At 40.0% G+C, this 207,770-nt stretch overlaps 5 protein-coding genes and 1 non-coding gene across 11 annotated transcripts; 3 read left to right on the top strand and 3 right to left on the bottom strand.

Moving 5' to 3' along the window:
- Positions 1 to 23,531: 23,531 nt before the first annotated feature.
- LOC117288353 (zinc finger protein 211-like) lies at positions 23,532 to 30,178 on the bottom strand. 2 transcript variants are annotated; one of them, XM_033769182.1, is made up of 3 exons: positions 30,032 to 30,178; positions 27,504 to 27,728; positions 23,532 to 24,755 (listed from the first exon to the last, which is right to left on the bottom strand). In XM_033769182.1, exons 2-3 carry the CDS (start codon positions 27,697 to 27,699, stop codon positions 23,878 to 23,880), a joined length of 1,074 nt encoding a protein of 357 aa, XP_033625073.1. In that variant the 5' UTR covers positions 27,700 to 27,728; positions 30,032 to 30,178; the 3' UTR covers positions 23,532 to 23,877. The 2 variants fall into 2 exon arrangements, with proteins under 2 accessions (XP_033625073.1, XP_033625071.1); XM_033769180.1 differs by having other exon boundaries at positions 29,997 to 30,178.
- A 117-nt stretch (positions 30,179 to 30,295) lies between these two features.
- Positions 30,296 to 50,431, top strand: LOC117288466 (probable DNA helicase MCM9). The gene is made up of 18 exons (XM_033769343.1): positions 30,296 to 30,400; positions 31,222 to 31,287; positions 31,685 to 31,781; positions 33,230 to 33,371; positions 33,931 to 34,042; positions 34,393 to 34,481; positions 34,792 to 34,968; positions 36,353 to 36,429; positions 39,254 to 39,383; positions 39,896 to 39,946; positions 41,171 to 41,330; positions 42,087 to 42,263; positions 43,228 to 43,307; positions 44,515 to 44,737; positions 45,166 to 45,262; positions 46,976 to 47,159; positions 47,678 to 47,756; positions 48,188 to 50,431. Exons 2-18 carry the CDS (start codon positions 31,242 to 31,244, stop codon positions 49,741 to 49,743), a joined length of 3,477 nt encoding a protein of 1,158 aa, XP_033625234.1. The 5' UTR covers positions 30,296 to 30,400; positions 31,222 to 31,241; the 3' UTR covers positions 49,744 to 50,431.
- A 5,148-nt stretch (positions 50,432 to 55,579) lies between these two features.
- On the bottom strand, positions 55,580 to 142,532 carry LOC117287944 (protein TANC1-like). Of its 2 annotated transcripts, XM_033768593.1 has the most exons (25): positions 142,316 to 142,532; positions 116,726 to 116,888; positions 111,683 to 111,826; positions 108,170 to 108,331; positions 83,639 to 83,725; positions 81,918 to 82,040; positions 79,587 to 80,855; positions 78,821 to 79,053; positions 77,285 to 77,492; positions 75,551 to 75,670; positions 73,658 to 73,933; positions 72,698 to 72,911; positions 71,472 to 71,727; positions 70,439 to 71,094; positions 69,159 to 69,393; positions 68,412 to 68,648; positions 67,636 to 67,815; positions 66,382 to 66,472; positions 65,115 to 65,372; positions 62,822 to 62,997; positions 61,493 to 61,625; positions 60,267 to 60,358; positions 59,631 to 59,777; positions 57,935 to 58,035; positions 55,580 to 57,355 (listed from the first exon to the last, which is right to left on the bottom strand). In XM_033768593.1, the coding sequence occupies exons 2-25, from the start codon at positions 116,874 to 116,876 to the stop codon at positions 55,954 to 55,956; spliced, it is 6,951 nt and encodes a 2,316-aa protein (XP_033624484.1). In that variant the 5' UTR covers positions 116,877 to 116,888; positions 142,316 to 142,532; the 3' UTR covers positions 55,580 to 55,953. The 2 variants fall into 2 exon arrangements, with proteins under 2 accessions (XP_033624484.1, XP_033624485.1); XM_033768594.1 differs by lacking the exon at positions 111,683 to 111,826.
- Positions 76,362 to 76,434, top strand: Trnas-aga. Its single transcript has one exon. It is a non-coding gene; the product is annotated as a tRNA-Ser (tRNA).
- Positions 142,533 to 143,367: 835 nt separating the features above from the next.
- LOC117288322 (protein OS-9-like) lies at positions 143,368 to 160,194 on the top strand. 2 transcript variants are annotated; one of them, XM_033769132.1, is made up of 12 exons: positions 143,368 to 143,607; positions 145,651 to 145,821; positions 146,768 to 146,908; positions 148,007 to 148,105; positions 148,468 to 148,669; positions 149,738 to 149,857; positions 150,326 to 150,475; positions 151,059 to 151,369; positions 153,225 to 153,375; positions 153,825 to 154,022; positions 155,875 to 155,999; positions 157,970 to 160,194. In XM_033769132.1, exons 1-12 carry the CDS (start codon positions 143,455 to 143,457, stop codon positions 158,129 to 158,131), a joined length of 1,983 nt encoding a protein of 660 aa, XP_033625023.1. In that variant the 5' UTR covers positions 143,368 to 143,454; the 3' UTR covers positions 158,132 to 160,194. The 2 variants fall into 2 exon arrangements, with proteins under 2 accessions (XP_033625023.1, XP_033625024.1); XM_033769133.1 differs by having other exon boundaries at positions 155,878 to 155,999.
- Positions 160,195 to 170,839: 10,645 nt separating this feature from the next.
- Positions 170,840 to 189,908, bottom strand: LOC117288323. Of its 3 annotated transcripts, none has more exons than XM_033769136.1 (5): positions 189,671 to 189,908; positions 187,623 to 187,788; positions 177,740 to 177,960; positions 174,659 to 174,835; positions 170,840 to 173,002 (listed from the first exon to the last, which is right to left on the bottom strand). In XM_033769136.1, exons 3-5 carry the CDS (start codon positions 177,951 to 177,953, stop codon positions 171,801 to 171,803), a joined length of 1,593 nt encoding a protein of 530 aa, XP_033625027.1. In that variant the 5' UTR covers positions 177,954 to 177,960; positions 187,623 to 187,788; positions 189,671 to 189,908; the 3' UTR covers positions 170,840 to 171,800. The 3 variants fall into 3 exon arrangements, with proteins under 3 accessions (XP_033625027.1, XP_033625026.1, XP_033625028.1); XM_033769135.1 differs by having other exon boundaries at positions 189,549 to 189,908; XM_033769137.1 differs by lacking the exons at positions 187,623 to 187,788; positions 189,671 to 189,908 and adding an exon at positions 183,555 to 183,969.
- Between the last annotated feature and the right edge of the window lie 17,862 nt (positions 189,909 to 207,770).

A 207,770-nucleotide genomic window follows, 5' to 3' on the forward strand; every position in this document is an offset into this window, starting at 1 on the left:
TTATTCAATGATGGGCGCTTCAGGTAGTTTCGATAAATGGTGGAGATGTTCCCTCTCTCATGGTCGACCGTGGCAAGGAGGGTAGACGAAGGGCCTCGGCCATGGGTTAGTCGCAACAGTAAACGGTACATAACAATTTACCAGCGGAAACTTCGAACGGGCTGCCGCTTGTGGATTGTGAGGACATAACAAGGTTGTGACCATAGAACAAGCATGGAGGTATAATACCTCCATGAAGGGTTGACTGAGCTGTTTTGACGGCCTATAATGTAGTGACAAAACGCTCAGCCCGCTCCACCCCTGCAGTTTACAGCATCGAAGATGTATATCCTCCCCTCCCCCCCCCCCCCCCCCCCCCCCCCACACACCCACGATACGGTGAGCTATTATAGCGCCCTCTTTTGAAACATCCTCGTTTAGAAGCTCAGGTTTTTCCATTGTGGATGGGATCGAGGATAGAATCTCCGCCGGGCCATATTATTTCCCTGGGACATCACCGGTAAAAGCAGCCATACACTAAACACAAAGTTCACCAAAGTGGATTATAATTGAATTACTAGGAACAACAATTAATTTCTTATTTTATTGGGGGGGGGGGGGATTGCACGCGTCGCACAGTAGAGGCAAACAAATGAACACAATATAGGCATACGTTAAATATAAATCCATTTCATCTTCAGTCAGAAATGAGTGTGGGAAAATTTCCATGGCAAACATATAACACTAGTCCCGGGGAACAGTTGACAGGGGGACAGGGTACTGTTGTGTGGGGTGACCCTCTGAAACCAACCAGTGGCGATTCTGTCCCCAAGAGATTTGTATGGTGATTCCCCCCCCCGTCCCCCCCCCCCCCCCCCCCAATACGGCAAATTGTTACAAACTTCTTCTGATAGCGCCCTCTTTTGAATCCTCCTCCACAACAGCCTATGTTAAAGTATTCCATAATCTCCAGACAGATTTCCCTGGGACATCGGTGCGACATGAGATTCGTGCCCCCCCCCCTCCCCATAATGGAGAATTCATGGTGTACATAAGTTCTGATGCGCCCTCATTTGAATCCTCCTCCTCTAGCACATGTTAATTTCCAAAATTTCAAATTATGAGGGACAGAATCCGGCGGACGAAATTCCCCGGGACACCCGGCTCTGTCTGCCTTTTATCCAAAAAGGAATACGTTGCATTGGATCGGTCGAGTTGGTTGTTGAGAAGCGTTAGAAACCGTTTGTTATGAAATGCAAAGGATTCACACAAACATGCCTCAAAATTGCACGGTTTTCCTTTTACGTTGAGCACTCAAACAAACACGGTCGGCCATTTTGTGAAGTCAAAATAATTATTTTGACTCCGAAAATGGCTGACCGTGTTAGTTCGCGACGTAAAAGTACAGCCGTGCAATTTCGAGTGATATACCTGTGTGGATTATTATAATCTACTTTTAAAATATCTTTTTAACTATATGCATTTCATAACGGTTTCAAACGTAAGTTTCAAAGACCAACTCGTCCGATCCAAGGCAAATTAACGATAACTTTTACCACATAAAGCGTGGCTGGTGAGTTGCTGGGGCATCTCTCTGCTGTGTCGGTCTACTCAAGGCCCCTCTCTGTTTCCACCGTCTCTTCATTCGGTTTATAAGAGGGTCTCTGCCTTCGATTATTTTCTTTTCAGACACATTTTTGTTTCATGTCAACATCAATCAATACTGTTATCATCAGATTATCATCTGCCGAGGTTGAAAAAAACATCGGAAAAAAATGCTTCGATCCCACTTGATCAAGATAGGCCTATACTGTATATGCCTATACCCAGTACCGCTACTGGTGAATTTAGAGCGGGCCGGTGCTTGGAGTCAAATTTTTGACGCCATAAAATGGCCGACCGTGTTATATAAACCTATCTATACAATATGAATTTCATAACAAACGGTTTCAGAGTGCTTTTCGAAGACCAACTCCTGCGGGCTAATTAATAACAAGGCAAATTGGCGCTGGATCTAACCTGATAATGACGTCTCCTGTGCTTTGGGTCTCAGACTCAGGTGCAGAGCTGGACAACAGGGACTCGACTGCCTCACTGCTGACATATTAAATGAAAACTAATAAGCTATCTCTGCTTGTCAATATAAGGCATCAATCTCAGATCGGCTTAAAGGCACCGGGGCTGTTCATAGTATAAAACTTGAGAAGGTAGTAACTTCTCACTGATGAATTGAATACGATACCTCAGCTGGAATTCAAGCATCTGTTTTGTTTTCTTCTATTATTTTCTCGCACATTTTGATGACTAATTGAGTCCATATTTTCACCGGTTTGGTACTTTATGCATAATATTGGGATTCATTGTGTACTATCTTTGTAATCTATATTTCTCTGTTTTTTGCATTTTGCATGACATCGATTCCACCCTAAAATGATTAAAACGCTCATTGAGCGATAAAATCCAAACGGATAAATAGTTTTATTTATTTCTCATAATTTATTACATTTCAGGCAGAAATAATTTCATGAGATGTTCTCTACTATCATCATCATTAGACCGTGTAATTTTTAATGTAGGGTAAACCTGTGATCTTAGACGAGTTTTTCTTTTTTAAACAATTCTGTAACGTTAGGAAAATGTATGTATACATTAAAATATATGAACAATGCAGCTGCATTACCTGTTAGTTTCAACCCTTGTTTAACACTTCCCTGAAACATTATAATAGGCTGCATTAAAAATCTGCAGGTTCATATATCATAGAACACCGAACCACTTCAACCAAAGCGTTGTCTCACGTGTTGTCTCACGTGGCCCTCTAATTTGAATGAGTCTAGAAAACTAGTCAGAATTCTTTTAGTTCATGTTACAATATATTGATGTGCAATTTTGTATAACACTAGGGATAACGAACGTGTTTACTGTTTCATACACCCGTGTGATTAATTAGGGACCTTTCAAGGGACCTTTGACACTAATTACCAAGGTGTATTATTGTCAAAGGTCACTTGAGAGCTAATTAAACAAAAATAACTATAATAGACAATAAGATTTACTCTCCGAGATTAAAATAATGTCAAATAATTATAATCGTCGTGAAGGAGAAGGCACAATTTTGCGGGTTTCAGTTTCAAGTGCGATTCGTTGAAAAAGCAGCGGGGGTAAAGATTCTGGTGATCGGAATGATGACTCGGTGGGACTCGATGCTCTTAGCAGCAATTTGCGTGTGCTGCGGAATTACCGGTAAGACAACCATTTTGAATTTGAATTTAGTTATTTGAATTTGGTTTCATTGTTTAATGATTCGCAAACTCCATTCACATGGTGAAACTGTTCATGATTGCAGGGGTACATCGTTGTATTATTCAGTTTGCGATAAGAAGCTAGTGTATCTGCTTTGCTGCGTAGTTTTGTTCTTTGTGAACTTGTCGATGGCTAGTCTACCGCGAAAGAGTAGGATTTCGAATTCGGGAGACTAATTTTAGTTCTGAAAAGAAAAAAAAAATTCCTTTTTGTCAAAGCCGTCTATAAATGGACATGGCGAAAAACATACTCCTTTCTGAAACCCGTTGGTACGATCGACACATATCACGTAGACCTTCATATGAATAGTACGGGCGAGTAGAAGTGACGGGTGAGATAGAAGTGGTACGGACAAGTTATAAGTATAGTATGGGCGAGAAGGAAGTTGTTCGGGCGAGATAGAAGTGCTACGGGCAAGAAATAAGCAGTACGGACACCATAGAAGTGGTACGGGCGAGACAGAAGTGGTAAGGGCGACATAGAAGTGGTACAGGCGGATGGAAGTTAGTTTTTATACAGGCGAGAAGAAGTGCTATACTGCCGAGACAGAAGTGGTACAGGCGAGAAGGAAGAGGTACTGCGAGATAGAAGTGGTAAGGGCGACATAGATGGGTACAGGCGGATGAAAGTTAGTTTTTATACAGGCGAGAAGAAGTGCTATACTGCCGAGACAGAAGTGGTACAGGCGAGAAGGAAGTGGTACGGGCGAGACAGAAGTGGTAAGGGCGACATAGATGGGTACAGGCGGATGGAAGTTAGTTTTTATACAGGCGAGAAGAAGTGCTATACTGGCGAGATAGAAGTGGTACGGGCGAGACGGAGGTATTACGGGTGAGATAGAAGTGGTACGGGCGAGACAGAGATATTACGGGTGAGATGGAAGTGTTACGAGCAAAATGGAAGTGATACAGGCGATATAGGCGAAGTGATACGGTCGCAATATAAAAGTGGTACGGGCGAGAGAAGGAAGTGTTACGGGTAAGAGAAGGAAGTGTTACGGGCGAGATAGCAGTCGTACGAAGGCCTACGAGATATAGGTCGATCGTCCCATTGGGTTTTCGTTGAGAAGAAAGATGTTTTTATCAACCTTGTCCCCTAAAAATCTTCTTGTTATTAACTACAAACCGGGGAGGTAAGAAATCGGACGGGACTATTGTTCGCATTTGAAATTAGGGGAACTTACTTGCCTCTAACGTTACTGCCGCGGAATAAGTTCTCACCTGCTCTAGTCATGTTTATTGTATTTATTTATTTATTTATTTATTTATTTATTTATTTATTTATTTATTTATTTATTTATTTATTTATTTATTTATTTATTATTTATTCATTTATTTATTTATTTATTTATTTATTTATTTATTTATTTATTTTTTTTTTTTTTTATTTATTTATTTATTTATTTATTTATTTATTTATTTATTTATTTATTTATTTATTTATTTATTTATTTATTTATTTATTTATTTATTTATTTATTTATTTATTTATTTATTTATTTATTTCAAGGCAAACAGTACATACAAAGAATAGGCAATACAAAATAAGACTACACAGAGAACAAGCCTGCGGATAACCAAAAACAATCACTATCTAAAGGCGATCCAGACAATAAAAATAACAAAGGCACAAACGGGCACAAGGACAAAAACGACATAAAAATTGCACATCAAATACCAAATCAAATATAAGTATATATAAAAACTGTAGAAAATACATTAAATCTTGTATACAAAAAATATAGATCATCGTCTGGAAACTTAAGCTCAGTGTATTTGTTAAAAACATTATCAGAGATTTCTTCCATCTGCAAGTAGAGTTCAGTAAATAAACTACACAATATAAACAATTTCAACTTGTGATGTATTTTAAAGATATCATTATTTGTAAATTACTTTATAGCAAAAGACCGTGCGAGTCTTACGCAGACATTGGACGAGGCACTCCTTGTACATTGATTATACCATTCACATTGCCACTCGATTAAAAGACATGCTTGAATCCACCAATATGTCACAGTTTGTTAGTACACCTACCCATATAAGCGGTCACATTCTAGACCTTGTAATCGCTCGCCCATCCGATAACCTTGTAGACTCGGTAAATGTTGGAAGTTTTCTAACGGACCACGCAGCCATACACTGTTCACTAAACTTAAATAAACCCCTGCCGACTAGTCTCCTATCGCAAATATGCTTGCCTTGACCATGATGCTTTTGCAGATGATATTTGCAAGTCTGATCTCATAATCAATCCTTCAGATAACTTGGATACCCTCATTGATCAGTATGACTGTATACTTTAATCTCTTCCCATGGTACTCTACTGAGATTGCTGAAGCAAAGAAAATGCGTAAACGACTTGAAAGACGCTGGCGGAGAACAAACGATGCGGCTGATAGAGATCAGTTTAAAGCTCAACGTCAACGCGTTCTCCACATGATCAATGATGCTAAATCAAAATATTACCAGGATAGACTATCTAGCTGTGAGAATCAACGAGAAATATTTCGGATTGGTGAATCTTTATTGCATAGTAAAAGTAAAACCAAGCGACCAACTCACAGTGACAGTTTGGAATTGGCAGAAAAATTCAGTGATTACTTCATCACCAAGATTAGAAATGTTCGGGCTGATCTTGACACTTCCGTCTCTACACAGTCAATTAGTGCAGATACAAGTGAGTCTAACCCCAATATCCCTACACTCGAAAGATTTGAACCAGCCTCTGTAGTTGAAATCCGGAAACTGATAACTTCATCACCTTCAAAATCTTGTGACATTGATCCAATCCCAACCTGGCTGTTGAAAAAACACTTGAATGTCCTGTCCACCCCTATCACCAAAATTGTCAATTTGTCGCTCCATAACGCTGCTTTCGTCACTCCACTCCTTAAAAAGCCATCGCTCGACTCAGAAAATCTTAACAATTTCCGCCCTGTTTCCAACCTCTCATTTATGTCAAAAATAGTTGAGAAAGTAGTTGCTGCCCGTCTGACCGATCATCTGTCTGAACACAATCTGTATGAGCCCTCTCAATCTGCATACAGAAAATATCATGGGACAGAAAGTGCATTGTTGCGTGTTCATAATGATATTCTTCGCACTGTGGATGATAAACGCGGTGTGTTCTTGGTTCTTTTAGACCTTTCCGCTGCCTTTGACACAATAGATCATACTATACTTCCGGGACGCCTGAACTCTTTGGGTGTCAAGGGGCCAGCTCTCCAATGGATTACATCTTACATCAGCAACCGAACTCAAGCCATTAACATCAATGGAGTTTTATCATCAGTTGCCACGCTCTTGTTTGGTGTTCCCCAGGGATCTATCCTTGGGCCACTTTTCTTCACCATTTACTCTAAACCAAATAGCTTCAATCGCGAGAAACCGCGGACTCCATGTACATTTGTATGCAGATGATACTCAACTGTATCTTTCATTTGATTTGAACTGTTCTGATGAGCAATCTGAACGCAAACGTGTTGAGCAATGTGTTTCTGATATTAAGTTATGGATGACCAATAATAAATTAAAACTCAACGATGATAAAACTGAGCTGCTCATAATATCATATGGTGTTCCATAGAGGACAGCCTCCGTCGTAGTTGTGAGTTGTCCGTCGGAGTTGTGAGTTGGGGCGTCGGAGTTGTGAGTTGGGGCGTCGGAGTTGTGAGTTGGGCCGTCGGAGTTGTGAGTTGTGCGTCGGAGTTGTGGGTTGTCCGTCGGAGTTGTGGGCTGTCCGTCGTAGTTGTGAGTTGGGCCGTCGGAGTTGTGAGTTGGGCCGTCGGAGTTGTGGGTTGTCCGTCGGAGTTGTGGGCTGTCCGTCGGAGTTGTGAGTTGGGCCGTCGGAGTTGTGGGTTGTCCGTCGGAGTTGTGAGTTGTGCGTTCTGGTTGTATTGTTAGTTGGGCACCGTGGTTGTGATTTGGGTATTTTGTGATTGTGAATTGGGCGTCGCGCATGGTTGTGGATTCGTTGTCGTGGATGTGAGTTGGGCGTTGTGAGTTGGGCGAATTCTATGAAGTTGGGCGTCTTGCTTCTGAGTTGGGCTTCGTGATTTTTAGTTGGGCGTCGTGTTGTTAATGTCCGTCGTAGTTGTGAGTTGGCCGTCGGAGTTGTGGGTTGTCCGTCGGAGTTGTGGGTTGTGCCGTCGTAGTTGTGAGTTGTCCGTCGGAGTTGTGAGTTGGCCGTCGTAGTTGTGAGTTGTCCGTCGGAGTTGTGAGTTGGGCCGTCGTAGTTGTGAGTTGTCCGTCGGAGTTGTGAGTTGGCCGTCGTAGTTGTGAGTTGTCCGTCGGAGTTGTGAGTTGGGCCGTCGGAGTTGTGAGTTGGCCGTCGTAGTTGTGAGTTGGCCGTCGTAGTTGTGAGTTGTCCGTCGGAGTTGTGAGTTGGCCGTCGTAGTTGTGAGTTGTCCGTCGGAGTTGTGAGTTGGGCCGTCGGAGTTGTGAGTTGGCCGTCGTAGTTGTGAGTTGGCCGTCGTAGTTGTGAGTTGTCCGTCGGAGTTGTGAGTTGTGCCGTCGTAGTTGTGAGTTGGCCGTCGGAGTTGTGAGTTGGCCGTCGTAGTTGTGAGTTGGCCGTCGGAGTTGAGAGTTGGCCGTCGTAGTTGTGAGTTGTCCGTCGGAGTTGTGAGTTGGCCGTCGTAGTTGTGAGTTGTCCGTCGGAGTTGTGAGTTGTCCGTCGTAGTTGTGAGTTGGCCGTCGTAGTTGTGAGTTGTCCGTCGGAGTTGTGAGTTGTGCCGTCGTAGTTGTGAGTTGTCCGTCGGAGTTGTGGGTTGTCCGTCGGAGTTGTGGGTTGTCCGTCGGAGTTGTGGGCTGTCCGTCGTAGTTGTGAGTTGGGCCGTCGGAGTTGTGAGTTGGGCCGTCGGAGTTGTGAGTTGTGCGTCGTAGTTGTGAGTTGGGCCGTCGGAGTTGTGAGTTGTGCGTCGTAGTTGTGAGTTGGGCCGTCGGAGTTGTGAGTTGGGCCGTCGGAGTTGTGAGTTGTGCGTCGTAGTTGTGAGTTGGGCCGTCGGAGTTGCTCTCCTTGTTATGTCGAAGGGACAAAATGCATCCTATCTCATCGTACGTATAACCCGCGTCAAAGTAGTGCCGCACCAATCCATCTCTTTTACATTCTGTTAAGTTATTTGACATTCTATCATTTTTTGTTAATAGTGAAAACGCCCATTCCTATTTTCATTTATTTTATAACATCGTATAGAGAACACGTTTTTTAAAGATACCTTACAGTTTAGGCCGGTTCGCAGGAATTAAAGATGATGGTTAGCCCGTATTCCTCAACAAAATGAAATAACAAAATATTTACATATTTTTAACGCCAGGTAGGTAGAACGATTTTTATCCAGACCATTTCATTCTGATTGGTTGAGCTCCGGTCAATCAGGAGAATGTGAAACTTACTGAATATTCATGACTGTTCGTTTCGCGCACACTGCGAAATTGTCAGCTATAATGTGTCACTTTGTGTACAGAAGTACATAATATTCAAGCACCAGACTGCTGCCCAATGTAAATTATTGAAATTGACGTCATAATACAGAAAAATGAAAAGGCTGATCCAGCTATTCACTGTATTTTGTAATCTTTGAAGTATATATAAAGTAAGTGGCAACAACTCTATATCCTGGGATAATTGCAATTTAACATATTTTGGCCTTCAGATCGTCTAAAAATCTGGCAATGCATCTGTAAATTGCTACTAGTTTCCCGGGGGATCCATAAGAAGTATAGTTTTTGTTTTTGTTTGAACAGCAAATAAACCCACCAAGGATACAAGTCAATAAAACAAACTCAAGGCATCGTCAGATTTATGTCTATAATTTGTTATTTGGAAGCACAGCTTGCATACACACAGGTCACAGCTCGGGTATCAGGAAAATTTGCATAGTTCCGTTGGCTTATGCGTTCATGCGTTCGTATTTCCGTTTACAACAAACAACATATAAATTATTTCAAGTTAACCAATTAAAACACTATTCATCCATACCTATAGTCAATCCAACTTACATAACACTTTCAAATACTAAAGTTTTAGTATGTGTTTGTGTTTGTTTGTTTGTTTGTTGGGGTGTTTGTTTGTTAACCTGTTCGTTGAGTGAAATTGTTTGTCCTTTTGTCTCTTGGTTGGACTGACACACCTCTTGGTGACAGTGCAGGCACTATTGTCAGTCCTGGCAAACCTGTAGTGTCTTTCTGTTGTCCTCAGTCGTGTAGTACTTTTTTCTTTCTTTTTTTTCTTTTACTGCCTGCCATCCTTTTTATATATCTTGATGTATCCCCCTTGTTACTGTTTTCCAATACAGATGTATGTTTTTATATAATTAATGTTTTAAAGAGTTTTTTCCTTTTCGTATAAATTTTTGTAATTTTTTGTATTTTATGTGAATTGCCAAATAATAATAATAATAATAATAAATAATAATAAAGGATGATTTGACCATCTTTGGACTAATTTAATGATAGGCATACACTTTAAATTTTATTTAATGTTAAATTGCTATCGGGGTGTAAAAACATATAACGCTTTCATGGTGCCTTGGACGAAAAAGAAATTAGTGAAAGATTAATGCTAGTTCGTTCGTGCTGACTTGCCCTATATATACGTTCAAATTCAACACTTTAATGCTGTTCGTGATTAGTTTTAATATTCTTATACGGCCCGCATCCTACCTGCAGTTATTAAAGAATATGTTACAATTCATAAACAACATTTCGAAGGGGCGTAGATAAATATAAAATATCAGATCTGCAACTGACAACATAGTGCTGTGCGAACAAAACATAGGCCTAATTTCCCAATAAAAGCATCGAACACATGGGTCCATCCATTTCATGTAGGCATAGGCAAGCAAAAGCGACAACTCAAAAGGATTTTGCCTTCTCGGTGACGAATCGATGGATTCAGCAAGGTATAATTCATCACAATCGGAACTCAATCACATGTGTAGAAGAACCCTGAAGTAGACATACGCCACCTATTGGCCATTGCAGTTTAGTAAACAAAATAACAAGTCCGACGGCCAATTCACAACTCCGACGGCCCAACTCACAACTCCGACGGCTCTACTCACAACTACGACGGACAACCCACAACTCCGACGGACAACTCACAACTACGACGGACAACCCACAACTCCGACGGACAACCCACAACTCCGACGGACATTTCACAACTCCGACGGCCCAACTCACAACTACGACGGACAACCCACAACTACGACGCACAACTCACAACTCCGACGGCCCAACTCACAACTCCGACGGACAACTCACAACTACGACGGACAACCCACAACTCCGACGGACAACTCACAACTACGACGGACAACTCACAACTCCGACGGCCAAACTCACAACTACGACGCACAACTCACAACTCCGACGGCCCAACTCACAACTACGACGCACAACCCACAACTCCGACGGCCCAACTCACAACTACGACGCACAACTCACAACTCCGACGGCCCAACTCACAACTACGACGCACAACTCACAACTCCGACGGGCCAACTCACAACTACGACGCACAGCTCACAACTCCGACGGCCCAACTCACAACTCCGACGCCCCAACTCACAACTCCGACAACTCACAACTACGACGGAGGCTGTCCTCTATGGAACACCATAATATCATCTAAACATAACCAGAACAAAATTGTAAATCACCAGATGCAAATTGGCACTGCCACTGTAACATCATCTGCAAATGCTCGGAATCTTGGGGTCATTTTTGATAACACTATGTGTATGGAATCCCATGTTAAGAAAATTTGTCAATCTGCTTTTTACCATAATATTAGAAATATTAACAGCATTCGCAAAATCCTCAACGAAAAGTCTGCTTCTATCCTTATACTAGCCTTTAGTCAAGGCGCACGCGGCACACCGGATAGCACGCACAGCCCCAAAAATGTAACGCACGAAAAAAGACTATCACCGCGAGAGGCGAAGCCGCGAAGCGCCTTTACCAACTCGTTTTGGGGCCTTATGTTTTTCTTTACATTTGCCAAAGATATTGGTGGGAGAAAATGTAACGACTTTGCATCGAACGTTCTTTTGACGTCATGCAAGTAATTGTGGCTTCTTATTGGCCAGCAACTCACCACGCTAATGCATTATGGATTACATTTTCTCCCACCAAAATCGTTGGCATAATGTAAAGAAAAACATAAGGCCCCAAAACGAGTTGGTAAAGGCGCTTCGCGGCTTCGCCGCTCGCGGTGATAGTCTTTTTCGTGCGTTACATTTTTGGGGTTGTGCGTGCTATCCGGTGTGCCGCGTGCGCCTTGACTAAAGGCTATCCTTATACATGCTTTCATCACATCCAGGCTTGATAATGGAAACTCATTGCTTTATGGTATAAACAAGAATCTTATCACAAAACTTCAAAATGTCCAGAACGCTGCTGCTCACGTATTATCTAAAACACGTAATATGATCACATCACACCTGTATTGAAACAACTTCACTGGCTCCAAGTCTGTCCAAGAATTAAATTCAAAATTATTTTGCTCGCCTGGAAAAAGCTATGAATGGAAGGGCTCCTCCATAATATCTCAAAGAAATTCTCTCACCATATACACCTACTCGCAATCTTCGCTCTACAAACCAACTTTATTTAACTGTCCCTAAACAAACACTTCCAACGGCGTTCGTGCTTTTTCTGTATCCGCACCCACACTCTGGAACTCTCTTCCTTTACATATTCGAGCTACAACGTCTCTGGACATTTTCAAAACTCTGCTTAAAACCCACCTATTCAAAATTTCTTATGATTGACTTTCTGTCTGTTTTCAACCATTTATTTTTGCCAACACGTTTATGTAATTCAACATTTTTATTCAATGTACTCTTATTTCTTTCCAAGCTTCGTAATTTGTATTTTTGTTTTTGTTTTGTTACTCTCTTTGTTTGTTTTATGCGCCTCGGAATAAGTTTAGTGTTAGATAGATGGCGCTTTATAAGTTTTAATTATTATTATTATTATTATTATTATTATTATTAACATCAACAAAAACAGCAAGTCTTCGTTTGTTTGCTTTACAGTTCATGCGACAGTGGAAGGTGAAATTTGCCCAGAGCAATGGACTAGGTGTTTGCCAGACTGTGAGGATCGAGCACCTCTCAAATCTGTTCTACTTGGTGGGCATAGTTCCAGTGATGAAGACGTGATGCCAAGGGAGAATTGTCGCTGCGACAGTAAATGTACCATATTTGGTGACTGTTGCGTTGATTATTTCGACCATTGCGTTAACGAAACAAGTCCGCCAAACTCAGAGACGAGGTTTGCCCCTTTCTTCCGCTGCGTTTCCCCCTTCGACCCAGTCCAGCTATTCGGGAATGTCGTAGCTGTTGCAAAATGCCCTCCTGCTTGGCAGAACAACGAAGTCCGAAACGACTGCGAGGACGACACACTGAAGAGCTCACAAAATCTTCTTTCGCTACTGGTGAATGGGCCCGATGATTTTGTTTTTAAGAATGTATACTGCGCAATCTGTCACAATGTCCCACTACAACAAGTTCAACAATGGTCTTTCAAACTTTGGGACTGTAGTCGCTTTTTGTCAGGAGGAATCCCCGAGTATAGTTCGTGTACCAAATGGCGTATAACTCCCCCTGAAACGTCCAAAGACCTACATCGTTGCTACCGAAACTACGTCGACACCTGCCCAATCGACACGCTTGCTGGACCCTCTGACATCGAACACTGCCATAATCACACCTCCATGGTCTTCAGTGTCCACGTCGAGAACGCATCTGACGTCATTCCCTACAAGAACATGTATTGCAAGTATTGTAATACCGGAACGTCACTAGCAGTCACTGATAGGCGACTCCAGTGTGAAGCACAAGATTTACGATCGACTCTTGATCCGTTCCGGTCATTCACACTTCTGTTTGATTTCAACAAATATAAAGCACAAAGTATTCAACACGGTTTTTTTGGACCATCCGAACCGGAGAGTTTGGGTAACTGCAATTCAGAGCAGATTTACGACCCTTTTTTGGCTATCTGCAGGAATCTAAGTTGTCCGGACTTTACAAGACTACAAGATGGTCAGTGTGTGCCGCAAACTGCTGATGCTGACGTCTTTCTCCAGCAGACACCTTCACCAAACAACGCAACCCATGACTGCTTCCATCAGCTTCTCTCGTCAAGCAACATTTCCAGCTGGGAGAAAGTGCAGTCTAAACTCTTTGAGAACTTACAAGAAGACAGCATTCGTATCTGCGCAGATTTCTCCATTGCTACCTCGGTGTCTAAGTATATTGGCGACTTCGTTTCTAATGTAGTGTTCTCCTCAATGTGTAATGCAACGACGATTTCTTTAATTGTCTCGTCCGAAGTCGACTCTAACGAATCATGTCCTCCAATAGTTTGTGAGGGGTTCACGCTTAACGATGTAGAATTCACTGAGATTAGTGAAGTGGAAGGAAATGTTCACGTAAACATCAGCGGGTATGTGTATGACCAGAAAGATTTCGTGCATGAAACGAAATATGATTTATCTGGTGTTTCTGAGAACCGCACATCGATGGCAAAGGAATCCCGTTTGACACTCTGTAGTCCGTTTGTAGGCGATGGTTGTCCTGTACTGACTCTGGATCGGGGGGAGTTCCAAGTCTCAGGCATCGGTGCAGAAGCTGTCTTTTTGCATATTGCATCAGGCACTACTTTCCTTTCTCAAGACGTTTGGCAGCTGCCCGATGGTACTCTTCAACTGTGCAGCTTCTTACCCATAGTCGACATAGATACCTTACTCTATCCAGAATGGATCGAAACTCTCTCGAACATAAGCTTTGCAGGAAGCCTTTGTTCGCTTGTCATGCTACTCCTGACTTTTGTCACGTACTTGGTCTTTCCCGTCTTACGAAATAAACCAGGTAAAATTGTCGTGAACTTTACGGTGGCTCTGATCCTTGCTCAGATTGTCTTGATCGTTGGTAAGAACCCAGTGCCCTGGCTGTGTGTCTTGCGAGCAACTATACTACATTTTGCTTGGTTGGCAGTGTTTACATGGATGAGCGTTTTGGCGGGAGATCTCGCATTCACCATGATATTCAATACCCGTCTGCTTGATACAAGAGACCAGCCGCAAGACTTCAAGGTATTTAGATACAGCGTGTTTGCTTGGGGTTTTCCTGCCATGTTTGTGGCCGTCTGCTTTGCGGTGTCTATGGTTGTGACAGACCACTCCTCGAGTATTTGGATCGAATATGGCGGCAGCAATTGCTGGATCGTGGAGCCCGCGCAATCTCTCTTCTTCTTCGGTGTTCCCATAGCGGTACTTCTCTTCATCAACTGCTTACTGTGTGTTCTCATGATCTACAAGGTGATTACAAACACTGTCAGGCTTGCCAGCGTAGTGCGGATTAAGAAAGTCAAGGCCAGTACTCTTGTCTGCCTGAAGGTAAAGCCATATCCATATTAATTTTTGTTTCGTCAGTTTTGTTAAACAACTTCTGCATGCGTTTCTTTGCGAACTCCTTTAACATTTGGAAAGTAAAGTGATGTGTTTTAGTGAAGCAGCACTGTGAAATGAACTAAGCGCGATGTCCGTAAAAAGAACAGCATAAAAGGGTGATCTATAAATCTGTTTACTCTAACTTTTGCCAAAGTTTACTACGGGGCTATAGATTCTATTTCTTCGTGTTATAATTGAAGCAACAGGATAGGGATCACCTTTAATTAATGATATACCTTTAAAAAAAAAATTCAGTAATAAAACAACGAGGGAAACTGACTGGGTAAGTTTTTGATTTTGGGGTTTAGCAAAGACAAACAGGATCCGGGTCCGGTTGAGTCTGACCCTTGGTCAGTGTGACCCCGAATCTGTGTCAAAATGACCCAGAAATGCGTGTCGAAATGACGCATAATCCGAGTTACAATCCTGATTGTTAACCACTTTCCGGGTCAGCCTAACCCGGTAAAAGGTCAGGCCTCTGGTGACTCGGAATAAGAGTAAATTCTGACCAGGAGTTTTTAGAGTGTGTCGCCAAGATTTTGTTCACAGGACTCGGGAAAGTACTGTATATACAGTGCTAACACACATCGGTGTGTGGGTAAAAACAAAAATTAATAGTCTTTATCCCTGATGGATGCAAATTTAACATCTCTTATATCGTTGCGGTACCCGCTGCCAAAAGGATTCGAACTGCCTCTAGCAACCAGGCAACCTCGGTAGTCTAGTTTGTAAGACCCTCTAGAATTGCAAGGGTCCTGGATGCCTGTGATATTCTTTTCACAGGACCCGGGAGTATAAAGTCCTAACACACATCGGTGTATGGGTAAAAAACAAAAATTAAGACTTACATATACTTTGATAAAGGTATAATAACAAAACTCATGTAAAGTGAACAAGCGGCACAATGTAAAGCACACTTTTGTAACATTTTGATGACTATGGTTTGCTATTCTTTCTTTTCTTTGTTTCGATCGTATACACACACAGTTGGTGGTGATAAATGGTGTGACGTGGACCCTCTTCTTTGTCGCCAACTTATCTGACGTCATCTTAGTCTGGTACATCTCGGTTCTCGTCAACTCCTTACAAGGCGTCTTCATCGGTCTCTCATTCCTCCTCACGAGAAATGTAGTTTCGCTTTGGAAGAAACAGATTCGTGGGTGCTACCGTCGCCGGGCCGTCAGGGTGAATCGCGTCGGTCCCGTCCCTTTACAACAAGTGCGCTAAATTCACCCAAAGTACTTTCCGGTGTAAAGAGTGTGGGGTTAGAGTTGACAATGCCCCTTTGGAATGAATCATTTTTGAAAAAGTAGATGAGGGATAGGCATTTTGTTTAATTGACCGGGGGAAATAATCGCCTAAAGAAGAGGGCACCCAGAATCGCCTACATGGGGACAGAATCGCCGGCTCTCCTAGGGGGAACAAAAAACTCCAAAGGAGGCAGAATAATCTGGGCCGGGACAGAATCTTCTAAAACTAGCGGGGGCATAATTGCATGGACGGGGGACAGAATCTTAAACAAAATAGGGGGGGGGGGGGGGGGGGGGGGGCGACAGAATCACCCATAAACGGGGGAAAGAACTCAAACTGTTTTTGTTCTTTACACTAAGGTTCAAATACCATGAAATGAATAAACAGCACAACACACTTTCAAAAAACGACTGATAAAAAAATCTACGAATAGTTGTGTCAACGGAGAAGGTCTTTAACTTCACCGTTTATGACATTTTAAACAACTAAGTCGGTGTTCTCGTCCCATCTGAGTTTTTTCATCAAAAATAGTGCCCAGGTATTTGTATTTAGCAAAAAATTATACTGCTTGGTCGTGAACAATGGTCTTAGGGACATCTTTACTCTTTTTCCTAAAATCCACAATAATTTCAAACAATTCCAAGTAAGAGTCATCACGCCACTCAACAAGTTCTTTGAGAGCATCACCATGATTGTTTTCTTTGCCCGTAAAGGAGTGAAATCAGAGCACTGTCATCAGTAAATTTAGTTAACAATATATCGTCATGGCTACCTCTACAGTTGTCTGTGTACAAAATATACAAAAGTGGAGACAACCATGGAGCAATACAAGGGGGACCATATCTATCGCGTGGGGACACAATCTCCACAGTGAAGAGGGGACAACCTCTGTCGTAAATAGGCCACTAATTGACTGCGCAAAAACGCTTACAAGGAACGAAATCGACTGGGTGGGGGGGGGGGGCATTGGTGGGGGGGGGGGGGGGCATTGGTGGGGGGGGGGACACGGGTGCGTAAAGTATCGGAGGGGGGGGGGGGGTGACATAGATTGGAGCCTGGGACAGAATCTCATATAAAGGGGACATAATCTCGGGGGGGGGGCAGAATCGATGAGACATAATAACATAGGCATTGTATTGGCTGATTGGGTGAACCATGGAGGGAGGATATACATTTTGTATTTCCTTCCTCCATGTGTGAATCGAATAACCTAAGCGGTCAGAATCGTCTGGGTTGATATAATTTCCTATAGGATTGGGTGGGGGGGGGGGTCTAGGGGGGCACCGAATCGCCGGGGGACAGACTATACTAAAACTATACTAAGGGGACATAATCAATGAGTAGGCTCTAGGCATTAGAAGAGAAAAAAAATCGCCTATGATGGGAGACAGAGTCTCCTAAAACTTTAGGGCGACACAGAATCGCCTAAAGTGAAGAGGGAACAGCATCTCATATAAGTATAGGGGGGGGGGGCAGAATCTCATCAATATGGCCGAGGGGGGACATGATAGATGAGGTATATCATGACAGACTGTGGATCAAGATCGGGTAGGGGGTGCACATAATATCCCTAAAACCAGGGGACAGAAGCGCATGGGGGATATAGTCTCCCATAGGTGGGATTGGATGGGGCCACAAAATCACTTAACTCTAGCGAGTGAAACCTAGGGTGATAGAATAGCCTAGGCCATGGGGTGGGGGGGGGGGGGGTAAGAATCGCCTGGGTGACATAATATCCTTAAACTTAACAGGGGTGTCGGAACTGCATAAAAAAGGGGCTAAACACAGAATAGCCTGTGAACAGAATCTCCTGAGAAACAAAAACTCCATAAGCAATGGCTAACAAATATCAAGTAAACACGTATAGTAATTTCAAGCTTCACTTTCAACAGGTTAATTTTTAATTTAATATATTCACATTTGAATGTGCAGCTTTAAGTTTTCTCTTTTTGCAATGTTTTTCATGGAAAACGGGAATATAAAGCTACGTAATTGATATATTGGAATTGTGAAAAACATGGACACATTTGAAATTTAATCTTCATTTTTGAGGGGGCTTAACAATTAAAATGAAGAAAATCAATATGGTTTCCTAAAATAAATTGCCCATATTGCTAGGTTTTTGCTGCGGTAAACAAAACGGTGACAACATTATGCAATGAGACGCTGAACAATAACAATTGTTGCTGTTTTATTCAGAACCACTTTGTCCTAAATGAATTGCACTGTGCATTCTGTGTACATGTTTTATTGTGTATGTATAGGCTATATGTTATTAAAGACACTGGACACATTTGGTAATTGTCAAAGACCAGTCTTCTCACTTGGTGTATCCCAACATGTGCATAAAATAACAATCCATGTAATTTAACAATAAGGTATACTGGCAACATCGTGTGTGAAGTTTTTTGAAACGTATTAGTCCCACGTACAAATAAGGCTGATGTTATGATATTATTGTTGTTGTTAATATTAAGATAGATGCACGTACATAAAGTTGGTTCTGACACTATAACTTTCCACTGGTATGGCGAGTCCGAGCACACGACTGATGTTACTATTGAACTGCAACTCGTGCACTAACTGCAGGTGTCAGATGCAATTGTGTCCGCCATGCAATACTGTCCGCTCCGGACACTTTATGCATTTGTGAAAAAACCGTCCGGTGGACATGTACATGACTGTACAATATACAGCATGAATAAGCACGTATTTTATGATTGCAGCGAACACCAAACGGCCGAACATTTCCCATGTCATTCATGACATGCACTTTTTGTTTAATACTAATAGCTTGTAAAAAAATGGCGAACATGTTCCGTCGACCAAGGGCATTTAATTTACTGCAAGGACGGTTTTGCACGGGGGCGGACACAACTGCAAATGCAAATTTGTCTGGGCGGACACAATTGCATTATGCGACAGCGTCCGGGCGGACACGATTGCATATACAATACCGTTCGGCGGACATTATTGCATTTATACAATAATGTCCTCCGGATAAGTAATGCTAAGAGGACATAATTGCATGCGACACCGGTGTCATTACAAAAACTGTCCGCTGGCAATAAGTGTCCGCTGAGCATGCGCAGTATACCCCGGACACTATTTGGCACAGATAACGTGACAAATAGTGTCCGCCAACAAATAGTGTCCGGGCGCCATGCTGCGCCGTGCTGATTGTTTATAATCAAATACAACCTAGAATGCGTTCAAGTAAATACAAGCCAAGTAAAAAAAATGGACGAACAGACCACTTACTCGCAATCAAAAGTATGTCAAGATTAGTATTTTACTATGGTAAAACAGTGCAGGTTGTGCTAAATGTTACGAATTATTTATAATAAAATACAACCAAGAATGCTTTCAAGCATACAAGTTAGTCAAGTTACAAAATAGACGAACTTTGTCAAGATTCGTATTTTACTTTAAGTAATTAAAAAGTCCAGGTTAAAAAAATACGAATGAAAGTGCTAAATGATCAATAATACGAATATTTATAATCAAATACAAAAAGCAGGAAAGCGTTACAAAAATGTAAAACTAAAATGTTAAAAATGAAGCAAGGCACGCAATGATGATGCACGCTAACCGCGGACACTATTTAGCAAGCTTCCGTAAACAATGTGACGTCATAGACGCTTGACCAATCAGAACGCAATATGCTAATGAGCGGACACTTATTGCCAGCGGACAGATTTTGTCATGACACCGGCACCTGCCTACCGCTACTGAGGAGTTGCAGGCATGTCCTTCAACATTACTGGAGCAATGACATCTGTAGCATTGATAATAGAGTATAGCACCATAGTTGGTTAAACAGCACCCAGTGAATATAATGTGAATAATTATTTGTTTTTTTTGTAAACTTTCTGAAGGAAGGCGCGCAACTACTTCATAATAATTATGTGTACAGTATTTTTTTCGTGAAGCCTTTTTGAGATACGGCAGACACAATGCTAAACACTATAATAAGGTTTAGGTAAATTTGAGTGAATACACCCAAACCAAAACGGTGCAACCATACCTCAAAAAGGCTTATTGAAATAGGGCAAGAGTAACAAAATAAAGAAACCTGGATCTTTTTAGCGAACTCAGTTCGGAAAATGAGTTTATTGGGTAGAAACATGTCACATAACATAAATAACCATTTTTAAAAATACATAAAATCAAGTAAAAAAGTTTAAAGAGTTATAAATAAGTATCAAAAAGAACATACTGTGTACAAAATGAGTTTAGGCCTACTTCAGAATATTTAACACATTTTGTCAGGTATAGTATTGTATACTGTGTTAGTTTTGCCACCAAACCGTATCATTAAATGCACAATTATCCTATCAAACAAGTTGTTTCAAGACACAAAAAGATGACATTTTAGAGAACAGGTGAAGAATTGACATTGCTTGCTGTATAGTCAACTGCTTCAAGAAAGAATGTTGACAAACTAACTTCTAGCTCATAATTTTTGCAAAAATAAAGGAAAATTAAATAATTTGAAACACAAAAGGTTTGGTTTCTTTGCATATCTTTTGATTTGACAAACTACATACATTTACAAACATGTGACAAAACTTTATAAAAAGTTTATTTTTACACAAAAGAATTTGTTAAAGACACTGGACACTATTGGTAATTGCCACAGACCAGTCTTCTCACTTCGTGTATCTCAACATTATGCACAAGATAACAAACCTGTGAAAATTTGAATTCAATTGGTTGCGAGAAAACAATGAAAGAAAAAACACCCTTGTCACACGAAGTTGTGTGCTTTCAGATGCTTGATTTTAGAACCTCAAAATCTAATTCTGAGGTCTCAAAATCAAACTCAAATATTTTAGTGGAAAATTACTTCTTTCTCGAAAACTATGTTACTTCAGAGGGAGCCGTTTCTCCCAATGTTTTATACTATCAGCAGCTCTCCATTGATCGATAACTTAGTGTTTATGCTAACAATTATTTTGAGTAATTACCAATAGTGTCCAGTGCCTTTAAGGTAACAACACCAACAACACATTGTAATTAGTATCTACTCTCTAATCACAAAAAGAAAAATTTGAATTTAATATTTTGTTTACATGTCTGACCTTGATAATGATGTTTAAAAGGAGCTGTGTTGTCATGATCATACACCTCTCTTAATACTCATGCATGACGTCATCATTCTAACCCAAAACGAGGCCATCGGCGCAGCCACTGCATTGGTGGTGGCATGACCTGCGCCTATGGCCTCATTTTGGGTTAGAATTGTGACATCATGCATGAATATTAAGAGAGGCGTTTATGAGGCCTGTGGCTGACTGGCATGGAATTAACTTTAACCCACTAAAAGAGGTTTTTGGTAACATCACGTGAAACCAAACCTCTCTTAGTTATAATTCCACCATGCAAACAAAATCTGACACTCAACCAGTAACTGCATGCGTTCTTGCTGGCTGTCACATCACAGTAATAATGTGGCAGTTTTTGAAAGGGCAAGGGCACTAAGGCATTTTCTTCTCGGTAAAAGGCACCCTATGAAGATGTACATTTCTACTGGAGTATTTCAAGGGCACCAAGGTAATCGCCTTTGTTGCCTCCGTGAAGTTTCAGGCCTGATGTGGGCGCCCTGTATAATAATAAAAAGGTCCAGTGGGCGCATGTGCAGTAACTGAGCAAGAGTTTTAAAATAATTCCAAATACCCGCACTTGCCTGTCATGACCATAACGGCAGTCCCCTCATATTACACATCTGGTAACCTATTATCATGATTGTAGACCCCGACCCAATTAACTTAGGTGAGCCAAGTAGCTAAGCTGCAATTTGACAAACATAATAAACAGGAACCATAAAACAAATATATAACAACTTGACTGGTCACTTGGGGCCTATAGGCACACACAAGTTGCTAAGCACAAAACATTTCCACATCTGTGACTGATTTCCAGTTTTTGCTTAGCAGAAGAATGCTAAGTATTTTTTTTCTTCTGCTAAATAGCTATGAAAAGTTAGGTTATATTCTTATTAAGCAATTGTGAATAAATTAGGTGCGTAGATACATATGCAAACAGCTCTCGGAAAAGAGACGGCTCTATGCACAAATTTCACTCAAGTCCTGGGGCCTTTCTCAAACCTTGGTTTAGGTTTCGGCTCCAGGGGCTGTCTGATGTTTGAATCACCACCGCGCGCAAAATACACGCTGCTCTAAAAGTACAGACCTGAAGGCTTGCTGCGTTTCCACTGCGTACGCAGAGCGCGGAGCCCAAAGCCAGAGACGGAGCCAAAGCCGGGGTTTGCCAAAGGCCCAAGACTCCAGACTTGTGCACATCTGGAAAACAGAACATAAGGGCCCATTGACGCGGTGTATTTATGCGCGTGCTGTATAGCGTTTGTGGCAAGAATTGCAAACTGTCGCACATCCAGATTGGAGAATGGCGAGTTTGTTCTGCTTCTATGTCATCTTTGAAACACCCACCCTGTTGACGCTGCCTATTGCTACTAAAATACGGGAGGCTCCATTAAAGAAAGAGGCCTGAACAAACATCGTTTTCATCTGACAACTAACACCTGTTATCTCCATGTAATTCCTATTAAAACAAGTTTACTTAATCGGGTCATAATGATTAATTTGACCAAAGGGGAGGCGAAAATTTTGAATGGAGCTGTCTCATAATGGCATGGCATGCCTCAACCTATGGCAACCTGATGACCTGGATAAAGGTATAAAATAATATTCCAAAAATTTGAAGAATTTCTTATTGCAAAAGCTGAAATTTGTCGACTCGTTATGACCCAACAATGTGTGCATGAATCGTCAACAGTGGCATCGCGCAGACACACTCTGCTTTCACAGGTTGGAGAATTTATTAGAAAGTCTGAACTCTGTAAACTGGAATAATTGAAGTAACCTGGTCACCAAAAACCTAGAACAATTTTAACATCAAACATTGCATAAACAAGTGAGTTGAAAGACTTTTAAATGCATGAGTTTTTGTAGTCACTGAAACCTGGATTCATAGTAGTCGGGTCACTTTTTTGACTACATACAAAGCATCGAGCCTTAGTAAATTATCAGGTTTAGAGAAAGGCACTTGGAAAACGGTTGTACATATGTAGCTCCTTTTTCCTTGCAGTTTCCCTTACCTTCACTTCCCCCATGCACCTTCCATGGCAAAAAAGCCTAACTCAAAAAAGTAAATGCTGAGAAAATTAAGTACAGAGACAACCTGTTTTGTCACAACAAGTGTAAAAAGGGTCAAAAGTGTAAAAAGAGGCTGATGTAGGACATGTTATGTTCACATCCATACATCATAGCTCTTTTTTTGAGCTGCACTGTTTTGTCACCCTTGCTTCATATCTCCACTCCCCTTCCCCATGATATTCATATTGTTTCCATCTATGTTATGGACCCTTCCCATGAAATATGCTGATTACATTCACGCATGCATACATACCCTATTGGTTGGCAAACGCCATAGAGTTGTGGACTAAGCAGACGCACAATCGCGTCTGGCGTCACGCACCCATTAGTCGCGTACAAAACAGCGCGATATTCCCTCATTTTGCCAACCAAAATGTAAGTGCGCACGCACTATGTGCAATTTACATATTTCATGGGAAGGGTCTATTGCATTACTGACACTCTATGAGCTCATATTTGGCGGAAGGTGGTCACGAATAGGCTGGGCCAGTAAGGGGGGGGGGGGGGGCATGATTTACCAAGGATGTGAAAAGATCCTATTTCACCTTTGATCCAGCTTTCCTGTACGGTTACAGAACATTCAGTGACGATTTTTGAGGGATTGTCTGTAACTTTGTTCAATTATAAACACTTGTCAATACAAGTAGAAGACACAATGGCAGTGTGGTTTGCCCTGGGCTCGTCTGTCTTGGGGTCAAATACTTCATCTGGAACTCTCCATGTCTACACTATGCGGATGTTTCCTTCGCTCGTGAATTGCCCGGTACGCATTACGTGCGAAGGACATGGAGCAGTACTGACAAGGGTAGGGCTTGCTGAACATGTGCGACTTCTCGTGGTTCTTGGAATGGTGTCTGGTCTTGAATTTCCGCGTGCAGTACTGACACGAGAAGGGTCTGGCGTTGTTGTGGACTCTCATGTGCTGGTTCAGGTACATGTTACGACTGAAGGTCTTGCCGCATTTGTAGCAAGCGTAAGGGCGTTCCTCCTCAGACGTGAAGGCACTAGCTGCAGCCGTGGTCGTCGCATTCAGCGAATTATCCGAATACTGTGCAGTGGCAACCAAGGGAGAGTGTGTGTTCTCCATATCATACGTCCATGCATCTACATTGTCAGATACCTCAACATCAGAAACATTATCATTATCAGATAATTCATTCTCTTCCACTGGAAAGTATTCTGGTGTGTTTATAGTGTCAGGTTCCTCCACATTATCTGCGGTAACGCTGATCAATTCCGCCTTGTGCTTCTGAACGTGCCGTACGTACGCCCTCTTGACCGTGAACGACTCGCCGCACTGCCTGCATATGTACTCGTTGGCTTTCTGCACGTGCTGCTCCAAGTGTCTCCGGAGATTGCAACTGAAGGAGAACACCTGCCCACATTCGTCGCATGTGTATGCCCCCGTGGGCCTGTTTTTTGACTGTGAGGATTTAGCATTGCCCCTCTCGTTCTTCTGGCCGTAGAGGTTGCTCAGGGCTTTTTTCTTGATCTTGGCAGATGCCTGAATGGTCAAGACTTTCTTGAACTGGGGAGCGGCTTTGGCTTTGACATGATTTGTGATACCCTGGCGAGAAATACCTGTACAAGAAAGTTGAGAATAATCAGATTATGGATTGTTTTGTTGTGGCGCCTTCAATCGGAATGCTTAAGTACATGCTCCGATAGAAAAACATGTTTTAATAAAATAATTGTATCATGATGAGATCAAATATTAGCAGAGTCAAGAGGGATAACATAGGATTAGTGAAATAACTCCTCTTGCCTAATGCCTAATGCTATAAGAGAGAAACATTTAACTAACATTATTGATAATAACAAGAATAACGAGTGTAAACATTGACTATTCGCCATGTATTTAGTGTACCCATGTACCAGACCCTATTCGGAGGCCCAGCATACAAAACACAATGTAGCAAGCAACAACAAAGAAATATCAAATACAAAGATACAATTTCCAAGTGAACAAATTAGTACATTTATGGGACATAATAATAATAATAATAATAATAGTAATAATAACAGGAATCAAGGTCTTATTTAGTGCATAATAATAAATAATAATAATAATAAGACTTGTAATGTGCACCCTGCTGGGTGTTCAAGGCGCATGTATCTACCGAACAAGGTACTCGAGGAGCTGAGTACATACAAACTATAAATCTCACTAATTATTTGACAGGTTACACAATTAATGAGTCTTGAGCAAGTTTTTAATTTAAAAGAACTGCGGCTTCTTTTACCATGCTCCTTGCTCTATGCTTATAGTGACAGATAAAGTGTTTCAAAGTTAATAATAACCATCATAATAATAATAATAATAGTTGCTTCTTATAAAGCGCCCAGGTCCGTCACGCAGTGATGCTCATGGCGCTTCAACATTATTACCCCTGGTCAATGGGCCTTAGTTCTTTCCTTAAACCATCTCAGCTCCCCGGGGAGTATACAGCCGGTGCTGCCAGTTACTGCGCTCTGCGCTAATCATTCACAAAAACCATCTCTGCCCTCACAGTTACCCATTTACCCCTGGGTGGAGAGAAGCTTATGATTAAGTGTCTTGCTCAAGGACACAATTGTCACAATTGGGATTTGAACCCACACTCTGCTAAACAGAAACACCATAGCTTGAGTTTGGTGCTCTTATCCGCTCGGCACAGACGAAAAAGGCATGATTGCAATACTTTGATGATGTGCTAGGGACAGTTAAAAAGATCTTATAGTAGAAGAACAATAAGTGCTTCCCTCCTACAGGGTTGGCCCTAAACTTTTCCAGTGACTGGCCAGCAGGACCAGTCTGTCTAGTCTGTCAGCTTTTTTACTAGTCCATAATTCATTCGATATACAGTATGCTGTTCAACACTGAACTAGCCGGCCAGATCTGATGGAGAAACTTTTGACTGGTCTTTGGTTGTTTTAACTGGCCTTTGGCAAGCAGACCACTTTTAACTGAGAATCCTATTGTCCGACCATTCAATATCATCCACTGTGGTTATTAATGACACATGAACTATACCAGCCTGCATTTTTAATATACTATCATGTTGTGAATGCATACTGCACAGTACACACAATAAGCCATTTGCGAGTTGATTTTAATAATGTCTGGTAATGACTTGCTTAAGTCACAAGTTACCACTTACATTTGAATTCCTCAGAATACAGAGAAAGTTGCTATGTCACTGGATTTGCGGCAAGGTTTTGTATAGCAACCTCCAGATGAGCAGACTCTGTACCATTGTGACATACACATCCATTCAGAATTGTGTTTGGGTATTCATGATCACCGTCTCTTACGTAACTATGCAAAAGCTTGCCCCGAATCATGTGACATAGAAACTGTTTACAATCTGAGGAGTTCAAATCTAACACGCAAAGGGCTTATTACACAGTTAGCTCTGAACACAGTTGTGCCACCATACAAAACCAGTGCAATTGATTGGTTTTGAATTGTTGGTCAACTGGCCAGAAAAATGTCACTGAGAGTAGAAGGGTAAATAATAATGGAATATTATAACCAGTCGGCTTTCCTAGTTTCCTACAGGTCATACAAGTTTATCTGTAAAAGAGACAACAGAATTAGTTGTTACCAACCAAAAGGACCTATGGTATAAATGCAAAAAAAATAGTTAATGGCCAGATGATTCGACTAGCAGAGTCTTTCTCGATGGCTAAATGACAACAAAACACAAATAAACATGTATACGGGTGTAACAGAAGCAGTCAACCTGAATTAAATTGAGAGAGACAGGGAGAGTGGCAGAAAGCACACCGAAAAAGTATAGGATGTACAATGAAGGAGACAAGAGGGTGGGGGTGGGGGTTATAGCGTGAAGGGGGCTGGTTCAACCACAAGAGGTTGGAAACACAAGAGACACTACAATCAGCGTACACGCGCTGAGAAAACTAAAATAAAAACAATCTAAATGGTCCCCCAACCTACCTCTATACTACTATTTCAAAGCACAGACTGTAACTACACAAATGCCATCCACTGACATAGAGCTTGTTTTAGTGCATCAGAGGATTGTATGTCTTACAGCGAGTAACCAACACATATCTGATAAAAGTACAGTCTGATGGAAATCTGAAGACAAATTTGCTTCGGGAATAGTTATCCAACCACCTGTTCTGAGTCAATTTTGACAACTCCACATAAGGCCTGCAATTTCAACTTCGAGGAGGCAGGGCCATTTTCATTTCTCAAAGGGCACTTACAAGTTCCATTAAAAAATGTAGTGTCTATGGGAAACTTTTGAAGGGCAACAAAGGTCATGGCCTCCATGGCTTCCATGCAATTCCATGCCTGCCACATGTCCCTGTGTAACTAACCTTTGGCAGCTGGCTTGGATCTCTTCTTTTTTTTGTTGGGCGATGGCTTCCGGCAGACTGCAACACCGCTAGTCCGCGCACAGTCGTAGCAGTAGCTTGGGGTGAATTGATCCTCAGGCGGGAGGGCATTGTCCCCAGCCAGCCATTCTCTCTGAAGCCTCTCAAGAGTCTCCTCTACGTCTTCAAAATCCTCCATTCTCAATGTCGAGGATGAAAATCAGAAACCTTAAAAACAGAGCATATTGTACTGGAATTAGAGACTTTGAAACACGAGGTGAAGCTGTCAACTTCTAAGAAATCATATTTATGAGCAGGTGCACTTTTCCCGAGAACAGTTAGGTTCGGCCTCCCTACTACCAATTATCACAAAGGCTTTAGTTTAACCAAAGGATTTACCATGTTGGATTAGATGTTGGATTGTTTTCCAGCACGGTAGTACTTTAACTTATACTACCTGACAGGGAGACGGAGGTCAGGAGAGTGTCCTCTAAAACTTTATCTGTAAATCTTTGGGGAAAGCACCTTACTACCTACTCCTAGAACTATGAGCAGGCCTTGCACTAACTTTTTTCCTTAACTAGCCCGTAGGGCTAGTCAGCTGTACTTTTGACTCGGCCTGCACAAATTTTCACTAGCCCTTGGTGGTGACTTGGCACTCTTGACTAGTGATTGCACGCCGGGCTAGTGTCTTAATCGAGCCCTGATGAGGTTCTAATTCTAGGAGTACCTACAACCATGGAGGAAGGATGCTATTAGACTACTGAGTACATGTCCTACAAAAGCACAACTCCAGTATAATGGAGAAGTCAACAACCTTTCACTCGACTTTGCAAACTGCTTACCAACCAAAAGGATTAGATGTACATGTAGGCCTAGTACTGTAGGATAAATACTTAGACTTGGTACTTTGTCCTACATCTTCTCAGAGGGAGCTTGACAGAGAGGTCAGGAGACTGTCCTCCTACACTCCAAATCAACCTAGTACTTACATCTAGTAAGTACCTACTCAGACCTGGAAATTCATGGAGGACACGGAGGCCCTGGTGCCCCGGTGCCCCATCATAAGTTTCTCATAGACTTTAAGATTTTCCATTGGAAGTTAAAAGTGGCCTTGCCTCTCAAAGATGAGATTCCAGACCTGCCTTCACTTTAAATGCTACTACTAGACTACTGAATACTACTCAAGTCCTACGAAAGCACTACTCCAGTGGAATGGAAATACAGTTACTACACTAAAGTACCAGGTTTAAGAACTTTAACTTTGGGGACTTTTAATTTTGTTTGTTTGATTTTGCCTCTGGTGAATCTAAAAGACAAAGCTTGGTTGCAAATGTGTGGCCGAAGCATTCTGGCCGGGATTGCAACTACCACAGAGGAATTTATAAATGCCAACTCTTATCTTACACTATTGAGTACTTAGTTCTTCGAAAGCACTGCACCAGTGGACTGGAAGCCACAGTACAACAAGTCAAGAACCTTTCAGTTGACTCTGGGACCTAAAACAAGAGGGTTGCGTATTCAATTTGCATAAATTCATATTTTCATATGTGAACTAAAAAGGGCAAAAGGCCAAGTCTAAATTATCTTATAATAGACCTTATGCATTGACATCATCCAGCCGCCATCTTTGAGGTCAAACGGTGACGAAACAATCGAAACGCACACAGATTGGCCAATGAACAACCTCCTTTTGACCTCAAGGCGAGGGCGCCATACTGAAATGTTGTCATGTGCATAAGGTCTATAGGATTAAAGTAAGAAATGCTTTCCAACAAAGCCAGCCCTAATTATGTTGTAGTTAGCGTAGACCCAGTACGTGGGGCGTTATACTCCTTTTGTAGAAATTTAGTCATTATCGGTCATACTAAATAAAATTCCAAAGGAGTCACCGCCTCAGTTACTGGGTCTATGTTGCAGAATTGAGCTAGGTATACCACACTCGAGGAAAAATACAAAACATTAATATAATAGTTTAATACTGTGAGAGCGATTATGACATGCATGAGTGCACTTGCCTAACTGGGGCAGGTCAGACCATATGGTCAGACAGGACCCCTTTTGCCAGACCAATGCCAGACATAGATCAGATGATGGAGAATTCTTCTTCAGATATATTTATTATTAGGGCAAGACAAGAAGAGTCCCTATCCTGCCTGAGTGTTATTGTTAGTGAATAGCTTTGTCAATGTGTTTTGTTTCCACTAGATCTACTCTAGGATGCTTTGCCAATAAATTCAGATTCAGATAATGGCTGTACAATGGCTGTGCTGCCTAGTGTCTGTACGCACTGTCTGTGCTGGCTACAGAGAGAGCGCGCGGCAGCTCCATGATGATAAATGCAAGGACGAAGGTCAGCTACCTCCATGGTTCAATTGTTGCAGGAAAGGCATCCCGCCGTATGTGGCATAAATAAATGCCTGAAAACCTACGATTCGTAGTACGAACTAAATCATTATTTATTTGATATAACAAAAGAAAGCTGGGTCTAATTACACTGTTCAGCTAGCTGCAGAGCCTTCCCTGTTTACTTGTGTTAATGTTCAGCTTCTTGTGCCCGTCAGAAAGACCGTAGACTGAAAAGACATACACTTGGCAAACGCTGATTCGATAGACGCAAAAGTATGGCTTCAGATCCCATCTCTGTGCTGCATGGCCGCACGCATCGCACGCAGCCCCAGTAGTAGTAGCTGCAGCACCCCTGCAGCATGCACAGTTCGCGCAAACCGCAACGATGATTAACAAAGTGAAGAGCGACCTCAAGAGTTGTGTTATGAAATATGTGACAGCGGAGATGTGGAAGCGCGCCGTTTGATGTGATGTTTAATTTTTGTAAGTAAATTCTACTCCGTGTTGATCATACTCCGTGTTGATCACTGTCACAGTTGCAAAAAGAGCAGGTGAGTTACGGGAGACGATAGCCGGACGAAACCGAAATAGTTCTAGGAGTAAGTTTGATGGATGCCTGCTTGGTAAGGCATTCTTTCAGCAGAGCAGTCAGCCTGTCGCTTACTTCTAGAGAAACTAAGGCCCCCCCTGTGAGGCTCCCCGCAGGGGAGCCTTATAGTATAGTAAACTATAGTTTCTATAAGTACCTGTCGGAGTGTCGCTGTTTCCTCTTTTTAAAGTTTTTTTTCCAAGTCTTGGAAATTGGATCACCCGCCCCTACGGTACACCAATGGCCCCACTGCACTGGCAAGTGGTTCCTGCACTGGGCCAGTGGTTCTTGCACTGGGCCAGTGGTTCCTGCACTGGTCCAGTGGCAGTGTCACCGAGCTGCTGATTTTAACACTGACACATCTACGGTCGGTCAGGTCCCGTACGATACGACTAGCTAGACCCAGTAACTGGGGCGCTGTACTCCTTTTTCAAAATTATTTGTCTTTTCGGAATTTGTCATTATTGACCGATGACAAGTTTTGCAAGGTGGGGGGGGGGGGGGAACTTTCGCAATGGGTGACTTCTTAGGGGGCGGCTTTGCTTGGGGCAAGATGGATTAAGTGTTCTGGTTTATGAGAATCACATGTTCATGTTGGGACCCACAGATATTACTGTTAAAATTGTTCACAATTATGGCCTGCTCATTAGCTTTCGCACTGGCCATCTAGTCAGGCTCATTAGCTTACTAATTACGTCATCTTAGCCAATTAAATTTAACAAAACAATGTTTCATTCCGTTGCTGATTAAATATGATTTATGTCTTTACCTCATTTTGTACAGTTACGTTGAAGTTGAAGAACATGTCTGGTTTGTCATTCAACAGTGAACAAACAGAGGAGCACACTGGTAAACAAAACAACTTCTATTAAGGTTTATAAGGGAACAAAAGAGCGGCATCTAGGTCTTAAATGTCGCATTGTGGTAAAAGACCAAGCCGAATATGAGGTCTTTTATGGCACCACCATGACCTAGTTGCGATAACGTAACCCTCCTCCCGACGACCGCCAGGCCGGAGGGTTACGAGATTCTTTCGAGCGGCAAAAGACAATCTGGTCCAACACGTAGGCCTATAATTTCGACAGCTAGTCACCAGATTTGCCCCATTTTTACCACTTTCAAAAATCATGACACAAATTCTAAGGGCACAAACTTAATTCTCATCATGGAGGCAATTGGCTCTGTTGCCCCTGTGAAGTATCAGGCATGATTGAATACATTTTTTCTTTTTCCTTTCATTTTCTAGTGATCTTTCAGTCTTATGTGATTGATCAACATCGAGATGATCTGGTTGAGATTCTCTTACAGGAAGATGATGGAACTCACTACCCTGTTATCATCGAGTGAGTTGGCCTTTTTAGGCCTCATATTTTTACACTGGACCACAGGCCAGAAGCCAGTGACATGGTTTTAGTGTTTGGCCACTATAAATGTGACTGGACACTACAGGTGCGGCCACCCTGTGTTTTTCAATCGAGTACCGAGTAATTGAGTAATACATTTCTCACTATAATAGATGTTAAATTTGCATCATGGATAAAGAATATTGATTTTGGTTTTTACCCATACACCTATGTGTGTTAGCACTGTATACTCGGTACTTTCCCGAGTCCTGTGAAAACAAACACAAAACATCGGTGTGTGGGTACAAACCAAACTTCAGTGTTTAATAATATCTTGAAAATAAATTATTTATGATTAAATGTTGGCTTTGAGACTTTGAAAATACCTTCAAATTGTATTAGAGAATTGAAGTGTTCTGTATGCTGAAAGAGAGAAATATGGTTAAGGGGGATCAGGGGAACTTTTAATATTTTACTCAGAAAAGTTTTGATAATATTAAAGGGGGGAGGGGGTTACTTGTGTACATAGATTTAAAGCATTTACAGAGTTTTCTCTTAATAGTGGTCCGCTGGTCAAATGCTACCTACTCAAAACACCTGAGGACCTGTCAAAATTCTCTTATAAAGTGGTCCAGGGCCCAATTTCATAGAGCTGCTTAGCATAAAAATTTGCTTAGCATGAAATTTCTTCCTTTATAAAAACAGGATTACCAACCAAATTTCCACGTGATTTTCAGGATAAGCAAACAACAGCTGAGTACAAGCAATATGCAACAGATGGAAATTTGGTTGGTAATCCTGTTTTTATCAAGGAAGAAATTTCATGCTAAGCAAATTTTTGTGCTTAGCAGCTCTATGAAATTGGGCCCAGCTGGCTACTTCACGGTTGAAAACTGTACCTATTTTTTGAAATACTTGCCATTGAAAACGATTCAATTCAATTCACATTTTATTGCCACAAATAAAACAGAACTGCATTGTAATGCATACCATGTATAAATAACAAATAAAATTGGGGAAAGCGCATGGAGGCAAGGCCCCAAATAAGCCAGGTAGCTTGTAGCGGCTTGCCTCTACACAACAAAATACTTAATCTGAAGGTAAATGTACATGCTTAGGACAAAACAAAGACAAAACAGACAGACAGACGAACAAACTACTGGAGAAATTGACAATGACAAAGTAACGGGGAAGAACGGTACAAATACTTTGTTACCTCCTGGGAAATAAGGAGTTTTTTGTATTTTTCAATGGACAAGTGAAATGACTTGAAGCTAATTGGTCCCGCTGGACAGTCATAAAAAAAAGTATTGAGCAATCCCTGTTTTAAAGTGATATAAATGGGAACAATATTTCAAGAGAAGTCTTTCACCATTACCTTCTGTAAACCTTGTAAATTATTTGTAAATCTGTGAACTTTTTAAAATAAATTTACTCTTGAAATGTAGTGCGATGACTCTGTTTGAGTCCAACATGGATCTGAGTGACTTGGTACTGAATCATCCAGAGCACACTCTGAGTGCGTTCAACACTGGATTGAGGAGAGCTGTGATGTCACTGTACAGGAACCACACTCAGAAAGAGGAGATGGTGAGAAAATAGAATTAATCAACCACTTTATGTCATTGTTTTACTTTGCAGAACTTTTTGGAGCATCTTCACTAGATAAATTTGCTTTAAAAATGTAGTTGCCGCAACGAAAACCCTGATTTGACAAAGGTTCTTGTAATTAGTTCCTTAACTTGATGTCGTTGTGTGAGAAAACTTAGTAGTACCATGGAGGAAGGAAGAGAAGGAGTTTGAACGAATGGACTTCGTTTAACGACATCTCGTAATTCTCTTCCTTCCTCCATGGTAGTACTCAACATTTTTCTTTCAAAATTGATGCACATTATTAACATATCAACATTTTGAAAGTCCATTGATATCTTGGGTGGTCTTTCGTTTGTCTTACTTCGAATAACATCTCACTTTTTGCCGAGATGTGCTTGACTTTGGCATGGGGTGGGGCATTTCTTAAAGATGCGACTCATCTAGACATACCGACTGAACATGACCCAGGCAAAAATACTACATTTCAAATTTTTTGTATAAGATGACAAACATTGGGTGAGAAAATTAAGCAGTTGTATTGACAAACTTGTTTCAGACGCTAAAGGTGAATCTTCACGCTCGTGTCACGGGGCTCCCTGTCTGCCCTGAGCTCATCAGGGAAACCCTGCCTAGGAACTCTGACATTGGACGATTTCTGTCTGTTTCCGGTGAGTCTTTTGTAATAGAAAAAATCAGCAAAATTGGACACCCAGCAGGGTGGATATGCATGCATTACAAGTCTTGTTATTATTATTATTTTATTATTAAAATCTCTTGGGTTTGGTGTTCTTAACTCCTCAGCCAATTAAAGATATTAATTTGGCTCTTGAGAAAGCCCTTTGGTAGTTATCTATAAGCTAGGGACCTAATAAATGAATCACCATGTGATGATGGGATTAAAGGGTTAAAGGCAGTGGAATCAAATCTAACCTGCACATGGCTTATTGTTCCAGGTAGGAGTGTTTGATTAAACCACTGGGAAAGTATATTTAGTTTGTTCTTATTTTTCTCGATGCAGGAACAGTTATCCGAACATCTATGGTGAAAATGCTGGAGTTTGAGAAGGATTTCATGTGCTCCAAATGTAGACATCCTTTTAGTGTTCAGGTATAATTTATTCGCAAGTTCAAAGAAAAATTCAAATCTGGGAAAAATCAATTGTGATTTTGCTTTTGAAGAACCTGGGGTGCCTTCAGGCTACTGCTCATGGTAATCTATTATTGCCCTCCACTGGAGGGCCACAAGCTAGGTGGCCAGAAGGACCCTATTGATTTGTAGGCTCTTTGGTGCAAGGAGCTCTTTCAATAGTCCATGTTCCTTAAAAAACATTAGTAATCAAAGAGCTTTTAGATTGATACATGTCAATTTTTTTCCCCAATAATTAGGTTACACATATTTTTGTCTTTGCCACTTCTAGGCGTCCTTTGAGAAGTACTACAGCGAGTGTAAGCCAGACTCATGTCCCAATCCCGAAGGATGTGGGTCCAATAAGTTCACCTGTCTCTCGAGTAGCGGGGTGGGGTCTGTCACCAGTTGCCGTGACTACCAAGAGATTAAGATTCAGGAGCAGGTGCAGAAGTTGGCGGTTGGGACGGTATCCTTTGATAAGTTTCTTTTAGATATTAGGAGTCGTTGTTTGTCTGGAATCAACTGATACATTACAACTTCAAGGCAGTTGACACTATTGGTAGTTACTCAAAATAATTATTAGCGTAAAACCTTACTTGGTAACGAGTAATGGGGAGAGGTTGATGGTATAAAACATTGTGAGAAACGGCTCCCTCTGAAGTGGCGTAGTTTTTGAGCAAGAAGTAATTTTGATTTCGAGACCTCAAAATTAGATTTTGAGGTCTCGAAATCAAGCATCATAAGGGTGTTTTTTCTTTTATAGTTATCTCGCAACTTTGACAACCAATTGAGCTCAAATTTTCACAGCTTTGTTATTTTGTGCATATGTTGAGATACACCAAGTGAGAAGACTGGTCTTTGACAATTACCAAAGGTGCCCAGTGTCTTTAAAATGAGAGGGAATATCATCGTCTCAAAACACTGGACTAATGGTGTTGTTGATTTGAGTCAGTGTCTTGGACTCGAGTCATACAGACTCGAGTGGCCAATTTCACCGCCTTGCGACTTGACTTGACTTAAGGAAAAATTACTTGTGACTTGACTTGAGAAAAAATTACTTTACAACACTGTGGACTACCACTGTGGACTACCATGTCCACCAAGGACTACCATGTCCACCAAGGACTACCATGTCCACACCAAGGACTACCATGTCCACCAAGGACTACCATGTCCACTAAGGACTACCATGTCCACCAAGGACTACCATGTCCACCAAGGACTACCATGTCCACCAAGGACTACCATGTCCACCAAGGACTACCATGTCCACACCAAGGACTACCATGTCCACCAAGGACTACCATGTCCACCAAGGACTACCATGTCCACCAAGGACTACCATGTCCACACCAAGGACTACCATGTCCACCAAGGACTACCATGTCCACCAAGGACTACCATGTCCACACCAAGGACTACCATGTCCACCAAGGACTACCATGTCCACCAAGGACTACCATGTCCACCAAGGACTACCATGTCCACCAAGGACTACCATGTCCACCAAGGACTACCATGTCCACACCAAGGACTACCATGTCCACCAAGGACTACCATGTCCACCAAGGACTACCATGTCCACCAAGGACTACCATGTCCACCAAGGACTACCATGTCCACCAAGGACTACCATGTCCACACCAAGGACTACCATGTCCACCAAGGACTACTCCTTCAAGTTTTATATAATACATTTATATATGAGGACTACCTTGGTACCAACACAACAATACACATCCACAGTTGAACAACATGTATACATCAAAATAAAAGCATAAGTACTATTAGACTTTTAAGAAGCTGGTGATTGACGGAAATTTGATTTGCATCCTTAACATTATCTTCAGATTCCTCGGTCGATGTGGGTCGTACTGGAGGACGACCTCGTAGATTGCTGCAAGGCAGGGGATGACGTCACTATCTGGTAAGCATAACCACAACTCTCATGTTTTAAGTTTGGGAGGTATCTATGCTTTTTGCTCTATCGGCTAGGCTTCTGATGGATGATACCCATGCCTACATCTGTATGGACGGTAAAGGGGGTAATTTTATCAGCCCCAGGAGTAGGTGGCAACAGCCCCTGGAAAAATAGTTGATTGTAGCCCACACCTTGAAGTGGCCTTCAAGCCTTGTGTGTCTGGCATAAAAAAATATTAATAAAAAATGTCCAACCACTGGCTTCCAATCAAATAAAGAATTGTTTCTAAGATCTTGACTTTAGTATACAAATCACTTCATGACATTGCACCTGACTACATCAATGACTTGCTCAAGAAAAAGTAGAACAGCTACTCGCTCTTGAAGTGGCCTTCAGGCCTTGTGTGTCTGGCATAAAAAAAAACAGTAATAAAAAATGTCCATCCACTGGCTTCCAATCAAATAAAGAATTGTTTGTAAGATCTTGAGTTTAGTATACAAATCACTTCATGACATTGCACCTGACTACATCAATGACTTGCTCAAGAAAAAGCAGGGCAACTACTCGCTTTGTTCTGGCTCCTCGCCCTCGCTTTGTTCTGGCTCCTCGCCCGTCCTACTGTAGTTGTTCCAAGGTCCAGGACAGCTCGTTATGGCTAAAACAGTGGCTGAATTTTGTAAAACAACTAGTATTGATCTTGCCAGGCCAAACTCTACAGACTTAAACAGGAAAAAACATGTTACCACAGTTCATCTGAAGTTTTCTGTTCCACAAGGATAAGTTCTCGGCCCTAAATTGTTTAACATCTACACCCTTCCACTACATAACATCATCAAGAAACACAATCTCTTCTATCATATATACGCCGACGATACGCAGCTCTACTTCTCATGCCCGCCAGTACAAGAACAACTTGACAGATGGATCTCTCGCACCGAAGCCTGTATCAGTGATATCAGGAAGTGGATGCGAGAGAGCTACTTTACGGAGAGCTACAACAGATTGCTAAGCTTGAAGTCCAAGACGTACGCATTGGCACCACATCAATTTCCCGTGCTGGTAAAGTCAGAGATCTTGGGGTTATTTTTGACTCCAACATGACAATGGAGTCACAAGTGTCTAACTGTGTGAAACTTGCATTTCACAGTCTTCGTAATATTCGCCTGATTTGCAAGTTTCTCACTCCGAAAGCTACTGAGCAGCTCGTTCACGCTTTTATTACATCTCGAATTATTGACTGCTGCAATTGTCTACTGCTAGGTCTCCCAAATTACCTAGTTCAGAAGCTCCAACGGGTCCAGAATGCCGCAGCCCGTCTTGTCACAAACACACGGAAATACTCGCACATTACGCCAGTCCTAAGAAGCCTTCATTGGTTACCAGTTGAACATCAACATCCATAAGCCATCTAGCTCAGGTCTCCGGTCTTCCAGTGATCCCTCTAGTTATCCCCAAATCGAAACGATCATGGGGTGATCGAGCATTTGCTTCCGCCGCTCCTCGCTCGTGGAACAAACTCCCTAACTCAGCGAAGACATGTGAGACTGTTGATAACTTCAAGAACAAACTGAAACCACACTTAATGACACGCCATTTTTAATTACTTTTCTTCTTGTGAGCGCCTTGAGCACCCCACGGGTGGATGTGTTTTGCGCGTTATAAATATCTTTATTATTATTATTATTATTACTGTTGGTTTTCTGATCTCCAATTTCTGATTCAATCAATCAATAAAACATTTATTTCCACATTCACATCACATGGAGGCATCATCCTAAAAGCCGAGGCTTGTGGCGGATGTCCCTGTTACAAGATTACAGAACAAAACAGGAAAACAGCACCAAATAGACGAATAAATAAATACTAACCGCTACGGTAGGTAACTACACAAAGGTTTAACCATGGTTAAACAATGTAAATATAACTCTGAAGCAGAAGATGTATGTGAAGTAAACAAGGGGACAGCAATTAAACAAACAACACAAATTAGAAAACATAGACGAGTAAGTAGGTAAGCAAGTAAGTAACGGCTAAGCAAAACTACCAGTATGAAAAAGCAAATCGATCAATTATGTTGGGAATTTAGTAAAAATGTTTTAAGTCGGTAATTAAACGAGCTAATTGAGGGACAATTAGTAATTGATCGAGCCTTACTTTTTAAGAGTTTGTAATTTCATGTATATGTTGGGTCATACAAAATGAAGATGCTAGTCTTTGACAGTTACCAATGTTGTACGTGTGCTTTTAAAGACACTGGACACTACTATTAGTTAGTGTCAAAGACCAGTCTTCTCACTTGGTGTATCTCAACATATGCATAAAATAACAAAACTGTTAAAATTTGATCTCAATTGGTCATCGAAGTTGTGAGATAATAATGAAGAAAAAACACCCTTGTCACACGAAGTTGTGTGTGTTCAGATGCTTGATTTCGAGACCTCAAAATCTAATTCTGAGGTCTCAAAATCAAATACGTGGAAAATTACTTCTTTCTTGAAAACTATGTTACCTCAGAGGGAGCTGTTTCTTGCAATGTTTCATTTAATCAACAGCTCCCCATTACTCGTTACCAAGTAAGTTTGTATGCTGATAATTATTTTGAGTAATTACCAATAGTGTCCACTGCCTTTAAGAGTTTGTAATTTCAGGTATATTTGTTGGTCACATAAAGTGAAGATGCTAGTCTTTGACAATTACCAATGTTGTTTATGTGCTTTTAAAAGCATTGATTAAATTTGACCTTTTAAATTATTTTGTCCTCCAACTCACCCCCTCCCCAATCTCACTTACAACGTCACCTTTGAAACTTTTTCCTTTCTTAATTTTGTAGTGGCATCGTTTTGCGACGCTGGCGTCCCGTTAACATCGATGGTAAATGTGAGATCGAGCTTGTCCTGAGAGCCAATCATATATTAGTTAAAAACGATCAGAGAGGAACAGTCACCGTGACCAATGAAATGGTTCGTTCTTGTCTTCAGTATACTCTTACATGTCTTAGAGTTATAGACCTTTGAATTGTGAACATTATTAAAATAACAGCTGATCATGTTTTTAGCTGGCCTTCCCCCTTTCTTCATAAAAAAAAATCAGTTTGTGGTCTCCACAAAATGTAAGATTTGATACTTGATTTCGCTGGGTACAAGTTGGACTTCAGGACGTCGGGCTCTGTGGCTGTCATGGGGAATGTGCTCCATTACACTGCTTAATCCTTTTTGATCTTGTAACATTCTGTAGCATTACAAAGGTCTTGGGTTTGTCTTCACAGAGCTTGGGGAAAGTACCGAGTATACATTCAGTGGTGTATACACATTTGTGTAAGAATAAAAACAAACTATATTCTTTATCCCCGATGTAAGCCAAACATCTATGAAATCGTTGCTGTAATGGTTTTGGCGGTAAGCAGAGCCATAAAATTGGGCCCGGTAATTTTTAACTTGAAACATTTTGTTTTTTATACTTGGTTTCTCTACAGAGGCAAGAGTTTGAAGAATTCTGGGAGAGGTATAAATATTCACCTTTCACAGTAAGTATCATTCTTCCATTTTTTTTCTTCAAATACTTTGGGGTTGAATAAAGACAAATTTACCAACTGAGCTATCTTGCCCTTGGGCCCTCTCCCTATTTGTGATGGGCTCTGCAAAAATGAAAAAATGAGTCGCAAGGGGGACAATTGACTTATTGGGTTTTATACATAGCTGAAAAGAGCATACAACAAGCTTCATTTTGACATATCTTATACACTTGTGTGATATTTGGTTCAAAGGTTATGACCTTTTGAAAAAAAAATAGATGTCACAATCTGAAAATAACCCATACTAGGGAAACAGCCAGTTTAATAAAAACATCAACTATTAAGGGATGAACACAAAACTACATGTTTTATTCACCTTTATCGATCAGAAAATGTGAAAATATAGACCCTATATAATTTAACCCTCCCATCACTCCCTGTACTGGAAAGTGGGTTGTGCGACAAGAGACTCATTTTTGTAGAGCCTATCACATTTTGTCAATACCTTAGTGCGGGTACCAGTCAGAAGCCATGCAACTTCTAACTGCCATATACATGTACGTGTAACCAGGGCCCAATTTCATAGAGCTGCTAAGCACAAAAATTAGCATGACATTTCTTCCTTGATAAAAACCGGATTACCAAACAAATTTCTATTTGTTGCATATTGCTTGTTACTGGTATTCAGCTGTTGCTTGCTTATTCTGAAAGTCACGTGGGAGTTTGGTTGGCAATCTTGTTTTTATCAAGGAAGAAATGCATGCTAAGCAAATTTCTGTGCTTACCAGCTCTATGAAATTGGGCCCTGGGATCACACTCAAGCTTACAATACAATCTGGAAACAACAGCAGCAGAGGGATCACCTTAAGGGCATGCAACTTTTTCATTACAAATATCAAGTTATAAGTGACAAGGGCGTCTGTGTACATTTTCAAATTTTGGGTTAAACAAATCAAAGTTGACCGGGATTTGTTTTTAGTGCATTTGATATTATCACCATATCTAAAAATGGCTTATGAAATAACCTGTAACCTTATAAACTTTGTGTAAGGTTTGATCTGCAAATTAGTCTGACCACTCAATGGCACAGTGTGAGTCTTTATTATTTAATGATATTATATACAGGGAACTGGACCAAAATGTTGCAGCATGATTATGAGGTCAGAATTCAGAAAAACTCAAAGCGATTTGTCAACATTTCTAAGAGAAACTCCTTTTTCTTTTCCACCCCAACAGGGCCGCAATGTGATCCTATCGAGTCTCTGCCCCCAGGTATACGGCCTGTATGTTGTCAAACTAGCCGTTGCTATGGTAATGGCAGGGGGTGTGGCTCATTCCCACCAATCAGGGACCAGGACCAGGGGAGAATCACACCTTCTTCTTGTAGGGGATCCAGGTAAAATTTGCCTTTGATCTTTTCTTATTAATATTTCACAGGTTTTTTCTTCGTCAAAGAAAACTGATAGTATTTATTAATGGCTTGAATTTTGTAAAGAATCTGGGAAAAAAAGTAAACCAAAACTCAAAGACAAAATAAAAATCATTACACCACCTTAAATGATTTGTATACAAAGGGGCAGTATACTTTATTTATTTATTTCATACAACATCCACAGCGCAAGTGCCAAAAACGGATGGATAAAAACAATTTGTTAATTTACAATAGAATACTTTAAAAGAACAATATAAACACATGAACATACAACAAACACCCGTTTGGACGAAAAGACAATGGGTCACTCTGGGCCAGAAGTTCCCCTCATGGGCATTGGCTCTAGCAGAGCTTGCCTGGTAGATAATTTAAAACTTCAGAGCAGAACTGACAAGGAGTAGACTTGGTTCCAAGTTTTCGAGCGTGGCTTTTTAGTCGTTCTGATCGCCTCATGCCGCTACAAATAGCGCCCTCTTGTGATCTTTCTTCGTCATTTTTACCATGCATGATAGCTAATAGTGTGGGGGCATTTTCGTGGCTGAGATGCAGAAGAATAACCGCGATCTGTAAGACTTGAATCAAGTCTAGACAAGGGGTAGCTATTTCACGGGAGTTTGCAAGGGTTAGCTTTTCAAGCAGTGTGAAAGGGGCTGCCGAAAAAACATGCATGAGAAAACAACAAGCTTTGATATTGTGATTTTGACTATCCCAACCATACAGGCACAGGGAAATCACAGTTTCTGAAGTATGCTGCCAAGGTGGTCCCTCGCTCTGTACTGACCACAGGGATCGGCTCAACAAGTGCAGGTCTGACCGTGTCAGCAGTCAGGGATTCAGGGGAATGGCAGCTTGAAGCTGGGGCCTTGGTGCTGGCTGATGGAGGTATCTGCTGCATTGGTAAGGATGCCAGTCGGGGCAACATAAACCCCAAAGTTTAGTCTGGGACTTGAGACCAGCCTGCTGTATGGAACTTTCTGGTTTTTTTGCAACTATGGGCAGCCATCACAGCAACAGGAAATACAAGATATAAGTATTTGAAAACCACATCATAGAAAATATTAAGTAAGATTTGAAACTTTGCATGGTGGAAGTAAGATATAGAAAAGTTTGCGGTAACACCATGTAATAACAATCTCTAAATGAGTTGGGGTGGTTCTGAAAAGAACCGTTGGTTTAACTCTAAACCAACGGTTTTTTCAGAACCACCTCAACTCATTTAGAGATTAAACCAACGGTTCTTTTCAGAACCACCTCAACTCATTTAGAGATTATTACATGGTGTTACCGCAAACTCTTCTATATAGAAAATATTATAAACTCTGAGTATAGGACGTAAAGCCATTGGTCCCATGTGTTGTGTAACGCATGTAAAAGAACCCAGTGCACTTTTCGAAAAGAGAAGGGGTTCGCCCTGGTGTTCCTGGCTGTGGCTGCTGTATGCGCCGTAGCACCTTGTAAACCCTCATAAGGTGCAAAATAATTGGGTCTCAAAATTCATCACTGCAATTACCTATCTTTCTGAAAGTTTGTATATACTCAGCGCCTTGAGTACCTTGTTTGGTAGATACGTGCACTGTATAAGACTTCGATATTATTATTATTATTATATGGAAAAGCCTACCGAATCATTTTAGAGATAGCATCCCCTCCCTTTTTATAAAATGTGCTTCATAAAAATGTTGAGAAAGACAATTTAAAGTATAACCGATACTTCAGAATAGGCGTCTGTGTAGAATTTTGCTTTTACAAAATTTTGAAATGTTCAAATGTTTCCACCTGGCAGACAAAAATAAAGTCTGAATTCGGATAAAAGTCTGAATTTTTTATATATTTTTATCTTTGCGAATGTTTTTCTCTGCAGATGAATTTAACAGTATCCGTGAGCATGATCGAGGCAGTATACATGAAGCAATGGAACAGCAAACGATCAGCGTTGCCAAGGTATAACAAAATGCATTTCTGATAAAAAACTGTAGCTGATCATGAAAATACTCTAACTATATCATTTCCGCACCTTACGATAGGTTCCTTGAAAAGATAGAAAGATAGTTATACAAATAATCAGTTCTTCTATAGAACTTTATCATAAGTCATGCCCCCCCCCCTTTTGTGGTACCATCGACGTCACGTCGGGAATTCAAACATATCGTCAGCAAAAAGAGTCTGGTCCCTAACTACATGCGCCTAGGTACCAGGCCACACAGTGCACACGTCTCTATATGCACACAGCCAGGGGCCCGACGGCTGGGTTTACCGTCACGTTTATGCAAATGAAGGCTCCCTTTTAGGGGCGGGTTGGGTTCCCCTAATCTCTTGAAAACCATTTTTAAAATACTTGCGCATTAATAAAAAATATAAAAAAATATTTCAGCATTAAAAAGTCATGTTTAATTGTTTAAATGAAAAAAAAAAAAAAATGCAGCCACCCTTTAAGTTCGGTGTGCTTGGGCCCTGAGCTCGATTCCTGTGTGCTAGGGCCCTGAGCTTGAGTACAGTGTGCTTTGGCTCTGAGCATGAGTCCAGTGTGCTTGGGCCCTGAGCTTGATTTCGTTGTGCTAGGGCCCTGAGCTTACCCCCTGTATGCTTGGGCCTTGACCTTAAGTCTGCTGTGCGTGGGCCCTAAGCTTAAGTCCGTTGTGCTTGGGTTTGAGTTTGAGTCCAGTTTGCTTGGGCCTTGAGCTTGAGTCCGTTGTGCTTGGGCCTTGAGCTTGAGTCCGTTGTGCTTGTGCCTTGAGCTTGAGTCCGTTGTGCTTGGGCCTTGAGCTTAAGTCCTATGTGCTTGGGCCTTTAGCTTGAGTCTGGTGTGCATGGGCCCTGAGCTCGAGTCTGGTGTGCTTTGGCCTTGAGTCCGGTGTGCTAGGGCCCTGAGCTAGAGTCCGAGCTAGAGTCCGTTGTGCTTGGACCTTGAGTTTGAGTCCAGTTTGCTTGGGCCTTGAGCTTGAGTCCTGTGTGCTTGGGCCCTGAGCTTGAGTCTTGTGTGCTTGGGCCTTGAGTCCGATGTGCTAGGGCCCTGAGCTAGAGTCCGTTTTGCTTGGGCCTTGAGCTTGAGTCTGGTGTGCTTGGCTGCATGGCCTTGAAATTCCATGATAGAGTATCCGTGTTATTTTGACTATTCCGAATATAGATTAATTGTTTTGCCATATTTCAGGCAGGACTTGTGTGTAAGCTGAATACCCGTACCACCATACTCGCTGCCACCAACCCCAAAGGACAGTACGACCCAAATGAGTCTATCAGTGTGAATGTCGCCCTCGCTAGCCCGCTGTTGTCCAGGTTTGATCTTGTGCTCGTGCTGCTTGACTCGCAGAACGATGACTGGGATCGGATTGTTTCCTCGTTTATTTTGGAGGGCAAGTCACCAGGCCCTCAAGGTAAAAAAACAAACCAAATCCAATATCCCAAATTCGTGAAACTTTCTAAGCAAGTTTGCCCCAAACAACGCTGATAGCCACTGTTGGAAAGGGGCTAGAAGCTACTTATACCAATCTTGTACCCGAGTTGCAAAAGTTTGCCACTGCCACTGCTAGAAAAATTGCATCATGATCTTCGTCTTGTTCAAAACTGGTAGGAGCTAGATTTCTGAATGAATTGACTGAGTTTAGACAGAAAGAAACAAGTAAAAGATACATGTACCACACATGTCTTTGTTGAAAATCAGACGACCCAGTAATTCTTTTCAGTGAAAAGAATTCTTTGCTCTTGATAAAAATATCTTTGTTTCTATTTTCATCACACTTCCATCACAAGTTTTACCGTATTCATATTTGACAAATAGATCTTATTTTCTTCTCTTTCTCAGGAACTTCCAAGGATAATATTTGGAGTATGGAGAAGATGCAATCCTATCTGTGTCTCATTAAATCAATCAATCCTCTGATGTCACCAGACGCCAATAGGTAAACGGAGATAGATCAGGGATTTTCCCCCGGACATCTTTTTTGTATACATACATGTCTTAAAGCCATTGGACACTTTCGGTACAGAATTTTATTTTAAAGTTCACAGATTTACAAAAAAAAATGAAGGTAATGGTGAAAGACTTCTCTTGAAATATTATTCCATGAAATGCTTTACTTTTTGAAAAAAAACATTAAGACAATATCAATTCTCGATTTCGAGAATAACGAATTTATTTTAAACACATGTCATGACACGGCGAAACGTGCGAAAACAAGCCTAGGTTTTCCCGTTATTTTCTCCCAACTCCGATGACCGATTGGCCTAAATTTTCAAAGGTTTGTTATTTTATATAAAAGTTGTGATACACAAAGTGTGGGCCTTGGACAATACTGTTTACCGAAAGTGTCCAATGGCTTTAAACTTTGTTCCATGAGAGGAGTTTGGATTGAATAGATTAACCAGGATTGTTTAAAGTCATATTAAAATGTGGTCAAAGTATTAGTGTTGTAGTCAAGACGGGTACACCTAATACCAAGTCCAGGACCAGCATGTCCAAGACAAAGACCAAGCAAGTCGAGATCAAGACCAGAATATTGAGACCATTCCATATCCGTTTGACAGTGCGTGTACATGCACTCCAATAAATTTGTACGAAAAATAGCCAGTCTCCTTTTGAGATCGGCCAAATGTTCTAAGACTACATTTGTCTGAGACCGATACCAAAACCGAGACCTCAAGGTAGGGAGACAAAGACCAAGGCTGGTAAAAGTGGTCTTCAGACCAACACCGATCTCGAGACCTGAAAAGTACCTTGGAATATCATTTTCGGTGTAGATCGGTTTGAACCACATTCAAGCCATCTAGTCTTAGACCTAGTAACAACCCCCTCCATTTTCGATTTGCAGAGATACACTAATCTGCCTGCTTAGCTCTCAAAGGGTCTAAGGGGAAGCATCGCCCCTAGATATGTTATCTAGCAACAATTCAATTTCTTTTTCCAACGTAGACTCAATCCTATAATCCCGGCCGCATCTCGTTGGGCCTGCACCACGGCCCTCGTGCCCCCTTTCAACGTTGAATCTCATTGCTTGGTATGCGCTGCCATCAACATTGAGTGGGGGGAAGGGGGAGAGAATGTTGTGAATGGGGGGGGGGGCCCAAGTATTTTGGCCGAGAGTGTAGTACCTTTGAGTTTACTTGGTGTTTTCTCAGACACTGTGTTCAGCTGAAACTCTCACATGTGACTTCTATTTTATCTTTCTGTAATAATTTGTGTCGTTGCCGAACAGTTAAGAGCACCAAATTCAAACTCTGGTGTTTCTGATCAGCAGAGTGTGGGTTCGAATCCCCAGCCGTGACACTCGTGTCCTTAAGCAAGTCACTTACCCATTGCTTCGTCCTTTGGATGGGACGTAAAGCTGTTGGTCCCATGTGTTGTGTAAAGCATGTTGAAGGACCCAAGTTCCTGGTTGTGGCTGCGCTGTAGCACCTTGTAAACCCTTATAAGGTGCTAAATAATTGGGTCTCAGAATACATCACCGCAATAACCTATCTTTCTGTAAGTTTGTATATACTCGGCGCCTTGAGTACCTCGTTTGGTACATAGATACGTGCGCTATATAAGACTTTGATATTATTATTATTATAAATCAGCATAACGTTAAAAATACCAAATCATCTACGATTCTACCTTTAAACTATTCATGCAGGGTACTGTCCCGTTACTACCAAGCCCAGCGCCAAGCCGATCAGCGCAACGCAGCACGCACCACCATCCGTCTCCTGGAGAGTACCGTGCGACTATCTCAGGCCCACGCTCGTCTCATGTGTCATGACACCGTTATGGTGATGGACGCGGTGGCAGCTGTGAGCGTTATGGAATCCACAATGCAGGTAGTATAGGAGATCAGGACCCATATGCATAAAGCTGTCTTGGCCAAGCGGATAAGAGCACCGAACTCAAGCTCTGGTGTTTCTGTTCAGCAGAGTGTGGGTTGGAATCCCGGTCGTGACACTTGTGTCCTTGAGCAAGATACTTAACCATAAGCTTCTCTCAACCCACTGTGAGGGCACAGTTGGTTCTTGAGATTGATTAGCTAAGTGCGCTACATATTTGGCAGCACAGCTAAGCTGTTTATTCCCCAGGGAGCTGAGATGATTTAAGGAATGATTTAATGGGTAATAATGTTGAAACGCCATGAGCGTCACTGCGTGACGGACCTGAGCGCTATAGATTTGCACCATAGATTTGCATCGTTACGTCACTTACCCTTGCTTACAGTAAACAGCTTTATGAAATTAAAAAGAAAAAAAAAACGGTTTTGAAATTTCCTGACAAATAGAACAATTCCAGACAGCCGTCTGTCTTATGTTTATGTTTTTATCAATTCTTTTCCTACTTTGGTTGACAGGGAGCTGCGTTGATGGGAGGGGTCAACGCCCTTCACACATCATTTCCCGAAGAGCCAGAAACAGAGTACAGAACCCAAGGTATTTTCTTATGTTCAGTAAACAAATCTTAATTGTGAGAAAAAACGAAAGAACGAAAAGTGCAAAATATTACTTGGAGGTGTTTGCAAGCCAAGCTGGCGTGCTGACCGAATTGCAATTATCCTTAGTGAAAAAGAGCACTAAAAATGCAGTTACCCACTTCACCTTGGCAACGTCTCTAGAAGAAAGTTTGTTTTAGGACAGGCTTACGGCAGGGTTTTTGGTTAATGCTCTCCATAAGTCTGTCCAAAAAACACATGCAATTAATTATGAGGACCTTTGTTATCTTTCATTTATCAAGTCAGCGTTTTATTGGCAACAATGATTTCAAAAGAAAAAGTGGTTAAACGTCTCCCAGAAATACATTTGTACGTTAACAGAACCAGTTTCTGTAACTCGCTCTGTAAAAGGTTTTCTCTTCATATTTTCAGCGGAGTTAATCCTAGCTCATCTGGGACTTCAAGATGTTCTTCAATCTGAACTCCAACGTTTGGACGATGTGAACAGAGAGCATTCACTTCTTGAGAACCCCAAAAACCAAACCATGAGTGACGTCCAACACACAACCGAAGCGGATCCATCGAGGATCGAGGGATTTAACAAGACGATGGATCTGTTTGAAGAAAGTGTTAACGATAAAACTGCCAGATCGCCTCGATCAACCAGATGTCGTGAGACTCGTAGTAATAATGAGAGCATTAGTAACTCTATGCAGAAAGGACCTGAAGACGGGCCATCAACGTCCACTCACAGAGGATATGAAGAGACAAGTAGTGAATGTACCACCATGGCTTGTCAGAAGAAGTCATCAAATCGGTCGGTGAATGCACATAATGTATCATTTCAAGCTGATGGTAAGCATGTGGAGGGAGACAATCCAAGTAGAGATGACGTCGAAGGCAAGAGAACATCTGCTGATAAAGACCAGGGGAAATCCACAGATGGGTCGTTCAAACATAAGTTTAAATCTAAAAGTAGAACGTCTCAAACCGATGGCCAGTCGAGAGTGGACAAGTCACATGAGCAAGCAAGGACCAATCAACAGGGGCATTGTGAGAGGTCCAAAGGATCCAAGCAAAAGGAAAACCCAAATGGCTGTAGAATTGAAAAACTTCAAAATGTTTCATCTGGGAATGGAAACAAACAGGGATCTCAATGTGCAACTGACGAGGATGGAGATGTTGTTATGGCAACCCTATCCCAGCATTCCCTCAGTGAGGTCGAAGGTCAGCCGACTATGGAGAGTACCCGCATAGATCCAGACGAAACCCCAAGGAAAAAACTGTTCACGCTGGATGATGATCCTGTCACTGAAATGCAGAAGGAATCGACCGGGAAGAGCGGCGTTTCACGGGAGGTTAAGCAAATGTTAAATAATTTTCGGCGGGAAACATCCACTCCAGGAATTTTGGCAAAACAGTTGATCTCATCATCCGAGGAGATACAATCCAACAGACAACCAAGCAGCAACGACTCAAGTATAGAACAACATCATAGAAAAACCAGCAAGTCAAAACGAAAGCTTAGCTCAGATGAAGAAATGCTCTATAAAAATAATCAACCAAAGGTCCTTAAGAGAATGAGAATGGTGCATGAGAAACAGATCATTGAATCGAGTTCCAGTAACTCCCCAGAGGGCGCTTTCATATCGCCAAAAGGCGGGAAAAACTTCCAAACTTCATCCACGGTGACACCCAGCAGAGTTGCAAAAGGGACACTGTCCAAGCTGAGCAAATTCACATTTACATCTCCTGACGATGAGCGACAAAATACGCCACAAAACAAAAGCGCCCTAAAAAGAGCACAACCCTCTCCATCCACTAAGGGCAAGGCGAACTCTAAATGTCAAAGTTCAAAGGTGACATCTGCAGACGGCAAACAAAAGACAAAGGACCGGATGAACCGTTCAGAGATACGAGTAGAAAATGGGAGTTTATTTACAACGGGAGAAAGCTTGGATGAATTAAGCCTTGATTTTGTGGACTAAATGTCGAGGTTCATCTACAAACCTATTTTTGTTGTTCCTTTATTAAAAAAAAAAAAAATCAAGACAGTTTTTTTATTTTTTATAAAGAAGATTGTTTCCAAAGCAACAATGAAACAGTTTCATGTATTTTATTTACAAATTATTGTAAATGCACAAATTTATTACAGTAATATACAATTTGACTATAAATAATACCTACAGTTTGCCATTAGAGTTATAGTATGTCTCAGTACAGTATAAACCGACATACACCTTTGTATGGTAATTAGATACGTGCATCAGTGATTCTTTAAATAAGGTTAAAAAGAAATCATGCCAGTCAAATATTCACAAATGCATAATAAGTACAGCCATTTTCTAGGAATTTTTGTTTGTACAATTATTATGGTCTTGATTCTATTGTACAATTTTTTTTACATAAATCATTTGTTACGTCATGATGCTGAAAAAGCAAAAAGAAAACAAAATATCACTTCGTTTAGGAGGTTTTTGGCAACTGAAACAGGTCTAGAATTTTATCTTTGGGAGGGTAGAGAGTCATTTTGCAAAGGGCACTTCCACTAGAAAAATCTCAAAGTCTATTTTGACTTTTGAAGGGTCCCTAAGCCAAGACCATAATTTCATAGAGCTGCTTAAGCAGAAAATACAGCTTAAAGCAACCCCTGCTTAGCAAAAGTGATCAGCTTACCAGTCATAAAGTGTACATGTGACATGATATTTTGGCTGGTATCCTCATTCTGGTTGGCATAATTTTGTTTTGCTTAGCTTATTTTTGTGCTTAAGCAGCTCTATGAAATTGGACCCAGGTGTAACAGAGGCAATGGGCTGCAAGTGGCTTCCAACTGCATGTAATCCGTGCCCAGCCCATACGTCAAGCATAACTAATTTTTACCTTACAGTACTGAATCAATCAAAATCAGACAATACCAGTGGATGGATTTTGTGGTAAGTGGGACATGTACATTAGTTTTAAACATAGAGGAGGGTGATATTGCAACCCCCCCCCCCCCACAAACCTTATATAATACTCAAATTATAATGAACTAAAAAAGAGCTATCCGTTTACAGTACTTTCAAAAGGTTAAATATGATTTTAAACATTTGCATAATTATTTCATCCTAACAAAAAGAGGTACTTAAAAAAAATGTTGTCAAATGTATGCATCTTAAACCTTTCCTGAATATACACATGAAATCAGTGGCCTGGTAGTTTACTCGTTTGGATCAATTGTGCATTTGAATAGTTTTCACAGTTAGGCCTGTCGTTTGTTGGCTTGCTTTCTCCAAATGTCTCGATTTGTATATTACAAAGATCTCCACTTTGCCTTCAAATATCCTTGAATATGTAAAACCATCCTTGTAATATTGAAAATATAGATGTTCCACAGATTTACACATAAAGATTAGTCATGGTGGAAAATATCCCTTGAAACTAATTTTGATCCTGTGGTTTCAAAATCTGAATTAAAGGCAATGGACTCGTTAGGTTAAGCTCAATCAATCAACGGACTCACAGGAAAATAGTAAGATGTTGAATGGTTTTTCATTCAATGTGTGTAAGTGTGGATTGACTGCGAGTCTCCACGTGAAATGGATGCTGGGTCAAAGGGTTATCTGGCCAGGGGCCAATTTCATAGAGCTGCTTAAGCAAAAAAATTGCTTAAGCACGAAAATAGCTCGCTTATTTTACACATGTTACTGGCCCAAACTTCATGCCATATACATTGCTTGTGACTGGTATTTAGCTGATGTTTACTTAGCATAACAATTGAGTGGAGTCTTGGCCAGTAATCCGATTTTACTAAGCAAGGATTTTTCTGCTTAAGCAAAATTTTGTGCTTAAGCAGCTCTATGAAATTGGGCCCAGGCACTAGAGGGAGATACCTGGCGTTATTCAGGAACCTCCAAGTGTTACATGTATGTCAAATGTTCAGGCTAGTATCAACCTTGCATTATATTCTGATTAAAGGCAGTGGACACTATTGGTAACTACACAAAATAATTATCAGCATAAAACCTTACTTGGTGACGAGTAATGTGGAGAGGTTGATAGTATACAAATATTGACTGCTTCGAGTGCTATGGTAAACTATGACTCCCGAGGTGATCCCGGAGCGTTCTATTTTCCCAAGGCGAAGCCGAGGGAAAATAGAACGCTCTGGGGATCACTGAGGGAGTCATAGTTTTTAACCATTGCACGAGTAAAAGCAGTCAATATTTGTTTTATAACACCCCAAACATTTCTAAATACTGTACTATTATTATTAAGTTACAGACCTGAATGCTACAATCCACGGACGACGCGAATACAGATTGCAAACACTTTTACTTACTGTGTTCAATGTAGTGTAGTGCAGTCCGAAATGGTTACAGACTATTAATTTATCATCCTCGTACACGCAATGGACGTCTGGGTACTGCACGCCGTGTGCTAGTCTGTCGGACTAGCGCACGGCGCCGTGTGCTAGTCTTCGGACTAGCGCATGGCAAACCGACGCACTATCACACGGCCGTCGTCTAGCAAAACTAAGACATGTCATGTGACGCGCTCTAAACCAATGAGCAGGCAGAATACTTGCAAGGGGTGTTATAATATCAAACATTGTGAGAAACGGCTCCCTCTGAAGTGACATAGTTTATCGAGAAAGAAGTAATTTTCCACGAATTTGATTTCGAGACCTCAAGTTTAGAATTAGAGGTCTCGAATTCAAGCATCTGAAAGCACACAACTTCGTGTGACACGGTGTTTTTTATATCATTCATATGTCGCACCTATAACGACCAATTGAGCTCAAATTTTCACAGGTTTGTTATTTTATGCATATAGAAACACAAAGTGAGAAGACTGGTCTTTGACAATTACCAATAGTGTCCACTGTCTTTAAACCCCACATAGAATTCACATACAATAATTCATATGCCTTCACAGGTGGTAAACAAATAAAATGCGTTTGGCACGATCGGTCGATCGACTGTTTGTGCCGAGCTATTGGAGGAACTATTATTCGAGTAGCTATCGATCGATCGCGCAACAAAGATGTTTGCATAAAACCATTCCTAGACGATCGGTGTTGTGCCAATATACTCGTTGCGCGATTGGTTGCGGCTTCACGATAATAGATCTACCAAAAACGCAGCATGATCAATCTATCAGACAACCGATTGCCCCCAACAAACACGTGTTCTTGCATAGGGCAGTCTGCCCATTACAGTGAACTGCATAGCACAAACGGGCACAGAATCAGTTGCAAAATTCATTTAAGTTTGAAAAAAAAAAGGCATTTTTTTTTATTACGATAACAATGTAAAGGGGAGGGGGTGGAAGTTCTGCCCAAGTCATCTTAAAAAGGATAAAAACAAATACAAACATTAATTTAACTAATTTATTTGTCAACCTGCACCATGATCGAGCGACAAACCTCACCCTTGTTTTTCAATTATACAAACAAAAATAATGGAGCGATGAGTTTTAAGTAAGTCTCAAAATCCTCATTTAAACCCCCAAAATAAATACAATTTCGCATATACAATTAACAAAATGAGACTATACATAAATGTATACCACTACTTCATATTCTGCAAGTTTTTTAAAAACTTAAAAGCCACCATCTCCATTAAAAAAAAAAAATCCCCTTTCGCTCTTTTGATTACTTTGGTGTCGGGGAACATCTTTTAAAAACTTAGAAATTAATGTCAGTACTTTGTACGCAGAGGTACTGGTCATGGAGTGGAAAGTTTTTTTTTCCAATTTAGCTGTTTTTTCCAATTTAGCTGTTCCAAGCTGATGTTTCAACCCTAACAGAGCCTTTCTTTAAGGATGATTTTGTTTAACCTTTGAGAAAGACTTTGCTAGGGTTGGGCCATTAAACCTTTTTTGTTTGTTCGTAAGCAGTTTACAACCTTTATTTTCAAGTTTGCTCTTGCTAGAGTGAACGCTGCATAAAACCAAACAACTCTTCATCATTCACGATAAAGTAGAACACCTTTTATAAAATGTTTGTAAGTGGGCATCAGAATTTCACAAAACATATTTTTAACTGAAAAGCCGTTTTCCCATCTGAAGAACTCGACATAAAAAAGGAGGGCGAAAAGGGAATAGCATTTAAACTGAGGCTGGGCTTTCTTCTTTGCATGCCTAGCCCTGGGTTGAAAAATAATACTTTACTAATTTTCTTTCTAGGCGAAAAATTATACACGGTGAAACCAGCCACCAAGCCCAGTTTATTATTACTACATGCACAATACACCGATCCAGTAGGCTCCGCCCACGACGCACATGTGAGCAAGAACACCAATGAAGAACACGTTGGGCTCTCCAATGCCTTTCTGCACAACTCTGCCGCGCTTGCCAAGATATGCGCACGGATGTCGGACCTTCGTTGCTTTGTGACTGGTCACTGGCAATGGGGTGGAGCTTAATGGATCGGTCTATCGTATTATGGCTAGAACTTTGTTATTGCGAAGCAAAATTTACATATGCTTTACTACAAACGATTTTTTTTTCTAGATGCGAATGCAGTACTTGCAGTTTTTCTCTCCTTTTATGGCAGATTGTTATAAAATATTTTCATACTTCATCATTTGCTTGGCTGGAAGGCACTGATCATGCGCCAGGCAAGCAGCCATCAACAATTAATGAGCAATTGTGATTCAAGAAAAACAAAGCTTAGAAGCTTTATAAATTTTCTGCTAATCATAATGATAGAACAGTTTAAATTCAGCACTGGAATAGAAAAAACATATCTTCGGAGTAATTTGAGTGGAACAGGTCTAAGTTTGTATGGGGAAAAACAAGTTTTAAAAAAGTACAGAGTCGCATATGAATATAAACTAGTACAAAATGTTGCATATATGATAAATACTCCAGATACAAATTGTCAATACTAGTGCAGATGGGTCACTTAGCAAATAATTTTCATTGGTTAGATTTGAATAAAGTCTGGTACAATGGCTTAGTCACAACTCATCAACCTTGTTCCCAGGGGTGATCGATCTCCATTTTTTCCCAGCATGCCTTGCTCGATCGTTACCCCTGGAATTGGCCAATTTAAATGCGCTATATGCTAGCACATTTAAATGAGCCATTAATGAGCGTACATATTCATTATTTAATATTTTCTACACGCGCACGCATGTATTTCGTCTTAAAGAATGTTTTTGTTTTTGTTTTTAAATTTTGTGTCATAAAAAATGCGGGCGTGATCAACATACAAATATCTTAAAACTACGCGCATACGCACTTGACATCTAATGCGTACAATTTCCTTAGTCAATGTTTTTTAGTACATCCCTCCCAGGGGTTAGTGACGAGAGGTATTGATACGGCGCGCCGCCCATGGTAGCGAGGCTGACAACTCATTGCTTAAATTTTAATTCATCGGACTATAGAGACAGTCGCTATGTATCATGGTTTGGGGCAAGCTCTGGCATAGTGATGCGAGAGACAAGGTTTGCTCAGATTGCAATACAAAAGATTGCCACAAACCATTTGACATACATGTAGTAACTTCGTGGCGTGTCGTGGCCGAGCAGTCAAGAGCATCGGATTCAAGCTCTGGTGTTTGATCAGCAAAGTGTGGGTTCGAGTTCCCGTCGTGACACTTGCGTCCTTTAGCAAGACACCTACATCACGATTGCTTTGTAAAGTTGGGGAGGTAGTGCTTTCTGCTTCACAATCCGGGCTTCTGATGAATGATACCCAAGCCTGCATCCATATATGGACTGTGAAGGAGGTAACCATGTTTCAGCCCCAGGAGTAGGTGGCATCGGCCCTTGGGGGAAAAAAAAACAGCCCATACCTTGTAGCCTTTAGGCCTTGTGTGTCGGGCGACTTGCCTTGAAAAAAACCCAACCCAAAACTGACTCTACAGACTAAGCAATCATGACTGTTTTAAGAGGAATATCAATTCCTACCTTCAGCTCTCCCGAGTTGTCTTTCATACATGTATAGTAGTTTTTCTTTTTGTTGCCCCTTACCATGAGTGGCTTTTTAGCTTTGTTTGAGGGTGAACTTGCATAACAAACAAATAAAAAAATGGTAACAGACTTCACTCAAATGTAACCCGAAAAATAGCTTGTTGGTGGCTGCTGCTGACATCCTATGTTTCAACAGGGCCAATTTGGACAACGACCTTAAGTCTTGGTTGTGGTCTTGTATAGTATTAATGTATGAAGTTGACAGCCATACAAATGGTTACATTAGTTGGAAGGCTAAAGTGCTGTCGGCCCAATGAATAAAGTCTGCGCCGACGGTCGTGGGAACTCCTGCCCAGATGACAAACTTTGCTGTTGCTGCTGCTGATGTAGAGACCCACTGCTTCCTTGGCGCATGACTGGCTGAGGGGGTGGCTGCCTGTTACCATTCATCGGCTCGGGTTGTGGTGGTGATGCCGCATGCTGAACAGCAGGCTGTGCCAGCACACTCCGAACCATACCATGTTGGGCATCCTTCTCCTGTTGTAGCTGGTGCTGGGCAACGAGTGGCGATGCCTGCCGGGGCACTATCGCCCTGTGGGCCACGGGTTTCGGGACAGGGGCAGACTGGGCTAAGTTTTCCATACTGCCCTCGTCTGAGTTCTCCATGTTAAAGCTGAGTCGATGTGACACCACAGGTTGTCCGATATCTCGGTGCTGTTTGCCCCTCATCATGACTGGAGGTTGTGTGGATACCTTGGAAGATCCTCCAATCTCTGGAGGATTTCCTTGGGAGTTACTCAGCGGGGAAGCTCTCGATGGCACGTCTTCATCTGGACGTTTCGGTAGCGGTCGATGGGCCATCGGGTTGGAGACCATCGGATGGGTGTTTGTCGTCGAAAGATGTTTGTTCACGGGATGTGACGCTATCGGCATAAAGTTTCCAGCGTGCATAGGTTTGGTGATGGGTTTGGCCAGCAGTCTAGAGTTACTGTCCTGATTATAGGAAGAGGAAAGTGCAGTCTTTCGTTGAAGGGACTGGGCTTGCTGCCGCGCCGCAAGTTGCTGTTGCCTTACAGCCTGCTGCTGCTTTGATACTTGTTCCTGCGGAACCTGCCGACTAACTTGCTCCTGCACTGGCTTTGCCGAGCTGTTCCCCCCTGGTTGGCCGAGTGCAATCTGTAAGGTCAAAGGTCGCTGTATATCCTGGTTCCCTGCATCCCCTGTCAGTGACCCTTGAGGATCACCCATCACAAGGGTACCGGTTACCGGGTAGGAGTTAGTCATACCGGTGTATGCGATCCGTGCACTCGCAGGTATAGTGTGGGAATTCGGCAGTGTTTTACTGGCCACCTGTCTGGAGCCCTTGCTGGACTGTTCGGAATTTCTCAAAGACATCAGGTGCTGCTGGGATGGTATGGTCTGGCTTCCAGGCAACACCCCGTCCCTCTTTGAGGAATCGGGCGGCGAGATCTCATTCTCCGAAGCCTGGGAGCTTCCCGGCTGCGAATTGGGAACCCCAGAATCCCTGCCTTGGTCATTGTCAGCTGGCGAGTCTTTAGCAGAGGGGATCTCCTTCTGCTTCTTGGTCTCATCTTTACACTCTTCCTTTACACGAACGAGGAGTCGACGGACCTCCCTGTTGTTGGGAGCTAGCTTGATGGCTTCCAGGAGGTCCTGAAGTGCTGGTCCAAATTGCCTGAATAAACAAGACAGAGGGAGAGAGAGGAAAGTGAACATCAGTGTTTTGTCTAATAATTATACACTTCTTTGTGGCGTGTCGTGGCCGAGCAGTCTAGTTTCACCGGACCCAAGCTCTGGTGTTGTCAGCAGCAGAGTGTGGGTTAAATTACCGGTCATGACACTTTTGCCCCTGAGCAAGGCCCTTGATCAATTGCTTCGTAAAAAGTTGGGAAGTCAGCGATTCTTCTTTACTAACCAGGCTCCTACAGTGGATGATACCCATGCCTACATCCTTACAGACTGTGAAGGGGGTAAACCCTGTTTCAACCCCATTAGTAGGTGGCAATGAGCCCCAGGGGCACTACATGTACATGGAATGGGTTTTCAGTCCCTACCTGACTGCATGGGTTATCCCTGAATTATTGTTTGGGTTTTCCTCCCACATCTAAAAAAAAAAAAAAAAAGAAGTTTTTCCTTGTCTTTCTCCATGGGGTTCTTGGCTAGTACAGGGACTAAGATCGCTTTTTCTGAGAGTCCATAATAATAATAAATGAAATGAAATGAAACTACAACATCATTCTTGGACTGTCCTTACCTGATCGCTCTTTTGGCTCTGGCTCTTGCATAGAACGCCTCAAAACACTTGGGCTTAATCTCTAAGGCCTTGGTGGATAACTCGATGGCTCCCGCAATGTCCTACAGGATCAACAATAAGAGGTACAACATTTGATATGTGACAAAGCAATGTGAAACATTCTAATACTGAATATAAATACACTAAACGTTATGGAGAAGTAATAATATACATGTAAGTAAATAAATATAAATAAATTATATAAATATTTAATGAGTTGGGTAAATGGCCGTAGCTTTGGATCCAAACCGGACCTTCTTCAGAGGCATAAACAATTACCCGAAAAATTATAGCTATCAATCATAAAATTTAGACTTTTAAACATTTATCATACGCACAATTGTATTAAGGGAAAATATAAAAAGGAAAATAAAAATGGGATTTTCGGTGAGCAATAATACTTTAGTAGGCCTAGATTAAATAAATGGTTCCTATATAGCGCTGTTAAAAAATAAGGAATGGTCATTGCGCATTACAAATGAAATCCTTTAGAAAATATATACACAAAAATAGTGAAAGTATACGTAGCACAGCAATTCTAAGTAAACATAATTGTAAATATTCATCATTAACAGTTGTAAGCACTCTGAACATTAGACGGACATCAAATATTAAAGCTGATACATAAATAAAGTCAACCCATGAATTAGTCTTTGCAGGCAACTTTCAATGATCAATTGATCGGTTGAAAGTTTATTTTGTTAAATTGTGCCTTTGCAAGACACACAGCGCATTTACACACGCCTATCCTGTCCATCGTTTTGGGAGGCAAAGCGTACACTAAGGAATTCACCCCCGAATTGGTGGAAATTGTAGACGTGCATTTTGCGGAGGTGCGTTCAACAAATTTATTTAAACCATGCCATGACAACTTGTAAAAAGGTTTGCACTTTTTTTTGTGGAGAACCCTTGAAACACTTGGGAAGACTAGGTATATGGACAAAACTTCAACAAGTAAATGTGTCTACAATACAATTGAAAGCAAGATCCTGAATAGCAAGATCCAATAAATCAAGCAATAGATCAATAAATCTATCAATAAAATCAATTAAATCCATCAATCAATCGATCCAAAAAGTAAAATGGATCAATCAATAGGTAAATCAATCAACCAATCAATAAATATATATAAATCAATCAACAAGTCAATCAAAAAATCAATCAATAAATTAGAAAAATTAAATAAAAGTGAATAAATCATTTTATCAATCAATCAAATAATCAATGCACCAATGAATCAATGAATAATTCAATCAAAACAACAAATCAATCAATAAACAAATGCAATTAATGAATACAATCATTAAAAAACAATCAAATCAACAATCCACCAATCAATAAATCAACCAATTAACTCACTGATCGATCAATTTCAAAAACAGTCAGTTAATAAACCAATAATTCAAATAAGTCATTAAGGCAGTCAGAAAGTACACAGCAAAAGGCAAAGGGGAAAAATGAAAAAGGAGATGAGGGGTGGAGGGTATGGGCTGGTTTGACCACAAGAAGGACAAGATCAAATGGGAAATGAGATAAAAAGTAGTAAACTAGTGACTGGACCGGCTAAAACGGGGGGTATCTGTGGGGGAAAAAGAGACAGCAAAGTTTTGACTAATATCTCAAAGGGTCCATTATTGGGTGTCGACCCTGGACTCACCTCAAGTTTCCTCTTGCATCTGGAGACGTTGAGTAAGAGGTTGACCTTGAGTTCCTTGAAGGTGCGTATCTCATCACCGAAGGCCTCTGTGGGGTACTTCTTCAACGCACACTGGTATTTGTGACACGCCTCTCGCCACTTCTCCTTCTGTACAGCCAAATGGGAGGTTGAGACCAATTGAAATTAATTGAAATTATTTTCCCCCAACACACAAAGAATAAGTGATGAAATAGTCATGAATTATAATTAACATTATATAAAAATTAAGAAAACATCAGGAATGTAGGATAAAAGATGTAGGTCTCCAATTTGTTTTTGAGAAAAACATAGAAAATCAGACTATATTGAATTTTTTTTTTTGAGATTTGGAAAAATTATCTACTGTTGCAGAGTAGATTTTTGGGGGACATTGATAGACTTCTCAGTTGTAAAAAGAACTGTCCTGCTCATTAACTACTACCTGCACGGAAAGTAGGTAATCGGCCAGGACTACTACTTTAGCTTTTTAGTGGAGACTTCTCTTTATTGACTTCACTACCGCGAGGTGAGTAAGTTCTCAATTGGTCTCAACGCTTCGACTATAGCTTGCTCTAGTCATTGCCAGGAGACAATAAAAAAGTTGTAGAATCATCTTACCTTATACAGAGCGTTTCCGTCGTCCATGAGTTTCTTGAGTAGTAAGACCAGGATGTCTGGTTTGGAGGTAGCCATTGCCCATGCAGCAGGACCTGCCATGAAAGAATCAAAGTTGCACACATGTTTTAATGGGGAAGGTACATAGAGTTATTAATAATAAGAAGTAGAGGGCGCACTGGCCTATATACGCGGCCCGACATGCGCGCATGCTGCCATTTTGTCACTTGACAAAACAAGATCGAATAGCATGTGTTTACACGGCCCGGTGTGCGGCCATTTTGTAAGTTGACAAACCAGCATCAAGTAGCCTTATAACTCCAGCGTGTACGTCTCATTCAACAGGCGTACAAAATAGAGCGCGTGTCTCCTTGCGGTCTGGTAGCGTTATGCAAGCAACATCACCAGTGCGCCCTCTAGTTCTTATATATAACTCTATGGGAAGGTAATAGTTGGGTAATCACTCTAACAAATAATGGCAATAATAACTCACTTGGTAAGAACAGCAGCTTTCGATAGTATCAAGCATTTTGAGAATCACTCACTTCGACGTGATTTACATGTAGTTATAACAAAGTGTATCGATTTTTATTCACAATAGTCTGAATCTGAGAAGCATTACTGACAGTTATGTCTCTCATATTGTGTGGTCCCAATTACTGACTATTCTTTCTGCGAGGGCATAATACCTGGACGTCTGTAAAAAAAAAAGGTGACCAGTTTTATTGTATATATTTCCATTTTTATGAGATTAAAACAATCAATGATTACAAAAACCATAGATATACTTTCACTTGAACTGAAGATTAAAACCCCAAGTGATGGTCCTATCGCTATCAGCAAAAATAAACAGGATACCAGTCACAGATGGTACATATACATGTACATGTGTCATGCTATTTTCACTGGTAACCTTGTTCTGGTAAGCAGTATTTCATTGTGCGTAGCTGCTTGTTATGCTAAGCAGTATTTCATTGTGCGTAGCTGCTTGTTATGCTCAATGAAAATGTGCTCCACGCCACAAACAACACAACCATCGTTATGGAAAGGTTTGCGGTAACACCATGTAATGACTATCTCTAATGAGTTGGGATGGTTCTGAAAAGAACCGCTGGTTTCAACTCGACATTTTTATTCGGTATGCTCTGATCGTCCTCTGGAGAAAAACCATTGTTATAGCAGAGCTAAATGAAAACCAGACCAGATGTAGAAGTGCGAGTAATATTTACCTAGTTTGGCTCCTTTTTTGAGTAGTACTGACACAACGGACGTATTCCTGCAGCCAATGGCTCGATCTAGTGGCCGCATACTGCTGTTGTCAACATGCTCAATAGTAGCACCTTTTTCAATCAGAAGCTGAACCTGTATAGTCAAGGACACAGAGAAATCAATCAAGATGAGAACAGATTACTTTCATCAACATTTTACCTTTTTTTCTCCTCCCCTTACTTATTTTTAACTTTTATTTTTATTGATTTATTTGTATATTGATATCCAACAGTGGATAGCCGCCACTTACAGGAATCGTTAAAAACTATGTATAAATATAAATATAAATATAACAATATATAACACTAAAAATTACACAATATTGATAAAAACATTATTATAGTAGACAAAAATAGTACACCAAAACCCACATAAAACAGACCAGGGGTGGATTTCACAAAGAGTTAGGACTAGTCTTATCTCGAGTTAGGACCAGTTACTCGTCCTAACTTAGGACTATCCATGTAATTTGTATATCTCCTAGGACTAGTCCTAAGTTAGGACCTAGTCCTAACTCTTTGTGAAATCGACCCCAGGGAACACCAACAAGTTAGTACACAAACACACATCAGACATTAAAATGACACATGTAGTAAGAATACACAAACAGAACAACACACAAAACCCCAATAGGTACCGGAAAAAAAAACCACACTTGCCAATTTCAACAAAAATCCATTCATCTTAACATTGTCGAGGAGTTAACCGACTTAAAATCCCATCTAATGACAAATTTCTTCCTGATTTTCCCAAGGGCGAACAAAACTAAAATCTAAACTTAAGTAGGGATAATGTCAAGCTTGACATTATATAGGAATACTACAATAAATTTCCTGTTGAATGAAAAAAAAAAGACACTTCATTTTAAGGGTCTAAATGTATGTAACTTTTGTAGGACAAAAAACATTGTCCACAGATTTACACTAAACTTACACAGTTTGAAGATAATGATAGTAGAAAGCTTCCCTGAAAATATTACGTGCTGAGGTGCTGTAGTTTTTGGGAAATGAGTAAAACAATGTCATGAAAATAGTTTTCAGCTCATGAGACGAAAATTATTTTAATCATTTGCAAACTTTCATGACATTGTTTTACTCATTTCTCAAAAAACAACAGCACCTCAGTAAGTAAAATTTGAAGGGAAGCTTTCCACTATCATTATCTTCAAACCCTGTATGTTTAATGTAAATCTATGGACATTTTGAAAAAGTACCCAAATCCTTTAATGTGAATGACGATTAAAGAAAATAACACAAGAAACCATAAACAAATACTGAAACAAAACTTACAACTTGTGGATCTCCAAAGAAGGCAGCAAGGTCCAGCGGAGTCCGACCATTCTTGTCGTCATGATCAATGTCAGATCCTCTCTCGAGTAATGACCTGACGATGTTGAGATGTCCCTTCAGGCATGCCCAGCATAAGGCAGTCAGGCCCTCCTTGTCACACTTTGCAACCGAAGCACCTGAGAAACAACAGGTTTTGTGATTAGACGTCACGATAACTTATAGGGTCTATGTACTTTTTCCTGACACAAAACACAACGTCCACAGATTGACATTAAACTTATACAGTTTGAAGATAATGATAGTAGAAAGCTTCCCTTGAAATTTTAATAACTGAGGTGCTGTAGTTTTTGAGAAATGAGTAACACAAATAATTTTCGTCTCAGTTTTAGCATGTAAAAACGTATCAACCAGTTATGCTATGGTTTTGGTATAATATCATAACTGGTTAAGGGGATTTTAAATTTACTGCTTCCTGAGACGAAAATTATTTTGTAACTTGTTTTACTCATTTCGCAAAAACTACACAACCTCAGTTAGTAATATTTGAAGGGAAGCTTTCCACTATCATTATCTTCAAACCATGTAAGTTTAATGTAAATCTGTGGACATTTTGAAGAAGTACCCGAATCCTTTAAAGGCACTGAACATGTTTGGTAATTGTCAAAGACACGTCTTCTTACTTGATGTATAATAATAATAATAATAATAACCGTATTTATAACGCGCCTTTTGCCAAAGGATAAAATATTAAAAAGAAAATTTTGGCTCAATTGGTCATTGAAGTTGCGAGAAAATGAAAGAAAAAACACCATTGTCACACAAAGTTGTTTGCTTTATGATAGGAATAAAAGACTTCTGGCTAGAAGTCTTTTAATATTTTAGTGAGAAATTACCCCTTTCTCAAAATCTACGCTACTTCAGATTGAGCCGTTTCTCACAATGTTTTATACTATCAACAACTCTCCAATGCTCGTTACCAAGTCAGTTTTTAAGTTAATATTTGTTTTGAGTAATAACCACCTGTGTACCTTCCCTTTAACGGAAAAGTAAACCTTTGGTTTTTGGAATCGTTCCATTGTTTTAATCATACAATAAAACTAACTTGTGACAGTTTCATTTCAAAAGGTGGTCACGTTTGAATATGTCAACGCAGGAAAATAATCACTGATAGGAAACCACTATCTAAGAAACATAACTGACAGATTTGGTTCTCATATTGAAAAAATTGCATTGATTTGTGACAGAACAACTAGAATAAAACAGCCCAATTCTCTGGAATACGACTAGAACCTGAACACCAAATCTAGCTAATTCTTCAAAGAGTGTTTTATGGCCGAGTGAATAAGAACACCGCACCAATCTAAAGCTAGAACTAGAACCTGAACACCAAATCTAGCTAATTCTTTAAAGAGTGTTTTATGGCCGAGTGAATAAGAACACTGCACCAAACTAAAGCTAGAACTAGAACCTGAACACCAAATCTAGCTAATTCTTCAAAGAGTGTTTTATGGCCGAGTGAATAAGAACACCGCACCAAACTAAAGCTAGAACTAGAACCTGAACACCAAATCTAGCTAATTCTTCAAAGAGTGTTTTATGGCCGAGTGAATAAGAACACCGCACCAAACTAAAGCTAGAACTAGAACCTGAACACCAAATCTAGCTAATTCTTCAAAGAGTGTTTTATGGCCGAGTGAATAAGAACACCGCACCAAACTAAAGCTAGAACTAGAACCTGAACACCAAATCTAGCTAATTCTTCAAAGAGTGTTTTATGGCCGAGTGAATAAGAACACCGCACCAAACTAAAGCTCTAGTGTTTCTTATCAACAGAGTGTGGGTCTGAGTCTTCATCTTGACAATTGTGTCCTTCAGCAAGACACTTAGCACTTTGAGGATAACGGCGCTATAGAAGACGTCATAATTATTATTAACCATTATTGCATTGCCTTTAGATGGACATAAAACAGTAGGTCCTTTTAAGTTGTGGTGAGCCCAGTTGATACTTCCTGCAAATGCAAATGCAATACGAAATATGACGTCACAGGCCCGTTTTTGCTGCCAATGTATCACAGAAGTTGAGCACATTTCAACTGATGTGAATTATTTGTTGCGAATTTGTGGCTCAAAATTCGTATGGCATTCGCATTCGCAGGAAGTATGAACTTGGCTTCATGCACATTAAAAAAACACAATTACACTTATAATAATATGATTATAAATAGTCCAAACATGGGGAGAACAAAGACAACCACAAGTGTGTTGCATGCATGAATTGGAGTTCATCTCTTACCTTTACTGAGTAGCACCTCCAAAACAGCAAGGTGGCCTTCCCCTGCGGCCAACATCAACGGCGTCCTACCGTGGCGGTCAGTCTCCTCCAGGGAGGCGTGGTTGAACAGCAGGATGTCTACAATCTCCCAGTGGCCACGCCTAACTGCGCAGATCAACGGCGACATCTGAGACTGGTTGGGGGCGTGGATGGACACGCCCCTTTTGAGGAGGAGCTTGATGACTTCTGTGCGGCCGTTAGCGCTGGCAGTCGTTAGCGCTGAGGATGAAGGTGAAGGAAATGAATATCCATTGGAAACCATTCAGCAGCAATGGGGTGTTTATGGTGGACCAACATGGGGCGGATTGCAGGCTGGCTTTATAGAGTCAGTGGGTAATACTAAATGATTACACAGTCAATGTAACTCACAAAACTGACACAAATGTTCAACACAAAAATGCAACAGTTAAAATAGTCATTAGTACAAGGGTTACAATGACAGATGATATAAAACCATAAACGTGTTAAGTGTGTAAACATAATAACAGTTCAATCAAATGCAGCATTTTAACAATTCAACCGAAGACAAAGAAATGGAAGATTATCATATCAGCACATGTACATGTACAAATGGTTTAATAATTCAGTAAAATGTAGCATTATTCTATCACGACCTCGAATTAAAGGCATCTAAAAATACACAACTTGTGCAACAAGGTTTTTTTCTTTCCATTATTCTCTTGCAACTTTGACAACCAATTGAGTTAAAATTTTCACAGGTTTGTTATTTTATGCGTATGTTGAGACACACCAAGTGAGAAGACTGGTCTTTGACAATTATCAAAGGTGTCCAGTGCCTTTAAAGGGTCTATGTAACTTTTGTAGGACAAAAAACACAATGTCCACAGATGTACACTAAACTTACACAGTTTGAAGATAATGATAGCAGAAAGCTTCCCTGAAAATATTACGTGCTGAGGTGCTGTAGTTTTTGGGAAATGAGTAAAACAATGTCATGAAAATAATTTTCGTCTCATGAGACAAAAATTATTTTAATCATTTACAAACGTATTTCCATGACATTGTTTTACTCATTTCTAAAAAACTACAGCACCTCAGTAAGTAATATTTGAAGGGAAGCTTTCCACTATCATTATCTTCAAACCCTGTAAGTTTAATGTAAATCTATGGACATTTTGAAAAAGTACCCAAATCCTTTAAGCAATTCAACCAAACAAAGAAATGGAAGATCATCACCACAAGTACAACATTGAAATATTGTGTTTACCTGTATCTCCCATGAGTGAATCAGTCTGATCGATGTCTACAAGATGGCTGTCGGCCTCAAGGCCAGGAAGATCCAGTAGAAACCCACACACCTACAGTCAATCAGAGTCAAAGAAGAAGATAAGCAACCTCGTTCCCAGTGGTGATCGATCTCACCGCGCCATTATTTTCCCAGCATGCCTTGCTCGATCATAACCCCTGGAGTGCGTTTTGGCGACCCCAACCAAAAACTGTTTCTGACGTCATAACCAAAACGGTAACTGAGCTCACAACTCGGTTATCGTTCAGTCTGAACAGCAGAACCAACCACCAACAACCGAAACAGTTTTGGGTTGGGGTCGCCAAAACGCACTCCTGGAATTGGCAATTTAAATGTGCTATATGCTAGCACATTTAAATGAGCCATTATTGAGCGTACATATTCATTATTCAATGTTTTCTACGAGCGCACGCATGTCTTTCGTCTTAAAGTATGTTTTTGTTTTTGTTTTAAAAAAATGGGTTCGTGTCATAAAAAACGAGTTTGTGTTATAAAAAAACGCGGGTGTGATCAACGTACAAAACTACGCGCGCACACACTTGACATAATATGCATAACCATTTCCTGAGCCAATCAGCGTTGTTTCCCAGTACATCCCTCCCAGTGGTTAGTGACGAGAGGTATCGATACGGCGCGCTGCCCATGGTAGAGAGGCTTGAAGATAAGTCTTTGCAAACTTACTGTCAGCAACATGTCTTGCGACCAATTTCATAGAACTGATTTTGTGCTCACTGTGTGAGGTGAGTTTCCAGTTCAAAGCGCTGCTAACCGTAAGCACATGAAAACACATGCTTACCTTCCGGCGCTTACTGTATAAAAATGAATGATTGATGTAACAATCCATATCCATTGTGAACGAGTAAGCTGGCCACAAAATTTTCTTACTAATTTGTCCAATTGGTAAAGACGGCAAAACACAAGCATGAAACCAGACATGGCTTCCAAGGTCTTACCTCTTTGTGGCCATTAGCGGCTGCGGCTATGAGTGTCTGCCAAGAAGCCCAACAAACATGCATTAAACCAGACATGGCTTCAACACTCTTTGTGGCCATTAGCGGCTGCGGCTATGAGTGCCTGCTAGAAAACCCAACAAACATGAATTAAACCAGACATGGCTTCAATACACTTTGTGGCCATTAGCGGCTGCGGCTATGAGTGCCTGCTAGGAAGCCCAACCCACATGTATAAAACCAGACATGGCTTCCAAGGTCTTACCTCTTTGTGGCCATTAGCGGCTGCGGCTATGAGTGCCTGCTGAGAAGCCATTTTCCTGTTGAGTTTAGACGTCTCGTGAATTGACCAATCACATTGCAGTATGAAGCTGACGGCTGCGAGGTGGCCGTGCTCGGCGGCGTGGACCATTGCACATTTATTACTCTTGTCGGTTTCAATCACCTAAAGAAATTCCGGAGAAGAAACATAATGTGAATGATGGAAGGGTTACCAGTTAGCTGTAGGGAACCAATATTCAGAGGAAACTTGCTAAAGATGACCATTGCAACCGTTGCATATATACATGTATGTCGCCATAGGACAAACAGTAGAAATGCACACGTTTGTATGCTCCATGCACAACTAGCCAAAGAACTGTCTTCTGTTAACCCTAGTGAGAAAGATTTTTTATGTGATTTTTTCTTTCTTTAATTTTCTTAAATTTGTCTAAAATACCCCAAACTAGCCCCCGATTTCACAATGACTACAATAAGTATTGTTGTCTGGATACTAAATCACAATTTATTGATTTAAACCACAACGAAACTGACTGGGTAAACTTTTAAATGATTTTTCCGAAAAATAAATCATAGATACTAAAACATTGTTTGTATGAGACAGATTGGCCGTTTTTAGCTTGGTGTGTGTTTATCTCTTATGGAAGTTTGCCACATTCCCTTGATGGGAAGATCATCTAAACAAACAAACAAACAAACAAACAAACAAACAAACAAACAAACAAACAAACAAAACCAACAAACAAACAAACTAAGACGTACCCTAGATTTCTTAATGATCAACATCCTCATGATCTCGAGATGACCGTTGGCGGCTGCGTAGCTCAGCGCCGTCATCCCGCGGTCGCATTCCTCGTTCACGTCAGCGTCAAACTCAAGCAGTAGCGAGACCATCTCCGTGTGACCCTCCCTGGCCGACACGCACATGATGGGGGCGCTGTTCAGTACATCCGTGTGGTGGTTGGGGTTGGCACCAGCGAGCAGTAAAAGCCGGCTGACCTAAGGGGAAATATGAGAAGAAATAACATGTAAAGGGCCATTCAGAATAGTCAATGTTTTAAAAATTTGATTTTTGTTTTGTTCCCCTTCAAAATTATCAGTGGATGGGTCAGAAGAAATAACCGGAAATTGAAATTCAATTTTTATCACGAAAAAAAAGGAGAAGACAAAATACCCAACTGGACAGGAAAGTCCATTTCATTCCTACTCCCAATTAAATTACAAAGCCCGGAAAAGCAGTTGAAGACTACTGGTGTTGGAGACCTTTGATCTAAAATATATGCCGCCAATTCCACCAAACTCTTCCTCACTAGTCGTTTTTTTTTTTTATTCATGGGTCCTCACTAGTCATTTGTGTACAAAACCAAAAGGGATTGCTTCAATACAGGAACAACAGAAAGAACAATAGGTTTCCTGTAACGTAATGGTCAAACACGACTGGGTGAGATGACATGAAATGATGGTTACCCCAAATTTGAGTCCTGCAAAATGCTCAAATCAAACTCTAACCTTGACATTTGGAGAGAAGAGATTCCTCCTGGTAGCCAGACTGAAGGAAAGCTGGTCTGTATTGAGGTGCATCCACACTGCCTGCAGCTCCCTCGCTGAGAACCCTCCCAGCTGCCTCCCTAACGTCTTGTAGATGTGAGCCTTCAAGATGTGATGCCCCAGCTCAAAGGCTTGGTCGCGATTCAGATGCCTGGATTGACGGCTGAGCTTGAAGGCTAACAGGGCGTGGCCGGACCTTTGCAGAGACAGATTAACTCAAACAATTAGTCTTTTTCTCAAACTGTTTCATGTAAAATTATTTTGGCATTTAGATGATTCAGTTCTCTAACAAACTTCAGACAAATATAACTTCAGACATGCATCTTGCTTGCCGTATTTTTGTGTTCCATTTTGCATTATAAAGGATATACCTTTGGTTTTTTGTACCTTCCAATTGTTTTAAGCCTATATTGAAAGTTATCACACAAGCGCGAGTGGAATACGGAAAAATTTGCCTCGTTGGATATGGGACGCGGAAGCGCTAATTTGTTCGTATTCCACAACCGCACGTGTTACACTGAATTTATCTTCCAGTCTCACGTCAACGCGCAAAGTTTAAAATTTCAGAAAATTATTTCGCGACGAAGCGCACAAAGTTAAGAATGTAATCTTTGCACTGTCCGTATACGGAGCGTGATGCATTGACATTCACAATACGCACTGTGCAATCAAAACAGAGGAAGTAGTATATAGGTTTTTACACCATCTCCAGTTCAAGCATCTGATTGGTGGATGAGCGCGTACTGGAAGATAAACACGATAAAACTAACCTATGTAAATCTCATTTCGTTAGACGGAAGCTCTTTTGAGATGTTGAAAATCCAGAGCAGTTACATGTATGTCCACGCAGGAAGAAAAATCCATCAATGGAATCATTATTAGGAACCTTTCTGACAGAATTACTCCTCAGAATAAAAATTTGTGAAATAAAAAGCTACTTTATTTTTCCCTAACCACATAACGTAAAGTGCAATGATTCTCAAAATGCTTTATACTATCGAAAGCTGATGTACATCAAAGTTGTTATCCGCATTCATTTAAGAGTTATTTCTAAATGTATACCTTCCCTTTATTTAAGTATTGTCTGGCTAAGGGTGCCTTTTGCTTTGCTTCAGTAAGCAGTGCTTATGAATTATAAACAACAATTGTTAAAGGACAATCCACAAGCAGAAATGTCTGAATACACTCTTTCTTAACTTGACCCCCCTTTGAGGTGAACGATTTTACAGTGACTGTCTTACCTGTGATCACACATGAACTTAACACTCTCTCCTTCATCCCTGCGAATCAACCACTCTCTAAACGACGGATGATAGAACATCCTCGTCCCGTCCTTTCGGAAACAGAGAAAGCTCGAGACCATCTCGATTCTCTGTTTGAAGTCTTCCTTCTCCACGTACGTCGTGATGTACCCGGCGTTCATTACGTCCAAGACGAGGAGGTCAGGGAGCGGGTAAAGGGAAGCCAGAGCAATGTTTAGGATGGGAGAGACGCGATCAAACGCCCTGGTGGTTTGGAACTTGAGGTTACAGAGCAAGAGGTACACCTCGGAGAGGTTGATCGGCAGGACCTTGTAGCTGGTGCTCTTCAGGACGATGTGGCCCTTCTCGATCAGGTCCAGGGTGAGCTTCAGGTACAGGAAGCAGCCGCGGCTCAGAGACTGCAGGTGGTTTCGGAACTTGGACTGTGCCGAGTGTTCCAGCTTGCCATTCAGGAGGACGTTGTCGCGTACGGAGGCGCTCTGCTGCAGACGGAAGTTGATGTATTGCTCAGCGTCCTTCTGCACGTGCTCCGACGAGGTGCTGGTGGCGTTGGTCGTTGACTTGTCCAGGCATACTTTGTGCAGAGGAAGCATCTTGACGATGTCGACAAGAGAACTCCTAATTGTGATGATCACCTAGATTAGTTAAAAAACAATCAAATCCATTAGGTATATAAACAGACAAAAGTACTACTTTAGACAAAAGTTTTAAGACTTGCCCAGGCCCCCTTTTAACATTCACTGTCTGTACACATGACATTCATAGTATTTTCTTTCTTCATTTTTTACATGCTGAAAAATTTCAGACAATCCCGGCCATATCTCGTTGGGCCCCTCGCATCACAGCCCCGGTGCCCCCTTTCAATGTTGGCTCTCATTGCTTGGTATGCGCTGCCATCAACAATGAGCGGGGGTAAGGGGGAGAGAATGTTTACTTGCACGTTGCAAATGGGTGGCCCCCTAGCATTTTGGCCGGGATTGTAGATGCCCCCACGGTAAAGAACAGCACAAACCTTGATCCATGGTGGGAACTTCATGATGTTCTTGGTGATAAACGACGAGATGGTGTCCCCGTAATCCGACTTATGAAACTCGGCCTCGCTCAGACCGTCCACGAGTATCAAGCAGGTATCCATGGCGATGCGACCCTGGTTCTTAAGCATGTTGAGAGGCTCGATGATGGCGCGGGAGAGAACCTCAGACGGGCTCTGCGTACAGTCTCTCATGCTCAGTAGAGACTGAAGCTGGGGCTCACTGAGAAGTAGCTCTCTGCAAAAAAAAAAACCACAGAGAATGTTGAAAGGGTTTGGGTACTTTTTGTACAACACAAACGTCTAACGATTTTATTAAATTTTCCCAGTTTAACGATAATAATGGTAAAAGCTTCCCTACAAAATATAACTTGCCAGTGTGCTGTAGTTTTTGAGAAATGAATTAAACACTTTTCACAAAAATAATTTTTTGTCTCAGGGAGACGAAAATTATTTTAGCATGTACAATGGATTTACGCGACTCTCCTGAACACATTGCTAGATAATTTTCACTTTTTTATCAAAAACTTGAAAACTAATGAAGGTGAAACTTCTACAGGTAAATTATGAGACATACATCTTCAATAACCATGAGTAGGGATTCATGTCATGGCCAAAAACTTGATCAACAAAAGGTATCAAAACCACCAGGGAAAATGACTGGGTAAAGTTTCAAATAACTTTGGGTTCAACAAAGAAAAAATTTACTAAAGCTAGAACCTGTGACCTCCGGATTAGCGTGCTGACGCTCTCCTTACTGAGCAGGAAAGTTTTTTTCAGAACTAATTAAAGCCTGTCCAGAGCCAATCTTGCTTATCAGGCCAGTGTCTATATCCAGTTTCCTTGGCATTCAACAATTAAGAATATTTCTTTTCCCCCTGGACAGGATGGCAGTCTAGTCTATCACAGGTTACTCCCCAGGTCTCGCCGGTACCTGTTCAGCAGAGTGTGGGTTCGAGTCCGAGTCATAACACTCCACAAAACACTTAACTATAATAGCTTTTCTCTACCCAGGGGGTTCTAAATGGGTACCTGTGAGGGCAGAGATCGTTCTTGTGATTAAAATGTGTTTGACTCTTGAACATTTCAATGAATCAATCCCAGGGGTTATGAGTGAGCAAAGATTACTGGGAAAACATGGCGCAAGAGATCGATCACTTCCCTGAAAACAAGTTTGCTCACCGTGCAATGCCTCAAAACCTACTTACTTGTATGGCTGCAGACAATGAGCCAGTTGTGCAGCCAGCCCATGTACAAACTCAGGCACCATACACGTAATGCTGTTATCCGCTTGGCAGACGTGAAACGCACCGACCTGGGAGGCAAGAGACATGAGAGCCTGCTCAGACTGTTGGCGTACCCTCGTCAGCGTGCTGGAACTACTGTACAAGCTCACCCCATTGGGTGGGTTAGTGTTTTTATCTGCAAAAGGAAATAGAATAATAGATTTAGCATCAAGGATAAAGAATATAATTTGTTTTTACTACTGCAACGATGTGTATTAACAGGGATGCGATAGGCTGTTAAAAGAACCCCTAAGCTTGCGAGGGCTAAACCTTGCAAACGCAAAAGCTTGGGAGCGGGAAAGCTTGGGAGCACGAAGCCTGCTTATATTTATCCTTCTCTGCAATCTGGGGTGTTCAATATGGCTTCATCTTCATGTTCTTATGATTTTTATCTCAGTTGTAAAATATAACAAAATTATCAGTTAAAAGCAGAGGAATCACATCCTATTGGTAATTGTCAAAGACTAGCCTTCACAGTTGGTGTATCTCAACATATGCATAAAATAACAAACCTGTGAAAATTTGAGCTCAATCGTTCATCTAAATTGCGAGATAATAATGAAAGAAAAATTACCCTTGTCACACGAAGTTGTGTGCGTTTATATGGTTGATTTCGAGACCTCAAAATCTAAATCTGAAGTCTCGAAATCAAATTTGTGAAAAATTACTTCTTTCTCGAAAACTATGGCGCTTCAGAGGGAGCCGTTTCTCACAATGTTTTAAACCATCGACCTCTCCCCATTACCCGTCACCAAGAAAGGTTTTATGCCAATAATTATTTTGAGTAATTACCAATAGTGTCCACTGCCTTTAAGCACTGTACACTCAGTATTTTCTTGAGTTCTATAAAAAATAATCCAACAAGTTCTGAAAGTTTCTAACCTGTGAGTGCTATTTCCGGACTGCTATCGTTGACCAAGAATTGGCTGAGTGCGCTAAGTGAGACCAACTTGGCAACGATAGTCGTCTTCCCCGTGCCGACGTCCCCCAGTAGGACCACGCCCCTCAGCTTGGATGTCGGATCCTTCAAGAGGGAACGATCGAGGTCGATGAAGAGCCACTCTCGACCAATCAGAGGGATGTCCTGATGGAAGCCAGGGATCTCAAAGGCGATTGGCCTGAGGAGAAGCTGTGTCGGCTTGTAGTTGGGAAGGCGGGCTGTGGAAAAAAAAATTCCAATAAAATAAATTGAATCAAAACTTGGTTTTAAACTAGCGGTTGTTTAGTTACGTACTTGGGGAATGGGCACAGAAGTTGTAGTGTGAATGACTCAAGTCATGTCGTGTAAATTTGACCAGCGTGGGTTATCATTTTCTTAAACTGGTCCACTACTAAGCACTGTGCTATGAAAACAACTATTGATAACCAGCGATGCGTCCATGCCTGGAGGGCTGGTTTCAAAATAGTATTTGACTAGCGTAGTCTAACTATCATCAATTATAACACTCCTTACCAATATTCTGCCTTTTAATTGGTTTAGAGCGTGTCACATGATATGCCTTAGTTTTACTAGACGACGGCCATGTGATTGTGCATCGGTTTGCCGTGTGATAGTGCATTGGTTTGCCGTGTGCTAGTCTGAAAACTATCACACGGCGTGCAGTACCCAGACGTCCGTTGCGTGTATGAGGATGATAAATTAATAAGCTGTAACCATTTCGGATTACATGACACTACATGCAGCACAGAAAATTTTTTCGCAATCTGTATTCGTGTCGGCCGTGGATTGTAACATTCAGGTCTGTAACTTAATAGTACAGTATTTAAAAATGTTTGGGGTGTTATAAAAACAAATATTGACTGATTTTACTTGTGCTTCGCCTCGGGAAAATTGAACGCTCCGGGATCATCTCGGTGTCATAGTTTTAACTATAGCACTCGAAGCAGTCAATATCTGTATACTAGACAGAGTTCAGGCTAAGTTAGCAGAACTATGGTCAACAATAGTCCTTTTGCAAGCTTGGCCTATACGCCACTCTTAATATTTATGCATGAGGTACGTCACAATGCTAACTCAAAACAGGGCGATGGGCGCAGCCACTGCAAGTGATGGGGAACGTGCGCCCATAGCCTCATTTTGGGTAAGAATTATGACGTCATGCATAAGTATTGAGGGAGGCATATACTGTCAGCAAAATATTTGGAAAATTATAATATGAGAAAATATGTGAGATTATTTTCTGTAAGATAAACCAAACGACATGCCGGTTTAATGATAGACCATTATGTCCAAATGCACATGATCGGCGCAAATCATCAGAAATTTTGCGCTATGGTTTATACGGGACTCAAAGACTCATTGATTCAATACGGTGTCCTATTACTCATGATCAGCGCGCAATGGATTCTGGGTGAAATCTGAGTCCAGGCAACACCGACAATCATCCTAAGGCGTTGATTTTGATGCAATGCGATGCACAACTATCAAATGTAGCATAGTTATATACCAACTACAACAAGGCGTCCATCTTGGAAGCTTGATTTATTTTCGAATTGTAAACGGTTTCCCATGTTGCATTGCGGTATATTGTTAAGATGGCGCATCCGCACGTGGGCTATTAAGAATTTCTTTTATCCAATATCACTGTAACCAAGCGTTAATCACATGATGGTATGTAGTTAGACCAACTGTAATGAGTCGCCTATTTATGAATATGTATGAGATACAGCTACATTTAACATCGCTGTAAACTGCAAAAGAGTCAACTTTCACCCATTGTATTCATTCTGTTTTTGAGCATCGATAAGAGATGTTCATCTTTGAAGACTTCTTACCTTTCATTAGATCAGCCGTCAGCTTGCCGGTTGATTCTTTATCGCGGAGCGACCGTCTGATCATGGCAGCACGACGCCCTCCAAACAGTGGAATGTCATCCAGAGCTTCTGGACTTGAAGCTGGGGAGGGGGAGAAGAGAAGTAATGATAAACAGTTCTTAAATATGTATATTTGGTTTGCGGTAACACCATGTGTGTATCTACTTGCCAGGTAGAGTTTGTTCTTAGAGAACTGTCTTGCTTTATTCTACTGCCGCGGAGTAGATAATCGCAGGTTCGGGAGACCTCTCCGTTCTGAAAAGAACTGTCCTGCTTTTAAACTATTACCAGGGCGGATGGTATAGAAAATAGACTGGACTACTACTTTAGCTTATAGGATCGTAATTAACTACTGCCGCGGAGTCAGTTCTGAATTGGTATCAATTTGGTCCCATATCAGGCATGTGAGCGGATCATGAAAAAAAGCAGAAAACTTGTCTGGATTTTGGGCCAGCACTATAGTCAGTTACATGTAGCTCATCATTTTACTGGTCACACAGCGTTTCCACTAGTCCCTGTTTGTATTAAATAGAGATACTTTTCAATACTGAACTAGCCAGAAGGACCACTTCAAGAGAATCCATGGTCCTCATGTGTTTTAACTATCATTTGGCTAGCGGACCACTGTTAAGGTAATAATAATAATAATAATAATAATAATAATAATAATAATAATAATGCATTTTAAACATGCAAATTTAACATCTATTTAAATCGTTTGCAGTACCTGCTGCTAAACTATAGGATACGAACTGCCTCTAGCCACCGGGCAATCTCGGTGGTCTAGTTGGTATGACATTGCTCTAGAATTGCAAGGGTCGTGGGTTCGAATCCCACCCGAGTAAAATGCCTGTGATTTGTTTCACAGGACTCGGGGAAAGTACTGAGTATACAGTGCTACACACATCGGTGTATATGGGTAAAAACCCAAAATTAATAATAATGCATTTGTAATGCGCCATCTATCTAATGTACAAGACCCTATTTCCAGGCGCAGAAAAAAAAACAATACATACAACAAAAAAGAAATGTAGAACATAATACAAAATTATACAATGAATAATCTACTGTCAAGAGGATTTAAATAAATGAGTTAGAACGCAGGTGTTTATTTCCAAACACATACTTTAGAAGATTTACAAATGAATTCTGAATAACCTTTTTCCATTCCTGACCTAGTCCTAAAAACTTCAGCAAACTACAAAACGAGACAGAAATGTTTTTAAGTCTGGTAAACGACATACTCCTGGTCCAGTGAAAGTCTTAGTTGATATTTGTCTTGGAATTTGAGCGCCGTTAAACCGGAGCGAATCTAAGATAGCTGGGAGGCAGGATCACGGTGAGAGGTTTACAAAGCAAGGAAACAAAACTGAGAGTGTCGTATTGCAGTGAGGCAGTATTCAAATACTGTGCTAGCTGACATTTTCAGTTTCCACAAGGAAGGATTTTCCAAAAAGAAAGTCTGTAAAAAAAATTCCCTTTTTATGTGTTTCAATCTTTAATAACTGTTTTGTGTATGCATGAATACATGTACCCCCAAAACTGATACAAACATGTTTGAGAGCACCCTCACGCGGTCAAAAATACAGCGCATTGGATATCATCAACTTAACATGAGCCAAGGTGGAATCAGGTATCATCATAAACAATTCTTTTTCAGTTTCAAGAAAAACTTCTGCTTCTCTCCAGACTTACTTGATGCGGATCGATGCCTGCCTGTTCCACTCAGCATAAGTCCCGTCGCCGATGAGTCTCGAAGCGCAGGAGAAAGCGGCCCAGTCTGGTTCACGATGTCTCGGCTCTCTGCCATCAGGTCTGAGTGCTGTTTGATCAGCTGTGGTTTGGTTGCCGTCCGACGCTGGGGACCATGCTCGGGACTGCCTGACCCAACGCTATCTGAATCCTGAAAAGATTTAAGGCAGAAAGGTATACGTTTGGTAGTTACTCTTAAAATTAATGACAATAAAAATTATAGGTTAGAACCCAAAGCAGCTTTCGAGACAAAGCATTTTGAGAAGCATTTCACTCCAAAGAAATCCGATAATGTAAAATGATATCAGTTTTTATGCACCTATATTCGATTCTGAGAAGCATTACTATTGTGTATTCCTAAGGGAATAATGTCGTGCTTGGACATACATGTTCATGCACATATAATTCGCTCTCTTAAAAACGTGACCTTTTGACCTAGTCAAGTTTTCTTTGTAGAGCACCAAAATTAATAAAAATTTACCAAGTCTTTTTCCCTTGTGAAACATAAACATTTCAAAAAGTCCCAAATCTGCTTCTACGTGTACGTGTGCCCTAATCCACCAACTAAATCCAACAAAAACAAATTCAAGTTGTAGAAGCACTTTTGTAAAAAATAACTTAACTCATACAAAGTGTATGTTACTGGTATAACTTTTGAACTTGAAAATATTCATTTAAAAGGATAAACTTGTAGGCTGTAGGTGTCATTTTTATATTCTGTTTCTACCCCCTAAAAAGTGTGGGTATCGAAACGAAAATGTAAAATTCTTTTATTTCGAGTGGTGTCCTCGGTCATTGATATTACGGCTGAGGTTTCTCCAGGTCTTCCTGTCCCCCATGCATGTGGACACTTCCCTAGCTGTCACAAATCCAGTGTCCTTTTTCAGCAGATCGACATAGGTGAGATGGCCTCAACCTCTTTGGGCTTGCCTTTGCTTGGGCTCCCAGAGCACAAGCTTGCTGGCTGGAAGCTCAGGGTGGCGATAGCAGTGCCCTGCAAGCCTCACTCTTGTAGCGCAGATTTTGGCACAAAGTTTTTTGGAACCCGAGATAGAGGTCTGTGTTTGATTTATGTTCTTCGCTCCCGACACCAAGCACCTGGCGTAGCATTCTGGTGTCGCAACCATCAAGTTGTTTTTCTAGAACAGATGTTAATGTCCATGCTTCACACCCATAAAGTAGCACTGATTCAACAGTGGTTACGAAGAGCTGTAACTTCAGGTGTTTACTCATCTTTGTACATCATACATTTTTCATGCTGTGGAGTGCTTTCCAGGCCAGAGCTTTCCTAACTTTGATATCCCTGCTTGTGATGTCAATCCACGACCCTAGATATTGGAAGTCAGCCTGTCTTTCAAGTCTGTCCCCATTGATTGCTTTGAGGCATGTACCCTCATTATCTATATTGTATTAAAAGCAACTTTTGTACACCAAACATTTCTTCAACAGAAATGTTTTAATCACAACAACTTGTCTCACCTGTTTGTCTCCAGCTATGTGCTTTAAGCTACCTGGAACTTGCTTTGACACCCGGCCATCCCTCTCTGCTAATGGTATATCCCTGAGGTTGCTATCTGATTGGCTAATGGAAGATCTAGAGGTCGGATGCGGGAGGGTTTTACTCTGTATACTTGTTGGTGTGGGTTCTCGACTTGGGTGGAGTGGAAGCGTTGAAGTGTGATTTTTACTCAGTGCAGATTTTTGTTTTTCAGCTGGAAAAATAATCGTAGCAAGATTTTTATTTATTTGAGAAAAGAAAAGAAATTAATCACATGTTTAAAATGATAACCATTTCAAAAAAGTTGATAAAACTGTTAGTTCTTGTACCAATATTCGATACCATTTACATTCTGTTCTCATTTGATTAAAAACACTTCTTGGGAGGGGCAAAGTTTATGATAACGTGTACATAGTCTGATCAGTGCGAAAACATCCGATCTCCTAGAGTAGCACTTCCTTGGGTGCAAGTTTGAAATTGTAAAAACGTAATATCCTGCTTAAAAAAACCCAAGGATGTACACATAAAACAAGCACACACCGAAATACCGCGCTTTTTTGATCCAAAAATGTTTTTGCAAAAAAATCGAGATATAGAGTTTTGACACAGACCATTTTTTTTTTTTTTTTTTTTTTTTTTTTTGCCCTGACACAAAGATACAAAACTTAATCCCAGGTGCCAATCTAACCTTTCATTCAATTAGATATAAAACCAGTATCAAAGAAATGTATAACCATGTTCATTTACCATCAACTTCCCGCTTGCTTTCCAAAAATTCTTGCATCGTGCCGACTCTCGATGACATATCGAAACCCTCCATAGACGAAACCATAGTAAACGACGGGTCGGTCGAGGAGTCCCCAAAGGTCAACGAACTATTCCCGAGAGTAGAATCCATGGACTGGCCTCGGCTGTGTATCGGACTGGTCACGTTGGGTGGACTCGTCCGTATGTGCTCCATGCTTCGGGGTCTCTGATTGGCCAGTTCTGTCTGCTTCATGACGTTACTGACCGGAGTACTGTGAAAAATTCTCGGAGTGTCCTGCGACGCCTTTGACGGTACGGGTGAAACATTTTTCTGCGTGGGCGAGATCGCAGTCTTTGGAGGTACCACCGGTTTCTCTTTTGGGGAGAGTGGCTGTGAATCCGGTACTTGACTCTCAGCTTCTTGTCGCTGTTCAGCATCAGCAGAGTCAAACAATTCCTTGAGTTGTTCTTCAAGGCAAGACTTCCTTGTCTCGTGACTGTGATAACTGCCAGGTCTGACTACAGGCCGAGGAGCGGGCACAGGGGGTTGGTTCTGCCTGTTGCGGGAGACCCGATTATCGATGGTGTGAGCCCGTATCGGAGGGTCTGCCTTCTCACTCTCCTGACTGATATAACTGTTCGGTCGGACGTGTCCATTTTTGCCAGCTGCTTTTTCCGGTCCCTCCGGTGACTTTCCTGAGACAATTGGACTCTCGTAGACAGCCGGGTTCTGACTGTACTCCTGCACTGTTCTCCTTACTTTGGCTTCTTGTACTACAGGTTTTGTGACCTTGGGGTCAACCAGCTGCTTCGTTTGACCTCCAGAGGTCAATGCCTGCGACCTCTGTCCGGCATACTCGGCCGAAGTTCTCAAACTGCTCCTGCCTTTCAGAATTTGACTCTCAGTGTTATTGTCTTGATTGTTCTGCCGCACCGACGACCACTTCTTGGCCTGTTTGATTTGGGCACCTTGTCTCGCATTCCCAGGTGTAATCATCTTCCTGGGGTTGAACTCCTTGCGCTCACCATTGTCCGCGGTACGACCTTGTACTTCCGAGATGGGAGAAGAGTGGCTTCGATCCCGCAAGATGGCAGTGTTTGCTACGGGGGAGCTATGGAGAGGAGGGAAGAAGGTGCCTGGGACTGTCTCGTCGCTGGAGGGCGATTCAGGAGGAGGCGGCATCTGAGCTTGCTTGAAGAGGAACCCCAGACGATCCATCAAAGCTTCTGCTGCTTCAGACGGCGCTGGTGGAGGTGTACTCCGTCCATCTGAAACAGAAATGAAACAATAAAATTTAAAACCAGATGTTATACAGTCTGTAGTTGCGTATGTACTCCACATCTCCAGCTAAGTGTGGCGGGCTCCAGACGGTGCACCATATGCAAGCCAACTGCACACTCTTTCCCCTCAATAGTGGCATCTAGACTTCATCGAGCTAGGGATCAGGCTGTCAACTGGTTTAAACATGTTAGTCCGAACCCAAATTGGCGGCTTCGCCTACGGCTACGGCTGTTGCTAAGGGTGTTGCTAAGGACATCCTATACCTCAATGCATGGTGACGTGGAAATCTAGTCGTAGCCTTAACAGACTTAGAATGAGTTTGAGACACAATAAACATTATCATCATTAGTTAAAAAAAAAATAATTTGAGGTTGGACAAAATTAAGTTACTACAGCGGGATTTCAACCAATAACCTCCGAATTTACCTGTCGGTGCTCTACCTACTGAGCTATCTAGCTCTATGTTGACGGTTCATGAGGTAGTGATTATTTTTGCTTTTTGATTATCCGCAGCCTATTTCTCTGTTGTCTTATTCTGTTTTGTTAGTTGCTTTGTACATGTATGCACCAAAGATTATAGGTAGCGACTAAAGCCCGGTTCATACTTCATGCGAATGCGAAGCGAATGTTGACGTAACAAATTCGCAATGAATAATTCGCAGCAGCTGCTCTACTCACTTGTGAATATCGCTGCGAAAGGAGGGTCTTGACGTCAAATTCACGTCAAATTCGCTTCGCATTCTCAGGAAGTATGAACCGGGCTTAAGGCGCAAGATGCGGAACTCAGGCTCAAATGTGAAATCCAACCGTGCAGACAATGACCATTCTTATCAATGGAAGACAAAACATTCACTTGCTGAAATAGCGCCCATGCGTATTTCACGTTCCAACAATAGATGAAGCTTCAGTTCCGCATCTTACGCCTTTGGCGCTCTATAATCTTTGGTGTGTACTATATGTATGCTGCCTGGAAATAAATCAATAACTAAATAACAAATCCATGCTTTTCTAGAGTAATAATGCTATACACAGCGCGTCGCTGTCCTCACCTTTGCAGGAGTCACAGTCACTGATGTCTTCAGTATCATATGACGATTCGCTTCCATCCTCCTCTGAGGTAGGTCCCTGAGACGGAGGCGGGGGAATAAATAGCTGAGGCGGGGCGGGAGGATCTATTTATAGACAGAGACAGTGAGCAGAGTTAAGACCTTTAGACTCCTTTTCATTTTATTTATTTTCTTTTCATTTTATTTAATCTATTAATTCTGGTTGTGAAGTCATGAACTCTCAGAAAAGTGAACTAAATCACTACACATAGCCACAAAACCCCTTTAGCCTTTTTGAGGTATGGTGATAACTAAGAGTGTACTGTTTGATTTGGGTGTATGCACACAAATTTACCAAAACCTTATTGTGTTGTAGCAGTGGGTGCGTTCGTTTAGCTTCCCTGGGTCGACCCCGGTCTGCCCCCGGTGCGTTCGAAAAGCTTTGACGTCATTCCAGGGGCTCACCCGGGTAAGCCCCCAGGTGCATGCCGATACCATGAGGGGGCGAGTGTGATCGTTCAATTAGCTCTTGTCAGGGGCTCACCCGAATGAGCCCCCAGGTGCACAGTGATACCTCGAGGGGGGCGAGTGTGATTGTTCGATTAGCTCTTGTCAGGGGCTCACGCAGAGTTGACTCAGGGAAGCTAGTCGAACGCACCCATTGTATCCGCCAAATCTCAAAAAAGATTATGCAGAGAAGACAAAGAAGGAAGTTTCAGTTCTAGATGAGGGAGGAAAAACCTCAGAGGAAACCCACGAAGCCAGGTAGGGACTGAAAACCCAATCCAATATGCGACCCCGGTGGGATCTGAATTGGGGTCGTAGAGGTGGAAGGCGAGGCAAGATACCACTACGCCAACCTAGCAGCCCATTCCTTTACATGTAGGCCTTCTGACTCGATGCCTCTTTCATCGGGCAATGACCTCGTATCTATGACAACTAATAGGTAGAATGCAACAGTGTCAACATTTTCCAACTATCATATCCAACATTCGTCCTCTCTAACATTTTCCATCTTTGAGATACACTGTACAACACTGAAATTGTATAACCCTTTAGCCAAATGCCTTAAAGACACTGGACACTATTGGTAATTGTCAAAGACAAGTCTTCTCACTTTGTTTAATTGTATAACCCTTTAGCCAAATGCCTTAAAGACACTGGACACTATTGGTAATTGTCAAAGACAAGTCTTCTCACTTTGTATATCTCAACATATGCATAAATTATCAAACCTGTGAAAATTTTAGCTCAATCAGTCGTCGAAGTTGCGAGATAACAATCTCAAAGACTGTTCCAAGCTAGAACAGTTTAAATATCAACTTAAAACCCACCTTTTTAATCACAGAAGCGCTTAGAGACTTAATTTAGTAATATGCGCTATATAAGAACTTCTTCTTCTTCTCATTATTATTATTATTATCATAATGAAAGAAAAAAACAATCTTGTCACACAAAGTTGTGTGCTTTCAGATGCTTGATTTCGAGACCTCAAATTCTAAATCTGAGGTCTCGAAATCAAATTCGTGGAAAATTACTTCTTTCTCGAATACCACGTCACTTCAGAGGGAGCCGTTTCCCACAGTGTTTTATACTATCAACAGGTCGCCCATTACTCGTTACCAAATAAGGTTTTATGCTAACAATTATTTTGAGTAATTACCAATAGTGTCCACTGCCTTTAATTGCTTATATTGATTACTGTAATAAAGTGATGAGCTTACCTTTTCTGTCTGTGTATTGCATTGTAGGTACAGGCGGATTCGTAATCAGAGTTGGGTCATCAAAAAACCTGCGCCTTTGAACGGGACCTGTGGAAGATCAAATAATACACAAATTGATATTTAAAAACTTGCGCTATTCAAAGGGACCTGAGGAGGATCAAATCATACAAAAAATTAACAACAAAATCGATCAAAAAATGAGATGAGTCCGCTAGTAAAATATAAATATCTCAAGCACATAAAAATAAAATATTATTTGATAGAAATGTATGACTTATAGGTGACTACATTTTCCACAGGTTCAGAAATCTTGACTTAATTTCACACAAAAGCTAAGATTGATCATTCTGCGCCTTGAACACCCAGCAGGGTGGATATGTGCGCATTACAAGTCTTATTTTTATTTAACTGCACATCACTCTTAATTGCTAAGCAAAGTGCGACGCCACAATATAGATCACCATGGTCACACTGTGACAACTCATCTGATGATGAATCTTAGTTCAAGGTTCAAGTTTCATTTTTTTTGCCAGAGTATCAACAAATAAAATGAGATTATCACTCAGGAGCTATCAGTTTCAAGTACACAACTTTACAGTAAAGATGTATCAAGAACTAGATGAAAACCAACATGACACTGCAGAAGGATCCCTAAAAGATACGCGAGCCTGTACACAATGTATGCTTCGATTTTAAAAGGGCATTTACTCCTTGTTTAAAGGCAGTGAACACTATTGGTAATTCCACAAAATAATTATTAGCATAAAACCTCACTTGGTAATGAGTAATGGAGAGCTGTTGATAGTATAAAGCATTGTGAGAAACGGCTCCCTCTGAAGTGACATGGCTTTCGAGTAGAAGTCATTTTCCACAAATTTGATTTCAAGACCTCAGATTTAGTATGACCAGGGTGTTTTTTCTTTCATTAGTATCTCGTACCTTCGATGACCAATTGAGCTCAAGTTTTCACAGGTTTGTTATTCTAAAGCATATGTTGAGATACACCAAGTGAGAAGACTGGTCTTTGACAATTACCAATAGTGTCACTGTCTTTAAGGGCACCCACCCTATGAAGAAATTGTAAATTTCTACTGTAGCATTTCAAGGGCACAAAGGCAATGACCATTATAGGGACACGGAGGCAATCGCCATCATTGCCTCAGTGAAGTATCAGGCCTGAACATGCATCTGCATTGAGACAGAAAATGACAATAACAATTAGGTGACCAGAACAATCACCAAAATAAACCAAAATTAATATTCTTTATCCCCGATGCAAATTTAACCTCTCTTATATCGTTGCGGTACCCGCTGCCAAAACATAGGATTCCAACTGCCTCTAGCTACTGGGCAACCACGGTAGTCTAGTTGGTAAGACACTGCTCTAGAATTGCAAGGGTCGTGGGTTCGAATCCCACCCGGGTAACATGCCTGTGATATTTTTTTCACAAGACTCAGGAAAGTAATGAGTATACAGTGCTAACACACATCGGTGTATGGGTAAAAACCAAAATTAATAATACGTTAGTGCTTTGCAACCATCGTTGGCTGTGACGTTGCAAAAGAAAGGTCTATCAGGCCTGATACTTCACAGAGGCAACATAGGCGATTGCCTCCGTTGCCCCTTGTCATTGCCTTGGTGCCCTTGAAATGCTCCAGTAGAATTTTACAATTTCCTCATAGGGTGCCCTTTGACAAAGAGAAATTGCCTTGGTGCCCTTGCCCTTTCAAAAATGAAGCATACAGCCCTGGGTCTATATTGGGGTCTACATTGGGGTTCGTTTTTATCAACAGTTAATCTCAAACTTGTCATCAAGTGCCAACAATACTCAGCTTTCTGATCCCCCTCATGTCAACACGAAATAAGTCATCACGTTCATCAACATTCGACTGCTGCGTAAGCAACCACAAGTATGTACCCAAAATATCTGCTTACTCTTTCCTCATACGCAGGCGTCCAAGTTTGATATTTGATGCCAATGACCAAGGGCCGGAAAACCTCTCTTGACCCCTAATACTGAATGTTTCTAAGGGATCATTCGGCAAAGTCAGGAAAACACATCAGTGAGTTGTTGACACTGACATGGAGGAATCTTTGTGACTCACGAAAATACTTGTGATTTTGTATCTAGACCAATCCATTTTTGGTCAATGTATGTAGCACAATTCATGTACATTTCCAACATAAAAATATTTTCTTGTGTGACAAGGGCCAGATTTCATAAAGCCTGCAAGCACAAAAACTTGCTAAGCACAGAAAGGTTTTGCTTAACAGAATCAGGTTACCGTCCACAATTACAAAAGTTTACATTGTTGTGACTGGTACCCCAGTCAAAAAAACTTGTCAAGCAGTTCTATCTGCTTAACAGCTTTATGAAATTGGGCCAACAAGCAGGCGCCTAGCAGGGTATTTAAATATGGGGTGGCCTTTTCTTTACTGGTATATATCACCCCTTCCCACAAAAAGAAAAAAGTTGCTGGCTTAATTAAGACACTAATGAAATTGTCCATCTTTGCTTTCATTTCTTGACAGATCTCAAATAAGGCTTACATCTGCTTTCATGTGCTGATCGGTCGTTACCAACCGGTTTAAATCCCTCTAGAACAAAATTCAAGCCCTGTCAAATACATCTATACATACTGAGTGCATCTCTTATATTCCAACCTTCCCCATCACCCACCCAAGCAACCACCCGCCCCCCCTCCCCCTCCATTACTACACCTTATGTATTTTGCAGCGTACAATACGTGACCATGTATCCCATCTACTAATTGGCCAGCAAGCAGGCCGACTAGAAGTGCCTGTAGGTGACCTTTAATTAGCTTTAATTCACATTCAGAGCATTCTCTTTCACTTCAATCATGATGAGGGAATGAATGCAAGCATGCATCAGATTTTACCTGGCATCGGCAATTCAAAGGAAAGCACAACAAAGTTTTTAAAATAGAAGTGCATGCTAAAGATAAAAACACTCCCAGACAACATCTGTGTTAATTTTTGTCAATTTAAAAAGAAACGCTCAAATGATATCCTTTGAGAAGAGTGCTGTCATTTTAATATTCTTGCTTTGAAAAATCCTCGTAAATAACTTCTCACATAGCACCCATATCTGTCACTCAGGTAAATGTTTTTGAATTGGGAGAACAATTCTGTTACAGACATGTAGTGTCATATAATGGTTTACAAAGTGCTGCCTGGCACAATATGCAGCCAATCAAACCAGAAACTCTGGGGCGAGCACCGGGGTGAACACCGGGGCGAACTCTAGGGCAAACCCCTTCTCTCCGCCAATGACAGGTCTTCTTTTGACCTCAGTGAGGGCGCCCTATGAGCTTGCGACATATGCAAATGGTCTATTGCACAAAATGGAATACGATTTCCTCTATACATGGATTGCAATACGCGTCCATCTTTGATGTATTAACAAGCGAAAAGTGCAAGCACAGCGCGTACAAGCGTGCACTTTTCTCTTGTTAATACATCAAAGATGGCGGTCGATGACGCGTATTGCAATCCATCTATACATTGTGAACAAATATTCATAACATCCTATGCACAGCAGCTGACAAACATTTTTGCCAGTGTTAAAGCTGTGAATCAGGCCATTCATGTTGCCCTCGATCCAGACATTTTTTTTATAATGAGTATAATGAGGTATTTTTAAAAGGGTGATCAGGTGTTGGGTGCAGTCGGGCTGAAAGTCTCCATACATGTATGAAGAGGCTATAGGCTAGGCCTTTATTAGCACACAGTTATGATTGAATACTCATCGGAAACTGTTTCAAGGTTGCTGTTGTATTTATAAAACAAATACATTGTAATCCAACCAAAAAATCATGATGTGTTTTGTGGGGTGGTTTCTTATCTGATGTTCAAAATGATTGAATGCTAACCATAGAGTTATATATGAGAACTAGAGGGCGCACTGGTGATGCTGCTTGCACAAACGCGACGAGACCGCAAGATGACAAGCGCGCCATTCTGTACGCGCGTTGAATATGAAAAACACGTTTGAGTTTTTTGTATTGAACGCTCACGCGATGCTGTTTGTTCAACTTACAAAATGGCCGCACAAACACACGCTGTGAGATGGCTGTTTTGTCAACTTAGAAAATGGCCGCCTGCGCGCATGCCGGGGCGCGCATATAGGCCAGTGCGCCCTCTAGTTCTTACATATAACTCTATGTGCTAAACACAGATAGACTGCTTCAATTTGTAGCCACAGATACCACCAAAGACACTTAAAATTGTCACCCCTAAAAACACAAATAAATAATAAATTATAGAGTACATGTACATTCCTTAAACCAACTTGTCTACATCAACGTACATAATGTACTCCATGAAATGATTTCATTCAGCACTTCTGCAGAACAAAATATTTGACTAAACAGATATTGTGTTCATTGAATGCTAACCTTAAGTAGCAACTGCTATATTTTGAGTAGCACTTTGCTACGCCATACAACTGAAATCTTACATACGTCATGTAAACTTAAAGCCATTATACACTTTCGAAACAGAAAAAAAAAAAAAAGTTCACAGATTTACAAACAACTTACAGAAGGTAATGGTAAAAGAATTCTCTTGAAATATTAGTCCATGAAACGCTCTACTTTTTGAGAAAACATTAAATCAATTATCAATTCTCACGAGAAAGCCCATGAAACGCTCTACTTTTTGAGAAAACATTAAATCAATTATCAATTCTCATGAGAATTACGGATTATAGTAAACACATGTCATGACCCGGCGAAACGTGCGGAAGCAAGGGTGTGTTTTCCCGTTATTTTCTCCCGTCTCCGATGACCAATTGAGCCTAAATTTTCACAGGTTTGTTATTTTATATATAAGTTGTGATACACGAAGTGTGGGCCTTTGGACAATACTGTTAACCGAAAGTGTCCCAATGGCTTCAAGTGTAAATTCACATTGTACAGTAATTAACAAAATGTACATGTACATAAACACAGGAATAAGACAAAACACCACAACCCAACAACCCAAACCCCCAAAAGGAGAGTTCTTAACCCAGTTTTGATAAGGATTCTTGTATCCAAAGATTTACAACCAAAGTGCACTTGACCTCAGCTACTGTGGAAAGCTGTACTTTATGATGTAGGATGATTAAACACCCTCTGGTATTTTTATGTGGCATGCCCCCCCCCCCTACAAGCCCTCTTGAACAATTCAGCTCCTCTATTGACACTTCAATCGTCTGTCACTCAGAATTTCTCACAAATAGTGCACACACAGAATGGATAGTGTTTCATTTCTTTTTCTTCTCTTACAAGCATACAGTAAAGGGGGAAAAAACCATGCCACGTAAATAAAACATAAACTAACATAAAGATTAAGTTTTCCAGGTCTTGGTAAAGTTCCTGCAACAATTTATGAACTTATTCCAGACCACATAATTAACTAAGATCGTGACCAACAAAACATTGCTTGAATTTTTGTTGCTTTGCTGGTTTTCTGATTCTGGTTAGCATAATTTAGTTGTGCTCAACTATGTTTTGAGCCCTGGCCCTCACTTCAAAAAGTTGTCAAATAGACTCTTCTGCTGTGCGCTATAAAGCAAAAACCGGCCCGGTCACAATCAATATAAATTACATGGCAGTTTGGCATGAAACCTGCTTTGGTAAGCGACAGTTTTCTATGCTAAGCAGATTTTTGGTCCAGTAGACAATATGATCCCTGCGGTCTTGTGGAGTTCCGCACCATCCCCCCCCCCCCCCCCGATTCGAGCCATAACAGTTATAATGTACTGTAGTAGCTGAAATATTCAATTCAAACTCAATTTTGCTTCTCCGCTAACAGCATTGACAATGTAAAAGCCATCAAGGTCACATGTTCGGGAATACTGCACGATGCATTACATCCTAACGGTCAAATAGGGAACCAGTTGATGAGAGACTAAAGACAGAAGAACAAGACACCAATATTAGCTGGTAACCACTGTTAGGCCACGCCCACAGTCTTCATCATTAAGCGCATTGAACCTTCAGAAAGTGCATCCTCCTCGCTGGTAGTTGACAGAGAGGCAATTAATCTTATATATATATAAATGTCTTCAATCTGCCTCGGGCCCCCCTCGCATACAGGTACAAGCGCATCCCGTATCTGCATTGGTAATTAATACTCCCAATTTGTGAAGCGGTGAATGAAAAAAAAAAAATATATATATATATATATATATTTAAAAAACAGTACGCACACGACAACACTGAGTCTCAATTTTCTGTACGGAATTGGAATCGGCACACATTGAGTCACCATTAACACATATCGAGTTCCATCCCAAATGATTTACATTGAATATTTGCATTATTGAATGTGTTTGTACTATCAGTCCTCCTCAGGTATTTCATCATTTTTTATTTCTTATTTCCCTCCCCCGACTAAAATATCAAGTCGTTAATCTTCCACCCGGGCGCTTCGAGCGTCCATGTTGCCACTCCTCTGGAAGAGAAGCTTGAAGTGTTGCTAAATGACCTTTGACCTTGACAGATAGAGAGAGAGAGAGGGGAGAGTCAGCAGGCCGAAGAGACGGAAGTCTGTGCTTATTTGCTCAGGTGGAGCATGGAGGAACAGCAGCAAAATCAATTCACTGATATCTTGATGCAATCAAAATAAACTGCGGAGCCTGATGGCCAGGGCATAAGATCCACAGTTTGTAATTTACAGTGTAGGGGAGATACAGGGGAACATAAAATGTTTGGATTTTAGAATGCACCGGGGGGGGGGGGGGGGGACAATATCTACATTCCATCACAGACCCCGGACCTATTTCATGCTGGTTGTTATACTCTCGTTCGGCGTTGGAGCATGGGGGAAGGGTTGGAGCGAGAGTTTTTAAGTGAGGTTCATTTGGTTTCATACACGTACACTTCCGTCTTGTTGTGTACAAAATTTATGGGGACATCTCTTCTCTATATTTTGGTAGGATAAAGTGGAATGATTAAAAAATGATATGAGACGCTGAATGGTGGACAAATTGCAAGGAAAGGGTAAACCCCCTACTGCAGTTGGAGGGTAAATTGAAGTCATTCAATGCAACCAAAGTTGTTTTGTTTACGTTCTTAAACAGCCATTTAAAACCGGCCGGGTCGTGGCCATGCAATAAAGGCCTGAGCAGACCCCTTAATAAATGCCTTTTTGGTTAAAAGGCCTACAAAAAAATAAGAAACTCTGCAAAACTTATCCGTTTTCCGACGTCCTTAAGCTCTATACGTGTGTTGCATTTGTATGACTGAGACAGTTTTCGGATATGCATTCGTGCGCGTAGTATGCATCTAAACGTGTTGTGGCCGAGTGTGGGTTCGAATCCCGGTCGTGACACTTGTGTCCCTGAGCAAGACACTTAACTATAATCGCTTCTCTCCACCCAGGGGTAAATGGGTACCTGTGAGGGCAGAGATGGTTCTTGTGATTGATTTAGCCGAGTAGCGCATATTAATGTTGCACAGGCTGCATACTCCCCACCAGGGAGCTGAGATGGTTTAAGGAGTGAATTAAGGCCCAGTGACGAGGGGTAATAATGTGAAGCGCTTTGGGACGCCCTCCGGGTGTGAAAAGCGCTATATAAAAACGGGTTATTATTATTATTATTACGTATCCGAAAACAACCGGTTATAAACAGCTCCAGCTTGTTCTACGTGACGCGCTCCCCACCAATAGGAATAGCGAAACTGTCCCAGGTATTTATGACTATAGTGTTTGATGCACTTATCACAAAATTACCACTTTTTAAAATTACTGCATCGGTCAAAATAAGCCCAGCAAAAACTTGCACAGAAAATCCAAGACAAAATGTAAGTCAGTACTCCTCCTATTCACAGGAACGTGAATTTGATGAAATATTTCACAAGCCTGGCTCTGCATCTCGTGATTGAAAAAAACTAGAGGACGGGAAGTAATTTACTCTTCCCTAAAAATTAAAAACCCACAGTGGTCTACTTTCTCTCGCAATCAGCAAAGAGACGGTGTTAGGTTTACTTCATGATGAAAAGCAAACAAAATAATAGGAGGGCAGGTCAGACTTCTCCATGTGCTTGGGAACGTAGACGAAGCGGTTGTTTCTTTGTTGGTTTTCTCTCTGTGTCCATGGATAGAGTATTCAGCTGTCTGATGTATTGGTTTTCACTACAGAGACCTGTCTGGTTTCCGGACTGTGTGGATGCCGAGAACAATGACACGGAACAAGTGACTATTTATCGCAGACTGGGACGGGGAAGGGGGGGGGGATTTAGATTGTGTAGCTTCTGCATTGGAGACGAATAAAAAAAATTAATGCTCTGATCGAAATGTGCCGATGCACAAAATCCCTCACTGCACTATACAGTTTCAAGTACACATAGGCAGGGAGAGATATTTAGAAATGCATTCAATATCATAGGGAAAGTATTTCCATAATCAGGGATCGGAGAGATTTTCCAATTTGTTCATCAGATCATGGAAAGATTGGTTCATTTTCTGGGAACTTTCTGCAAAACCAGGGAAAGATGGCAGCTAGCTCTCATACGTGCATATGGACACAGAATACATGTATTTTATTTGCTTATTATGCATACATGCACATTACAAGTGTAGATGTGTTTATACATTTTGGAGTTAATTTGCAGTGCGAGGTTTGGGGTCAAAGGGCGCAATTCCCAGTTTGTTTGAGAACCAACTGGGCTTATGTTTTTATCATGCCTTACATAATGTACATAAAATGGAGCCCTCTCATGTTGCCAGGGTGACCTCCATAGCAGAACAGAAAAGTAAATAGTGTATCCATCCACAGTGAAAATCAAACACTTCAGGGACCGAATTTTGAGTAGAAACTGCTACATCTTGCATGGCATTTTATGATGCTATACAAAGGAAACCACTTACTGTACAGTATAATGTCATAAAGACCACGGAGGTCATGACCTCTGTTGTCCATCGTCTTGGCCTTGGTGCCCCTTCCAATGATTCCCATAGACTGTGGGATTTTCCCATGGAATTGCCATTTGCAAAATGAAAATGATTTTGCCCTCTAAAATGGTTTTGCCCTTTTAGCTCAGGATTGTGCGCATAGGTCTGAACACACGTACCACTTATATAATACGTACATAGCTATAGAACTGTGAAAAAAAGACCTTCCAAAAGTCTCTGATTATCAAGTTGCACATAAAGTATGATCACAACGCTCAAGTATTAATGCCACCTTGTAGACTATCATTACACAGTGTACATATGAGTACTCATTAAATAGGCAGTAAATATCACACATGTCCATGACCTCTGCTTGTCAGACAACACAATTCCAACTGATCATAATTCACACATACCGGCTAGTCAGTCAACCCATAGAGTAAGGACACTGTCCTTACTCTATGGTCAACCAATGCATCATGGTAGTGGGTATACCCTGCAGGCAAACAAGAAAAAACACAAACCTGCTCCAGCCAACCAATTGTCCAATAAATTGTCAAAAACCATAAAAGCCTGCAGGGGAGCACAAATCAGCACTCACGGTCTGTCGGACACTTCGTTATGTACAGAATAGATTGATGGAGCATAGAATATATAACACTGTGTGTGCTTAAAAATGAAAGGTAAGGTCATAGAGATTGGGTCTTTTTTTGTAAACGTGATAAAAGAACTGGAACGAAGAACGATACATTTCTACCTCCATGATTGTACAAGAAAAGTCACCTGTGAAAGTTTCAGCCGACTACAGACCTGGGCCCAATTTCATAGAGCTGCTAAGCACAAAAATTTGCTTAGCACGAAATTTCTTCCTTGATAAAAACAAGATTACCAACCAAATTCCCATATGTTGCATATTGCTTGTTATTGGTATTCAGCTGTTGTTTGCTTATCCTGAAAATCAGGTGGAAATTTGGTTGGTAATCCTGTTTTTATCAAGGAAGCAATTTCATGCTAAGCAAATTTTTGTGCTTAGCAGCTCTATGAAATTGGGCCCTGGAATTACACATGAATGTCAAATCCATCCACATTTAGCAAGGTGACAGCGGGTTTCAGACTAAAATCTCTTGCCATAGCATTCGCAATCGGACACCAATCCTCAGAAATCAGAGAAAGGACTCATGGATGAATCGTTTCTCAGATTCAAATGTTTCGGGTGAAAAACTATCCAAACCATACATACAAAGGGAATCCTTTTGAAAGGGAATCCTTTTTTACAGTAATTAATTTTTGAAATACAAGGTGGGAAGCGATTCGAGACACCCTTCGGGTGTGAAAAGCGCCATATAAAAACGGGTTAACATTATTATGATGATTATCTACAAATCTATAACCCAATCTTGAAGTGAGGTAACCGGTAGATTTATAATGGTTATGGGACTGCGTTGATTCAGTTTTATGTATGAAAAACATTTGTATTTAAATTGTCAAAAAATAATATTAAAAAATAAACCTTTCAACGAGGATCATTGACTTCGTTCAACCTTTAGTCATTATGTGTATATCAAAGTTGTATATTTTGTCTTAAAGGGTGGCTGCAATGCTTTTTTGTATTAGTTTAAACAATTAAACAGGACTTTTTAAAGCTAACATATTTTTTATAATTTTTTTATTAAATGCGCAAGTATTTTAAAAACGGTTTAAAAGAGATTAGGGGAACCCGCCCCGCCCCTAAAAGGGAGCCCTCATTTGCATAAAAGTGATGTCACGTCGGTAACCCGAGCTGTACGTCCGTGTGCATAGTACATGTACACACGTGTGCAGTGTGGCCTGGTACCTAGGCGCGTGTAGTTAGGGACCAGACTTTATTTGCCGATGATTTTGTTTGTATTCCCGACATGACGTAGATGGTAGGGGGGGGGGCGGTAACAATCCACAAAACTTATTCGCTAAGTACACAAGTTAGATATATCGGGAATAAACAAAACACATTTTATTGATGTTCAAAACATATCTCAGAAGTAAATGACAGCAAAATTAACTGTTTTATTTGAATTCACTGCAGCATCCCTTTAAGTGTCCTTGAGTTACAATGACTAGGGTCGAAACCCCTGGCTGCTAATAGCTTCTCTGCATTCATAAAGAAACGCTCTAAGAAGAGAGTCTAAGGGGCTATTACAACAGAATAAAAAGTCTCCAACCTTTTGCAGGGCGTCTGAGTGACTCCCCGAGTTCAACCGAGGGTAAAATTATGACTGAGTAATCAGTTTAGAAAAGATTTGTACGGGGGCATTCAAAACGATCATCTGGTAACGTGACCGTAGCTAAATGCACAGGATAACCCCATGCGCTGTGAACAACTGCTAAGCAAACGTCTGACTCACTGGCTTGTACAAATAAAAACACACAAAACTTCTTTTGAAATCCAGTTTGGGGGGGGGGGGGCTACATGCACTCCAGACAAACCATCAACAAACTATGACAAGTTCACTGAAGACCTTTTCAGACGTCAGCAATTTAGCAAGTGTCCCCCGCTTATTTTTAGCATGGTTGCAAAATTTTACACAGTGCACCTCGTGTGAAAGGACATCAATGTTTATTTTGTCCTTAAAGGACGTGAAGTTTGAGAAGATTTCAATGGGGACCTTGGATCGTCCAAACATTGTCATCCTTTCACACAAAGTGCAGTTTGTGAAAGTTTTCACAACCATGCTTAAATTTAGCATGGGACCCCTGCTAAATCGCTGTCATGTGAAGAGGTCTTTTCTTTAGTGAATCAAGGAGGGGGACAAAAAGGGGTGATACTCGGGGAGGAAAGAAAAAGAGAAAGGCAAAAACCAGTTATTTAGATTCAAAGCAAACTCTTGAAGAAAACCCTTGAGGTGCATTGTGAATTCCGACATTCATTTTAACATCAACGAGGGCCTCTGATCAAACACTTCAGCCAGTTGTAACAACCAATCGGGATCCATTCCCTCCGACAATGTTGCGCTGCTTTGTCACTCATGTTTAACAAAATATGGCATGTGGTAAGTTTTTTTTTTAGATGTTTTTCTGGCACAGTCTGCCTTATTGGTAGCTGTGATAATATCTCGAGTACCATTAGTGTCTGGGCGTGAGGGGACAGTGGTAATGTCAGTGAATAATTTCCCTTCTACAGCAGAGCAAAATGCTACGCAAAATGTATCAATTGATTCTCAAATTTCACCATTTACTACTCAATATTAGCATTCAGTGTGCATAGAACAAGTTCAGTCTTAACATTTTGCTACTTAAAGACCTGGGACTATTGGTAATTGCCAAAGACCAGTCTTCTCACTTGGTGTATCTCAACATATGCATAAAATAACAAACCCTTTGAAAATTTGAGCTCAATCGGTCGTCGCGCTGGGAGATAATAATGAAAGAAAAAACACCCTTGTCAAACAAAGTTGTGTGCTTTCAGATGCTTGATTTTGAGACCTCAATATCTACATGTATAGATCTGAGGTCACAAAATCAAACTCGTGGAAAATTACTTCTTTCTTGAAAGCTACATTACTTCAGAGGGAGCCGTTTCTCACAAGGTTTTATACTATCAACCTCTCCCCATTACTCGTTACCAGGAAAGGTTTTATGGCAATAATTATTTTGAGTAATTACCAATAGTGTCCACTGCCTTGAAAACTGCTAGACGAAATCTTTCCCTGAATGTCATACATCGAGTGAGGGTACCGTGCACAGAGGATACCGTGCATAAAGACAATGTGCAATGCATTTAATTATGCATATCATGGTTTCACCATCACAACTCCCAAGTGTCTCTTACCACAAAGAATGCCAGACTGTATCAGAACTCAATACCATAAAAGATCAAAACACTACGCTACATGTACTGTATGTACTTTGGATGCTCTTGCTTCTATTACAAACTCTAGTGTATTGTCCTCTTCAAGCCAGACAATTTATGTGCTTTCAGATGGTCATAAAAGGCTTCAGGCCTGAAGTCTTTATATTTGAGCGAGAAATTACCACGTTCTCAAAAACTACAGAGGGAGCCATTTCTCACAATGTTTTATACTACCAACAGCTCTCCATTAGGCGACGCGGCGTTTACACATAAACCTAATGACCACCAACATGGTGAGCGTGGCATCAGTCGCGGCGTGTGACGCACGCGTGTCATGTCCGCCGAACCTCAAAAAGGCTTATTGCTCATTTCCAAGTAAGTTTTTATGCAACAATTATTTTGAGTAACTACCAATAGTGTCCAGTGCCTTAAACACATACCGCGTACACCCAAATGTGAATCGAACTGAGAACAAGAAGAATGTGTAGACAAATTTTCACAAATTGAACACATCAATGATGTCACTTAATAATTTCATGTCCAACCGATCAGTCAGTATATTATGCAAAACAGGAATGTTTGTCTCCTGACGATGACAAGAGCAAGCTAGTCGAAACGTTGAGACCAATTCAGAACTGACTCCGCGGCAGTACAGTTAATTATGATCCAATAAGCTAAAGTAGTAGTCCAGTCTATTTTCTTTACCATCCGGCTTGGTAATAGTTAAAAAGCAGGACAGTTCTTTCCAGAACTGAGAAGTCTCCCGAACCTCCGATTATTATCTACCCCGCGGCAGTAGAATAAAGCAAGACAGTTTTCTAAGAACAAACTCTACCTGGCAAGTAGATACACACATAGTGTTACCGCAAACCAAATATACAGGAATGATTCGCTTAGTTTACATGCTATGTGAACCCTAATATAATACACTTGGTAAAAATCTGGAGGTGGATAATCCACACGTTTTACCAAAACAAACGGTTTTGAAAACTACAAAACCAGCTCCACACAATCCTGACAAATACCCTTTTCAGCTGCATGCCCTCCACCACAAAGAAATCAAACCTGTAAAACCTTTAAAAACTGACAGAAAGCAAAATGAACACAGTGCACTGGCAGGTGACAGTCCTGCAAAACCCCCATGGGCAGCACCACAGAGCTACCATTAACCAACGCCAAGTCAACACCTGCCCCACGCACATGCAGCTCAAGAGCTGTCCATACGTAGCTTTAATCTCAAGAAAATAACAACCTCTACTTTTCCCTCAGAATCTTTCACAAGACTGACAGATCATTCTGCAAGAACTCACTTTTTTCCTTTTCATTTTATAATTTGTCACTTGTGGACAAGTTTTTGAGCAGCAGGTTTGAAGAGCTTTAAACAAGGTTTTTAAGCCTGGATTTGGTAAAAGGGTATCCAAATTGCCCATAAAGATGGCCTTTGACATGTCTCAACCGAGAAAGACCTTAAAATGTAAAGTCTACTGTCAGTTAAAGGCGGTGGACACTATTGGTATTACTCAAAATAATTATAAGCATAAAACCTTATACTTGGCAACGAGTAATGGGGAGAGGTTGATGGTATAAAACATTGTGAGAAACGGCTCCCTCTGAAGTGACGTAGTTTTCGAGAAAGAAGTAATTTTCCACAAATTTGATTTTGAGACCTCAAGTTTAGAATTTGAGGTCTCGAAATCAAGCATCTGAAAGCACACAACTTCGTGTGACAAGGGTGTTTTTTCTTTCATTATTATCTCCCAGTGCGACGACCGAGCGATTGAGCTCAAATTTTCACAGGTTGGTTATTTTATGTGTATGTTGAGATACAACAAGTGAGAAAACTGGTCTTTGACAATTACCAAAGTTTCCATTTTCTTTAAACCACTTCCATATTCTCCCCCTAATGTTCATTAATCAGAAAGTAAAACTAGCTGCAAAACCATAGACAAAAACCGAGAATAATGTGCTTGCACCTTTGCCCATACTGACCCGAATAGGTGGCCAGTTCACAATGAACATGACAATGTTGTCAATTAATTTTGTTTCAAAGCAAAAATGTCCTGTGTTCTTTCTCTCTGAAACCTAAGATGGCATCTGACCAATAGCAACCGGGAAGAGCCTTTGGGTTCCACTCCGAGGAACGGAAACCGCTGTCAGTTGGTATCACTTTCAGTCTGGTTAGAATGAGATCAATCTTAAGTGTTATTCACACAACAACAATTTAACTGGGGTCCCTTGCTTAATTTAGCATGGTTGTAAAATGTAGCAATGTTTGACAAGATTTGCAAGAGAGCTTAGACAGTAGAAACAAACTGTTGCCCTTTCACACAGGGTACATTTTGTAAAACTTTACAACTATGCTGCAATTTAGCAAATTACTCGTGTGAAAGGGGCTTAAAACAACCCTTTAGCATTCAAGAAGACTCTGCTAGGTTCAAAATGTCAGGCCATTATCACACATGTAAATGAGTACATACACGTAGTACATTTATGTAATGTACCTGTGTATGCATCCATACATCGTAGGTTTGCATGTTTATTTCTGTGCTTAATTAGGTACTTTGTTTCACTACACCGAGTAGAAACTCAGCACAAAACCCTGTAAGCAGAGACTGGTGACTGAAAGCCAAGAATGCCACAGTAAGCCCAAGCCATGAAATCCAACCATGAGGAATGAATCCACAATGTACGAATAATATCAAATAATAAACCTCAAGGGAAACTGACTGGGTAAATTTGAAATGATTTGGGTTTAATTAAGAAAAATTTGAAGAAATTGAGTGGGATTTGAACTAACGACATCTGGATTAACAGGCCGACGCCCTATTTTGCCATAATTTTTGTTTGGGGGCGACAGCCACATAAGCCATACAACCCCTTACTGCCAGGGATCACACCCAAGTTTAAGATACAATCTGGGAAATGGCGCTGCACATATCAAACAAAAATCAAGAAAGGATACAAATACAAAGTGCTCTTTTCCTACCAATATTGATTGATGATGTAAGGCCTGGAATTACATGGTCTTGGCCTTGGTGCCCCTTGAAAAGCTTCACATAGACTTTAAGAATGTTCTCATGCATGTGCCCTTTGCAATGGCCTTCTCATAGATGAAATTCAAGGCCAATGATGTAACTGTGCACTGAAATAAAGAACTCATACTGTACATGTTTGTACACACACTCTATCATATTTCACGCAGGCACATAACTACTTCATCACAGCAACAAAACCAATTGAATGTTTAGTGAATGATCTGTCATGGTTGAAGTGAAATGATTCGCTCAGCATTTCATTTCCCGCCCCTGTTTTTCCTCACTCTTCTTCTCTCTTTCATGAACCCAGTATGAATCATCTTTATAAACATCTGTGGTCGCATCGTCACCGCCTCCAGTTTGGAAGTGCCGGTTCACGTACAGGTAGGAGGGCATGACGAGCGGACTAAGTATTAAGAAAACAGCCTGTGGGGCTCTGTAGTAGCAGAGAAAATGAGAATTCATCTGCCATGGATGATAACCATCATACGCTCAGACAACAAAACCATGCTGCTCGACAAATCGCTACCATCACAATCCTCAACCCTACAAAACTGTCGTCTGGACTGATCATCGCCAAAATGCCCTGCGATAGTTTTTAAGGCTATTTGGGCAGGGAAATGATCTCTAGATACATATGAAGTTCTTGCAAGATGGTTTGGGGGTAAGAGGGAGGCTTAAGAGGTGACAGCGGAGAACAGTATGGGGTTGTGATATTGCATTCTCGTTAGAATCAGTTTGGCAATGCGCCTTATTTTTAACCGCGCGAGGGCACTCTAACTAGTATTTTTTATCACTTACGGGGGTTACCCGATTCACCCTGCACAGATTAATAGGCGTTCGGTCACTTTTGTTTCGCCTAAGTTTCAATTTGCTTTAGAGGTGGATTATAACAGCTCCTTTAAAAGTCTTATTGTTCGTGATGGATAGATGTCTGTGGTGGTAATGTGTTCCAATATTTATATGGGTATAAATGAATATACCCCCCTGGAAGTGATTGAGAGCACCCTCACTCAAAAATGTGGGCCATTCCAAAAGGGTTTGCTCGTAACTTTTTTCATTGACTAGCCAGCAAAACAAGGCCCAACTTCATGGCTCTTCTTACCACCGCATTATGCACCTACGATCACCATTCTCCGCTTACTATGCAAGCGCCAAATTTCTGAGCTAGCTGTGTAAGCGAAGAATGCCTAGTTAGTGGAGTAGGCACACGCACAAGCCAGAATTCCCCAACCATCAGTAGTTTTCAATGGTTTTTCTGGCTTACACAAACAACTTTGTATTTTAATCAGGAATGAAATTGCGATCTTGGCCAGCTGGTTAATTTTTCTTCTTCTTTTTCAATTATTAATTTATAGATAATTTTTTAAACTGAAGTTTTCAGTTATTTCTTTTGACCCACCCACTATTTCGAAGAGATTTTTTTTTTTATTATTACTTTCGTTAAACATAAATACTTACCAGTGTATTTTCCCTTTAACATCAATAAATGTACATAAATTCCACATACGGTATAACACATGAATATGTGCACATACCATCATTCATCCCTACTAGACACACACAATAAATCAAGTAAGATATTTTCAATGTTGCGGGGGATGAAATTCAAGGGGGGGGGGATGGTCGCCCATCAAGAATGACAGCGGAGATTTGAGTCTCACGACGCTAGAGGACTTGCAAACCATCTTAGCGAGTATTGACACAGCCTCTACGAATGTGAGCGACAAAGTATGTGTAACATTAGCCAGTCCTACCTTTTCAAATTGCCCATGGTGGGTGCTGCATAACTCCTCTGCCCCTAATGCAAATTCTTTGGCATCATTGTTGAGGTTATTTGAACATGTGTGCATAAATTGTGCAATGTGAGTACAGCGTACTATGGCTAGCGTGTGACAAATCACCTGCACGATTTCTTATGCCACTCATACAAGCGTATCAGTAGGCATACATTATTCTCTTTATTCATTGTTGGGGGTTACCCATATACATGTACATGTGTACACCGATGTGTGTTAGCACTGTATACTCATCAGTACTTGCCCGAGTTCTGTGAAAAAAATCACAGGCATGGTACTCTATTAAATTATTCTCTTTGTCTTAAGTGTTAATAATGCAGTGTTAATAATGCAGCCTTTAATGCAACAAAGGGATCCTCAAATCATGGAGTTAGGCTCAGGAGTTAGAATCTAACTCCATGCTCAAATCATAAAGTTATAAATACATGTATGAACTGGAGGGCTTACTGGTGATGCTGGGTGCACAAACGCGACCGCAGGGAGACATGCGCGCCTTTTTATAGGATGGACGTTGTATGCGCGTTGAATATAAAGTAGGCCTACACGTCGGTGTGTATGATAAATACAGGCGATGTTGTTTTTTCAACTCACAAAATGGCCGCATGCGCACATGCCGGGCCGCATGTATTGGCCAGTGCGCCCTCTAATTCTAATAACTCTATGGCTCAAATAGACACTAGCACTGTGACATGTAGGCCTGAAAATATAAGTGTATGGAAGATGATGCAGAAATTAATATGTACTAAAGGCCTTGAGGGGCAAAGCAATTTGCCTCTGGTGAAGGGACACTTCTATGAGGAAAATGTAAGTTTAAATCAGAACTTTGCAAGGGACACTGCAGCAAAAGTACAAGGCACAAGGGCAAATGGGCCATTCCGTGTCAAATCACCCAAATCACCCAATTCTCCAAAGAAATTGAGAAAAAGACATTAAAGAATTGTCCAGACTAAACAGTAGGGCTTTAAAAACCAAGATAAACAACAAGTCACTTGCTTTGGCCAAAACTTAAAAAAAAAAATTGGGTCCCGAACACCCCACACTTAATAAACCTAATAATAAAAGGGAGAACATTGCAAGTTGTACAAAATTACCTGCCAAAAAAACCCAACAGTTCCACAATCAATTTGAAAAGCACCTTCAAATATGACCCGATTGACCACGCGCTTGACAGTCACGGCACAAGTCAACAACTCCGAACGTGTACACTCTCGTTTTGATGTAAATATACACAGTGCACGTTGCCAGTTTCGTTTCCACACACATGTATGGTGTGTGTGTGTGCACAGCACTGTTTTGGTCAACACACTTTCCCCCTTGGACATGTCTTATCCAATTTCATTAAATGGTAAATTAGTGGGTAACCTGTGGTGCTACGATGGAAGGTTCAATGCTAATTGAGTTCCCATGATGGCTGCTCCCTTAACCCCCGCTGATGTTGAAGTGAGAATCACGATATCGAGGTGACAGTTGTGGCTGTGCGTATCGTGACGGAATTGATGACTGCAAAAGATCATGACATACAAACATCGGGGCCAATTCATTAGAGCTGCTTTTAAAGCTCAAAAAGTAGCTAAGCAAAATCAAACCATACTTAGTGGAAGAAGGTTACCGGCATGTCGCTTGTATACAATCTGCGATTGTATCCTGCTTTCTTTTGTTAAGCAGAACATTTCCAAGAACTTCTTTTCTGCTTAAGCAGCACTTTGAATTTAAAACGGGGGGGGGGGGGGGGGGGGGGGGGGGGGCAACGACAAAAAGGTCTGAAGCTACAACCCTGTGTGAAATGATTGGGTCACCTGACAATATTGTAAGGTATTGTCAGGTGACCCAAGCAGGGCTGGAATTTCATCTTTGAGAGGGCAAGGCCACTTTCATTTTGCAAGTAGGGTAATTCAAACTGAAAATCTTAAAGCACAATTGTCCGAGGCACACACTTCGTGTATCACAACTTTTAGAAGGTATACGTTTGGTAATAACTCTTAGTTGCAAGCAAAATGACTTGGTCAGAAGTACAGCAGATTTCAACAGTATAAAGCATTTTGAGAAACATTTCACTTCGGAGTAATGTGGTTATGGGAAAAGCGATATCAGTTTTTTTTTATGCCCCACAATTTGAATCTTAGAGACAAAACATGTCAGATAAGTTTATTGGTGTGTGTAAAAAAAAAAACACTGTTCATTACTTTCCAAAGTCATGTGAAAAAAAATCCACAGGTAAATATCAGGTGGGATTCAAACACCACTACCTTTGCCATTCAAGAGCAGGTGTCTTATCTCATGTATGGTTCCCTAGACCACCAGAGATTGCCCAGAAGCTAGAAGCAGTGTAAAATGTAGCAGTGTCAGTTAAGAGCAGTTAAGAGCACCGGATTCAAGCACTGGTGTTTGATCAGCAGGGTGTGGGTTCGGATCCTGGTCGTGACACTTGCTACATAAAATTGGGGAGGTAGTGCTTCGAAATTGAAGATACCCAAGCCTACATTCGTATGGACTGTGAAAGGGGTAACCCTGTTTCAGCCCTAGGAGTAGGTGGCAATGGCCTCTGGAAAATATAATTGTAGCTCACACCTTGAAGTGGCCGTCAGGCCTTGTGTGTCAGGCGACTTGCATAAAAAAAAAAAAAAAAAAAAAAATACCTCCCCCAAGGAAATGTGCACAGTACTTGTGTAATGTAATAGTGACCTTGGTCCAAGTACATGGCTCAGCTTACCGGAAGCAAAGAATCTACGTTTTCGTAAGCAGGGAAATCCACGCTAACATCACAGGTTAGCAGGGAATTTTTGCTTAGTATACAAGTGCATGCATTCTCACATGTATACTAGATATTCTTCGCTAACACAGCTAGTGCAGAATTTTGGCACTTGCATTGTAAGCGGCTAAGTGTGATTGTAAGCCAGAATTCGGCAGTATGCGGAGCCATGAAGTTGGGCCATGTTTTTCGGGTCAACCAAACATGAAGGGACACCCCCTGCATCTTTCCCTCTGACAGTTTCCTTGGTTCTGTTTCCCGCATGGATCTTAAACGGATCTCCGGCTAAACAATTCTATCTGACAGAGATACTAAATACTTCCACACCCATTTCATCCTTACCTTTTAAGAATGACTGTCATGATTAAATATCACATGCATGTTTTTTTTTTCCGTTCAGTTAAAGGGAGAGTGCCTTTGCTTATTACTAAAACAAAATTATTTAAGGAACACGTTGCCTTGGATTGGTCTTTAAAAAGCATTTGTAACCGTTTGTTATAAAATGCATATGATTTGATAGATAATTTAAAAGTAGAATATAAAAATCCACACGTATCACTCGAAATTGCATGGTTTTCCTTTTACCTTGTCGACTAACACGGTCGACCATTTATGGGAGTCAAATTTTACCTTGTCGACTAACACGGTTGGCCATTTATGGGAGTCAAATTTTGACTCCCATAAATGGCGGACCGTGTTAGTCGACAAGGTAAAAGGAAAACCACGCAACTTCGAGGCAAATTTGTGTGGATCATTGTATCAAACTGTTACAAATGCTTTTCAAAGACTAACTCGACTGATCCAAGGCAACCTGTTCCTATAAAATAAAGTGTTACTTGGTAAGAACAACTGCAGCTATTGCAATTGAGAAATGATTCCGCTTAGAACTGATGTTTTAGAAAAAGAGATTCAAAATTTGTTGAGCTGAGAAACGTTATTAATGCAGTTCAACTTCTAATATTGTGTATTCCTATTTGGGAGTATCAGACCTACCAAGTCTCACGCATTAGGCGTGAGACTCACGCATTTGGGCTCTGTCTCACACTCACACGTACAGCAACCATTTTCTCACGCATTGGGGCCAGACCGGGACAAAAATAAAAATGAACGACAACGCATTGCCAAATCGCGCTCGTGTGAACAAAAAACGCATTCTACAATGTTTGCACAATCTTCAGATTGCACGCAGTTTATCAGAATCATCAACTTGACCTGCCGTACAAACAGAGGGCAAATTTGCAGATTGCGCACGCTTTTGCTCTCCCAGCAGGTTTAGCTTTGAAAAATCTCACGCATAGCTGGCCTCTGGACTTGGCATCTCTGGAGTATTCTTCCTGCGCAGCCATTAACGCTTCAGATTTACTGTGATATCTCAAAAACACGACCACCTTTTGAAATAAAATGTTCACGTGTTCAGTATGTTGATTTCATTGTAAACACCTACAGTTGTATGTACAGTTTAGGATTTAAACAACAGAACAGTTCCAAAAACCAAAGGTATACTTTGCTCCTTAAAGCCATTAAACACTTTCGGAACAGAAAACAAAAAAAGTTCACAGATTTACAAATAACTAACAGGGTTTACAGAAGGTAATGGTGAAAGACTTCTCTTGAAATATTATTCCACGAAATGCTTTACTTTTTGAAACAACATTAAAACAATTATCAATTCTCGATGTCGAAACTTGGGATTTATTGTAAACACATGTCATTCCATGGCGAAACGTGCGAAAACAAGGGTGGGTTTTCCCGTTATTTTCTCCCGATCCCAATGACCGATTGAGCCTAGTTTTTCACAGGTTTGTTATTTTATATATAAGTTATGATACACGAAGTGTGGGCCTTTAGACAACACTGTTTACCAAAAGTGTCCAATGGCTTTAAGATCACCCATAAAACAGAAGAGATATAAATCTTTTCTTAATGTTTTGTTCAAATAAACACGTCAGATGATAAAACTGTTTTCTCGTTTTAATTTCAGTCTCTTCCCATTTAGATTCCAATCTTGTAAATAAAATTCAGGTCCAGTAAAGACTCAGAGCTACAACTCCTCCGGTCTTGTGGATTTCCCCCCAAATTCGAGCCCTGGTATGCGCTCTTTTAAAAAAAACACAGAAATGCAATATTCAACGGAATAACAATCAATGCAGAGATCAGAAGATAATATGCATCTGTATCAAGTAGAGACGCCACTGAAAACCACAGCAAATGCAGATTTTGAAGGCAGACGAGAAAAAAAAAAAATGAAAACCAACAAAATAAAGTAACGGTATTAGTTTCGCTGACAAAGTCAGCTTTTTCATGGATGAGTCACTCCCTGCTATGGTATCAAACACCTTGAGGCCTACCCTGCCATTGTTCTCCAGAGACTCACCAAGTTGGTAAATTTAATAACATTGAGGTGGAGTAGACAGAATGAAGAAGAAGAGGGAGAAAGAGAATGGCGAGAAGATGAGATCGACAAGGGCTTTATCAGGAGGGAAACACATTTGGGGCACTTGTTTTTGTAATCAGGACACCGGAGGTGTGAGGGGGAAGGTGTGGCGAGGTGACTAAGATATGAAACATGGACAATTTTCTACATACATGTAGTGTTTAGAAGTGATAATAAGCCGAGAAAATAAGGTTTGCTGTGACCCCATGTATTAAACTCTTTTGTGAGTAGTGACGGCTCTGAGAAGAGCTGGGCCCAATTTCATAGAGATGCTAAGCACACAATCATTTGCTTAGCATGAAATTTCTTCCTTGATAAAAACAGGATTACCAACAAAATGTCCATTTGTTGCTAGTGCTTGTTACTGGTATTCAGCTGATGTTGCTCATCCTGAACATCATGTGGAAATGTGGCTGGTAATTCTGTTTTTATCCAGGCAGAAATTTCATGCTTAGCAAATTTCTGTGCTTAGCAGCTCTATGACATTGGGCCCAGGTTTCTGCTTGACGTTTTCGTTCAGTGTGCTCTGACCATCTTCTGATAATGAGCCACCATTAATCTCCCTATTGCTAGTCTACGAATAAATAAAGCTCCTTCCGCAACAGTCAGTACATTATTATGCAGCAGCAAATATTTACCGATACCGTACAGTTTTAGTGACGCGGTGTCGCTGAAAATATTAAATGGTTTACTCTTCTTCTTTTTGGAGTGCCGACAAGACTGCGCTGAGTTGTGTGCTGAGGGCAAGATATGCACATACATCAGGCTTGTGTACTTAGACGCAATATAGATGCAATGAGTAATGCATACTGTGCGTACAGTCTAAGGCCCGAGTCCATAGTATTCAATTCAGAATTGATTTGAAATACATACACAAAGATAAATGAGTACAGTACAACGCATACGTATACATTAATGATGTTAAGAAGATAGAGAATAACAGTGTGGCCTTGGTTATGAACAGCACATGTGTGGAATTTCATCTCAAAGAGGACAAAGCCATTTATCATTTTACAAAGGGCACTTTCATTGGACAAAAATAAAAAAAATCTATAGGAAACTTTGAAAGGGGCACCAAGGCCAGGGGAAACAGAGCCCTTCGTGACATCCGTGTACATGTAATTCCAGGCCTGCATGGGTGACGAAAAGCAATTATAGTAAAGCATCTTGTTCGAGGACAAAAGTGTCAAGGCTCGGATTGGAACCCACACCCAAATGACTTAAAGACATTGGACACTACTGGTAATTGTCTAAGACCAGTCTTCTCACTTGCTGTTTCTCAGCGTATGCATAAAGTAACAATTTGAGCTCAATCGGTCATCGAAGTTGCGAGATAATAATGAAAGAAAAAAGTACCCTTTTCACACGAAGTTGTGTGCTTTCAGATGCTTGATTTCGAGACCTCAAATTCTAAATTTGAGGTCTCAAAGTCAAATTCGTGGAAAATTACTTCTTTCTCGAAAAGTACTCCACTTTCTCACAATGTTTTATACTACCAAACCTCTCCCCATTACTCGTTACCAAGTAAGGTTTTATGCTAATAATTATTTTGAGTAATTACCAATAGTGTCCACTGCCTTTAACCACAAGAACTTGAATTTGATGCTCCGATGACACCCTAGCAAATAAAATCTACCCTTTGCGACACTCTCTGTCTGTAGTAAGGAATAGATTCATGATCTGAGCGTGGAAAACGCAACAATGATGTAATATCTTTCCTAAAAAAAAAATAAAAAAAAAAAACCTGGACCATCTTTCAATAAGATTGAATCAAAACTGATACCTTTTGTTTGTTGGATTTCCTCAGTGGTTTGCACCCTATCCTGTATCTTGCCATTCTGGTTATCTATCAAATCGGGAGGCGTCGGGCGGGGCTTGGACAGGGCGGGCGGGGGCTCAATATCAGGGAAATTGGGTGCTGTGTTTCCATTCACTTCTTGGGTCGCTGTGGCAAAAGGAGGACAAGAAGCATTCGGCGAAAAGAAAAAGGACATTAATTAAGGGGTTTCAAAACAAACAACAAACAAGCTGGTTAATTGAAACAAACAAAAATGTTAGAAGAAAATTGGCTGGAACTCATGCTCAAGTACTGGATGTGGCAACTTTTTTTAAAATAACTTATTTACTAGCCTCAGGAGCAGTTAGTAAGTTAGTAATGAGAACATTATACACAGTATCCAGCCCAGGGCAAAATTGTGCAGAGCTGCTTAAGCACTAAATGATTTTGAGACCTCAAATTCTAAACCTGAGGTCTCAAAATCAAATTCGTGGAAAATTACTTCTTTCTCAAAAACTACGTCACTTCAGAGGGAGCCGTTTTTCACAATGTTTTATACTATCAACCTCTCCCATTACTCGTATACCAAGTGAGGTTTTATTCTAATCATTATTTTGAGTAATAACCAATAGTGTCAACTGCCTTTAAAAGAGCTTGTTAATATTACTACACTGTGCATGTTTAGCGAAGCACACACTGTGTAGTCATGAAGCCCTGCACAGAGACAACAAGTAGTAGACAGCCGCATAACCATAGCAACCTGCCCGACCTAAGTGAGGTCAAGATAGCCATGAATACAGTGCCCTCCGAGAAGGGAAAGGACTAAACAATGGCAGTGCCAAGAGTTGTGAGGTTCACAGGGATCAATCACCACACTCAAGCAGAGAAAGAAAGGGTTGACAAATAAAGGAAGATCAGTAGACAGTGTGGACTGTCAAGTGAGAAAGTCATACTCTGCTCTGCGAAGGAAGAAACAAAAACAAGCTTGTAGTGATTCAGGAGAGCTACCAACATTTGTGATGCGATCTTGCTAAATTAGTCAATTTGTCAGAAATATCAATATGGAGAAACAAGCCAAAAATCATATAACAGGGGTGACACTTTCAAAATATTTTTCAAAGTAATATTTATAACCGAATTAAATCAATGCGCTGATTATGGATAAGTGAAATTGCTAGCATATTTGGGAAAACTGCTTAGCCTTGAAAATAATGCTTAGCTGAAAGAGGTTAGCAACCAAAATGCATTATACTTACACTACTGTGATTGGTACCCTGCTAGTTTTGGGTGTTTTTTATTTTGTTTTGCTAAGCAAAGCAATTTTGAAAAGCAATATATTTACAGCTGAATGAAATCAAAGCCCTATTTGGTTGTGTGAAAATGCTAGCGTCTCCTAACTAACAGGTTGACTGAAAACATCTTTTTATTTTGCTTTTGGAATGGAAATTTTAAAAGCAATATTTACAACTGAATGAAACCAAAGTCCTAATTTTGGTAAAAATACTAGGTTCATTAAACATGACCAAAAAGCACTCTTGAAAGTGTGTGATCTTAATAAAAATAACACATTTTCCTTGTTCAAAATTTAACCACAGAGTTTTTCTTTAGTTAAATGTACTTTTGTACTAATCTCCCATACATCGTACTTGAGAGAAGTCAAGCTAACATTAGGGACTTTTCGTTTTCGACGACGGATGGTTCTGCGACGGGTAAGATGACATTTGGCGTCATCTGCGCATGCGTCGGCTTTGAGGACGGTCGTCCCTCAATTTCTACGACAGTACTTTGGATGAATCTTCGTTGTGCTGAAAACGACAATGTTTAGCTGAACAACCGTCGCAGAACCATCCGTCGTCGAAAACGAAAAGTCCCTAATGTAGCTGGCTTGAAGGGAGAAAAAAAAAGGAAAACAACTCAGGTTGTGCAGTTGGTGTCTCCCCTTTACACTCATGCCACTGGGGGTCATGCATAATACCATGCATGTAAATCACCTTACATCATTCCACATGAGGCACTAGTCTAAAATAAACAGCCTGCCAGTGTGATTATGTTTGGACAGGAAATATTGAAAGGAAACAATTTCTCGCCGGGGAAAGAAAAACGAAGGGTGGCCGCCCCCGATTGTCAAACCGCATTCGTGCACACAACAAACAGTTATTGCCAGCCTGCGCTATTATTAATTGTGGGGTCTAGTGTTTTTATTGGGTTACGTGTGACTGGACATATGTATGTGTTAACATTAATCAGTGCTTCTTGTTCTGAGAAAAGGATGCAGAATTATGAAATCTTTTCAAACTAGTTATCAAGAAAACGTTTACATGGCATGTATTATATCAATTGAATCAACCATTTGACAGACAGTAAACAAAATACACAACTCATATGCAATGGCTTCAAATGGTGCACAACCCTTCTTAACAAAAACGGCCTAACTCGAAAGATGACATTTGTGAAAAAACAAGTACAGAGATTTAGCCTACAGCTGTATAAGCTGTTTTGCAGTTAAAGCCATTGGGCCCTTTTGGTACAGAAAAAAAAATAGAAGTTCACAGATTTAAGGCCCGGTCCCACTGCAGCGATAACGTTAACGATAACGATCACGATGCAAAGAGAACGCGTTCTATTGGTTGAATTGCTCCACGCAGATTACGCACACTCTCATTCAACCAATAGGATGCATTCTCTTGGCGTTGTTATCGTTCTCGTTCTCGTTATCGTTGCAGTGGGACCGGGCCTTTACAAATAACTTACAGGGTTTACAGAAGGTAATGGTAAAAGACTCCTCTTGAAATATTATTCCATGAAATACTTTACTTTTTGAGAAAACAGTAAAACAATATCAATTCTCGATATCAAGAATTGTCATGACAAAGTGAAACGTGCGGATACAAGGGAGGGTTTTCCCGTTATTTTCTCCCGACTCCGATGACCGATTGAGTCTAAATTTTCACAGGTTTGTTATTTTATATAGAAGTTGTGATACACGAAGTGTGGGCCTTGGACAATACTGTTTAACGAAAGGGTCCAATGGCTTTAAAATGAGATGAAAATGTAAAAAGAGTCCGAGATAGCACAATACATTTCAAAACCATGCATAGTAATCCCTCAAAACTTTGAAATGGAAAAAATGCCAGAAATTATACTTTTATGAGAAGCACAAATTTATGAGTTGGGCTGTTTTGCCATGGGCCCAATTTCATAGAGCTGCTTAGCGGCCGATTTTGTGCTTACTGTGCAATTTCCATTTTCATAGCGCTGCTAACCGCAAGCACACGAAAAGACATGCTAACCTTCCGGTGCTTATTGCACGAAAATACATGACGTCAGATGCAAATCCATGGTGAACTTGCAATATGGCGCCTAATTTTTCTGCTAACCTGTGAAATATGCTTGCACCTTAGCAAATTCTTCTGATTCAGTAAGCACGAAAATGTGCTTACCGTTAAGCAGCGCTATGAAATGGGGCCATGGAAGGGCCGAGCAAGAATGGGAGTGTTTGAATTTGTAAGCATACTTTACCTTGGGGGGAGATGGGGGATATGGGTGAGGTAGCATGCATAGAGCCTCTCGACGTTCTGTTTTTAGGTTTAGGGGGCGGGGTGGGTGGTTTGTTGCCACGCTGCGTCCTAACAACTTCCTTCTCTCCATTCTCAAGGTTAGACTCTACACACAAAGCAACAAAACAAGTCAACAAAAACAAATCAACAAATCAACTGCGCATTACTTTTACATTGCACACCACAAAAGTAATTTTTCATAATAATAACTTTTTTTCTGGACAAACAAATATGTACATTTAGCGATGTATAAAACAAACTTTTAATGAAACATTGATGCACTATACAAATAAAACCCAATGCATACTTCCTGCAAATGCAAAGCGAATTTCGGCGTCACATGGCTGTTTTCACAGCAAATATTTCGCGGACTACTGCAAATTATTTGTTGCGTCAAAATTTGCTTCGCATTCCAGGAAGTATTTAACCGGGCCTAATACTCAAAACATAAACTTATTAGCGATGTGACAAACAAAAGTGGCATTTGTTAAACATAACACTGTCACTGATAGACATAAATGTGAGAATACAACAACTGGGGAGCTTGCTGGTGGTGGGCTGGGGAGGGGAGGGGTGTCCCAAACAGGCTGGGTGGTTTTTCGTGACATGCAGTACCTCTTAAGTAACGGAAAGACCCTCATTACAAATTGAATTACTGGGGAGGGGAGCTTGCTACTGGTGGGTGGTGCAGGGGAGGAGTTTCCCAACAGGCTTGGTAGCTTAAAGGCTTGACAGATAAATGACCCAAAGAACACCTTCATTTAATAAAAATTTAAAAAAACGTTGTCTAAAAGGTGGTACATTTCATCTTACAGATACGGTCCTAAAAAATTAATGTTGCTTTGCCGTTTGCCAAAATCCTTGCTAATCCATCCTAAACCCATGAGGAGTCTGACATCAAGATCCCATACTCTTCAAATAAACAAACAACAGACAAACCAACAAACAAACAAACAGACACACTAAGAAGGATTTGAAACTTTGCATGGTGGAAGTATAATAAGGTGAGGTTTGCGGTAACACCATGTGAAAATCTCTTTTGAGTAATGTGTTGGTTCTGAAAAAAAGCCAGTGGTTGATAACTCAATGTTTCCAACGTTTCTCCTGAAGACGATCAGAGCATTGCAACACCTGCACCGGTTCTTTTCAGAACCAACACTATTCTAAAGAGATTTACACATGGTGTTTAAAGGGAAGGTACACGTTTGGTTATTGTCAAAGACCAGCCTTCTCACTTGGTGTATCCCATCATAACCATAAAATTTGAGCTGAATTGGTCATCAAAGTTGCGAGAAAATGATGAGAGAAAAAACATCCTTAGTGGACGAATTTGTATACTTTTAGAGGAACAAAAGACTTCTGGCTAGAAGTTTTATTTTTCTCAAAGTCTATGCTACTTCAGAGGGAGCCATTTCTCACAATGTTTTACCCAATCAACAGGTCTCCAATGTTCATTACCAAGTCAGTTTTTAAGTTAACATTTGTTTTGAGTAATAACCAAACGTGTACCTTCCCTTTAACCCAAGCCTCACCTTATTTTGAAAAACAAAAACACTGAAGAAAAAAACCCCAGAACGTCACACCCCTCCCCAGCAAGTGTCTTATTTCCAAATGTGATAATCCCCAAGAAACTCAATGCCTAATTTGGAGCAATTCCACTCATTTCTTTCGACTCTGCGTCCGATCTACTTAGACAGCGGAGTGATCAATTACTCTTAAAAGAATATGACTCAGCAACGGGTTGGTGGAAAGGGGTTGGAATCCATCGGGCAATTACTCCCCGCTAGTAAATGTTAACGATATATTTTTCTGAGTGTCCGAATGATTATTAATGCTCTTCGTCAACGGGAATTAGCCCTATTGGAGATCAATTAATTTTCTCTTCTGTATATTTTTTTTTAGTTTTTTGTTTTTTTGTTTAGGGGGGGGTGGGGGGTGGGGAGACGACAGGCTTTTAAAAAATCTGTTTTACTGGAAAACATTAGGATCAATGGTTGCATGACTCAGCTATTTTGACCCAGTAGGCCATCCTGTACGAGTTAAATGTGTACTTTTTACAGCAAGTAGTGCACTTTTTGGAATTGTGTTACAGATATAATTTACAGGTTGCAGACAATTGTACAAACTGGTGGAGCTTTACACTTTGTACAGATATGGTCAGTAGTTTGGACAATGTAACCGGTTCATTACACACCAGACACGCAGAGTTAGAGTGATGAACTTACAAACAATTTATAAACTGTTGGGACTGTAAGAACGATTCCTGCGTTCAATATTTAACTGTATACACTATAGACAAGCGCTGCTAACAATCGCATCTTGCGCTTGATTTCAACAAAGCATTAAGACTGATCTTAACTGCAAATAAATCTTAATTGCTAAGCAAAGTGTTATGTCACATTACAAAGCTACTATGGCAATACTGACAACAAGAATCATCAATTACTTAAGGGTTTTTACAAAAAATAAGTTTGAGCTGTAACCCTCAATTCGCCAGTTCCCCAAAATAGTAAACAATCAATTCCAAGAAAACCTTCAAGCAGCATGGGAAATCACACTGTCACCAAATCTACTATTTAGCTGTCACTAAAATCACACCTTAAAAATCCTTGACTAAACATCAGAGAAAAACTGGCTGCCAGCAAAAAAATATAGAGTACAACACAGCATCTGCGACTACCCCCCCCCCAAAAAAGCACGTCTCTGCAACCAACGTTAAGTTACTGAAACCGGTCCTCCACAGTCTAACCAGTCTGATTGATACCATGATAAGGACTGGAATTAGACTGAAGAGAAATCATCAAAAAGAAGAACGGAAACAGACAAAAAGAGAGAGAGAGAGAGAGAGGTTCCACGGGCCGGAAGTCCACCCTGAGGGGGTTAGAAAAATATCCATGAGTCATGGTGTCCGATCATCATCAACCCCCCCCCCCCCTTCAATCTCGGTGAAACGACTTCACCGGTAAACACAAATTGTGAACTAGCCTCTAATATTTGTGATGAATTATTCCAATAATTGAGGCAGCGGGGAAGAGCTCTCTGAGGAATCGTAAGATGGTTAAAGGAAGAAGAGCTTATGAAGATATCTTCCACGTGTCGTCGGAGAAGGAGGAGGCGGCTTCTCCGGTAGCGCCGCTCCGTTCCAGAAGCGCCGCTGTATTTAGTTACAATTATTTTGCATTTCACACATGGGTTGGACAACTGATGTGGGGGGGGGATGTGAGGAAATGCGCTCTGGGGACATCAGATAGTACGTTAGTGTACCCCAAGATGACTGACCGGGAAATACTTGAAAAGCGAAGAACCAATCATAAAGAGATCAATCTTACTTTGAAATGTCTGGTGGTATAATATAGGAGATTACTGCAGCACTTCTTGGATGTTGACAGATTTGGAATGGAATCTTAATTTTTTGGAGGGGGGGGGGAGAGTAGGATTAGGGATACACCAACCTCCAAGAGGGCTATTCCGTGGTTTAATGAGTTACACTGACATCGGAGTATCAGCAGCTCTTGTTCTAGGAAGAATGCCGCTCGTGAGACAAGGTTCATCATAAATTCAATTTCTTGAAACAAATTAAATTGACCTTACATTGAATTGCAAGTTTTATTTAATGAAGCTAATGATTTTGTTTTGAATTTTTATTTATTTATGGATTTGCTTCTGATCAGGGGGCAGTTGGTGATATGCGAGGATCGAGGATGAAGTTTGCAGAAAACTATTAGCCCTGAATAGCTTAATCATTTAGAAAAAACTGTATATTATTGTCAAAGCACTTGCAACGTCACATTTTGTTGGGGCAATTAAGATTAATTCAAATGTGTTCCTCGTCCTAAAAAGAGTGATTGCTTTATAATTTTGGATCCTGAAAAAAAGTGCACTGCCACCAGATAATCTAATACCTGTAGGCAAAGATTTCCGAGGAACGACACAAAGAGGCAAAGACCAGGGAATCGGAGGCCATGTCGTCTCCCCCCTCCCTCTCCTCCCCAGTAGAATTGGTGTAACTTAAGGCCTTTTATTCGGACAACTCATCATCACTACACGGACTTCAAAATTGCGAATTGCTCTCATCTTCGCTCCGTCATCAATGCCGACCATTATTTTTTGTTTGACTAGCCATTGTAGCTGTCGACAAATCACCTCCTTGTGGGGAAGACTCAATGAGACCTGATTCATCCTGTGTGTCCACACAGACTGATGAAACAGTCAGGACTCTTGTGAGCAAGCCGCAGAAAAAAAAACGCATTAAACAACGCTCACTTACTGGTTGTTTCAGTCGTAAAGGAGGGGCATGGGGGGGGGGATAAAGTACGATCACCCGTTGCTCGATGAGATCATGGAGACATGACATTAGGTAACCCTGGGGATAGCTGGAGCGTGCACACAAGCTTTTTACGTTGTTGCTGTTTTTGTTTCTTTTGATGCTCGTCAGGTTATTTTTTATGGGGGGGGGTGTTCTGGCTCTTGAAGAACATATTTTTTTCAAATTTACCTGACGAGGGAGTTGCTGTGAGATAAAGCAGCTGTTAGGACCTTCAAGAGGTGACTCTGAATGATGCCCTGGACAACATTTACATGTGTATACATAATATTCCTATCAAGCACGTCTAGATGTTTTTTTACATCAAAGTTGTGGGACTTTACTTTGACACAAATGGCTCTCATCGTAGTCAGGAGATGTGAACAAACATAAACCAGTTTCAGGGCACTCAATATTATTGGGGAAAAAAAACCCTTCAAACAAATTTCAAACCCCATCAGTAAATGTAGGTTAACTCAGGCCTGATACTTCACCGAGGCAACGAAGGCAATTGCCTCCCTGCCCCCCCGGGTCATTGCCTTGATGCCCTTGAAATAATCCAGTAGAATTTCCTCATAGGGTACCCTTTACCGAGAGAGAAAATGCCTTGGTTCCCTTGCCCTTTCAAAAAGGAAGCATACAGGCCAGTAGGTTCCCTGGATTGACGTAGAAACTGGACATTATTGGCCGTCATTTACTCACCTTTGTTAGCGCATATCGGGCACGCCTCGATGCTAAACATACAAGCGTAACAGCGTGAATGTCCGCAAGCATCCGTCAGCTTCCTCTTGCGACTCTTGTCATGATCGTACGCCTCGTGACAGCAGGGGCAGTGGGCGGGATCGACCTCCATGTCGGGGCGTACCTGTGAGTTATTCAAATCAAGGGAAAACCGTCAGATTTTAAAAGTGGTATACATTCAGTCTACGATGATATCATCTGAATTATATGTACTTTGTCATTACAGATTGTTCTTATGAGAACTACAGTCCTTCTAATCCCTTGCAGTAGAGTAGATAGCATCAATCTTCCTCCAAACAGTGATCCGCTAACCAAAGGGCAGTTAAAACACCCGAGGACCAGCGTTGTAGCCATTGGCAGGCGGTGCTTGGCAGGCCTGCCCAGAACTAAACATTTTCGCCAAGCACTGTGAGCAAAATACAATGTGCCGCCCCAGCACAAATAAATTTCCCCCAGATTGCACTTGATGGCCACATATCTAAACATGAATAATTTTGTTGATCTGCTTATCCTCGGTGGATGTAGATCCCACCACTAAAATGGGTCCGGCTACAACACTGCCGAGGACCCGTCAAAATCGTCTCCAAGTGGTCAGGCTGGCTAGTTCATTGTTGAAATAAATCCCTCAAAAAATATGAAATATTGACAAGCGAAAAAGCTTGCGGACTAGTTCAATGGCGAGCTTACTGGTCCTGCTGGTCAGTCACTGAAAAAGTTAATGGCAAACCCTGGATTGGGAACTGGTTTTTCTGTTTCGAATACTGAAGGGAAAGAAGTTTGTGATAAAGCTCTCTCAAATGTCTGATCTGAGTGCAGGGTTTGATCTGTAAACAAACATTGCCGGTACAAGTTTTTTACAATTTACATTACACATGGTTATCTATTTTTGCTGATAAAACATAAGCAGAATCATTAGTACAAATGGACTCTTGATGTTTGTTACACACGGATGGTACAACAGTGCTCTTTATTTGCGCATTATCTATAGAAAATAATGTAGTATTTAAAATAAAATAAAAAACCTAGAAACTGCATACATGTAGGACCCAATTTCAACAACAAAAACTTGCTAAGCAAGGAAAAGTATTGCTTAGCAGATAAAGGTTACACAGTGCATCAGGATTCATGCGATGGGCAAAAACTTGATCTACAAAAGGAACCAAAACTCTTAAAAGACTGCCGTAACAGACCAAAAAGGAACGATATTTGGTTATTGGCAAAAAGTAGGATAAAACCTTACATGCATGGTGTAGGCTTCAGTAGACTTTTAAGGCTATTCCCTGGGGAAACAAATTAGAAATCAGACTTAAGTATGTAACACACAAATCTAAAGCTCATTTGTATGCACAAAAACTCTTTTTAAATCTATAAAATTGTTTTTAACAAACTTACACAATACAGTGCACACATCGGTCACAGCCACAAACCAAAGTTCAACTGAACAGGTACAGTGTACATGTACATGTACATATCTCCCCCCAAAAATAGGGTCACCAATTTGCCACTTGCCACTATTACAATGTACGTAAACATGTACGCAGGCATTGACGAGCCTGAGGGTTTTTTTCTCTGCAGATTTAACCAAAGAGCAATTCAACCAACAATCGGATACAATTTACATGTTCATAGTTGGAAAGCAGCATCTCCATGATGGAGCTGGTCTGTGCGGCTCATCTATTGATGCTGACGAAAGCCAAACAGGAAGTCTCTTTTTCAAGTTTCAGACCATTAACTATAAACCCCTGTAGTACCCTACACGTCATGGTACACTGCAGAGCATCTATTATATTATAGGACTAGGATGGGCCATTGAGGTCATCACTGATCAACCATCCACAAGGTCAACTGAGGTCAACCCATTGTTTACCCCTAGGGTCCATTGGGGCCTGGGACACTCAAAACAATACAGCTTGACCTTGCCAGGCATATTTGGTCCATGTAAAAAAAAAGTGAGTAAAATTTATTGAGTACAAGATCTGACCTATGTACATGTACATACTACACCGTAAACTTTTACAGTTTTTATCTGGGATTTCACAAAATGGAAATCAGGAAGCACCAATGCCAATGTACCACAACTTTTTTTGATACAGTGAAAAATCTGTCAAACTTCACATGGTATAATGCCATGGTAAGTACATACTGAGTAGGGATTGAGTTGATGCATGGTTGATGGGACATGTGTACATGCACTTAACTGAGACCGAGATATTGGAAGCTGACATACAATTTCCTGAGGTACAAAGGTTCTGGAAGTTGTTCAATAACATTGATAACCAGGAGGAAGTTATCAATGTTTGCTGCTGGAATAACTACCAAACCACATGTAGCCATGTGTGAGATATAATAATACAGTGTAGCTATTATTCAAATTCCATCTTTTGTTGTGGCTTTATGAGTGTTCATTCTTTAAATGAAAAATACGATTTTGTTATAAAATACTATTTTGTGACTCTCCATCTTGTCCGTGCCAAAAAAAGAAACATCTTGCCAAAACTCAAAATGGGTAAATTCCCCAATAGAAGGGAATACTTTCAAATAACACCAGAGGCCTGTATTGAGGTAGGTATTTTTTTTAAAACAAAGAGACATCTTCACATTGATATCAGGATTTATTTTTTGGGTTGGTCTTCACTTTTAATGCCTTATAAGTACGTACTGTAGACTACACAATAACTAAATTTCTGGGAACTGCCTGATTTTGGCCCATATGTACGGCGTGTACTTAATGCACATCAGGACAAACAATAGTCAATACAGTAATTTAACAAGAAGAGACAAATGTAAGCTACATTTAAGAAGACTATATGATACATGATACAGTGCTGCATACATACGTACAATGTTATGCACAACCACCCATGGCGGAACGAGTTATAATACAAGTACATACACAAACCCATCCACATAATATCATGTTCATCTGAGCAAACAGATCAAACGTGGTAACATGATGCAGATGTAGCTATGATGTAATTGCAATAACTCAGATCTACATATATTTAATCCCTCCTAACCAAACCGAGCAAGCAGAGAGATAGAGTATAGATTTTTGTTTACAAATACATGGCTGACTCCAGGGGCCTCACCAGTCACCGGCCGCCAAGGCCAAAGCTGAACATTCACAGGGTGATGTCTTGCTGTTTTGGGAAGAGTGAGAGAGTGAGAGAGTGCAGTATAAGTCTGTATGAGTCACCCAAGAGCAATGACCAGCCATTGCGATGCGATTACGGAAGACATACATGTAAGGCTTTGCAGCTGCATGCTGAGAGTTCGCCCCCCCCTCCCCCTCTCTCTCTCTCTCTCTCTCTCTCTCTCTCTCTCTCTCTCTCAAGACAGTGGACACTATTGGTAATTGTCAAAGCCCAGTTGTTTCACTTGGTGTCATTTATGTATAAAATAACAAACCTGTGAAAATTTGAGCTCAATAAAATAACAAACCTGTGAAAATTTGAGCTCAATAAAATAACAAACCTGTGAAAATTTGAGCTCAATTTGTCGTCAAAGTTGCGAGATAATAATGAAAAAAGAAAAAAAAACACCCTGGTCACACAAAGTTGTGTGCTTTCAGATGCTTGATTTCGTGATCTCAAATTCTAAATCTGACGTCTCGAAATCAAATTCGTGGAAAATTACTTCTTTCTCGAAAACTACATTACTTCAGAGGGAGCCGTTTCTCACAATGTTTTGTACTGTCAGCCTCTCCCCATTAGACGTTACCAAGTGAGGTTTTATGCTAATAATTATTTTGAGTAATTACCAATAGTGGCCACTGCCTTAGAAAGGCAGTGGACACTCAAAATAAAGGCAGTGGACACTCAAAATAATCATTAGCATAAAACCTTACTTAGTAACCAGGAATGGGAAGAGGTTGATAGTATAAAACATTGTGAGAAACCGCTCCTTCTGAATTGACGCGTAGTTTTTGAAAAGGAAGTAATTTTCCGCGAATTTGATTGTGAGACCTCAGATTTAGTATTTTAAATCAACATAAGACTTCTATTAGTTGCAGAAGTATCCGCCTTTTTTTAAGGAAAATTCTTGTCTTTCCTCAATAAATAATACATTTAGGACCAAAATATCTAAACCTAGATGTAGATGTATAATGGTATACGCATAATTTTTTCCTATATGAACCAGTTTTACCTGTACTGTGTACTTTTGGACTGCTTGACTGCCAGTGTCAGTTCAAGCTTTTTTCTTTTCTTTTCTGGTTTTTCTTGCAATTTTTAAAACAATTACTTTTATATATTTTTTATAACATAATATATGGACTATTCTTTACTTGTAAATTTACTTTTTGGCCTGCTTGGCTGCCAGTGCAGTGAATAAATAAACCTGAATAATAATTAAAGTGTACATGATATGGCACCCCACTCAAACGCAGCAACACCTTCCAGGACACATCCATTGATTTCACAACAATAACAATCAGATTGGAATGTCTGCAATTTGTGCCTTCTGATCGAACACAGTCAAACTGAACATGTTGAGACCAATTCAATTCTGGCCCAGGTTTTGATCCCTTTGCGTTCGGAGACTGACTCTGGACAAAAGGCTGGTTTGAATCGTCTCTCATGCTGACAACTTTGTGACCCCCCCCTTCTCCAACAATAACTTATCAAGGACTTATCAAACAATGTATTGATCTGCGATGAATTGAATTGATGAGAACGTGTACATTGTACACTAGATGTACATTTAGTTATCTTGTCGATGTGCGACTGATAAAATAAAAGTGTGCAGAAGACTACACAGGGGAGGAACAACTACAAACTGTAACTTTCCTGCGACCATACTAAGATTCTGCCGTCGATTTCACCATACTCTTCATAACTTAGGATTAATCTTAGGGCTTACGACGGGTTCAGTTCCGTATCAAAATACGTATAGGCATATTGAACCCATCCTAAGTTAGGCAAGTTATTCGTCCTAACTCGAGACAGGATTGATCTTAGCGATTTGTGAAATGGGCTGCCGTACATTTAACCAACAAGCTCTTACGTAGGTCTTGTGGATTTCCCACCAAATCTCTGCTCTCTACATGTACTCAGCCATGTACTACATGTATGTTTATGAACTATATCAAGAGTTTTTGTTTTTTTATCTCAATTGGGATAAAAACATTCAATTGTGTTTGTCTAGTTCCTTTTATTGCTTCCGATTTGGCAGAGAGGAAGTTGTTCACTAGTTAGTGCAGTGGAGCATGGATCTACCCAGGATTTGTCAAAACTGCGGGGCATTCTTATACCAACATTTTTGAAGTTTGAAATTTTTGAAACAAGGTTCTCAGATTGTTTTTGTTTTGGTGTTTACACATGTATTTTGTGCAATCCGGGGCATCCCAAATATTTTGTTTTACAAACAGTAACAGGCCTGCCATTTCATCTTTGAGAGGGCTAGGCCATTTTCATTTTGCATAGGGCACTTCCAATGGAAAACAAAACCCTGAAATTAGTCTATGGGAAACTTTTGAAGGAGCACCAAGGCCAAGACCAGGGCAACAGAGGCAATGGCCTCCAACGCCTCCATGACATTTCAGGTCTGCAGTAAAAAATAGTTAAATTTTCTTTAATACTTATCTTGGTACCCTGCGCAGCCGTCCAATCATTTGACCTTCAATAACAAGGTTTCCCTTTTAGCAGTTCCTTTTTTTTGCCAATAATAATAATACACAAAACCCACACTTCAAGTTCAGAAATCCTTAGGTATTTGTTAACCCTGGATGCCCTTAAGGTTGAATGCAACACAGGGGAGAGTGAGAGAGTGAGAGTGCTGTCTGCTGGCATTATTCTATTCTAAAAGAGTCCAAGGTGAAACTGTAACATGAGCCAAAGAGCTGGTCAAAGATCGTGACCTCTGACCCTGTTGACAAAGTGACACTCACATGGGGAGTAAACCTTTACTGACAGGTAGAGGGGAAGCATTGGGAAAACTTGTTAAAGAGCATGTTTACATAGAAAATAGTGGGTCTGAGGTGGGCCCACTGACAATGGAGAAAAGGCAGAACCTTTCCACAGAGTCACTCAATGTGTTTATAATGTATTATTACTAAGTAAAGAGCACAATGCAATATGCACAATATCTAATCCAAGCAAAGCTTGTTTTCAACTATTAAAGGCAGTGGACACTATTGGTAATTGTCAAAGACAAGTCTTCACAGTTGGTGTGTCTCAACATATGCATACATGTAAAATAACTAACCTGTGAAAATTTGAGCTCAATCGGTCATCGAACTTGCGAGATAATAATGAAATAAAAAATAACCCTTGTCACACAAAGTTGTGTGCGTTTAGATGTTTGATTTCGAGACCTCAAATTCTCAATCTGAGGTCTCAAAATCAAAGTTGTTGAAAATAACTTTTTTCTCGAAAACTATGTCACTTCAGAGGGAGCTGTTTCTCACAATGTTTATACCATCAACCTGTCCCCATCACTTGTCACCATGTAAGGTTTTATGCTAATAATAATTTTGAGTAACTACCAATAGTGTCCACTGCCTTTAATGTTCCAGGGGCACCATTGTATGGGCCTGATTTTTTACTCGATAATTACAAAAAGTTCAGAAGTGTACACATATCAAAATTACATTAAAATGGTGAACAAGTGCATTATAAACAAGTAAAAATACCATTTCTGTTGAAAACATTCCGCTCAGGTAGCTGTCTAAACCCTGTACACGTTTTCATTGGAATTCTCTAGTGGCAGTCGACCCACAACTATAAGAAATCTTACAGTGGATGCCTTACATGTAACCACCGTTCTAGCCAGTTTACATAGTAACTTGAATCTAGCTCTACAGCTCTGGCAACCTTGATAACTGACTCCTAGTCTACGGTAGATCACTCTGCGATTACAAGCCCCTCTTGCCTACTTCCAAGCAAGCCCCGTGTTTGCTTTTATCATCTTAAACTCCCCCGCACACCCCGCCCGCACCCTGCAAGGACTAAGGGGGTGATCCCTTAATGTCAGATGGGGATATTTAGTTTGTGATGGCTCATTTGTTATTGATGGTTTCTGGACTGCTGTGATCAGGGTACCTGGATGACAGACTGTTTGCGTCACATCATGGAGAGCTATCATTTTTATAGCTCCATGCTTCACATGTACATGTAGTTCCTACACATATATGTATCGTCAACGTTTTCACTAAGAGGAACTTCTTCAATTTTGTTTTACATTTTTGTAAATCATTGTTTTTACACATTTTGGATGTTATCACTGACATCAACACTTTTCTTAAGTTTCAAGTAAACAATCTAATTTCGTAAATTATACTAATTAACACTAGGCAGTTTCACAAACTTTACAGTTTTGAGTTTTTACGACAGCCATATTGGGATTTGCCAATTTTTACACTGAAGTTCATAGTAATGACATGGTGCCCAAAATTAATCAACTGTGTTTTTAATCTTCAAATATTTGTTAAACTTTTAACCTGTGGGCATCCAAAGGCCCTTTTTTGTAACGATTGGACCATCAAACCTTACGGCCCCTAAAATAAACACTGTATTCTTTGCACAATTTAATGTACCATAAACATTGTGTCCAGTTAACCAAAATGTGTCAGTTGTTATTCAGAAATCACAAATTTGCGACTCAAAATAAGCATTCAGTTTGCACAAAACTAAATGCTATAAATTATCGCTAGACAAAATCATTCCCCCCACAAAACAAAGAAAGAAATTGTTACAGTGTACATTGGATCTAGACATGTACATGTAGACCACCATTTCCTATCCAGACGCCTTTGACAGTTCACAACCATGCCCACAGGACACACGATCAAGTAAAAAGAAATTTCCCTCTGATCTGTTTGATCTATACATGAGCGCATAGCCGTTCAGCGAAAGGCAATTTGGATTTCATTGTTACACGTCATTTGAATTGCTAATGGACAGTCATTGTAAAAGGAAATGTGAAGGTCATATATTTCTGTGCTACTTTGCTTTCTCTAGACGCTTAAACCATGGCGCTATTACCAAACACATTTTGAATCAAAATAAAGCCCCCCCGCCTACTTAAAAATGTAATGCCTCTAGCTAGCAGTGTAACAAAACGGTCTTAAAATGATTTGTACATATTTGTACAATAGCCAATTCTAACTCAATATTTCCCCAAACAGGGTTAGTATTTTTGGAATTTATCAGTTGCCTTTGGTCTTTATTGTCTTATTCACTATTATTGGTACCTACATGTACATTGAAACTGATTTCATACTATAGTTATTTTAATTTATTGTTATTATTATTATTTGTTTACTAAGTTGTTTATTTATTTGTTAATTTATTTATCTATGTATTTTCATCTCAGGGGGATGGGCTATTACTTTACTAGGATTGTATTTACTGATACTCTCAGGCCTGGGCCCAATTTCATGGCTCTGCTTACCGCCGAATTCTGCGCCTACGATCACGATTCCCCGCTTACGTGCAAGCGCCGAATTTCTGCGCTAGACTTGTAAGCGAAGAATGCCTAGTAACGTGGAGTACGCACGTGCAGAAGCCAAAACTCGCCGCTAACCCGTGAAATACGCTTGACGTAAGCACAGAATTTCCTGCTTCCATATGCGCCGATTCTGTGCTTACGGTAAGCAGAGCCATGAAATTGGGCCCTGATGCTTTATGAAGGCATCAAAGGCAAGTGCCTCCATTGTCCCTAGTCATTGCCATGGTGCCCCTTAAAGACATTGGACACTATTAGTAATTGTCTAAGACCAGTCTTCTCACTTGCTGCATCTCAACATTATGCATAAAATAACAAACCTGTGCAAATTAGAGCTCAATCGGTCATCGAAGTTGCAAGATAATAATGAAAGAAAAAAACACCTTTGTCACACAAAGCTGTGTGCTTTCAGATGCTTGATTTCGAGACCTCAAATTTTAAACTTGAGGTCTCGAAATCAAATTCATGGAAAAATACTTCTTTCTCGAAAACTACGTCACTTCAGAGGAGGCCGTTTCTCACAATGTTTTATGCCATCAACCTCTCCCCATTACTCAATACCAAGTAAGGTTTTATGCTAATAACTATTTTGTGTTATTACCAAGTGTCCACTGCCTTTGAAACGTTCCTAGTAATTTGTTCGAGCATAGAAGTGCCCTTAAGGGGAAAACACATTGGTGCTCTTTCAAGAACAAAGCACCAGGCCTGTACTGTTTTTATTCGTACGTTGTTATAACTGGTAAATAATGCGTTACAATTCTTAAAGGACTTGAGTACCTTTTCAAAATGTCCATAGATTTACATTAAACTTACAGGGTTTGAAGCTAATGATAGTAGAAAGCTTCCCTTAAAATATTACTTACTGAAAATTACTTACTGAAAATTATTTTCAAGACATTGTTTTACTCATTTCCCCAAAACTACAGCACCTCAGCGCGTAATATTTTCAGGGAAGCTTTCTACTATCATTATCTTCAAACTGTGTAAGTTTAGTGTAAATCGGTGGACATTGTGTTGTTTTGTCAGGACTACAAAAGTTACATAGAGCCTTTAGCTGTACTCTTTCACTGGATAAGTCTACCCCCTGAATATAATACAATTTCAAAATAAATCAAATTTACGTTCATCAAGTGAAAAAAAACAGACCTGTTGGACAAAGCATTGGACACACACAAGACACATTGTACTCTTGACTCATTCATTGTTTTTATGAGATTTTTGACTCATCAATTGATTGAAATTAATTTTGACTCATCGTTAGTATCGAATCAATTTGGACTCATTTGTTCATCAAAGTGAACACCCAGAGAGTGCATACTATACACACAGACTTCTTGTTCAACGAAAGGTGATTGCCTCAATGCCCCCTTATGCCTTGGTGCCCCTTGAAATGCTCCAGAAGAAAATTAAAAATGTCCTCATAGAGTGCCTTTTACTAAGGAGAAAATGCCTGTGGTGCCCTTGCCCTTTCACAAATGAAGCATAAAGGCTTGACCTAATCGTTTCCCTCAATTTATGCATGCTTCACACCTCACAATAATGCATTTTGTAGATCAAGTCCCAGACAATGATAATAAATCTGGGCTCCCTGCTGTACGGGACGCAAAGAGTACATTCCTGATCCCAAGGTCTAGAGACCAGACTCCCCCACTGTGAATTATATAATGCAGGCAGGCACAAGAAGGCTCTCCACACTAACCTCAGAAACCTTTGCTCATAAATACATCACACCATGATTCTCCGCCCATGTGGGGAGGTATTGGACGAAGTAGGAGAAGAAAAAAAAGTTGTACAAAGTGCTCTTATTTCGTGGTTATTTTGAGTGCGTACTTAATTTAACATTTAGGGTGATACGATATCGCAGGTGCAAAGTGTGTTTACTCTGCTTAGGGATTCAGTCACTTCCCCTTTGGACTTCTGTTCCATGTGAATTAAATGCATTGGGAAAAGTTCATTGAGTTACTTTGTTCAATTGTGAGAAAAGTGTAGAGGTTATAAAAGTAAGAGATTAGTAAGGATTTTTTGTTTTGCGCTTGTTTACCCGTCTTGTTTTGATTGTGTATGATCTGTTGTAAAATATGAATTGTTTTATTATTTCATTGTTATATTATTTTATAAATACTTTCCATCTTTGTTGTGCTTTGTACAAGGCATCCCAGCCTACAAGTCTTTGCTTTAAATTTGAGTGAATAAAAGGGTAGCGACTAGTTCTTTAACAGCCGTTAAAAACCGTGTGATAAAGGCCCGAGCCAAAGGCGAGGGGCTTTATCGCACGGCAACGACCCTGCAAGGTTTTAAACGGCCGTTTAAGAACGAGTCACGACTCTTTTATTCCCATTCATAAATGCCTTTTTGGTTAAAAGACGTGATAAAGTAAGAAACTGTTTAAAACTTATCCGTTTCCGATGTGCTTGGGCTCTGTACGACTGTGTGTTGCACTGTTATGACTGAGACGCCTATTTCCGACAGTTTCCGGATTCGTTCGTGTGACGCGTATAGTCTTGGTGCAAGACGTTCTTGTTTTCTTCACACACACAGCGTGGCCAACTCACCGACAGGGCCCTCATCGCCCGTAACAAGAAGTGTCTTGCACTAACCGGTTATAAACACAGTCCAGCTGGTCATTATCAACCATTTAAACACCTCCACATACCGCGCTCTCCACCAATAGGAATAGCGAAACTGTCTGAGGAGGTATTTATGAATACAGCTTCAGTCTCTTTAAAACCAAGTTGTTTATTTTGATGTATGTATAAAATATGGAAATAAAAATGTTTCAGTGATTAAAAAGAAAAAGAAAAAAAAAGGGGGATAAAAACCATCATTGTTTTTATCTTAGTGAAAGAGCTTACGGGTTATAAATGAAATTCATATATATGTACTACTAACCATTTTATCCAGTGAAATATTCCCCCCTTTATAATGAAGTCATGTTGAGAATGACTGTATCTGAAAACCTATCAAATAACAGATGATTTTGTTTATTACAACAATACAACCGAATTTAAGGTCAATGTGTTTACATGCTTACAATTCTGCAATTGTTTTTCACCATTTTTGTTCCCTGTTCTCAAACGATAATTTGGCCCCTAAAAACATTAACACGGTCTGCGATTATTTTGACAGCTCTTCAAATTCATACCTTTAATATTACAGCTAGATGCACTTTGCAAATGTGCAAGTTACAATAAATTCAATACAATTGTGTACCTAGTCTAATGTACTGATTGCGATTTGAAATTTAAAGAAAATTATTCCAGTGTGCTTTGTGATAACAAATTGTGGGTGTAGGGTTGCACCACTAATTAAAGCACCTTAATGTGTAATTACAATTGTAATTAGATGACAATGTACATACATGTACGCGTGCCTGTGTAATGAAGGTATCGTAATTAGGGCAACAATGTCACGTTAATAAGCAGCAAGGATGACTACGGAATGTTTAACATTCTTGCAGTACTCATCTGAGATTTCTTTTATTGACCACGGGCCCAATTTCATAGCGCTGCTTTAACGGTAAGCAAATTTGCGTGCTTACTGTAGCAGAAAAATGTGCTTAAGCCTTAGCGTATTTCACAGGTTAGCAGAAAAATTGGGTGGCCATTTTGCGTGTGACGTCAATTATTTTCGTGCGGTAAGCACCGGAAGGTTAGCGTGCCTTTTCGTGTTTATACAGAGAAAGTATGCCTTACAAATGCTGTTCTGTATTATTATTATTAACTCAATGTTGTACAAGTGTATAAGGATGTCAGGCCTGGAATTATGCAAGGCCAATACCCAAACCTCATACCCGTTTGTGTATGATCTCGCCGATTTCACGAAACGCTAGGATTAATTCCATCTCCCGTTACGGAGAGTTACCCGTCCTAACTTAGGATGGGTTTAATGCGTCCTAACCTCTTTGGATGCGGAACTGAACTCGTCCTACGTGCTAAGATTAATCCTTAGTTAGGAGGAGTTTAGTGAAATCGACGGCCTGTAATTATGCGAGGCCATTACCCAAACCTCATTCCCATTGGTGTATGATCTCGCCGAGCTTTTTTTTGTTTCTTTCCCGGAATGTCTTGATCGAACATAACCCCTGGAAGTGTGACTTTTGAAATATCAAAATATAGGCCTATATTGGATATTTCAAGATACATGTAGTCCTGTGAAATATCCATTACTGTGTTTGGAGTCTACACAGAACGCGCAGTCAAGGCACATCAAGTCATAGAGCAACTGGCCCCATCGTTCTTGTTAGATCTTTTGATATTTGTACAGTACCATGCAGTTTATGTCACATGCAGTTTACTTTTTAGTATTTATAGTTCCTTTTATGCAGTGTATGGTGATCATATAGAAACATGATATACATGTATTTGAAATATATTGTGTCAAAATTAAAAGTATTTTTCAATGCGCGCAGTAAGCGCCAGACAAGCACCTACAAGCTTGAATGTTTTTTTATACAAGCGTGTGTGCAAAGCATCTTCCATTATTCTCTTTGACGACCAATTGAGTAACTTTGACGACCAATTGAGCTCAAATTTTCCACAGGTTTGGTATTTTATGCATACATGTATGTTGAGATACACCTAGTGAGTGCATCTCAATGTTTAGATAGCCTCTTTAAGATTTGTAAAAATCTGATCAGCTTACATACAATGTTCATGTTTACATGGACTGTGTATGACATACTGTACATGTAATGTACATGAACTTCACATTGTACATGTATTTGTATCTGTCTGTATTTTGTGTTTGCAGAGAAAAAAAGGGTAGCAAACCTCTGAAAAGAATCACAAATTCAAATTTGTTTAGAGGAGGAAAAAGGAACCAAAACTATTTTGTAAGGCATTTTCATTGACAATACACTGGTTATAGAGCCTGTAACATTTCAATTGGGGTGTAACAGTGTTTATACAGTAGCGCTAGCATACCGGGCATTAAAGCCTCATTCTTGAGTCATGTCACAAACACAATGGTACGAATTCCCACGCCATCTCTTTGAGTCTCTGTGGTGCGGCCAACCAAAGCGTGAAACTTCGAACCCACACTCGGCACGTTTCCCATATCCACCAATAAAGTTATTAGGAATTTTCTTTTCTTAGTTTTTTCATCACTGCCTTGGGTGCTGAATAACCCTGGGTCAGTTGTAATCATTGAGCCATTAAATACCTACAAGTAATGCACACGTTTTCTGTTTCAATAGTGTAGGTGTAGGGCCTACATGTGGGTGCTTCCATAGTCACTAGTGAAACATTTATTTTTCTGCATTTTCTGATCGAAATTTCCCATTTTTTTGAAATCCATAATGTGTGTAGACCATGTCAGATATTGTTCACCCAAAAAGAAAAATTAAAAGAAGGCAATCGAATTTGGTATGAAACTTTCACTCAGCTGACTGTGTGTGTCTACTCACAATAATCTATACTGTAATGAAAGTAGAGTCCAAAAACCAATAACATACTTACTTTTACAAGCTGTTTCTTATTGATATACGTATCTGCTTTAACAGTTTGCGTTTAATCTTTTTTTTCAGATGAAAACGTTCAAATGTTCAAATAGGTCGAGAGGTGCTACTTTGTGACAATGATTTAAGACCTTGGAAGATGCCACAATCCCCAGAAGTTAATCAGGCATTTCGTATGATTGGTTCAAAATGCCAGGCACTCAATACAAAACTGGAATGGCACCACCATCTTTCCAGAATGATAGCTGGCTGATGTGTAGTAATCAGGGTCTATTAGATCCCTAACTATCCATTGAATGTCCAGATTTCTGATGCAGGCTTCCTAGAAGGGGGGGGGGGGGTGCTGGCTGGCTGGCCAGCCAGGCATGCCTGATCAATGTTTGTAATGACTGTCTGAGCACATCCCTAATTGTAAAAATAAGAACAGTGTCCAGATTTCTGATGCAAGCTTCCTAGAGGGGGGGGGGGGTGCTGGCCGGCTGGCCAGCCAGGCATGGCTGATCAATGTTTGTAATGACTGTCTGGGCACATCCCTAATTGTAAAATAAGAACAGTATTCTATGACATTTTTTTCATCAATTACAGTCATCAGGCATGAAAATTTAACCTTGAAAATAAACTTTTTGATAAAGGGAGTGGGGGGGGGGGAGTGGGGGGGGGGGGAGTGGGGGGGGGGAGTGGGGGGGGGGGGAGTGGGGGGGGGGGAGTGGGGGGGGAGTGGGGGGGGAGTGGGGGGGGGGGGAGTGGGGGGGGAGTGGGGGGGGGGGTATGGCTGGCCCGCAAGCCAAGCATGGATGGCTGATGAATGTTTGTAATGACTGTCTGGGCACATTCCTATTATTGTCAAAAAAGTACAGTATTCTATGACATTTTTAAAATCATTTACAGTCATCACTCAGGCATGAAAATTTAACCTTGAAAATAAACTTTTTGTACAGAGGCGCCAACCTATTAGAGTAGTACATGTATGTACTAGCAGCCATAAGGATGAAAACCTAAATATACACGGTATTCTATGACATTTTTGTCATCATTTACAGTCATCAAGCATGAAATTTTAGCCTTGAAAATAAATTTGTCAAACTTTTTGTACAAAGACCAACCTAATAGTACTAGCAGTCATGGATATGTAATCTTAAATCTGCAGGGGTAAGTCAACGTAAATCCACCCAAATTCATAGCCTACATAATTAGTGTACGATGAAGGTTTTAATTGGCTTTGAGTATTTGACTAACATTTCACATTATTTGTTACCAAAAAGAGAATGGAAAAAAAACCAGTATATTAAATTACATTAAAGTCCTTTGTAATAACTGGAAAGGCATAGAAAACAAAACCAATCAACGTGTTAATAACAAACCTTCTGCCAGGTTTCAAAAGAAAAGAAAGAAGAAGATGCGGGTTTTTAAATGAGAAGAATGCCGCACCTAAATCTTACGAGGCAGTAAAGTTATTGTACTTCACAAAATAAAATAAAAATTTGCTCTTTCCCAGGTACCGATGTATAGTACATGTCTGTTTATAATAAATGTATGCATGTTCACAAGTGCGAATAGTAATTTACGTGGCAAATTTGGGATGACTTACTTAGCGTCCACACAACACAAGACCATTCCTCATAAACTATCCTGTACAACACGACATTCCACCACGGCTCACCCCAACACACAACACTGCATCCTAGATTACATGATTAAATTAGCATGCATTTCATCACGACCCTTTTTTTTATACCATTATACACATCCAATCACATTAGAATGTAAATGCCTGCACTTTCCAGCTGTGTACATTGTACCACTACTCGCAGACTAGAAACATCTGTGTTAAACACATCTTGGCCAACCTCTCAAGTGAAACGTCTTGAGGGTTGGGCCGAGCATGGATGAAGGTCCTTCCTCCATGGGCTGAGGAATTCAAGTACTTTCCTTCTGTTTTTTTCTTGTATTACATGCCTTAACCATGCTGAAATTATGATTTGCTCAAGTACATAATGTACTAACCACATAGGGAAATGTTTCTGTATTAAAGGCAGGGTTGTTTTTTGTCAAAGTAATGTTGATTTTAGGCAAAATTTTAAAAAAGCTACAATAAAAGTCAAACAATCAAATGTAAAAGCTTCAGCTCAGTCTACAGGTAACTTTAAAGACTTGCTGAGAAAACGGAGGGAAACAAACGGCCACAGTCTGTTCACACAAAAATTGAATCAATACACATTCTGCGAGGTGACAGCGGGTACCAACCGCATCTCTGGCTGGAATCCTTTCTCAAAATAGTTTATACTATCAACAGGCTACAAGGTTTTTAAATCTCATTTTGAATTGGTAAAAATAAAATCCATGCAGCCCCCGAACAAAGAAGGGGCGGGGACACTAACTAAAACATGCATTTGTTTTTAACTTCGCCTAAACTGGGGTTTTTTTTGCAGTGAAGGTTGACAAAAGAATGTTTTGCTGTACATGTTCATGTAGCCCTACATGTTCAAACATGTTTCTCACCGACTCCCACACTTTACATTGTACATGGCCCATTTTTCCATTTCTTACTGCAGAATTCTGTATTACACGTACATGCACAGCCGAGCCCATACAATCAAGCCCTTCAATAGGCGCGGTAAGCACAGACTACTGGCAAGCAGTGCCATGAAATCAGACCCAGAAGTGATGCATGCCTGGAATTTCATCTACACAAGAGGGCAATGCCATTTTCATTTTGTAAAGGGCACTTCCATTGGAAAATCTTAAAGTCTATAGGAAACTTTTGAATGGGCTCCAAGGCCAAGACCAGGTTAACAGGGGCCATGGTACATGTACATGCATGTATCACAATGTAAATGGCACTTCTATTGGAAAATCTTAAAGTCTAAAGGAAACTTTTGAATGGGCTCCAAGGCCAAGACCAGGTCAACAGAGGCCATGGTACATGCATGTATCATGATGTAAATGGCACTTCTATTGGAAAATCTTAAAGTCTATAGGAAACTTTTGAATGGGCTCCAAGGCCAAGACCGGGTTAACAGAGGCCATGGTACATGCATGTATCACAATGTAAATGGCACTTCTATTGGAAAATCTTAAAGTCTAAAGGAAACTTTTGAATGGGCTCCAAGGCCAAGACCAGGTCAACAGAGGCCATGGTACATGCATGTATCATGATGTAAATGGCACTTCTATTGGAAAATCTTAAAGTCTATAGGAAACTTTTGAATGGGCTCCAAGGCCAAGACCGGGTTAACAGAGGCCATGGTACATGCATGTATCACAATGTAAATGGCACTTCTATTGGAAAATCTTAAAGTCTATGGGAAACTTTTGAATGGGCTCCAAGGCCAAGACAAGGGCCCAATTTCATAGAGCTGCGAAGCACACAAATTTGCTTAGCATGAAATTTCTTCCTTGATAAAAACAGGATTAATAACCAAATTTCCATTTGTTGCATATTGCAACGCCAGTGGTGTCCTTCCGTTACCGACCTTATTAATATTCATATTTTATAAACTAAAAGTTTTTCAGCCAAAAAGAGGAGGCCATTTTGAAGGCAGTCATTAACAAAAGAAACTGTGACATTTGCATGAAGAAACTAATTAAACTGATACAGATATCCACGATTTAAATGTTGTTTAATGAGTCAAAACGCCCTTCCGTTACCATGGAATTGCCCAGGGGCTCCAAGGCCAAGAAAAGGGCACTAGAGCCCATGGTCTCCAGGGCCTCCATGTAATTCCAGACATGGTGATGTTCCAATGTATCTCCTACACATGTGCATTGAAATATGTCAATAATGTGTTACAAGATCTGGAATCTGTCATTTCTTGTTGTTCATCAGAAGAGACTTTAGAGGTCACATGAATTAATGTTAAATGTTTCCACATCCCAACTTCTCTGGTCTCTGGTAACTTCTAAATGACTTCATTATTTTACAGTTGATGTTTATCGCATTTGTATGACAGATGTCAGGAATTTGATGTGTTTAGAACACAAAGAATTGTTTTCAAAAATTTGACAATGAATGGGCTTTTAGAGGACAAGGTAGCAACAAAATTGTCAGCACCGCCTCCCGATGTTTGGCCAGCAAGGAAGCAAGGGGTGTTTGTTTTAGATCAGGAAGGAACATGCTTCTGATTGAAGCGTGAAATTTGGCACGTGTCGTTCTGCTTCAGAGTGGATAACTGAGACAGAATTTCTAGGATGACCCATATTTTTGTGTCTCCCCCCCCCCCCTCCTCTCTCAGTTTGACTGAATGAGACAAGAAAGTAGGGCAGGAAACCCAGAGGATCCACTGAGAAGTCGATCTCTGGTGCTACCAAAATACTCCAGAAACACATCATCGTGTTTGGATGACATTTCAGCATGTGCACCAGATTTTGTGGGCCCTGCGGGCCCGTAATCTTGCTCCAATTTCATATTAAAGCTATTTCTGCAGAGAGTGTCAACAGATTGATTTGCCAGGGCAAGACACAAAAAGTGAAGAACCAGTGCCTGTCCACAAAATGAAATTGATGATGAATTATAATTCTGGTACATCTGCAATCTCTACTTAAGTCTGTAACTTGGCCCAATTTCACGGCTCTACTTACCACAAGCAAATAAAATTGCGCTTCGGGTACCAGAAATCTATACACTAAACAAAAATATATAAAGGGGCAGGGGTCGGCAAAGGCTCGGGCCTTGCAAGGTTTTAAACGGACGTCTAAGAACGAGTCACTACTCTTTTATTCCCACCGATAAATGCCCTTTTGTTAAAAAACTTTTAAAAACACAGTTATAGACACTTTAACAATTGAAAATTTGAGATTTGAAATATTTTTTTTCCAAAACTTTGTGAAGAATCTGTTCAGATGGGCCCCCTTCCCAGTATGCAGTCAATAGCTTCCTAACCCATGGAGGAAGCGCCCCTCCATGCGTATCCACACCTGATTTAGATTGAACTTGACACATCGTCACGCTTGAACAGTTCACCGACCACCAACTCTGCCAACATAACCTTCTTCTGAGTCATGCACAACATGTACAATGTACTGGTACACCAGTCTATGAACATAGTCCACGCTTGACTGCACATACTTTTAGGGGGAACATGGCACACTCACCTTCGCCTCGGGTGCCATTTTCCCCCTCGGGTGTACAAAACCCATGGACCCCAATCACAGCGTGCAACAATTGTTTTGTTATACCTTGGTAACATTAATATTCCTCTTCTCAAAGTTCTGTTATCTTCAAACATTATTACGACGGAGTATACATTGTTTAATAAGCAGACGAACAAGAAACTTTTCCTGACTGTTCCCTCGAACCCGCGGGTGTTTCGTACACAGCGCTGGACATCGACCAACACTGGGAACGATCAAGATGTACACCGGTGTACATCACTTTTCATGTTACCCGACCCCCGAGCCATGTAACATGCGTTTTTGTTGCACGTCACGTGATTGGTTCTTGACCAATCAAACTTCACAGTTTGTTACCGAGGTATAACAATGTACATTGTACAACAGTAAAAGGTACATGAATCCTTTCATGTTGATCAATCTTGAGAAATTGCAGACCAGAGTCCTTGACATTTTTGTTCAAACACAGTATCAATAAAGATTTGTCACCTGGAATAACTGTCTACTGTTAATCCACAGTGTAGACCATGTTTGCATCCATGGAGAAAATCCTTAGATTAAAATGATAAAAGCAAACCTTATTGACCTACATTTAAGTACACTTGTTCAGTGCACATGCATAGAACATGGTGAATGATAACCTTTATGATGTCTATTACAAAACAAACAATACCATCGACACTAATAAAACACAAATTTGTTCAGTGATATTCATACAAAAAATGATCACATTTGTATACGACAACAACGGTGTAGAGAAAAAACTGTTGGTTGCTTGTGTAGACCAGTCGTCCCTTACATGTGTATAATCCTGTGTAAGCCTACAGCCTTCTGAACAGAAAACAACTACCCAGTTTTATTTTTCTGCAGGTGAAGAAACTGAAAGCAGGGACAGTTAAAGGCAGTGGAAACTATTGGTAATTGTCAAAGACTAGCCTTCACACTTGGGGTATCTCAACATATGCATAAAATAGCAAACCTGTGAAAATTTGAGCTCAATCGGTCATCGAAGTTGCGAGATAATAATGAAAGAAAAAAATACCCTTGTCACACAAAGTTGTGTGCTTTCAGATGCTTGATTTCGAGACCTCTGAAGGGTTTAACTGATTAGCTGGGCGTGATGCAACTGTGTACATTTTGATTGGGTGTTCAACAAAGTGTATCACTCAAGGCGTGAAACTCGGTACGGGTAGGCCTACAGTGTACATCATGTTACCAAAATGTTTTGTAAATTTTACAAAAAATATTGTCTGTCCTACTGTATGTTTAGACGTCCTCGAAACTGCCTCCAGAACAAAATTTCTCTTGTTCCCGACTAATGAAAACAACCAGTGACATGAATGTCCTGATAAGCCCCTAACATCATCTTGCTAAACCATCATCATCATCATCATCATCATCACCTTGCCCATCATCTTAGAGATTGCATAAACAAATACATAGCTCCACACAGGGCGACACGTCCTATCAACACATCTATTCTATGGCCAGCAGGTTCCAGCTATTTGTAGAGAAGGGCAACAAGAGATGCAACATGTTGGCCCATCACCATGATCTACAAGCTGCTAGCTTCCACAACTATTCTCTGTTGGGAGTGACAGCAAAAAAACCTTGCCCAGAAGTTTAAAAGGGATATCGTCAGAGTCCTCCCCAATTTATTTTTCAAAACTGCCAAGGCATTTTGGACCCAAATTGTTGGTTGGCTGAAGCATGCTGATTGAAAAACGGTATTAGGAATGTTTTCGAGTGGGAGTTTATCTTGGTTTTCTTTTGATGTTTTTTGCCACCGTTTTCACATCACAAAACGATCTTTCTAAACTACAAACAATTTCACAGAAAATTAACAAACTTACAAAAAAACAAACAGATTACAGCCTGTAATTTATAGCCGATTTATCAATGAGATCAAATTGCAAATCCATGTTTTCAATACAGGCTCAATCATCGTGGCATTCAATTAGTCATAATTGGCCCACACTATCATTACATTGACCCAATTGAAAATCATCCACAAATCTCTTCAAGATTATGGGCCCGCCTCAATTTACGTACACGGGGCCGGATCCGATGACAGTAAACACTATGAAACGGGGACAGGAGAAGACCTGAAATAGGCCAAGTGTGTGGTAATTTCGCCAATATAACTAGATTGTTGAGTACACCTTATTATTGATTCCCTCCGTGCCTCTTCGCTAAAAGTTTAAAGGACAGAACACCTAGATTGGATTCTTTTTTATTAGGATGAGCAAGACGTTTAACAGGATTTCCAAACAAGATTTATAAAAAGACAAGGTTTATGTCAGTGTTAGCCAGCAGGGCGTCTGTGTGTCTTTTGAACACCCAGCTATTAGATAGGCGGTCTGCCTTCTCAAAGATCATCGTTATTATTGATTTCATGCCTGCCACTTTGCCAAAGTTTAAAGGACAGAACTTGCGCAAAAGACCTACAAGGTGCATAGCTTGTTTTTACTTTTATCAACAATTGAAATAAGACTTGATCATTTTAAAGGCAAGATTTCCGACAAAGTTAGCCAGAGGAGGGGCGTGTAGCATGTACAGGTGTCTTTTGGAGAGTTTGATAATCTGCTTTAAAATTTAATTGTTTTATCGTACATGAGTGATTTTTATGATTTTGGAAATTTGTTCAATCTAAGTACACACTTTATCACATCGGTGTATATGGGTAAAAAACTAAAATTAATATTCGTTATCCCCGATACAAATTCAACACCTATTAAATCGTTTGCAGCACTCGCTGCTAAAACATAGGATTCGAACTGCCTCTAGCCACCGGGCAATCTCAGTGGTCTAGTTGGTATGACACTGCTCTAGAATTGCGAAGGTCGTGGGCTCGAATCACACCCGAGTAATATGCCTGTGATTTTTTTTCACAGAATTCGGGTAAGTAAGTATACAGTGCTAACACACGCCAGTGTATATGGGTAAAAACCAAAAATGAATATTCTTTATCATGGTTCAATATTGATCATGACTGGTTTGGGTCTGTTATTTATTTTGTTTCAAAGTGTCCCAAGTTGTGTTTTAAACGTAAACATGGCTTTAGGAACATTTGTTTATAAATCCAACCAGTTATGTCTGGGGGAACTATCTTTATAATGTCATGAGTTACAATATTTTCAGTAACAGTTGTTGTTTATAAACAGTCCAACTTTGCATCAGGAGGCCAGATTGTTTCAACAATCTGGAATCTTTGACAAAATGAACAATTTTGCTAGTCACAGTGTGTGCTTACTTGAATTACAACCCCATATAATTTATTTTAAGGGGACAAATTTACCAACCCCTGAACAAAAACTTAAATTTATTTCACAGAAATTGCCTCACATCTGATCTGTGACTACTAGTACTAGGTTTTATATTGAAAACTGGATTATGATGCTCCTAAACAAATTTGAAGCAGTCTGCATTGCTTTTAAAATGTCACGCCTCCTTAAGTTTAATGGTTCCATAAAAAAAAACAGGGTAAGATCAGAGGCTACGTTATCCTGCATAAAGCCAGGAAGTTTGCATGGTTTATCAACCATGTGGATATGAGATTTTGTGGGCGACTGGGCGTTAGTTCTGTCACCGTCGCCCGGTAAGCTTGTTGTCACAATTCAATTCTGGATAGAAAATGAGCTTCACAGGGGAAATAGACCAATGGTATGAGGTGTTAAAAAGTAACACATCTGATATGTGTTCTACAGTGGTTCTGTGTAACGCATGCACTGAGTTAATCTAAAGCCAATTCTAATAAAAAATACATAACAAACATCCACTCTGTTTGTGAGCACTATGCAGTAATAAATGGATCAATAAATACATGAATTGAGCTGATTTAAAGCAAGTATAACAGTGGTGAAAATGTAGCAGTAGTACTCAAATACATCACTCAGTATTGCTCATGGCGCTTCATTACTCGGTATTATTTTTCTCTGCAAGGTATTGCGGAACAGTTCACATGCAAACTGTTTTAATTTGGAAAATCACCAAGACATAAGATTAAGAGAAAATTTATCTCACTTGTCTTGTTTACTCAAAAGAACTGAAAGTTGTTTATCAGCAATAAAGACAACATTTTAACATCACTTATTTTTGTGTGGTTTTGTTATTCAATTAAAAAAAACCAAGACCACCGGTCTTGTCAAGTCATGAGTTTACAGGCCCAACACCAAAATCACTGACCCGGGTCCAGTGGTCTAGCGTAAAAAAAGTGGAGCCCTCTGCTGTACATGTAGTATATTTCAACTTAAAATGTCAATTTCCCAGAAGAAGTAAATGATACCGAGTGTTGTCCTTTCACACTGCGAGTACATGTGTAGATAGTCAACATCAGGCATTATGCATATTTGTATGACAGCATGCACAATGTCAGGGTTCGTTAGAGTCCTCCTAATTAGATTGTAGATCTGCTATCAATGGTTGGATGTATGATGAATGCCACATGTACACATAGTTCAATAGTGTGATTCATTTATCCCCCCTACAATATTTTGACAGCCACAGTATTTACCACTACACGTAATGGACATTGAGCTTTTCAATATGACCTCATTCCTGTTTCAGTTGACCTGATCTCGGCCCTTTCCCTAGTTTCCATTCCAATTAGAAAGCGCCTTTTAGAAAATTAAAATGGCCTTGCCCTCTCAATGATCAAATTCAAGGCATTGCAGATACATTTGTGATGAATGTAGACAAATATGTACACAGTGTTTTGGTTACACTCGCAGTCGCGTACATGTAGTGCATATAAAACTAACTGGCTTTCTCTTTCGACTAGCATTGATCTTTAAAGCCATTATACACATTCAGCACAGAAAAAAAAGAGAAAAAAGTTCACAGATTTACAAATAACTTACAGGGTTTACAGAAGGTAATGGTGAAAGACTTCTCTTGAAATATTATTCCATGAAATGCTTTACTTTTTGAGAAAACATTAAAACAATTATCATTTCTCGACATCGAGAATTACGGATTTATTGTAAACACATGTCATGCCACGGCGAAAAGTGCGGAAACAAGGGTGGGTTTTCCCGTTATTTTCTCCTGACTCCAATGACCGATTGAGCCTAAATTTTCACAGGTGTGTTATTAAGTTGTGATACACGAAGTGTGGGCCTTTCGACAATACTGTTTACCGAAAGTGTCCAATGGCTTTAAAATGACAGTCAGGCCTCAAATATTGTGTCTCAGCATTTTGATCTAGGACTAAGATTGTCTTTGGGTTGGCAATGGCATCTTTTTATCTTCTTCTCTATTTCTCTTGTTTTCAAAGCCAAAGGAAGTAAGTAATGACTTGAATCAGCATATTCTCCAGAAATGTCAGAAAAAAGGTATTCTGGTTTGGAGTCTTTATTTTAAAAAATTAAAAATTTCACAAGATTAGAACTTTTCATCTTTAATTTCAAATGGTTCCTTGATGAAAACAATTTTTTTATATATTTGATTGGGTATTACATTTTTAAGGCTTGTGTATCACTTCCTTTCAAAACAAACTATTGATATTTGAACAAAACAAACAGTTCACCAATGGCTTAAACTTTTAAGCGGTTCTGTTTACATTATTACAGGATTTACTTTACTAATAATAGTGGCTTCTAATATATAGCGCTCAGGTCCGTCACTTGCTCATGGTGCTTCAACATTATTACCCCTGGTCACTAGGCCTAAAATCATCCCTTAAACTATCTCAGCGAGCCTGTGTCCCGCCAAGTATGTAGCGCACTAAGCTAATCAATCACAAGAACCAACTCTGCCCTCACAGGTAGAAGTGCAATTTTTGTATGTCCCTTTCAAGTTCCAGTAAGTTTGAAAATGCACTTCAGTTGACACAAATGACACTACTTTATCGTACGGGAGACGATAGCCGAACAAACCTCACAGTTCTAGGAGTAACTTTAACCTGGCCAAATAATTATAAGTCGCTGCCATTAAGAATGAGGTTCGTTCTGCTATCATCTAGCAGAGCGAACCTCATTACTAGTAATAGTACTTTGTAGGAGTACCCCCTTCTATTAATATTTGGCTTTAATTAACTTGTATAAAACACATTGGTGCCCTTCCTTTTACAAAAATAAACTGATCATGCTCGAGTCATTCAAAGTTAAAAATTATTAAAACAAGTCATTAAATCTGTTTCTGTATTGTTGAGCCGGCAAAAAGATGTCTAAAGACACATCACACCAGCTTTGCGCATTGTGTGGATGGGATGGCTTAATTTTGTTTAACACATGCCACTGTCTGTCATTCGTTCATAAAATCAAATCATACACACACACACACAGATTACCAGTACACACAATAATATTATTATATTAACAAAACATTCTTTTAACAAATGAGTATTCCTCCATGGTATGAGTATACAAAGATTGACTGAATAATTTATAAAGAATAAACATTTAGTACAAACACATCGTCCACCACCGTGTTTTGACTGTCTGTGCTGTGTAAGCCTACACAACAACTCCACAATTTTACAAATCTGGCTGTCTGCTGGATACATGTTTACAATGGTTTACGACGTCGGAAAAAATACTTACCTACGATTCTTTACTTCCAAAGAAACTTCTTTTTTTCCCAGGAAAACTTGAAGCTCAAATCCTTACTTCTTCAGATATAAGAAACGCTTAACATCCTGTCGAACGTCCCATACAAAAACAGAATCGAAGGGTCCATTTGGTAGTTCCGTTAAAGTTATTTATTTTGAGGAAGTTTTCTGCTGTCAAAATTCCGTTTCACGACCTCCGCGCTTTCGTCCATCATTCATTCCTCGTAAAATAATGTGCAAGCAATGCGTTTGGTGCGTAAAATATCGTACCCGATTACACAGTGCACGTGAGCATAGTTCCCTCTTCACTCAGCGATATGTAAACATACAAAAAATAGGTATCAGTCTATCGTTGGGCCGCTTCAGCTAAAAATAGAACTGGAGTATTCTATGTTTTCGAAAGGGGAATAGTTTGTAAGTAGCAAACTTAGAAGTCAGGAATTTCGTAGATGAGCTAATTGGAATTCAAAGAAGAAATGTTTCCATTAAATAAATGTGTAATTTTGCTTAAATAAAGTGATTTTGGCCATCATATTAGTTCCTTGTCGACCAATCTTTGCCCTTACAAAGAACATGGTTTATCACCCTCATATATTTTGGTACCTAAATTCATACCCATAAACACATTGCACAATCTAAATTGAAATGACGTGTCCTGTCAATTTTGAGACGACAGAGGGCAGTAAAGAGCTGGTTCACTAAACCGTACTGACAATAATAATGACGTGGGTTTTCCGCTCTGCGCATAGTCTTGGCCCAAGGCTGCACTCAGTGTAAATCGTTGTAGCAAGCCCCTCTTGAACTTGAAAAAAATCCTGATAACGGGCCAATAAAAAACCCTTTTCATGCTATAAAATCACATTTTCTGTGAGTAATAGAGGAATACTAATAGTTGAAAAACAAATCATTGAAATTATCACTTGAAAGCGTGAAACATAAACCCTTGAAACTTGAATTTTCCACCCAAAAGTCCAGATTTGACATGCCCCCCTCTCTCGAATCACGACTATAATGGGAACGAACACATTTCAGTCTGTACGGAATAGTTAAAAAGCACAACAAAATAACTGAGACCCGAGGCCTGTCAACTGGTTAGAATCTCGTATTGTTCGGCATGAAAAGAAACATACAATGGCAAGGTTAACCTGGGACAGATGTCTCCTTGCTTTCTGCTGCAGTTTTTCGTTATTTTGCAGCAACATATTTGCATTTTTAGATCTGGAAGAGCTGAGGAGTGTGCATTATGACATTGATATATCTGCAACCCCTGTTCTCGTTGGAAGAGTAAGGTTTATTATTATTTTGTAAGCCATCAATGCCATGGTCATGATAATGATATTGAATTGATGGGGAGGATGGGCTATTTTTTACCAGGTCTGGTAAAAAATAGCCCATCCTCCCCATCAATTCAATATCATTATCATGACCATGGCATTGCTCATTCATCCAATCATGTAGTGTACCCATAATCATATACGTCATAGTCGGTGGCGCCATACGGAAAGTTATCCTATAATATCTTGTTTAGACCCAGTAACTGTACTCCTTTTTCGAATTTTGACATTATCGAAAATTCGAAAAAGGAGTACAGCGCCCCAGTTACTGGGTCCATATCTTGTTTGTTTCTTATTATTTAGCCATTCCTCTTCTTGACCATCCAAAATTAAATATTCCATTGCAACTTTGCAATTTCATATCTTTATTTAGACTAGACTCTAGAGCTGTGGTAATTTGGCATATTATTAATAATTAAGGGGATAAAAGGGTAGCGACAAGTTCTTTAACGGCCGTTTAAAACAGGCAGGGTCGTTGCCCCGTGTGATATCGCACCGCAACGATCCTTCAAGGTTTTAAACGGTTTTAAGAACGAGTCAGTACTCTTTTATTCCCATTCATAAATGCCCTTTTGTTAAAACTGTTGTGTGTACGCACACCCGCTTAGAAATAGATTACGCGCGCACACTTAGTAATATACTACGCACTGTTACTTTTATAGCTATGAATTGCGCATTCTGGGTGATAATATTGGCGTACGCGTGCGCCCAACACGTGGAAGCCAGTCGGTTATAAACAGCTCCAGCTGGTCATTCATCAACCGTTCATAAACACCCCCACGTGATGCGCTCTCCACCAATAGGAGTAGCGAAACTGTCTGGGGTATTTATGAATATTTTTTTCAAATGATTAATTCTTGCAGCATTTGTGTTTATAAAATATTTTTTTTGGTCAATCATCAATAGGTGGAACATACTATAGACTCAAATAGTGAATGCACCGAGCTTGCACAAAAGCAACTGCTACAATAAAATTTCATACCCCCGCACAAGTGACAAGCCTGGCATCATACTCGCATCGAGTCTACCCAGTAAAAGAGTGATAGTTAAAGGGAGAGAAAATATAACTGAGGTTCGTCCCGCTATGGTGGAGGAACGACCCTCTTGGTTCTACAAGTAGTAGGCGGGACCTAACTAACTACACTGAACTGAATATTGATGCCAATCTGCGACGTCCAGTTACATTTCTGAGATTCTGTCTGGCTGTCAAGTTTTCACTTGATATTTTTGGCAAAGAAAAGTGGGAAAAAATATTTAGCAGACCTAAATAAACAAAATAAATAAGATAAGAGTTTACATCTCAGCTGGTTGCGAGGCAAACAAATCCAGCTTACTGTACCAGACAAACATTTTAAAATCCAGCTTACTGTATCAGAGCCCACAGTTTAGCAGCCAGAAAGGATTTAGTCCTGCAGTCTTACAAAAGTAAATCACTCATGGTTTTTTAGTGATTTTAATACCATCCCGTCCTCCACACCTAGTTCCATCCACAACACAAACCAGAGGTCACCCAGTCCAGTCAACACTACCGGATCTCAACATTGCAGTATTCTTTCTTTCCCAGCGCCATCTGCCTTTTGAACAACCTGCCAAGTGCCAGCCTCAGCTGTGACTGCCCAAAACATGGAGCAGTTTAGGAGCAGGCTGACTCCACTGACCAAACGTTAGGACAGATGGGTGGCGTTTTTTACTTGCACTTTTTTTACTTTACAGTACCTTACAGTACGACTATACTCTACTACAAGATGAATGTACTACACCATATAGGGTGCATTCGTTTAGCTTCCCTGGGCCGACCCCGTCGTGTGGTGTTTTTTTATTCCAGGACGAACGTGTGCAGATAATTACCCACGTTCGTCCTGGAAAAAAAAAAACGCCCCACACCTGGGTCGACCCAGGGAAGCTAAACGAACGCACACATAGATAGATAGATAGATAAATGAAGGACCACACTATCCGACTCTAATTTTGCCCCCTCCTTCTCTCCCTTCAGTCCATTGAGCAGCAAGTCGTTCATTTGCGCTCCAAGTTTGGTCAAAGATATGAATGTCGGCTTCCGGACATGACCGACTATGAGAAGGAGCAAGAAGAGGAAAAACTAGCCTCCGATATCGGAATCTCAGAACTTCTTAAACCAATGGAGAATGCGCCCTGTTTAATCAAGGTAGGTATCCAAAAGATGGAACCTCAACAAGAGTGCTAAATGATGTCACTTTTAAAGACTTTTCTGTGCACTTATTTAATTAAAAAGTGTAGATTCTTTTTGTGAGTTTGAACTGGATGCAAACTCGGTCACAGGCTTAGGTAATCACTCTTGAAGGAAAAGGCAAAAAAAACTTATGTGGTTAGATGTACAGTACTTTTTTGATAGTATAAAGCATCTCGAGAAACATTTTCACGCTGAAGTAAAGTTTTGTTTTTGATATCAATTTTTATTCCCCAATTTTTTTTGTATCTGAGTAAGTGTTAGTGACAGTAATGCTTCTCAGCTCTGGACTTTTGGTGATATATCTTAAACCCAACCATAGGATTAAAACAACTGAACGGTTCCAAAAACCATTTAAAGGGTCTATGTAACTTTTGTAGGACAAAAAACACAATGTCCACAGATTTACACTAAACTAACACAGTTTGAAGATAATGATAGTAGAAAGCTTCCCTGAAAATATTATGTGCTGAGGTGTTTTACTTTTTGGGAAATGAGAAAACAATGTCATGAAAATAATTTTCGTCTCATGAAACGAAAATTAATTTAATCGTTTATAAACGTATTTTGTTTTACTCATTTCTCAAAAAATACAGCACCTCAGTAAGTAATATTTGAAGGGAAGCTTTCCACTATCATTAGCTTCAAACCCTGTAAGTTTAATGTAAATCTATGGACATTTTGAAAAAGTACCCAAATCCTTTGAGGTATTTTTTGTCTTGTCTTAGTATCTTTAAGATTCAGTATTTGTTTCTCCCCTGAAAGCATTTTTAGGGTAAGTGGAGTTTGGGGAAGGAGAATGAATTAGTGTGACATCAGACACATACTTGAATGGGTTTGGGCAAGGCTCGCACCGCCTTGTACCCAATACTTCAATACATTTTATTTCCTACTCTCCTTACAGACCAAAGATTGGTGGAGTTATGAGTACTGTCATGGTAGACATATAAAACAGTACCATGTTGAAGATGGTAAGATACAAGGCAAGGTGATCTATCTCGGCTACTACGAGAGTGAAATGGATTGGAATAACAAAACTCATAAGGTAGGTGTCTCATATCATCTATCTGGTTGTGAATCCAATGACTCTCAGAAAAGCAAACTTACTACAAGCCAAGAACCCAATGGAGAGAAGACAAGGAAATTTGTTTCAATTTGAGATGTGGGAGGGAAGCCCCTGAGAATTATTCTAGGGCCCAATTTCATAGCGCTGCTTAACGGCCGATTTTGTGCTTACTACACGATTTCCATTTCATAGCGCTGCTAACCGTAAGCACACGAAAAGGCATGCTAACCTTCCGGTGCTTACCGCACGAAAATAAATGACGTCACAATGCAAATCCATGGTAAACGCGCAATATGGCCACCCAAATTTTCTGCTAACTTGTGAAATACGCTAATCCTTAAGCAAATTTTTCTGCTACAGTAAGCACGAAAAATTTGCTTACCGTTAGGCAGCACTATGGAATTGGGCCAAGGGGAGTTTCAAACCCCTGCAGTCAGGTAGGGTCTGAAAAACCAATCCGACGTGATTCGAACTGGGGGCCTAGAGGTAGGAGGCAAGGAAAGATATCATTAGCCAATCCGACCAGTAGCAGGTTCCAATTCCTCAGAGCTGCTAAGCGACACATTTTGCTAAAACTACTTCAATACATGATCTTGTTAATGAAGAAACGATACTGCCGCCTGGCAGGAGTACTACCAACATCTTTGGACAATAAGCCATGGTTTATGAAACGATCTTAAGGCCTTCAGCATGCTCCATGGCTTATACTCCGGGCGACTTAAAGGGTCTTGGTACTTTTTGTAGGATTTACACTTAACTTACACAGTTTGAAGAAAATAATGCTATGAAGCTTCCCTGAAAATATTACTTGCTGAGGTGCTGTAGTTTTTGGGAAATGAGTAAAACAATGTCATGACAACAATTTTCGTCTCGGTGATCATGAGACGAAAATTATTTTAGCATGTAAAAACGTATTTTCATGACATTGTTTTATTCATTTCTAAAACATTACAGCACCTCGGCAACTAGTATTTAAAGGTATGCTTTCTGCTATCATTATCTTCCAACGGTGTAAGTTTAATGTAAATCTCTGGACAACATCAAAATTAATCCGTGTACTTCTTTCAAATATTGCAGGATGCTAAGAGACACAGATTAAATCGTTACCATAGTCACACGTATGTGAACGGCTCTCAATGCGATGTGACCAAAACTCCCAGAGAAACTGAAGTTCGGGTAAGTGTTACGCAAAGATATATTCAATTGTTTGTTTTGTTGAGTTTGCACATAAATGATCAAGTAACCAGTGTAGGTGTGAAATAGTAACAGTGTTTGGGTATCAACAGTTTAACTGTGTTTAAAGTCCAGTGTTTTAGGACTCGAGTCTCGGACTCAGACTCAACCCAAGTGCCTCTTGATGTTAGACTCACACTTGACTGCAGTGATTTGACTTGTGCAGTACATGGGTGAGAGTGCAGAATTAATTGTCTTGCTTCGGATTCGCTGTGACCACGATGATATTCCCGCTTTTAAATTAAATTCCACTTGCCTTGCCCCACACCTTGTATCCAGGTTTATTTACCTTTGCTCTTTTTCAGTTCATGTGTGCTGAGGGCCAGGGTGATTCAATCCACCGTATAGATGAGCCGTCATCTTGCGCCTACGTCTTAAACATCCATACTTCACGTACGTGCCATCACCCCTATCTACGACCCCCTCCGAGCTTGAAGCCTAGACCGATACTCTGCTATCCTGCGCTGGAACAAGATCAGTATGACAAATATCTTGAGATCAAACAAGGTATGTTTTTTTTACGTTTTAGGGGGGTTAGGGGTCCTTGGATATTTGAATGAGATTTTCTCAGCTGAGGAACTCTGGAACAATCTTCCTCAACACTTGTGCCAACTAGAATTCCAAGTCCTTCAAATCAACACTCAAAACTCATCTTTTCAACACTCGTTATCAAAATGCCATATAAAGGTGTTTGAACAAGAATAACATTGGAGTCTAACACCCGTTTAGACAGGCGCTCCAGAGTCGCGTCGAACTAAATTATGAGTTAAGTGTATGAAACAGTTAGGAGAGACTGGACGCGCTAAAAGTCGAAAGACGGATGGAGTCATTCGGAACAACTAGAGTTGCTCCTAATAGACCAGTATCATGGTGCAGCCATCTTGAATTTCTCCCATTGATGTCAATGTAACTGAAGCCAAGGCTGGAAGAACAAAATAGTCTGGTTCCTAATTGCAAAATGATTATTATTGTTATTGGATACGAGGAACATGAACATGAGATGGAGGCAGCATGATACACGTCTATCTATTTGGTTTGGCGCAACTCTGGTGCACCTGTCTGAAACGGGCACGTATCCATGAATAGGGTGCTCAAGGCACTGGAACATAGGGAAACTTTTTTCTAGAGGGTTTTTGAAGTACAAGACCCATTATGTAGCACATTAGTAGTTGAAGGGTTTCCAAGGTCATGAAGGTGCTGCGGCACACTTTGCAGCCACTGCCAGAAGCACCAGGCAAACCCCTTCTCTTAGCAACAAGTGTAATTGGGTTCATTTAAATGCATTACACAACACACGGGACACCCAAAGATTACAATAGATGGATTGCAATACGCGTCATTGGCCGCCATATTTGATGAATTGTGCACGCGTGAAGAGCTACCATTGGCTGAGAGTCAAGCGCAGCGCGTACACCCGTGCACTTTTTCCAGTGGTAATACATGAAAGATGGTGGTCAATGGTGTGTATTGCAACCCATCTATAAATATAGTTGAGTGGACCTAAGGGTAGGTCCTGAATCCACCACAAATTGTTCACTCGCATTATGACTCGCATTTCATTTGTTTTTCCCTTAGCGACCACGCACAGTAAACACCACCTCATCGAGATTGGCTCCTCAGAAGCGATGAAATACAAGAAGGAACATCTCCTTCCCAGTGATAGTACACCAGCTGGCTTGCCAAGTATTGACCAAGGTAGGGGTTAAAAACACACCAAAAAAGCATTCACTGCGAGAGTTGAATCTCATTTTGAATTTGTAAAAATAAAAATAAAATCCCCAAAAAGGAAGCAGTCTCCTGACGTCGACTAGAGCGAGTTAGTCAAAACATTGAGACCAATTTAGAACCCGCTCCTCAGTAGTGAAGTCAATAATGGTCCACTAAAAGGTAGTCCAGGCCGATTTTCTACTCTCCGCCCAGGTAGTAGTAAATCAGTTCCATTCAGTACTGAGAAGTCTCCCGAACATCCGATAAATCTACTCTGCAGTAGCAGAATATTTAGCAATACAGCTCTCTAAAGATTCTACCCTGCAAGTAGATACACACATGGTGTTGCCGCAAACCAAATATATTTATTGATACCTTAACATTGCAATGCCTAAAATCCAACAGAAGCTGGAGGGGACGCTAAACATGTTTTTTTTTTTTTATGACAATTGACAGACAATTTGATTGACGAAGAGGAGGTTGAGATCGATGGATTGGAGGATGCTGTCGCTATGGGCTTGGACCACACATCCCTCAGCAACATGGTCAAGTCAGTACTGAAATTAGCCAAGAAGAATGTGAATGACATCAACCTCGAGGTCAAAGGTGAGAGACCAAAGGGATATTGTTCCCCCCCCCCAGTTTCTACTACCTATTGACACTTGATGAAATTAAATGGTTGACCAGCTCTTGTTACTGGCTTTTACAATATTGAATCAGTCTAATGAAATTCAATGATCTTATTTGTGAATGCTAAACTGGTGAAATTGAATGACTACTTTTTAACGCTGATTCAACGGAGCATTCATTTATCAAACAAGATTGAATGAGCGGGTGTAAAAATTAACGGATTTTTGTTAAATTTTGACTGGAACCACATAGAGTATTGTGTCCTTAAGCAAGACATTTAAACATGATTGATTCATAGAGTTGGGGAGGTAGTGCTTTCTGCTCTACAAGCCAGGCTTCTGATGGATGGACTGTAAAGGAGGTAACCCTGTTTCAGCCTCAGGAGTAGGTGGCAACCGCCCTTGGCAAAAAAAAAACTTTAGCCCACACCTTGAAATGGCCTTCATGCCTCAAGTGTCTGGCGACTTGCATAAAATAAAATAAAATTTTAAAAATGTATAAAAAAAAAGTATCTAGGTTGAAGTTGGTACCTGACAGGGATGTTCTCATTCCATGCTAGATAACTCAGAGAATGGTCAAGATTCTACTGAACGAGATTCAGGCGAAGAAGATGAAGACAATAACGATGATGATGAGGAGCTGTTAATGAATCTTTTACTCTCGGAAGAATTCGGTGAAGACGAGATGCTCGAAGACGACGAATTGGAGGAACTCATGCAGAGAGATACGGACGAGTTGGTCAAGATGTTCCGCGAGCGTATAACCAGATTGACCTCTGACCCCACAGAGGTCGAGAGGTTAAATAAGATGGTAGATAGCGTTGAAAGGACTCTCGGTGAAATCGAGGCAGTGAATGAGCTCCTAGGAGAGGTAAAAAAGTGGAGATATACAATTTATATATTTTTTGTGTAGATTAATATCTCTTATCCTTATTTGAATTTTGGATACATGAAACTGTATGCAGTTAAGGATGACTCCGTAAAAGCGTAATTCAGTTGAAGTGTGTTGCATCAAAATATGTGACCCGCTCTGACGGAATGAGGAATGTCTAGTAAAGTTTCATTTCGTGTAATTTGACACCGAACATAATCATAACAAACAATTAATGAAAATTATTGAATTTTTTAATTTTTTTATTACTACACTTTTAGGTTGCCTAAATCTTGATTAAACTTACTATGGTCTTACCTTTTCGTCAAAAGATTACTAAAGATGTAAAAACAGACGATTTCTGAGCCATGTTCTTGACGTAATTATCCAAAAATGTTCCAAATCCCACGGGACAGACAGCGAACATTCATTGAAAACACCAAATTTGGCGAGCGTCGCAAAACTTTTCACACAACTTGCATAGCGCCACCAAGAGTACCATTGGAAAGCCAAAGATTAGAGGTGTCTAAATATAGCCACCAAAAACATGTGTCAACACTGACAGGGGTTCAAAGGTCACCAAAGGCAAACCCTGTTTTATCAGCGATGACATCTCTCATTCATAAATCCGCGTCGCGAGATTTAGTATGGCTCACAGACCGAGGCGTTGTTTATCCATGCAGCGTGAGAGTCCGATCACCCGACCCGGTCTTGTTGCCATAGCTAGTTGCAGCGCTGGTAATACGACAATGTACACACGAACACTGCGCGGGTACCATGCACAAACTTTGCTACACGTACGACGTATGGAACAGTGGAATGTTTATCGAACGTTGGGAAAACAGTGTCTAATTTCCATCATTGTTTTGTGGTTTTTCAAGGTTGAATTGTTCCAAACCAAAATAATTCTGAATGTTAAAGGAATAATCTTTCAGTTAAACTTCATGCTGGGTAAGAAATTTCGCTAAAATCATGAGAAACATGCACGGGGAAATTGCGAATGTTCCCGGGTCTTCAAGCCGAGTATACCCGTGGGGGTTGATGCTATGCGCTGAGTGACAGCTGTCTTTACAATGTTTTGACTTGACGGAACAAAACTCGCATTTCAAGTTGGAAATATCAACGCAAATTGCTCTAAAATTTCAGGTAAACATTGTCAAACTTATTGGTGAAATTGTCTACACACTATAATCTAACTTCTCGTTGAGTTGTTTGTTCATTTTGGTAATTTTGTTTGCCTGACTACGGGGGGTTAAAAATTGATGTTTTCATTATCGTAAACAAAAATATTAATATTATTTTAATGAGTGTGTGAGACGTCGCGTTTTTTCAAATTAATTTTTATGGAGTTTGTGTTTTCCAAAACGGGTCGTAAAATTAAGCGTCAAGGGCGTCGAAAATTCCACATTGGTTCAGACAGGAAGGTCGTATGATCTTGATTTTTATTTCATTTAAAATATTAAGATTTGCTTGTTTGGAATATTATGAAATATGCAAATGTGAAATTCACTAGACAATCCTCATTTCGTTAGAGCGGGTCACATATGTGCATTTCTTTACATGTGTGCTAAGCAACCAAGCACTAATGAGCAGTGGACAGTTTTTAACAAGCGGCCGTAACTGACAAAAGTTATCGATACGGCACGCTGCCCGTGGTAGCAAGGCTGGACTCTTCAATGTTCCAGTCGTAGCCACTGCTGGGTTAGTTGAGTTTTAGGCTGAAGTCATCATCTTTTGCCAAATACTTGTGTCTGTGGCTGAGAAGTACTCAGGTTAAAAAGTTGCCGACACACCTGAGCCTTTAGTGTATTATTTTGGTTAAATGCTCAGTCTTTCATTTTGTATCTGTGCTTAGGAGGAAGCTGACGATGAGGAGAAGGATTGGACTTTAGAAAATGGAGAAGAGGATGGTGCTGCAGATCATGGGGATGGGAGGGAGAAGGAGGACAACACTCCGAAGAATCTCATGAAAGATAACCAAGAGAATGCGGCAGCTAAGACTCATGGTAGGTGACATGGGGTTTATTCTACGGAACAGGAGAGGGAGATGGACCGTGTCTTATTGTCATTGTCTTTTGAATAATAATAATAAAGACATTGTAAAGTGCATAGTGCAGTAGCCTCTAAGCGCTTAAAAGAACAATAAGATATACAACAAGTGAAAGATACAATTACAAATAAGCTGATTACAAATAACTTTTTGAGATTCAATCAATCGATCAATCAGAGGGAATTTATATAGCGCCAAAATCAACCAAAATTTTTCAAAGGCGTTAACTGAATATACATTGTTTTGTCATCAGATAATAAAAAGGTTGTTAGTGCTCCGTCGTTGGTAGGATTCAAACCCACATCCTTGTGATTGCAAGTCCTGCAGTCTAAACACCGGACCCTGGTAGACAATTCAATGACATAGTGTTACCACAAACCGAATTAACATTGTTTTTGTCATCAGATAATAAAAACGCTGTCAGTGTTCCGTCGTTGGCGTCCAGTAAGGACAAGATCAAAGTGAAGGTGACCAAACTGTCCATGGACAAGTCGAGGAACATTAAGGTGGACTCCGGCAAAGAAGTAGAAGTCTACGACAGTAATAAGAGACCCATTGAAGAGGCAATCGTACAGCAACTGGAGAACGCTGGAATAAACAATGGTAAAACAATAAAAACTCTGAAAGGGAACGAAAGTGACTACTTTCATAGAGCTGCTTAGGCAGCAAATATTGTTAATTTTGGTTTTACCCTTGCACCGATGTGTGCTAGCACTGTACACTCAGTACCTTTCCTAGTTCTGTGGGGAAAAAAACCACTGGCATATTACTCGGGTAGGATTTTAACCCATGACCTTAAGAGCAGTGTCTTACCAACTAGACCACCGAGATTGCCTGGTAGCTAGCGGCAGAAAATATTGCTTAAGAATTTTCTGCTTGGCAGAAATAAGCAGGATGCCAATCTCATATTGTACATGTGACATAGCAGTTTGGCTGGTAACCTGGTTCCTGGCAACTTTTCGTGCTTAAGCAGCTCTATGAAATTGGACCCTGGTGGGAAATAAAGTTTGGATTGCAATGTGGAAAACCTCCCCCTAAATAGAGATGAAAACTTGTACTTTATTACTAGGCTTGGTATTATTTGTACTTTATTCTGATTTTATTGTTGTTTTGCCTTTGGGAGAAAAATTGAAAAACGAAGTAATAGCCTGAAAAGTAGATTTATAATGAACAAGTAGGTTAGCCATACAAAGAGACGTAATGCTCAAAACATTTTCCCTACTTTTTTCAAGGACAAAATGTTATGCCTGTTTATGACTGAATGCCGTGGGAGAACTCTTTGTATGTAGACTACCTGTAATAAAAAAAGCAAGCAGAAAGTTTTTGTGTGTAACAAAAGTCTAAATCCTGGACCAACCTGTGTATGGGTGGTTGGGGCGGTGTAGTTGCAACTTGGACCAACCTGTGTATGGGTGGTTGGGGCGGTGTAGTTGCAACTTTCTTCGCCTTCCACCTGGAGGACTCTGGTTCGAATCACAACGGGGGCACTACGTGGATTTGGTTTTCAGTCTCTACCTGATGGCGTGGGTTTTCCTTAAACTATTCCTCTGGTGTTTTCCTCCCACGTCTATATCTGAAACATCCTCCCTTGTCTTCTATCCACTGGGTTCTTGGCTAGTACCATGAACAAGTTCGCTCTTCTGTGAGTCCTTGGGTCCACAACAGAATAAATGAACTGAAATGAAATGAAATTTACAACAACAAAACTAAAATGGTATGGTCTCAATTCCGAAAAAGCCAAGTTACATTTTAAAATGAGTTGTAAAATGTTGGAATACAGATTCTTATTGTGATGTCACTTTTTGCCGAGAAATTAAGGGTGCGTTCGTTAAACTTCCCTGGGTCGACCCCTGTCTGCCACTGGTATGTTCAAATAGCTTTGACGTCTTTCCAGGGGCTCACCCGGGTCGGCCCCCCCCCCCCGTGCTCTGCTTTTGGAGTGGATCACTTGGTGGTGACCCGAGGTGCATGATGTCACCACGAGAGGGTGAGTGTTATCGTTCACCCTAGTGAGCACTGCGGGGTTGACTCCGGGAACCTTATCAAACGCACCCCAAGACTGATGCACATCTTAAGACCAATCTTTGCTTTAAAAAAAATTAAATCTTGGGGTGTGTCTTCTAACGGCATTTAAAGACCTTTTGATCTTGTTTTCTCTTAAAGCAGGAAAGGTTGAGTTCCGAATCGTGACGTACGCACCCAAGACTGATGCACATCTTAAGACCAATCTTTGCTTTAAAAAAAATTAAATCTTGGGGTGTGTCTTCTAACGGCATTTAAAGACCTTTTGATCTTGTTTTCTCTTAAAGCAGGAAAGGTTGAGTTCCGAATCGTGACGTACACGCCCAAGACTTATTGCACATCTTAAGACCAATCTTTGCTTTAAAAAAAATTAAATCTTGGGTGTGTCTTCTAACGGCATTTAAAGACCTTTTGATCTTGTTTTCTCTTAAAGCAGGAAAGGTTGAGTTCCGAATCGTGACGTACACACCTAATGAATGGCCGGAGGGAGAGGACGGAGTTACGATACTCACGGAAGAAGAAAGCAGTTACTTCAAAAATCTTGTTATGGGTCTACTGGTGAGTCTTTTGGTTTCTTTTTAACCTTAAAATCTGCCGAGTGTGTTTGGTGGGAAACCCTCCTATGTCATCCACAATAACTCGCCGTGCTCGGCCTGGAGCAGATGCATACTAATCTTATTCGTCTTCCCTGGATCTGGATCTAAATATTCTCAATGCTCTTATTAGAGTCAAGCAAGAAGAGAAGATGATGAAGAAGTTTCATTTTTAGATGTGGGAGGAAAATCTAACAGAATTATTCATGGGGAAAACCCACGCAGTCTCAATGTTTTATCCCTGCTTCAGCCCGCAAAATAGATGGCAAAGTTTCCCCCTGGTGACAGTTGATTTGGGTCGACTGCGCAAATCAGTAAAGTGTAGCCCTCGCAATAAAGTGGCGGTCATGCCTTGTGATTGTAGGTGATATCTAAACAAAAACATTTAACACAGGTTGGCATTCACAAATGTTTTCAGGATAGTTCAGAGGATAAATGATATACAAAAAATAGTTAATGGCCTGACGTTTCGACCCTAAGTGTCATTTAGCCTTCGAGAAAGACTCTGCTAGAGTCGAAACGCCAGGCCATTAACTATTTTTTGCATTTATACTCTCGGTCCATTTGGTTGGTAAGTTGTTTGCAACAGCTAATTCCATTTTCTCATAAATGATATACAGTAGACTTTTTAGTTCAGTGCACTTACATGTTGACTGCTCGGCCACATAATGACAGGTCTATTAATGTCCAAAGGTCTAGATAACGAAACTAAATTGCAAGAGCAAGAGAGGCCTAACAATGATACTTTGGTATGCACATGTTGCGCCCAGAGACCGTCTGAAATACAAGCCATTTGGGACACGAAGACACTACTTGTTTGTCTACATCAAAAATAGAATGTCGAATCCATGGGGGGATAAAAGAGACTTGGAACACAGCCATCGTGGCCACCATGTTTGTTTCTTAAAGGCATTGGACACTATTGGCTTTTACTCAAAATAATTGTTAGCATAAAAACTTACTCAGTAAAAAGAAATGGAGAGCTTTTGATAGTATGAAACATAGTGAGAAACGGCTCCTCTGAAGAGAAAGAGGTAATTTTTCACTTAAATATTTAAAATTTTAATTTTGTTTAGCACAGTTCAGAGAAAAGTAATGTATAAGAATATATTTTGAGTTCAGTGCATTCATATCGCGCGATCAAGCACTTCATAATGGCAGGTCTAATCGTCTAAATATCAAAACTAAATTGCAAGAGCAAGAGAGGCCTAACAATGATACTATGGTATGCACATGTTGCGCCCAAAGACCGTCTGAAATACAAGCCATTTGGGATACCAGGACACTACTTGTTTGTCTACATCAAAAATAGAATGTCGAATCCATGGGGGGATAAAAGAGACTTGGAACACAGCCATCGTGGCCACCATGTGTATGTTTCTTAAAGGCATTGGACACTATTGGCATTTACTCAAAATAATTGTTAGCATAAAAACTTACTCAGTAAAAAGAAATGGAGAGCTTTTGATAGTATGAAAAATAGTGAGAAACGGCTCCTCTCAAGAGAGAAAGAGGTAATTTTTCACTTAAATATTTAACATTTTAATTTTGTTTAGCACAGTTCAGAGAAAAATAATGTGCATTCATATCGCACGACCACGCACTTCATAATGGCAGGTCTAATCGTCTAAATATCAAAACTAAATTGCAAGAGCAAGAGAGGCCTAAATATTATTCTATGGGGTGCACATGTTGCGCCCAGAGACCGTCTGAAATACAAGCCATTTGGGATACCAGGACACTACTTGTCTACATCAAGAATAGATTGTCCTATGCAAGGGGGAAAACAAAAAGACTTGGAACACGGCCACCTCGACTATCATGGGGGGAATGTTTGATTCTTAAGGCAAAAGTCAAACTGCTGCCCTGGAATTTGATTTTGCTAGCGGCACTAACTATACTGGTGTTGATTTTTTCATTTTTTTGTGATGCTAGGGTGGAGGGGCGGAGAACACCGAGCAGGAGCGGCAGGAGAGACTGGAGAGCAACTATCAGTTTACTTGGGACCCACAAGGAGCGAGTCAGCTGGGTACCGGGGTGACAACGAGTACCGATGGAAATGGTATCGAGGCGGATGGGGAGGAAAGCGTGCCGTGATTGCGGAGTTACTGGCGTTTTGCGCGGAAATTGTGGTCCCCCAATCGTTGAGGATTGTTGAATTTAAGACTAGATTTGTACTAAGCCGGTAATGTTGATTTCCGCTAGTACAGGTGGTATTATGCTTTGGTTATAGCATTCTTTTTGCAAGCCATCTGCTTTTGTTTTTGCTTTTAACTTCTTGAAGTCTATTTTGATGTTATTCTCTATCCATCAATCACCTTACTCCCCAGATTGTCCTACCCATCGTAGGGGATTATTGATTCTGAATGTTTCACTTTTGGATTTGTACTAAGCCCGTAATGTGTAAGGAAAATGGGCCGTGATTACCGAGTTACTGGCATTTTGCGTGGAAATTGTGGTCCCCCGATCGTTGAGGCTTGTTGAATTTGAGACTAGATTTGTACTAAGCCGGTAATGTTGATTTCCGCTAGTACAGACAGTATTATGCTTTGATTATAGTATTTATTGGCAAGCTGACTGTTTTTGTTTTGCTTGTTAACTTCTTGAAGTCTGTTTCGATGTTATTCTGCACCCATCAATCACAGTACTCTACTCCACCACTTTCACCAACCGAAAGTCTAACTTGCAGTTTGGTACCTTTGAAATTCGCATCAAGTGGTGCGGACAGAGTGGGTATGGGGAATTGGCTTTGACCGCTCTTGCTGGGATTATATGGTACTGTGTAAGACTAAGAATCTTATGATTTTGGTAAAGGAAGTCAAAACTTTCAAACTTAATTTGGTGTCTGCACACAATTTATTAATGGTAGCCAAAGCATTTTCATTGTCATTTTCGTCTATTTTTCAGTCTTTTTCTCCTTTTGGTAGTGAAAGGTTGCTTTTCCTCTGCTTATTTTTTCATTTTTAGAAATAGTAATCCTTTACACTCACAGCCAGACTCGAGCCTCCCTCACCCCAAGCTAATTCAAGAAACTATTTTATGTTGACATGTAAATTCTCTGACTATGCAATAGTTCAGGGTGTTTTGTTGTTGTTTTGTTTTGTTTTGTTTTAAAGGGACTTTCAGGGTTAATTCCCATAGCACTTTTCAAGACCTGGCCCCAATTCACAGATCAAGGTGATGTACACCGGTGTGCATCACTTTTGTTGTTACCCGGCCCGTCGGGTCATGTAACATGCGTTTTTGTTGCGCGTCACATGATTGGTTCTCGACCAATCAAACTTCACAGTTTGTTACTGAGGTATAACAATTATGATTGGTATCCTGTTTATACTTGCTTAGCAAAGTTTGCTGCTTAAGCAGCTCTATGAAATTAAATACTCGACCAGCCCCCTCTCATCCCCCTGAGTCTGGTGAACAAAATGTGAATTTAGTGCCTTCATCTTTTTGCAACCCAGGACATGTAAGCTTGTCTACTCTATGCCGAATTTGGATTCGAAAAAGAAGCTTTACGAGTCTGTCTGTAGAGCATAATCTTCTTCATCTTTGTCTTTCTTTCGTTTTAGTTTTAAAGATTATCCTTTTGATTTGTCATGCCAAATTATCAATTATTAAGAAACATTGGGCAAGTTGGAAGAAAGCCTTACAATTAAAACAGTATGGAAATTCAGGTTTCCAAACAAAATCAACCTCTGCCCTCGCCGTTCTTTTGTTCCTCTTTGTTTTGTTAAGCACTCCGTTCTTCGTGGGGCTTGTGTATTATATTATTATTAAGGTACCCATTTATACTTCTGGGTGAAGAGAAGCAATTATATTGTATGACTTAACCTCCAGAACCTTGAACCCACCATGACTTGTCACCTAATTGGTTTGACCATTTTTGTGATTGCTTCAACTTGACTTGTGTACCGTTTAATAATTTGACCTTTTTTGTGCTGCCTCTGTTTCTGTTCATCGCAGTTGTTCTGTCTTATGTAAAACATAACAGTATGTATAAATTGCCATACAAAAATTGAATATTTAAGAGATATATTGTACATGGGTGTATAAAGAGATAATGATTAACGCTTGACTGAAAACCCCCCAAAAAGTGCAAGAAAACTTAACGCAAACTGTTATATTTAAACACCGTTTAGTGTGCCTTTATCCTTATTAACAAATACAATACGTTGAAGGTATAATGTTGCCTTTCAAATAATAGATAATTCTTGCAACAAAGAAGACGGAAAAAAAGTTGCTTTCCCTTAAATTTGTTCACGTTTATTCTTTACTCTAACACCTTTCCTGTTTTCAAAAACTGATCAACAGCTATTGTAAGTCATGAAAGTGTTGTCACATTTTAGTTGTCACGTATTATTAAAATCTGTTCACCGAATGCCAACAACCTTTCAAAGGTCATTGTTTGCTCAAGGGAATGTCCATTACATCAAACCCCCGTTGCTACGACCATCGAAGGATGGCCGTTTAGTGAGTGGGTGACCTTACTTTAGGTAAGGCGTGTCAAGGAAGGTTCTTCTGGCACTTCTTCTGCCTCTGTTAATACTTTAATGTAGATCTCTTAAAGGCACTGGACAATATTGGTACTCGAAATAATTGTTAGCACAAAAACTTACTTGGTAACGAGCAATGGAGAGCTGTTGATGGTATAAAACATTGTGAGAAACGGCTCCCTCTGAAGTAACAGAGTTTTTGAGAAAGAGGTTATTTCTCAGTGATAGTATAAAACATTGTGAGAAACGGCTCCCTCTGAAGTAACAGAGTTTTTGAGCAAGAGGTTATTTCTCAGTGATAGTATAAAACATTGTGAGAAACGGCTCCCTCTGAAGTAACAGAGTTTTTGAGAAAGGTTATTTCTCGGTGATAGTATAAAACATTGTGAGAAACGGCTCCCTCTGAAGTAACAGAGTTTTTTGAGCAAGAGGTTATTTCTCAGTCAAATATTTTAGTCCAATAAAAGACTTCAGACCTGAAGCCTTTTTAGGCATCAGAAAGCACACAAATTTGTGCACCAATTGTGTTTTTTTCTTTCATTACATTGATTACCATTTGAGTCAAAATTTCCACAGATTTGTTATTTTATGCATATATGTTGGGATACACCAAGTGAGAATACTGGTCTTTGACAAATACCAAAGTTGTCCGGCAGTGGACACTATTGGTAATTGTCAAAGACTAGCCTTCACAGTTGGTGTATCTCAACATATGCATAAAATAACAAACAAGTGAAAATTTGAGCTCTTAAGAAATCGGTCATCGAAGTTGCGAGATAATAATGAAAGAAAAATAACCCTTGTCACACGAAGTTGTGTGCTCTTAGATGGTTGATTTCGAGACCTCAAGTTCTAAATCTGAGGTCTCGAAATCAAATTCGTGGAAAATTACTTCTTTCTTGAAAACTATGGCACTTCAGAGGGAGTGGTTTCTCACAATGTTTAATATCACCAACCTCTCCCCATTACTCGTTACCAAGTAAGGTTTTGTGCTAATAAATATTTTGAGTAATTACCAATAGTGTCCACTGCCTTTAATGCTCGCTTAATAGTGTTTTCATTTGCTATGATGTTTCTTATCCATTGTTGCTGTGCAACATCCTGCGCCTTGAACACCCAGCAGGGTGGATATGTGCGCATTACAAGTCTTATTATTGTTATTATTATTATTATTATTATTATTATTATTATTATCCTTCAACCAATGTATGGTGAAAAGATGATCTATCCTTGAACCACTAAAGGCAATTGTTCTTTTACCAAATAATAAGGTTTCACTCGCCTTAAACTAACATCAAGGTCTTGGACTTAACAATGGGAAGTCTAAAGATCTGAGTATAAGACTTCATCAAGAACAGCCTTGTTGTTTCTGTGCCATTCCAACTTATGTCAAACTGGGAATGACCCAGAAATGTATGGCCAGAATTCGACTGGTCCCCTGTCTTTATTCACGAATCTCTGTGTGAAATGAATGCAAGGTCAAAGGTATATTTGTAAGGATCCGAACATCGCGTCAGGCTTGATGCGTTAATCAAGAGCCTCAGAGAGTGACGTCAGATGTTCAGGCTAGGTTTAAATGGGAGACTTTGGTTGCAGCATACTTACCAGTGCCCAATTTCATGGCTCTGCTTACCGTAAGCACAGAATCGGCGCTTACGGAAGCAGGCAAGCTTATTTCACGGGTAAGCGGCGAATTTTGGCTTCTGCGTGTGCGTACCCTGCGTCACTAGGCATTCTACGCTTACAAGGCCAGCGCAGAAATTCAGCGCTTGCATGTAAGCAGGGAATCGTGATTGTAAGCAGAGCCATGAAATTGGGTCAAGGTATATTGGGTCGTTCTGAGCATGCGCAATTTACAGAGAATGATGGATTTACCTGGTACATGTATGTCAGCTGCCACCTAGCGACCAAAAAGTCCCCCAATGATGAGTTTGGTTGCACACATGGCAAACTGTTAGTAGCATGATGGATGTTGATTTTGTTAATAATAATAATAACCAATTCTTATACAGTGCATTTCACAATAACCCTATCAATGCGCTCTACATTAGTGCCCTGGTCATGGGGCCAATAACATCCTTTTTTAATGTTTCTCAGCTCCCTTGGGACTATACAACCTGGGCAACAGTTTATATCGCTCCAAAGGCTTTTTCATTCACAATATCAATCTCCACCCTCGCAGGTACCCATTTATACCCCTGGGTGAAGAGAAGCAATTATAGTAAAGAATCTTGCTCAAGGACACAAGTGTCACGACCGGGATTCGAACCCGCACTGTGTTTTGTGTAATGTTATCAGAACTTACGATGTTAAGTTGTGAGCAGCGATAGAGTTGTAGAAAAGGAGTGCTCAAAGTGCTCACAGTGAGTGGCGCGAATGTTCGTCAGTGTTTGTGTTAGGATTTAACAGTAAATTAAAACTTCTCAACTCGACACAAATTTTTGTTGTGGGTTATTTTTGTTTCAAAACCTATTTATTTGACTTTTGCCAGTGATGGGCCTATATTGAATAAAAAAATAAAAATGGATTTGGTGAAGAAATGTGGAGTCATTGTTTTTAATTTTAATTGTGGCATGTGCAATCCATTGTTATAGTTTTCTCATGAAGACCATCGAAGCATACTGATCGTAACATTGAGTTGTTCCACTACAGGTTTGTTTCAGAATCACCACGACTCATAATGTATACTGTGTTACTGCAAACCATAGGCCTACAAATTACATTATGTATATCTCTTTCGATGGTATGCTTGGTACACAGATTTGCTAAGTTCATAATACAAATTGCTTACCAAGAATAAGTTACCAGCCAAAAAACGTAGGCCTACAATTGCATCAGAATGGTCCCATTCAAATGCTTTTAAAAACAGCAGGCTAATTTTGTTATCATCGTTGAGCCTGGTTCAAATTTCCTGCGAAGTGAATTTGATGTCACAGATCTGTTTTTGCTGCGAATGTTAGCAAGAGTTGATGAGAGCTCACTTTTTTTCAAATCAATCCAATAGGACATTTGTTTTACATTGACATCCTCAATGACAGTAAAACAAATCGAACATGTTTACAGTAAGAAAGCTGCTAGTTAATGTTACTAGATGTCAACATGTACGAAACAAGGTGACTAAGCATAGCTTTTGCAAATTGCTTGCTGTGAATTTCCATAAGGAGCCTAACTACATACAAGTAGATGGAGGTGAAACATGGTTTGAAAAAAGACCCACAGTGGATGATTGACTGCATTGGTGTGACAGGCCGAGGGCTTTTAAAAGGCATCGCTCAAGCTCTGGTGTTACTGATCAGCAGATTGTGGGTTCGAGTCCCAGTCGTGACACTTGTGCCCTTGAGCGAAATACTACCATTAATATTACTTAGTCCTTGGATGGAACATTAATTAAGTTGTGGTACAAGTACTGGGTATTAGAAGAAATGGTAGTGCACATAGAAGAACAAGAACACTTAATTATCTTGGAAGAGTAGGGGATATCCCCGGTGGTTCTGGTTCACATAGGGTGCATTCGTTTAGCTTCCCTGGGTCGACCCCAGTCTGCCCCAGTACGTTCGAATAGCTTTGACGGGGCTCACCCGGGTCAGCCCCCAGTGCCCTGCTTGTGGAGTGGGTCACTTGGGGTGACCTGGGGTGCATGCCGTCACCACAAGAGGGCGAGTGTGATTGTTAGATTAGCTTTTGTCAGGGGCTCACCCGAGTGAGCACTGCGGGACGACCCAGGGAAGCTTATCGAACGCACCCATAGCAAGCTCCCCTGTCTGTTTCCTCAGACTTTCCAAGAGCTAACACAGTTACAATAGGTCAGTGATATAAGGACAAGTGACCAGGCGTAAATAAGCGCCATCGTCACTGTCATGACTGTGGGACGGACCTGAGTGCTATATAACAAGCCATTATTATTAATATTATTATTATGAGGCATCCTTGCTTTCAATACCAGAAAGATAAGCCTAAAATTACTAATATTATTGTTCGTATTTCTACATGTACTTTACCTGCATTATTAGCCTGCATGACACTAACAAAGAAATTTTAACATTTGTTTTCCTTTTTCCCATAATTTCCTAAAAATCTTGTTAATACAAAACTCAAGTCACAATTGGCAAACATGTGCCCTCTTTCTTACTTCAGATAAAAACAACATAAGAAACTTACCTTGTCTTCTATTATCTTCTTATCACTGAACTTCTTATACTGGTGACATCCATCCATGGACCTGTGCACATGTTATTCTCTACCTGACATAATTAGACCCTAGGGGGCGCTTTGGTAAATATGTGATGTCATAATAGACCTTTTCGCAAATACTGGGGCGCGCGCGTAAAGCTTCGAATTAGGTGCATTGTGGTCTAGCTGGTGTCCAAATTTGATCCATATCTATCCCACAATGCAACTCATTCAACAGTCTGCGCCTGCGCAATGGTATTTGCGAAAAGGTCTATGGGTCTTTGTTTATTTAAAAAAAAAAAAATTACAACCACCATTTGGTAAGAAAGTCAATGAATGTGTTGACCAACATTTCCAAAATTCCATTTTGACTGAATAAAACTTAAGTTTTTAGGTTGGCTATCTTTAAAAATGCAATTATCAGCTCAATATGATATTTAAAAAATGATTGATTTTAATTTGTTTAATAGTGATTATTTACATGATGCATACATATATATATGATATTGATGATTATATTTTATTTATATTTATTTAAAATGTTGTTTTAATTTAGTTTCTTATTTTTTGTTTTTAATTTTTTGTAAATTTATTTTCTTTTTATGTAATCTAAGATAGTCCTGCAGAGCAGAGCCTGTGGGCACAAAAAAAGTACTTAACACAGAAAAATTTGCATAACAGAAACTGGGTACCAACCAAAATTACATAAAGTTTACATTGTTGCAACTTGGTGCCACACTAATTGTTTCCTCAGCAAAGATATTTGCTAAGCAGTATTTTCTGCTTTTAAAATTTGATACCAGGATCCAGACTAAATTTAACATTTGGAAAAATGTCCTTTGCAACATCTCCCCTTTAGCACCTAAGTGGACCTGAGGTGCTAAAGGGGAGATGCTATGGTAAAACAGAAGGTAAAAGTAGTCCCCGTGGTGGTTGGAGCACTTGGCACCATTCCCAAAGCACTGGGGAAACACCTAGATGAAATAGGGACAAATGTGAGGGTAGATCTGTTACAGAAGGCAGCGCTTTTGGGAACAGCGAGGATCCTGAGAAAGACCCTTGAGATCTAAGGCTACGGGACGTAGCCCGCCTCGAGGAGTTAACCGGCACAAAGGAAAATGTGATCTTTCTTTTGCATGCTGTGATAAAATGAAACAATAATTCTGGCTTCTTATAAAGCGCACATGTCCGTCACCCAGTGACGCTCCTGGCGCTGTAACATACAGTATTTCCTGCGAGATAAGGCACTACTTTTGAATTATGAGAACTAATTCTGATAGCACCATGTAATGCTTTACAAGATGCTGTGGCGCAATTTGCTGTCGATCGGACCAGGAACACCAGGGCGAACCCCTTCTCTTTTCGAAAAGTGCACTGGGTTCTTTTACATGTGTTACATAACACATGGGACCAACGGCTTAACGTCCCATCCGAAGGACGAAGCAATGGTTAAGTGTCTTGCTTAAGGACACAAGTGTCACGGCTGGTGATTCAAACCCACACTCTGCTAATCAGAAACACCAGAGTTTGAATTCGGTGCTCTTAACCGCTCGGCCACGACTTTGTCCAGTCCCTTCTTCACTAGTCCTAGAGCTCATGATGACCACTGGTATTGTGTCAGTCAGGCTTCATTCCCCACATCATGTTGATCTCGACCTCAAGAAATGACTTTAACAGTTTGTACCACTTTGCAAACACTTGGACAACATACTTTTTACACAGATCCCAGTGAATCACCTTGGCCAACTAATTGTCATGTCTTCTTTTTTCCCGATCTCAAGAAATGATTTGAACAGTTTGTACCACCTTGAAAACACTTGGAAACCAAACTTCTTACACTGATCCGAATCACCTTGGCCAACTCTGTCATGTCTTCTATTATACTCTGTGTCGGCCATCTTACTACACTCGCTGACAATATGAAGCCTCACGCAGACACATAGAAGACACATCTGCCTTCTCTATCCTCACCTTCATTGCCGTACCAGCAGTCTGCAAATCCCTAGACTTGACTCAAGTCCCAATCCCATGGCCATCGGCAAAAAAACTATTGCTTTGTGATGCTCTGCATTCCCCAACCTGCTCGGTGGATATCGTTAGAGACCTCTCGCACGAGAAGGGGACTTGAATCAAGTCTAGCAAATCCCATGTGTAAAAACATTGGCCTTGCTCTAAGAAGATAGAGGCTCCACACAATACATCATTGATGAAAAGAAACCTTAGGACAATTTACAGGCAACCAGTTCAAGGCAATCTCAAAGAAGAATCAATCTCTTGGCGATCGTAAGACATAGTTTGAAACATGTCTCATGTGCTACCCAAGTGGTCTTGCAGCATGCGCACTGCAGTTGGATGCCTCCAAGTTGCCTGTAAAAGTTGCCCCCGACAAGGCCCTATAAGGACCATGTCAAACAAGGCAATTTACAGGCAATTCCAGTTCCAGGCAATCTCAAAGGAGAGAATCTATTCACATTTCAATGTTCACATAATTTTCTTGGGAATCATAAGACATTATTTAAAACATGACCCATGTGCTACCAAAGTGGTCTTGTAGCATGCACTGACGTTGGTTGCCTCCAAGTTGCTTTCAAAAGTTGCCTCATGTGACAAGCAATTTACAGGCAACCAGTTCTAGGCAATCTCAAAGAAGAGAATCTATTCACATTTGGATGTTCACCTAATTTTCTTGGGAATCGTAAGACATTGTTTGCAAAATTATTCACGTGCTACCAAATCTTGTAGCATGCACTGCAGTTGGTTGCCTCCAAGTTTCCTGCAAAAGTTGCCTCGTGTAAGAAAGGCCCTAAACCTCTTCCAAACTTACCAACGATAGGACTCATTAAAAAATAATCACTCAAAAGCCAGAAACTGGTATACATGTGTAGTACTGGTAGGAGTCAATTTCTTTTCTTCAAAAATACTTTAAATATCCATAGACCCAATCATCATGTTGCCACCATCTTTGTCTAGTTCCCCATGTGCAATAGCACTAACGAATACTGATTGGTATATTACCACAAAAAAACCCAGGAACCAGACTATTTTCCCCTTCCAGCCTCAGTTTGAATAGATTGATTTGGAATGGGAGATAATCCAAGATGGCTGCACCATGGTAACGGTCTACAGCACAGGCATGGTGAATTCAATAGTATAGAATTAAAGCTAATTGTATGCAAGTACAAATAGTAATATGTTATTATAATGTATTTATGACTGATTTACACTGGACGTTCTTACAAATATTAATACAAAAATAGTCCTTTGCTTATGCTTAACTTCAATCTTTTCCTTTACTGTACACAGACAGCTGCCATTTTGTTATGAAACATGCGTTCACCTTGGATACTGTGGAAGAACGCCACATCGGAGTTCAGTTTTAAAACATTGAATGTGTTACCAAAACAAAATAATAATTACTTAAAAAGGATCGTTCGGATTTTAAGCATTAATATCTTTAGATGGAAAATTATTAATTTTTTGTGTATAAAGCTTACGGAAATACAGCCAGAGATGTGAACTAGTCCATTCTTATATTCATGCTTTAGAATATGGAGACACCTTAAAATAAATAATCTTTATATTGAATACTTTTAGTACATGAATGGTACAACACTGGTACATGTGTATTTGGAAGAATACATTACCACCAAGGCCCTATAATGCATCCATTTCCCTTTTCATTTTTTTGCCCCCCCCCCCCCACCCCACCCCCCCAGCAAAAACTTCTACACCCCAAACCAAAATAACAAACCCATTTCAGATAGACAATTTGTACCAAGATTTGAATACAACTATGTTGATTATGGTTTTGTAGTATAGTTACCAATGTTGTCCCAATCTAAAACCTTGTTATTAGTCGACAATTGCAAATTAAACCAAGGTTTAAAAAAGAAAATGGCAAAGAAAATGAAATTCCAAGTTCATATGGACTGAAACATTAAGGACTGAATTTTCCAACCCATTTTGCGTTGAGTTTGAATCAAATTTGAGTCAGCCGTCTCAAGTTACAGGATAAACCTCGTTGTAAATGTGCGATATTTACTACTTTGGTTAAATACTTTAAAAAACACTGAATGATTCAGACAGGCAACTCGAGCACTGGATACTATTGGTAATTACTCAAAATAATTGTTAGCATAAAAACTTACTTGGTAACGAGTAATGGAGAGATGTTGATAGAATAAAACATTGTGAGAAACGGCTACCTCTAAAATAACTCAGTTTTTAAGAAGAGGAAATTCCTCACGCAAATATTAAAACACTTCAGGCCTAAAGCCTTTTTTTAGGCAGATGTAAGCACACAAATTTGTGCAACTAAGGTGTTTTTCGGTCATTATTCTCTTGCAACTCTGATGACCTATTGAGTCCAAACTTTCACAGATTTGAGAAAGCGGTAATTTCTCCCTCAAATAGGAAGCCTTTTTATTATGCATCTGAAAGCACACAAAATAATGCAACAAGGGTGTTTTTCTTCCATCTCTTGCAAATTTGATGACCAATTGAGCCAAAATTTGTACAGGTTTGTTATTTTATGCATATGTTGAGATACACCAGGTGAGAAGACTGGTCTTTGACAATTACCAATAGTGTCCAGTGCTTTTAAACAACTTCCTCATTGTTGGATTCTCAGCTGTGCAATTGAAAATTGAAGAACACAATACAGAGTCTTGCTATGCATCGCACTTTCCTCTTTTTCGGGGGATTTCTTTTTTCGACAAACTGCAGTTGCATGCCTGTATGATTTCATAAGGAATGAAAATGGTGAATTCTCAGTTGTCCGTACAAAGACAATGGCCACATAAAGACAGTTCAACTTGTGGTTAGTATTCTAGAAAATACAAAGTTATTACGAAAATGGGTTTACATATTATTTTTGTCATTAGAAATTACACAACTTTTGTTAAAAATGCAAACTGAGAAAACAAAACTCGGGACAGAATAAAATCCCAGAAACTTATTATGGAATGAATTCTGTTGTTGAAATCATTGAGTGGCTTTGAAAGTGACGATCACCCAGTGTTCTTTTTCTGTTAACCCTTTGGTGCACAAGGCGGTCGCTAGGGACCACCAAAAACGTGTCAAATTGGTCTATTTAACGGTCATAACTTTAAAACTACAACCCCAAAATATACTGCTCTCATTTGATTGTTGAGAGCGAGTGGTATAATGTTCAGCAGGGAGTGCTATTGAACATTTTTGAGAAAAACATAGTTGAACATGTTCTTTTTTTGCTTTGTAAACAATTAATCTGTGCACCAAAGGTTTAAAGCACAAACTCAAATTGCACCCTCATTATGAGATCAAATGAAGTCACACGCAATTGGCAAACTTGCCATGCCTGTTCCGATTGTCTCGTCTGTCTGAATAATCTTCAAGGCAAGGAAACTCGGCAAACTCCCACAAAGGGATAAAAACCGCCAAGCTGACAACTGCCAATCTCTCTCATACAAACTTTGGTTTAACAGATCTATGAATATGAATAACACAAACCAAGAGATTGTTATTCAGTAACTAGATGACAATACTTATTATGGTCATTGTGAAATCAGCGACTAGCTTGGGGGATTCAAACCCACAACCTTGTGATTGGAGTGAAATTTCATGCAGTAGTAAACAAGACGTCCCCAAAGTGAAGGGAATTCATGAACTGAATTATTTCAAAAAAATATAGTGACACTGAGGTGGAATATTTCAATTATTTCAGTTTGATTCAGAATTAAAAACTACCTGGTGTTTTTTCTTCTTCAGATTAAATACATTTAAACTACTTCAGAATGTCAAATAATTCATTCAGTTTTGGTTCCTGAATCTCGATATAAAAGCATGCCTTATTAAAGGCAGTGGACACTATTTACTCAATAGTTATTAGCATAAAACCTTTCTTGGTGACGAGTAATGGGGAGAAGTTGATGGTAAATAAAACATTATGGGAAACGGCTCTCTCTGAAGTGCCATGGTTTTCAAGAAAGAAGTAATTTTCCACGAATTTGATTACGAGACCTCAGATTTAGAACTTGAGGTCTCGAAATCAAGCATCTAAACGCACACAACTTCGTGGGACAAGGGTGTTTTTTACTTTCATTATTATCTCGCAACTTCGATGACCGATTGAGCTCAAATTTTCACAGGTTTGTTATTGAACGCATATGTTGAGATATATCAACTGTGAAGGCTAGTCTTTGACAATAACCAATAGTGTCCACTGCCTTTAAGTTCCAAAAGTGAAGATTGAGTTACAATCGGCAAATATTTTCCAGCTTTGCCGGAGGGTACATGTATGAACAACAACTGCCTGTGTTTCATGAGTGAGGTTTTGATTCTTCGAAAAGTGAGAACAAAAAATCATGTAACTTGCCCTTTTTGGAAAAACCAAAAAGTAACACAGCAAGTAAAGTTCATTGTATGGAATTACCATTTGCATGAAACAACACTTCTTTCTTAAACGTGAAAAACAAATAAAAATTATTTCTTTTGTATGGTGAGGTAAACTGGAGTTACGTATTTAAATGATGTATCTTTTCAGAAATGCAAAGGCAAAACTATTTTCTGGTCCAACAGGAAACTTTGCAAGTTTAATATTAAAATTTAACAATCTGGTCATAAAAAAACATGGATGTACTTTTTGTAATCAAACTTGGCTGTGCTTTACCTTTGTATTGTAAATATAAAAGTGTTGGGTCCAATTTCTTGGCTCTGCTTACCAGGGAATTCAGTGCTTACAGCGCCCTGTACAGAGCATGTAAGCAAACTCGGTAAGCAGCACCATAAAATGGTGGTTTTAAAACAGATGTGGGCCCAATTTCACATACAGCAGGAAATAGTGCTTAGCAAATTATCGGCTAAGCAAGAATTAGTTGGGAATCAGGATACATACAATTATTTACTACTTTGATTTTGGCAGGTATTCCGTTTCCAGTTAAGCAATTATATCCTGTGCTTAGCAGTATTATGAAATTGAACCCCGAAATGATGGTTATGTTTTGTTATCCTTTAAAAAAAGAGCCAAGCAAAAAACATTTTCTGGGCTTAGAAGCTCTAATAAATTGGCCCTTGATTTTGTATACTTCTATCCTTTTAGTTTTATACTCAATACACAATGCTGTTTTTCAATGAATTGATGTCGGTGGGCCAGATGTGCATTCTGCAAGCCTTAAATAAGTCGCTACTGGATCGTACGAGTTCTCCATCTTAAACGTCACCGTCCCTCGGTTTGAATCTTGAGACTTCCCCCCTTCAGCTGCAATGGTATCTCCGAGCTTGGCCGGTTTGCTGTCGTCAGTCTGTGGCGAACAATTAGTACTTCGTTTGTCTTCACCCTCCTCTTGGCAAGTTAGTAATGTTAACTCTGGTCTCTGAGATGCCCTTGGTGTCGTGTACTGTTTGTTGTTACAGTTGTTCCTTGCCGGTGAATTCAATACCAATTCATTAACGGAGACTGCAGTGACAAGTAAACAGGGTACATTCTCCTTGGATAATTTGGTCACCGTCTCCTCCGAAGCTCTCCTATGTGGGGAAGGCGGCGCACTATGGATGTTCGCCGGTTCCGTCTTGCTCCGCATCAAGATCCTTGGTTTAAGATCTCGTCTGCAGTCTGGGGGAGATTGTTGGGGGCTGTAGTTCAAGGAATGAAAGGGCGACGACCTCTGCGGAGATGGGGCGAGATTCTGAGAGAGTTTGGCGTCAAAGAATCTCTGCATCTCACAGAGTTTCTGATGCTCCATGTGTTCTAGACATAATGCAATGTACTCACTAGAGACGTTCACGGTTTCTTTATTGCTGTATGCATTCTCCTGTAACGAAGGACTGCTATGGCACCGTACAGGGCTCGACGATATTGACTTTGAGCATCCGCACACTCCTAGTACATTAGAGTTCATGTCCAGTAGACATTTTCTCTCTTCCTGCCGCTGGATGACGCTCTCGTCCGTCTTCTCCCGGTTGGACACAAACACGTCGTCCGTATCAGTGCAGCCCAGATTGCAAAACGCTGCGCTGTTCTTACACTTCTGTTGCCACTCCTTCAGATTGCACACCAGTGATGCCGGGATGTAGCCGAGGTTGTGCTGGATGTTGTAGGCGAACCACCAGTTCTTGCTCTCCTTCTGAAGTACGGTGAGGACTTCGCCCTTGCGGAAGGACAGGGCCTGCAGGTCCTCTCCCGCGGTGAACTCATCCAGCGCAATGTATTCCCGGTTGTCCATGTGAAGCGGGATGTAATTGTGGTTGATTCTTGATCTTGTCATGGCTGTCAGAGGAGCGGTTACGGTGACCGGAATCGTTCTGAGAAGACCGTCTTTCAAAGTCAGTCCTAAAACAGATCAAAGGCAATGTAAATTCAAAGTTAAGAAATAAATAGTGGTTTGATAAGATTAATCAAATGAATAATAAGCATGGACATACATGAAACTGTGGAGGGACCACATAAAGAAGCAAAGCTTGTAAGGTTATGGTTCCCTGAGCAATCTATAGAGTGGGACCACAGTATAAAAATGAGTACAGAAATTCATTTGTCAAATCATAAGATATCCAAACGTTCTCAAACGTGCATCCTTGTGGAGCATTTCTTTGTTCTTTCCTTCGTCCCTGCACCTAAAGGAACAAGTTGCCTTGGCCTTGGATCGGACGAGTTGGTCTTTAAAAAGCCTTTCTAATCGTTTGTTATAAAATGCATATGGTTAGAAAGATGTTTTAAAAGTAGAATACAATGATCCACACAAATTTGCCTCGAAACTGCGTGGTTTTCCTTTTACTCTGCGAACTAACACGGTCGGTAATTTGGCCGACAGTGGTAGTCGACGAGGTAAAAAGGAAAACCACGCAATTTCGAGTGATACTTGTGTGGATTATTATATTCTACTTTTAAAATATCTTTCTAACAACATGCATTTTATAACAAACAATTACAAATGCTTTTCACAGACCAACTCGACCGATCCAAGGCAATGTGTTCCTTTAACAGTTTCCATCGGACTTTGTACACGCATTTCCTTGTGGAGCACCTCATCCCAGTCTTTAGAATACCCCCATGGAGTCCTTCAAATTTCCCTTCTTTGTTCTGTCCTTGGTCTTCATAAGGTACCGAAAATAACCACATGAATTTACAATTGTATTTCTCCTCTACCTGAACCTGTGCGCACAATTTGTTTACCACATAAAAAGCAAATTTGCTGAGATCAAACTGGTATGGAAATTCTCTCTTGGTTTGACCTTTATAAAAGTACATTGACATCGACGATAATCAATTGGTGAGAAAGTGCCAGAAAACCAGCTGGCACACCAGTGGGATTTGAACTCCTGACTCTGCCCCAAACCTGTTAAAGTTGACAGAGTTCATAATTTCTGCAACAGGTTCTGGAGAAGGTCAACAATTAGATTCTGGCATGCCAAAATAAGCCTGGAGGGTTTTGCGTGAAGATTCTTCTTTTATTTAATTTTATTATTATTTTATTACACTTTACAAGGGCAAAACAGTTACAGAAATAAAAAGATACAATCCTAAAAATGAATAAGACTGGGAAACATTCGACATCACAGTTCGAGGCTCATTACGCCAGAGAGTGGCCTAGAGCCAGTTCGCATTCATTGCGCACTCTAATTCTTTGTACACGCTTACCTATAAAACATCATTACATGAATGTACATATACCCTGTATCCAATGATATCGCTGGTTCTGTAAAGCCTATACCTGGGCCAAATTTCATAGAGCTGCTAAGCACAAAAATTTGTTAAGCATGAAATTTCTTCCCCGATAAAGACAGGATTACCAGCCAAATGTCCATTTGTTGCATAGTGCTTGTTACTGGTATTCAGCTTTTGTTTCCTTATCCTGAAAATAACATGGAAATTTGGTTGGTACACCTGTTTTTATCAAGGAAGAAATTTCAAGCTAAGCAAATTGTTGTGCTTAGCAGCTCTATGAAATTGGGCCCAGTAAGGACAGGGGACCAGTCTATGTATACACACCTGATTCATCCAGCGCTGATCCCTGGTAGCATTGAACCAGGCTACACAGGTCCCTGGCCTGGATGTCCCGGCCTCTCTCTTCACTTCGATCTCTCCTGACGTAGAACATGGACTCTAGAGTCTCCACAAGATAGTGGTTGACAGTGATACCCGTACAGACTGAGATGACAAAGTGACCTGTGTCAAATAAGAAAGCATAGACAATGATATGGCAAGATAGTGGTTGACAGTGATACCCGTACAGACTGAGATGACAAAGTGACCTGTGTCAAATAAGAAAGCATAGACAATGATATGGCAAGATAGTGGTTGACAGTGATACCCGTACAGACTGAGATGACAAAGTGACCTGTGTCAAATAAGAAAGCATAGACAATGATATGGCAAGATAGTGGTTGACAGTGATACCCGTACAGACTGAGATGACAAAGTGACCTGTGTCAAATAAGAAAGCATAGACAATGATATGGCAAGATAGTGGTTGACAGTGATACCCGTACAGACTGAGATGACAAAGTGACCTGTGTCAAATAAGAAAGCATAGACAATGATATGGCAAGATAGTGGTTGACAGTGATACCCGTACAGACTGAGATGACAAAGTGACCTGTGTCAAATAAGAAAGCATAGACAATGATATGGCAAGATAGTGGTTGACAGTGATACCCGTACAGACTGAGATGACAAAGTGACCTGTGTCAAATAAGAAAGCATAGACAATGATATGGCAAGATAGTGGTTGACAGTGATACCCGTACAGACTGAGATGACAAAGTGACCTGTGTCAAATAAGAAAGCATAGACAATGATATGGCAAGATAGTGGTTGACAGTGATACCCGTACAGACTGAGATGACAAAGTGACCTGTGTCAAATAAGAAAGCATAGACAATGATATGGCAAGATAGTGGTTGACAGTGATACCCGTACAGACTGAGATGACAAAGTGACCTGTGTCAAATAAGAAAGCATAGACAATGAAAAAATGAAGAACGATCACCCCAGTGCCCAATTTCATAGAGCTGCTTAAAGGCAGTGGAAACTATTGGTAATTGCTCATAATCATTATTAGCATAAAACCTCACTTGGTACCGAGTAATGGGTAGAGGTTGATAGTAAAAAACATTGTGAGAAATGGCTCCCTCTGAAGTGACGTAGTTTTCGAGAAAGAAGTAATTTTCCACGAATTTGATTTCGAGACCTCAAGTTTAGAATTTGAGGTCTCGAAATCAAGCATCAGAAAGCACACAACTGAGTGTGACAAGGGTGTTTTTTCTTTCATTATTTTCTCGCAACTTCGACGATCGATTGAGCTCAAATTTTCACAGGTTTGTTATTTTATGCATATGTTTAGATACACCAAGTAAAAATACTGGTCTTTGACAATTACCAATAGTATCCACTGTCTTTAAGCACATAAAGTAGCTAAGCACAGAATAAGGTTACCATTCAATCTACCATCTTTGTGATATATGGATCACAAAGGCGACCAAACAGAATTGGTTGGTCACAAAAATAGTGCTAATGTCCCTCACTCAGTGACGCTCAAGGTGCTTTAACATTCAGTATTTTCCATCAAGGTATTTGTGAAACTTTGTTTGAAGAATGAGACCTATTCCTACATGTACATGTATATACATGTATCACCATGTTATGGCTTACAAGGTGCTGTGGCGCAATATAATGCCAATCAAACCAGGAACTTAAGGGTGAACCACTTCTCTTTATGATAAGTTCACTGGGTTCTTTGGCGTGCGATAAACACAACACACGGGATCGACCAAATAGTCAATTTGTCTGAATTTTCACAATTTTCCAGAAAAGGGAAACAAAATTAACACTGTGTGCCATAGCAAATGATAAAGAACACTGATCTATTCTTTACAGATGCTGAAAGCCAGCAGGTGAGTTCAGCACTCCCCTCAAAGTTCAACACCACAATCGTGATTCACACCAACAGAGGGGGTAATCAAGGATGCTGCTAATAAGACACATGTCATGAAGCATTCAAGGAGGTCTTCTGTGCAAGTCTGGTACAAACTTCCAAACCAAGTTGGTAAAACTGGTTTAAACAGCCAATAAAGGATGATCTCAATTATATAGATATTACAGTTTTCTAATTGCTGGAGTCCATAGGAAACATAAAAAATATATAACGAGTTTCTTACCTCATGTTAAAACATGGTAAAAATGTTTTTTCTACAGAACGCTTCTTGCCCAATTTCTGAAAAATGCGGGGTCAAACAAACCTGCGCGACAAAGGAATCGTGACGTCAGTGGCGGCTATTTGGTGTGGAAAATAGCGCCCTCAGTTTGCCAAAGCTGGAGAACTGTGTTCACGCCCAATTAGGGAAATATCACACTGGCGTCAAGAGGTCATTATAATAGATAAGCTGTTTTTGACTATCGGCTGAAAAAGCCGCGCAGCCGGGCGCATTTTTTACTTGAGTTATTTGTTACTAAATGCAAATTTTGGGAGTAAAATGGTTATTAACAGGAAATCTACTATGTCTATTTGGCCATAGAAAAGGTAATAGTTGAAATATTGAGACCATCCTTTATTGGCTCTTTAAGTTTTAAATTTGTACGATTCCGTTTAATAATCATTATTAAAGAACTATTATCGTCGAGCGCAATCACATTCACCGAGAAGTCTTATGCGCTATAAAATGAGAATGTACATCCTCACCCAAAAATGTCATTTTTATTTCAGTTATAACTTTAAGAATTATTTTGGTTTCATATAAAAATTTGAAACTGAATTTAGAACTAATTGCTATGAGTGTTTTTATTTCATATTTTTATATTTTTTTTTATATAAAAGGGTTTAAAAAGATTTGATTTCATAGAAAAATTTAGTTTTCATGAGTTGTTTTCCTTTCCAAATGTGCTAGACTTGCACAGTCACTGTCTATAGCAAACCTGGGTGTCCTTTTCAGGGGCAGGTTGATTTGAAAGATCTTTTTAACGGAGGGCAGAACTTTGGGGGGAAGGGGGTGTGGTTCAACTCACCTCCTTGGGGGGAAGGGGGTGTGGTTCAACTCACCTCCTTGGGGGGGAAGGGGGCGTGGTTCAACTCACCTCCTCTATTGCTGCTCTGCCTGACAAGAAACAGACCTTCAGCTGTATGGGAGTTTTTCAAAAGTAAATCCTCGGCCACACTCCGCGCCAGGAGTCCATGAAACCATAGCGGTACGCCCTCTGGAGTCGGCGCCCTGCCAGTCATTCGGGAATTCGGTGGCGACAGGCGAGATGCAGAGCTGATCGCTGTGCGTTGCTGTTTTGAGACAGACATTTCAGTTCTGGAGGAAGAATAGATATACAAAAAAAGTAGCAAATAAATGAGGCTGCCAATTGAATACCAAATGCTTTAAGTGTCCCAAATTGACTTGGGAAAATAGAATAAGCTGTTGAAAACATAACCAACCAAAAGGAAATGTGGTTAGAATGCAAAAAAAAACCGCTTATTTTACATTAAGCTTTTGATAAAGACTCTGCTAGGGTCGGAATGTTAGGCCAATTCACTATTTTTTGCACAATTTTTTTATCAGTAAAACAGCTCGACTCATGCTGTACGTTTTGCTGTATTTTCTCATTACCTTATTTCAAAGGCCTGTACTGTGAGATATTCTTCTAGCTTTCCCCCTCTCTTTTGCATTTTGGAACTCCATAGTACCCATATTGTTTTTCCACTATTACAAACCAGGCTATATATCCCCTGGCACCCACAGTAACTGCCACGGTGCCCTGTGCTTTTGCTGTGGTGCCCTTTGCAAAGTTCCAATACAAATTTTCCTCAAAGAAGTGCCCCTTAGCAGATGAAAATTCCTGTCCTTTTCAAGAACGAAACTCAAGGCTTGACAATCTATCACAATTCAAGAGAAATGCCAATAGACATTTTCTCCTCCCCCTAAAGTTCTACATTTTTCTTGTAGCGTTCACTTTGACTTTGAGTGGGCCTTCTGGCCTTGAGTTGGCGTATCCCCCCCCCCCCCAAAGAAAAGAAAAGAAAAAAAGAAAAAAAGAAGAAAAAAAAACCCCTGTTTTACATCTGTCATTCATGAAGCGGTATACCTGACAAAAGTCATCACAACAGGATACAATCCCAAATGTCAGCAGACATACAGTTTAGTCACAGATTCAAGAAACAACATCCAGAAGGCATGCTATAAACCTCTTTGTGAGAAAAGTGGCTCTGATATCAAATTGATTTTAAGTGCTTCCCCACCTACTGAAACAGCCCCCCTACCGGGCGGCAGAGGATGCTGCCCCATCCAGAGTTATTACGTACTCTTAGTAAACACTCCAAGTCTGATGAATATTTATGAATGCATTCAAACACAATAATGGGTCGGTTTATGACTGCGAGGGGTCTGTCCTTCCCCAGCAATGCTATGGCCTACATGTACTCCCACCAGGCAATGAACCCAAACCAATACTGAAGGATACTTAAAGACACTGTCAAAGACCAGTCGTCTCACTTGGTGTATCTCAACATAGGCATAAAATAACAAACCTTTGAAAATTTGAGGTCAAATGGTTGTCAAAGTTGCGAGATAATAATGAGAGAAAAAAACGTCCTTGTCACATGAAGTTGTGTGCTTTTAGATGCTTGATTTTGCGACCTTAAAATCTAAATCTGAGGTCTTGAAATCAAATGCGTGGAAAATTACTTCTTTCTCTAAAACTTTGTCACAACAGAGGGAGTCGTTTCTGACAAGGTTTGATAGTATCAACAGCTCCCCATTGCTTGTTACCAAGTAAGGTTCCATGCTAATAATTATTTTAAGTAATTACCAATAGTGTCCACTGCTTTAAGGAGGTCCACCAAGTAGAGAAAATTAAACAATGCCAAGAGTGTATGGATTTCTTCAATGTGACCTTCAGAGGTGCGAGTCATTGTTGACTGAAGCTGTCCCAAACAAGGAAACCTAACTTTGGGAGGTATGCTACAATGATGACATCAGTAACGCTGTTCATTTTTTCAGATTTCAATATATGTATGAACAAATTCAGAACAATTTTTTCAGTGAGGTTTCTGATGAAGCCACTTGTGTAGTAGTGAGTGTTTACTGAGAGAAGTTGTAAATTTTTTGAAAATCACAGAGCAATGTCTTCAGGAAAGTCGCGGTAATCCTTTGTACATGCTAAAATAATGTTCGTCTCACTGAGACAACAGTTATTTTTTGTGAAATTGTTTTACTCATTTCTCAAACCCTACAGCACCTCAGTAAATAATATACCAAGGGAAGCTTTCTACTATCGATATCTTACAACTGTGTAAGCTTCATGTAAATCTGTGTAGGTTTGTGTCTTGAGTCGTACAAAAAAGTAACCAGACCCTTTTACGGCTCACAACTGACAAAAAATAAATTTAGAGTAACCTGCGAGTTCATCCAAAAGAGATGAATTGTAACAAAACAACAAGGTAAATTAATATTTTACAGGATTCCATTTAGTATTCAATGGCGTGACACAGCATTTCTTTTTTTACTGAATGAACGGGCGTAAACATATATTAATGATATGGTACGATCTGCACGTTTACACTTTCTCAAGAATTGGAAACAAATATATCCAAAGTTCAATTTCACAGTGTGACAAGCTTACTAATTAATCTTCATTCAAGTAAATCTGTAATTGTAGATAACTTTCCCTTTGGGCCATTGCCAAGAAATGATGACCCCCCCTTTATAGGTCGGTCAGCTCTGACGTTACTCGCTGAAATGGTGTTAATAAATGTGCCGACGTCAGCCCTCTTTCCCCCTAAGGCTTTTTCATATTTGGAGGAGGGGGGGGGTTGCTGGAAGAAGGGGCCCCCCTGGCTATAATGTCTGTTTTGGTACGCTCAAGTGATTCCAAGAAAGTGAGACCACGGGCCGAGGCATATCACTTTTCTTCTTGTCTCACTACATCTTCCAATTCATCCTTCACATCGCCGCGGACTGGCACGGTCCAGAATTCCATAAACTGAATGGTCCGTTTAATTTGATTCGGACTGTATTTCCTGCCCCTGATGACAACTGCTTAGAGAAGGGTACCGGTGGCTATTGCAATTAATTATGCAAATTTGAGCGTGGGACAGCAGGCGCGTGTGTGTATTACGTGTAAAAGGTGATGGGGGGGGGGGCATTGGTTGATGGAGTAAAGTGCTTGAACTTGCAGTTAATCAAGCATTACTTGGATATCGGATTCTCTCTCATGATTTTGCACTTGAAATTTTTTCCACCACAAATGAAAAACTCAATTCCTGCTAATTTAAATCTCTATAAAAATAAGCACTTGTATTCTTATAGAATTAGTATAACAATTAATAGTGTCAGAGCTGCTCACTTTGCATCTTGCAATCAGGGCATTGTTTTTAGAATTACATTCATAAATATAACAAGGGAAAGGTTTCCATAATCAGGGATATTTTTTAAGTTTGTTCATTAGAACTTATAATAGATGTTAAATTTGCATCGCCGATGCAAATTTAACATCTATTATATCGTTGCGGTACCCGCTGCCAAAACATAGGGTTCGAACTGCCTCTAGCTGCCGGGCAACCTCGGTAGTCTAGTTGGTAAGACACTGCTCTAGAATTGCAAGGGTTGTGGGTTCTAATACCACCCGAGTAACATGCCTGTGAAACTTTTTTACAGGACTCGGGAACAGTGCTAACACACATCGGTGTATGGGTAAAAACCAAAATTAATATTCATTAGAACTTGTAAAGATTGGTTATTTTCCAGAAAACTTTCTGCAGAATCAGGGACAGTTTGGCAACTCTGTATTTGTGGATAATATCTCAAATTAGCATCTTTACTAATACTGTTTGTAAAGTAAACTTAAAGACTCTGGACGCTATTGGTAATTGTCACGGACCGGTCTTCCCAACGTTTTATACTATCAACAGCTCTCCATTGCTTGTTACCAAGTAAGGTTTTATGCTAATAATTATTTTGAGTAATTACAAACAGTGTCCAGTGCCGTTAATAGGTTCAATTTGGTTTCACTCTCCAATTAATGGGCTTTCAGGCAAGAGCTTGAACACACACACAAAATTAATAAAAGAACTGGACCAGCAAATTTACAAAAAAAGGAAAGAGTTTCTAGCCAGCTATCCAAACAAAAAATGTTTTTACAAAAAAAGAGTCTATTTTTGGGGATTGGTGAAAAACAAGTTTTATATGTCAGGATATATTTAATCTTGGTCTGAAATCAGCCGTCAGTTGAGTTTTCCAGGGACTGTAAGGAATCTACAACTCAGATGTCAGTAAATGTCTGTTTGGCTTGTTTCTGTTCTTTAGCTAACACAGATAAAATTTGTCTTGCTATCATCTCGGCAAATGGAAACTGTCTTCAGTTACAGACCTCGGCCAGTCCCCGAGGTGCTCGCGTGTATTACCCTGCCTCGGCTATTTTCGTTGTCAACATTCTCCGTCTGGGACATCTTGAATGTTTTTGTTTTCCTTTGTATTTCTTTCCAGATATACTTTACACTTTTTTCTTTCTACTGGCTCTACTTAAATTCTGGGTTTTTTTTGGCTGACTCTTTTGTTGTACCGCGGAACCGTTTTCTGGGCCACTTGCAACATTGTGATGTTTGTGTATATACCATGTTCCTGACTTATAATTTTTGAGGTTTTTTACCAAGAGAATACCTACTACATGTCACTTTTATTAAGAGGAGACCATTTAAGTATCCTTCAAATATTAACATTATAATAGAGAATAATGGAAGAATCGTACCTGATTCAAAATTTACTTTATATAATACTTTATACACTGTATATACTATTGGTAATTACTTTTAAACAGTTATTAGCAAAAAACCTTACTTGGTAATGAGTTATGGGGAGCTGTTGATAGTTTAAAACATTGTGAGAATCGGCTCCCTCTGAAGTAACGTAATTTTCGAGAAAGAAATAATTTTTTGCTTAATTATTTGAAATTTGTTTTCGAGACCTCAGAATTTGATTTTGAGGTCCCGAAATCAAACATATGAAAGTGCACAACTTCGTGTGACAAGGGTGTGTTTTTTTCTTCCATTAATATCTTGCAACTTTGACGACCAATTGAGTTCAAATTTTCACAGGTTGTGCCTACTTGAGATTCACCAAGTGAGAAGACTGGTCTTTGACAACTACCAATAGTGTCCAGTGTCTTTAAGGTACCTGTACATTTTACTTAAACAAAGTTTTGTTAAATTAAACACAGGCAAAACAGCTGAAGCTACAAACATTGCAGGACTTTTGGGATGCCAGTAAGAACAATATGAAGTCTTTATAGACCAATCCGACGAAAAAAATTTGGTAGCGCCTTCTATTGAAATTTTTTACAATTGCGGTGTCATTTTGTGCACAATCTATGCACTAAAAATACCGCAGCAAATGGCGCGCGGTGCTCAACACTTGCGCGCCCGGATTATGTCTATATATTGTACATATCTACCAATAAGGTAACTCGAGGCACTTGAACAGACAGAAACAATTCTAACTAAGACAAATTTTAGAAATGTTTGAAATTATGACACCAAATTGTATGTAGCACCTAAGGGATCACAGGGTGCTGCGGCATATTCAGCAGCCACTGCTGGTAAAGCGTATGTTTTTGATAATGTGTGCATGCTCAGAACTATGTTAACAATGGGAATTTACATGGTACGTCTGCTGCCACCTAACATTCCAAAGTCTGCCATTATATGTACGAACATTGTAAGCACTTTTTGAAAACACAGCCAGCATCTTTCGGGGATGACATTCAAAACAAAGTGCGAAGTAATTTCCAAAAGCTCAGACAGAAAACTGGTGCTTATGCCAACCAACCTTTCCAAAAACAATTTTTTTGTTGAGCTAGAAACAAGTTGACCGGTGTTTCAGTCTAGCCTTATTTTCTAAGAATAACAAAGTACCTTCTTGATAAAACTGCTATCAGCTCATTCCAACACCATCAGCCTACTCACAAGAGAATACCCTCTTGAACGTGATTATCAGTACCAATGTGGCGTGACAGCTGGATAACCGATCGTAAAAAAAAAAAATTTTGTCTCCCGATACTCTACTGAAAGCATACACCCTGACGCGAAGACACACTCTGACACCCCAAATCTAAGGGGTTTCAACCCCACCATTTCCTGTTTGTTCACCGATTAGCCAATCAGGTCGCCTCGTCCACCGAGCCTGGAATTCCAAGTTCCCCTTTCAATCCGTGTTGATCGGTCACTCAATCCTTTCTGTCAACGTCCTTGTCCTAAGCATGAAGTTGTTTTGCCGGATGGTTGGCTCGAGTGAAGGACTTACATTTCCATTATTATAACCCGACTGAACTCTTGAATGGGCAATCAAATTACCCACCCCACCCCCCCCCCCTTAAAAAAAAAGAGGGAGAGAGACTGTTTACAATGACTGACGATTGACCTAACCAGTTCACTAAAGACCTTAGTAAGCCTGAATGTTCAAATTGAAATGATAATCCCCCTTTCCAGTCTTTGTTACGCCAGACTCCACCAGTGTGCCAGAACTTTCTATGGAGGTTCGGGGTGCTTTTAAGAGCACAATAGAGCGCGACACCATGGCGATAGTTCCAAGTGGGGAAGTCACAAGGTCACATGTTTGGGTTTCCTGTCACTAATGTAAGGAGAGGAGCTCATGGAGGGGGGGGGGGGTGTGGAGGGCCCCGAAGGGCAACTTCTTTATAAAGAAAAAATTCTTTTCAGCGGGGATGTTTCTGGATTTCTGAAGTTTTTATTGTTGCTGATTGGGTGACAGGTAACAAGAGCGCTCCAAGTCGGTGTGTTCAAAGCGCTGATGTGTGTAACCTTAACAAACACAACTCCTGTGTTTGACACTGTTCAATAAGTGGGTAATGCTTTTCACCCGGAAAAAAAAAAATACCGAAACAATAAACCCCCGCAGATAAACACGACAAATGGAAAGGAAAGACAAAAAAAAAGACTAAATAAACACCGCTTCTAAATCTGAATACAAGAAATCCAAGAATAAACATCAGTCTACGTTGCCAACTCTTTTCACAGAATTTCTTATTTTGTACACATACTGTGAGCCTGCGTGGGTTTTCATTGAAGACCAACAAAAAAAACCATTATTGATGAGATTTGTTTTATTTAGGCAGACAATTGTCTTCTCAGAATACTCTTAAAGGCAGTCATGGCAGTGGACACTATTGGAAATTACTCAAAATAATTGTTAGCATAAAACCTTACTTGTTAAGGAGTAATGGGGAGAGGTTGATGGTATAAAACATTGTGAGAAACGGTTCTCTCTGAAGTGACGTAGTTTTCGAGAAAGAAGTAATTTTCCACAAATTTGATTTTGAGACCTCAGAATTAGATTTTGAGGTCTCGAAATCAAGCATCTGAAAACACACAACTTCGAGGGTTTTTTCTTTCATTATTATCTAGCAACTTCGACGACCAATGAAGCTCAAATTTTCACAGGTTTGTTATTGTTATCTGTTTTATCCAAGGTGAGAATGTTACACATGTCAACCTGCAAAATAATTCCAAACAATGGTCTCTAACGTGCATCGCCCCCAAACACTTCAAGCCTACAAACAATAGGTGTCCGCAAAACCAACTTCCCTCTCAGAAATAAGGACAGGGTTTATCTCAAATAACAATCTTGGATAGAATTTTTCATCGTTTTCTCAAAGCACACAGACAAAATTGGTAGTTGTCCAAGACCAGTATCTGCACTTTATGTGACCCGACATAAACTAACAAACCTGCCAAAGTTTACGCTCAACTGGTCATCAGAGTCTCTAGAATATAATGAAAATAATCCCATCGCTGTTTTCAAACACGTATTTTGGACTCGAGCTGTTTGTTTTACTCATCTTCAAAGCGCAGAATTTCAGGCAAAAATACTTTTGAGGAAAATTTGTACAACATGAACATCTTTAGACAATGCAAATTATGTGTAAATTTGTGAAGGTTTGTATTTTCAATCTGACCAATGTTATGCACCCCTTTAAAGCCATTGGACACTTTCGGTAAACAGTGTTGTCCAGGGCCCCCACACTTCGTGTATCACAACTTCTATAAAAAATAACAAACCTGTGAAAGTTTAAGCTCAATCGGACGTCGGAGTCGGGAGAAAATAATGGGAAAACCCACCCTTGTATCCGCGCGTTTCGCCGTGTCATGACAGGTGTTAAAAATAAATCCGTAATTCTCGCTATCGAGAATTGATATTGTTTTACTGTTTTCTCAAAAAGTAAAGCATTTCATGGAATAATATTTCAAGAGAAGTCTTTCGCCACTACCTTCTGTAAACCCTGTAAGTTACTTGTAAATCTGTGAACTTTTTACAAATAACTTACAGGGTTTACAGAAGGAAATGGTGAAAGACTTCTCTTGAAATATTATTCCATGAAATGCTTTACTTTTTGAGAAAACAGCAAAACAATATAAATTCTCGTTAACGAGAATTACGGATTTATTTTAAACACATGTCATGACACGGCGAAACGCGCGGAAACAAGGGTGGGATTTTCCGTTGTTTTCTCCCGACTCCGATGACCGATTGAGCCTAAATTTTCACAGGTTTGTTATTTGATATAGAAGTTGTGGTACACAAAGTGTGGGCCTTGGACAACACTGTTTACCGAAAGGGTCCAATGGCTTTAATGCATATTATGTGTAAATCTGTTAAGATTTGTATTTTCAATCTGACCAATGTTATGCACCCCTTTAATTGGTAAAAACACCATGTCTTCCTACCAACAAGATAAAGCCCAGGTCAAAATTCCAGTTGAACCTAGTTAACTGGTGTCAACTGGTTCAACTGGATAGTGACCAAACTCGTCCATTTTTCTTATTAACCAACTGGTTTGGACTAGGTTTAACTGTGTTCAACTAGGTTGAAATTATAAACCAGTTGGTTTCTGTCCATTTTCCATATTAAACCAACTAGTTTTAACTGTGTTTAACTAGTTTATCAACTGGTTTTCAACTAGTTCCAGTTAAACCCAGTTTAACTAACTAGGTTCAACTGGAATTTTGACCTGGGAGGCAAAGTGTACCTTTGGTTTTGGGGATCATTCAATGGGAGACTTTCTGGGACGATAGAGGGCAGCAGACTTACCGGGTAAATCCATTGTTCTCAGAATTATGCGCATGTTCAGAACTACGTGAACAATGGAAATTTACCCGGTATGTCTGCTGCCGCCTAGCGTTGGAAAGTCTCCTATTGTTTTAATCCTATATAAATGTAGATGTACATGTGTATTGACCCCTTGCACGCGTATCACACGCGGCGACCAATGCCACGCTCACCATGTTGGTGGGCAGTTAGGTTTACGTGTATTAACGCCGCATCGCCTAAAATGCTCACTTTACTGCCTAACGCGCAGCATAGAGTTATATATAAAAACGCACAGTGAAATTGCCCACCAGTTTGGCGCATTCAAGATTTTTTTGCTGATGACGTCAGGTGAAATGGGTCAATACAATAAAACTAACATATGAAAAATTGCATTTCAAAAGGTGGTCCGGTTTGTGAGATAACATCTAAAATCCGCAGCGGTTATATGCCACGCAGGAAGCATAATTTGTAACTTGAATTCACAATCTGAGAGGCGTCACTGACAGTAACGCTTCTCATATTCAAACATTTGAGCATAAAAACTGACATATTTATTCCATAACCACACTACTTCAAAGAGAAATGTTTCTCAACATGCTTTATACATAGTTAACAATTTGATATTGTTAGCTTTACAGTGTGATTACGTCCGTCTTCTATTTAACATGATGAGTTGTTTGTTCTCAACTTTAATATTCAGGGACCCAAATGGGAACCAGTTCTTAATACTGTTTTGGCTTCTTACCAAAAGTAATTTTAAGAGTGATTACCAAAAGTATAACCTCCCCTTTAACACTAAATTTCCTAAAAAGAAAGATACTGAAAAAGGTTGACTATACCCCAGTCCCTTTCTCATGTTTCCGGATGAAACTTACCTTTTGTTATCTACGGTAAATTCCAAAGTGTAGCATCCTGCCGCAACGGGTGATGTGTCGTCCAGTCAGGGCTTACTCTGGAAGTCATTTGATAAGGTCCCGCAAGTGCTTTTTCGTCTCTTGTTTATTTTTAATCAGAGAAGTTGGAGGTTGGCGGGAAACGATCCTGTTAACGCAATAAATCCGGAATGGAAAGATTTATCAAATTGTCTTGAGAAACTGACAAACCTTTCATTAAAGACACAGTACACTATTGTTAATTGTCAGAGACCCGTCTTCTCACTTGGAAAATCTCCACATGTGCACAAAATAACAAACCTGTGAAAATTTGAACTCAGTTGGTCATCAAAGTTGTAAGAAAATAATGGAGAAGAAAAAAAACCTTTGTCACACGAAGTTGTGTGCTTTCAGATGCTTGATTTCGTGACCTCAAATTCTAAATCTGAGGTCTCGAAATCAAGTTCATATTTTAGTGAGAAATTACTTCGTTCTTGAAAACGACGCTATTTCAGCATGTTCAGAGGGAGTTCACAATGTTTTATACTATCAACAACTCTCCATTCATCACTAGCAAGTAAGTTTTTATGCTACCAACTATTTTGAGCACTTACCAATAGTGTCCAGTGCCTTTAAATATAAATCCTACTCAGACAAGTTGTTCAAAAATTGTGTGGAGTGGTACATCATAATGTAACAAGATACGCTTTTTCAACTCACTTCTCTTTTTCACTTTATTTGCTACAAATAATTATGTATCCTGTTTTTTTGACAATGCAAAAAAAGTGTCCAAACTACTTCCCCTACAAGCCTCTGTTCGGTTACATTGACTTTGAAGCATAGAAGAAGAAAAACTTGACAGCTGCACTTAAATGAAAGTTCTTTACCAAGTTGAAAAGAGACGATGTCTACCAATGTGCTTACAAATCATTTATAGGAACGAGAAATAGTATTCCAAACTTTGTACAGGATAACGGTACACGCTCGGAATGTACTTTTATTAAATTCATGAAAATATTGAAGTGGTTTTCAAAAGAATTGCTCATTGCATTGTCATTTTAACCCTTATTCTGTGCACCAAAAGGTTAAATGAGCCATTTCACAGCTTCAATTAAAAAAAAACCGGATAGAACAAATATCTTAAACACAAACCGGAACCTGATCTGTTTCAGTTTGAGAAGTCTTGACAATTAATAGAGAGACCGTGCAACATCTGAACATTTTTGAGTAAGCTTGAGGTTGTACATTTATCTTTTTATTTATTTATTCGTTTATTTAGTTAGTTAAATTTGTATTTGTTTAGTTAGAATTTATGAAACATCCAACACAACAGCACATTGCGCCAATAACAGCATGGTCACAGTAAGTGAGAAGAAATGTTTAGCTTTGGGAAAGACCCACTGAGTAAAACCCAATCCACATGCAAGGATTTGGTCCAAGGTGGGGTTTGAACCAGGGTCCACAGAACGAAACCACTGAGAATGAAGGCAACAAAATCTTGCACTTTATTTTATGCGCAATGTTAAATTTTGTGTCAGCAAAATCGCAAATTCATGATACTAAAATAATATAATTTCATGCAGTCTTAAGATCACACTGTGGGTAGTGAAGAAAGAATGCGCACAAAAATAACCACAAATATTGCTTAAGTTGGGGAAAGAAATTTCTAACTTAAAGTTTCGAGATGAAAAATTAATACAATCAAATCGCTGTTCACAAAGGTACTTGCTTATGTTTGACATTCACTGCTGGAACTAAATTCAATCAAAGACATTAATATTTGTTGACAATGCTGTAAAATAAAATCAGTACGTCAGGCCAGTAAAAAAACAATCACAACACAAACAGCAAAATGACCATAACACACTAAATAATAAACCTTCTTCATGTAACATAACAAAACACAATTATCAATAATTGAAAAAATACCTTTTCAGTAGGAGAAATCATGTGTACGAACATTGTCAATTAACTGCGGTCTGAATAGTCCTAAATTCACCTAAATCCATTTTGATGAGCAAGTCATAGCGAAGACACATGGTGAACCTCACCGCATCCTATCTCCACATCCTAACCCAGTACAAGCTCCACATCCAAGCTACACATCAACGTGTGTCGTCCGTGTGTGTTTATAATACACCGTTGCAAGATGAAGTGTCGGCTGTTTTTTTTAAATATTTCTTTTTATATTTGTCCCCCCCCTGTCCAGAGTACAGCTCTCCGTCCGTTCGTCTCTTTACTACTTCATTCAGGAAGAATGAAATCTTGTCACGAGGCTCTCCTACTCCGACTGAGATAGGTCAGAAATAAGGTTGTCCTATACGTCTAATGCAGGGTTGGTTGGCTGGCCGGCCGCGCACAGAAACAAACATATACACACAGGCGGTGAAATTAACTACCGAGCTAGGGAGTCTATTTGAGGCTGGCTAGCGTGCAGATAAATTTTGATGTGGATGTTTCCTCTTCATCTCAACTAGCCTTGGATGCAGATGTCAGGGAAACAGCATCAGTGGAATGAATATTATTTCGTCATTTTGAAGAGAAAAAAAGATGGAATAAAAAAATAAAAAACTACAAATATTTACCGGAAGATAATTTGAATGTTTTGAAAAAACAAAATGTTGTCACTTATTTTGTTTTATTCTTCATATACCATGGAACAATGCCATTAGTTTGAATTAAAACTTGAATTAAAACTTGTAATAAGATGTAATACATTAGAACTGACATGTGAAAATTCACATTCCAAAAGGTGGTCGTGTTATCGAGGTACATCCCTGAACATCCGGAGCAAGTAATTTCCCAAAGAAAGAATAATCCGCAGTAATGCACTCTGTTTCAAATTCATTGGCGTAAACACTGATATACTTTGTACATTTATCCACACTACTTTGAAGTGAAATATAAAACTTAAAAAATGCTTTATACAACCAAAAGTCGCTGTCGGCTTTTAACCAATGTAGCTTGTAATGCCATTAATTTCAAGAGTGATTTCCAAACGTATACCTTCCCTTTAAAATGATGCAGAGAGGTTTGGGTGTAATACCGATCATCAAGTCGGTATGATTATGTGTCTATAGCAGTCCTCCAACAGCAACCATGAATAAAACATACTTCCGGACTGGTGGCCATCGCATTTTAAAATCATGTTTTCCCCAGATGGCACTGTGTTTAGTTTCTGGTTTCTTGCGATACAAATTTGTATGTGTCACCCACCAAGTTGTTAGTCATCATTCAACTAACATTTAATAGTATTATTATTATTATTATTATTATTGGTTTATTAAAAATGCAAACATGGCGGCCAAAAAGCCGAATTGCGGATGCATAATACACAAAGAGTAAAAATACAATAATTATTACTACAAATCTATTAAAATTTGAGAAAAAAACAATAAAGTTAAACATACTCATATTACACAAGGGAGCAGGTTTAAAAAATTTACCAAAAAAGCCACTACAATTACCAAGAAGACGAGAAAAGACATATAAACGAAAAGTCAAATAGTATTTGAAGAAACAAAATCGCACGCACTTTAGAGCTAGCAGTGTATACATTAAATGTTTTGTCAATTCTGTCATCTGCTCCTAAGTATTTGAGCAAAACAACGTTTAAAGACAGTGGACACTATTGGTAATTGTCAAAGACCAGTCTTCTCACTTGGTGTATCTCAACATTTATACATAAAATAACCAACCTGTGAAAATTTGAGCTCAATTGCGAGATAATGACCAAAGACGAAGTTGTGTGCTTTCAGATGCTTGATTTCGAGACCTCAAATTCTAAACTTGAGGTCTCAAAATCAAATTCGTGGAAAATTAATTCTTTCCCGAAAACTATGTAACTTCAGAGGGAGCCGTTTTTCATAATGGTTTATACTATCAACCTCTCCCCATTACTCGTTACCAAGTAAGGTTTTATGCTAATAATTATTTTGAGTAGGATAGTGTCCACTGCCTTTAAATAAGATTTCTTTCAATAGGATCCAAATAACGTGGAGGCAACTTGAATAAAACTGAATTCAAACATAACTTACACCCCCACAAATTAAAAAAACAACCAGACAATAAAAACTAAACGTAAAAAAAAAACAGCATTTCAGACAGAAATATTCTTACAATACATTTGGGTAACTACCTCAATAACCAAAACATATTCCAATTATTAACAAGTTACAAATTGCTTGTTACAAATTGTGTATAATTTATGTGTTATACCAGTGCAATTGAACCTATCCATTTGACATACTTAAGAAACCATTAAATGTAAATACAGTCTTTCTGATATTGAGTATTTTGATACTACATGTATCTTGTGACCTTTAGATCAACTCAAATTTAATATTCAAATTAATAAGTGACCCAAGCAGGCTACTTTGAAGGAAATTTGTATGTTTTATACCAGTGTAATTCAACCTACCCGTTTTAAATACTAAAGAAAACAATAAATATAAATTCAGTCTTTCTGATATTGAGTTTTCCATACTACATGTATCTTGCGACTTTTTAGAGCAACTAAAATCTCCTGACGATGACTAGAGCAAGCTAGTCAAAACTTTGAGACCAATTTAAAAACTGACTCCGCAGTAGTACAGTTAATCAAGATCCTATAAGCGTTAGTAGTCCCAGCCTATTTCTATGCCATCCGCCCGGGTAATAGTTAAAAAGCAGGACAGTTCTTTTCAGAACTGAGAAGTCTCCCGAACCCCCAAACATCTACTTCGCGGTAGTAGTATAAAGCAAGACAGTTCTCTAAGAACAACTCTACCTGGCAAGTAGATACACACATGGTGTTACTGCAAACCAAATATACATCAAATTTAATATTCAAATTAATAAGTGACCCAAGTAGGCTACTTTTAAGGAATTATTTTATGTGTTATACCAGTGCAATTCAACCTATCCGTTTGACATACTAAAGAAACCAATAAATATAAATACAATCTTTATGATATTGAGTATTCCATACTACATGTATCTTGTGACCTTAAAAGACCATGCAACTCAATTGAAGAAATAAATTAATTAGTGACCTACAGAAATTCAACTGCACAAAAAAAAAACCTAATTAATCACATCCTTTACATGTACCCCACGGAGACTGCGAAAAAAAAAAAAAATCCTCACACAAGTTAAAGGGTTTCGGTACCTTTTATAGATCAAATCTTGGCCATGACATAATCCGTTTTCACCGTGAATGAAGAGGTTTAAGCTTCAATAGTCGTCACGTTTTTGCGAGTAAAAAGTGAAAAAATAAAAACACAGCAATGTTTCAGGAGTCTGTTATACATGTCAAAAATATACATCACACTGACGAGATGCTAACTATTTTTAGAAATTTTGTTCACTAATTTCTCAAAAACTACAGCACCACAGCAGGTAATATCTTAAGGGCAGCTTTCTACTATCATCATCTTCAAACTGTGTAAGTTTAATGTAAACCTGTAGACGTTTGTGTTTATTGTGTTGTACAAAAAGTACCCAAACCCTTTAAGTGTCAACGAGAGAAACCCAAGATAGCTTTTCCTCCGATATGAAAAAAGGCGTGCGGCAAAGTACATGTATCTTGTGAGAGTACGCTGCTGTGTACAATAAGATGTGGAAGCCTTCACTGCATAATTTATACATCCGGTGAGGCCCCCCCCCCCTTCGCTCCTGGACAACACGTTGTCTCCATCCACACAGTGGAGCAGGGGGGGGGGGAGTATTGTAAACACTACATTTTGTTCACTGACTGGTGTTCCATCACCAAAATATTTCTCGCTTATAATGAGTTATTCAAAACAGTTTTGTTTGCAAAATCCTTTCTATATCTTGTCAACTGATCATGACCCCCCACTTCAATCCAAAACATTTCTTGCTTACAATGAATTATTTATTGTGTGCAGAAGTCTTTCTAAAAAAAAAAAAATTAACATTACATTTTGATTACTGACTCTGTAACCGGTCAATCTAAGGCATTTCTTGTTTGTAATGAGTTATTTATAAAAGTCTTGTATGCACATTGTTTCTACATTTTGTTAACTGACTATTATGTGCCATCCCAAAACATTTCTTGCAATTTAGTGAATTATTAACAACAGCATTGTGTGCATAATTCTTTCTACATTTTGATAACACCATATTCTGTTAACTGACTCTGTTTCCATCCAAAACATTTTGAGTAAATTACCAATAGTGTCCGCTGCCTTTAACTGACTACATTTGTCATCCCAAAACATTTCTTACTTATAGTTATTATAAATTATTTCCCAAGAATGTTTTCTCTTTGGAATCAATTGATACACATGTTCTTCATTTGGCTACTCATAAAAAAACAAAATACAATTCTTGTGCATCTTTGAAATGCTCCTTTGTCTGCATACTTTATGTGTTTTTGGGGAAAAGGTCAAACATATTGTTTTTAATATTGTTGGGAGTGTCATCTGTAAAAGGTAAAATCATGATTGAGTTCAAAAGAATGAAATGGCGAGTGGAAGTCATTTTGTGTTTATTATTTTAAAATGTAACTGAAAGAGAAATAGTCTGGTGCCTTTGCTTTACAAGGTTAGTTCACGGTAACTCTCCATAGGAAACAAACAAGAAGCAACGATAAGCGTTTTTTTATATTTTTTACTACATATATTTATTTTAATTTCCGAAGAAACATTGCAGGTAATTTCCTCAGAGAGTGTCTACTATCCCTTCTTCTGAGAAAGGATTATTTGCACTGCGTGTACCTACGAATTAAACAACTAAATTAGATGCTTGTTCCAATACTGGCGTAGAGCGTTTGCAATATTGGCTGACTGTTTACACTGGAATGCTCATATTGCTTAATTTGAACCACATGCATTAAAGGGGTGTTTCTTTTTCAGGCGTTGAACCATCTAGGTTTTGAGAACCTTTTGATTTGTGAACTTTTGATATGTGGAATAATCAGGATGGCTCAAATGGTTTATAATAATAAAATAATAATTTGGGGAGCTAATCATCCTTAATCGCAGCTAACAGCTGAATTGTGAAGGACGCGGCTATAACGTGTTCAAGAAGCAGGCATGGAAGGGCGTCTTTGGCTGCCAGTGAGCCACATCAACCCATTATGACCACGGAGCACAGCCAAAGATCGAAAGTGTTTGATTTTTCCCGAGGGACGAAAAACCGGATACTCCCGGAAAACCCTCGTGGAACAGCAGAGAACCAACGCACAACTCAACTGACATAGGGTCCTGCCCGGGAATCGAACCGGGGTCAACTTGGTGACAGGCGAGTGCTTTACGCACAAGCCAACCATGCCACCCCTGCCTTTCACCTCTGTGGAGCCCTGTTTGAATCCCACCTCATGCTGTAGCCTTCTTGCAGGTGCTTAAAGGTTGTCTACACGTACACAAAAAAAAATTCTCTACTAATTTCAGTCAGTTAATTAAAACATGGTTGCTTATTCCATCGTAGTTTGTTTCCACACAGCAGGGGGTATTTGCTTCACGTACGTACATGTAAGGGGGAAAAAGTACCCTAACTATGTCAATTAATTAGAACATCAGTAATTTGAAATCATTTTGATGCTTATAATACATTGTCTTAGAATCTCTCCCGGTGGGACGTGATGAGGTAATTGCCTCCCCATCTCCCTACATGTATGTACCTCTTCTCTCCTCCTTAAATCCATTTATGTCTTTAAGAAACATTAATTGAAGTAATTAGAACATCAGTAATTTGAAATAATGCTTGATACTTTATACATCGGCTTGGAATCCCTCCCTATGGGACGAGATGCTGTAATTGCCTCCCCATCTCCCTACATGTATGTACCTCTTCTCTCCTCCTTAAATCCATTTATGTCTTTAAGAAACATTATTTCAAGTAATAAGAACATCAGTAATTTGAAATAATGCTTGATACTTTATACATCATCTTGGAATCTCTCCCTATGGGACGAGATGCTGTAATTGCCTCCCCCATCTCCTTATGTACCTCTTCCCTCCTCCTCCACCTCCTCAATCCATTCATGTCTTCAAGAAGAAGTGAAACCCTCTATCCAAACAAGAAGAAAAATCCTAAAATATATCTCCTGTTGTCGGAAGGAAGGAAGCACTACAGAATGGGGCGTGTTTATTGACTACCTTCCCCCCCCCCCCCCGCGCTGCTGCTGCCCAAATCCGGTGGATGTTTCGGCTTATATTCCGGGTTGGGGAGGAGGATATTGCAGTTCCTGTGGCAGGAGAAGTCTTGGAGCGACTACGATGGGTCTGATCTTTTGCAAATGAAGTCGGAACTGACAGTCGATGAACTGATGGCGATACTTATGTTTTTTGAGTGTGTTTCTTTCAAGGAGTTGGAAGTTATGTTTTTTTTTTAGGTTTTTTTTTAGAAGGGAAGCAAATGTTCGCTGTCGATTGAAGCCTGGAGTTATAAAATCCATTTGATAGTTTTTCACATGCCGCAAGATTTTGAAGTGGGTGTGTGGGAGTGTATACTCGCTAAAACCGTATGTGGGTATCTGGGTGTTTTGACGTATAGTGAGAAAGTTCTTGCTTCACTTTCGTAAACAAAACCGAAGAGGATGCTGCCAAAAAATACTTAGTGAAAACATGGAGGTAGAATTAGAAAAAACAATGGGAGAGCAAATAGATTAGTCCTTTATTAATGGGGTCAACAAATTTATGACAGCCCTTTAATAAATGTAGTCGGATCCTGACATATCCCGCCGTGGCCCAATTTCATAGAGCTGCTAAGCAAACAAATTTGCTCAGCATGAAATTTCTTCCTTGATAAAAAAAAAACAGGATTTCCAAGCAAATTTCCACATGATTTTTAGGATAAGCAGACAACAGCTGATATAAAACAAATGGAAATTTTGTTGGTAATCCTGTTTTTATCAAGGAAGAAATTTCATGCTAAACACATTTTTGTGCTTAGCAGCTCTATGAAACTGGGTCCATATTTGGGTATCTGTGTGTTTCCACAGAGTGAGTGAGTTCTTGCTTCACTTTCGTAAACAAAACCAATGAGGATGCTGCACACACACATAATACTTAGTGAAAAAGGGGGAGAACAAATTAGTGTTTGATTAACAGTGTCAACAAAATGTAAGTGTACAAACAAAAGAAGGACAATGGGAGCAAATTACAAACAATGAAAATTACGTCCCAAAACAGACCGAAAGAATGTTGTTTCATTAACGTTGCCAATGATGCTGCTGCATTGACATCACAGGCTCCCTCTTGATTCTTGACTTTTTAATGAGCTTGCTTGAATGATTAGGCCAATAAAAACACTTGATCAATTGTTTTTAAAATTGTTTATACTTTCAGTATTTTTTCATATTTTTGACTTTTGTAAATGGGAAGCAGATGCCATGTGTTTTTAAATGATGAAAACAAATTGTTTAATTGTATTTATTGATTTAATGACAACAAAATATTAATTTTAATTTTTAAAGTACACAATTTCCACCTCAAAGGTTTGATTTATGTTCCTGCTTCAGGTGGGGTATTTTTTCATTGTTTTAAAAAATGTATGGATTTAAATAAAAGTTATCGCAAATTCTATGATTCTACAATTAATATGGACTACACAAAAAAAAGGTTTGATTAATTTTCCTGTTTTGGGTTGGGTATTTTTTCCCAGTTTTCTTTTTTTGGGGGGTAACTTCCAAATTTTATGGATGGAATAAAATCATATTTAGTTATTCTCAGTAGTAGTGTCATCTTTCGCATAAGTTCTATGATTCTACAATTAATATGGACTATAAAAAAAAACAGGTTTAATTAAGTTTCCGGTTTTGGGTGGGGTATTTCTTCACTGTTTTCTTCTTTTGGGGTAAGAAAAACTTCAGAATTTGATGGATTGAATAAGTTCATCTTATGTTATCTCAGTATAGACCTTTATCATGCTGTCACCATCTTGGTCATGTTCCATGTTTCCAATAACAGCAATCAATGCTAACTTTTATTATTGCACATGGTACCAGACTATTATTTCGTCAAGCCTCAGTTTGGTTACAATGAGTTAGAATGGAGTAAAATCAAGATGGCCACACCGTGATAAAGTTATATAAGTGTCATCTATTGCACAAAGTCTCTGATTCTGCAAACAATATGGACTATAACCAAACAATGAATACTGCGGCAAAAACAATCCATATGCGACGACAACGTAACCATCCAAAACAAGCTTGCTCTCATCATATTGGCAATAAAGGTCTCTTCTTAAATTCAGGCCGCAGACGAGACATTTAAGATAGAGGAGCGGAAGCTCGCCCACGCATCCAGTCAGTGCAGCTGGGTGACATAAGAGGGCAGGGACTCTGTGTGTTGATTAAAGGGAAGGTATAGCGTCCCAAAATCACTCTTAAAGGGTCTGGACACATTTGGTAATTGTGAAAGACCAGTCTTCTCACTTGGTGTATCCCAACCAACCTGTGAAAAATTGGTAATCGAACTTGTAAAAGTATTTAAGGGAAGGTATGCGTTATGTAATACTCTTAAAGGGCTGGATACTTTCTGTATGACACAACACACTCTTAGAGACACCGGACATGTTTGTTTATTGTCAAAGACCAGTATTCTCACTTGGTGTATCCCAACATATGCATAAAATAACCAACCTGTGAAAAATTGGGCTCAATTTGTCGTCAAAGTTTTAAAAGTACTAAAGGGAATACAGTACATGTACCTTCAAGAATCACTCTCAAATATAATAAAGGGTCTGTGGGTACTTTTGGTAGGACACAAAACACAATGTCAACAGATTTACATTAAACTGGCACGGTTTGAAGATAATGATAGTAAAAGGCTTCCCTCAAAATATTACTTACTGAGGTGCTGTAATTTTTGAGAAATGAGTAAAACAAGTCATGATTCTGCACTTAGATTAGGTGTTGAGCGAAACAAACTATGCTAAATAGGTTGACTCGCAAACACTCTTGAATCAAGATAGAGTTAGCATTGATTATCATATACATGTATACACGTCATAGCACAGCTTTTGATTTAGTCAAGCTAAGGTGCAGTATCACTTACGTTTATAAATTGAGTTCCCATTACAACGGAGTACAGTATTTATATTGGAATTATGACCAGCAATGAACAAATTGGGGTTCTTTACGTCCTCTCAAGAAATAAAAGTTGTACTTTGGCCGGTGACCTTATTCTGGTAAGCATAATCTTGCTGTGCTTAGCTACTTTTTTGTGCTTAAGCTGCTCTATACAAAATTGAGACCCTGATCTTCTACAATGTTTCAAGACCGTGACAATTTGTCACAGTATTATGATACTATTGTCAACAATGAGCAATTCTTAATGCTCATTTTTCATCTCTCTCGCTTTTTTTCTCCTTTCTGACCTGGCAAGCCGACTTGTAGCCTATCTTTAATAATACTGTGGCCATAGGGTGAGCTTTTCTCAAGTGAGCAGGGAACTCTCCTGAATGGAGAAGCACTCTACCGGGAATATTCTCACTTCCCGTTTGTCTTTTAACCATTGACCTATTTCTTATAATTTCCATTCCCTTTTAGTGCTGCTTCCACAAAACAGAGAAGAAGGGAGGGGGGGGGGGGTAAGATTTCCACGCAGCAGTAAAGGGCTATCCTAACAAGGATAAATGGTTGAGGCAACTTAAAGGGGGGAGGGGTGACTATGAGGATGTGGGTGCGTCTTCGTCTGCCCCTTCAGGGCTTTCCATTACAAACGTTTGACTTGATAATAAAAGGGGTTAATCTTCAATCTAACACCGGAAAGCTGGTCAAATACCACGCTAGGACTTCTAAGGAGGATAGCTTTCTTTCTCCTTTCTCAACTCAGAGTGTGAGATAAACAATGGGTTTGAATCAGGTGACTTTTAAGAAAGCGAGTGTGACACAAGATTTTGTTTCTCAGAAAAGGTGTTTCTAAACAAGGGCAGCTTTATAGAAAGTTCTTTTCTCAGAACCAAAGGCTGTGATTTTTCCCTTGGGTAGACAATTTATTCCTTCCACGACCATAGTGTGTGGTGACACAATTGGCTTTTTAAGATGAAAGCAGCACTATGGGATGGAGGAGGGGGGGGGTCTTTGTTAAGAACATGCAACCACACTCATCATGACTCAACCACAACACTGAAATAGTTGTACTATGCAAGTTTCTAGCCCGGAAGTCTGGGTTTTCTAAACCTTTAAAAAATAACACTTATAGTCGGAATTTAAAAATAATAGTAGGAAGTGGAAAAGAACCAGGTGTTTGCTGCGTTCACAAGTTAGGAACAATACAAATGTTTCAGCTTTTTTTGTTCCACAAACGCCATTCATATTGAAGTGTTGTGCCCCCAGGCATGCTGGGCGCTGCCAAACTAACCTTTTTTTTTTTTTTTTTTTGTTTCTTGGGTGGGGGGGGGGGGGGGGGTGGGGGGGAGTGGGGAGTGGAACAATGGGTGGTCAGAGGGTTCGGTAGGGTCACTGTTCTAATCTTTAAAAAAAATTTAACCTCTACTGTACTATAGCCATAAGTGACTTCTAGGGGTCATAAACACATTTTGACTTTTAAAACTTTGACGGCCGATTGAGCCCAGTCATAAGTGACTTCTAGGGGTCATAAACACATTTTGACTTACTGCATAGAAAGCCCAGTGGAGCAGCGTATTTACTTTATTTCTCTGTTACTTAACACAGTTTTGAAGTGTAAAACAGTTCCAATACAAATTTACATTTTCCTCATAGAAGTGCCCCTTATAGCAGAATAAATTTTCAAGAATGAAATTCAAGGCCTGCGCCCAGCACCCTTGATGCTTCACAGAGGTTGCCTTGGTGCCCTTGAAAAGCTCCAGTAGAAATTTACCACTTGCTCATAGGGTTCCCTTTACAAAGGAGAAAATGCCTTGACGTCCTTGAAAAGCTCCAGTAGAAATTTACATCTTGCTCATAGGGTTCCCTTTACGAAAGAGAAAATGCCTTGGTGCATTTTCAAAATATGAAGCATACAGGCCTGGGCCCAATTTCATAGGGCTGCTAAGCAAAACAATTTGCTTAGCATGAAATTTCTTCCTTGATAAAAACAGGATTACTAACCGAATAGGTAATCCTGTTTTATCGAGGCAGAAATTTCATGCTAAGGAAATTTTTGTGGCTAGCAGCTCTATGAAATTGGGCCCTGCCCTTTATCTTCCAATCACACTTCTCACTTTCAAGTCTCAAACCGACCCTCTCACCTCACCCAACCTCACTGTAACCCCAAAGTCATCTCCATATCACCCCACCCCACTTAACCCCCATCCTAAACCGTCTAGTCTCAGATTCTCTCCAATCTCATTTCCTTCTCCCACCTTATCATCACATCCTTCAACAATCCACGCAATCTATCAATGTTCACTTTCCCACTCCAAACCCTCCTTAAGCTCTCCGAATATCAAAAGATGACTTAGTGTCAGCTGGCTCCAATTCAAGAAACACCTTCCATCTCTCATTCACACAAAAAACCACAATCTTAAAAAAAGTTCTCTAAAGGCAGTGGACACTATTGGTAATTACTCAAAATAATTATTAACATAAAACCTTACTTGGTAATGAGTAATGGGGAGCTGTTGATAAGTATAAAACATTGTGAGAAACGGCTCCCTCTGAAGTAACGTAGTTTTCGAAAAAGAAGTAATTTTCCACAAATTTGATTTTGAGACCTCAGAATTAGATTTTGAGCTCTCGAAATCAAGCATCTGAAAGCACACAACTTCATGTGACAAGGATGTTTTTTTTCTTTCATTGTAATCTCGCAACTTGACGACCAATTGTGCTCAAATTTTCACAGGTCTATTATTTTATGCATCTTATGTTGAGATAAACCAAGTGAGAAAAGACTGGTCTTTGACAATTACCAATAGTGTCCAGTGTCTTCTCCGAATATCAAAAGATGACTTATCCAGCTGGCTCTAATACTAGAAACATCCTTCCAACTCTCATAAAAAAAAAAAAAAACAACAATCTTAAACAAAACCCCAGCAAGTTCTTCAAAAAAGCATTACTAATTGACGATACCAAGAATTTGAAAGTCAAGCCTTTGTATATAGACTTGACTCAGTCCAACGACATGTATTTTTAGAGGAAGTGTTCAACCAGATAAACTTGTCCCTCTTGGCCGCCCAAAAATATGTCACCGTTCTAAGACATCTCTTTATATGGAAATTATACTAAACAGGATAGAGTGTGTAAGAGAAGCCAGGACTGACTTAGATCGCTCTAGGGCACAACAGCAACACACCTGCAATCCGCCCCCCCCACCCCCCTCCTCATACCATAACAACACGGTCATGAAATTCTCGGAAATACGAGCGTAGGAAAGGGGGGGGGGGTAATTACAAGCTTTTAAAGGATGCCATGTTCAAATAGGAATAGAATTCCCCTGGGGGTTTTGTGATGATGGGGTCAGGTTTATATTGGTTCAATTTGTCTCGTGCAGTTGTTGTGTGGTCTGCTCCCAATGCCCATTGGCCGGAAAACTGAAGCGTCCATGAACTCTGAGTTGACGCCAATGTATTGTGACTCAGCCAGTCTTTCATTTCAGGAAAGGCAGACACCCGAAAGCTATTGAACGATGGACATTAAAAGCATTTCAAAAGATGTTAAATTTGCTTTGGGATAAAGAATAAAATTTGGTTATGAATAGCATACGTTGATTTGTGTTAAGCACTGTAAACTCGGTACTTTACTCCCCCCCCCCCCCCCACCCCGAGTCCTGTGAAAAACACAACCTGTACCCAAATGCTATAACTAAAGAGGACTCAAACTGTCTGTTGCCACTAAGCAATCTTGGTGAGTCCAGTGGTAAGACAACATCTTTAGAACGACAACATTCATTGCATGTTTTCAAATGACTGAAGGAAGCCCAAGCCGGAGCCTACATTGTAAGCCAGAACCGAAGCCAGAGACAAAGCCAGGTTTCAAAAAGGGTCATTGCAATATCAAAAGCAAGACAAAGAGAGCAACAAACTACATATTGTTAACCAACGGCTGATCTGTCAAGTAATTGTAATGCACTACCTTTTTAAAGGGCCATTATTCTGAAGACAATTAATGCATACTGATCGAAATGTTGAGTTGTCAACCACTGGTTCTTCTCAGAAGCACCAATACTCAAAAGAGATTTGCAAAAGGTGATACCGCAAATCTCGCCCGACTATACTCCCACTATGCAAAGTTTCAAATCCTACTTATAGATACGTAGAAGCATGACATGCGGGGGGTAAAAAAAGAACCTAAAAAACTATATGTACGCGCACACAATCATTTCCAGGGACGCGCAATCGCCCGGTACCCTGGATGTTACAAACTGACTAGGGAAATGTTACACAACTGCACAAAGTTTACCACTCCAGGCCATGTACTCTAACATTCACCGGGGGACATTTGCTTTGTAAGTGATTGGAAAATACAAAGATTTATAAAAAGCTTTCCTGGTAAAGCACGCCATAAACAAATAGCCAAGTTTATAATATATTCAGGGCAAACAAGAGAGCATTATATCCTCCAAATTCTGATTTTGTGACTCTTTGTGATAACAAACAGCTCATCCAAAGGAAAAATTACGAATTATCTGGTAGAAGAACTGATCACAAGTAAAGTTGACTGAAATTTTTTAAATGTTACAAATATCGTTCTTCTAGGCGCTGGAACAAAGAAACACAAGCACACGAGGAATTTGCTAAAGAAAAAGTAGGCCTATACCTTTGATTTTTGGAACCGTTCGATTTGTTTTATTCCTTTTAAAGTATATATAACAATAAAACTAACCTGTCAAAATTTAATTCCAAAAGTTTGTCATATTTTTGAGATATCACAACAAATCTGGAGCGGTTTTGTTTTGTCCACGCAGGAAGAATAATCCGTAAGTGTTATACACAACCCACACTCTGCTGATACGAAACACCAGTTTGAAAGCACTATAGACTTCCAACCAACAGTGTTTACTGCCATATGTTAAAAGAGTGATTACCAAACCTTTACCTTCCCTTTAATAGTCATGACAAAAATATGGAATAAACAATGATAGCAAACTGAGGCCCCTTTTTTTCCTTCCCATTCCCTGTCCGTCATCACGAGCACGAAGATGGAGAGAACCGGAAGTCTTGGTGTATTAGTTCTCGCCCGCTGCTCCCAATGATAATTTGAGCCCCAATCCCCTTGAGAAGACAGGTGCACTTCCGACCGGAAGAAAACGCACCAAATCCTCCGCAAGGATTGCCGGCCTTCTCTCTCTCTCTCTCTCTCTCTCTCCCCAACACATTGCCATGGTGGAATTACCAAATGATAATTGTATATCGCTGGCTGTGGGACTTTTAAAGGGGTGTTGTATTAGTGGATTCTTTTGAAGGGGACCTTGCAGAAAAGTATCACTTAAAAATGTTCTGATAAGCGGAAATCTCTGAGTCACATGGTAACCTGATAATGGTAAGCAACAATGAAAGGGGACCTGGCAGGAAAAAAAGATCGCTTAAAAATGTTCTGTGGGACTTTTAAAGGGGTGTTGTACAAGTGGATTCATTGGAAGGGTGCCTTGCAGAAAAGTATCGCTTAATAACCGTTCTGCTAAGCAAAAATGAACAGTAATATAATTATAAGCAGGGGACCTGAAAGACAAGCAAATGCTTACAAATTTTCCTTTAAGTAAAAAAAATTACGTAATACCAGTGACAGATTGTTCATGTGACATGGAACCTGGCCAGTAACCTGATAATGGTAAGCAGTATTGAAAGGGTACCTGGCAGAAAAAAAATAATTGCTTAAAAATGTTCTGCTAAGCCAAAAATTATCAGCATACCAGTCACAGATTGTACATGTGACATGGTACTTTAGCTGGTAACCTTATTCTGGTAAGTTAAACAGAAAAGAGACTATGCAGAAAAATACTGCTTAAAAATGTTCTGCTAAGCGAAAAATGAGCAGGATACCAGTCATCGATTGTACTTGTCACATGGTACTTTGGCCGGTGACCTTATACTGGTAAGCAAAATTCTAGTTGTGCTTAGCTACTTTTGATAGTGAAGCAGCTCTATGAAAGTGGGCCCAGCTTCTAGCTTTTGGTATCATCACAATATGCTAAAATGAAAAGGGTGGATTTTGAACTTTGATGAAGATTTTTTTTTATTGCGTCCTTTTTTGAGGAAGATGAGAGTGCATTCTTTGAAGGGAAAATACCTTTGTTCTTTTGAACCCTTTGATTGTTTTAATCCTATATAAATGTCTACCACAACAAAACTGACCTATGAAAATTTAATTTCAAAACGTGGTCGTGTTTCAGAGATATCGCCAAAATTTCCAGAGCGGTTATGTCCACACAGGGAGAATAATCCATAATTATTGGAGTACACAATCTGAGAAACGTATCTGACAGTAACATTTCTGAGATTCAAATTTGAGGGGAATTTAAACTGAATCAAAGTGAAATGAGTCTCTAATTATGCTTTATACTTTCAAAAGCTGCTGTACCAAGTACAAGCCTTGGTACTTGGTACTTTAATCCCTTTACAGCCCCATTCCGGCTAAACTGGGATGTTGTGGGGACAACAATCACCATTAAAGACACTGGATACTACTGGTAATTGTCAAAGACCAGTCTTATCACTTGGTGTATCTCAACATAATGTATATGCATAAAATAACAAACCTGTGAAAATTTGAGCTCAATTGGTCGTCGAAGTTCCGAGATACAAATGAAAGGAGAAACAAAAACTGTAAAACGAAGTTCTGTGCTTTCAGATGCTTGATTTCGAGGCCTCAAATTCTAAATCTCAGGTCTCAAAATCAAATTCGTGGAAAATTACTTCTTTCTCAAAAACTACGTTACTCCAGAGGGTGATGTTTCTCACAATGTTGTATACAATTAACCTCTCCCCATTACTCGTTACCAACTAAGGTTTTATGTTAATAATTATTTTGAGTAATTACTAATAGTGTCCACTGCCTTTAATTTTAGGAGTGATTACCTTCCTCTCTAATAGTATTAGATCAAATACAAAGCATCAACACAACAATTTGTGACAATTTTCAGAAAGTACAGATAAATTTAGCTAAGCTGAACCATTCCATGCTAAGTCAAACCCTTTTATGCTATCGTTTCCCCAACCCTTTCCCCAACCCTTTCCCCAACCGTGTGGCAAGGCGACCCCTGTCATCAGGCAATACATGTAGTTCCATAATGTCCGACTGGTCTATGTAATTAGCTAGACCGGATGAACGCCGGAATTAGCGGGGAGTCGTGGCGAACGGATGTTGCATGGACGGACCATGGAGCTAAATGCACAGTAATGCCAACAATCTTGCTTCCAGGAATAAGAAAATCAGGCGGGATTTTTTTTCCCTCAACGATAAGTCAGTGTGGAGCTGCCTCTTAAATCCTCAGAAAGAGAAATGTAATTAAATTGACGCCCTTGCCCTTAAAAATTGCACATTATCAGAATTATCAATGTCTTGAAACTTGTTGTGTATATAAATAATTAATAAAATTATGTATTATTTCGCACATTTGTTTTTTCTTGAATTGGAACATGAATTAATCCATGGCAATTGAAATTTAAACAAATTTTTAACAATAATTTGAAGAATCTGAAAATCCTTTTTTTTTAAGAATGATTTTTTCATGTAGGTGTCTTACAGCATAGAGCGCATACTGTCCTGAAAATGTAATGAAGTTTAACTGACAAAATATTAGTTGATAAGCACGTCAATAGCTTATGACAATTTTTTGACAAATCATTGTTCATTTCAAGCCCACATAAAAAATGTTTCAATGTTTCCAGGCAGTTGTTCTTTTTTGACAGTTGTATTTTTAGGTCTAATAATCTGCAGTTACAATAAACATGCAGATTCACATAGAAACACTGTTATTACATACTGTACATATTGCAAATTATATACATTTAAAAATTACACGTCACTTGTGACTTTTGTATCAATGCATCATCAGAAATTATAAATCCATCTGAAAAAAAAACCTCACAACACAATAAATTTTACAAACGGTAAATTTTACTGACGATGTTTGTATATCATACTAGAATGATGAACATGTACATGTATATCGTCCACAAGGAAAAAAAACTAATCCAACTAGCATTCGGAAGAAAAATCAACAACAGAGACACATAATTTTATTTTGCTGTGTCCAGACAGCAAGCGCAGACTGCTGGTTATTTTCTCCGAGAGCTTGTATGTGCAACAACACAATCAACCACTAATTGGTAAATTGCTCCGGATGTAAAGTCACATGACCGGTTAGACCGTTCCATTGGACCCTTAGGGGGGAGAAACCACCACTGATGGCTATCAACATACATTACACGAGTACCGTAGAATATCATGTCTTTAATGTTTGGTGGAACCGGCCTCAAACCAAGACTCTTTTTGTATTATTTATACATTTCACCCCAAATCCAGACAAATTTGTTCAAAATATTTGTTTTCAAATTCATTAGGAAGAAGGTTTCTGCCTTTGGGATTGCGATTTCCATTTCCATGAAATTTAAATAATAATTCAGTGTCAAGCAATAACGCCACAGTGGGAATGGTGTGTTGGTCATCAAGCATCGACCCCCCACCCCCCCTGTCTCCCTACACATAAATTCCTCATGTCGGCCATTAACTTTGTCTGAGTATACAAGCCACAAACCGGATATTAAATCACGTGACCAGATTGCACAAACTGATCGCACCATTGTGGAGAATGGGGGGGGGGGGGGGAGTCCAGATAGATTATGCAACTGTCACGATTTACTCTCGGCAAGAAGGCCGAATGGAAGTTTTAAAATAATAATAATTCTTCATAAGATAATTGCTTCATATTAACGACCCCCTTTAAAAACTATTGCAGTTTTTTATTGATTGTGTTCACGTCAACGAGACCTTCTGGAAATTTCCCCCCTGAATTAGTTTAATGCTGAGTAGTTAAATTTGCACGCCCCATACAATAATGGTTTGTACTCGTTCAACCTTATTTTGTCAGTGAATGAAGATTTTTTTTTTTTTTTCGGAAGCAATTTTTTTCCATCAATAAGACGGAAATAAAACCGGATGTTTAATCATGTGACCGGATAGACCGATCCATTTTAAAGCAGGGGTGAAATCAAGAGAAGAAAACACCACATTCTCAATTGTCTCATTTTGGAATGGCAATGTAAACATGGTTATGCGAGTACATGGATGGTGACTTGTCT

This window comes from Asterias rubens, chromosome 3, assembly GCF_902459465.1.
Source record: "Asterias rubens chromosome 3, eAstRub1.3, whole genome shotgun sequence".
NCBI classification, from domain to species: Eukaryota; Metazoa; Echinodermata; class Asteroidea; order Forcipulatida; family Asteriidae; genus Asterias; species Asterias rubens.

What these genes read in the sequence shown, in the direction of transcription:
- LOC117288322 (XM_033769132.1), top strand. Translation starts at nt 143,455, where the DNA reads ATGGCAAGGTTAACCTGGGACAGATGTCTCCTTGCTTTCTGCTGCAGT. An exon ending in GGAATAACAAAACTCATAAG is followed by an intron (nt 146,909 to 148,006) that starts GTAGGTGTCTCA and finishes CAAATATTGCAG; the next exon opens with GATGCTAAGAGACACAGATT. An exon ending in TGAATGAGCTCCTAGGAGAG is followed by an intron (nt 151,370 to 153,224) that starts GTAAAAAAGTGG and finishes ATCTGTGCTTAG; the next exon opens with GAGGAAGCTGACGATGAGGA.
- LOC117288353 (XM_033769182.1), bottom strand. Translation starts at nt 27,699, where the DNA reads ATGGAGGATTTTGAAGACGTAGAGGAGACTCTTGAGAGGCTTCAGAGA. An exon ending in ATCCAAGCCAGCTGCCAAAG is followed by an intron (nt 24,756 to 27,503) that starts GTTAGTTACACA and finishes TTTCTTGTACAG; the next exon opens with GTATTTCTCGCCAGGGTATC.
- LOC117288466 (XM_033769343.1), top strand. Translation starts at nt 31,242, where the DNA reads ATGTCTGGTTTGTCATTCAACAGTGAACAAACAGAGGAGCACACTG. An exon ending in TCACCGTGACCAATGAAATG is followed by an intron (nt 39,384 to 39,895) that starts GTTCGTTCTTGT and finishes GTTTCTCTACAG; the next exon opens with AGGCAAGAGTTTGAAGAATT. An exon ending in ATAAATATTCACCTTTCACA is followed by an intron (nt 39,947 to 41,170) that starts GTAAGTATCATT and finishes CCACCCCAACAG; the next exon opens with GGCCGCAATGTGATCCTATC.
- LOC117288323 (XM_033769136.1), bottom strand. Translation starts at nt 177,953, where the DNA reads ATGTCTGTCTCAAAACAGCAACGCACAGCGATCAGCTCTGCATCTCGC. An exon ending in GCAGAGCAGCAATAGAGGAG is followed by an intron (nt 174,836 to 177,739) that starts GTGAGTTGAACC and finishes TATTTGACACAG; the next exon opens with GTCACTTTGTCATCTCAGTC. An exon ending in ATCAGCGCTGGATGAATCAG is followed by an intron (nt 173,003 to 174,658) that starts GTGTGTATACAT and finishes GATCTGTTTTAG; the next exon opens with GACTGACTTTGAAAGACGGT.
- LOC117287944 (XM_033768593.1), bottom strand. Translation starts at nt 116,876, where the DNA reads ATGGAGGTCGATCCCGCCCACTGCCCCTGCTGTCACGAGGCGTACGAT. An exon ending in AAGTTCATGTGTGATCACAG is followed by an intron (nt 69,394 to 70,438) that starts GTAAGACAGTCA and finishes GTCTCTGCAAAG; the next exon opens with GTCCGGCCACGCCCTGTTAG. An exon ending in GATGCAAGAGGAAACTTGAG is followed by an intron (nt 58,036 to 59,630) that starts GTGAGTCCAGGG and finishes TTGATCCTGTAG; the next exon opens with GACATTGCGGGAGCCATCGA.